Source organism: Aricia agestis, chromosome 12, assembly GCF_905147365.1.
Source record: "Aricia agestis chromosome 12, ilAriAges1.1, whole genome shotgun sequence".
NCBI classification, from domain to species: Eukaryota; Metazoa; Arthropoda; class Insecta; order Lepidoptera; family Lycaenidae; genus Aricia; species Aricia agestis.
In genome coordinates, this window is record NC_056417.1 from 14,474,054 (window position 1) to 14,721,507 (window position 247,454).

Consider the following 247,454-nt stretch of genomic DNA (forward strand, 5'->3'; position numbering starts at 1 on the left):
TTTAGTTATCGGTGTTTTTAATTGCAATAACGTACATCGTGGAAGAACCATGCTGCGGCACAAATGGGCCTTTCCTTTCCTTCCCTTCCCATCCCTACCCTCCCCTATTATCCTATTCCCTCTTAAAAGGCCGGCAACGCACCTGCATCTCTCCTGATGCTGCGAGTGTCCATGGGCGACGGAAGTTGCTTTCCATCATGTGACCCGTTTGCTCGTTTGCCCCCTATTTCATAAAAAAAGAAAAGGTAAACTTTGAATAAAATTATGGATTTTTCCGCATTATTATCGTTTATTTTTTTATTTTTGACTTGGCTTGGTTCCTTTGAATTGACGGGGTCCTGGCGTGAAGGCGAAAAAGCCATATTTTGTAATAATAATAATAAAATCCTTTATTGAAGAATTCCACAAAGAACTTAATCTAATTACCCGCCAAACCACATTGCGGTTTGTCGGCGGGCTTCACGCTCTTTACTTTCTATAACTAATATGTTTAATTCTAATATTGTAACTAAAATTAGATGACCCTAAAGCAGCCAAGTAAGTACCCTGAGAAAACAGCCCAACAAACAATAATTATTATTGACATAGTTATTTGATAAAGTACACTGTACTGAACAAGTTTTACATTATAAATTATCATTTATGAAAGACCCTTATATTATGTACTTATATAATGTGTAACTAATATGATAATGATTTAGATACGGCACGGCAGATATTTAATAGATATTGCTCATGATCGATAGTAAATGCCAACTATTCTCAAAGTGTCTTAAAAATGTGGTCTGTGGAACACTGGGGCTCTGCAAATGCCCTTCGCGAACGATACATAAATAGTTTTTAGAAATATAATCAAGAACCACCATAAAGACGATTCATTCAAAGGCAATAAATTTTTTTTGGAGGTCCTTCCAAAACGTTATTTTTGCCACCAAAAAAGTTTGAGTGCCACTGGGATAGTACCAATCATGGTGGAGAGGCGCCTTTAAAAAAGACGTGACAGAAATAAATTACAGTTTACACATAATTTTGGAAAAAATAATATACGCAGTCGAGACCAACATGCATTATGATCGCGGCCTAACATTTAATATGTTGAATGAGACGCTATCAGTCTCAGTGAGTGGTGACTGTCATATTACTGTGTTAAGTGGGATACTAGTTACTACATAATACATTGTCAAGGTAACAATTGATTTTGTAATAAAATGTCTAGATTTTAAGTTTTCTCGGTAGGCAAGAAATTAAGTAAATAAGCAAATTGGACCCCTTTAGTTACAAACATACTACACTACATTGTACACAATGTTTTGTGTTAAACAATGTAAGTAATTTGCATAAAAACTAAGCCATAGAAATATGGTAAGATAAATATTGTTTTTAATGAATTCATTGAATAAGTGAGGACTCATCAGTTTGGACGCAATGCGTTTTAATCTAGGCTAGAAGCTAGAAAAATAAGTAAACAAATAAAATGTCTAGCGCGTATATTATATACTAGACGACGGCTGCAACTCCAAGAACACAAAAAATATCCTATCCTTTCCCGACACTCAAACTATCTCCATACCAAATTACAGCAAAATCGGTTCAGCGGTTTGGGTGTGAAGAGGTAAACAGACAGACAGAATATACACTTTCGCATTAATTATAATATTAAGTATGGATAGGGTCTAGGGATAACCTAATTAAATAATGAACTTCCATATTTTAATCAAGTTACAATCATTACAAAAGGGTCATTTAGAAAATTATATATTCGTACAACTTCGAAAATGTTTAAAACTTTCGGGCACTTGAAATACTCTGTCAGTATTAGCAGAGGTATTAGTCTACGAATAATAAAAACTAAGGAAACCATAATATTAAGTCATATTGTTATGAAGGAAACATAACTCCCATACTATTACCGTTTTAAATTAGGTTCCTTTCGAACTGTCATGTAACGACAGCTACTGCTCAAGGCCACCTAAATATTGCAAATGTATTGAAATGTGTACCTAATGGCGGCTCTCGACATATGGCGGCTCTCGACATAGGCGAACGCGTTGGCCAACGCGTCTGCAGACGCGTTGGCCCAATGTGTAGAACGGGCGTTCGCGCGTTGGCCGTAGGTATTTAGACGTTGGCCAACGCGCGAACGCCCGTTCTACACATTGGGCCAACGCGTCTGCAGACGCGTTGGCCAACGCGTTCGCCTATGTCGAGAGCCGCCAATAGGCGAACGCGTTGGCCAACGCGTCTGCAGACGCGTTGGCCCAATGTGTAGAACGGGCGTTCGCGCGTTGGCCAACGTCTAAATACCTACGGCCAACGCGCGAACGCCCGTTCTACACATTGGGCCAACGCGTCTGCAGACGCGTTGGCCAACGCGTTCGCCTATGTCGAGAGCCGCCAGGTACACTTTTTTGACAAGTATTGTGGAACATGTTTTTTGACGGAGTTACTTTTCCTTAGTTTTTATTATTCGTAGGTAATAGTAGATTTAAAGTGTAGGTACCTAAAAAAGGAAATAAACTGTTTTGCGACAAAATTCACTGAGTGATTTATTAAAACATAATACTCGCCACAAACAAATCGTTATTGTTTGTTGTTGACAGTTCACAGCTGGTTAAGTCTAATACATTATCTCTGTATTTAAGGGCCTCTGAGGCTGTAGGGGCTGAGGACGGAGGGCGAAGGTCAATTCGTCCCCAAAGACCTCTCAGTGTAATAGGTCTATCCATTAGGGTGCGTGACTCGTCAACACAGCTACATAACGTCTTTACGGAAACTTTACAAAATAAGATAATGATAAGTGATTAATTTACAAATTCAAAAGAATTTAATTTAAATGTATAGCAGTTTGCGAAATTATGTCTGTCTGTCTGTTACCTCTTCACTCCCAAACCACTAATCCGATTTTTCCGGGACTCGGTAAAGGAGTAAGGACATAGGATACTTTTTATCCCGAAAAATGCACGGTTCTCGTGTGATAAACCAATTTTGGCGCAAAGGAGTTGCGGGCGGCATTACCCAGGTCGTCAACTGCCTAGGAATCAATTTCTTCGATGGTTCTATTCAAAATCCTCTCCAACTATTTCAGATGTCGTCCGAACTGTCTCCGGTTGGTGAGGCAGAGCTTGTCAAGCGGGCGCGGCAGAGGTTCGCCGAGGTGTACGGCGGAGCACCCGCGGCGGGGGCGGCGGCGCCGGGCCGCGTCAACCTCATAGGGGAACACGTGGACTACTGCGAGGGATTTGTGTTGCCCGTTGTACGTTTCATATTGGTTTTTTTATAAACATAGGGGGCAAACGGGCAAACGAGCAAACGGGTCGCTTGCTGGAAACTATCGTCGCCCAACACTCGCAACATCGGAAGAGTTGAAGCGTTGTCGGAACAGGGACTTTGATCAATACGCACCTTTGTGTTTTGCCTCCCGGTTTTGACAACAAACACAGAGAGTACAGTTGGAGTGTTACACACTTAGATAAAGTTTTATAGTATAGATGCAGTCTTAGCCCTCCTCCTTTGTGCTTATTTTCATACACGCAGTGTGCGTTTATTTTCTTGAATATTTCTATTTGTCGATTATTTCGAAGCACATTATGATATGGGAAAGAAAGTCAATTAGTTCATGATATCGATTAACTATAGTTCAAGTGATGAGAATCCGTAAACACACGTAAAAAGCTATGCAATTTTTATAGCCAAATTATTAATTGATGTGACATTTTTAGCACTAATGCCTTATATAGCACGAATAAGGGATTAATAAACTTATAAATTATTTTTATTATTATTATTATTATTCTTGATTCTTTGACCATTCTTATGGTTTAATATTTAGCGGAACCACAAAACTCAACAATATCTAGCATTAAATGTTCACTTAAAACCTTTATTAACACTTTTATTACATGAAATATGCCGACCGACTCCTTTGTTATGTCCTAGTAAGTAGGACATAACATTACACGCTTTTGACGCTTATACACCGATATAAGGCTCTCTCCAGTCTATAGTACCTCGTCGTAGTCGTGGAAAACCATATTTCTTTCATTATCTGCTGTGTCCGATGTTTTGGAGAAAAGTTTCTTATAGAAGTTAGTCGCTGCTTCCAGGATGTCTGGTCTTTTAGTTTTTATTTTATGGTTTTTGTCTTTTAGTTTAGGGATCCAGTCCTTTTTTTCGATAAGAAGTTTTATCGCTTTTTTGACTCCGCCTGTCTTGGCGATGTGTTCTTCAAAAAGTTTCATTTTGTGTATTTTGAGGTCCTTCCTCATTGCTGTTTGAATTTGTTTGCTTACCTCTGAAATTTCTTTTCTTATTTCCCTCGATTTTGTGCTATTATTGTTAATAAGATGTTTTCTTTTCTCAATCAGACATAGTGTCCCGGCAGACAGCTGTATATCACTCTTATGTTCCTGTTTCCTGTTCTTTATTTCCCCTATTGCTGTTGTTATTGTGTTTTGTAAAACATTGTATTTTTCATGTATATTCAAAGATTTTGTTTGTTTGTCGAAACTTTCCAGACTTTTCTGTAAGTTGGATGCTATAAAAGGGATGTCTTTTTCAAATAATTTACATGGAGTTTTGTATAATTTTCTTGCTTTTATAGCTTGATGGGCTTTAAATTTAGCTCTGATTATTCTGTGGTTTGTGTAAAAATTAAATCTATTTATTGTATCACAATCCTCAAAGCTGTGTCGTCTATTTGGTTTTTATGGTAACCATCAGGTGAAATGCAAGTCCATTTTCTATTTTTCTTTTTCTGGAATATAGTGTTTATTACTGTTAGATTATGTTCGTAGCAAAAGTTTAGTAGTCTTTCCCCATTTTTATTTGTTTTTCTCGTTGTACAAAGTTTGTTGTTTTTGTTTGAGTTGGTTTCCATCTGCGCGTTAAAGTCTCCGAGTACTATCATATTTTTATTTGCATGTTTCCTGACAGTCTCATTTAGGTCATTGTAGAAATTGTTCTTTTTACACTCTTCTGCCACTTCGGTTGGAGCATAAACATGTATGATGGTCCATTTCCCTGTGCCTCCCGGTATTTGTAGGTTAACTAGGATAATTAGTTCTGAGATACCTATTAATTCTGTTATGTATGTTTTTAAATGCTTTCTTATCATTATTCCCACTCCATATTGTCCTTTTGTTTTTTTTTTAATGAAATAAGGGGGCAAACGAGCAAACGGGTCACCTGATGGAAAGCAACTTCCGTCGCCCATGGACACTCGCAGCATCAGAAGAGCTGCAGGTGCGTTGCCGGCCTTTTAAGAGGGAATAGGGTAATAGGGGAGGGTAGGAAAGGGAATAGGGGAGGGTAGGGAAGGGAATAGGGTAGGGGATTGGGCCTCCGGTAAACTCACTCACTCGGCAAAACACAGCGCAAGCGCTGTTTCACGCCGGTTTTCTGTGAGAACGTGGTATTTCTTCGGTCGAGCCGGCCCATTCATTCGGCTCTCCCACGTGTAAGTATTTTGTATCTCCTTTATAGTATAATATGTAGTTTTTATGTTCCTCTATACACTCTGTTAGTCGTCTCACCTCGCTTAATCCTAGTATGTCCCATTTGATGTTTTTTAGGGCAATTTCCAGTTCTAAAAGTCTCTCTTGTGTTCTTAAGGTTAGGGTATTTAGGGTAGCTATATATATCTTGTTATTCTTGATCAGAGGGATTTGGTCAAACTCCCCGCGGTGAGCAGCCGTGTTGGGGTTATTGCTTTTATGTTCTAATCTTGAGATTGTATAGTTGATAAGTAGTTAACAAAATTTTAACTTAATTTGAGGTTATTAATTGCATGTAAACACAAAATTGAGTAGCAATTAGCAAGTTAAAAAATTTAGTAAGTACTAAACTACATAGATAATAATTAGAATTTAGTTACTACTTATCAATTTAATACGTGTAAACCGGCCATTAGATCCTTCTATGATATAATATGTATTTACGGCCACACTCAGAGACATTTAAAGTTTAATTTAATGGAGAGTTTGACAGATGACAGAATAATGTATCGGGCTTATGTCGAAATCTTCATTAAATAAAGGCTCCCCCACACAGGCGCGTTATTATCGGTCGATAATATCGCATGCGTTATTGCGATATCTGTTTTCAGTACATTTTGTATTAGGATGATCATGTAAGTATAGTTTGTGCGTTTTATGATGATATGCGTGACACATTATAATTGACAATAGTAGGGAAGTTACCTAACAAAAATTAATCGATAATTTAAAAATATCGAATCAATTCGTAAAGGAATTGCAATCGAAATTATCGATTCCGTATTGACATTTCAGTGGTGCCGGCGATTTAAGATGGCCGCCCTTTTTATCGATTTGATTTCGATTCAACAGAGTCAATCTCTATTGACATAAGTTCCGTTTCATGCATCTGATATTTTTCAAATGTTTTCGTAACAATTATTTTATACTCCTATTTCACAAATTTTATATTAATAAATAAGCATTTGGCAACTTTTCATTTTTATTCATTTACAATTATAGGAAACATTTGTTTTTGTAGATGGAATATAATTTATTACATTTTGTTTTTTTTTGTTTTCTTGTAAAAAAACCCGTAGCAAGGAATATGAAAACTGTCACCCATATCATCTTAAAACGCACAAACTATAGTTACACACTGCTGCGATAATAACGCCGCGATGGAAGTAGGACGTTGCGTTTCTCCGTCCTGCGATGATTCCGATATGAGTTCTAGAATATTTTGTGTCCGGACGCGAACGACCGTACACACACCTTTTTTTATTTTTTTTAACGGGCTTTGGCCCACCACACATTCCCACCACTGACCACTGTATCTCCTGTGGTGCCAGGATCGACAGCGGTATCCAACCATGAAAACCCTTTGATATGATCTCAAGGAGTCCGAGGGACATTCTAAACTGTCTTGGGACCCGCAACGAAATTAATGAGAAGAAAATAGGAGGAGTAGGAAGATTACAGTTTCCCTCCCCATAAAAGTGGGAGACAGCACAAAGTTGTAATGACCGAAAGTCAAAGAACTTAAGGGGGATCACCACGAAAATAAGGCTACTAATTGTGACTCCTAAGCTAAAGCTAAGTTAATATTGTATACCGTACACACACCTGCGATAATATCGGCGCTCTCTCGTAAGAAATATCGGATGATAAAAACGCAGCTGTGTGCAAGGAATCGGGACGCATTATCGCAATACCGCATGCGATATTATCGACCTGTGTGGCCTTTAGTAAGTAATTCTATAATATCTGTCTCTGAGTGCGGTACTTACATTTTCCAATTATGTCGTCTATCGTAAAGTGTTCACCACTTAACTTAATAAATTGATTAAGAACTTACTTTTCTGTGGAATAATCGGAGTTGATTGATTACTTTTCTGTGGAATAATCGGATGCTATGAGTAAATAGTATTCAATTTGAATTAACCGCTTATCAAACTGTCAACAGTGATTTCTATTGAGTTAGCCGTCCATTAATCAAGCAGATGACAGCCAGAAGGTACCCTCTGTTTTGGACCATTTTTCATACGACTAATTGAAATCTGTTTTGAAATCTAAAGCGAGGATTACATTATTTTTGTAGCTCGTAGAATAAGAGATAACCTTAACGATGCAAATACGTAAGCATAGAAAAAATCATCTATCTAGCTAGCGCTTTTCTTGAGATACAGAAAGGAGACAGACAGACTGACAGACATTGAAGTCTTAACTTTAACAGGGTCCCGTTTTGGGTACGGATCCCTAAAGTCCCGCCACAAAGTGAATTTTAGCTCCTTTGTGGTGAGAGTCCCGACGCACTATCTACCGACCCTCGAGAAGGAGGAGTTCTGGCCGATTGGAGTCGTCTACAGGAGGTTCCGAGAACGACTTCCGAACACGTCGCGCCCCACGTCGCAGACAATACGTGTTTAGTGCTAGTGATAGTTTTTAGTATAATTGTATGTATGTTAGTCTATAATAGGTATTTATAATATGGGCCAAGATGCCTCATTTAAATAAATAAATAAATAAAATAAGTAAAAAAACTGTGCTATTGGAATGAATTATACACGTATCACTTTTAATGTTGATATGAGACGGACGCTTCGCTGCGACAAACAAAACAAAAGAAGGTGAAGAATATTTAATGAAACTTGAAAACTCAGCGAAAACAAATGAACCAGACAACACCTTTTTATATTATTGTAATATTTTGTCTTAATTTGAAGAATATTTCGTATTGCTGTAATCCTAAATGTTAACTGTCATACAGATCAGGTATAATAATAGCTCCCACACCGGTTTCGGTGACGGTGGCCGGTTTCATTGAAACCAGGCCAGCTACGCAGGAGTAATTTTTATAGTGCCCAAGTGTGTGCGCAGTACACAAGAGCACTCTCTATTCCTTTACTCTCATAACCCAGTGGGACGGACGACTGGCGAGAGATCAGGCGCAGGACCGACTTTTTACATGCCCATCCGACGCATGGATCATCTTACTTGTCAGACAATCAGGTGATCAGCCTGCATTGTCCTAACCAAACTTGAAAATAACATGTTTCCAACGCGGGAATCGAACCCACGACCTCCGAGTCAAGAGCCGCGCTCTATACCACTAGACCACGGAGGCGTTATAATAATATTATGTTTATTGTTTACTGTGCAAGAAGTCCAAGTTTCACATTGGCTTTTTAACTTAACAAACTTGCTACTGATGGTTGGAGGAAGGATTTCTGATCTAAGAGGCCTTGTTCCAGGCACTCCCATTCCTTACTGTGGTGGTTGGAGGCTTCAACGGCAGCACCGAGTGCCGGGTGCTCTCCATCTTGGCTGATGGAGACGAGGTGAAGACCAGCTTCCCCGCAGACGCCAGCTGCCTGATACCTGGGGAGCCGGCCTGGGCCAATTATGTCAAGGGAGTCATCGTCATGTTTCCAGGTAAAGGATTGAGGATATTAAATTTTGCATACTTTTATTCGAACCATCGCATAGAAATTGGGCTGTAAGGCCAGCCACAGACGGATCGCATCTTGCAGTCGAGACTCGAGATCGACTGCAAGATGCGGTTGCCTTACGGCGATCTGCAGTTTCCATACTAAATTCATATCCGCAAATAGCAATACACGGACCGCTCGAGCAATTCTTGAGCGGTCGGAGCATATTTTGTTCAACGCGACCGCTCTAGAGCAGTCTGTCCCAACTATAACTTGCGGTTCGTCTGTGGCCAGTCTAAGGGCGCTTTTCCTGTTATGCGTATTATCGCCTGCGCGCGGATCTGGACCGCGTGCGGGTGACAATATGACAGGTATTAAGACATGTATGAAATGATAGGATGCGGGCATCTTGCATGCGAACCAGATCCGTGCGCGGGTGGTGACACGTATGTATCATGCCTGCACTGACGCTCGAACAGCTCGTGATATAACGCGCCGTGAGAACAAGTAGCGCGGACAGCCTGTTGGCTCGTTCTCGCTCGAGTACTGTACTTAGACTGCGTTTCCACTGAAGTGGAGCGGAGCATAGCGGAGCTTAGCGGTGCCCGAATTGACCAATCGTGCTATTCCGGCGGAATGACAGCGAAGATTTCGAGCATGGTGATTGGTCAATTCGGCACCGCTAAGCTCCGCTCCGCTTCAGTGGAAACGCAGCCTTAAATCGGCTCGGCGCGGCGCGGCTCGTGATTATACGCGCCGTGAGATAGTGTTGGTCAAAATAGCATTAGCAATAATAATTAATTTTTAAATGCCTATTAGCAATAATTAAATTAATCGTACTTGTTAAAAAATACGATTGCTAATTACAGGCTTTGAATTGCCAAGATACAGGCTTTGCCTAGTTTGGGGTCCACAGATAAATCCTGTACAATGTTTTATTTCGCAAATAATTGTAAATAAATAAAAAAAAAATATATATTATCGTGCGCAGCAACAGTCTGCGATCATGATAAAAATCCCGTACGCGCTGTTTCGCACCGCGGTGCTAACTGTTAATGAATTGCTATTTTTCACTCGATGCGAAATAATACACGACGCGAGCGGTGCGATGCGAACCGATAATTCACGAAACCGCGTTTTTAGCAAATAGCAAAGCAATAATACTTAGCATGCTGTGACATCAAAATTAGCATGTTAATGAAATTAATAGGAAATAGCATTAATTCCCATTACTACCGTGAGAACAAGTAGCGCGGTCTCGCCAGTTGGCTTGGCTCGCTCGTACAAACAGCTCGGCGCGGCGTGTCTCGTGATATTACGCGCCATGAGAACAAGCCGCGCCCTCGCCTGTTGGCTCGTGCTCGCTCGTACAAACAGCTCGGCGCGGCGCGTCTCGTGATATTACGCGCCGTGAGAAGCCAGTATTATATTTAAACCATAGACTTAATATATAGCATTATAGGCTTATGATTTAAACCAAATTTTGACATACACTAAAACCATACTACCATCTAAAGTTGCTTGCCATCTTAAGAACTTTTATTGCGGGACCGTACTTATCTGAATCGAGAAGTATGCTACTATCATCATGGTGTTGCTTTGTTTTTGTAAGAAGTGACTCTTCATAATGGTCACATGCTGGCCCACTACAGGCCATCGCCATTGTGTAGACGGGGTAGTGGTGTATGATGGCAGACGATGGTCAGGTATCATGTCTACACAACGGCGATGGCCTTTAGTGGGCCAGCATGGACCATTATGAAGAGTCACTTCTTACAAAAACAAAGCAACACCATGATGATAGTAGCATACTGCTCGATTCAGATAAGTACGGTCCCGCAATAAAAATTCTTAAGATGGCAAATCATCAAAATCGGCCCTATTCGATACAGACTATTCTACTTTATCTTATATATAGAATTCTCGTGTCACAATGTTTATAGTTACCGTACTCCTCCGAAACGGCTTTACTGATTTTCAGCAAAATTTATATGCATATTCAGTAGGTCTGAGAATCGGCTACTGGCTACTTTTTATATTGATAAGTGCATTTGTTGAATAAATAATAGTAAGTTATTACAACTCGAGACTGACGGCGACCATTGCGACGGGATAGCGATGGACGTTGCCATGGTGCCGTATTTATTTTGTCACTTCAATAAAATAATATGGGCGAAATACTTTATATGGCAAAACAACGTTCGCCGGGACAGCTAGTAATTATTTAAAATTTATGTCTGTTTTACAGAGAAGGTGCCAGGTTTCGACGCGGTGATAATATCAGACGTGCCCATGGGCTCCGGAGTGTCAAGCAGCGCGTCGCTGGAGGTCGCCTTCTTCACGTTCCTTGAGGCACTCACTGGGAAACGTTTTGAGTATGTATAAGCAAGTGCCCATACTATTGTCTAACCCAGGGGTCCCAATCTTTTTCAATTTACAGCCTGCGGCGCGGCGCGGCGCAGTTACACGGCACAATATTTTGTCACTGCGCCCTACTCTACGTAGCTATTAAAAAAATATATAAATAAACACATTTGATGATAAACAAATATTTAATCATCTGCCTGCTAACCTGCTTTATATAATTTAATATTATAATTTTATTTTCTATTTGTGGATTTTGTGATTTCGGATAATGATGGAGGATCGACTCACGGTGCCCGTCTTGCCTTTCCACGGCGCACCAGGGTGCGCACACTTTGGGAACCCTTGGTCTAATCGAAGGTTCAAACCGAAGCCGAAAGACAACATAAACATAAACGCTTACTTTAAGGGCAAGAGGGTAGATTTGCCTGGACCTCGCGTAAAATGTTGACCTTTGGTTGAAGTTCAGCTTAATAGCGGACATTTCGTATATTAGTGTTTTGTCCGTAAGTGGCTATAAAGCAACTCCTCATTCGATATTCGCTCACAGTCAAATTGCTATCGCACCTTACGACGTACCAAAGCCTAGCCCGCATCTTCGCTGCGCCTAAATTCGTTTATCGCTTGGGAACCGTACATTTTTTCGGGATATAAACTATCCTATTTCCTTTTTTTTTAACATGGGGAAATGCTTTACGCATCCCCGGCAAATTGGGGATATCGGCCGGGGTATGTGGGACTCCTGTCTACCCACTAAAACCCCATGGTGTTTCACTTAAGGCAGAGTTGCGGGTACGATAGAACCTACCGCACCTACCAGAAACTATCCTATGTCCTATCTCGGGTCTTAAAATGTGTCCATTACAAATTTCAGCAAAATCGGTTCAGCGGTTTGGTGTGAAGAGGTGACAGACAGACAGACAGGCAGACACACTTCCACACTTATAATATTAGTATGGATAATAATTTATTCTCACACTAGTAAAATGATAAGTAACCATACATCAATAGACGGATTTCAACGTTTTATTTAAAATACGCCGCAAAGGAGAAGAAATTCAGAGTAGAATAAAGTCTCCAACCGTGCAAAATTTAAATCAAATTGCGGCCATTTGAGCTAAACAAAAATAAATTAAATTAACTTGAAGCATTTAACTCAATTTTCGGGTAGGTCTGCAGTGCTCAGTACTTAAAAGGTTCCGGCGGAAAGTTAAAGTGAGTTTTGTTCAAATACTATCCCTTCAAAATGAGATAGGTAAGAGGATTTTAATAATTATTTTTTTAATATTATAAAATTACGCGTAAATAATAATAATATGCTCTAGACCGGGGATGATGATGATGAGTATAATTTTATATTTATTTAACATTATTATACAAAAAGGAAAATATATGTAGTACTTAATTATTTTTATAAACGCTGTTACTAAAATTCCGGATTTTCCGACTTTTTCATCGAACGCGACGGAACGTCCAGCAATTATTTCTGAAATACTCAATACCACAAAGGCATACGATTCATATGACTTTCGATGACAGTTTTTGTCGGTAAAACATCGTTTTTCAAAGGTTTCAGTATTTCTACGTACATACTCCATTCACAGAGTGTGAAATACAAATTGCCCATTTCTCTGAATCGATAACAGTGCCTGTTTTTAACCGACTTTCAAAAAAGGAGGAGGTTATATATTCGGCTGTGGATATATTTTTTTTTGTACTTCATGCAGCTTTGTATTTGTTTTGAACTGTTGCCTATCAAACAGCAATGTAGCAATGTATTCTCATACACTTTAAAGTCTATGAAAGTTTTGACCAATCAGAATGAGGGAGAGTTGACTACCACCGTGCACCGGTTCGAGAACCCACCCGGCGAGAAAAACCGGCGTAATAAACTTGCACGGGGCCACTTTTAGCAAAAAAGTGGAGTTAGTCTTTAAAAATTATCGTGTAATGTTACTTAACGTAAAATAATGTTAACATAGTTAAGTACATAATTTGTATGTGTAATATGTAAACTGTAAAGTTCCCACAATGTCAAGAATGGATGGACCTATCAATGCACACCCTTAACTCCACGTGTAAGTCCAATTACAACAAGACATAATACCTTCATTAGCCCAGTCCCCGTCATTGCCAGCATAAAAATAGTCCTTAATCCTCCGGGGCGTTGAAACCGGATTTTTCTAGTGCAAACTAGTTCCCTTATTATTCAGTCTAACTCTAGAGGCTAGACTCAATTTGTTTCCATTGCAAGTTAGGTTGTTGATTTTGTATTGTAGTGTTCTTTGTATACTTAGTAAAATGTTGTATGGGATAATAATGCTAAGGAAATTAGTTGTGAAATGAGAAATCTATACTAATATTTGTATTGTGAATGCGAAAGTGTGTCTGTCTGTCTGTCCGTCTGTCTGTTTGTCTGTTACCTCTTCACGCCTAAACCATTGAACCGATTATACATACAGTGATTTAATTAACAACCTTAAATATTTTTTTTATATACATACATTTTTCCTTTATATATACTTGTATATATACTTTTGCTGAATTCAGCAAAATCGGTTCAGCGGTTTGGACGTGAAGAGACAGTCAGACAGACAGACTTTCGCATCTAAAATATTAATATGGATTCTGAAAACGGCAAATTATTCCTTTTGGGAAAACGGACTATAAATTAACAGCTTGGCAATTTATGGCTACAAGCTAGTGTTGCCATAAATTCACTTACTGGATATCAGCGCAGATATAGGTCTACCAGGATCTGATATGGCAAATTTGGATGGCAGATTTTCAAAAAATATCTAATAACAATAATTGGATAAATATATTTGCATGTTTCACACACAGAATCAGCTATCACTATAAGGAAGGAAGGATCAAAATGTTTTATTCTAATTACACCGGTATTGCTAGAGTCAATTTATTTTCTCACTTTTTGCTATCAGATTCTGGTAGACCTATAACAACATGGCGATTGCTGATGTTGCTGAATTACAGCAGTTCGCGGTTCAATGGACACTCAATTAAGTATTTAATTAAAATCTACCCTTCCGGGCACCAGTTACCGGAAAAATCGAGATTTTCATAACTTTTCAAAAGATAAAGGTTTTTATGCATGGACTACTAAACGGAAAGGGGTCCGATTCTCAAAGGTCTTAATTGCGTAAGTTGTCAAATCCTAGTAGGATTACTGATTGTGAATACTAAATAAGACCCCGGAGTCAAATTGCATATTGTTCTAGTTCCGATAGCGAAGTTGCCAAAAATGTATGGCATAACGCAACATTATTATTATTATTATTACACACGTTTTCCGTATACGAGTTCCGAAATCGTTTTCCATATTCGGAAATTCGTAGAAAGTACATTAACTGGCGCACACGTTCGCTTTTTTCCGAACGGAACGAATTCCGCACGTACGTTTCAAGGTAATGCGCGTTCGCGCGTGAAAATACGAATGTTCAAGCACTAGTCGGAATTCCGAACACGGAAAACTGAAATCGAATACGGAAAATGTGTGTATACAAGTTACGACCAGGCCAGCCTTAAATTCTAGTTTCGCTTTCGAATTATCGAATAAAAGTTGACTTAGCCGGCCCTTAGATGATCAATAATAATTTTGTATTGTGCAATATCACGTTTCAATTTTATTGAACGGTTTATTTGACAATAATAGATTTAAGAATTGCGATGTTCAATATCAACCCTATTATACGGTCAATAATTAATAAAATTAAGGGCCCACTTAGTTCCATTCCTAAAATTTTATTTTTCAATTTTATTGAACGGTTTATTTGACAATAATAGATTTAAGAATTGCGATGTTCAATATCAACCCTATTATACGGTCAATAATTAATAAAATTAAGGGCCCACTTAGTTCCATTCCTAAAATATGAAATATAATGTTTCTTGCTTTCTAACCTGAAGCTTCAATTTCCAGTCCAGTGAAAAAGGCAGAGCTGTGTCAGAAGGCGGAACACGAGTTCCCGGGCATGCCGTGCGGCATCATGGACCAGTACATCGTCACCATGGGCCGGAGAGACCATGGTCTACTCATTGACTGCAGGTAAGACTACCTGCAGGGGTAGCATGGCCACCATAGAAACGGTTACTTTCTACGAAAGAATAGACAAAGTGACAGTTAGACAATGGAAATCCGCCATTTTGTCGATAAAATCTGTCAGTATGTCGATTCTTTCCCAGCTACTGTTATGCTAGCCCTGCTGTTGCTAAAGTACCGGTTTGGAAAGTTATATTTTAACCGTCACGCCGTTTTTGAATCGGCGTTCAGCGTTCTTTGAGGTGGGTAAAATGTTAAACTCGCGTCAGAACATGTGGTCTGATCGAAAATTCGTAAGGAGGAACAAACCGGGGGCTACATTGTTGAGAAACTCATGGCAAAAGCTCTGTGGCTCGACGGTTGAATGTGTGGCGGCTAAACTCTCTGCTTGGCCACCACACGCTCAACTTAAGAGCTCACCTGACTCTAAAAATCAAACATCGTCCTTCTCTCTTCACACTCACGCCCGACTTTCATATGCCAGGTGAAAAAGGACGGCGCGGAATCATCGCCAAGTTAGTTTTACTTGAATAAAAGACGAACTATAATGATTATGAAAAAAGTGTTTTGAGCAAATTTAGGTTTTATCAATACCTTTTTAGATATTAAAAAATATTAAAGAAAAGACAGCAAACTTCGAAGATCCAAGCAAAAATGTGTCTAAAACAAGGTTTTTTGTAAAAAGAAACTATCGAGCATTTTTTGAGTAATCGTGTTTTCGTCTTGAGCATTTAATCTTTATGAACTGAAGTTACTTATGTCAAAAAATCAGTTTTCTAGACCTTACAGATTTTGAGATCTAGGTTAAAGTATGTAGTCAAGTTAGGGTCATATGGGCTCTTAAAGCCAGTCGCAGGTTCAAATCGTGCCGAAGGAACAAAAAGTTTTCAATGTTACTGGGTCATGGATGTGTATTAAATATTATGTATATGACACAATAAAAATCTTCAATAATAAGTAGAGTTTATGAGTATTTAATATATTTTCGTTGTCTGGTACCCGACACCCGTATCACAATTATTCTTCTTAAGGTACTTAATACGAGGCCTGATTGCCGTAATGTGAAGCCAGAATTGACAGAAGTAGTTACGTCTATTGTGGTAAAGCGTCCATACATATTTATTATTATTATAATTATTGAGATATTAATGTCATCCCAGAGCCAAAGTATCATATTTTGATGATTTTTCACGATTTATTATTAATTTGTCTGTACACAAACGATTTTAATTAAGTTACTGTAGTTTTACACACGCGTTGAAATTAGTTTCGATATTAAAGCCATGCAAATGAGCCTCGCGCGGCTGCACACCAATACTATTGTAATTACGTTTGTAACAGCCCTGTAACTAACATGTTGGATACAGGGTGAACTTTCAAGTAGCTGAAAAGATTTGCAGGGCTCATTATTAATAAAAATATGAAAATCTGCAAATTGACCTTGACCACCATATTATGGTAGTTTTTTTAAGGGTTTTACCCCCTGGGGGTGCAAAAAATGGATATCTACGTTTGCTTCCCAGTCCTAATACACGAAGTTAGTCTTGGGCGAAGCCGCAGGATAAAGCCACAATAATAATTGCTTCTTGGAATTGACGATAACACATTCCAATTTCAAAATTCAGGTCGCTCCAAGCCACGCAAATCCCAATCAAGATGGCGGACGCGGTGATCCTCGTAGTGGTGTCGAACGTGAAGCACCAGCTTACTGGTTCGGAGTACCCACAGCGGCGACAGCAGTGTCATACAGCTGCTCAACTGCTGAACTACCCCTCCCTCCGTAGCGCGACCAAGGAGGACTTGACGCGTAAGTACAGATTAATAATAAAAACTTGAGAGGTGTCAAGGGACACCCTAATTGAACGAAGTAGTAAAAAAAAAACAAAAGAGAGAGAGAGAAACACGCGCGCACGGCTTACAACTATAGCATTTTTGCTCTAGTTGTAATATTTTACAACACACGACACTTTTCTGTCATGTCATTACAATTTTTTCCGTCTAGCCCCCTTTCGAAACGCGCGATAAGGAACTTCGTTCCAATAACTCTTTTTTATTTTTTTTATTTTTATTTTTATTTATTTTTTTCCTCACAAAAATTCTTAACATAACATTTTTAATCAGCATAGTACATACATAGGTCTGTGAGGAGCTGGTGTTTGTGTTAGGCCAAAGCCTGTGGTACAAATCACCAGGTCCCCAACCTCGGACAATACAGTGAGACAAATCAATAGTTACGGATACGGAATTATTAGAGACAAAGGAAAAAAAAAACATACATAATGATAAAAGAGGATTGTTCCCAGTAGTCCCCTTTAGCCCTGTCCACCCGGGGTGACAGCTGGGAATTGTCTTCCCGGATGATATCAGCTTCCAAATTATTTAAATTCAAGCATAGTCCTCTGAATGTATTACATTCAGTGTTTCCCTAGTATTTACAAATTACGTTTATTTGAAACACACGCCAATTTCATAAACTACATATTTTCCGTTTGTAATTAGCCGTTAAATAAGTAAGAAAATAGGATTTTCGTGCGATCTCGGCAAATGTATGGTCAAGGTCGTCTGCTCAGGGGATGGCCATAAAAGATAGACAAACAAGTAAAACCAAATTAACAACTAGTTATTAATGTGAATTAAATTTTCGGTACTTTTGTAATTTAACTTTTGCAATCAATCCATGACTGTAAATTTACATTTAATTTTGTTTAAAGGATATATGGTTAAAATCCGATTTAAATTGTTGTAAAGTTTGGGTCCAAGGAAACAGAAAAATTTTTGGGCAAAGGTGGTTTTATATAGAGGCACATGACAAACTCTATCTCTTCGACGGATTTGTAGATTTGGATTAAAAGTTACAAGTGGGTGTTGTTTTATAATAACTTTTAATATAAAGAGTTGACGGACGGTTAATACCTTCCATTTCAAATAGAGGTCGTTAGTTGGATGGTAATATGGAAGGAACAGGGCTACTTTCAGAAGTGACCTCTGGGCTCGCTCGAGTTTCAGAAGGGAAGTTTTGCACATGCCACCCCATGAAGTAATGCAGTATTCCAATTGAGACTGACATAGTGCGCAGTATACTGTTTTAATTACAGATTTTGGAGCAATTTGTCTCAGGCCTTTAAAAACAGCTATTAAACGACGTATCCTTGTCACTAACAGGTTGATATGGTCATTAAATTTCAGATTCCTGTCTATGATCACACCCAGGTATTTTGTGGCATCTATATGTTTTTTTTTTTTTTTATTATAAAATTGGGGCCGTCTATAGACTGTTCGTCCATATCCTTTTTTTGTTATTTTATTATTTAGATTTTTCGCACCAAGGATAATTGAAATAATATTATGAATTTTAATTAATTGTGGTCCATCACGCCATGGACACTTTTTTTTTTTTTTAATATGTGTATATATATATTTAATAGAATAGAGTATAATATGTTATACATATAATAAATAAATATATACATTTATTGTTTTATAAATTGCATAATAATAATATTAATGTTTTGAACGGTGAGGTCCCAGTCGGTGTGGCGGCCAGTAGATCCGACATTTTCCGATTTCCTTAGATTTTATGCTGCTCCACCCTTTGCCTTTAGATGTTGTGACATTGGCTTGGTGGAGAGGGGTCACTCAAGCTGGGTGGAGTTTCTAGGTTGTTAAAAAGATATCGTTCTGTGTCGAATCTACCCGCCATGTGGCTTAGGACTTTAGGCATCTAAATGTTTAAGAAAAGGGCATTGACAACATTTATCGTACGGGTTTGAGCATGAGTGCGAGACTAAACGCAGGCGAGAATCTGACTTATCATTAGGTCTGATGGAAAAGGTTATGTAGTTTGATTTTTCGACATTCAAGGTAAGTATATTATTATTTAGTCATTTGGTCACAGTGTCTATCCCACTTTGAGCATTTGCAAATGCTTCATGCCAAGAAGAACCACTAAAGAGAAGTGCCGTATCATCGGCAAAAGTAACAATTTCTGCATCAGGGAGCTTAATTTGGCATAGATCGTTTATATAGATCAAAAACATGGTTGGACCTAAAATGCTTCCCTGAGGCACCCCAAATGTTACCGGAACTTCTTTACTTATAACGTTACCGATCTTTACGCATTGAGTTCTGTCCGTGAGGTAGTCTTTCATTAGTTTGAGCTGAATGTCCCTGATGCCGATACGTTCAAGTTTGTTCACTAAAATAGGGATAGAGACAGTGTCAAACGCTTTTGCTAAATCCAAGAACACGCCTATAACTTTCATTTTGGAATCTAACTTAGTAGAAATATAATTAGTTAGTTCTAAGACAGCGTCTGATGTTGAACGTTTTGATCTAAAGCCAAACTGTGATGGGGATAATAGATTTTTATTTTCCAAATATGTAACTAGTCTCTTGTTTATAATGCGTTCCAGAATTTTTGAGAGAGTGGGAAGATTCGGCCTATAATTGGTTATATTGCCTCTGTCACCGTTTTTGTAGATCGGTTGTACTCTCGACTTCTTATATATTTTCGGAAACACCCCGGTTGAGAGAGACAGATTACACACATAAGTTATTGGTGTCCTTAGTACGTCGCTATTCATTTTCACTCTTCTGCTAGAAATCATATCTAATCCAACGGAGCAGTCGTTCCTCAGATTAGATATAAACCTCTCAACTTCGTCTTCATCGGTTGGAAGAAGAAAGAAAGAGTCAGAAGTCGGATTCTGAGTAACTGATTCTGCTAGAGGGTTCTTATTAACATTTTTTTCGGCTAAATTCTTCCCGACATTAGCAAAATAACTATTTATGTCATCTACTGCTTTTTGGGGCTGATCAGTATCTATTAGCTCCAGAGCATAGTCTTGAGGTTTCTTAGAGTAGGTAATTTCTTTAACAACGTTCCAAATTTTTTTAGGATTTTTTCCGGCGTTTGTAAATTGTGTTTCCTCGTAGTATTTTTTAAGTTTTTTTAATAGCTTGGAGCAGAAAGATCGATATCTGTTATATGTTGCTTTAGCTACGTCATTGTCCGGATACTTTCTTACTTTTAGGTACAGTCTATCACGATTTCTTATACATCTCAGAATCCCAGGAGTAATCCAAGGTTTGAGTATTGTATTCCTATTTGATACTATTACTTCACTAGAATTATTTTGAATAGCCGTGTAAAGTGTGTTGTTGACAAAATTTGCAGCTTCATTTGCATCATCGATTGAATACAGTGGAGTAAAGTCAAATTTCTTAAGGTCTCTATTTATGCTATCGTAATCTAATTGTTTTACTTTTTTAATAGGTTTAGTTTTTGGAAGGCTAGCTAAAATTAAGGCCACACTAAAATGATCGGTTAGTGTTGTTGGGAGTATAATACAAAGAGCATCTTGTTTGGTCTTTAAAAAAGTATGGTCTAGGCAAGTTTTATTATGTGTAGGCCATGTATAGGCCGGTAATAAACCGTGGAAAGCTAGTAGATCTAAATACGCACAGTGATTAGAGTCTCGGCTGTCATTGGCTATATCAATATTAATATCACCCATGATTATGATATTTCGTTTTTTGGAACATTTCAGTAAGATTTTATTAAGAGATAGTAGGAATTTTTCAATATTTTTATATCCCGGTGGTCTATAAATAGCCAATGCGACTGTATCCTCGTTGATTGTGATCATTAGGCAGTTCGCGTTCTCTATTAAAGGTTCCTCTTTACTTCTGTAGTACACTACCACACCTTCATTCTGGGTCAAGTTATTGGTGGAAGCGATGCTTTTATATCCATGGAGAACAGGTAAGTTACTAGAAGATGAGAGCCAGCATTCCGTTAGAATAATACAATCCCATTCTACCTTAGACATTGACAGAATAGGCAGAAGACCTGTCAGATTACATTTTAAACTCCTAATATTTTGATGGAACATTTTGAGAACCTTTTTAGTGTTTGGTATGTAGGATGCACAGTCCTCCACGTTACAGGATACTACCGTTTGAGCCACTTTTATTGAGTCGATTTCGAATTGCAATTGAATTTGTTCATTGAATTTTGTAGATTTGGAAAACAGAGGGTAAGTTTCAAGTACGCGTATAATTCTATAGTATAGTAGTTATGGATTGGTATATAGTATTGATGACACATACAAATGATGAAATATATAAGTGTATTGTTTGTCTTAATAATTAATCGTTTTTTAAATATAGGCCTGTTACAAAAAAAGTGTTTCTTTAAAAAATACATGCAACTTAAAATTATTATAGGGACAGTATGAAAACAACATTCTACTCTATTTATAACTAAATATGCAAAAGTAAAATCTAATGTTATGCGCAGTCATATAATATTCTTTTCTAACTTCATAATATCCGCTTCGCTTTCAATTCTAATTGGTGCAGAATTTGGATTTTTTTTAATGTAAATTCTACCAAACGAAGACCATGCGCTAGTGTATTGGTTTTTCTTTTTGATTTCACGCGCCAAATAGAATAGGTGTCTCGCCTTAGACGTCAGGAACTCTGCGACATATATAGACTTGGGGGGTCCATCGAGGTTAAAATGTTTTGTAGAAAGTTGCTGATTTTTATTATTTTTGTTGAAGGTTCTAGTTGCTTTTAGTAGTGAGTTCTTGATAAAAGTATTCGTAAAGTCAACTATGATGGGTCCAGAATCTTGCTTATTTGACTTTTGCCTATAAATATCACGTATGCTTAAATCATCAATTGGTTGATCAACTATTTTACCTAAGGTCTTTACTGTGCTTATGAGTTTGTCTATATTTTCTCCTTGAGTTTTTGGTATATCGCGTATTTCAATGGTTGCATTGCGAGCAGACTTTTCCATGTACTCCAGCTTGGTTTCCAGTACTTGTATACGATTTTTAATCGTTTCGTTCTCGGTACGCAGTGTTGCCAGTTCATTTATGAATTTGTCATATTGGGCTGACATAAACTCAATAGAACTTTTTATCTCGGTATTTTGAACTTTTACTGAGTTCATTGCCGACTCTAAAGCATCAAATCTAGACAACTGCTGCTCCTTAAATTCTTTGAACATTTGCTGTATCACCTCCATATCGTCAGTGCATTTTCGTTTGTTCTGTCTGTTTGTCACATTTAAGGATGGGTCAGATCCGTATTTGTTGCTGCCTGGTGGCGAACGTTGTATAGACATTTTTATCCTATACTTACAATAAAGCAACTCAAATCTTGTTGTCTACAAAATTTCGAAGTGAAAAAATTGACCCGGGCTCAGTCTCGAACCCAGACCACTTGATGTGCGTGGCACAGAGCGTTCCCCGTTCAACCAACAAGTCTGTGACGTAGAGTTGTAATTTGTAGTATAGTATGCTGACAGTTCTTTAATTTTTGTTAATTATAATGAGGGTAACCAAATTATTGGTTTGTTTACAACCAGCAGTTACGAATATTACTTGTCTATTCATTGGTTAAAGAAACATGCACAGTTTGTTTTAAAGTTTAGTTTTCAATATTTAAGGTAAAAGTCACTCATAACAGAAATAATCAGTTTTGGTAGCGATAATTAAATTAAATGACAGAGCTCACGTTAACACGACTTGTCGCTGTTACTGTCCGAGGGAGAGGAATGAAACTCGCACACCGTTTCGGCGATGGTGGCCGGTTTCATTGAAACCAGGCCATGTTACGCAGAGATAATTTTATAGTGCCCAAGAGTGTACGCAGTGTACATTAGAGCACTCTCTATTTCTTTTGTCTCAAAACCCAGTAGGACGGACGACCGATACGACTGGCGAGAGATCAGGTGCAGGACCGACTTTTTCAACATGCCCATCCGACGCAGGATCATCTTACTTTTCGGACAATCGCTGATCAGTCTGCATTGTCCTACCCAAACTTGGAAATAACATGACGTTTCCAACGCGGGAATTGAAGCCACGCTCTAAACCACTGGACCACGGAGGCGTTAAGTACAAATTCCAGGCACACTGACCTACGGATAGAACCGTATAGTTTGACCTGTATCCTAGCTCCTTGCAGATACATAAAATATTTAAGCGTTTTCTTTGATTTTATTATTTTACATTGAATCATCTCCATAAGTACTAAGCCGACTGGCGACTATGATAGAATTTTGTAGAGTTATACTTATATAGTGTAGATCTCGGGTTCGGGGGTGGGACAGCAGATAAAGACTATTTTTAATCGCAAGAATAATATGTACTATCCTTCAGGGATTATGTCGCGTGAAACATTTTGAAGCAATGAGTTTCTAAAATACTAGAGTAGCAATGTCTTACAAAAGATTCTCAGAAATGCGTAACCACTTTTTTGTTCAAAAGACAATGTCAAGTCATATATTCGTTATGTCGTTATGTATGTGAGATATGCCTGCAGGCATCTTCGAAGTGGCAACGCGTTGCTACCGTAAACTTCCAATCTAGTTAGTAACATAGAATATCATTGTTTTGAAGTGTCAAATAAGGAAGTAGCTTTGTATATTATTGTCCGCCACTTTGTATAATGGTGGCATTTTCGTCCCTTTGGACACCTTTTGTGAGAGATATTTATTGTGTCTATTTGTCGTCAGGAATACGAGACACGCTTTTTAGACCGGTAATTGAAATGATCTTGTCCTATTAAATATACGGCGCAAAGGTGTAGGCAACATCTGAAACTATGGTAGAGAGCTAAAATGATGGAAAAGTTGCAAGCTAGATTTTGATGATAACTAAAAACTACATTTTTAGTTTTTTTAGGGTTCCGTAGCCAAATGAAAAAAAACGGAACCCTTATAGATTCGTCATATCTGTCTGTCTGTCTGTCTGTCCGTCCGTATGTCACAGCCACTTGATGTAATCTGTGAACCGCTTTAAGATTTTGATACAAAAATGGAAAAAATATAAAAAAAATTAGGGGTCCCCATAGGTACATAAACAACCTCTATCGTTATGTAATGCACCACTGAATATGGTAACAAAGTTTAAATATCTTGGCCACTGGGTCTCCGACAACCTAAGTGATAATCTAGACTTAGAGCGGGAGCGTACGGCGTTGGCTGTCCGCTGTAATATGCTGGCCCGAAGGTTTGCGCGTTGTAGTGAACCAGTAAAAATAACTCTGAACTCTGTTTAAGGCTTATTGCCAATCATTTTACACGTGCAGCCTTTGGACCAGCTATACGCAGAGGGCATACAACGCGCTACGCGTGCAATATAATGACGCGTTTAGGGTAGTGATGCGGCTGCCCAGGTTTTGTAGCGCATCCGGCATGTTTGCGGAGGCGCGCGTTGATGACTTTTATGCAAACGTTAGAAAAAGATGCGCATCGTTGATGAACAGGCTCCAGGCAAGCCCCAACACTATCCTAAGCGCGTTGGCATTGATGCAGGTGGGACTCCCCACTGCTGCGGCATTGGATAGGCCTGCATGCGCCTCAAGCTAGGTGCAACTTATTATGAAATATGAAAACAACTAACCTTACTAACATAATTTTTAAGATAAAATATTGTAACTAACAAAACTAACACTACCACTAACACTACTAACTTAGTCTAAGAAAAATTGTTACTAACTTAATAACTAATACTTATGGATGTGTTGTCCGAAATAAATGATTATTATTATTATTATAGGTACAACTGAAATAGAAAAAAAAATCATCTAACCTATGCGTGTGGGGTATCTATGGATAGGTCTTCAAAAATCATATTGAGATTTCTAAAATCATTTTTTCTAACCTGAATAGTTTCCGAGAGACACTCTTCCAAAGTGGTAAAATGTGTGCCCCCCCCCCCCTTTAACTTCTAAAGTAGGGACACGATAAGTTTAAAAAAATATATGATGTACATTACTACAAAAACTACCAACGAAAATTGGTTCGAACGAGATCTAGCCAGTGGTTTTTTTAATACGTCATAAATTGTAAGCCTTAATTATTTAACTTTCATTGAATCAACTAAAATGTTAAAATAAATCAAAAACCTCTTAATTTCATAAAAATAAACCTTATTGCTGCTGCGGAACCCTTCATGGGCGAGTCCAACTCGCACTTGGCCCGTTTTTTATTTATTGATTTCATACTTTTACTAATTACGTCATCGTATCTATGTTTAAGAAATTTTTAAAGCAGTTTTTACAAATTAAGTGTTTTAATACTAATATTATTGATAAAGTAAAAATTATGAAAGTTAAGTATATGATATTGAGTATAAACATAAACTTAACAACATATTCAAAGTGAGGTTGGAGTTGTGAGCCAAAGTTAAAAAAATAAATATAGAACGTTCCCCTGTTTGAAGTTCAAACCACAGAACATTAATACGCACACAGGTTCAAACGTGAAGGAAAATGTTAAACTGAAATTAACCAATATCCTGGAAGATACACGTGTGAAGGACGTGTCACATATTATGTGGTACAGAGGGTAAGTACCGAAATTAAATCGGGTATACTGGCCAGTGTTCATGACGTCATAAATTGACGCTATACTATACTGTTGATTCGTTCAGAAATATATTATGTACTAGCTGTTGCCCGCGACTTCGTCCGCGTGGACTTCAGTTTATAGTACTTTATAGCGCGCGATGTCAACAAAATTGGTGTCAAAAGCTTTTATAAAAAAACCCTGGTACCCCTTAAATCAATACAGCTGTGCAGTGTGCACACAATAAGTATTTCATTTTTTTATATTAAACTTTATATTTTATGCCAAATTTTAAAGCTTATTTAGCCCTCCGATTACACAACTTTACCCATAAACTATTTATCATTGATAGATTTAAGGTTACGTCACTGCACAGATAAAGTACTGAGTTATTTAATACCGTAGAATAGATATAACAATCGAAAAAAATCGAAACTTAAATGTAAGATGATACCACGTCTTATAGGAAGACTTTTGAGCAAGCGTCAGCGCGATGTAGAAGACGCACGGCGCCATCTATTATGAATTGTTGGAACTAACTTAATTTGAACAAATTTACGCATTTTCACCCCCTTACAACCCTTTTTTCCAGTAAAAAAAGTAGCCTATGTCCTTTCTCAGGCTTTAGACTATCTGTATACAAAATTTCATTACCATCGGTTCGGTAGTTTTGGCGTTTGGCGTGAAAGCGAGACTGACAGACAGACAGACAGACAGAGATACTTTTGGCGTTTGGCGTGAAAGCGAGACTGACAGACAGACAGACAGACAAAGATACTTTCGCATTTATAATATTAGTATAGATTATGTGCACACTGCACAGCTGTTTTTGGGTATTTTGATTAATTAAGGGCCGCGCTACACCGGAATGGCAGCGGCGAGGCAAGCACTTTCAGCGCTGCCATTCCGGTGTAACGCGGCCCTAAGAGGGGTACCACTTACCAGGGTTTTAAAAAGTTTTTAAATTTGACACAAATTTTGTTGACACCGCGCGCTATAAAATAAAGTCCACGCGGACGAAGTCGCGGGCAACAGCTAGTTAGTTAATATTAACGTGTATAACAATCGAAAGAATCGTAAAACCTACCTCAACATGGTACCACCTCTTATAGAAATACGCATGAGCAAGCAATAGCGCGATCTAGGGGACTCTTGGCGCCATCTGTTTTGAGTTTTTTGGAACTAAGTTAATTTAACCAAATTTACGCATTTTCACCCCCTTACAACCCCTTTTTCCAGTTAAAAAGTAGCCTATGTCCTTTCTCAAGCTTTAGACTATCTGTGTACAAAATTTCATTACAATCGGTTCAGTAGTTTTGGCGCTGTTGTTTTTGAATTTGATGTCTAAGTTGGTAGGTGAGTTATTAGTTAATAACGTGTATAACAATCGAAAGAATCGAAAATCTAGCTCAATATGGTACCACCTCTTATAGAAATACGTATGAGCAAGCAATAGCGCGATCTAGGGGACTCTTGGCGCCATCTGTTTTAAGTTTTTGGAACTAAGTTAATTTGACCAAATTTACGCATTTTCACCCCCTTACAACCCCTTTTTCCAGTTAAAAAGTAGCCTATGTCCTTTCTCAGGCTTTAGACTATCTGTGTACAAAATTTCATTACTATCGGTTCAGTAGTTTTGGCGTGAAAGCGAGACAGACAGACAGACAGACAGAGATACTTTCGCATTTATAATATTAGTATGGATTAAACATCATATTCTAACGTATTAAAAAATATAAACAAAAACATACTAACTAATAAGTATGATTAGTTCTATGTTACAATAAAGTAAAAAATAAAACGCCATCTGTTGAATCGTATTAGAACTAAAATGTTCATTCCATCGATATATTTCTGGATTTTTTATAATATTATACATAAAATATGTTTAAGATTTTTGAAATTTTATTTTAATACACATCCAAGACCCAGGAAAATTGAAAACTTTTTGTTCCGCCTGCGGGACTCGAACCCAGGACCCCCGGGATGAGCGCTGGCCACGCGCAATGCGAATTCATTTTCATCGAAATTTTCATGGAAATAAGATATTTTCCCACATCAAAATGTAGCCTATGTCCTTTCTCAGACTCTAGAATAACTGTATACAAAATTTCATTGCAATCGGTTCAGTAGTTTTGGCGTGAAAGCAAGACAGACAGACAGACAGACAGACAGACAGACAGACAGACAGACAGAGATACTTTCGCATTTATAATATTAGTATGGATTACGCCAGTACCTATATTATAACTTTGTTGGGATGTTATTATAATACGTAATTACGTCATAATTTTTATTACGTGCGTATATGGCAGAGCCATGCTTCGGCACGAATGGGCCGGCTGGACCGGAGAAATACCACGGTCTCACAGAAAACCGGCGTGAAACATCACTTGCGAGTGAGTTTACCGGAGGCACAATCCCCTACCCCCTAGAAATGCCGCAGTTGAAAAAAAAACGTCATACTTGTCTCATCAGTGGCACTGCAGCAGTACCTACAATAAAGCGTCGGATTCAAGTCGTCATGAGCAATGGACGATGTACTTGATTAAATTTCTGAATTCACGCAGTGTGACTAATGTCGCGGAACGACTGTGTCCCAGTGTGACGGTTGTGTCACAATGTGATGGGCGTGTGACTGTGTAACGACGTGTCACACAGTGTCACGGAGTTGTCGAACACGCGCGTGTCCTATTAGCCTGACACTACGTGACTCTGGACTTGGATTCGAGAGACGTACTAAGGCTTGTTTTTCCGTTACTATTCGTCCCTGTGCAAAATCCTTCACTTATTATCTTTTTTATAATAATATGCCACACATTGACGTATTTTCACTTTATTGTCTTTATCTGATAGGTTATAAAATTACTTTACACACACAGATAGCGAAATTGTGGAGTAAATATTTTAAAAACTAGCTTACTGTGTTTCGATAATTCGATATGCAGAAACGTTATTTATGATTATATATAAAATATAATACGCAATATAAGGCCCTAGGTAGGGCATAAACTTCACATAGTACACATACAATACGTTTAATTTACGAAAATAACTAAATCGCCATCCAGGGGCAGTCGAGTTAATTCAATTCAATATAATACGCAATATAAGGCCCTAGGTAGGGCATAAACTTCACATAGTACACATACAATACGTTTAATTTACGAAAATAACTAAATCGCCACCCAGGGGCAGTCGAGTTAATTCAATTCAATTCATTTCGTTATTTGCTATAAAAGTGGTGAATACAAGGTGATAATGATAATTTTCTTAAGAACGAACACTTTTAGCTATGTATAAATGTTTTTGTATGTTCAACGATTATTAAAATAATCGTTGAACATTACAAAAAATAGATTATACGGCCGAACATAAAAAATATATCCTTAATATAATAGTAGATAGCCGAACATAGAACCTCCTCGTTTTTGGAAGTCGGGTAAACAGTCGGTGTTCATCTCAAGTAAATTAAGCTTATGTTGAATTTCTTATAAATTGTAAAATATAATTTTATATTAAAATTTTGCTACTGTGGTGGCTGAGCTTGTAAGCTTCAATTTTCGCAGTGAATATAATATACGAGCGAAACAGGGTTCCCAGAGTTCCTTAATTCTTTGCCTAGGAGGTATTAGAATTTAAGACTAGAATATTTACAACTATTTTGTTATTATTGCCTATCCGTCCATCAGCTGTCTGGCCTCAGGCTTGTATTTCATGACAATAGACAGGACAATAATAATCACTAACCCCAGTGCCAAATTTATATTTTTTATTATAGTAGGCCACTTTATTTCTTCCGCCCTATGGTAGTAATCTGTAGGGCGGAGAGCCTCTATGGTCGATGCTGCCCCTAGGCCATGGCCTTTATCGGCCTATTTATAAATCCGGGTCTGACAATCCCTCTAGTCTCCATTTATGACAATATGTGTAGAGAAACACGGAAAAACATTTAATTAATTTTATTTTTAGTAACATAATATAATTAATATTATAACAATTACAAACGTGCTATGTTTGTCTTTCTTTACTGAACCCTGTGTCTGAGTGAGGATCACGCTTGGCTACTTTCTGTAGCCAAGCTGTACACGAGTATGAAAATATTAACTTTTATGCAGGATAATCAAGCTCTTACACAAAGCTTACAAGTTACACGTGTTAAAAAGTTCGTTGCAAAGAGTCTATAGATTTTGTGACACCATCGAGGAAATTGATTCCTAGGCAGTTAACGGACCTACGTCGGCTAATGTCAATTCATTAACGCGACCAAATTACTTAGGTCCGCCATCTCCCTAGGAATCAACTTCTCTGATATATTAGGTCTATCAGAATCTGATGGCAAATTTTGGCGGCAGTTTTTCAAAAAATATCCTTGATCATTGGATAAATTTTTATATTTGCATGTTTCACACACAAACTAAGCCGCTAAAGGGAAAAGAAAGGATGAAAATGTTTTATTCCTATTAGGGATAATAGGAATAAAACATTATCATTCTTATTATTAGGTATTACTAGAGTCAATTTATTTTCTCACTTTTTGCCATCAGATTCTGGACCTATCGTACTTACCATAGAATTAGAACGTATTTTGATATCGTTGGTACTTACATTATATTTTTAACATAATCAGTCTAGGAGTTTCAGTGCCATATTATCTAGTTATAATTAAATTCCTAAACCATCGACAGGTAAATACTGTGCCAATAATTAATTTCAAGCTTTACAATTTTGAATTTAGTAACAAACAGACAGACTACAAGTTGTAGGAAAGCACTAGATCACCTGCATGCAACTCATATGAGATAGGTAACACAAACGCTGAGTGTAATGTAGAAATCTACAATACACTTAGCGTTTGTGTTACCCAGAGTCAACAAGTGTGGCTCGAGATATGGAGACATGAACTGAAACTAAAATAACGCAAATAGGACTACAATTTTGTATGATTCGTAAAGTTCGAGTATAATAATAAAATATATTATTAATATGGCAAGGCGCTGTCACAAAAATAAGGCCGTTGACAATAATTGTCACTTCTATAAATACACAAAATTGTGTATCGAATACATGCATAAAATATGCATGTATTCGGGTCTCATTTTTTAGCCTCTTGGTGCATTTTTTTTGACGGAGTTACTCTTTCTTAGTTTTTATTATTCGTAGCCCGTAGGTGTTGCATGTGCGGTTAAAATTCGCAGTGCGGACAAGCCCTAACAAACGACAGTGACAAGTGACAACTAACTGACGCAACTATTTGGTAATATTGGCCAGCATACATTACTCAAATCCAGCTATCCAATCCAGCGCTTGGATTATTGGATTGGAACAATGTAAACCGGCCATAAATTGCCATGAGTCATGGCAATTTACATGACTGCAAGATTAAAATTGAAGATAATATAGTCAATAAACTAACGATGACAAACTGATTGACAGCATAATATAAATTGAGCCTTAAAGATGATATGATTGAGCCTTAGAGATGATATGATTGTACCTTAAAGATGATATGATTGAGCCTTAAAGATGATAATATGATTGAGCCTTAAATATGATATGATTGAGCCAAGATGATGAAATATTATTGACCGAATTTAATAGCAAAAAAGTTATTAAAACATTTTTCCTGTTCTAATGCTTATTCTATTAATTGGATTCTATAAAACACATTAAACATAATATTATAAAGACAACAATAAATATGCTCCGTCAAAGTTGTCTGAAAACAAAATAAATACCTATGAACAATTTAATAAAGAACCACTTGTTCATTATTTGCAGATGCAAAACAAAAGATTTGCACGCTCAGATGATCATAAATAAATTATTTTAAAATCTCTATTTAACCTGTTTAAGAAAAATATACTTTGCTTCATTAGTGAGTGCACGCGAGTGCAACTATAAAGATTTTAAAATAAGCATTTCTCAACAAAATAAGCTTCTTGAATAAACGTTCAAAAGTATAACTAACAGAAATATAATATCAAATGTTCTTCGCTGCCCATGCGAACTACTCGCACAGAGAGAGGCATTTACTAAAATCATATAAGCTTGTGCCATAGAGTAAAAAATATATTATAGTTACCACTTACCAGCTAAAAGCCGAGCTTTGTGAGGGCTCGCGTCGTTTTTCTGCGTGGTAATAACCTTGGCAGTTTTTTTAAATATTTTAATAGTAACCAAACCTTGACTGACCGATGATAAGACATCTACATATAAATAAAAATTACTATGTTAAAGCTCAATATCAATAGGCGTCATAGTTTTTCCGTAAAGTGTTATCACAAAATGTTCAGGTTGTGGGATATACTTGTTGTGTTTCATCTTGGTAAATAATAAATCTATGTTTCCGCTAAACTTTTTTTTTTTTTTTATTTATTTTTACATGCCTGAATGCATCCATTCATATACTGATGGATGCATGTATGTTTGTATGTTCTATGGTAACTACTATTGCGATTCCAGTAAGTGAAATGTTGTTACATTCGCAATAAATCGCCGCTGGGTTACAGTTTTTTATTTTAATACTATGCAAGTTAGTAGCCCGTTTCAGTGCGCCTTACGCAAGAGAAACTGCACGGTGCATATATTTTTAGTAAAAAGCCGTACGCGATTCTGTTGGATACAAGTTACACTTTTCGAGGACAATCCGGGTTTTTTTTTCTCGTTAGGGGAGAGAAGATTTTAAGTTATGAAGCCTGAAGCTTTAAGATATCAGACGTAAATAGGTTTAGAAACCAAAGACGCCCGGCCGTGATGATACAGCTGTCAAACCTCTATGATCAAAGGGTTCAGTCTCGAAATCAGCGGGCAGCGGGGCGGGAGCTGTGGCCTGTGGCGGCCGCGGCGGCGGGGAAGCCATCTACTGTCTAGTAGTGTTGGTAAAAATAGCTTTAGCAATAATAAAATTAATTGTTAAATGCCCATTACCAATAATGAAATTAGTCGTACTTGCTAAATAGGTTTAGAAACCAAAGTTTTAAAATTAGTCGTACTTGGTAAAAATACGATTGCTAATATTATCGTGCTCAGCAATAGTCTGCGATCATGATAAAAATTCACGTCCGCGCTGTTACGCACCGCGGCGCTAAATGTTATTAATGAATTGCTCATTGCTATTTTTCACTCGCTGCGAAATAATACTCGACGTGAGCGGTGCGATTCGAACCGATAATTCACAATGTCACGTTTTTAGCAAATAGCAAAGCAATAACACGTAGCATGCTGTGTCATCAAAATTAGCATGTTAATAAATTAATAGAAAATTACATTAATTCCCATTGTTACTGTCTAGTACATTCGAGGCCAGTTACATATAGGTAAATCTATACATTTGAAGTTGGGACGTGCCGCCGCGCCGCCGTTCCCGCCCCGCTGCCCGCTGATTTCGAGACTGAGGCCTAAACCTGATTAGTCGATAAGGACTAGTAATTCCATATAAATTATAACATTTTTGTTATTTGCATTATCATTAACAGCGACAACGGTTTTGTACTATGAACCATGAAACCTACTTGCACTAGAATACTTAGCCCATAATATAGGAGATAACGGATCTGTTAGGTCAGAGTTTTTCAACCTGTGGGAGGGATGAGAATAGTATTTTTTCATATTGTGGGGGGCCTTGTAGAGATGTAGGCGTTGGATCGGACTGAAATACTGTCTTGCCCTGTTAAGAATACCTGCTACCAATTTTCTTCGAGAAAGTTGGTATTGATATATTATATGTATGTAGAGTGAGACAGTATTTCAGTTAGCCTGTCAACCGTAGACTGTTTTTATTGTATTTTATTGGTCTGTTTTATTTTATCACTGGAGTAAAATTTTAGTTAAAATTTCATATTTATTCCTTTGTTTACTTATGTCCTTAAAATATAATACCTTGTTAATCTGCACTCTAACTGGTTTACGCAAATTAACGGTAACATAATAATATATACTGCAATACGATTGTCTGTTTTATTTAGTCATTTGTAACCTGTACAAGGTCTTAGATACCTACCACAAGAAATAGTTTTATAGTTTTAAAGCTTACTATGCAACCAATTAAAATATCTCTTATAATAGTACAGAGATGGTGCACCTAGCCAGTTATTATAAGGATTCAAGACGTGATGTGACCTACATTTCATAAATCCACTGCCTGGAAGTTCTAGGAATTGCGTCGTAAGTGGACGCTTATTAAACATACAAAGCTTAGGATTCCTAGAATTCCTTCGTTATTATTATGTTTTAAACGCCTTTTAACCATTTTCATGCTGGACTTCAATCGATTCGAATTCGACTCGCTATTCAAATTGATTTTCACACGAAAAAGTTTATCTAGCCTAGTAAAAAATCCTGACCTCTCGGCTTGGTTATTCTCCCAAATTCTCGGTTTGGTAAGAATAACTAACAAAAATTGATTTGGGTTATGAAATTGAAAAATGTGGATTCTCACACATAAAATGTAAAATGACATGTCTTCCGCTAGTTTTTATGGGCAGAACTTCTTTTGTCGTTAGGAAACCGTGGTTTTTTGTCATGCCAAAAACCCAAAAAAATATTTAAGTATCAAAATTCGACGATATAAGCATGGAAATTAACAGATGCAAGCTCCTTTTCACATTCGTCATAGTATGAATTTCTGCTTCGCCAGATAAGTTTTAATGAAACTGCGCCACCAAATTATAACATAGTAAGTAAATATATAACTATGTGTAGTAATATAACATATAGCATTGTGACCCAGAAAGTGTTCGGAGACCGCACGATAATGGATTTCGGATGGTTGGACCAATGTTATCCTATTACCCAATAGTTTCCATTACCCTCTATAGAATGTCATTAGTGACAAAATGTAACGTTATAGGCTTGACTTGTCTCAATATATTATATTATGGGTCCCGACCCGACAGGAACTATAGGATATGTCAGATAAATGTTAAATCCCACCAAAAACATTTCATGTAAAATGTTGCCAAGACGACCACATAAGGTTTGCCCTGTGAAAAAGATATCAGATCTCATGTAGAGCCAAGCTTCTGAATCTACACGGCCTAACTATACCGGCCCTAATTACAACAAATTCTACATATCAGTAAATATAAATATAGTATCACGGTACTCAAGAGTAAATTCCGTTGGTTTTGAAGCTTGACTTTTTTAAGTACGTTGAGAGTGAAATTTCATGGTCACGTTGTAAAACAGAGGGTTAAAATAATAATAGTATTACGCCACGAGTCATGACTCACGACACCGACACGAGTTCGGACAGAAGTACACTTGTGAGTTCTGACACGTGTAATCTGTACACACGCTCTTTCTTAGGGTTTCGTACCCTATTACTAAGTCTTCGATGTCTGTCTGTCTCCAGGCTGTACCTCAACAGCCGCTATAGATGGACTTATCCTTTAATAATTAGTAATAAAATTGTTAAAAACTAAATAATAAATATCTGAGGACAGGGCATGGCTTCCATATAAAAAAAAAATGTTTGCCTATTTTTGCTCTACATTGGTACGGAACCTTTCGTGCGCGAATCCAACTCGCACTTGGCTGATTTTTTAACTGCCGTATAGCTAACTAGATGTTCCACGCAGCTTCGCCCGCGTAATTTAGTAATTTCATGGAACACGCTTCACGTGGTCTATTATTCATATGTGCCAAATAACATAAAAATTATCTAGTAGTCCTTAACTCTTGAGATAATAAGAATAAGCATATAATTTTCTCCGTTTTTTTTTTCACATTTTCCACTATTTCTTCGCTCATGTTAGTTTCAGCGTGATACAATATAGCCTATATAGCCTCGAGGAATAAATGGTCTATCTTTTCACCAACAACACCTAACATTTAGGTGTCCCTTAGCCAATATAAGGGGCACCTAACATCAGTTATGTTTCAATAATTTAGGGGATGAATTGACAACCCCGTAACTCTTAGGTAACGTATATCACTACATAGTATAAAACAAAGTCGCTTTTTCTGTCCACATGTCCCTTTGTTCCCTTTAATTGCGGTTTTCTTTAATAGATAGAGTGATTAAAGAGGAAGGTTTGTGATAATTATGAAGATATTTATGGGAGTTCGCTATTTTACAAGTAAAATATCAGACGGCCATTCGATAACAGATTCATTGTCAAGGCAACCGTCATCTAACGTCGTCGTCGTTGCCACATACGTCACCTAAGTGTTACGGGGTCGTCAATTCATCCCCTAAATTATAAGGGCCACCTAATGATCTGACGGATAATTCGCATAATAGGTTGTTTTAATCAAAATATACGTCACCTAAGTTTTACGGGCTTGTCGTATCATCCCCTAAATTATAATGGTTTAGGTGTCACTTAAACGTTGATGAAAACAAAACTTGCGTTAGGTGCACCTTATATTGGCTTAAGGGACACCTAAACTTTAGGTGTCGTTGGTGAAAACGGGCAATTTTTCAAATCGGACCAGTAGTTCCTGAGATTAGCGAGTTCAAATAAACAAACTCTTCCGCTTTATAATATTATAAGTATAGTTTAAAACGCTTATTACGTAGCTTTTAAAATCTATGGATTTAGTTACTTATGTTTTTATAATACACGAGTATATTTGGGCGTTATTAAAATATAAAATCGCATCAAACAAATTAGGCAATCTTCCGCCCACTTGCAATCGCTGAAATTGTGTCGCCTACTCATTGACTTTGTAACAAATATACAAGTAAATACTTGGGACATGATTCACTGCCTAATGGCCTAGCAGGAAGAGCTTTGATTCGCACTTGAGTGGGTGCCAATTCGATCGCAAGCAGCGTTTACTAATGAGACATTTGTATATTGTACCATCAAAAAATTGATTTATAGGTAGATAGCGAACCTTCGTCATTTGGTCGAGTTAATACAATGTTAATCGTAATCTATTGGCTGGGTTTGACATAACACGACCAAATAACGTGGGTCCGCCAACTGCCTATGAATCAATTAATTAGATGGTACATTAAACGGAGGATAGAAAGATGAAGGGAAATGTTGCGAGGAAACCCAAAAGACATAGAAGTATTGACCAGTTAATTCTTCTGGACGCCGAAAATTACTTAGACAACCATAAATAATATGGAATACCACTGAGGTAGTAAGTACTACGTACTAGAGCAGCTATTGCGAACAAAAAACATGTCGCACTTGACTCTTGAGGCATGAGCGGGGTGGGAGGCGGGGCGGTGATTGCTATAGATCAGTACCGCAGAAGTGACACAGTTAAGTGCCTACACTAGAATGAATGCAGAATTCATTTGAGTAAGTGGATAAAATAAAAATAAAAATTCACTTTTTTATAAAATTTATAATTAATATGGATCCATAGTCCACTAAAGCTAATTTAAATTACTTTATTTAAATTACTTAAATATTTTCAAATATGTACCATAATAAAATTATTATAATGTACGCATGTATAATGTACGTATTATTTTAAATACATATTACCAAAATACAAACTCGTCTACGTGAGTAAGTACTTCATTCATCGTCGTCTTATCATAGATCTGTATTCTGCCTACATTACACTCTGAATCTACTACTCTATGACAATGCAAAATGGCGCGCGTCTTCGCCTAGTAATTGAATGTTCGTATTTTAATTGAAAATAATTAAATAAGAATGCTAATACCGATGAAATGTTATTCCGTTGCATTTGGAAGTGTTACTGGAATCATTTTTGCAGTATCTTAACCCACAACTAGGCATTTTTGCGACTTTTTTTGGTTTCGTTTTTTATTGTGGTACGTCTGGCGCGCAGAAGAGCTCGCAGACTAAGGGCACTGCTGCTATATAGATTACGTTGAATGTGACCAAGCATTGCGTTGCGTTGTCGAGTCTAGTACGTAATACATACAATGTCAGTGTGGAATACGTAAAGATTAAGATGTATGAATTTCACAAGTCAACTCTATGAAATTAGCAAATTAAACAAGAAAAATGATTTTATTGTATCTTAAAAGTTTCTTTTAATTTTATAGGTTTGAAGTCAATATGTGATGACGTGTTGGTAATAAAGCGGGCTACACACGTGGTGGAAGAAATCGCGCGGACGACGCTTGCCGCAGAGTTACTCGCTAAGCAGGACTTAGATGGGGTAAGTAGTCCTTATAAAAGTGTAAGGGTGTAACAAAACAAAGTGATCATATTTTAGGGTGTATAATATTATGTGTGTATTTAGAGTTCACTGTAAAAGTAGCAGCGTTAAAAAAGTTATTTTTTTTAATTTATCATGCCGCTTGGGCGCTTGCCCATACAAATCACAAAAAAATAAATCACTGTGAAAGTAGAAGACTGAAATAGTTACTTTTGACTTCTATGTTTCTATGAAAAATGCCGTCACGTCATGAATTTGCCCATACAGTATTTTAAAAAGAAGTAACTGTTACAGCGCTGCTCTAAACCGCTTTTCCCGCAAATCGCTAATCTGTAAGGCCTTTATGAAATTTTCTGATATACTTGATCTTCCCAGATGGGCTCCCTACTGTACCAGTCTCACGAGTCCCTGCAGCACCTGATGGAGGTGTCCTGCGCCGAGGTGGACCAGCTCGTGGACATATTCCGTCGGGCTACCGGTGTGTACGGCGCGCGCATGACGGGGGGAGGCTTCGGCGGTTGTGTTATTGGCCTGGTGAGTTATTGAGTTGTGTGGCCTGGCTATACCAGTAGCAGTCCCTGTATAGGTGCAGCACCTAATGGAGGTGTCCTGCGCCGAGGTGGACCAGCTCGTGGGCATATTTCGTCGGGCCGCCGGCATGTACGGCGCGCGCATAACGGGGGGGAGGCTCGGCGGCTGAGTTATTGGCCTGGTGAGTTATTGAGTTGTGTGGCCTGGCTATACCAGTAGCAGGCCCTGCAGCACTTGATGAAGGTGTCCTGTGCCGAGGTGGACCAGCTCGTGGGCATATTCCGTCGGGCTGCCGGCATGTACGGCGCGCGCATGACGGGGGGGAGGCTCGGCGGCTGAGTTATTGGCCTGGTGAGTTATTATGTCAGCTGGCCTGGCTGTACCAGTAGCAGCCCTGCAGCACCTGATGGATGGTGACTTTTTATTCTTCTATCGGCCCGGTGAGTTAGATCTCAAGCCTGGGTTACACGGTGCGAGCTGACATGCAAGCTGGCCTAGTGTGACCGCACCATACTTTCATGTGTGAGTGGGTTAGTTGCTTTCGGATGCGAGTAACTACAACATTTTTTGTTTTCTCTCGCCACTCGCCTACCAGGGAGGTGAGTCGAGCAGTACACAGGCACAGCAGTAGCTGCCTGCTGTCACTTTAAGTGCTCGCACTGTGTAATGTATCCTTTACTCTCAGATAGGGCTTGGCCTGATGAGTCTTACTTTCTAGATGCCACTATCCCAGTCTCACAAGTTCTATTAACATCTGAAAGTTGCATCCTGGCTTGGAGTGGATTTGTGACTGGGGTTGTGTTATTGGGCTGGTACTGGAATCTTGCGTCAGTGTATTACTTGACCGTATTCTGCCTAGAGTAAAGGTGGACTTAATATGACGGGGGAGAGGATAGTTCTTAATACTCGTATAATATATATTTCTGCCACTGTAAATGAGTTTTTAATACTAAGTGCCTATGCAATTATTACGGAATTGCTTGGTTCGGTTGCCGGGCTCAAAGCCCGCTATAATTGCTATGCAATAGCCTAAAATGCCTTCTTTTTCATTTACTTACACAAAAACGAGAGAATGACATGATATTATGAATTCAATCCGTGTGACGTGGGAGAGCCATGCTTTGGCACGAATGGGCCGGCTCGACCGGAGAGATACCACGTCCTCACAGAAAACCGGCGTGAAACAGCGCTTCCGCTGTGTTTCGCCGAGTAAGTGAGTTTACCGGAGGCCCAATCCCCTACCCTTTTCCTTTCCCTACCCTCCCCTCTTTCCTCCCGTACCCTCCCCTATTCCCTTCCCTACCCTCCCCTATTACCCCTTAGAAGGCCGGCAACGCACCTGCAGCTCTTCTGATGCTGCGAGTGTCCATGGGCGACGGAAGTTGCTTTCCATCAGGTGACCCGTTTGCTCGATTGCCCCCTTATTTCATAAAAAAATCAATAATTCTGTTGTAAAATGGGCACTAAATTAAAGGCTAAACCGGACGGAGTGCATGCAATAAATCTCGCCATACGAGTACAACCAAGCTTAGTGCTAAAGGATTCAACGCTGTTAACTGCTCTACTCTATGGCTAGTAGTGCGTAAATCCCGCAATCTGAAAGTCCCTATAGTGCGCCAATGCTTTAGGCTATGTAAGGTAGTTTTGCACCTTATTGCCGAAGTCATAAGGACTATAATAATCGATTATTTATGACCATACCTGTATTGCTATTTCATGTACGGTATAACGTAGAATCTATGTCATAGATGGTACAACATGTGATTAAAATTGTTATAATCGAGTATGACTTAGGTTAATTATGGCCTGTTTACATAGTTGTCCTCCGTGGTCCAGTGGTTTAGAGCTCGGCTTTTGACTCGGAGGTCGTGGGTTCGATGCCCGCGAGGAAAACATAATATATATATATATATACTTTCGTATACGCTACTACTTTCAAAGTGAACTCTATAGAAGGGACACATACACACCCTTAAGTATTATCACTCAGTTTTGTTACACCTTGTATTAGTGGTCTATGACATTTAGGCCCGATTGGACCAAACTTGAAGTTACACGAGTATAACTATCATGAGAATAATTTTACTCCTTTTATTTACTCTAGGATATTATCGTTTGCATTTTACCAAGTTACTCAAATAGTATGAAATAAAATGTCAATTATAGTTCACAAAGACACCGACCGTGACAGTTGAACCCTGTTGTGCAACTATTCTTAGTTTAATATTTACTCCGCCAAAATAGCCCGTGTAAATATTTACTCCCGTGTGATTACCTCATTCTTGGATTAGAAGTTGGAAAAACGCAAAACCAGCTTACCCTTAGATCAGGAAACAGTTATACTCGAGTAAAACAGTTATACTCGAGTAAAATTTTACTCCAGTTTGGTCGAATCCGCCCTTAAACTGGAAGTATTACAGCTTCCCATACTCAACTTTATCTAGGTCAAAATTTGAAACGGAGTATCGGGTTATATTATCTTTACTATATTATATAACCGAATTTAAGCCCACCGTGTTTACGCATAATTTAGAACGTTTATTTTCACTTTGACTGCCTAGTGCGCAATTTATATTATAGCTTTAATTTGCATTAAATTAATAATAGTATCTATGGACGTTCACACCACGTCAGTCTGGCCCCGTGGTAAGTACCTGAAGGACTTGTGTTACTGGTACCAGACAACGGAAATATATTTAATACTTTTATACTATAGGTACATGTATGTAAGATTTTTATTATATTATGATACACATACAGCCCACCAACTGAGCCACAGAGGTCGTCATTAATATGATAATAAACTGAGTGGCATCATTTTATAAATATTCCTCTGGAAATTATACCTATTAATAGAACGCCCAAAGCATAAGGCTGGCTGGTATGCAATAGCCCAATTAAGAGTTGCGGGTGTTAAAATTTGCTTTTTTAGTGCTGCTACTTTCATAGTGAACTCGAAGTTCGTCAAGGGCATGCGTTATAGCGCAGTCCACAGCGAACGTAAGGCATGCCCGCGACGCATGCGCTCTGACCATATCCAAAACTTTCGCTTTGTTATTAAAAATGACTGTTGTCGTTACGTTCGTTGACGCATTCAATTATTGAATGCGCCAAAATGAGAGTTACAGTCTATAGAGAATATCACAAATACTGCTTATATTACTTAAATCTGTACGGTTCCCATTTTATTTAATTTTTCTCATACGAAATCGGACACATCTAGCTAGATATTATGACAGAGTAGCTTGTAGGAATAAAATGGAGCAATATCAATGTAGGTTCTATATTATTATCTATACCACTCTCGCACAAGATAATATTTGGTTACAAGCACAGGCCCTTTAGCCAAGCGTTCGATAGTATGAAGTTGACGTTTGACTCGTTTAGTGTCAATTCCATACATTTTGATCGGCGATTCTACAAAGAAGCGATAAAGAAAAAGTCTTCGTCGTCCCTATGTAAATACGATCCATTCAAGGATGAAGATTATGGATTGAGGAAGATACGACGTAGCTTTTGATGTTAACATTAAAAGTATATTTTTAGCTGACTGGCATGAGAAATCATTTGTAATGTTGAAAACTTTTGGAGAAAAGTTTTGATCATTTCATTTCCCAACTACAGTAAATGGAGATATAATATATAAAACTGATGTTTTATTTGAATTATTGAAGAAAATATATTTTACAAATCTTTCTAGGCTTATTTTTATTATTTATGTACAGATAAACTTACATAATATAATGAGTGCGTTAAATAAAAAATATTAAATTACTAGTGTGAAGACGTCACATCCAAATCGGAAGTACCGCAAAAGCGTTTTCGTCAGTACAAATTAAAATATAAAATCTCATAATTTCAAATCGACTTTATTTATCAATCATAAGCTTTTATTTGATGATAAGTGTGAAATACGATTTCCTAGGCCAAGTTCTACCAGAAATATGCATTTGTTCAACGAAATTGAATATCCTTAGGTCAAGTTGCCTATTATGGCCGATTTACACGGATGACTAAAGCCGCACGATTTACGCCGCACGGCGAAAATCGACCGTCTAAATGGCAATTCGGCTACGCCGCATGCGGCTAAAGTCGCAAGCCCCAAAGTCGTGCGGCCAATGGCCGCATGCGGCTGGTGACTAAAATCGACCGTGACAACGCTCAGTCGCAAGCGATCGCTTGCTGCGAATACTACTGTCGACTGGTGACTTGCCGGGTGACTAAAATCGATCCGTTAGTCACCCTTGTAAATGGGGTAGCGATTTGACTTGGACAGCCTATTCGACTGGTGACTTGCCGGGTGACTAAAATCGACCCGTTAGTCACCCGTGTCAATCGACCATTACGATACACGTGTCCAGCTACAACGTAAGCACTAAGCGTAGAGTGGGTTATACACTGTCATGGTCTCGATGTAGAGTTGTACGGATTGAGTGATTGACACGTTAAACGATTTTATATTTACATCTAGTAAGAGTAAACAAACTTTGTTTACTCTTACTAGATGACGACGGCAATAAAAATCAGTTGAGTGGTTTGGGCGTGAAGAGGTAACAAGCAGACATACTTTCGCATTTTTAATATTATTAAGTACTAGATGACGCTATTTTCTCTGAACTCCGTCGCACCAAAATAATTTTCCGGGATAAAAAGTATCCTGTATCCTTTCCAGGGACTCATTATCATATGTTAGCAAAATTAGCCAAGTGGTTTGGGCGTGAAGAGGCAATAGCCACCGTATAATTTTTTTGAAGTGAAAACTTCTTTAGCGGCGTTGAGCACTTTTGTGGAATGGGTAAAAACTGTGAAACTCGCGTCAGAATCTCGTGCTGATCGAAAAACCGTAAGACGGTTGGAGAGCAGTGTTGTAACATCGAAATCGATTAATCGAACAATCGATTGTTTTTTTCGATTGTCGATATTTTTTAATCGATTGTAAGGGTTTCGATTAAATAAAAAAAACAATTTTTTAAAAAACGATTTTCATAAAAAATGGGTTAAAAATTTAATCGATTGTAAGGGTTTAGATTAATTAAAAAAACGATTTTTTTAAAAACCGATTTTCATAAAAAATGGGTTCAAAAAATTGTAAGGGTTTCGAATAATTAAAGAAATCGATTTTGTAAAAATCGATTTTACTAAAAAAAAAGTTGGGTTAAAATTTAATCGATTGTAAGGGTTTCGATTAATTAAAAAAATCGATTTTCATAAAACATGTGTTAAAAAAATAATGCACAACTAAAAATAAAAAATAAAATGTAGGGCGACATCACGCTGTTTGACATTTACATTTTTTATTGCTTTTATGCTTCGTTACTATAAGCTTCGTTAGTTTGGCTAGGGCTAATAAAAAAAAAGTGGTTATAATTTTTTCAAGTTTGAAAAGTACAGTTTTAAGTCAAATTGGGCGTGAAAGCCGTAAACGATCTTAAAAGCATTATCTTATATCTTTAAACGAGCAATTCTTGTATATATTATATAATTGGAATCTCGGAATCGGCTCCAACGATTTTCATGAAATTTAGTATATAGGGGGTTTCGGGGGCGATAAATCGATCTAGCTAGGAATCATTTTTAGAAAATGTCATTTTATTCGTGTTTTATCGAATAATGAGCAAAGCTCGGTCAAATAGCTAGTAGTGATTCCCCTACGCCCGCCGTAGCATTCTGTAGAGCGTCGTAGCAACCGCTACGCAGCTGCTACGCCGTAGGCGCACGGCTGAGTAGGAACAAAATAATAATATCTATGGACGCTTCACACCACGTCAGTCTGGCCCCATGCTAAGTACCTGAAGGACTTGTGTTACGGGTACCAGACAACGGAAATATATTTAAGACTTTATATTACTATACGACGACCGATTGACGACCTCTGTGGCTCAGTGGTGAGCGCGTTGGTAGCTCAAGCCGGGGGTCGCGGGTTCGAATCCCGCCGACGGAACAAAAAGTTTTCAATGGTCTGGATGTGTATTAAATATGTGTATGTTATAATAAAAATCTTAAATATATGTATAGTATAAAAGTATTAAATATATTTCCGTTGTCTGGTACCTGTAACACAAGTTCTTTAGGTACTTAGCACGGGGCCAGACTGACGTGGTGTGAAGCGTCCATAGATATTATATTATTATATTATATACGTATATATTTAAGATTTTTATTATATGATACACATATTTAATACACATCCATGACCCAGGAACTTCGAAAACTTTTTGTTCCGTCGGCGGGATTCGAACCCGCGACCCCCGACTTGAGCTATCAAGTTACAAACAGCCCACCAACTGAGCCACAGAGGTCGTCAAAGAATATAGATATCTTCTTGTTGAAATCATGACTGTTTCTTTGTATTTTTACCCGACTGAGCTACAAGGTGAGTTAGATATTTATACCTTACTCACCTTCTTTATAAATTTAGAATATTATTTTGCTACGCCCTAGAGTCAAACAAACTGTCGCATTTAAATTCGAGAGATTAAAAATTATTTGGTTTTAGTCATGAGATTGATGACGTCATCACGTCAAAGCTATTTCTTTTAAACGCCTTGTCAGTTTAAGTTTTATATTAGTAGTTTGGTCTCCGTGTTAATACATAGTAGGTATGTTTCTTTTCAATTATCATTTTATTACTAATATACTACAACCACGCCTGCGTGGTCCAGTGGTTCAGAGCTCGGCTCTTGACTCGGAGGTTGTGGGTTCGATACCCGCGTTGGAAACATGTTATTTCCAAGTTTGGTTAGGATAATGCAGGCTGATCACCTGATTGTCTGACAAGTAAGATGATCCATGCGTCGGATGGGCATGTAAAAAGTCGGTCCTGCGCCTGATCTCTCGCCAGTCGTGTCGGTCTTCCGTCCCACTGGGTTATGAGAGTAAAGGAATAGAGAGTGCTCTTGTGTACTGCGCATACACCTGGGCACTATAAAATGACTCCTGCGTAGCTGGCCTGGTTTCAATGAAACCGGCCACCGTCACCGAAACCGGTGTGGGAGCTATTATTATTATTACTACAACCACGCTTTGCTCTCGGCAGGGCCGCAGGTAAAAGTTATTTAATATTTTTTATATGAAATAACGAGCAAACGGGTCACCTGATGTAAAGCAACTTCCGTCGTCCATGGACACTCGCAGCATCAGAAGAGCTGCAGGTGCGGCATTTTAAGAGGGTATAGGGTAATAGGGGAGGGTAGGGAATAGGGGAGAGTAGGGAATAGGGGAGGGTAGGGAAGGAAATGGGGTAGGGGATTGGGCCTTCGGTAAACTCACCCACTCGGCGAAACACAGCGCAAGCGCTGTTTCACGCCGGCTTTCTGTGAGAACGTGGTATTTCTCCGGTCGAGCCGGCCCATTCGTGCCGAAGCATGGCTCTCCCGCGTGTTTTGTATGTATTATTAGTAATAAATTATTTATATTCGGACTTTTACTAGATGACGGCCACTCGCGATAAACTAATTTCGCCAAAATTAGTTTATCGCGTTGGAACCGTAGTCCGTACATTTTTATGGGATTAATTTTCCCCGGTACTCAAAGTAACTCCATACAAATTTCTCAGCAAAATCGATTAAGTGGTTAAGGCGTGAAGACAGACAGACATACTGGTGAGTGGTGAGTGAGTAGGCGTCTTTAAGTAACACGTTTTTACAACAATTGCTTCAGTATTGGTAGTATAAATTCAATGAATAATTTACACTTGTTGTATCAAATTGTAAATTACTTATCAATATTTACGTAATATTTTGTTTGCAATGTTCAATCTGATTTCATAATATTGAGATATTATCTGTATTCGAATAATTAATTGGACACAATATAATAATTTATTCAATTTTGGCGCACATAAAATATAATCATAAATATCTGTGACGGAAATAATTATTTTTACACGTGTATATTTACAATAGAAGCAGCGCGGTATTGCGTGTTTTGGGGAGACATCAATTTTCCTGTCATAAAATTATATAATATAATATCTATGGACGCTTCACACCACGTCAGTCTGGCCCCGTGCTAAGTACCTAAAGGACTTGTGTTACAGGTACCAGACAACGGAAATATATTTAATACTTTTATACTATTTTTTATTATAACATACACATATTTAATACACATCCAGTACGTATTTATTTAAGATTTTTATTATATGATACACATATTTAATACACATCCAGGAACATTGAAAACTTTTTGTTCCATCGGCGGGATTCGAACCCGCGACCCCCGGCTTGAGCTACCAACGCGCTCACCACTGAGCCACAGAGGTCGTCAATATTTTATGTCCTTCGTATAGTTTGACGTATAGTTTGTCAAAAAAGTGAAGAAATTAAAAAGTGGCAACATCGTAGTGTCGTCCCTTTCAAATCAATCTAAGAAAAAAGGGATGACACTACGATGTTGCCACTGTTCACTTTTTTGACAGACTATAAACTCCTTTTTATTTGAGCCAAATTTCATTAAAAATATTTTGCGCAGTAGTTTTGAGCCTATTAGATAACAAACCTTTTTCTTAATCTATATCTATCTATACTTATAATAAAATCGTTGAGGTAAAATTTTTGTGCATTGAAAATAAACTTGAAAAAACGAGTCAGGGGCATATTAGAAGAGTAGTAGAACACATTTTAACTGTTTTTGAAATTTTTGTTTCTCTGTCTGTTTGTCTGTTTGTACAGGGTAATCTCTGAATCCGCTGGTCAACATCTTAGATACTTTTACAGTTCGACAAGGCTTTAAATGAACGTGGCGAGAAAATGAACTAACGCAGCTTTCATACAAAAACGTCATTTTGACAGTTCTCCTTTGCCTTAAAGCCTTGGTGCACTATATATGTTTTAAATTGTAGTTTTCCATCTTTTTAGTAAAAGATGGCCCCGTGCGAGTTTCTTACGCCGGTTCTTCTCGCCGGGTTAGTTCCCGAACCGGTGGTAGGCACCTTAGTACTCGTATCGACGTTCGTAAATATTTTTGTAAAAAAATTAATTATAATAATATAAAGTCAAACTTTACGGATCTAAATTACTAGCATCGGTCGAGCGCATAGGTAGAATATGTGCTCTTGTTTTTTTCACAATTATTATTGGTATATCTTAATAATAGTAGTAAGCTATAGCTTAGCAGTCACAATTATTATTATTATAGTTTACTAGATGAACTCTGTTGCGCCAAAATTTATTTATCGCGCGGGAACCGTACATTTTTTCAGGATAAAAAGTATCCTATGTCCTTTCCCGGGACTCAAAGTATCACCATGCCAATTTTCAGCAAAATGGGTTCAGCGGCTTAGGCGTGAAGAAGTAACAGACAGACAGACAGATAGACGACAGACACACTTTAGCATTTATAATATTAGTATGGATATGGATATTAGCAAGGAAGTATGGATTTTTGTGATGCTTCCCCTAAGTTATTTGAAATTCGGTCACTGCAACTTTTTGCAGTCTCCGCTTTGAATAGAAAGAGGAATTACAAATATTCATACTTCTATTTTCTTCTGATTAATTTCGTTGCGGGTTCCAAACCAGTTTGAGCATGTCCCTCGGGCTCCCTGAGATCATATCAAAGGGTTTTCGTGGTTGGATACCGCTGTCGATCCTGGCGACACAGGAGATACAGTGGTGGGAATGTGTGGTGGCCGGTGGGCCAACGCCCATAAAGAAATTACCCTTCGGGTAAGTAAGTAAACGAATTCAAGCGTTATTTTAATCTAGTTTAATTGTAGGTTAGGAATCTGAGAGTAAGAGTTACGCTAAAGAGGAATAGATGCCTAAATTAAATCCCGTCTTCTGTAGTCTATCCTCTATCTCCGTCACATGTTCCTTTCCCCTGTCCTGTGGCCCCTATCGCCTGTCCATGCCAAGAAGTCTTCGAAGAAAGGATTTTTCAATACGATAAGTACCTGCGGTTCAAGTTTCCTGGGTCTTTGATTTAAATTAAAAGTTTCGTGTGTAATATAGATCCAAAAAAAATAGTCTTCGATGTTCAGTTTCTAAATCTCGATTATAATAATATACATTCACGCACATTTTATACGTGGGAGAGCCATGCTTCAGCACGAATGGGCCGGCTCGACCGGAGAAATACCACGTTCTCACAGAAAACTGGCGTGAAACAGCGCTTGCGCTGTGCTTCGCTGAGTCAGTGAGTTTACCGGAGGCCCAATCCCCTACCCTATTCCCTTCCCTACCCTCCCCTATTTCCTTCCCTTCCCTACCCTCCCCTATTTCCTTCCCTTCCCTACCCTCCCCTATTCCCTTCCCTTCCTTACCCTCCCCTATTACCCTATTCCCTCTTAAAAGGCCGGCAACACACTTGCAGCTCCTCTGATGCTGCGAGTGTCCATGGGCGACGGAAGTTGCTTTCCATCAGGTGACCCGTTTGCTCGTTTGCCCCCTTATTTCATTAAAAAAAAAACGCAGATGAAGTTGCGGGCAACAGCTAGTACCTATAATATAAAATATACCTTAACCTGAGTAATACCTGGGAATATGGAACTTAACATTTGCGTACAATTCAGTGGTCCCCACGGTATTTGTGGCCTGAAGCGTAATGGATTGTACACACGCTACTAAAAGAGCACCGTATAGTTCTTTTATTTAAGAGCAGCTATAAGGATATAAGTGAAAGCCTCCAAAGGAGATCTCCGACCAAGCGAGGACCATGCTTGGTCAGGTCTTATCTCATTTTGGTTAAAAGTTAGTTTTGACTTACGTTTTTGTAGAAATGGCCAAACATCAATAATTTTCTAATACAAAAATAGAAAAAGAAATCTGAATACGGGACATATTATACAAACCCCGTACACCCTGTATTATAGTTGTACGCACAGATAACTTTGATATGCGATTTAGAAATCAAGACAGTCGTTTGTGGGTCCCACATTGGTCCACAGATGCTTAGTACCAGTGTCTAAGTGTAACCAGGGTATAACACTAACCCAGCATAAACAATATGGCGGTTATAGCACTGTGTCGAGCAATTAACAGCACATTGTCGCTTGTAATTACTTATAACTATTGACAAGTTAACGCCTGGAATCGGCCTATATCGAAATATCGAAGTGTTTCTAGCTAGGTCAGGCTAAGCCTTTGGATAAAGCGGGATACAGTTCGATTTGTATTTGCGTGTCCGGCCAAAATAAACGGAAAACCGGCTTTTGTAGAGCTATGCATCCATGATAATAATGGATGGATTTTTAAATCATCTACATAAATAAAAAGGAATTTTAATTTTTTTTAGTCTCTCTAAAACTGATTGCAAACCGATTTTAGTCTTGAAATATTCGCACAAGTCCGGGGAAAGTTTATATTAGGATGGATCAGGGAAGTGTCGAAGTGATACAAAGTTCACCGGGTTTTTAAGACTATTCTTATATATAAAATTCTCGTGTCACAATGTTAGTTATCGTACTCCTCCGAAACGGCTTTACTGATTTTTACCAAATTTTATATGCAGATTCAGTAGGTCCGAGAATCGGCTACTGGTTACTTTTTATATTATAAAGCGCATTTGTTGAATAAATAATAGTAAATTATTACAATTCGAGACTGACGGCGACCATTGTTTGTTTGACGGGATAGCTATGGACGTTGCCATGGTGCCAACTTATTTAATCACTTCAATAAAATAATATGGGCGAAATACTTTATATGGCAAAACAACGTTTGCCGGGACAGCTAGTTTAATATAAAAATCCTATAATTAGCTAAAGTTACGCGACGGAAATTCCGCATGATTACCCCTGCAATGTCAAAAAAAAAAAACTAGGCCTTTACATCCGTTATGGATGATTTATACAGTATTTTTCAGAGCGAAGTAACCACTCCCCAAATACTGTAGTGCCTGGGACAAGATTTTTAAATGTCCGTATGGTTGCCCAAGCGCATACGGCATTCTCGCATCACAGTCGGCCTAGTCCAGAGGAAAGAACTAGTCAATACGTCTGAAACCAACCATGTGCGGGTTTCCTCACGATGTTTTCCTTCACCGTACGAGCGTCCGTATTATGTACTTGAGATCAGAAAATGTCTCATAGGTACACGCCTCCACCCGGGTTCGAACCTGCACCCTCTAAGAGTGCAAACCAAAGGTCTACCCCATTAGGCCACGGACGCAATGTCAAACGCATACAATATTATACGGACGGAACGCGACGAAATAGTGTGTCATCGGTAATTTAAAATACATTGCGGGCGGAATCATGCGGAATTTCCGCCGCGTAACTTCGGTTTAGTGTGTTTCTAGACACTAAAATGCGGCGCGTTCAGCGCGTGAGTGCTGACAAAATATTATGTGCGATTACCTTAACGCGTAAACAAGTAACAAAGACATAATCACTTCACGTTGATAAAAGAGAAAATAGGCTTTATAGGAAAACAGGTGACGAACGCAAAACGTGTAGATTGCTTGTTAAGTAATATTTATCTCTCTACGCAGTTACGTTTTGTCGACGTAGAAGGCGATGAGAATGTAAATGTATGTTTTGGTTTTAAGTAGGCCATCATGTTATTGTGTAAACAAGTGGGTTGATACACGTGATATTATATTATGTAAAAATATTAGTCAACCCACGAATCTTTTTACATATACAGGGTGTAACAAAAATAAGTGATAATATTTTTTTTTTCACTTTTGTATGGGCAAGGGTCCGAGCGTCACGAGTTTTCCCATACAAAAATGAAAAAAAAATTTGGTCTTTTAGCGCAGCTACTTTCACAGTGAACTCTACAAGGAACACGTACACACCCTAAAGTATTATCACTTATTTTTGTTACGCACTGTATACCTATAGCCCACGAATTTCTTTCAGGTGTAGTTTAACCAGCTTTAATCTTATATCTTTAAACGAGCAATTCTTGTATATATATATATATATATATATATATATATATATATATATATATATATATATATATATATATATATAATTGGAATCTCGGAATCGGCTCCAACGATTTTCATGAAATTTAGTATATAGGGGGATTCGGGGGCGATAAATCGATCTAGCTAGGAATCATTTTCAGAAAATGTCTTTTTATTCGTGTTTTATTGATAATCGATAAACTGAAAAATATGACTCTTCCTGACATCTATTGGCGAATAATAATACTATTTTGTTGGCAACTAATTGTTTTAACGACCAGCAGATGGCGTTATTAAGTAACACCAGGTCAATGAGTGTTTGCTTTAATACCGAGCAAAGCTCGGTCATCCAGGTACTTACTTATTATGTCACAAATATTTTCTGCAGAATAGCAGAGCATATCTTATGAATATTTTCCAGATGTAATCCAACAAATTTTAATTTAATAGTTCCATTATTGTTCCATTAAAAAATCTTAAATATATGTATCTTAAATATAGTATAAAAGTATTAAATATATTTCCATTGTCTGGTACCCGTAACACAAGTCCTTCAGGTACTTAGCACGGGACCAGACTGACGTGGTATGAAGCGTCCATAGATATATTATATTATTATAATATTTTAACCCGGTAATATATTTCAAATTGTAGCATTGCAACCCACCAATCCATTTCTAGTTGTAGCACTATAATCAACTAGATGACGCGCGCGAATCCGTTGCGCCAAATTTTGTTTATCATGAGGGAACCGTGCATTTTTCCTGGATAAAAAGTATCCCATCCTTTTCCGGGACTCAAAGTATCTCCATACCGAATTGCAGCAAAATCGGTTCAGCGGTTTAGGCGTGAAGAGGTAATAGACAGACACACTTTCGCATTTATAATATTGAAATAGTATGGATGAATCTTTATGCTGCCGTAGCATAACCAGCAATCTCCAGCTGTAGCATAATATCCCGGTGTAATTCCAGGTGAAGCAGCAGTGTGTGGACGGTGTGAAGCGCCAGATCCAGGCGGAGTATCGCGGCCGGCCCGTGTTCTTCGTGTGCCACCCCAGTGACGGCGCGAGGGTACTGCGAGTGTGATGGCAATACATTTTGTACTTTTCTACGGTTTTGTTTTATTCTTAGGTTCAATTCGCACCGTAACGCGACGCGTTTATCCATTTTAAAGTATTTTTTTTTATGAAATAAGGGGGCAAACGAGCAAACGGGTCACCTGATGGAAAGCAACTTCCGTCGCCCATGGACACTCGCAGCATCAGAAGAGCTACAGGTGCGTTGCCGGCCTTTTAAGAGGGAATAGGGTAAGTAATAGGGGAGGGTAGGGATGGGAATGGAAGGGAATAGGGGAGGGTAGGGAAGGGAATAGGGGAGGGTAGGGAAGGGAATAGGGTATGAGGATTGTGCCTCTGGCAAACTCACTCACTCGGCGAAACACAGCGCAAGCGCTGTTTCACGCCGGTTTTCTGTGAGCCCGTGGTATTTCTCCGGTCGATTCGTGCCGAAGCATGGCTCTCCCAGGTCTGAAGTATGGATTTGACAGACTTCAATTGCGTGAGACGTCATTGAAGACTGTCAATTCAATTATTTAGAAATGCATCAACGCGTCGCGTTGCGGTCTGAATTGACCCTTAGTCACAGATTACTAAATAGTTACACCTTGGTATCAAAGTTCGGTATCACTTTCCGCATATTACAATTCCTGCTTTTCTCTTGAAGTTTTTTTCTGATTTTTTTTCTATAGACCTCACGAAACCCGAGACCTTTCCAACGAATGCAAAACCATGGAAATCGGTTCGTACGTTCTGGAGTTATAGCGTCAGGAAGGAAAACCCGACTTATTTTTATATAATAATAGATGTACACACACGTTAACTAATATTTTGTTAGTCTTGAACATCATGGAACTCTAAAAAGTATTAAAAAGTGTTTGTAAGATGTTAAGATGAAGTGGTAGGGCCAGAAGCGTATAATATCGCGATCTAGGGTATCTTTGAACCTGTTTTTAGATATCAACCGCTAAAATTCATACAATGTTATTCATACCGGCGTAAGGGTGAAGATATGCCTAATAACGTTATATTCTTCGAAATACGATTATAGTAATTTGCCTCGATAGAAAAATATCGTGAAAATCATCATAAATTGCCATTTTATTGCAATTTTTCGATTTTACGGCGAATTTATATACAATTCTAGTAAAAAATTTATGTTTTCATAAACCTTTCATCAAATCCCATAAGGTAGTATTTATGGTTTTCACTAAAATGATAGTTAGTCATTCAAAATAAAATAATACCTATAACGCTCGCACTGTATGAGGGCGGCGGGGATGCGGGGTGGCGATTCAGTCGGCCGGGCCGCGGGGCCTCGTCGCAAGCAGACACGTACTACTCGTCGGCCCGCTCTTTACGAGAATTTGATGTGAAAATGGGAAATAAAAACTGCAGAGGTAAAAAAATATCCCTTTTGCGGAAAAGAAGAATAATTCAAAATAACAGAGTACTTATAGGTATTATCGGTATTATCTTTTTTTAGTTAGTTTTTTTCCACATTAGATACGAATGAGTAGAAATAAGGGTCACCGTACACTTGACTGAGTATCGGTATTATCTTTTTTTTTGACGTTATTTTTTTCCTCAGTAGGCATAAGAATAAGGGTCACCGCATATTTGACCGGGTACCGGTATGGGTATTGGGTATCTTGTTTTGACTATTCTTTTCCTCTGTAGGCATGAATTAGTAGAAATAAGAATAAGCGTCACCGCACACTTGATCTGGTATATTTTTTTCCTCAGTAGGCATAAGAATAAGGGTCACCGCATATTTGACCGGGTACCGGTATGGGTATTGGGTATCTTGTTTTGACTATTCTTTTCCTCTGTAGGCATGAATTAGTAGAAATAAGAATAAGCGTCACCGCACACTTGATCTGGTATATTTTTTTCCTCAGTAGGCATAAGAATAAGGGTCACCGCATATTTGACCGGGTACCGGTATGGGTATTGGGTATCTTGTTTTGACTATTCTTTTCCTCTGTAGGCATGAATTAGTAGAAATAAGAATAAGCGTCACCGCACACTTGATCTGGTATCGGTATCGGTATTATCTTGTTTTAGACTATTTTTTTCCTCAGTAGGTATGAATGAGTAGAAATAAGGGTCACCGTACACGTGACTGGGTATCGGTACTTATAATATTTTTTTGACACAATTGTTTTCTTAGTAGGTATGAATGAGTATTTAGGGACTCCTAACAAATAGGATGGTAATGTGTATTTTGCTTTGTCTTTTGCTTTTGAAGACCGAAGAGATAGAATGAAGAAGAATGTTATTATGTTTCTTACAGATATCGAGCTATGGTTGTGCAACAAAATATAAAAAAAAAAATTGTTCAGATAATTCTGTTCAAGTTTTAGAAGGGTGAGACTTACACATAATTTATTATGCATTAATATAGGTGTCGACGGCGAATAAATATTCGTAGTATTCAAATAAAAATAGTGTATAAATAAATAATAATATTTATATACAAAGAAAGAAAACATTGATTACAACGTTTACAACACCAATGGAACTTACTCCCGAGTATGCTAACCTAATGCCATCCACGTCTTGCGAGCGGAACAGAGAAATTACAAAAATGAGTTCAGAGGACCATGTTCAAGTTCCATCCACGTCTAGCATACATTCAACAGGGTAAGAATAACTCATTTATCAAAACATAGAATGCATGAGTATAGGTGTCGATGGTGAGATAATATTATGTTTTATTACTATATTTTACACGGATATTTATTCGTTTATTTTAACATTTTACAATTTTCTGACGTTTCGGGTTCTTTGCAGAACTACCGCGACCATGGGGTCTGCAAAGAACCCGAAACGTCGGAAAATTGTACACAACAAACTACAATAAATTCATGAATCTAGGCTTCAATGGCTAAAATAAATGATAGTATTATGTATTATATTATGATGCTAACTAAAGTAAATGATGACATTATGTACTTACATTGCAGAAATCAAACATTACCTGACCAAACAACACCAATGGAACTTCATCCTGATCCTGAGTACCTACTATCATCCATTACAAATGCCTTACGTCCAGCAACTCCTCTGGAGTGAGTGTCAAAGCCTGTTTATATTATAAATATCGGTAGTTATTCCTTGAATCCTTTGCCTAACCCGACGGGATAAAGGTGGGAGTTTATTGTATGTGTTGTATGTTCAATTTAGTCTTACTAATAATTATTAAAATAGCTAGATATAAATGCACAAGTCAATAATCTTTTATTGTTGACTTATTTAAAATATATATGGTGAATTTACCTTTCAGGTCCACGGATAATTTTGACGATGATTTTGTCATACTTCCTGAGGAGGGACAAAAATTTGAGGAATGCAGTGGCAGGAGAATCGTGGACATCGGTTATTTTTTCAAGCAATTGAAAGAAATGGATCATGAATCATTATTTAAATGCAACAACAGTCATTTACGTTTACAACAGGAAATGCGTATGTGATATACATAAACAGAGACGAGCAATTTTGGAAGGATAAAATGGAGCAAAAAATTATAGATTTTTATCACAACCACATCCTTCCAGAATTGGTAGACTCGCGACAAATACGTGGAATGTCGCTCAGAGGTGCCGAAAATGTAAAAAATTAATAAATATATTTTTATAAATAAATTGACTATTGTATACTCTGACATAATAACCTAATAAATATGACATAATATCTCATAACGTATGTCAAGTAAGCTTGTACTTTGAATATCATTCATTCATTTATTTATGTTTGTTTGTTTGTAAAAAAAATCTGCCTGAAGTTAGCCAGGGATTAGTTTACTCAAGTTCAATGCGCGGCCTATACATACTAGCATAGACTTTGAGTCGGGAATTAGGGATAGGTATGGGCTACGGCTACGGGTCTGGGCCCAGCACTAAAGAGCATCTGTGAGCGTATGGAAGCATTTAGTAGTTGCTTTCCATCAGGTGACCCGTTTGCTCGTTTGCCCCCTTATTTAATTAAAAAAAAAAAAAAACTATACCCGGTCAAGTGTGCGGCGACCCTTATTCTCATTTATGCCTACTAAGGAAAAAAATTGTCTAAAAACAAGATAATAAGAGGGTAAAATATTGAACTCGCATGCCCGGTCGCCGCTGCCTCTACGCTACGCACCTACTACCAGGCGTGCGCATAGAAAGCGCGGGGCGGAAGATGGTTGCCCCGCGCATGCTCCCGCCACGCTTCATACCTCACCCCCTCAGAAACGCGATGCGCACCCTACCACTTCATCTTAATAATAATAGCTCCCACACCGGTTTCGGTGACGGTGGCCGGTTTCATTGAAACCAGGCCAGCTACGCAGGAGTAATTTTATAGTGCCTAAGTGTGTGCGCAGTACACAAGAGCACTCTCTATTCCTTTACACTCATAACCCAGTGGGACGGAAGACCGACACGACTGGCGAGAGATCAGGCGCAGGACCGACTTTTTACATGCCCATCCGACGCATGGATCATCTTACTTGTCAGACAATCAGGTGATCAGCCTGCATTATCCCAACCAAACTTGGAAATAACATGTTTCTACTTTCTAACGCGGGAATCGAACCCACGACCTCCGAGTCAAGAGCCAAGCTCTGAACCACTGGACCACGGAGGCGGCGTTGTAAGATGTTAAATAACAATTTTCAAGATAAATTTTAGAAGTGGAAATTTCTGGAACTGGACTCGAGAAACATATCCTAAGATCCGACCGTAAAATTCTGCATGAATCGTTTTTTTCGATCAAATATATTTTAAAATAATCTTTAGAACGTATAGAATGGATTAATGTTGGGTTGCCTTGTTAAAAGTAGCCGCAAGTACCTCTAATTAAGTTGAATGTTCATGAGATAAATGCATAATTTGCATGTATATTTTTTTCAGTAAATTTTACATCAGGGAGAGGGCGCCACAGGGCAACTGTCAACATCGTTCTCGTATTTAAAAAGTTGTTTAAAATATTAAAAGTGTACAAACCAGTGATAAAAGTAGAAAAACATATGAACAGTGTAAAACTTCATTCGAACAATAATAAGAATTCATTTTTTAAACAGTGACTTTAAAGTAAAAGTGATAATTCAATTCGATCAACCGTCGTCAGTTTACCCAGCTGTGAGTGAAGAAAAAGCCGAAACCAGTGCAAAACACACAAAATTGAGTGCGTGAGCTTCGGACAGATTTAAACTAAGATTGTGATAAGTACCTATATAAAAGTTCGAAAAAATATAACCTCAAAGAAACCAAAACATCTATGATGACTCGTTAGATCACAATTATGGCGCTTATCGATAGATAAGCGCCATCTATCGATATCCGTATACATCTCGTTCCTACGCAGTATAAAAGAAGTTTCCGCACACGAGTCATAGAGGTCGCTTTTCCAATCAATAAAATATAGAGGGCAGCACCAATAAGCAGAGATCATAGAGTATACATTTTGCTAATGTATACTCTAAGGCAGAGATGGAAGAAATTAAGCTTATGTTAATCAATCTTCAAAAGGATTTAAAACAACAGAAGCAAGATATGCTAGAAATGAAAGAAGACATAAAAATACAATTACTTCAAACATAAATGAAAGGTTCTGCCGCTTGGAGCTAAAAAATGAGATTTTGGAAAAACAATTAGAAGATCAAACCAAAAAAATAATTAATTTAGAAAAATACAATAGACGCAAAAACTTAATAATATTTGGAGTTGAAAAGCAAGAAAATTCCTACCACAAACTGGAACAGGCAATAATTAATATATTAAACACTAATTTTAATGTCACATGTTCTTGTAACGACATTGAAGCAGTAAGAAGATTGGGAAAGAAAGGTGACAAACCCAGACCTGTCATCATCTCTTTTACTACATTGGGCTTAAAAATCCAACTACTGAAAAATAAAAAACATTATTCAAAAAATACACCTTATTACCTAAAAGAGGATTACCCAAAGGAGGTTCTAGATAAGCGCAAAGAGCTGCAAGTTCAACTGAAGAAAGAGAGGGCGGCTGGTAACACAGCTTTCTTGAAATACGATAAGCTCATTGTTTTAAATAAGAACACAAGGCACCCGCATAGACCGTCAAATCAACATAGTCGCTCAGAGACTTCTTACGCCGCAAGCTCTAAATAAGAACACAAGGCACCCGCATAGACCGTCAAATCAACATAGTCGCTCAGAGACTTCTTACGCCGCAAGCTCCGCAACATTTGATAAAAACAAAAGAAATCTATACCTATCTCCAGAGCCATCGCACGCTAGTTCTCATACGACCCAATCGTCAAATCGCCCTATAAAGAAAAACAAAGTAACAAATATGAAGACTTCATATTACAACAGCCAAAACTAAATTTCAACAAGACTGTGACTGTAGAAAACGAACACGAGACAAACCAATCATATTATGATGATGCTGCATAACAATCAAAGATGGACCCTCTACTCACCTTGACTCATCTCCCACCACGGCCGGTCACCGAGGGAGAGCTCGACCTTCACCCTCCAAAGAATTCTAAAAAGAAAAACACACGTATACTAAATATTTGCACGTTCAACGTTAGATCATTATCATCGGACACTAAATTAACAGAGCTAAAAGTAGCGCTGCAAAACTTCAAGCACGACATAATAGGACTAAGTGAAGTCCGTCGTTTAGGCGAAAACATAATCGAAGACGAAGACCATATCCTATATCACTTTGGCGAAACAAAGGGGCGCTATGGAGTCGGTTTCCTGGTCAAAAAGCAATTAAAAAATAATATCAACGCCTTTATAGGCATATCGGAGAGAGTATGTATACTACTTATTGATTTAGAAGACCTATCGTTTGCTATAATACAAGCATACGCTCCTACCGAAAACTGTAATGAAGACGACATAGATAATTTTTATCAGGATCAGCAAAAGCACATGACTCTAGCACGACAAAAGACATCATTACAATGGGAGACTTCAACGCTAAGATTGGAACCCCTAAAAAATACGAACCCGCCACAGGAAGATTTGGATATGGAAAAAGAAACGCGCGAGGAGAGAGACTCATCCAGTTTTCCCATGAGTATAACCTGAAAATTATCAACACAATGTTTAATATAAAACCTAAAAACAGATAGACCTGGATCTCGCCGGAAAAAAACACGAGAAATGAGATAGACTATATAATGTCTACAACGCCGTATCTTTTTGCCAAGTATGAAGTAGTAGCAGCGTTTCTCTTTGGATCTGACCATAGATTATTGAGAGCCACACTACAAATTAAGAAAATGAAAATAAGCAGACGCAATTTTTCTAGAAAAACAATTTTTTTGAAAACACTTAATGAACAAGAAATGTATCTAAAAAACTTAAATAATCATATACCTGAACTTATGTCTACTAAAGAAAACTGCAATGGTGATGAATACTATAAAAAAATTGTGCGCTCTATACTTGAAAGCTTAAAAAGTTCTAAAATAACCAGTAATCACAAGATCTTGTCTGAAAAAGCGCAAAAACTTATGAAAGAAAGAAGTCAATTGCAAAACAAACATAAACTTACAAAAACTGATAAGGAAAAGCTGAAGGAGATCTACAAAGCAACTAACAAGGAAATAAGACTATGTTATAAGGCGCACAGAGAGAATACTATACAGAAATACCTGAATAAATCAAGATCATCAAAAAAGGCATATAAGGAACTGAATAAATCAAAAAAATGGATCCCATCGCTTCAGCTCGACTCCAACAAAACAAATTTCCGTCCCAACATTTATTAACATAGCAACGGATTTCTACGAAAACCTCTACAGCAGTCGAGATGTAATAACGCCATCCAGTCCCAATAATCAAAATAAAAATTACTCGGACATACATGATTTTTCAGAAGCCGAGATACTGAAACATATTAAAAAACTTAAATCAGAAAAGTGCTTGTCACGGTGTGTCGGGGGACCGCCAACAGTGTCTTTTGCATTTTGTATCGCCATGTCACTGATTGTCTCGATTCGGTTCGTTGTGAACTGACCCTTAAACTATAATGTTATGTGAAATCAAACATCTACATTAGCGGTCCCCCGACACACCTTGACAAGAATTATGGACTTAAATATCACTTTACACTTAGGAATTATTTAAACTTAAAATCAGTAAAATATATTATTTCATTACTTTTTAAAGTTGTTTGGCGGGGGTTTTTTTAAATTTCCTAATTTTATTTTATTTCATGCTTTTTAAAGTTGTGTTGGTTATAGTGCAGAATAATTCCTATCAACAGGATCATATTATATCCCAATGAATACCATCTAGAAATGTCCTTTTGGATGAGGCCGTCAACATGAAACCTCCACTTTGGGTTCATATGGAGCTCGGCTCCTATAGAATCCAGGTGATGCTGCAGCAGCAGCATGTAAAAATTTACTGTTTATCTATGTCTTACTAGTTGTCGCAATTAAAATGAGCCCAAACACGATACCATTGCTCTAAGTTGGTGAGGAGTTGGGTATCCTATTGATTACCAGGTGATGCTGCAGCACCAGGTCAACTTTACATTAATGTGTAAATATTCATAAATGTCATGAACTAGAATGCAAAATATAAAGCCCACCAAACGACTGAAAGTTGCTAATCGGCCCTTCACGAACCAGATGAACCGCGATTTTCAAGCACGGAGCAGGCTGATGATGATGAACTATGGCTAAGAACATTCTCGGTTAAGTCAGCTTCCATAAAAAAAAAACTAGTTCAAAATCGGTCCACCCGTTTGGATGCTACGATGCCACAGACAGACAGACAGACAGACAGACAGACAGACAGACAGACAGACCGACAGACAGACACGTCAAACTTATAACACCCCTCTTTTTTGTCGGGGGTTAAAAATCACCGATAACGGGGTGTGCGGCCCACGACACTTCAGACTAGGGTTGCCAACTTTTTTCACAAGAAATAAAGTATATTTAGATCTTTAAAGTATTTCAAACAGTATATTAGAAAAATGAATTATATTTTAATTATTAATTATTCTTTTAAATGCGTACATTATTAAAGCTTCCCGCAATACTTACTAAAAATAAAAAAAATGTCAAAACGTCTTAGTTTAATACTTCATAATAAAGTGTGGTCAACATTTTGATGCTGAAAAGTGAAAACAGTATTTTGTATACTTTATTTTTGTACAACAGTAAAAAATATAATTTAGTGAAAAACAGTATGATATTGTTTAAAACTATATAGTTGGTAACCCTACTTCGGACAGCGTTTAAGAGAATCGAGTCGACAGGAGTGACGTCATTATCCGACTCACTGCGCCGACGGCCGACAGCGCAGTACAGACTGCAGTACATGTATTGTGGTTTACGAGAGAAATGAAGTACCATGATCCAAAATAGCCTACAGTCTATAGTTCTAACTTCTATACTATAATATCTCCTACACCGATTTCGGCGACGGTGGCTGGTTTCATTGAAACCAGGCCAGTTACGCAGGAGTAATTTTGTAGTGTCCATTGTGTGTGCGCAGTACACAAGAGCACTATTTTATTCCTTTTACTCTCATAAATTCATACCCCGCGGGATGGACGACCGACACGACTAGCGAGAGATCAGGCGCGACCGACTTTTTACATGCCCATCCGACGCATGGATCATTTTACTTGTCAGACAATCAGGTAATGTCTGCATTGTCCTAACCAAACTTGGAAATAACATGCTTCCAATGTGGAAATCGAACCCATGACCTCCGAGTCAAGAGCCACGTGCTCTAAACCACTTAGTTTAAAAGTCGCTTCCCGCTCTCTGTCCTGATGTATGCTTCGATCTTTATTTTGAGTGATTTTAATAGCCGATCAAAATCTTAATGTTCACGCGGGCAAAACAACTGCAATAGGTCTTGTAAATTATAAAAAAATCGTTGGAATGATAGTAGGTTTAGTAGTTTTGAGTTTCAAACATACACGCTAACAAATAGACCGAATTACAATTAATTGTCAGGGACTAACACAATCTGAGAGTATCAATGCAGCGTAAGAAAAATTTGTTCAGGGTCTAACTTTACCTTAGAATCTTACCTACCCAAGAGAGACGTTAGTTTCGTGTTTTAGCCTAAGTTAGTTAGGAATTTTCTTATGTACATGTTAGTAGACACATTTTTTACATAAAAATAAAACAAAATAAGAAGCTAGCAGCCCCAAAAGAATCCCTTTACTTATTGAATTAGAAGACTATATCGAAAGGCTTGGAAGGATCAGTTCCCAGCGGGTTCAACCACCGACAAGATAATATTGATTTAGTATAAATTATTATTAATAATTGTTTGTGATAAGCTCTCACGGGGCCTACGCAAAAATTTCAGCAATATGCAATGTTTTTCTCGCTGTTTAGTTAGCCATGTTTTGATAAACAATTTAGCTTGATTGATGGCCACAGAATTTGGTGGAAATAACGGGTAACACATAATATTATGGTATTGCAGAATGCGAATCTATAATATTATATAATAATATGTTGGATAGCTGATGAAACGTAGATATTTTAAAGTAGATCTGCAGAACATTTTCCATAATATTTTTTTGGATATCCTTAAAAGAAAAATAAACTTAATAAATAAATATTTCTTTTTTAACTTTCAATGTCTTAGTACGACCTGTTAAGTTAATTTACTTACAATTTTGGTTATTGAAGTCATGCACAGTCCTAGTTGTAAAAAGCAAAAAGTTATGCGATTTTGACTTCTAAATTTCATAGTATACAATCAAATATCTAAAATTTCGGCAAATTTATGAAAAAAATTTAAAGTCGAATATCTCGAAAACGGTTAGCTTTAGGATGGGGTGTTTCATAGTCAAATCAGTTACAAACGATGCAAACTACACGCCCTTAACGGATCTACGTCGACTTTTCCTGTAACCCTGTATACATATATAGTAATAGTATCTATATTCAGGGTGTATAATATTTAATATTTTAGTCGAAACTTTTATTCAGTAAATACACTCTGTATCACGATTTAGTGCCGATATACTATGGTATGTCTCATAAAAATATAGAATAACAAAGATTGGGCATAGCAATCGTTCAATCTGGGAATAAAAAGATTACGAAATGTTAGTTTCACTCGGCCATAAAGTTGAGGCTTAACGCGGCCATCTTGATTTTGTGACGCCATAAGAAACGGAAGTGGAAACGCTTTTGTTATGATGACAAGGAAATAGGATTAGGCGATTGCTCGGAAAATGGTTTCTTTACAACACGTGATATAAATTGACCAAATGTTTTTATTATACACTCTTACTTTTGTGTATAATTGAAAAATAAGCACAAATACTTTTAATAAAACCAAGGATTATTTAAGAATAGTGTCAATAGACAGACGTTTTTCTCAAAAACAATTTTATTATTTTAAACATATTTTTTTATTTCTTTATTGATAAAAAAGATACACTGCGTAGATTTATAAACGTGTTGCTAAAGACGCCAAATGTTTGGAAATAAATTTGAGTTATAAACTTTGTCATAAGCGCAGATTGAGAAAATATTAATGTAAATAATACGATAACGAGAACTTGAGCAAATCGTCAATAAATTTTAGCTTAGATTTGAGTAAATAATAATAGTTTTTGACGTGGAAGAGCCATGCTTCGGCACGAATGGGCCGGCTTGACCGGATAAATACCACGGGCTCACAGAAAACCGGCGTGAAACAGCGCTTGCGCTGTGTTTCGCCGAGTGAGTGAGTTTACCGGAGGCGTTTACCCTTTTCCCTTCCCTACCCTCCAATATTTCCTTCCTTATCCTCTCCTATTCCGTCTTAAAAGGCCGGCAACGCACCTGTAGCTCTTTTGATGCTGCGAGTGTCCATGGGTGACGAGCAAACGGGTCACGTCCATGGAAAGCAACTTCGCTTTCCATGGACGTGACCCGTTTGCTCGTTTGCCCCCTACTTTCATAAAAAAAGTATTATAATAATACTAAGTATTTTAAAAAGATGAAACCGACTTCCTTAATTGAGAGTTAAAATTGTCTATGTCAAAAACCACTAAACGAATTTTGATGAAACTTCCCTAAGTTGAACAATACCTAAAAATCGTTAGAGTTCAGTGTCCCCTTGCAGTTGCTTCTAGAAATTTGAAAAAATTCACGAGAGTAGGAAATATGCTGAATTTAAAAGGAAAACTATCATGGCTAAGAAGACTTCATAAGTTATTGAGTAATAGTCGATCAACTAAAAAAATATATTCGGCGAAATATAAAGGAACTTTTCGTTCAAATTCCTTTGAACGTAACTGAGATGATGTTGTTAGAAGTGTAAAACGCCTTAAAAATGTCCTTTCATTGACCAATAAAAAATGCGGTACTACCACAGAATACATATTAGTTTAAGTACTACGGAACTCTATATTATTGCGCGTGGCCCGACACGCACTTGGCCGGTTTTTGGAACATTAAGAGGATTCCACACCGCCGTTTTTCCATACAAACGCTGTCCCCTGTTTCCTCCCTGGATAATGCCGGTAGAGTTATGATTTTTTTCCTGAATATCTATGGCCACTATTAGCATGTCCGTATGTTTTCTTTTTTTTTTCATAATTTAATTATTAAAAAAGATAAGAACGTCCAAAAACCCAAAAAAATGGCCAGATTTTCCTCTGTGTTCAAACACCCAGAAAACAAAACTGGCTAGAATATACAAAAAAAAATAAAACATAGGAACACAGCTCAAGCCTTGCTTTAATTTTTAATGAAAAAATTACTTAAATCGGTTAAGTTTTGGAGAAGGAATCAGCGGACAACGAATCGAAGATTTTCTGTTCTTTTATTAGAACTTTTGCCGTGTTGTCTCTATCGCGCTCTGCGGTGGGAGACTTGAGATTGGTGAAACAGCAATACATTTTCAAATACCTATTTTCAATTTCTCTCACCCCTGGTGTATCCTCTTAAGAATGTCCATAGTTGAGAAAGACAACATCAGACTTTCGAATTAATTATAGTTACTTGTGTTTTTGGTGTAGATGTAGATGCGAGTATCTTAGACAATACACGTTTAAGCGTTAAGCCTAGGCCAAAATAATACTTACTAAATAAAGGAATATAAAATTGTACCGACTTGTTAAGAAAAATAGGGATTAAGATGGAAAATTTGCGATCCCACTGTTGGTAACCACTAATAACTTGACTACAATACCTAAGGGAAAACACCGAGGCTGTTACGTTTTTTTTTTTTATATCCAATTGAAGACTTGTTTACTTACATGTATACAAAATATATAAAATATAAAGATTTTGACATTGTCTATCTTGTTTCATTAAGTTGAAGTTTAGTCTGTCTGTCTGTCTCCAGGCTGATTTCAAGAACCACGACAACTATACTTTTAAAATATTAACAGATTGTGTATTTCTGTTGCCGCTATAGCAACAAAATACTATAAACTAAATAAAATTAATATTCAGGGGCTCCCATACAACAACGTAATTTTTTGGCCTTTTTAGCTCGATATCAATAATGGCAACAGGTAGCCGCTTCAAATTTCCACAAAACCCTCACAGCATTCATCATTTTGGAGAACAAAAAACGATCTAGCATCTCTAGAGCATAAAATATTTTTTTGAGTTTTCATGATTTTCTTTGTGTGATAAGATTTCAGTAATTTTACAAGACGTGACTCGCAAAGCAACGGGCTAAGCCACTGGCTTTTTGGGGTAGGTCCTGGTTTCAAATCCCGGCCGAGGAAACTTTTTCTATTACTTTTAAATATTATATTATTTTCCAGGAACAATTCTGAAAAATTAAAGCTCGGTCTCACAGAGCTACCAGGGATAATACGCATATTTCGCCTACGGACAAAACATCTACGCCTTTCCTTTTGCGCCTTTCAAATTGTTTGTTCCGTTTCATTCAGTATTGTATTACCCCTAACATTACCTTTATATCCACTACATAAGGTTCACTGTGAAATGACTGTGGATGGATAAATACAAAGAGTTGTGGTCCTACAGGAGTTAGTTTGTACCCGTCTGCCGTCGCGTTCGCAGCCTCGCTGTGCAGCGATAAAATTGTTGCGAACTACGTATTTTTCGGATTGTGTTAGTGCGATAGGATTCGAAGTAAGTAATTTTTTTTTAATAAAAGTAGAGTCTATGGGTTTTACGCTCATACCCTGTATTTTTTTACATACCAATTTTTCAGTTTTTTTATCTACTTTAAGTCCATTACGCCTTTTTATGTAAGTGGTTAAATTATACAGAATAAGTAGTGTTAATTTTCGTATAACATTATCCTTGTTGTGTCTGCTTAAATTATTTTTACACTCAAAACACAGCCTACCAATAATAAATACTAAATAGTTTATGGGTAAAGCTAAAGTTGTGTAATGCAGCTAACTGCTAAGGCAGAGTAGACAGAATAAGGTGTGTAAAGCTAAATAAGCTTTAAAATTTGGTACTTATAAAAGTTTAATGAAAAAAAAAGTATTATGTGCACACTGCACGGCTGTTTTGGGTATTTTGATTTAAGGGGTACCAGCCACCAGGGTTTTAAAAAGTTTTTGACACCAAATTTGTTGACACCGCGCGCTATAAACTGAAGTCCACGCGGACGAAGTCGCGGGCAACAGCTAGTACTTAATATTATAAACCTGAAGAGTAAAACTTATTTCAGTGTTAATAGCTCATTTTTCGAGTAAGGCTTATAGGCTATATCTATATCTTAGCGTGATAATTCACGCTAAGACTAATACGACCGAAGAAACTCAGGAAAATGTGGGGAAATGGGGGAAATATTAGAAAGGGTTTAACTCACGAACTACTGGAGCGAACTATTTATATATTTGGCACAGAGTAGACCACGTGAAGGGAGTAGGGGCATAAGCTATTTTTTATGGGAAAATGCATGGTTTCCGTAAAATTCTTAATTTACGCGGGCGAAGCCGCGCGGGACACCTAGTATGAGATATAAAGGAGGGTAATTTCACACAAAGATGTGATGCGACGCGACATATCTAGGGTAGCAATTTAAAAATAGTTATTTTTGTCCTAGATAGAATTGCAAGAACGCTGAATCGATGGAGCTTTAAATTCGATCCTTTGGTATAAAAAAAAATGCTTTAATAGTATAAATTCATTAAGATCAATTCCACACATCAAACACCTAAACGAGAACAAAATGGTGACCCATTTTCTGTCAGAAAACCTTTTCTATTACAACAATTCATCCTTAAATTTCTTGATATGAAAGGTTTATTTTGACGACCCTCTTAACCTCTACGCAGTTGACATTTCACTTTGTATCTCTTTAATTGTATCTCTTTAATTATTTATAATATGGACTTTGTTGTCTGAAAATAAGTTATTTTTATTTTATTTTATTTCATAATATTGGCAAACGGAAAGTGAACAGCTAGCAATGATGTTTTTTTTTTAATATAATATCATTGACAGCTAGAATCATAGACATAATATATACTGTCGAATAGACCACCTGACAACCCAAAAATGCGTGACCATTTTCGATCTGTCAATGTGTGCGTGTGCTAGTGATGTATATTTTACTATCGATAGTATAGTATTTTGCTATCGATAGTATAGTCCGTTCGAGTTATTTTACCTGAGTTTCTATAAGAAATAAATAATATGCAACTTTGACAGATTTGTATTTCAAATTAGGTATCATAAATTTTAATTGGCAAAAAAAGGTGACGATTGAAAAGTAGATACACATTTTCTTTTGGAATGATTTTTCAATCGTCGGATATGTTATGACATGAGATTCTTATAGGGGTAAATAATATACACATAACACATTATAAAGTTACTTATTTATTACTCAGGTAAAATCTATATATATTTTGTAAAAAGTGGGCCCCGTGCGAGTTTCTTACGCCGGTTCTTCTCGTCGGCTTAGTTCCCGAACCGGTGGTAGGCACCATGTATTCTGAAAATATATTTTATTTTAGATTTAAAATAAAATATATTTTCCGAAAAAAAGTTCCGAAATAAAGCAATTTTGATTTTGATTTTTTAAAACACCAACTGTAAGTATAGAAAACCTTAAGGACAGCTAAAAAGAGTAAATTTATTATTTTTAAACAAAAAATTAAAACCGACTTCCAAGGTAATGACAATAGTAATATTATACTTAAATGAACTAAAAAGTATTAAATAATTCTTATTCTGTACTCAGTATTAATTCTGTTCTCAATCTTCATTATTTTGCAATCGGTACCAGCTAACCTAATCTCCAGTTCTCTGACAGAATAGGTATAACTGCAACTTATATACTTAGGACTGGTACCGACTTCAAAATTATGAAGATTGAGTACAGAATAAGGATTATTTATTACTTTTTAGTTCATTTAAGTATAATCTTAAATGAACTAAAAAGCAATAATTGCTTATAATTGCTTATTTTTAATAATTGCTTCAGTAACAAGTGCAACAGTATGTCAAACTTACTGGCACAAATAAAGTTGGGATAGCTCCTTTAACCAAAATAGTATTTATTCTACTTTTTCTTTAAAAATTTTCAGTGAAATGTTTGCTACATATTGTTGAATTTTTCTTGGGATTCCAACCAACACGCCCAATTAATTTCAGCCATTTTCCTCTTATTAGAGGATCTTGAGGGAATCTGTAAAACAAATGATTATGATATATAAATATAAACCTTCCTCTAGTTTTAGAGTCACTCTATATTATAGTAGTTATATTATATTAGCTATATTATGCTATACTATATTATATTAGTTAAAATAAGATAATATGTCCTTTTTAGTCCGGCCGCACATTTTCCGAATATCTGATCCCAAAAATTCGGACGCCCCGCCCCGCTCATACATTTTGACACGTCAGAAATTCTTTTAGTATGATGGGTCTACAACAAAATGTATGAACAGAGTGCGTTCCGCCGGGCGTCCGAATTTTTCGATGAAAAATTTTTCTTCAAAATTTGTGTAATATAAGAACAATAGTACCTTTAGTTACGCAAAATATGAAAGTAAAAGGGAGGATTCACAATATTTTATTTGAAATAGAGAACTAAAGACAGAATAGAGCATTGAACAAAATTGAACAATATATTGGAAATACCGAAAGGGCATAAAACGACTGACGACTTTTGACGATCTGTCAAATAAAAGTGGTTACAATTTTCATTAGACTCTCTCTTTTCATCTTGTTATAATTCCATAAAGGATTTTCTTCTCTCTCGCACTCTTTGTTGGTCTTTAGCATTATAGGTTTATGGCTAGAATATCATTTGCATGAAATTGTTTCACTATAAACTAACAGACACAACTTTTTACGGTTTTTCTTAGATATATTTTGCTATTTATAGTTCACTAGATGTAAGGTGGCTCCTTCGCGCGAAGAGGAATGTCAGGGGAAATTGTATATTTTAAAGTGGCCTATGAAATATTCTTCAAGATAGTTTATATAACATCTGTGCGATATTTTGTCAAAATCTATAAGCTGATTTAGCCCGGCCGCACATTGTCCGAATTCTGATCAGAGACAGTTGAATTTCGCCGGACCGCCACCCCGCACACTATCCGAAATATCCTTCTGGCGAGTTCGAGCTCACTCGGCTCAGTACAAAATGTAAGAGACAGCGCGGACGTTCAACTGTTTCTGATCAGAAATTTCGGACAATGTGCGGCCGGTAGTTTTTATTATTCGTAGGCGGCCGGGCTTAAAATTAAACAAATTAACATTTCAAAGGCGGAACGAGGGAGAATAAGGGTTGATCCAGACCGCAACGCGACGCGTAGATGCATTTCTAAATTTATATGGATTTGACAGATTCGCAAGACGTCTCCCGCAATTGAAATCTGTCAAATCCATACAAATTTATGCTGCACCGCGCCTCGCCTCGCATCGTCGCGTTGCGGTCTGAATTGACCCTAAGGGCCTTTACACGGGTGACTATTACAGGTGCTAGAATCGAATGTCTAAATGGCAATACGCCTCATGCCGAATTGCCATTAATGGTCGATTTACACGGGTAACTATCGGGTCAATTTTAGTCACCCGACAAGTCACCAGTCGAATCGCCTGTCCAAGTTGAATCGCGACTCCATTTACACGGGTGACTACTGGGTCGATTTTAGTCACCCGGCAAGTCACCAGTCGACAGTAGAATTCGCAGCAAGCGATCGCTTGCGACTGAGCGTTTGCACGGTCGATTTTAGTCACCAGCCGCATGCGGTCATTAGCCGCACGACTTTGGGGCTTGCGACTTTAGCCGCATGCGGCGTCGTCGAATTGCCATTTACACGGTCGATTTTCGCCGTGCGGCGGAAATCGTGCGGCTTTAGTCACCAGTGTAAATCGGCCATAAGGGAGATCGCAGACGGCACACTTTTTGTGTAATCGAGATCGATTGAGAGCAGACTGTACTGTATGTGCGCCGCAGGCTCGATTCTCGCCGTCGCGACAGTCAATTCCCGCCGTGCGGCGTAAATCGTGCGGCTATACCCAGTCACCCACGTAAATCCAGCATAAGGTTTATTTGCTTTTTTTTCGACCGACGATATGTAAGTTTTTTTTCTGTCCGCGTGGCGTGAAATGCACAATATGCTAAATTGTTACTCGTATGTATAATGTGATTAATTATTGTAAATGAGATATAAATAAATAAATAAAATAAAAATAAGTTACTCTAGTAATAATTTAGTGAAAATTATTATAGATTAGAGTTTTAATATTTGGATTTTTTTTACAATAATTGTATTCAATAATAAATCCATACAAAAAATCTTGCTTACTAGCAGGATTAGACTTTTATTTTAGATTAGACAAGTAACATCGTTCGGACACGAAAAAATATATATATCTTTATTATTTTGAAACACTAGAACACAATTTAATCGAAACCGGTTTAGCAGTTTCTGGCAGTTTTCACATTTGCAGCATTCACATTATGACATTTACAGCATTTTCACTAATATTAGATACTCATTATTGCAAACATAACACGAGTAGACTATAGTTAATACGTTATCAAATATATTTATTTAACGCTCACATCAAATATTTATTGCTATCGAATGAGTTCTTTACCCTCCTGAATATTAGAAGTGCGTCTTGAGAAGACGGCGTCTTATATCAATAAAATAATCAGAAAAAGAATTTAATATGCTTAAGCGGGCCCCTAGACGAGCAATTTTATTGCGCAATACATGATATTGCGCACTAAAATTATTGATCGTCTAGGGTTGATATTGAACATCGTACGCCTTCAATCTAATTGTCAATTAAACTGTTTAATAAAATTGAAGCGTGATATTGACAATACAATTGATCGTCTAGGGGCCAGCTAAGAGGGCGAATAAAGCATAAATCAAACATCGTTCTTCTCTATTCACACTCACGCCCGTCTTTCATATGCCAGCAGGGCTAAAATGGTCACATTTCATCTCAATCAATTCAGCAAATGAATTGTCAAAACTGTCAAACTGACAAATGTCAAATCAGTACAAAAATACAGAAATGAATTGCAAGCAGAGTTGCATTTTGCGATTTTAGAAAAATGAATCATATTATGATTCATATCATGATTCTTCAAAGGGACCATTTTAGCCCCGCAGGTGAAAAAGAACCACGCGGAATCAGCGCCAAGTTAGTTTTTTCTTAATAACTCGATAAATAAACAATGTTTTTGAAATCCAGTCCATCCATCCATCATAGTACAGTCCCTTGACAATATGATTTTATAAATTATAATATTTATAAATTACAATATTGACTCAGTTGAATGCACCGTTTTGAAAAGAAATGAAATATTCGTGAAATTTAGATGGATCTTGTTTTTAGGGTACCGTACCCAAAGGGTAAAAACGGCACCCTATTACTGAGACTTTGATGTCTGTCCGTCTGTCTCCTGGCTGTAACTCTAGAACCGCTATAGCAACAAATACAAAAACAAAATAAAATAAATATTTAAGGCCCCCCCCCCCATAAAACAAACGTGATTTTTTTGGCCTTTTTTACGCGATATCAATAATGGTAACAGGTAGGCACTTGAGATACAATATTCTTAATTATATTTGTGCTTTAATAATTAAATTAAAATAAAATTAATATTCATTATTACCATACAAAAAACACAATTTTTTGCCAACTTTCGCTCAATAACAGTACGCAACCCTTCGTGCGCGAGTCCGACTCGCACTTAGTCGATTTTATTTTTTATAAGTAAAGAAAATTTTAAGATATCGTGTCTAATATAATATAGAATAGGCCCTCGCAAATATAATTTAGTATCTATGTTTAAAAAAATAAACAATTCAAAGCTTATTATCAAGTACAAAAATGATCACCTCATTAGAACATCTATTTTGCTTTAGCCCCTTTAAATAACTAATAGCCAAAGGAAACCTCTTAAATGCTGTAAAACTACAGATTGATAATGACAAAACAGGCACAGTAAGTTCGATTGTATTTGGGAACAGTAAGATCCAAACATAAAAAAGGAAATTTCTATTAAAATTACAAAAGCAACGTAAAATGCGTTTTGATTAGTCAAAACTCCAAATTCAGAGATTCTAGATCTCTAAAAATGTAATAAAAAAATACGTGTGACACTCGGAGACTGCCGCGGTAAAGTTATTGCGTAGCATTTACGTCTAGTCGTACGCTCACAAACACCGTGCCAAAGTCTGCCGAACTGAAACGACGTTAGACGATGCACGGCTTTCAACACAGTAGGTTAGGTTTATTTTTCCATACAGATGTTGATACGGTCACCGCACTCAAAGCACACGACGAAAAACTATGCAATAGCTTAAAATCTACAAAGAGAAGTTTTAAGTGTAGGCGCACACTAGGCGACAGGCGACAGCGACAGCTCGACAATTTTCATATATTTTGTTCGAAGCTCCGCACACTTGGCGTCAGAGTCGCTGAGTCGCGACGACAAGCTAGGGGAGCCTCGCGCGTGTTACATTTAAAGAAAGTAAAAACATACTTAAAGTAAATTTTAATCACTTTGATTAAAATTTACTTATATTATTTATTATAAAAGCAGATTTTACGTAGTGATAGTTTTATTCATTAATTTATTAAATTTATTCAAAAGGCTTGAAAATAAAAGAAAGTTATATAGATCCATTTAAGCATTTATTTAGCAAGGTTCATAACATTGAAACAACCAAAGTACTTCTTATTAACCATTTATAGCTTGGTATACATCCACTAATTTACTTAAACAGTTAAATCACTATATTATATCACATTATGACTTTAATCATGGCAGTAGAAAGTAACACTTATCTTTAACACGTCAAATAGAGATGCTTCTTCGATCACGGCCCGAGCAAAAGTGTCGGAACACGTCAAGAACAGTCTTTTATAACGTGTCCCCACTCTTCGACTTGCCCACCGGTACAGTTTATACAAAATAATACTAGTTTCATTATTAGCATAGTTTCTAAACTATTTATATATTTTTAAAACAATCATAAAATCATAATATTTATGTAATATGTATTAGTTAAAAATGTAATACTATAAGACGCGCTCGCGTCTAGTCGCTGCGTCTGGAATCGCTGTGCACGCGCACACACGACGACAGTCGCGCGACAGTCTCGCTGTGAGCACTAGGAAGGTGCACGTCTTTGTTAGTGTAGGCGTACACTAGGCGACACGCGTCAGCGACAGCTCGGCGACTAGACACGACGACAAGACGCTAGATGCAAACGACAACGCCGCGTTTGACGCGACGATAAGTCGCCCTGTTTGTGATGGCTCTTATGGTCCTAAAATCTGCGTCATTAAAAATATCTGTCAGTATCAGAAAGGGCAGTTTCACTTGTACCACAACAACACCACGGCCACAACCACACCACGCGTTCGGGCGTATACACTGACTCTATAATACACTGGACAGGCGATCGCTATCAATAAAATATTCCTATTTGAAAGTCGCCATATTGGCGCTGATTGCTATGTGAAAGCAGTACTGAGTGTACTTGGAACTACTATTTTGCAAATGGCGGTTGTAGTTTTCTATGTAATTAGTTCACAGTACGCTCACCGCGGCGTTTTTTGTACGGCATAGCCTGTCCAGTGTATTATAGAGGTCAGTGGGCGTATACTTTGTATTGAAAATGAATAGGACTATTCACACGTACCATATTTACAGTCATTATCAACCGCTTGTGTGATGACCACATTTTGTCGTGGCGCGCGGCGGTGTGGTGGGGTTGTGGTAAGTGTGCGTCAACCCTAAAGGTCAATTTATACTAGCGCAGAGTCGAAGCGCATCGAAGCGAATTTCCATAAACTGAACATAGAAAATTCAATCTTAAAGCGTCTCCCAGACAGACGCGGCCTGCGGTGGCGGTGGCGGTGGCGGTCAGTTGGATGACTTGGCCGCGTAGCGTGTGTCTGCGTCGTCCCTAGAATTCTCAAGTCTGTATGGGAGACGCTTAACTCCAGAGTGTAACGCACACATTACTTCCGCGAGACCAATCAGCGTTGGTCGGGCGTATTCCCGAGGACTCGCGCGAATGCGCGCACTTTTTAAAATTCTCAGACGTTATTAATGTGAGCTTTGGAGTTAAGGTTGAATTTGTTGAGTTCAGTTTTGGTAATTCGCTTCGATACTCTTCGACTCTGCGCTAGTATAAATTTAGAGATAATAATAGATCTTTCCCATTTCTATAACTGTACTCACGCTGAGCCTGCTGTTAACAGTTCCGACAATATGTTTATTTATAGAAATTGACAAACAAATAGAATCAAAAGGTCACATTGTTACCTGAAGTAGGTCCACAATAACTAAATGTTACGTAATTTACTAAGCCCAGAGGTACGAATTGTTTTAAACTTCAACATGTTTGGTGTCTATCGAGGGATATTTCGCTAAATTAACTGAATTCGGCCTACAAATTATATTGCAATGTTTAAACGGTAAAGCCTACGTTGTTTTAATTAGTTATTAATTAAATGTTGTTATTAGCCTAAAATTATCTGTGGAATAACGTTACAGTTTATATTAGATATTATTTTTGTTAGTCTCGCTAAAATTCGAGAGTGACTTAATCGATTTGGCTAATTTTAGTTTTGATATATCACGAGGGAAGTGGAACGAAGTTCACCGGGTCATATAGTTATCTTATCAGGACGAGCGAAGCGTCCCCTAGTATATCCCACAACCTGAGCGCTTTTGTGCTACACTTTACGGAAAAAACTGTCACGCCTATTGATTTGTACATCGGAGAGCCATGCTTCGGCACGAATGGGCCGGCTCGACCGGAGAAATATCACGTTCTCACAGAAAACCAGCGTGAAACAGCGCTTGCGCTGTGTTTCGCTGACTGAGTGAGTTTACCGCAGGCCCAATTCCCTTCCCTATCCTCCCTTATTTCCTTCCCTTCCCATCCCTACCCTCCCCTATTACCCTACTCCCTCTTAAAAGGCCGGCAACGCACATGCAGCTCTTCTGATGCTGCGAGTGTCCATGGGCAACGGAAGTTGCTTTCCATCAGGTGACCCGTTTGCTCGTTTGCCCCCTTATTTCTTAAAAAAATGTGCTTTACCATTATAATTTATATTTATATTATGTAGATGTGTTTAAATCATCGGTCATTCAAGGTTTGGTTACTGTTAAAATATAAAAAAAACCGGCCAAGTGCGAGTCGGACTCGCGCACCGAGGGTTCCGACAGCTTAAAGGTATTATAGACCTGAGTATTTGGTATGAATTTCAATTTAATACCTCTACGCGTTTATGAGGAAATGGGTAGTAAGTTTAAAATTATTTAAAAAAAATATATTATGTGATGTAACTAAAAATTTATGGTTTTCGTAATTTTTCCTTTATCTATGCTATAAGACGTTGCTTCGTACCAAATTTCAAGATTCTGAGTTCACGGGAAGCACCCTGTAGGTTTTGATTCCCTTGCAAGTGTCGAAAATTTGCGGCATAAACGGCTGTATCTTTTGATTGCGTTGGCTTAGAAGTTTGATTTTTTCACAGCTTCAAGGGACAGTAGACCTGAGTAATTGATATAAATTTCAGCTTCATACCTCCACGCGTTCCTGAGAAAAAGGGTCTTGACAGACGGACGGACGGACAGACGGACAACAAAGTGATCCTATAAGGGTTCCGTTTTTTCCTTTTGAGGTACGGAACCCTAAAAAACTGACCGCAGAAAAACGACGCGAGCCCTCACAAAGCTTTCGGCTTTTAGCTAGTAAAATGCTAGTTATCTTCATCCACTTACGTCTTAATTTATGATAGCGTACCTTTTAATGATCATAAATCAACTATCAACTTCAACTATCAATCGACTATATATATATATATATATATATATATATATATATATATATATATATATATATATATATATATATATATATATATATATATATATATGTATATATATAAAACTCAAAGGTGACTGACTGACATGGTGATCTATCAACGCACAGCCCAAACCACAGTACCGATAGGGCTGAAATTTTGCATGCAAGTAGATGTTATGACGTAGGCATCCGTTAAGCAAGGATTTTGATAAATTCCAACCGCAAGGGGTTAAAATAGGGGATGAAAATTTGTGTATAATAATACTTCTTAACGCGAGCGAAGCCGCGGGCAAAAGCTCGTAGTTCATAAAACAGAACCACCCAATTATCTAAACTAGTATTATAAATGCAAAAGTGTGTTTGTCTATCTCTCTGTCTGTTACCTCTTCATGCCAAAACCACTTAACCGATTTGTATTTTTTATTTTTTATTACTGTCGAAATTTAACATGGAGATTATTTGAGTCCCGCAAAAGGACACAGGATATTTTTTTCTCGGAAAAATGTGCGGTTCCCGTGCGTTAAACAAATTTTGTCGCAACGGAGTCGCGGGCGTTATCAAGTCTTTAATAATAGCGGAAATGAATATTTGTTGACAAACGTTGATGGAGATTGATTGATCGATGTTGAAATAATAATGATTTATGCATCGTTTATTTGTTCGGTTGTTAAAGTTGTTTACGACGATCATTCACATCAAACTGCGTACTGAGTCAAATTCTATTCGATAATTTCGACGGCGTTTGAAATCAAAAGAGTATGGGATACAAAAAAAAAATGTTTCCAACGCTTTTCTATTGATATTCTATTGTCAAAATATTACTTTATTATTTTTTAGACATAATTCCTGCGACAGTCTCAGACTAATAAAGTCAAATTATGACAGACTTGCTGTGTAATAATTGTCTAACAGGATTTATGTTTCAATAAAAAAAAACTAAACTTTTTTCAATTATTTGACAACAGACTTCAGCCATAAATAAAAGAGTACCTACATGTCAAACCTATATGTCATTGGTGTGTATAGGCTTGTCCCTAGTGTGTGTGTTGTAGTGTGTATAATGTTTTATTTGTAAAAAAAATTTATGATAAAAGTATAATTTCAAAATAATATTAGCTCGATGCACTCCTTCACCATATAAATTTTAATAACAGACCTGCGTTTCCACATTTTTCGTCAAAAGGGATCCAAAGTTTTTGCTGGCATATTAATATATAGCTATAGATAATTTCAATAATTTCATAATTATTTCGTAGCATTTCTATAACCCGCGTAGCACTTCTACAACCGCGTAGCTCTTCTACGACGGCGTAGACGCTCTACGGACGCGTAGAACATTCCTATTTTGTATATATTTAAATAATTTTTGCGAATCTATTTTTGACGGATTTAAGCATAAACATAATAATATAGGACTACAGCGAAGTATACAAGGACTTTAAGGACTTTTTTTGCGCGAAAGTTACGCGTCCCGCGGGGTTTCCGTTTGCGCGAGGTCCCGGACAACAACAACTTTTTTTCGCTATTTATAATTACTTTGATCGTATTTGGTTTAGGTTATTTAATAAATACACAAGATAAATCTCAGTCAGTTATAACGTGACCGGCTTACTACTTTTAACTATTAATAATAATAAGTCAATAATAACATAATAAATCAAAGCAAATAATTCGTCAAATAAAAAAAAAAAAAATTAATACAAAATATTATAGAATCTATCAAATAATAATAATTAGTCAATGAAAATAATATAATAAAAACATTACAATACATTATAACAATTCATCAACATTCAAAAAACAAGTCATAAAAATAAAAATTCATAGATTAAATTATAATATAAAATAAAACATAATAAATAAATAAACCAGTCAAAGAATTCATTTAAATTATACGTACATTTGCTAAGGAGCCACAATTTAAGTTTATATTTAAATTTAATAAAAGGTAACTCTCTGATCTCTTTGGTACGCTATTATAAATTTTTATGGCCATAAAATTACAAGTTTTTTGAAACAAAGAACTATTACAGATTGGCACCTTGAGTCTGGTTGGATCTCTAGACATGTATTTTCTATCCTCGTCATTTGCCGGAAAGAGGTCTATATGTTTTTTTACAAACACACAGCATTCTAATATGTATAGATCTATAACAGTCAGTATTTTATATTGTCCAAAATAAGGTTTGCATATATCTAAAGGTCCGATTCCGCTGATGGCTCTAATGCATTTCTTTTGAGCTATCAAGACTCGATTTATTTCAGTGGTGTTGCCCCATAGAACTATGCCATACCGTAATAGAGATGCTATCCATGGTAGGCAGTTAGAGCAGCTTCCCGGCTGACTGTTTTCCTAATATTTCTAATAGCGCAAACAAATTTATTTATCCTTTTAGTTACAAAATGATTTATTTATGGTAAAAAATATAAGTATAAGCGTATTTGAAAAGATTTTTTCGTGGTCATTAATCGCTAACCGTTAAATTTTACGACCACTTTACTTTTTTATGAATATTTAAGCCACAAGTGAGTGACCGGGATATTTTTATGCTAAATACATTGCTTATCTTATATCTTTAAACGAGCAATTCTTGTATATATATATATATATATATATATATATATATATATATATATATATATATATATATATATATATATTATTGGAATCTCGGAATCGGCTCCAACGATTTTCATGAAATTTAGTATATAGGGGGTTTCGGGGGCGATAACTCGATCTAGCTAGGAATCATTTTCAGAAAATGTCTTTTTATTCGTGTTTTATCGATAATCGATAAACTGAAAAATATGACTCTTCCTGACATCTATTGGCGAATAATAATACTATTATGTGACCAACTAATTGTTTTAACGACCAGCAGATGGCGTTATTAAGTAACACGAAGTCAATGAGTGTTTGCTCTACCGAGCAAAGCTCGGTCATCCAGGTACTATTTAAAGGTTGTTATATTATTATGTACATGTAACGGTGTTTTTAACTTATTCATCCAACTGAACGTATAATATAATACCAGATGACGCCCGAACTCCGTTTCGCCAAAATACATTTATCGCGCGGGAACCGTACATTTTCCCGGGATAAAAACTATTCTATGTCCTTTCCCGGAACTCAAAGTATATCTATACCAAATTTCAACAAAATCGGTTGCACTATTTGGTTTGCGGTTAAGTTAAACAGTACCTAGTACAACAAAAAAGAATAACCTAAATCGGACTTCTAGTTCCAGAGATATGCGAACACAAACATAAAAGCATACATACATACACTTTTGAAATATGGCACATTTGCTCAGATGCTGATATATAATGAAAACTGAGCAATTCTGGGAATATTTGACGAACATTATACGAAAACTAACCTAACCTAACCTAGCCTACTTTTTAAGTCGGTTATAAAGTATAAAATTTATGTCAAACTCATCGTTAACTGTTAAGTTTATGTTAATTAATCTATTGGTAATATGTAAGTATGATACATATTTAATGCTTACTAACAAAATCAATCTCTGTTACTTCGAGGACCGTGCAAAGTGCAAACTATGTTATAAATCAGCGACCCAACAGATAGAATGTCGTAACAAACACCTTAACAATGTTACTGAGTTCTCTCAAGCTCGGTTTTTAGTTTACTCACCAACTTAACCGCTTCAGAATCTTGGAAACAGTTGAGTTTAAATTTTCGATTTCGATAGAAGGGAATTTGTGCTTTAAGAATTACTTATTTATTAAATTTAAATAAAAATAATAATTAAAGGGGGGGCTTTCATACAAAAAACTCAATTGTTTGCCTATTTTTGCTATAAAACGGTATGGAACCCTTCGTGCGCGAGTCCAACTCGCACTTGGCAGATTTGTTTAGGTATACGTTGAATTTTGTTACAATCGTTGAAGTACCACTTTCGTCACCCATTCTATGTAAAAAAAATTACCTACTGAATTTTTTAAGACGAAATTCTTGTTAAAAACCAACTTAATTTGTGACTCTTATAGTAAGTACGTTAAATGAACTAATGCATAAGGAATTTGATTATTGACAAACTAGCTGCCCGGTACGTGCTTCGCTACGAATAAAGTGAAGTACTTAATTAAAAAAATTGAACTTGCTTGCTCCACGCTGAAAAAAAAAGTTTCAATTTGACTGCAAATTCCCCATCACCAAAATGATCCGCCATTAATTGAATTCATTTTTTAGAAAAATGTGATAAATGAATAACCGCTCGACCGATTTTGCGCAAACTTCACATAAACCATCTACTAAATTATAGTCCGAACAAAGCCTAAACATTTGGTTTGGATAAGGGGGCGTCCGCAAATTACGTGCCTAACCGTTAAACCCCCTCCCCCACCCGCCAATCTCACGTGAGATTTTTCAGAATGTGGATTTCTTACGTAAACGCGTTGGATTGTTTGACAGTCAGTAAAATATGTATAACGTCAAAGTAGGAATGACATGATTTTCCTTCGAACGAATTAGTGAATGATCTTAAGATTACGATTACGCCGCGCCATGCCGACTGTATGTGCGCCGTAGACTCGATCACACAAAAAGTGTGCCGTCTGCGATCTCCCATAAGCATACATACAATCTGGACGATTGACCAAAATAGTATATATTTTTTGTAACAATGAGAAAAAAATTACGTGAGATTTGCCGAGACCCCCTCTCTCCAACGTAAGATTAGATGAGATTTGACTCGACCCCTCCATAAACACCTTACATAATTTGTGGACGCCCCCTAAGTGAGCCCGTTGAGTTAAAAAATCACAACGAAATTTATTGGCATTGATTTTTATATATTAGAGATATAATGCTGCCTGGATGAACCCAATCCTTTCCCAAGGATATAAAGTAACAAATTACTTACGGAAACATTCTATATCAGGTTTAACTTTAACAAGAACATCTTCAAAGGTGATCTTGGATCGTAGTAGTGAGCGCACGCTGTACTAATGCCGGCCTTACAAGACATATTATTAATATAAATCATGATAAGGTGCTCCTTATTACTACTTAGCTCGCTAGTTAAGTAGTAGTTAGCGAGCGATAGAGTAATTGGTACTACTAGGTACTTAAGTTGACGTTGCCACGTTGAAGTAAAAAAACCGTGTTGGATATGTTTAGATTGCTTGTTTTGGTCGGCCTCTCTTAGAAAACAAGCAATGGAACAGCAAAAAATGGAAAGGGCGTAAGTGACAAAATGGTTTTTGTCGCGTAATTTAAAAACCATAAGTACATTTCATATAAGCAATGGGCAAATTAAAGTGTGTGCTTGATCCAATCTATGTAAAAATTTTGAAAGCTTAAATCACTCTTATCTGTTGGCAAAATAGGAATCCCTTTTTTACAGAGGTCTTTTTGATTGATTATTCTGTGTTATAAAAGTTGACCAATCGTGTTATACTATGGGTAATTCAAAGACAAAGACATGATGAATACTGACAATGAACTTTAATTTCTTAGCTTTAGTCATTGCTGAGAAAAATCGATATCGCTACAGCCAAATTATCAAGGCGTTGCCTTAATATAATATATTCTGTGGTAAAGTGTAGAGTTAGCGTAGCCAAAGCGTACTTAGAGCTTTGGATGTATTTCCGTACTAGATCTCGCCCGCTACTCCATTGCGCCAAAATTCGTTTATTGTGTGGGAACCGTTCATTTTTCCGCCATAAAAACTTGTCCTTTCGCGGGTCTCAAAGTATCTCCATAACGAATTTCAGCAAAATCGGTTCAGTGATTTGGGCGTGAAGAGGTAACAGACAGACATACTTTCGTATTTATAGAATTAGTAATGGATATACCAAAAAAAATATAATTTCCATCTTTTCATTATTATGAAGGCAATAATTATTGTTAATATTACTTATGTCCGCTCTCTCCCAAACTTTTTACCTGCGTCCTTAAAGAAATCTTTAGAAAACTGGAAGGTCCCTGGGCGGCAATGGGCATCGAAGTTGGCAAGAAAAGGTTAACAAACCTTCGCTTTGCTGACGACATTGTCTTGTTCGCTGCCTCAGCCGCGGAACTACAAAGAATGCTCCAAGACCTGAGCGCTGCAAGCCTCGAGGTGGGACTAGCAATGAATAGGTTCAAAACTAAAATAATGACCAATAGCACGAAGCGTATGGTCGAGGTAGACGAGCAAGAAATGCAATATGTGGACGAGTACATCTACTTGGGCCAGTTAGTCTCCTTTGAAAATAAATATGGGAAGGAAGTCGATCGCAGAATCGAAAACGCCTGGAGGAGCTACTGGTTCATGAAGACGCTGATGAAGGGGGATTTACCCATCTCCCTGAAGCGAAGACTCGTCGACATGTGCATTCTGCCCGTCCTAACCTACGGTGCACAAACTTGGTCATTGACCGATTTGCAAAAGTCCCAACTCGGGGTATGCCAAAGAGCGATGGAGCGCAGTATGCTAGGAGTTAAACTTCTCGATAAAATGAGAAACACCATACTGCGCTCAAAAACGGGAATCAAGGACGTAGGAGTAAAGACAGCAAAGCTGAAATGGGATTGGGTGGGACACGTAAGCCGCATGCATCCCGACCGCTGGGCAAAGATCTCAACAGAGTGGGTACCTAAAGATGGACACCGCCGCCGCGGCCGGCCTAAAAAAAGATGGCTCGATGAGCTGGAAGTATACCAGCCAGGCTGGCCAGAGGTGGCACAGGAGCGAGCACAATGGAAGACCTTGGGGGAGGCCTTTGCCCAGCAGTGGGACAGCATAGGCTAGAAAAAAAAAATTACTTATGTCATTACATAACGTACCTACTATCGACAAAGTTAATGTAACTGGACCGCATAATTACGCACACTATGAAAGTCACTGAGAGTCTTATGCTAAGTACTCGCATACGGTTTTGCTCGATCGAGCAATAACGTGCGAAACCCACTGCTCGGGATTTCGTCTACACCTTCAGCATTTTTTTTTTAATGAAAATAAGGGGGCAAAGGAGCAAACGGGTCACCTGATGGAAAGCAACTTCCGCCGCCCATGGACACTCGCAGCATCAGGAGAGCTCCAGGTGCGTTGCCGGCCTTTGAGGAGGGAATAGGGTAATAGGGGAGGGTAGGGAAGGAAATAGGGGAGTGTAGGGAAGGGAATAGGGTAGGGGATTGGGCCTTCGGTAAACTCACTCACTCGGCGAAACACAGCGCAAGCGCTGTTTCACGCCGGTTTTATGTGAGTACGTGGTATTTCCCCGGTCGAGCCGGCCCATTCGTGCCGAAGCATTGCTCGATAGTTTTAATCTAAATAGATATTATATTTTATTCCATCAAGCCGGCTCGATGCGAGCCTTCGAGCTGTCAGTTTTGCGGTCCACACAGTAATTTTTACTCGATTTGGAGTAAAACTATCGAGCAACACCGCATGTGAGTACTTAGACAATAGACATACACACACATACTCACATTAAAATGTAGTAAATTGCTGCTTGCTTATTTATTTTGTGATTGAACATTTCCGTGACTTTTTAACGCGCTTTTATTAAAACAAGCTTGGGCTGTATGTATGTAACGGAATCTTTGAGTGTATCTTTTTATATTTATTTATTTATTTATGTGGGAATTGGGGTGCAAGAAAAGATGTGATTTACTTAGATTTCACTTTTATTTTACTTCTTCAAAATAAACACGTCTTACTCGTCTTATATTACTCTTCGCCATCTTCTAATTTTTTTTTTTTTTTATTAAATAAGGGGGCAAACGAGCAAACGGGTCACCTGATGGTAAGCAACTACCGTCGCCCATGGACACTCGCAACATCAGAAGAGCTGCAGGTGCGTTGCCGGCCTTTTAAGAGGGTATACGCTCTTTTCTTGAAGGTTTGCAGGTCGTATCGGTCCGGAAATACTGCTGGTGACAGTTCATTCCAGAGTTTTACAGTGCGCGGCAGAAAGTTACGCGAAAAACGCACTGTGGAAGACTGCCACTCATCAAGGTGATGAGGATGGTATGTTTTTCGCGTGGGACGATAGCGAAAAGTTGCAGGTGGTATGATTCCGAACAATTCCTCAGAGCACTCCCCGTGATACAACCGATAGAGGATGCAGAGTGAAGCAACATCTCGGCGTAATTCCAGGGGGTCCAAGCTGTTTGAAACACTATGGCAGTCAACAATTCGAGCAGCCCTTCGTTGGATACGATCCAGAGGGAGCAGTTGGTATTTTGGCGCCCCTGCCCAGAGATGAGAACAATATTCCATATGAGGCCGAACCTGCGCCTTGTAGAGTTGTAGGCGTTGGTCCGGACTGAAGTACTGTCTCGCTCTGTTAAGAACGCCAAGCTTCTTCGAGGCTAATTTGGCGTTACCCTCAAGATGATATCGGAACTGGACTTCGCTCGATATGTTGACGCCAAGTATCTCAATGCTAGGGGAGATGGTTAAAGATGTGCCCTCGAAACAAGGATAAACGACCATTGGTGACTTTTTAGTGGTGAACGCGCAGACTTGTGTCTTGGCGGGGTTGAATTGGACTAAGTTACGTCTACCCCATTCAGAGACCTTCTCCAATGAATTCTCCACCTTAGACACAAGTTCGTTTCGACTCTCAGTGACATTTTGCCGAGAAATATTAGGGGAGCCGGTATATACAGCATCACCTGTACTATCATCCGCATAGCAATGAATGCCTTTGGTTTGTAACATGTCATTGATATGCAGTATGAATAAAGTAGGCGATAGCACACAGCCCTGAGGGACACCAGCATTAACAGACTGAGTTTCCGAGCATTCGCCGTCAACTACGACCTTAATGTCTGTCTGCTAAGAAACTAGTGACCCACTTACATAATTTCTCGGGCAGCCCGTATGATGGAAGCTTTGATAGCAGCGCTTTATGCCAAACCCGATCGAAGGCCTTCGCAATGTCCAAACTAACAGCCAATGCCTCTCCCTTCGACTCAATTGCCTGAGCCCAACGATGAGTCAGGTATGCCAAGAGATCACCAGCCGAGCGAACCTTACGGAACCCGTATTGTTTGTCGCTTAGCAATCCCTGGCCGTCCAAGTATCAAAGAAGCTGGCTATTGATAATGGATTCCATTATCTTCGAGAAGAGAGAGGTTATAGCGATTGGTCTGTAGTTGGAAGGATTTGAGCGATCACCTTTTTTGGGGATCGGGTGCACCAAGGCTGTCTTCCAGGAAGCCGGGACGATGCCAGTGGAATAGGAGAGCCGAAAAAGACGCGTCAAGACCGGAGCCAACTCTGGAGCACACTTTTTCAACACAATAGGCGAAATTCCGTCAGGCCCACTCGACTTTTGGATATCAAGGGAACAGAGGTATTTTCGCACTGAGCGCTGATGAAACCGTATATCCGACATGATGCTCGTACATCGCGGTATGGTCGGCGGTTTGTGCCCCCCGTCACCCAGGGTCGAGTTTGACGCAAAGAGCTTGCCCAGAAGATCGGCTTTGTCTTTTGCGTCCTGGGCCAACGATCCATTTCCTACGTGTAGGGATGGTAGGGTTGGCTTGCAGAAATTTCCTTCAATAGCTTTGGCCAGAGACCAGAATGCACGGGTTCCCGAGGGGAGGCGCTCAAGTCTCTTGCCAATTCTATTGACGTGCTGTTGCTTTGCCCGAGTAATCTCTTTCTTGAGGGACCTAGAGGCAAGGTTGTACTCCTTTTTATATGTGCTGGTATTTAAATCCCGAGCAGACACTGCGTTGGCCCAGGATTGGTAAGCCTCCTGCTTCCGGCGAGAAGCTTTTTTGGGGGATGAACCAAACCAGGGACGAAATCTGCCGCCAGTTGGCACTACAGAGGTTGGAATGAAAAGTTCCATCCCCTGCATCACCACATCGGCAACAGAGTTGGCAGTGTTGTCGAGATCATCCGGCGAGAAGCACACGTGCCCCCAAGGATAGGATGCAAAAAACGACCGCATCCCATCCCAGTCTGCTGACTTGTAGTGCCACACACGACGGTATTTAACAGCTATCCTCTCTTTCACACACATACAACACACATGCTTACTTTCTCTTTCATGCTTTTCACACGTACAAGTATCACTATCACCATTCTACATTTATTTATTTATTTATTTATTTAAATCAGGCATCTTGGCCCATATTATATATACCTTATAGACTAACATACATAACATATAAACTAAAGCTAACACTAAGCACTAAACACTAAACACGTATTGTCTGCGAAGTGGGGCGCGACGTGTTCGGAAGTCGTCCTCGGAACCTCCTGTAGACGACTCCAATCAGCCAGAATTCCTCCTTCTCGAAGGTCGGTAGATGATGCGTCGGGACCCTCACCACAAAGGAGCTAAAATTGACTTTGTGGCGAGACTCCAAACGCTCGACCCTCAAGACGAAGTGGGTCTTGCTCCTGATGTAGTCCACGACCTGCTCGACCGTCGTGGACCAGTGCAGCATATATCTCCAGTAGTCTAATTAATTCAAAACTTTGCATTCATATTAACAGTCAATGACAATGCAGTAATTTGTTGAAATTTTTGAAAAATAATAATAAAAAAACGTGTTTTTTATTTTTTTTAAACTAAGTATTATTTATTCCGGACGCGGTATCGTGTAAACATACATTAAAATAAATCTTCGGGATCGCGTCCCACGCCGCATATCCGCCGTGAATCTATAAAGGTTTAATACTATAATTCCAAGAACGCTAAAAAATAAGACGTCCTATTTATATTTTAAATAAATAAATAAATAAAATAAACTTTATTCTGCCACCTTTAAAACGTTACACATAGACATTACACAACATAATATAATATATCAACAATCGAAAAAAAAAACTATTTGACGCTACAGCTAAAACATACACACTAAAGACTAGAAAGAAGAATAGTTATGAAGATGAACACTGAAAAACCTATTGTATTAGCACATGACCATGGCAGTGTAACACCCAAGTGAACAGAAAAGGAGGCCACTCAGGTTAAGACGACATTCAAGGTCATCCCTGATCTTCCGTGGACCCCTTATTTTCGGGCAGAGGACAAGCAAAGGGAAGCAGTCTTATAATATAACAATATAGTAAGTAGTAGATAGGATATATTGTTTTTAACAGTTTTAAACAGTTATTTAATTTTTAACAGTTATTTATTTCAATTACTTTTTTATTTTACCTTTTATTAATTATTATTGAGATAAATTAATTTTTAATTAATTAATTAATGAGCTTGAATATAAGCATTTGTTTTTTTAATTTCTAGTTTAAAAAAAATTACATACAGTGAATATTATATTATCTTTTTTATCTAAGTATGGAATTAAGAGAATAAAAATAAAATATAAAGAGCAAGGAACCAAGGAATAATTGGTATATAGAGATAAATCTCTTGCCGCCAAAATGACTTTTTTTAATCGCGAATTTGCAGGTATGCCAGGCTTCATACTAAAATGTCACATGCTCTTTTTGTTTGTAGTCAATTTGTAGTTTAATAGTTTATTTTGTATTTAAAAATATTTACATTGGTCATTTAGTGACGAGGCTACAAGCTCTTATTTAACAATTTACTTTAGTTAATATTTATATTTTTTTATTCCATTGACCTAGAAACCTATCATTAACTTGACACAAAATGACTTTACCACGTGTTAAGTAAGTATAAAATTGCTTTTATAATGCCCTTTTGATATCCTTTTAAAGATGAAAGAGCGTGAAACAAGTTAAACATTATAACGCTCTTAACATTTTAATAAGTTAAATAATGAGATCTGAGCGCTTAAAAGGGTCAATGTTCTACAAACACTTGCTACTATTTTCTTCACAGACATTGACAGATGATTGACGTAAGCAACTATAACAGTCATCCCTGGATTTATAAATAGGCCGCATGGGCTGCGGCCTACGGCAGCGTCCTAGGGGGCGGCAGATTTCATAAAGTGGCCTACACTCATTAAATATGTAAATCCGGCACTGAATACAGTGATTCAAAGATTATTTCAAATAAATTTTTGTAGTTCGTGATTATCATGGGATGTGCATCGGACTTAAAGTGAAAACAGCTATAAGTGTAATTTAAAAAATTCTGTCCTATGCGAATTATAATATAATTTATGACTTGACACAGTTGCTCGCTTGAGGCCGTGGAAATATCTTTCAAAAATACACTTTACCAAATAGAGATCCATACTTAATATTATAAACGCGAAAGTGTGTCTGCCTGTCTATGGGCCGCGCTACACCGGAATGGCAGCGGCGAGGCGAGGCGAGATTCCGGTGTAGCGCGGCCCTATTACCTTCACGCTCAGCGTGTTCACAACATAAACGTAAACAGCCTCATACCGCTTAACCGATTTTGTGGTATGGAGATACTTTGAGTCCCGGGAAAGGACATAGGATACTTTTTATCCCGGAAAGATGTACGGTTCCCGCGTGATAAACATTCTTTGGTGCAACGGAGTTCCGGGCATCATCTAGTAATTTAAAAAATTAAGTTCTAATTTTTTCGTAACATGATATTTTATTTTCATTTCATAATTAGAAACAAAAGTCCGTCTGTGGGACTCTTAGCACTAGAGTGTTCTCTCTTAAAGATGTACTTATCGAGTATTTTATAACTCGCTTTCCTCTGTTCTTCGTGTTCTTTAAGATCGCACCTTTCCTTATCTTGACGACGGATTCACTAAAACTTACATTTACTTCACGTCAAACCTCAACAAGTCGTGTTTTATTGCTAACCTTTTCCAGAAATAAAACAAAGTTTGTGCTATAAAATGAAATGTACGATGGATACATAATTTTGTTTGGGTAGCAACTACGCAGAACTCCCTACGCAGTTCGTGTATGTTTTGTCGAAGTTTACACTTTTTGTCATAAATATAAAAATAATAAAGTTTTCAATACAACAAATTGTACGGTTCGGGCTACATCTAGTTACAATTAACCTATCAAGCCCCATAAGGACATCGGTGAAAGCGACAACAATAGAATAATAACAGATTTCCAAGAATCCGCGATCGAAGGATCTAGATGTAGCTCGCACGCGCGGGTTCCGTACATTTTTCCGAGATAAAAAGTATATCCTATGTGCTTTCCTGGAACCGAAACTATCTCAATACTCGTACCAAATTTTAGCAAAATGGCGTCAGTGGTTTGGGCGTGAAGATGTAACAGACAGACAGAAAGAGTAGTAAGACCCATTTTTACATTTATAATATTAGTATCGATAGTATGGACGATAATTCCACCAGATGTACAATTCCGTCTAGGCCTGCAGGTGTAAATATATTGGAATTTCGGTATTCCAAAACCGTACACAGCTCACCCCGTAGTAATCAAGTTAAGGCAAACATCGTTATTATTTCAACATGGCTCTGGTATTTTCTACTGCGTCTTAATGATGAACCTATTTTTACCTGATGTGATTAAAATGAAGCTATTATGAAATTTGACAAATCTTATTATGATAAAAGCCTTTGATAACAAGGGTAAGCGAGAAAAATTTAAGGATATTAAATATAATGTGTCCCGACACCTGCAGTGTCCGATATTTTAACGTCATGAATGTATGGGCACAGAATATATATTAGTAGTACCAACAGATTTCCCACTAGCGCAACCCGTTTAAAGAAATAACGACTCATGCTACGATACTATAAAGTTCGAATTCCGACCGCGCAGTGCTAGGTGCCTCCAATTATATTTACCTACATGTCCGCTCCCTTTCTATCGCATAACTCGTACTTTTTCTGACAAAATCAGGGTTGTCTCTTTTTAAAAATAATATTTTATTCTTTATATTTAATTAACTACATTTTATTTAACTCGAAATAATCTAAGATATTATGTCTTAGTACTATATAGATTTAATTATCATAAATTCGCGTGTAACTAGTTACGCGTACTTACTTAGGTGTCTTAATTATTAAAACCGGTCTGATATTACCTACTTAAAGTGTTTGTATAACTTAGTTATTTTTGTAAGCAGATAGGGTTTTTTGGAGGTTTTGAATAGTAGTCATCACGAAATAATATAGTTAATAGCAATGACGCGAACAAATAGTCCAGGAGCCAACATTTAAAAACACATAAGTACTTATAATCTCTCGAGAAAATTTTAGTAAACCCAACCTATATTTTATTAATCAACATCGAAAAAAGGAGGAGGTTATAGTACGTTCGGTTATATAATATTTTTATTTTTTTGTGTTTCTGTGACAGCGAATGAATTAGTACGCAGGTAGGTATGCAACGATTAACGAACAATTATTAAAAACTCGTGCGCGTGCGTCACCACTCACCGCTCGCCTGTGAGTCCCTACTGAAGTGCCCCTTTAAAGGGGTACTTACAGTTCTATGCCTATACGCGCGAGTGGGACAGACCTGGTATGGGCATATTTGATCGACAAATTGGCTGTCAAATTTTTTCTCTCTCTCACGGTTGTAAAATGACAGCCATTTTAGTTTTTCTCAGACTTTCGTACTAATCTGACCAATACTTCTCATCCTATGAACATAAAAAAGGTCTCATTTTATAGATAAATTTTAAATACAGATTATATTATACAGATAATATTTACAGTTCTAAATTTCGTGGAATAAAATATAATATAAACAAAAGTTTAAGGAAAAAAATTGTGTATTTTTTTATAAAATTTATGGCATAATTTATTAAAAAAAGAGCCAAATTCTTAATAAAATATGCCATACATCATAACCTTAAAGGATCGAACACCGGTGTTGGGACACACGCTTAAAACAAGAAAGATTTTTATTGACCTACCAACGGCGAAAATGTAAAAAAAATGGAACAATATTTGAGCAATATTATAAATTATGATCTACTGAAAACGTTGTCTCCAAACCTTTTACACTTAAACGAGTACAATTTATACTTAAAAAAACATCATACCTCTCGAATCACAGTCAAGTAAATGAACAAACCTTACTTCAATATGTAACGATTCGAAAGTTAATTATAATAATTGAATTTTTCGTTTACAAGTCAGTCTCTTTTATTTGATTTCTTACTACTAGTCCTAATGGATTAGGCCCTTGATGTACTAGAAAACTAAAGCAGTTTCTCAAACCATAATATCAAAGCTTATATTGATAATGGCGTTTCAACTTCTTTACGATCATAGTTTTATAGTGCCCATAAAGTGGGAGCTTTTAAGGAACATCGTGTATGAAAGCTTTATTGTCTATACCATTTAGAACAGTCTCAGATATTTCTATTATAATATATTATGCTATCAGCTATTTAATTTAAAAAACACAGGTTTTCCATATTCATAATAGGGCGATTCCATTATCGCGGGTGCAACATTTTGACGCACTTAAAGCGTCCTACTGACAAAATAAAACACATTTATTAATAAATTATCTTTTGAAGGGATACATTTTAACTATTTCAATCATAAATTGTAAATGAAAACTAACATTAAATCTAAGAAAAGCCACAAAACATGTTTGAAGTACTATCGCGGGTGCAACCAAATTGGTCCTCTATTAAGAACTCGGACGAGTTCATTTGAGAATACTGCTAATTGTGCAACTTTTAGTAATTTATTAACCCATATTTCAAAAGTGTATTAGGCAAAGAAATGATTTAACTAGATACAATTAATTTAAGTAATTAGTACTAGGAATTATTGACAATTTTCACGATCGCGGGTGCAATATCGCGGGCGCAATGAGTCTAAAGAAATTGAATTTATTTATAAGTCTGCGACTAATTTCTACATTTTTGATATGCAACACATAATATTATTAGTAAATTGTAATAATACTATTTAAAATTTTATTATTTGTTAACTATCAGTCATTTATCGATCTGAGAAAAGAAATCATCTAAATCACTAAAAACAATTAAATAATGTAACTTAAGCAAACCTTTTTTGATGTATTGTTATAAAACCGAACTACAGCACACCTTTGATTCAAAATTAATATTTATAATTTAAAAGAATAGGGGAGAATTATAAGTAAAAATATTTTTTTCAAAGATAATTATTAAATATTTATGATTTTTCCTGTCGTTTGTAGCATTTCTTCTAAAATATTTAAAAATAAACGAATATAAATCATCATTTTAAAACATCTGTCAAGTAATACATGAAATATTTCGAAAAATATAAAACACGATGTGACTCTATTCAAATTTTTATAAATCTTGTAATTACATGTAAAGTATTAATAACAAATATAATCTAACGTTATTGTTTACCTTGATAATATTAAATAAGACGAAAATCACTACAATAGTCAAAAAATAATTTGTTGCATTTCCAATTGTACTGCTTCAATCGCGGGCGCAACCACTTTAAAGGTTCTGTTTTTTTATTAAAAATAATAAAATAGTTTGTTCCAATGATTAATTCTAATTTCCACATTTCTCCTTACTTTCACAAAGTTTTAAATTATTAACAACATATTTTAGCGAAAAACTAAACTTTTGTACCTTTTTTATCGCGGGTGCAACCATGGCAATTTTCCTTTAATAACGTTTGAAAACTATTTCAAAATTGTTGTTTTTTTTGCACCGAAATAGAAACTTATGTTATACAGTCAATATTATGTATGGCATAAGCAGTTTTTCTCGCGCCGTTAGATGATATCACTTCAAAATGCTCTAAATTATTCAAATTACAATTTTTACTCATAAAAGTTCTTTTGCTAGTAAATATACATCTTTTTATTTATAATTCAATAAAAAAATGTAACAAATGCTATACTTTAAAAATTAGTGTTGAGGGTCGTCTCTAGTGGAATCGCCCAATAATAAGTATCAGTCTTAAAACCGTCCGAATTCGAGTCTTCCCAATGAAAATGTCGTATAGTAAAGAATAACCTGCGGGGCTAAAATGGTCACATTTAGCAATTCCTCTCAATCAATTCAGCAAATGAATTGTCAAAACTGTCAAACAGACAAATGTCAAATCTGTACAAAAATACAGAAATGAATTGCAAGCAGAGTTGCATTTTGCGATTTAAGAAAAATGAATCATATTATGATTCATATCATGATTCTTCAAAGCGACCATTTTAGCCCCGTTGCATTGTTTCTACAACTATCGGCGAATCAAATCATCAATTAATCTTGTACTGACTTCCGGCACCACCACTTTAGAACGGTCGCGGCACTTGTGTAATTCCTTTTGTTTTGATATACAGATGCTTTACCCATAAACGTCGTACATTTTTCCAGCGCAGGGGCCGAAAGCCATGGGGCCCAACCCTTATAACCTGCACTGTACTACCTGCCCTACTAGACAAGTGGCAAGCGATTATCGTAAACGCCAACAAAATGTATGCGATTTGACATACGTCATCGCTTCGCTAGCGAATACCAATATCAAATCCCTTATATTTTTACGTTTACGATAATCGCTATCCACTTGTCTACTAGGGCTGTACCGCTCAGAATTGACGATTGAGTTATTTTCAGGTCACATAATATAGTAACAGCCTCCTAAGCTATAATGTTTACGTGTATTAATTTGGCCCGTTAATTTTCTTCACGGGCTTACAGTCTATTCAGAGTATCGTAATTTCCAAAGTAAACATAATATAAAGACGTCATTAACGTATCATGTTGCTGAAGTGTGATATCATAACAAACTCTGAATAATTTGCTTCCTGGGAAAACACTTTTATTATTTACTAGACATTCTACGTGGCTTCGCTCACGTTGAGGGAACCGTACATTTTCCCGCAAAAAGTAGCCTATGCCCCCTTTCCAGTGTATGCACTATATTTGTGCCAAATTGTATTCAAATTGGTCCAGTAGGTCAAATAAACAGACCCTTCAGATTATTTTCAGCTATTGATATAGTATAGATCAATTATTCTCAAAGTGCGCTCCGCAGAGACCTGGGGCTCCGCAAAGGGTTGTTTTTAAAAATGTAATCAGACACGTTCAACATGAAGGCAATTCATTCAAAGAAAAAACATTCTTCTTTTAGGGTCCGTTAAAAATATCACTTAAAAGGGTTGACGACCTCTGTGGCTCAGTGGTGAGCGCGTTGGTAGCTCAAGCCGGGGGTCGCGGGTTCGAGTCCCGCCGACGGAACAAAAAGTTTTCAAAGTTCCTGGGTCATGGATGTGTATTAAATATGTGTATCATATAATAAAAATCTTAAATATATGACGTATAGTATAAAAGTATTAAATATATTTCCGTTGTCTGGTACCTGTAACACAAGTCCTTCAGGTAGGTACTTACCACAGGGCCAGACTGACGTGGTGTGAAGCGTCCATAGATATTAGATATTATTATTATAAAAGGGTCCCGCCACCAAAAAAGTTTGAGAACGGCTGGTATGGATAAACATTTTTACTCCTACGTAAAAATTAAACCAAATTAGTTTAGCTATTAGGCTTTAGAAGTGGTTTAGTTTTTATGTAAATAGGTTATAACTTGGTAAAATTTTTAACGATAAAAACTTCGATTAAAGACAAAACTTTCGACAGTAATTACAAGAAAAAGTTAAAATTACTCCTCACAGAGCTTAAAAGATTTGGTTTAAAAATTTTGAATGTTTTAGGATCATGATAATGATTTATAAAACATTAAAAGCTAAGAAAAGTTTTGATTATTATTTCAGAATTACATTTAATTTTTAAAGGTTAACCATATTCTAAAGGTGCTAGAAATTGTTTTTTTTTTTTTTCACTTTTATCATTCCTTTGTCTTCTTGTACAATTACTTTTCATAGTCTGGCTGCAGACAGAATACGGTATTATAAGGTACTAGATGTCCCGCGCGGCTTCGCCCACGTAAATTAGGAATTTTACAGAAACCGTAGATTTTCCCATAAAAAATATTTCCCCCGTTTTTCCCACATTTTCCTGAGTTTCTTCGGTCGTATTAGTCTTAGCGTGATAATATAATATAGCCTATACATAAACTCGATAAATGATCTATCTAACACTGAGATAAGTTTTTAAATAGGACCTGTAGTTCCTGAGATTGACGCGTTCAAGCAAACATATCTTCAGGCTTATAATATTAGGTAGGTATAGATTTTTTTTAATTATCGCTTGACAAACTCGAGTCTCGATCTAAAAGACTATGGAATGGTATAATATGGTAGTGATGATGATGATGATGATGAATGTAATTTGCAAAGTAGAATATGCTTTCTGTTCTTAAAACAACGCCGAAACTCCCAAACTTGTATCTATAAAGAATCAGGAGTTCTCTCAGCACCTTCCGAACCACGGTATACCAGGTATATCTCGGTGCAAAATCTTACTTGTTGGTAGCATATGCTTAGAATACTTCTCACGAAACCGAAGTCACCACGTTTCCCTATAAGTTTTGAGGAGTTCCCTCGATTACTTATGGATCCTTCATCAGATCACCACTTTTGTGAATATAATACCAAATTGGGATGATACCCTATATACCAAAAGAAAAATTTTGAAATTTTTTTGAAAAAAATCAAATCAAAAATTGAATATAAGAAAACGAACATAACACCTCCCCCATTTTGAAAGTCCGTTAAAATTGTAGCCTATGTGTTATTCTGATGTATAAGTTATATTATTGTAAAGTTTCATTAAAATCCGTTCAGTAGTTTTTGCGTGAAAGAGTAACAAACATCCATACATCCAAACAAACTTTCGCCTTTATAATATTAGTAGGATAGTAGGATAGTAGGATAGGATAATAGGATTCAAACTAGATTCAAAGTTATTACAAAATGTCGTCCACAAGACGACCTCTAGAAAATTTGATATAGTAACACAGAAATTGATCATAATATTCAAATTTCACTTCAAGTTTTTATTACTTATCGATATTGGAATCGATTTACGTCTCATATAGTTGTCACGAGAAATATTGTATTTAAGGACAACTGTTATGTAATAACTCCCACACCGGTTTCGGTGAGGGTGACCGGTTTCATTGAAACCAGGCCAGGTACGCAGGAGTAATTTTATAGTACCCAAGTGTGTGCGCAGTACACAAGAGCACTCTCTATTCCTTTTTCTCTCATAACCCAGTGGGACGGAAAACCGACACGACTGGCGAGGGATTAGGCACAAGACCGACTTTTTACATGCCCATCCGACGCATGGATCATCTTACTTTTGACAAACAAGTGATCAGCCTGCATCGTCCTAACTCCTAACCAAACTTAGAAATAACATGTTTCCAACGCGGGCATCGAACCCACGACCTCCGAGTCCAGAGCCACGCTCTTAACCACTGGACCACGGAGGCGTTATGTAATAAAATAATATTGAGTATTTACTACATAAGGCCTCCGTAATATTGAGTTAAAAAAACCTCTATTTCGATATACAAGCAAAGTGCTTGTAAAGCGGTTTCTGAGTATTTCAGATTTATTTAATATTTAACGAATAGTATTTTAGTAACTATAGGTTTATGACAGATTTTTTTACTTTGTGAGTCATACGCGAGTTCGTTAGTCCCCGAGAACAAGAGACACTCAGTGACTCATTTGACTACTTTGCCATCAATGCAGCATATAATATTGAAAACACGAAAGCACAACGAAAGTGTCAGTCTGTCTATTATGTCTTCACGCTTAAGCCGATAAACCGTCTCGTAAATTTTAGTCTTGTTTATTTTATTGTATGACCTTTGGACATAAGATGTCGAAGTAAATAAATAAATAAAATATTATCTTTTTTTTCAAAATAGGTATCATGAATACACTTTTTGAACGTCGTAGAAAGAAGTTTTAATACGTTAAAGTTGCAGGAAATATCTGGGTATATAAATTATATTTGTACATATTTTTAATAATCGTATCTTTTGTTTCAGATGAAAACATCCTGAAGATGTGAAGCCATTCATACAAAACAAAGATGGCGAAACAAATAAAACTGATTTACTTCATTATAATAATACTCAACGATGCCAAAGCGAAGCCGGCGGACAGCGAAACAAAGTATTACAATATCAAAGACAGTAAATATAACGTGAACAAAACACTCAAAGAAGAAATATCAGAAGACAAATCAGAAGAAATGGAGGTGATAGATGTCAATGAGAACGAAACAGAAAGTGTTTTTAAATTTAACATAGGCCACAAGAAGTGTGTGTTAAACAACATAACTGAGGACAGCGTAGAAAATACTGTATTAGATTCTATATATTTGAACAACATATATTCTAGTGTGACCACTAATTTGATAGAAGACGGAGTGGCGATAGACGATATAGAAGTAGAAGGGGTGAATCTGTTCGATATAGTGAAGAATAGTAACTGCGGAAGTGCGAAGCTGTGTACCGATCTGCGAAGTAACTGGAGTGACAGTAATACTATCATGATAGGATTCCTCAGCGCGTATGGATGGAGTCAGGTAAGGGTTCATAGTTAAAGAGTGGATGAAGTTACTAACATTATTCAACATAAGAGCAATTACTCATTTTTTCCATTATAATTAACTAGCTGACCCGGCGAACTTCGTATCGCCTAACAGTCGATTCTTTAACTTTTGTATGGGAGTATAGAAAAGTGTTGTTTTTAGACTTTTTTCTCTCCGTAAGAACCATCCTCGTACTTCAAGGAATATTAAAAAAAAAGAATTAGCGAAATCGGTCCAACCGTTCTCGAGTTTTGCGCTTAGCAACACATTCAGCGACTCATTTTTTATATTACTAGCTGTTTGACCGAGCTTTGCTCGGTATTCGATAAAACACGAATAAAATGACATTTTCTAAAAATGATTCCTAACTAGATCGATTTATCGCCCCCGAAACCCCCAATATATATATATATATATATATATATATATATATATATATATATATATATACAAGAATTGCTCGTTTAAATATATAACATAGATTGTACAAACCTCTAACTTACCTGGTTCATCTAGCTACACAAAACATCCTCATTTTTTATTTCAAATAATTGTCTCGGTCCTTACGTAAATAAAATATTATAACTTCATTGATCATACATTAAGGGGGCGACTAACCCTAAAATGTCGATTTTATAATTCATTTTTATACTTGAAAATAAGCCCTGAATTGTTTCATTTTCTAAAATTAGATACTACAATATATTTCCGAGAATCGATCTGAGCAAAAACACGATATCTTAAAATTTTCTCGATAGAAAAAAATCACAAAGATGCATCTAATTTTCACGAATTTTTCATTTATTGCCAAACCCGTGCATTGAACTAAGTTAATATTTTAACACATTGTATAAAATTCAATCATTGAGAGATCGACCTAGCGGATTTTTAAAATGTTGTATATTTATCGAGTTAATGAGAAAAAACTAATTTGGCGATGAATCCGATTCGTTCTTTTTCACCTGGCATATGAAAGACGGGCGTGAGTGTGAAGAGAGAAGGACGATGTTTGATTTTTGGGGTTAGTCGCCCTCTTAACATAGATAAAAAATCAATTCATTTATTTATTGAAAAGCACAATACACAGTACAATCAAAATAATACAAGGCTGGTGTTTACATTGGTATCAAAGCTGGATTGTAACGTAAAACTACATACATGATATTATGTTATGTAGTAAATGTTATGTAGCAAATTTTTCGTTTAAGGTATACATATTAAAAGTGATTTAACATGACGTCACCAGTCTGCTACTATTATGAAAAGAAACAGTTTTGTTTGAATAAAACTTAATTAATTATTAATAAGTTTAAACTTGAAGCATTTGTAGCAAAATAAATACTTGATACAAATTTCATAATAATATTTAATTTAATGAACAAAACAATTTTGTCATCTTTTGACACTTAACGATTTATTAACAGTTATTTAATATTAACTCTTCTAATTAATGAGCAATATAGAACATTTATAAAATTAATTAGTAACAATATAACTTCTCAAATTCTTCAAGGATCTCAACAGAGTGGGCACCTGAAGACGGACGCCGCCGCCGAGGCCGGCCTAGAAAAAGATGGCGTGATGAGCTGGAGGCATACCAGCCAGGCTGGCCGGCGGTGGCGCATGAGAGAGACAGATGGAAGTCTTTGGGGGAGGCCTTTGCCCAGCAGTGGGACAGTTTAGGTTTAAAATAATAATAATATAACTTCTAAGTTTTCATAATATAAAAGTTTGTACTCTTCGTTCTTAATACTAATCACATTATTAATACATATATTAAAGAGGCAAAAGTTTGTAAGTTTTTCTTTTTCTTTTTTCACGTCTAAGCGACTAGAGCGATTTAAAAAAAAATAAAAAAAAAGTTCCTCTTTCAGCGCTGTCACTTTCACAGTGAACTCTACATAGGAACCCATACTCACCCTAAAGCAGAGGTTCCCAAACTGTGCGCCGCGGCGCCCTGGTGCGCCGTGGAAAGGCAAGAGGGGTGCCGCGAATCGATCCTTCATCATTATCCTAAACCACAGATATTATAAAATTAAATTATAAAATATTATATATGTAAAGCAGGTAGATGATTAAATATTCATTTATTAACCTAGACTTAAACTAAATATTATAATCATTTAAGGTAATTAGTTTTGTGACACCCTGTACAATGTAGGTAAAGGGCTAATAAAATTGTCTTTACTCAGATACTGGGATGGTTTTCGAGGATATAATATCCAACCATCACACTCAACTTGAATAATGGGTTCGATCACATACTGCCGTCCTAATTTATCGCGCCCTAATTAAAAAATAAATACGAAATCAATATACTTATAAAACACTTTTAAGTATCTATGCTCATATTAAAAAACTGAAGAGTTTATTTGTTTAGCGGAAATCTCACCACCTTTTTGGTAAAAGGTGGCCCCATGCGAGTTTCTTACGCCGGTTCTTCTCGGCGGGGTAGTTCCCGAACCGGTGGTAGGCCTCATGTAGACACGACGTTCTAAAAGTGTTAACTTTGTTAACCTACTTAGAAATAAATATTTTTTCATTTCATTTCATCTCAAAACTCTGTTTTTTTTATGAAATAAGGGGGCAAACGAGCAAACGGGTCACCTGATGGAAAGCAATTCCGTCACCCGTGGACACTCGCAGCGTCAGAAGAGCTGCAGGTGTGTTGCCGGCCTTTTAAGAGGGAATAGGGTAATAGGGGAGGGTAGGGAAAGGAATAGGGTAGGGGATTGGGCCTCCGGTAAACTCACTCACTCGGCGAAACACAGCGCAAGCGCTGTTTCACGCTGGTTTTCTGTGAGAACGTGGTATTTCTCCGGTCGAGCCGGCCCATTCGTGCCGATGCATGGCTCTCCCACGTATAAGTAACTAACATTTTTCCACGGTATAAATTCCCACGGTTTGAATTGAAAATAAAAATTGTTTTGGATAGGTAGTCCATTTATCGAGAAAGGCTTTTGGCTATATAACATCATGCCTTAACTAATAGACCACTAGGAGCGAATAATTAGAGGGAATGTGGAAAAACGAGAAAAATTATTTGAGCGAACTACTGAACCGATTTTGGCACATTTACGGAGTAGATCACGACAAACTAAGGAACCAAAATGATAGAACGGAATATTTTAAGTGAGGGTGCATTCATAACTCATTTTATAAATGGTTATATACGCTTTTTTCACCCAAAGTAATTTGGTGCTTACTTTTTACTTAATACTCAATAGTGGTCTATTACGCTTTTCTACCAAATAGATAATATTTTGACGACCTCTGTGGCTCAGTGGTGAGCGCGTTGGTAGCTCTAGCCGGGGGTCGCGGGTTCGAATCCCGCCGACGGAACAAAGAGTTTTCAATGTTCCCGGGTCTGGATGTGTATTAAATATGTGTATGATATAATAAAAATCTTAAATATATGTATAGTATAAAAGTATTAAATATATTTCCGTTGTCTGGTACCTGTAACACAAGTCCTTTAGGTACTTAGCACGGGGCCAGACTGACGTGGTGTGAAGCGTCCATAGAAAAAAAAAAATATTATGGTCGCTGTTAAACATTTGTGTTTAACCCACATTATTTTTGTTGAGTTGTTCTAAATGATCTAAAGAACATGATTGCATAATGCATTCATAACTCATACATAATTTTTTTGTTGGGTGGGAATTATATTTACTTATTAAAGATATTGTTACGGTACATGGTAAACGGACACGTAGTGCCATCTAGCGACAAACCAGCGAAACTTACCGAGGGAACACAGGCAACATAAATCCCCTACTCAATACTAGATGGCGTTAGGTGCGCTAGTACATACTCGAATAGACTGTGCTCGAACTTTCTAGAAGTGTCTTGTTTACTTGTTTACGTAAATCGGGCAAAGAACTTTCTGGAACTCATCTCGCCCATATAAATAGCCGCAGATAGACGGCCCGGCGATTCAGTTCAGTTCGAACGATCGTCAAGACGACTTCGGAGTGAAAACAAGTGATCAATAGTGAGCGGACCAGTGAACCTACGACTTGGCTACGACCTAGGACAGTGCTAGTGCTTAGTGATTGGACCTAGTGATTAGTGTTTGGGCTTAGTGCTAAGTGTTGTGACCTAGTGTGTGCTTGTGTTACCTAGACTTAGTGAATAAAGTCTTCAAGAGAGTCAGCAGGTGTTTCTCTCCAAATCCTCGAACCCTAGCACGTAACAATATAATATTAAAATCATTTTTAACGAATGTTAGCGAAATAAAATTCGAACGAAATGTTTACAACCCGAACAAGATATCGTGTGAAATGAACAGGAGCAATCTCATGTCCATGTGGAACACCGCTGCTATAAACGTCACGTTCCGAAATTCCAATTTTGAGTATTACATCCACGAGCCAATCGAATTTAAACTCTCGGACCTAGGAAATAGGGAAGAATTTTATTCAGAAGTTTTCTTTTAAAATAAATCTTTATAACATTCGAGAATTTTCTAGAAAAATCTAGTGGCTTTTTTATGATGAGTTTTCAGATACTGAGCTGGCAGTTTTCTGTAATTTGTATGTAAATTCTGGCTTTAAAAATGTGCTAAATTAGACTAGTTTCTACGTTTTTTTGTCATTTCAAAGCTATGTCTGTTCTTTTCATTTTAATTTAGTGGTTTGGCTTTTGACATCTAGGCAATGATATTCTACTTATACAGATATGTTACGTCCATACCAATGATGCATCTAGGTATATTAACTTTATGCTTTTGACACAAAATAGTATTAAATAATTATAAAAGCAGACATCCTAATGGCCGGTTCACAAATCAAATCAAATTATTTATTTTGCATATATTGTGTGTAGTTAGGTTATTACATTGTCCTAATCAAACTTGGAAATAATATGTTTCGAACCCAATCTAAGCCTAAACCACTGGACCTGGGGGGTACCTTCACGTTAATAGAAAATATCGTCTAGAGTCTAGACATATTATTGTGTTATTGTAATATAACAAAAATTGAAAATGTACGTTCCAGAGGGTCTAGACAAGTGGCAAGCGATTATCGGAAACGCCAAAAAAATGTATGGGATCTGACAATAAACAAATGGTATGCCAAAGAGATTTTATTACAAGTTCATACATACTGTATGCGAAAAGACTTTTTCTCCATTAGCCCACATTACAATTATTACTAACAAGCTCATTATACTCTGACCAGTTAAAGCGTGACTCTCGTAGCATACTCGTAGCATACATTTAGTATGGGACGAAGGTCGCGCTTAAACTGGTCGCACCATAGCGCACGCATTGAAGTCTGAAATAGGATTTTTTCAGCGCTGCGCAACCCGCCATATTGCCAACGGATATTCGGTGCAGCTCATAGCCTTAATGCTGCGCGATTTACTTAAAATATGACGAACATAATGGTCGAATAAATTTGGATAAAGGTTCCTCTACACGTTGGGCAATGATGGACAACTATGTCTTGTGCAGCAGTCGTCTCAACTCAGCATAATATTATAATGTTATTACTAGATGACGTTGCGCCAAAATTCGTTTATTGCACGGGAATCGTACATTATTCCGGGATAGAAAGTTATCCTATTTCCTTTCCCGGGACTCAAAGTATCTCCATACCCAGAAAGATTAGGGAAGAGGTAACAGATAGACAGACAAACACAATTTCGCATTTATAATATTAATATGTATAATCAAATAAGATCATTAATTAGCAGTTGACGGAGCTACGTTACTTGGTCGAATTATATCAAGGAGTTATTTGTGATCGGTCGGTTAGACTTGACGTAACCCGACGAAACGATGTAGATTCACCATCTGCCTATGAATCAATTTCTCTGATAGTACAATCATGCGGCTTCCATGATGGTCCAACGCAAACGATTATGAACGTAGATAATTTTCGTTCATGATTGCCCAGAAATGATGTCCCAAAGTTGGGGACTTTGCAATTATTATAATAGCAATCATGGTCAATTATTTTGCTCCATAAAGAAGGCGTATTATATAATACTTGGGACTCAAAGTATCACCATACCAAATTTCAGCAAATTCGGTGCAGTGATTAGGGCGTGAAGATATAACAGACAGACAGACAAACTTTCGAATTTATAATATTAAAGTATGGATCTACACAGTTCGTGCCAGGTTGCATTGGTCAATCTTAGGCCGACGCGCGACGTGGAGCGGGGACTATAGACGAATAAAACAAAATATAACAGTCTACACTCTACACCAGTGACCAGCGGTCGGCAACACGCGGCCCGCGGGCCGTATGCGGGTGAATGTTTTGTTAATAAGTTATAAGCATCAAAAAGTAAAAACAATGTTTTCTAATACGAGTACTGCCAATACTAGTAGTTATCGCAACTTAGAAACGTAGCTGCTTGTGTTATTTTGTAATAAAAACTTTGTTTATTTTTCTGAATCCTCATACTCTCCCTTACAAATTTTGACAGCTTACATTTTACTAGTGCCCATTAATCAGAGAGGTTGAAACTTTTTTTAATTGTGGTCTAGAAAAGACCTCATAATATGCGTATGTATTGGACTTTTAGGGTTAATACGAGTAAAGTATTTCTTAGATTATTTTGCCACCTTGTGGCCCTTACCTGTCAAAAGGTTGCCGACGACAGCTCTAAACGATCGTTATAGTATTGGGCCTATAGCTTGCGTTAACCCATCATGGGCAACGTGTAGAGGCTGCATAATACTTTATGAGATTTGCGTAAAATATGACGAAAATAATGGTCGAATAAATCCGAATAACTTTGCCATTAATGTATTCATACTTTGAAATTGGGTTTTTGAATCGCACAAAAATGATTTACGGAATTTATCCGAGACTACATGCTGCCCGCTACTTTGCTCGCATTTGTAACATTGAATTATGGATTAAAATGTTACTATACTGTACTCGGCAAAACGAGGCGGTAGCGTTCATTGACCTGTTTAGTCTAAGCACTAAATGAAAAATGCTCGCACTGTATTTAGAATATTTAAGAATATAATTGACCTTAAAAAGACACAGATTATTACAGATTCATCGGAGACATCTTGGTAACTCTTAGAATGATAATCTTCAACTTTTCGAAATTCGAAGTGACATGCTTCTTATGAATCAGTTCACATCGAGTATGCAAAATATGATATCGCCCTTAGACTAGGAACATCTAGGACACTTCATTGTCATTGTTTATTATGAAACCACTTTCATAAACGCAATATTTAATATACCTGTCGAACAAAGTTGTCTCCCGATGCGTACAAACTACGAAAGACTGACGTCATATTTTCGTAGCACTTTGTATGGAGCGTTTCGGGCAAGTCTTTTTTATGAGATATTTGCATTGTCATATCTTGGTGAATTTTTAAGCTATCAGAGTCATTCTTTCAACGATGTTTCTATTTTTTAAGTGTCTTTCAATTACCGATAAGAAAAAAAAATAGTCATCATGCCTATTATGGCATATTGTTATTTTTATTTTGCAGACTGTCCTGGGAGCTTTGCCCCTGGCTGTGGCTGCTGTAAACCGGGAACCCAGTCTCCTCCCAGGGTACAAGCTTCGATTCATCAGCGCCGATATTGGCAGAGCAAGGAATTCGCTCCACTTGGACAAGGACAGTCTATCTTTAAGGTGAGAATGCTTGTTCTTTTTAAGACTGGAATTTTCAAACCGCTCATTTTTGTAAGTGTTATTAACGTTAATTTATAAGACAAATAAAATCAGTTCATTAAATTTACTCACAGAGAACAGCAACAGAGTTTTTATAAAATTGAAATACTTACTAATTGTAAGGAGTGTATTTTAATAGCTCCTTTTAAAAAAAAGTACTTATTTTCAAAATACTGATATTCAGACCTACTAACTAAAAAAAATGTAACTTAGAAACTAAAAATACATATTTTTTTAATTTAATGGCGTTAAAATGTTAAACTTCATTCACTTTCGGTAATACCCAGGCTTTGTAAAGGGAGATAAGATTTATTAATCATTTAATAAATTTTGTTCATAAAAGAGAGGGTTGTAGGTGAAGGAACCGAGATACAATCGTGTTAGGGTCAGCACACATTGCAACGTGACGAAGTGATGCGATACATTTTTAAATGATCCGTTATCGCATCGATTCATCGTTCGCCGGACATCTTTAAGGGCGGTTTTCCTGTCATACGTGTTGTGTAAACAACAAAACATAATAATAAAAAAAACTTGAGAGGTGTCAAAGGACACCCGGATGGAATGAAGTTATTTAAAAAATAAATAAAAAATCGTCGGTAAACCACACTGTTTGAAGCGAGAGAGAGAGAGAGAGAAACACGCGCTACATTCGCGACACCAAAGGGTCGAAAGTGTCGTTACAATTTTCCGTCTAGCCTTGGTTTAGCTCCCATTCGCAACGCGCGACAAGGAACTTCGTTCCAATAATAATAATTACGACTGATCGCCCAATGGTCGAAATTCGACCTTAGTTTCAACGACATTAGGACTACTACGGCTATATTTTGTACTAGCGACCCGCCCCGCGTTCGCACAGGTATAAAATAAATAATGGCCTAAGTCACTGAAAAAATGATTAAAATCGATTCAGTAGTTTGATTTTAAATAATTTATATTCATTACTACCCGTGGCCCGCATTGGTCGGTACTGCCGCAAAAGCTACTCACGTCCCGCAATTTTTAAATCTGTAATATCTTCGAAAAATATATTCATTTAAAATTAAAATCGTAATAATTATGCTGTAAAGGGCCATAATCAATAATATAATGTATTTAAAGTATTTAATTGAATAAGGATTATTGCCGTATTGGTTAAAATCGCTTCGAAAATGAGCTATTATTTGAAGTTAAAAGTAAATGACAAAAAAATATGTTACTGTGGGATATATGCTTCGTCACGAATGGGCCGGCTCGACCGGAAAAATACCACGACCACACAGAAAACCAGCGTGAAACAGCGCTTACACTGTGTTTCGCCGAGTGAGTTTACCGGAGGCCCAATCCCCTACCCTACCCTTCCCTATACCCTTCCCTTCCCATCCCTTCCCTCTCCTATTACCCTATTCCCTCTTAAAAGGCCGGTAACGCACCTGCAGCTCTTCTGATGCTGCGAGTGTCCATGGGCGACGGAAGTTAATTTCCATCAGGTGACCCGTTTGCCCCCTTATTTAATAAAAAAATAAACAATATACCATCGCGGAGTTTTCTGTAGAGCTTTTCAATGTGTACAATGCGCACCCCTGCATTGGTACTTGGTACTATTATCTATTCTGTGGCATTGGTAGCGCCCACTTCAAAACGGGCGTAAATCGCAATATTTTAATTGCACCATAACTTCTTAACCAAACGTCCAATTTTAATCATTCAAAGAGCAAATAATATAATCTACATAAACTGTACTTAGTGATGAAATTATTTATTTTGATAAGAATTATTAGCATGAGTTAAAATAAATGCGTTTGAATGTAGTCTGTGGGAATATGCGTGGCGGCCAAAGGAAGATCTTCCGACCGAGCGGGGTGTTATGCCCGGTCAGGCCGAATCCCACGTGATACATCTCAGCTGTCGTATATATACCGACGCGCTCAGAAAACTTCGATAGCGCGATGCAGGAATGTTAGGCGAATTGTGGGTACCGCCACAAGTCCAAAAAAAATTAAGATTTTTAAATAAAAAAATGGTTTTTGTGCCTCACTTGACATAGATAGGTATAGTGTGTCGCGGACATTTTTGTAGATATTTATAAGATCTACATTTACTTAGAAAATTGTATAGTTTTATCTTTTATAGTTTAGGCAGCGTACGCAAAATAAGTAAATTTTCTGGTTGTTTCTGAAAAACTGAAATATCTTACGGAACCCTATATTCTCCAAAATAAAAAGTAGCCTATGTTACTCGTAAATAATGTAGCTTTCGAATGGTGAAAGAAGTTTTAAAATCGGTCCAGTAGTTTTTGAGCCTATTCTAACGGCCGGCCGTTCTCAATATTCAATCTATCTCTATCTGGTTTGACATACAGTCGATCGCAGCTAACATTGAATTGACATAAATATATGTATCTAATGTCCAATGTGAGCTATTCCCATCTCTAGTAGGGCAAAACCAGAGATAGATCAAATATTGGGAACGGCCGTAATAGTATCTTAACTATAATCAATTTTCAATTTGTCAACTTGTTGTCAACAGACTTCAACCATAAAATATAAAAGAGTATAATTCATAATATGTATAGGCTTGTCACTCAAAAATCTGTCGTTTCTCATGTGTGTCTGTTGTAGTGTGTGTAATATTTTATTTGTTAAAAAATGTATGATAAAAGCATAATTTCAAAATAATATTAGTTCGATGCACTCCTTCACCATATAAACTATAACTGTGCAAAATTTCATGCACCTACGTTTCCACATTTCACGTAAAAAGGGTAAAAAATTTTTCATTCGCGTATTATTATTGTGATGATTATATTGTAATGATAGGATGCGGGAAACTTTCATGCGGACTAGATCCGCGCGCGGGGCATTGATACGCATAACAGGAAAAGCAGCCTTATGCAACAGCATGAGTGGGTACGTATAAAATGTGTTTGTAGTGGCCACTAAAACAACCACGGAAACCTGTTTATATTACCTGCTGGTTCCACATTGAAAGTTATTATTAATTACTATTGTAGTGCATTAAGGTACTTTGCCTGAACTGTCATTTTGACAGTGACAGCTTATTACATCTATGGCATTCTATGGTTAACATAAGGCTGCGTTTACACGCAAACTATTTATGAATAAGTGTAGGCAGTAGATAATAGAGCCATGGTATTGAAGAAAACTTTCTTACAAAAGTTACCTGAATTTTATTTCTAACATAAACTGAAATGTGAAAAACGCGCAGTGAAAGCCCTGTTTATGTTACTGTGTGTATAGTATTAACGGAGGTGACAGAACTAAGAAGCACCTTGACTTTAAACAAACGGGCGAATATTGGGCGGCGCGACTGTCACTTTCAACATGTTTTACGATAGTACGGCACGCGCCGGCCATACAATGTCAAACGTATTAATTTCAAGATCTCTTCAGTAGGTCTACTACGAAACAATTTTGAGACTCAAACAATCGGACGAGAATGCCGCGTCCTGCTCTAACAACGTCATTTCACGTTTGTTATGTATGGGACGCGGCATTCTCGTACGATTGTTTGAGTCTCAAAATGGTTTCGTGGTACGGCCCCTGAGTCGGCCTACCCCATAAAGTTAATATACCTAGCGGAATAGAGAAACAAAGGCCTGAGCAAGAGAGATGTCATTATCAGTAACACTTTGTGGTAAAAAGAGACGTTTGATACATGACAGCAGCACTCATTTTTTGACGTCCAGTCGGCACGTGCCGCACGTTGACAATTTAATCTCATAGAATTCATGTTCAATCATGCTTGTGTAAGTGTATACGTACACATATTTTTACACACAGATGAAAACCAATTTCGGTTTCGTTTGACAGCTCGAGATTGTTGCTCTATTCCGCTAGGTATATTAACTTTATGGCCTACCCACGACTTCTGTTTACTCTGATATTAAGCGTGAAAAGTATGCTGAAGTCTGTTGGCTGTCAAGATCGGCGGTCACACATACTAGCCGTTGGAGCGCGCCCTAAAGCGCGACACAACCCATAGATTAGGGCATGCGTCTACTAAACACGCTAAAGTTTCAAGACTTAGTCTATTACAAACTACAATACAAAATATTTATTTAATTTTTTTATGAAATAAGGGGGCAAACGAGCAAACGTGTCACCTGATGGAAAGCAACTTCCGTCGCCCATGGACACTCGCAGCATCAGAAGAGCTGCAGGTGCGTTGCCGGCCTTTTAAGAGGGAATAGGGTAATATGGGAGGGTAGGAAAGGGAATAGAGGAGGGTAGGGAAGGAAATAGGAGAGAGCAGGGAAGGGAAAAGGGTAGGGGATTGGGCCTCCGGTTAACTCACTCACTCAGCGAAACACAGCGCAAGCGCTGTTTCACGCCGGTTTTCTGTGAGCCCGTGATATTTCTCCGGTCGAGCCGGCGCATTCGTGCCGAAGCATGGCTCTCCCACGTCAAATGTGCTAATCTTTTTGTTTTACAACACAATTGTACAATTATATTGCTATAGTCTACCTTAACTTGTCCTGACTCAAGTGCGCCCTAGTCCTGAGGAAGTAAGACCTGAACGTTTACTCCTCAGGGTGATGACTCAGATGCGGGACCTGGGTGTGGTGGCGTTCTTCGGCCCCGACGGCACCTGCCACACCGAGGCCAAGCTCGCCTCCGCCTGGAACCTGCCGCTTATATCACACGTGAGTACCTTTCGTGTTATTATTTAAGGAGACAAGTTAGAACAACGAGACAAATTTACATGGAGAAGAAGAGAGAGATTCTAGACAACCATTATTATTATTATTTTTTAATTTATTGTTTTAAGCAGGGGTTTTTTCCCAACGGAAAATATCACCCCCATGATACATAAATTACATTTCAAACAATACAAAATCAACACAAAGAGAAAAAGAAAAAACCATTATGTTGTTCGTAAACGGGCTGGATCGAATAAGAAGAAAAAATACGAGTGGCAGTCGGGTACTGGCCGCGGTAAAGCACAGCATTTGTTATGTAAGTGTGCAATTTTAATTATTTATTTATTTTATTTATGCAGTATTTTTTTCTCATAAATTAATTCAAGTTACTGAACTGAATCTGAAATTCATTCTCTTCAAAATATTACCTTACTAAACCTCTCGTCATCAAAGAATAACAAGTCAATAAGTCTCATACTTAACATTAAGTACGCATTGAGAAACACTTTACTAACGACACCATTAACATTCACAACGCGAGTTTCGCTAACACGTGATTGCCCCAAATTTGCAACTGCTAAGAGAAAATTATTGGAAATTCACTAATCTTTATATCTAAATATATAAAACTCAAAGGTGACTGACTGACTGATTGACATAGTGATCTATCAACGCACAGCCCAAACTACTGGATGGATCGGGCTGAAATTTGGCATGCAGGTAGATGTTATGACGTAGGCATCCGCTAAGAAAGGATTTTGATCAATTCCAACCCCAAGGGGTTCAAATAGGGGATGAAAGTTTGTATATAAAATACTTCTTAACGCGAGCGAAGCCGCGGCCAAAAGCTCGTGTTATTATAAATGGTAGCATTGCTAGCATTTTATGCATGTCTTTCTGTTACCACGTCTCTGTAAATGCACTGAGCCGATTTTGATATTGTATAGGAAAGCTTGAGGAATAGGGCATACATAGGAAGACATTAGTGGATGAAGTTGTGGGAAACAACTAGCATGCATGTCATATTTTATTATGACATGCATGATACTGAGATAGTGTAGAGTATTTTAATTTGTTATGCTAGGTAAACACGCTTGAATGATATTCTACGTGTAAAGAAAACACGTAAAACAATTCAACGATTCTTCACAGAACTAACGTAAAACAAATTTCATGTTATATCTAATTTACATTATCCAATTTCCAATACGTCCGTTTGACAAAAAGGTCACATCCACTTTATCCAGCCTGTTTATTACATTACTGGAACGTGACTGGCTGGCGAAAGTCATTAGATGTGGAACAAATTACGCAGAAAAAGATTAACGAAATGTTGGATGTGAGCCAAGGTCTGAGAATCGAGGATCGAGGTTTCTCATGAATTGGAGCCCAGTAAAGTTGTAGACTATCACAGTGGCGATTTCAAGCGCCGTGAATTATTGTGCTGCCGTAGCGGCGAAGCTCCGATGTTTTACATACAATATTTTTATTTATTTAAAATATTATAGTTTAATGCATAATTATTAATAATTAAGAAGATGTGCACAGGAAGAAAAATGACACAACTGCTTATCTCTAAAGAAATTTCTTACAGCAGTACTAAGGAGAGGTATTTGAAAAGAAAAATATTTTAATAATGTTTATGAGCTACCGACTTTTTACATTGATCATGCAAGATAAACAAAATCAAGTCATCATTTATTGACAAAATATCATAAATTAAATAATTATACACTTTCCTTGCACTTATTCCATTTTAAAATATCATGAATTGACGTAGGTCAGCACATATTATCAAGTAAACTATAATTTAGAACAAGTTTCGGATTAGCGCCGCCGTCGCGCGTCGTTGCGTACGTTTCTATAATGACTGTTGCAAAGTCGCCTCCGTCGTAAATAACCAGTGTGATATTGCCATTTATGGCTTTCATAACTGAACATGCAAAGTCATCGGGTTATACAAAATATAAATTACTTTTACTTCTCTTCCGGCTGGCCTTCAAACTTTTACAATTACGTCATTGTATTTGTAAGCGTTGATTAAGGGGAGCCTCTTTGACCCGTTTACGTTATAACCATAAGGGATTTTGGCCGTCCATCGCGGCACCTATATTAAATTTGAACAAAAGCGTTATAGCCCAAGAGCCAGTGGCAGTTTGACTTTCGTAATTTTATAAAAGCTAAAAGTTTTCCTGTATTTGACCAGGGTAAGGCCGTAACGCTTGCACTAATACTGAAATCTTTTGTCGACTGTCGTAGTATGTTAAAACGAAGGGCAGAAACAAATTTTAGTATGCGACAGATCCCAAGTTTAATATGTATTAATAATTTACTCTACTTACGTATCTCTCAGTCATACCTCGAATGTAACTCGCAGGTTGTTTTAAGTTCTGTTTCTCAAGTTTTTTACAGGACTTTATCTATTAAGGGTAGGTTGCACCAGGGGCATGGTTATATTTACAGCTATGGTAAAAGTTATGGTTATAGTTAAAGCTAACTTAACTTTAATCTTATCTTTGACCACAGAATTTGACAGCTGATGTCTGTTGCTGTTGCGGTTATGGTTATCGTTAAATATGGCGTCCATTATTCACTTTGATCAAAGATTTGACATTTTGCATTGTTAGGGCCTGTTTCACCACTTCCTGATAAGTGCCGGAATTATAGTAAATTGGTGCAACCCACCCTAAGCATCGTTGTTGATTGGCTAACGTTTCGTCGCTAGCCAATCATAAACACAGCTGTTAGTGTATTTATAATCTTTCTGTCAAGAACTCTCAGAAATCAGGCATTTGATAAAGTATTATAGTATAGATGTAGTCATCGCGTGGTCATTTTGTGCTTATTTTCATACAAGTAGTGTGCGTTTATTTTCTTGAATATATTATCTATTTGTCGATTATTTCGAAGCACATTATGATACAGGAAAGAAAGTCAATTAGTTCATGATATCGATTAACTATAGTTCAAGTGATGAGAATCCGTAAACACACGTAAAAAGCTATGCAATTTTTATAGCCAAATTATTAATTGATGTGACATTTTTAGCACTAATGCCTTACATAGCACGAATTAGAGATTAATAAACTTATAAATTATCTTTTTACCTTACAAAAATACCGATAGAAAAGCCCAAAAAACGTGGTTCAAAACTTACGTATTTAATGTTAAATCCACGTGTCTGAGGCATTCTTTGACCATTCTTATGGTTTATTATTTAGCGGAGCCACAAAACTCAACAATATCTAGCATTAAATGTTCACTAAAAACCTTTAACACTTTTATTACATGAAATATGCAGACCGACTCCTTTGTAATGTCCTAGTAAGTAGGACATAATATTACACGCTTTTGACGCTTATACACCGATATAAGTCTCTCTCCAGTCTATAGTACCTTAATGGTATATACGCATACGTATTACGTAGTACCTTTCATTAAACTCTGCAAACAGTGAGGGCGTAGGTATACGTTACAGCCTTTAATAGTAGTTTACCGGAACACTATTACTTAACAAAGCAATCGATTGCTTAAAAGACTTCGCGAGTTTAGAAAAGGTAGTTAGTATTTTTTAATACCTTCTAGAGCTAGACATTGTGTCTTAAAATATTGGAAACCGTATTTTAAAGATTTCACGCCTACGAAATATACATTGCAATATACAAGAAATTCAATGCGACTGACATCGACGGGCGTTTAGAAAATTTCAGAAAAACAACAACGTACTTGAGTATGTTTTGGTCTTCTGAGAAGTAAATCTGGCCTAAGTTTGAACTGGATGGCGATAGGCTGATGATGATTAGTGACTAGATGACGCCCGAAACTCCGTTGCGCCATTGCAAGTATTCGCGTAGGAATCGTACATTTTCCGTGATAAAAAGTATTCCATGTCCTTTCCCGGGAATCAAAATTTTCCATACTAATTTAAGCAAATTCAGTTCAAATGTTTTGGGCGTGAAGAGGTAACAGACAGACAGACACACTTTCGTATTTATAATATTAGTATGGATATCTAATATCTATGGCTATACAAATATGTAATACCCCTCTATTTGTAATGCTTGATGAAAGTCTGTCGATCTCTCTGTTGCATCCGGTGTTAATTATCCCCCCTTCGAACTCAGAATTCTGAGGCGGCAACTAAGTTTGATACACTTAGTAGGCACTTACTATATTATATTTGATCACGAGCAACGGTAGTATAGTCGAATATATAAGACTTGTTGTGTCCCAATGTTGAGTTGGTCATTAACCACTATTTTAGATACGTCGGAAGTTTCTATGGTTGGGTTGCACCAGCTAACTTTAACTATAACTGTAACTTTAACTATAACTTTAACTACAATACAAAATGTCAAATCTTTGGTTAAAGTTAAAAATGGACGCCATCAAGACGCCATATTTAACCATAACCATAGAGCTCGACAAGGTTTTAAATGCAAGTAACAGTTTAAATTTGCTGTTTTTTTACATAATAATATATGGAGAATTTATGACCGGAGAATTATTATGATTGAAAATAAAAAAGGAACAGTGGATTTTATGTGTAGGCAGATATTGTATCAGCTAGATGAGGAAATAGGTACGTTACAACTTACAAGGTTTGAAAAAATTAGTAATTTTAAAATGTTAGGTATTTGGTTCTTCCACTCACGTCTTCAATTATTGCTTACGTCATCGGTATATGTTATGGACTTTTGTACCTTAGCCCTTTTATACATAGCTACATAGTTCCATCACTGTAATTTTCATATACATAATACTGGCGAAGACTTTATCTTTAAACATAATATGTATACAAAACCTCTAAGCACCCTCTGTCAAGGTCGAGAGTTTAGTAATTATCGCACCCGCTAGACACAACATCGACTATGTACGCACAATAAAAACACCCAATGCCTACACATAAACACTAATCTCCCGTAACGTGATAATTCCTACGCACTCTGTTGCTATCTGTAAGCTCGTTAAAATAATTAATGCTTAAATATCAAGCTCAATTTCACCCGATAAGTGCCTGGTTTCTGAGTTTTGACAGCAGTTTAGATAAACTGCTGTCAAAACAACAACTACAACGCCTCTGATGCAACCCATCCTTAATAGATATTAAGGGTGGGTTGCAACAGAGGCGTTGTATAGTTACAGTTATGGTCAAAGTTATAGTTAAGGTTAACTTTAACTTTAGCTTTAACCCATCAATCCCCAAGCGGCACCCGGCTGCCGCATAAGTGTCTAGGTCTACACACCATACCGAAGTTCTGCGGCGGAAATTCTGCATGATTACGTCAGCAATGTCAAACGCATACAATACGCGACGGGATTTCGGTATGTTGTGTCATCGGTAATTTAAATACATTGCAGGCGGAATCAAAACTAACTTCCGTTGCGGAAATTCGGCATAGTTTATTTGGACACTAACAATTGAAAATATCTATTATGTCTGTGATTCTCACGATAGAGGTATTACCAATGACCACAGCATTTGACAGATTTCTGATGATAAAGTTGAGGGTATAAAAAATTAATTATCCTTACAAATTGACAGGAAAAATAATTTATTATGGCAACACTGTGACCTTTATGTCAAATTTAACTTTAACCGAGCGAAATTGAGGTTAAGGCTATCGTCAAATAAATTATGACGTCCCTTATTGACTTTAACCAGAGATTTGACAGTTCATATTTTGACATTTTGTTATAGTCAAAGTAAGTTGGTGCAAGTTGCAATTGATTGGCTCACGTTAAAACGCCAATCAGCAGAACTGTTAAAAAGATAAGCTTTTGTCAAAAAGAAGTCTGAAACAGGACATTGAACAAAAATTTACATATGATTTTATATTATACAGGGTGTAATTTATTAAATTATAATATGCCTACATCATAAAAATGTTATTGTGGGAAGTTACATAGCTGACTATACCATAATATGTATTTAGAGAAGTACGAGGAAGTTGATTCCTATGCAATTGACAGACCAACGTTATTTGGTCGAATATGTCAATTCAATGTTAATTGTGATCTGTCAGCTGGGTTTGACGTAACGCAGCCAAACTACATAGGTCCCCGATTTGCATAGGAATCAACTTCTCTGATAGTACATTATAATATTATTATACTGAATTATTTATTAAGTTTTCATTAGTTACCGGTCGGGACAATAATTAGATAAACTAGATGAAAGTAGAACAGAGAGCCCACTGTCGTTGCATTACAGCTACGTAGAATGGATACTTCATAAAATAATGGACGCTGTTAAGCATTCGTGTACTAACCCTCATAAAAATTGTGTATTGAGTTATGAATGCAGTTATGTTCTTCAGATGATTTAGAACAAGACTGCATTCAAAATTTAACGACCCAAAAAATTGTGGGTTAGGACACTAATGCTTAACGGCGACCTAAATAGTATTTCGAGTAAATTGTTGCGAAAATAGTATTTAGGGCCAGTTTCACCACTTCCTGATAAGGCTATCCACCACTTAACTTGACAGATGGATTATGGAGAATCTGTCAAATAAGCCTATCCGGCACCTTATCAGGAAGTGGTGAAACAGGCCCTTAGAATATTAAAATTCGGTTACCGGCAATCTTTATTATAAGGCATTCTATATTCAATGTCTATAAAAAGATATTATGCCACCTAATTAAGGATTATTGACTGGAAAGGAAGGCTTATTATATTTTCAGCAAGTTTCACTTTAAAATATTTCAATTGAAATCCAGCCAATTATAATTTTTCTATCGCGTATTAGATTACTTTCTCATTTTATTAAAATTAATGTCCGAATATTTAACTTCGTATATACATATAAATAAAATTGGAGTGTCTGTTTGTAATATTGAAAGAACCGTTTTGTACTAGATGCATATGAATGTATATCGGGTACATACACCAAAACAACACTATTTACAATTTTTGTCTGTATGTCTGTCTGTCTGTCTGTCTGTTTGTTCCGGCTAATCTCTGAAATGGCTGGAACGATTTTGACGGGACTTTTTTTGGCACATAGCTGATGTAGTAAGGCATAACTTAGGCTACTTTTTAACCGACTTCCGAAAAGGAGGAGGATATATTCCCCTTTTTTTATATTGGTTCGCGGACAACTCCGTCGTTTGTAGACCGATTTCCAAAATTCTTTTGTTGTTGTATGAGATGTAGCCCGAATTTGGTAACATGATCACAAAAAAATCTGATGATGCAATCCATGAGAAATCGACAGGACTCCTTAAAATTTATATGGAAACATATAGTGATTTTACGTTTTTCTGAAGGATTTTAAGCTTAAACTACCAAAAAATAAGAATTTGCGCTGAAGTACACCCTGGTTCCGAAGATGCTGTACATTGAATCCTTATAGATAAATGTTCGGCAATTTTGGCGTTGTTTCAACAACTAAAAGCATATTATTATGTCAATGTGTGTAATACTAATCATCATCATCACTATAATTATGCCATAAATCATCATATTATCGATGGCCCCAACGAATAAAAATAAGGTAATGGGAAAATTTCTCTCTTTTTCATTTTCTTTTTTTATCACATTTTGCTGACGCGGACGAAGTCGCGGGCAACAGCTAGTGTTTAAATGAAGTAAGTAAACAAAATCCTAACACTTATGTACTAAGTTATGAGTACCTACTATAAGAGAAATATCTAAACTAATAGCTATCTCTAAAGGTGGGTACTGAGTACAGCCTGCCTAGCATACGCCAACGAGATATCTCACTCTACATGTTTTCTCGATGTTTGATGGTTTGTCTCTTCATCTCTGATATTGACCCTAGCATGACAAACATTTTTTCTCGCGTAGATCTATCATCGAAATAACACATTTTTATAGAGTTTTGTCGAGATAATGTCGAGATTTTGACATTATGAGACGAGTAGTTTTTAATTATCTCGAGAGTGAGATATCTCGTTGGCGTATGCTAGGCAGGCTGACTGAGGTGTAATGTATTAATTTATTATACAATGAGCATTCGTGCTAATCGTACCCGTAGTACCAGTAAGGCTGGCCATTAGACGGACCGCATTTTGCAGTCGAAACCAACTGCAAAATGCGGTTGCCGCAGGGCGTTCTGCAGTTTTCATACTAAATTCATATCCGCAAGACACGGACCGCTCGAGCAGTTCTTGAGCGGTTGGTGTAAATTTGTGGCCAGTCTTACACGACGTACTGACTGCACTCGCTGTGTAGTAACTAATAAATTACATTACACCTCGTAAAGTTGGTCAGCAGTTATACCCACCTTAAAAGGTCTCCCTTCACGTTGGGCCATAATGAGTAACTATGATTGCGTTAGATGTCTGTATTATGGTGGAGGGAGTCCTGCGTTTAGACTTTGGATACCTCCGGAACATCCTTCTTTATTCGGCTGAGGGCAAATCGCAGGTGGTTTGTTTGTAAGCTCGGCGTTTCTCGTTGGCCAGTCCCAAATATACGCTCATATTATTATTTTTATTCATTTTACCTACAAAACCTACTAGGTCTTCACGGCGCTCGAGTAACTACAAACATAGCTTACTCGCCACAGATATATTATATCAAAATATTTCTGTACCCTGTAGTACCCTTAGTAATACAAACAAAATGGCTAATTGAAATATGATAATTTTGGACTAATTACCAAATAATAAGGTAAAGTAAATCAAAGATACCGCAGACGAAATTAATATCAAAGTACAAGAAGAAGTTTTACTTCAGCCTATATTTTAGGGGAAAGTCTCCAACTCTCTGAAGGAATTGAATAAACATCTTGTGTTTTTTGTAATTTGCCAATCGGGAGGCGTAAAGTAAACGAAAATAAATTGGGGCTGAGATCAGTGAGGTCACGTTTCACACCATTGACCTTTTTATTGGGCAATCAAGTGGTTAAATGTTATAAATCGGTTACTAAACATTATTAGAAGATAGAGTTGCCAAGCTTTTGGTAACTGTCGAATATACGGAAACTTTGCCAAATGCCAATAAGGGGGCCACGGAAGATCATTTAATTATTCTTTTTATAGTCCTTCTTTACCCAGAACTCAAACGACGCTTGCTAGCTGTCTTGCTCTACATAAACGCGTAGTTTTATCGGTGTGTTTGCATACTTGATCACAGCGCCCCGGAAAGGGTTGCACCATAGCTGATGCGGACTTTTGACGTTCGACCCTTAGAGGGGTTCGTCACTGTTGAGGGGCGATAGCCAGTATATACATACCACAGACTATGCGAATACATACCACAGATGAGGGGATACCCTCATCTGTGGTATGCAAAATGGCCAATCTGTCGTGTCTGTGGTGCCCTGAGCAGGCGCGGTCACAGCCTGAAATTTGGGGGGGGGAGGGGGAGGGGCACTCACTAGTCACTATAATAATATAATTTTTTTGTCTGCGCCCTCGGACGGTTCTGGGTTAACAGCTGTTTAAGGTCGGACGGTCGGACGGTCGGTAAAAAAAGTGCATAAAAACGATAATAATAAATTCATGTAAGTAAACAAAAAAAAGTGGGTACCGTCAGTAATTTAATAAATTCAAAGGTGCAATATTGGACTATAGCAACGAACAATCTGCAACTCTACTCTACATCCGAACATAAATTTCAACTGAAGACGTCACAACACTCGTGGCATATTGCAATGAAGCAAGACTGAACTCTAGAGATACATGGTTCGAATCCTAGCACCAAAAACTTTTTGTACCAACAAGACAAAACGTTGTAGGCTAAAGTCATAACGAGAGCGGCCAATAACACTTGTCCAAAATATAAAGGATGCCGCATAAAATTAGATCCTTACAAATAGAGGGCGCTAGTTGAGTTGACTAGTGACTTAATCTAATATTAATATTAATTAAAGAGCACAAGAGAGGGCGTTGTGTGTCGGTAAAAAGAGTTAAACTGATATTAACATGTCTCTTGAGGATCTTTCCACTAACATTACCTTTAGGAAAAAAACAGTTCCTAAATCAAAATCAATGGAGTCAGAAATCTCTAATTCATCGTTAAACACTACCGACAATGAGTTTGATACAAGAAGCCTAGACTTATCTACAGGTATACATAACTATTACAATATAATGGATGAAATGAAAAATGAAATTAATGAACTAAAGAATCAATTGAGCAGTACACGGGACGAATTGGACAATATCATTCTTGAAAACAATGAATTAAAACGGATAATTTCTCAACAAAGCCAACAAATTAATACGCTCAGAGAAATATGTAATAGTCCCAAGAAATTACACAAAAAGCAACTACAATCGGCTAAAAAGAAGAGACGGTCCTCGATACAAGACAGTAATCGTAACCTTTTAACGGATACTATTCAGAATGAGCACTCAAGACAAGGCGTGAACACCTCAAAACAAATGGATCAAAACTCATCGACTCAAAATACCCAAGTCCAAGCGTCTCACAATATATTTAACACCATATTACCCAACAATCAAAACCAATCTGATGATGATTTCCCTATTCCGCAGTCAACTTTATCGGCAGAACCCTTCCAAAAAGAATCAACGGAGGAATTGGTTAACACAAGACAACTTAAACAAAAAACTTTGTATATTTTTGGAGGAGAACAATGTAGAAACTTAGCATTGAAAATGAAAAAATCAAGAGAAAATTCTAATTATGAGAAATACGAGATAACATCGTTTATAAAGCCGGGAGCAACATCAAGCCAAATTATTAAATCATGTGATCTATATCAATACTCGAAAGAGGACCGCATTATTGTATCACTGGGACAGCATGATAAAAATCCTACTGAGGTTATGGAAGAGTTAAGTACGACTCTTAAAATCTTACCTTGTCCAGTACTTGTATTAGGGATTAGTAACAATATTTCACTTAATGAATTTAAGCTTAACAATATGTTGAAACTAACTTGTAAATATTTCCCAAATGCTTTATTTTTACATTACAATGCTACTGATGATTATTGCTTGAAACTTAATTTTGCCATTGATAAATTAGACTATAATGAAAAATATTTGTGTGATAAATCTTTAATCTATAAGTGGAAAAAATATCATACCTCTAAAACTTCTAGCTTAGGCCATTTGAATGTCTCAACTGTAAATATCTTAGATAAACCAAAAAGGGGTACAATACCATATTACTTTCCTACAAAGATAAAAGAAAAAAAGAGTAATGATCAGTTGTTTTTTCAGTCCTAAAAATAAGGTAAATTCAAATACAGTAGACAATACGATAAACTATAGGTTACTACACCAGAACATTGCTGGACTAAACTCAAAACAAGATATTCTAAATGTTACAATTACAGAGTTATTGTCTCAAAATCTAATTCCTCATATATGTTGTTTCTCAGAAAGTTTTTTAAATAATGAAAATGCAAATGTAAGATTACATGGATATAGATTGGTATCAAAATTTTGTAGAACAAATAATAGTAAAAGAGGTGGTGTCTGCATCTTTATAAAAAATGGTATGACATATAAAGACTTACCTTTTATTAAAAACAAATATGCTGAGGACAAACATTTTGAGTGCTGTGGGATTGAGCTTATTCCATGTGGTATAATTGTCATTTGTTTATACAGAACTCCTAACTCTGATGTGAACTTATTCCTAAGCAAATTAGATTCTATGTTATTTGAACTGCTAAAATGTACAAAAAAAAGAATAATATTAGCTGGAGACTTAAATATCGACACATTAAAACAAAGTAGAGCTACATACGATTTGAAATCTCTTTTACTAAACTACAACCTCTCGCTTCACATTAATAAACCAACGAGGCATCAATCGTGCATTGATCACATAATAAGCAACGTTAATGACGCTTCAAGTTCTTTGTTAGAACTTGCTCTTTCGGATCATAATACAGCTCAAATGTTACATATACCTGTAAAGAATGTGCCTTACATTCCAACAACATACTTTATTTATAAAAATGACTACAGTCAAGAAAACATAGAGAAGTTTCGTTATTATCTCAGTCAGCTGTCGTTTAGCGATGTTTTTGCTAAAACGGACATAAATAATGCAATGGATGTCTTTTACGGTGATTTCCTACTTTTTTACAAATTGTGTTTTCCGTTAAAAAGAATCAAAATGACGAATGAATATAAAAAAATAAAATGGATAACGAAAGGAATAAAAACGAGCTGTAGAACTAAAAGATCACTTCGCTACATGTTTTATAAACACAAAACTAATAAGAATAAAAATAAATACATAAAATATTCGAAAATATTACGCAAATGCCTGTATGTCTCACAAAGAATATTTAGTGACAATTATCTACGTACTGCTAAAAATAAATGTAAAGCCTCTTGGAAATTAATAAATAATGAAAAAAATGACAAAAATAATTATGATATTATAAAGTACATAAAAAATGAATTAAATGGTACTATACTGACTAATCCAACTGACATAGCTAACGAATTTAATAACTATCTGACTAATCTGACTAATAATAATAATAATAACGTGACATTATCAAACACAAATAGTGAACGTATATTCAGCTCAATTTTTTTATTCCCATGTAGTTTAACTGAAATTGATAATGTAATTCGTTCATTAAAAAATACTAATGCTGAAGGTTATGATGGTGTATCCACGAAAATCATTAAGTATTGTAAAAAAGAGTTAGTCCCAATTATTTTACATCTTATCAACTTATCATTTGAAACTGGCAGTTTTCCAGAATTATTAAAAATATCTATTGTAAAACCGTTGCACAAAAAAGGAGATAAATCAAAAGTTGAGAATTATCGTCCAATAACTCTTATACCAATATTTGCAAAAATTTTTGAAAAAGTTATGTATAAGCGACTAATGACTTTCATAAAAAAGATGAATATAATTAAACACAACCAGTTTGGATTTCAGAATGACAAGGGAACGGTATTAGCAGCGTCAACTCTGGTGCATACCGTAGTTTCTGATCTAAATAAAAATAAATCGGTCGTAGGTATCTTCTTTGATATGAGCAGGGCATTCGATTTTGTATCTCACAAAATCCTATTAAATAAATTAGAAGATTTAGGTATACGAGGCCCAGCTCTAAACTGGATAAAATCCTACCTCTCTAATAGAAGACAGTATGTGGAAATAAAATCTATAAATGAGAAAAATGTACTAAAATCATCTAAATCACAATATAAAGTCAACGATACAGGAGTTCCACAAGGCAGTGTACTTGGTCCACTGTTATTTTTATTATATATAAATGATCTACCTGACATTACAAATTATGAAAATACTCTATTTGTAGATGACATATCGATAATAATAAATAGTAAGGAAAATATTGACATTGAAACTAATAATACAATTAATAAAGTAGTAGAATGGCTTGATAAAAATAACTTAAATATAAACTTGACCAAGACAAATTATATACAATTTCATAACTATGGCACTAGACTAAATGATCTGAATATTAATTACAAAGATGAATGCATTCAAAAGGTGCACAGCACTAAGTTCTTAGGTATTTATATTGACGAAAATCTTAACTGGAAGGCTCACATAGAGTATATATGTAAGAAATTAAATAGTTACGTATATGTTCTACATAGACTGAGGCAAATATCAACCTTACCAACTATACTTTCGGCATACCATGGATATGTGGCCTCAGTACTCAGATACGGACTATTACTATGGGGGAACTCAACTGACATTAACAAAGCATTTATAGCGCAGAAAAAATGTGTACGGGCCATATGTGGTAAGCCCTCATATGAGTCTTGTAAGCCTCTTTTTAAAAAATTAAGTATTATGACGCTTCCTAGCCTTTATATATACGAACTAGTAAACTTCGTAAAAATTCACTATAATTATTTTACAGAGGCAAGTGAGATTTACCCGAGAACTAAAAGAAAACCCAAACGTCTAGTATTAGATATCATTCCCAGAACGAATCTATATCAAAAACATTATTATGTCATGTGTATAAAGGCGTATAATGCTACCCCAACAACCATAAAATCCCTACCTTATAATAAATTTAAGAAAGAAATGATTAAATGGCTAAAACTAAAAAATTATTATTCCGTCACAGAGTTCCTAAATGAGAAATAACATTTTCTTATTAAACTGTTGACATTGAATTACTATAAAAACATTCTATTATAATTATTATACTATTGACATTAAATTATTGTTTTGAATCAATTAAAGTGTAATATTAGCTCGTAAGATTAGGACATATTGTAGGAAGGGTTTATTAATATTTTGAATGTTGTTTTGTATTGAATTGTTTATTATATCGAATTATTTATAATAGAAAATGTATTTAAACGAAAATTGATGTATAAGAATAAGTACCTAAGAATTTGCATGCTATATTATTAGTGAAAAGTGTGATCTAAGAAAGACTATTAACTGTAACACCAAAATGTACCACTTTTGAAGCAAATAAAGAAATATGAAATATGAAATATGGACGCAGTGGTGTTGAGGGGATAGCTAGAACTTTCCTTTTATTATTTGGCAAGATTTTGAGATTTTTTAATTTGACCTTAGATTTTGGGGAGGTCATGTCCCCCGTGACCCCCCCTTCAGACCGCGCCTGGCCCTAAGTCGGTTTCGCCACAGACAGAGGTTTCTTCACACCCAGCATAGCGGGGTTCGCCACAGCAGACGGGCTATATAAATAAAAATGAACTTTAAATTTTGTTAGTCTCTCTAAAACTCAAGAACGGCTGAACCGAGTTGGCTAATTTTACTCTTGAAATATTTATAGAAGTCCAAGGAAGGTGTGAAGCCATACAAAGTTCAGCGGGTCATCGTTTAAGATATTAACAAAAAATTTAAACCGACTTCCAAGGTAAAAACAAAATAATAACATCCTTATAATATGAACTAAAACTTTTCCTATCTAATAGTGCCTTTTTCCGAATTCGGCTAAACCTCAACTATTTCTGTACTCAATCTTCATCATTTTGAAGTCAGATAAACTTTTCTCAAAAATCAACTCCTGTCGAATGACAGGCCGAAATGTGACCCTTGTTAGTATGGCGAAAATACTTCAACCCCTTATTATTTTATCTTAATCTTGGTAAATGTTTACAAACCTACCCCAATTTATTTGACAAACTAATACAAAAGAAAGTCGACGGAGCCCCGCTACGCGGGGCTCCTATTTCTGGGTGTTGTGGTTAAGTTCCAACCTAACCTAACCTACTTTTGGACTTTCTGGATGGTGTTTGTTTTTGTTTTGGCGAGGGGCTGCACCCCACGAACCCCCCCCCCCCCTTTAAGGAGGGACAATATGATCTTATCTGAAGATAAGATTACGAAAATCTCAAATGCGAATTTCTTCTAAACGGAGAGTTTACTGGCGGTGGAAACGGTAACGGTAACTTAACCCATGTCACCAACATTTAATTGACGTAGGTTCCTAAACCTTAGCCAATTTTTTTAGTGTAGTAGAAGTATTTTCGCCATACTAACAGAGTCACATTTCGGCCTGTCATTCGACAGGGGTTGATTTTTGAGAAAAGCTTATCTGAGCTTTTTTGCTTCCCTTGGCGCCCCCGTTCGATTGGTTTAATAAAAAGGGGTGGTCATAGGGGGTTGTATTTTTGTCGTCAAAATTTTTCCAAGTATTTTCGCCATACTAACGAGGTTCGTATATTGGCCTGTATCTGGCCGGTGGTTGATTTTTGAGAAAAGTTTATCTGAGCTATTTTGCTCCCCTTGGCGCCCCCTATCGATTGGTATATTCAAAAAATATACCAATCGATTATAAGATTATAAGATTTTAACCTCTTATAACCTTATCAAAAGGTTATAAGAGGTTAAAATTTTGACGAAAATCACTATGGAAAAGTCTTTTTTCCATAGTGCCCCGTTTCCTTCAGTCCAACCCAAGTGTGTGCCTTACGCTCTGGAGTAAAGGTTGAATTTGTTACTTATGTTCAATTTTGTGGTACTTGAACTTGTTTTTTTTGTATTAAAATCGCTTTGAAATGTACCAAATAAATAAGGACATAACGTGATGACTGATGACATTTTATGGTGTTGTGTGTATATTGTATCCATATACAACCATGTGAGTTGTGACATTGGTGACCCTGACTTAATAGTGATGATGATGAGATGATGAGATGATGATGATGATGATGATGATGATGAATGTAATTTGCATAGTAGCATATACTTTCAGTTCTTAAAACAACGCCTAAACCCCCAAACTTGTATCTATAAGGAATCCGGAGTTCTCTTAGTATCTTCGGAACCATAGTATACCTTGGTGCAAAATCTTGCGTTTTGCTTCTCATAAAATCAAAATCCAACCATATGTTTCCATATAAATTTTGAGGAGTTCCCTCGATTACTCATGGATCCCATGATCAGATCACCACTTTTGTGAAAATGGGACCAAATGGGAGTGAAACCTAATATAACAAAATAAAAATTTTGAAAATCGGTTCACAAACGGCGAAGTAGTGGTCTAACATACAAAAAAAAATATATATCCACCAGCCGAATTAATAACCTCCTCGTTTTTTGGAAGTCGGTTAAAAAGAAAAAAAAACCGATTTTGCCTTTTAATCTAACATCAACTCAACAGCCTTAATCTATTCCGGATTTTTTCAAACAGTAAAAAGGTGTAATACCTTTTTACTGTTTGAAAAAATCCGGACACAATAATGACATTATTATTTTTAACAAAAAATTAAAACTGACTTCCAAGGTAAAAACAATAATAACATCCTTGTAATATGAACTAAAAACTATTAAATAATTTTCCCTATCTAATAGTGCCTTATTCCGTATTCCGCTAAAACTCAACTATTTCTGTACTCAATCTTCATCATTTTGAAGTCGGTACCAGATATAGCTGAATCTTTTTGCCAGAGAATTTGAAACTTTTGTAACTGGCACCGACTTCAAAATTATGAAGATTGAGTACAGAAATAGTTGAGGTTTAGCCGAATACGGAAAAAGGCACTATTAGATAGGAAAAATTATTTAATACTTTTTAGTTCATATTATAAGGATGTTATTATTGTTTTTTTACCTTGGAAGTCAGTTTTAATTTTTTATTAAAAATAATAATTTCACTCTTTTTAGTTACCTAGTAAACTATCGCGTACTATACGTAGAATAATTAATACACTATATTATTCTACGTATCTTATTACAAGCTCACCGGTGAGGGAGACACAATAGAATAACAATAGATTTCTAAGAATCCACGATCGAAGGATTAATAGGAGTATAATCGGTAAAACCATTTCGGAGGAGTAAGGACACAAGACTTTAAATAATTTATGAAGATAAGAAGATGTACTTATTTATTGTATTAAATATTAATATTATAAGGCACTTATTTAAAGGGGCAGTTGTAAATTGCAGTTTTGGTAAGTTAAAAATTATAAATGGCACGTGTAATAACTAGTTTAGCAGTTAAAACTAAGTAGTAAAGTAAACAAAAATGAGTTATAAAAAATAATGAAATGGATCATTGAAAACATTATTGAACAGTAAAATAATTAAATGAGCGGTAAAAATTAATAAATGATAGTTTTTTTTAACGAAATAAGGGGGCAAACGAGCAAACGGGTCACCTGACGGAAAGCAACTTCCGTCGCCCATGGACACTCGCAGCATCCAGAAGTGCTGCAGGTGCGTTGCCGGCCTTTTAAAAGGGAATAAGGTAATATGGGAGGGTAGGGATGGGAAGGGAAGGGAATAGGGGAGGGTAGGGAAGAGAATAGGGTAGGGGATTGGGTCTCCGGTAAACTCACTCACTCGGCGAAACATAGCGCAAGCGCTGTTTCACGCCGGTTTTCTGTGAGAACGTGGTATTTCTCCGGTCGAGCCGGCCCATTCGTGCCGAAGCATGGCTCTGCCACGTATATATATATATATATATATATATATATATATATATATATATATATATATATATATATATATATATATATATATATATATATATATATATATATATATATATAGTTACGTGTGGGAAGTAACGAATCGGAATTTGTCTGTAAGAGAGTATTGTTGTTTATTGTTGTAAGGACACCAAACAGTACATACAATAAAAACTTATAGAAATGATCATAAATAGTCAAGAAGAGCTGATGCATGTACCTTAGTAGGTGACACAGCGTTTACAATAGCAAGTTCAGGCAGAATATTATAACATCACAATAATTAATTTAACTAAAACTAACAGTAAAATTAATTTATACTTAATTACAAGAAACAAAAATTATAATAGCAATTCAATAGTAAAAAACACAAAATAAAATAAACAGCAGTCACATAGGATATAATCAAACATATAAATAGTTAAAAGTATACTAATTAATGATTAAAATGAATAAAATCTAAAATGACAATATATAAAATTCGTAAATTATTACATTGATATTTAAATTAATAAAACATGTGAAAAATTAAAAAATATTGTGACAATGTATAAATATATATTACTTTAAAATATAGAATTAATAAAATAAAAATAATATTGCATTTCATTTAACATAAAAGTGACTAAAAATTTTCTTTTTAAATTGGTTGAATGAGTCGTGAAAAATGTCTATGTCAGCTAAATCATTATTAACAATATTATATTCGTTACTCATTCTAAGGATTGGTGCGTTAAGACCTAGATTAGTTTTGCAAGGAGGACCGCGTAGGATCTTACTTATCGGTCGTCGAGGCAGGTGGTACGGTACAAACACTGAAAAATATTCTAAAAGTTCGCAGCAACCTATATGGCCATTTACTATTTTGTGAAGTAATAGAATACCATGCACTATTCTTCTAGTCCTAAGGCAAGCCATATCAAAGAAGGCAAGGCGATAAGAATAAGGGGCCCTATGTGAAATGCCGCTGCAAGTAAAGGCCAGGTGTCTAGTAAAAGACCTTTGTATCCCCTCAATTCTTTGCGAAAGAATAGTGGTTTTAGGGTTCCAAACAGTACTAACATATTCAAGATGGCTTCTTACTAATGTGTTGTATAGACAAATTTTTGTGCTTATAGAAAACCCCTTGCTGTTGCGCTTTACAAATCCTAGAGCTTGCGACGCCTTTTTGACGACATTGTCGACGTGAGTGTTAAAACTGAGGTTAGTGTCCAGTGTGACACCAAGATCACGTATTTCTTTTACTTCTTTGAGTGCAAAACCATCTAGTACATAATTTGAGCAATGAGGCAATTTCCTTTTTGTAAATTTAATATAAAAGCACTTTTTTGGGTTCATAAACATTTTGTTCAGAGAACACCATTTGCTTAAGCTATCTAAATCAGCTTGTAAAAGTGCTGATTCTCTTAGTGAGTTAACGGTCAAATATAATTTTAAATCATCTGCAAACATAGATAAAAGGCAGTATCTTATTACAAGAGCAATATCATTGATAAATATAGAGAAGAGCACAGGTCCTAGGTGCGATCCCTGGGGCACGCCTGATGGAGCATCGTAAAGCAATGACTCAAATCCATTGACACTTACAAATTGTATTCTTCCTTTAAGATATGAAGCAAACCAGGTGAGAAGTGTACCAAATATACCACACGCCTCTAATTTAGACAACAGCAAGACGTGATCTACCTTATCAAACGCTGAGGAAAAGTCGGTATAAATAGCATCGACCTGTGAGCCTGAATCAACTACACTAGCGATGTGTGAAGTATAAGCGAGGAGATTGGTCTCAGTTGATCGGTTTTTCCTAAAACCATGTTGGAAGTCATTAAGAATGGGTTCGATGTGAAGTGAAAACGTTTGATAAATTATGCATTCAAAGAGCTTGGAGAAACACGGTAAGATACAGATAGGTCGATAGTTGCAAATATTGCTTTCATCACCCTTCTTGTGAACTGGGATTACACGAGCCTTTTTCCAAAGTGATGGAAACTTCCCAGTGCACAATGAGCGATTGAAAACAGTTGTAAGTGGGGAACTCAAGTTTTTACCGCACTTTTTGATAAATATCGGTGGTATACCGTCAGGCCCAGAACCTTTGTGTATATCAAGCTTCTTAATTTGTGCAAGCACCTGAGCTTCGGATATGATAATTTTACCTAACGTCTGACCATTACAGGGAATCGGTCGCTGCGCGAGATCAGTACTAGGGACGTACACAGAGGAAAAATGAGATGCGAATAAATTAGCGATTTCGGGACCAGAGTTAGCGCATTTTTGACCGAGAAACATTTGAGCAGGTATATTCGATTTACCCTTCCTTTTGGCCTTAACATAGCTCCAGAAGGCCTTTGGATTGTTTTGTATGTTAAGATCTAATTTGTACTTGTAATCCATGTAACATTTGTTTAAAAGTTTATGATAACGGTTTCTTATAATGTCAAATTCAATCTTATCTCTGGGATTGTTGTATCTTAAGTAGCGGCGCCTAATTTTATTTTTCTCATTTCTGAGTTTTATGAGGGGCTGGGTGAACCACGGCGGATTGTGTGACTGCGCCCTTTTACGCTTAGGAACGTGTGTTTCAAAAACCTGGTATAATGTTTTATTAATAAACTCGACCATATCGTCAACATCATCACAGCATGTTAAATTATCGGCCCATTTGATCGTACTAAGGTGTCCATTAATGGCTGTGTAATCAGCCCTATAGAAGTTATAATCTCTGCGACATTTTGATTGCAATAACTCTGTACCAAAAAGCTGAAGACTCAAAAGTAAACAAGGGTGTTTAGGGTCTAACTTACTAAGAGGGAAGGGGGGCTGTTTAACAGAAGAATCTTTCAGGTTTAGGTTTAAAGATATTTATTCTCATTAAGACTTACAATATGTCACTTACATGAGAGCAAAAAAAATTATAACAATGAAATATGTTGCGTTCGTCAGTTAGCAACTAAATAATATTCACTCGGTGTTTAATTTAATATTTATAATTGATAAAATAAGAGAGCTCTATTCTACCCTTTCTAAACACTGAATTATTTGGTAAAGGCAATTTCTTGCCTTTACCAAACAAGTCAGTGTACTCTGATCTATATGATATTTTCGATTATATGATTTTGGAGCCGGATTTTAAAAACATTGAGTGAATTTACATTTCGTATGTTAGAAGGTATTTTATTATACAACTGTGCTCCTTCAAATGTAATATTTTTTTTCCCATAATTTGTGCGTGTTTTTGGTAGCACTAGAAGACTGGCACGTCGGTTACTACGTTTGCTTACATCTCTACGGTAAGTAAAATTAAGATCCGTCTGTACTTTTTTATTGAGACATTTCCATATAAAAATACAAGTTGTGAATGTATATAATTGTCGAATGTTCATTATTTTTGTGTCACTGTAGATTTTTTTAGTAGCAGTAAGTCGTGGTAGTGAAAATAACATTTTAATGATTTTATTTTGCAGGATCTGAATGTCTGACAGTTTTGTTCTGGACGAGCTTCCCCATATTTCGATTAAATGCAAGATGTGTGGTTTTACAAGGGCATTATAAATAGTATATCTTAATTTGTGTGGTATAACTTGAGCGATGTTACGCAGGGAGCCAAGGAGCGATAAGAGTCTCAATCTAATATGTTCAATATGGTTGTTCCACGATAGAGCATTGTCTATCCGTAGGCCTAAATATTTTTCACATGATTTTTGTTCCAGAGTTACATTATTGATTGAAAGCGGCTGGTGTGATTGTATTATTTTATTCTTTGCTTTAAAAATCATGAAACAACTTTTTGCAGCATTAATGGTAAGTAGATTTACTCGAAACCATGATTGAAGAGCATTTAGATCTGATTGAGCTTTTCTAATGATATCTTGAATAGAGGATCCAAAATAAAAAAGGCAGGTATCATCTGCATATAGAGTAAGTAGACCGTGTAGTCCTATTTTACAGATATTATTTATGTAGATAAGGAAGAACAACGGGCCTAATATTGACCCTTGAGGGACTCCACACGTAATTGGTTCAGGATCACTTTCAACTTCATTTATTTTTACAATTTGTATTCGATTTTGTAAGTATGATTCCAAAATTTTTAGAGCGTGATCCGTAATATTGAGGGACTTTAATTTTGCCAATAGACGTTTATGGCTTACGGTGTCGAATGCCTTTTTGAGGTCAATAAATATACCAAGGACAATTTTTTTATCATTAATATTATGTTTTATTTTAGTAATAAGGTCTGCTGTTGCTGTTAAGGTGTTGCGTTTTGGACGAAACCCGTACTGACGGTCCGTAATAAAATTAATTTGTTCTAAATATGTATAGAGACGTTCATAGATTATTTTTTCTAAGATTTTTGATAAGACTGGGAGCACCGATATGGGCCTGTAATTTCCAGGATCCATCGTTGACCCAGTTTTATGTATAGGGCTTACTTTGGCTATTTTCAAAGAGTCAGGAAAAACACCTTCACTCAGCAACTTATTAAAGCATATACACATACTTTCTGTGATTGAGTTTTTTAGACATTTTATAGCTTTTGTCGTAATACTGTCAATACCGACACTACAATTAGAATCTAGGCTGTCGATTATTCTGGAAATTTCAGAAACCGTACATGGCCTTAATGTTGATAACTCGTCAGCTATAAACTGTTGGTCTGAAAAAGCACTACTGAGGCTTTTATCAGAAACTACGGGTATTTCTTTTGCTAAAAGTGGTCCTATTGTCGCAAAATACTTATTGAATACTTGGCAAATTTCTTTAGGGTTCGTAATCAAATTTGAGTTTATTAATAATTTTGGAGGAGCACAGTTCTGTTTTAACTTATTATTCGCTAATGTGTTAATAAGATTCCATAAGCTTTTTGGTTTGGTGCTACATTTTGTAAATTGTTCATAGTAATAAGATTTCTTAGTGTTTTGTATAATTTTAGTGACGTAGTTTCTCTTCTTGATAAAGTTTGTTTTTATTGATTCATCGTCAGGGTTTTTTTTTGTGTTCAGTCCATAAATAATTCCGTTGAGTTATTTCATCTATGATAGTTTTGTTAATCCAGTCTTTTTGTGGTAAGTTAAGTATTTTAGTTTTTGTAGTTTTGCTGTATTGAATCGATTCTTTTATTTTATTTTCCATTTCAGTAAAGTTTTGATTATCATGGCTTGTATTAAATGAAATTTGTAGTTTTTTGTAATCTATTGCTTCGTATTGATATTTTGTTTTCGGTTGGGGTTTTATCTTTTTTATTTCTAAGTAAATTTGTTTATGATCTGACATAGGGGAATCTATTATAGCCATGTGAAAGTAGTCATTTTTTAGGTTCGAACTGACGTGGTCTATGATAGATTTCCTTGTAGCAGAATCTCTTGTACAATATTTCTTTCCAATTTTATTTATGATTGTGTATCCAGCATACTTAATTATATCCTTATACTGTTTGGTCTTCCTATCTGTAGCCATAAGATCAATATTGAAGTCACCGAAGACCACTGCACGTTTTCGTTGTTGCAGTTGGATATTAAGTTCCTCGAGAAAGTCTTTACAATTGTTATCACCTGGATAATAGACTACTCCTATTTGTAAAGCGTATTTGTCAAGTTCTATCCATAAGTAGTTGTTTCCCATGTGGTACTTTGATTGTGATAGACTGTGCTTAATATCATTATGTATGTAAGCTGAAACACCTCCGCCCTTGATATCCGTTCTAAAGTTGAAGTAATGTGTGTAGCCGTCCAATTGCAATTGCGAAGCTTGTAATTCTGAGTGAATCCACGTTTCTGTTATTAATATTGCGTGTATAGTTTTTTCGAATGATTTTATGATACATTTTAGCTCATCGAGCTTTCCTTTTTTTCGTATGCTACGTGCATTGATGTAGAAAAATCTTAAGCGAGATTTTCCAGTTTGTAGGGTCTGGTAATTGTTATGGATGTGGTAAGTATTCTTATTATTAATATTTATTGGTACTATTGGTAGTTTTTTGTTGGTGCTTTTATAATCGTAGGTGTTCCATTTATGTATTTTATTATCAGATCATTTTCTCCATTTTTCATTCGGCGATCTAATTCTTCTTTAAGTATTTTAAAGTATTTCTGTTGCATTTGGGTTTGGTCAGAGAAGATCTTTATTCCGTTTGGTAGTTTGTCCTTATTGCGTAACAGATATTTAACTGGTTCCGAGGTTTCATAACATGCCTTGATTCTTCGGTTTTTGCCGGGCGTGTATTTCCCAATTCTTATTAGTTTGATCGGTTTTGGCAGATCTTCCTTTATTGCAAAAGTTATTTTTAAGATATCGCTTAGATCTTGCTGTATTCGATCTTCTGCGCTCGATAATATCTGTTCAGGTATGCCCGATATGATTAAATTTTTCTCTCTCAACGAGCGATTACGCACTTCTTGTATAATTTTTTCATTAACAGGTGGCTGGTTTGAGTTTTGAGTTGTCGGGGTCTGTAGTTTGAGGTGAGTAATTTCTGATTCTAAGGAGATAATTTTACCCTTATCCATGGTTATTTGATTTTCTAGTCTCGTCATTTTCAGGTTTGTTAATATTAAGTCAAGAAGCTTATTGTCACAATTACGAATGCAATTAAATTGAGATAAGTCATTAGTGCACATAAAATTGATTAGGGTACTCCCAAGAGTATTGTTGCAATTATTCGGCGTCAAATAGTTGGTACCGTCCACCTCTGACCAGCCAAGAAGACCAATATTAAAATCGCCCAGCATAACAATGTCGTCTACAAGATCTATTACATTACAAGCGTTATTAAAAAAATTAACAAGTTTATCGGATTTGACTGGAGGCGGGAGATATACGACGCACAAGGCAAGTTTCCTACGAGTATTATTTATTGTAATATTCGAAAGGAGCCACAGGTCCTCGCAATCTGTCTCCCAATCTTTCATACGCATAGATTGTATATGGCGTGACACAGCTATCAAGACACCTCCGCCATCTGATTTAGTGCTAGAGGTAGAGCTGCGATCACGACGATACACAATGTAGTCTTCATTAAATAGCTCACCTGTGCTCACTCCCGCATTCAGCCAAGTTTCGGTCAACGCAATAATTTGATAATTTGACTGTAAAATATTTAAATAAACATCGTTGGTCTTGGTCCGAAGACCTCTTACATTTTGGTAATAAATATCCATTAATTGATTAAAATAAACATGCCTTAAAAATAACATTAGCAATAACTAATTTAAGCAATATTTAAAACTACATAAGTCACGACATTTTTTTTAAACTCTCAACGTTACGTATTAGAATGGCTTGACTTTGTTCATCCCTGCGTGCATAGATGCGGCCACCCCGCACCCAAACGAACTTGTAGCCAGCTTCTTTTGCCTTCTTGCGCGCTGCGGCGTGGAGTGATTTGTTGGATGGTGACAAGTGTTCCGCAACAAATATAGGTGTACTGGCACCATCGAGCCCCAAGTGAGATGTACTTAACTTATTCTTGGCATTTTTTTTATTGTATGTAATGACCGCAGCTAGAAGGGCATCTCTATGGCGTGTAGTTCTGAGTTTGACTATCACTGTGCGAGGGCGTGTGTTGTCGCGGTTAATCTTAGCGACACGAGTAATATTTGACACGTCATCCTCAGGGATGTCATGGTTAATTGTTTTTGTAATCTGTGTAAATACCTTGAGGAGGTTTTCAGATTTTCGCTCCGGAATCCCGTTAATTTCGACGTTATTTTCACGTGTGCTTTGTTCCATACTACACAACCTATCGGACAGGTCACTTACAGTAGACATCAAGGCCGCATTTTCCGATTGTAGATTTTTTATTATGGTTGATTTCTGTTCCAAATCCTTTTTAAGATTTTCAAAGGATTCATTGAAAAAGGAGAATGACTCATGGAAGGTTGATAGCTGCTGGTTAATATTAATCAATTCTTTTGTGATAAGTTCACGCATAGCTGATTTGAACGAATTATCAAGTTCCTGTTTTATTATATCCCGTAGGCGCTCTTCGGTAACATACGGCGAGGTAGGCTTAGGAGTCGGGTTTTTTGCACGCATAGTAATGTTATTAGAATGCTCATCATAGTCAGTGGTATGTGTACTCGAGGGGCTGGCCGTCGAATTAGATTGGCGTATCGGTGTGTTCGAGTTATCGCCACCCTGTCGGTTCTTTATGACACATTTTGGGCATTTCCAACTGCGTCTGTTTTCGCTCGTCATTGAGCGGAATGCGTTGGAAGATATGCCAGCGCATTCAAGATCGTATGTTAAGTTGCATTTGGGACATTGCAGATAATCACGGTTTTTTATCGCAGCTAAACAGCCCGAACAATTCTTTGAAGCCATAATTAGCGTGAATATTTATTTTAAGGAACAGAAAATCGAAAAAAGACCAGCTGGCAAGCTAGGCTCGAACCCAGTACTATTCGTTCACTGTCCTTAGAGTCTTCCGCTTCGGTCACCCGTGTTATGACGTTGCTTCGGAAAACGTTGTACTAGTATGTAGATAGTTTGAACGTTGTTGGATGTCAGGATATTGAATTTGAATGCGTATTGTTTTCACATACCACCCACATTTTTTAATTATAATAAATATTATCGAGTTATTAATTGAAACTTTTGTCCATGTAATAATTATTATGGAGTCGAATATTAACAGCGGTTTGATAGAGCTTGATGCACTAAGAGTTATATATTGTATGTTCCGAGCTTAGCTCACGGAATCTATTATTTTCTGGGCCACTATCTTGTTCACAATCACTGAGAGTCACAGTCACTTTCTGTATTACAGTTTAAAGCACCTTATCACTCGTAGATACTTTGGATAACATTGTCACGCAAACTTTGAGTATTAAAGTATAAATTGAAACTTAGGTTCAAACTTAAATCGATGTTTAACTATTTTTAATTCAATAATAAACGCGGAGCTGATCTTGCCTTGGCGACTAGCGACCTCTATATCCTAGTATTATTGAGTATCTACTCAATAATACTCATTCAGTTCAGTCATTGATTCTATTAAGTATAGACTTAAAAAGTGCCTAAAAATGCATCTAAAACCTTTTTGATTACTTTTTGTTCTACAAATAATTTAAATTCTTAAAAAGTATTTGTGATAATAAATCTGTAGAATAATAATTGAACTACATCAGCGCTTTTAACAGAGCAAATATAGTCCATAGCAAATCAAATTACTCTTAACTAGGTGTAATGAACTAATAAAGGTTTTAAAACAAGGAACACTAGATTTTTTTTTTCTATTAGAAACTTAGTTCTTATTCAAAACCATCTATAGAATGCCAATATCTATTATGTCTATAAAAAGCCATGATTAGTACTCCTAAAGCATAAATAGATTTAAGGCGTCTGAAGTGTGCTACTTGAGAGTACAGACTTAGTATTTACGAAACTGTGATTTTCTTTCTCGTACATCTCCATTCGTTAATAATCCAGGATGAATAAGTTTAAAGAGACCCTAATTTTTCCTATCCTAGACTATGCCGATTCCTGCTACTTGGACATCACTGAGGAGCTGTTAACGAAGCTTGAACGTTTACAGAATCTCTGTATTCGTTATGTCTTTGGGCTTAAAAATTCGATCACGTATCAGCCTTCAGATTGAGGCTCAAGTGGCTATCCGTCTCTGTCGCAACTCCCATATCCTCTGTTTACTTTATAATATCTTGTATAATCCCCTCTCCCCATCCTATCTGCTCGATAGATTCAACTTTTCCCGCCCTTCTGACATCCCGTGTAGATCCAGTGTCAGAACAAACCTCTGTCTCCCATCCCATCGTTCCAATTTCTATATGAAATCAATAAATAATAATATGTTTATAATATATAAATACTATATGTACACATAATAACACAGATTACAGTGATTGAGAATGCTGGTAATGTTCTTTCAATCGTCTTTTAAACACAGCGATAGTCGGACTGTCACGAAGAGTGTGGGGAAGTGAGTTCCATAATCTGACTGCGTGCACGGTAAAGGAGTAGGAACTCTCCTTTACCGTGAGTGTGAGTGAGAGCCATGCCACACGATGCGATGCGGCGGTGGTGCGGCGCCTGACCGGTGCCGCTCCGGTTTCCTACATATAAAGGGTCAATTCAGACCGCAACGCGTATGGATTTGACAGATTTCAACTGCGTGAGACGTCTTGCGGATCGGTCAAATCCATATAAAATTAAAAATGCAGATTACGCGTCGCGTTGCGGTCTGAATCAACCCTAAAAATGTATGGTATGGCACACTGCGCCGTCCGGTGCGCTCCGGCGTTGCACGGAATCGAGACGAGGCGGGGAGGGGTGTATGTATTGGTAGAGCTAGAGTCCGTCGCTGCTACGGTACTGCAAAACGTTGCGGCGCCGCACTCATCGTGTGGTCGGTAGTCCGGCGAGATGACCTGCGGTGCGGGGCCGTGTGGCATGCCTCTGACGTCGATAGATACGGCATTATGGACCACCTGCGCCAGTTTTGTTTCAAATTAATCTTGGGTTAATTACTTTACCGAGCTTTTTGAGGGCTCGCGTCGTTTTTCTGCGTGGTAATAATCTTTGAGGCAGTTTATTTTATATTTTAACAGTAACCATACCTTGACGATAACATATATCTACATATAATAAAAAAAATACTATGTTAAAGCATAAATCAATAGGCGTGATAGTTTTTCCGTAAAGTGTACCACAAAAATGTTCAGGTTGTGGGATATACTTTTTACGTACGTAACATAATAAAGTATGTTTTGTATGTGTTTGTTGTCGAATATTTGGTATGTTTGTTCTAGAAATGTGCGGGTACCCACGGCGCCGACGACGGCCGCGGTCTGGCCACCTTCGCACGGACGCTGCCGCCAGCTCACAAGGTCAGTTATAGGCTACTTGACCTATATTCAATTTCATTTTTTAATCAACATTTTTATGGGTTTCTACTGTGTAAAATATTAAAATATTAGTTTTTTTGTGAAAATGAATGATTAAGAAGCGATTAGCATGAAGAAAAAAAATAGGTCAAGTAGCCTATTCACCCACTCTTTTACTTATCTATTTATCCTTATTTACAATTAAAGCATATTACATAAAGCATTTTACAAAGCACACTTTCAAGTAATAATTATTGGCAGCCGTACTTGACTGACACAGCTGCTTAGAGTCGTAGTCGCCTATGAATTAACATCTCTGATAAGTAATAGTACATGCAGTATAGAAAAACATATTCAAACATATTAACAGAACATTATATTTCAGGTGAGCAAATCGGTGGTGGCGCTGCTGAAGGCATACGGCTGGAGCAAGTTCGCCATCGTCGCCGGAGACGAGACCACCGCCGCGGTCCAGCAGATGGACGCTATCAAGGTATGTGTCCTAAACCATAATAATTATTAATTGGTTAGGTTAATGGTATAGGTAGTCGTATTAGTCTGCGGCATTCAATGCATTTTCTACTGATTCTATATAATTCATTCGAATTTCCAAATACGGAATACGAATTCGAAAATCGTATGTGGAAAACGTTTGTATGTGGCCAGCTTTAAACAAAAAGCAAGTTACTAAATACTTCAATAATTAATCATTTTGATTAACTGTAACTCATTGCTAATCGAATGAGAGCTGGAAAATACAATAAAGGGATGAATAGAGTAAAAATTCACTTTGAAACTAGCAGCGTATTTCCCGTCGGCAAAATTCATTTATTTCGACAACGTACTGTTGTTAAAATATCAACAGCTGCTCCAGGTGTAAAATTGTGTCTGTGTACCTTTTGTTTGTTAAAAGGCATGAAATTGGTTTATCACTTAATGTATTTAATTTAACTGTAATGGACATATTTTATATAGAGATTAATGTTTAATTAATTTAAACTTTACAATCATAGAAATTATATCAGTATTATCAAAAGTTCTTAACAATATTTTTTTCGTTAAACTTAAGAAGCTGAACATTTTGAAAACCTTTCGTTCTTTGACAAAATATTTCGCATAATATATTATGTTCGACGTCAAACTCGTGATACGGTTTCGTAGCACGAGTTTGACATCGCTACGGCGTAGAACTTAGGTTACTTTTAAGCTAAGAAGTTGGGTTCTATTAATTAACTTTTACTACTGAAATTTGTCGCTGTTAAGGCTGCAGTCTTGCAAAATTCACTCGCTGCGTATTATTTGCGCATTTTCGTATATTTTTTTCTTGACAAACTAACACTAACTAATAAAATAACACTAAATATTATTATTGCGTATAATATAAGTAATAGCTAGTTATTTTTTTAAGTTCATATATGTGGATAATGTTATGTAAATCAAGCGTTAAAAACAGCTCTTCGTGCCCAATGTCATTTCGAGTTGTGTTTGTGCGCTTAGTTTATGGCAACAAATAATATTATTTAATAATAATAATAATAATAATAAATCTTTATTTCAACCCAACAGGTCATATTTTTAAATTACAATTAAATTTAACTAAGTATTATATTTTCAAATTAAAATACTTAATAATATTACGATTGAATTAAATATAGAATTATCAAAAGTAGACTTTGAGCATAAGAACCACCGCTCAACGATTCACATGCGCAAGGTAGTGACTTTACGCATATGAATCATCGAACAATGATTCATATACTCAAAGTCAAACCTATTTGCTAACACTTTTAGAATGGTGTTGTCGCTGCCCCTCACCCTGCGCGCCAGAGATGTGCACCGCTTCCGCATGGTCGTATAAAAACAATCCACGCGGGCGTCGGCAAACATCCCCGACGCGCTGCAGTACCGCGGCAGCGCCAGCAGCACTCTAAAAGCGTTATTATACTGTATGCGAAGAGCGTTGTACTGTCGTTGCGTATAATCAACCCACAGGCTACACGTGTAGAAGCTGGTGCAGAAAGCCCTGAATAGAGTTAATTTAACTTCTGTTGTGCAGCACGCGAACCTGCGGGCGATCATATTTGCTCTCACAGACAACGCTCTTCGCTCTCGTTCTATGTCTACATTGTCTTTCAGGTCAAAGGTTAGCCAGTGTCCAAGATATTTAAATTGTTCCACTCTTTTAAGACATTTATTGTTCAAATAAATGTTTGGAACTTTATCCGGACGTCTCCCCTTGGCCTGAAATACCATGTATACACTTTTATCTATGTTATATAAGAGTCCATGCTCACTGGCGAATTTTTCGCATATTTTTAATAGTTTGTTCAGTCCGCAGATCGAGGCGCTGAGCAGCACCATATCGTCTGCGTAACTTAAATTATTAACATTAACTCCATCAATATGGCAGCCGACATGGGTGCTACTCAGCTCCTCGATCAGGGAGTCCACATACAGGTTAAACATCCTAGGCGAAGTTAACCCCCCCTGCCTCAAGCCGCATTCCAGTTTATAGGGTTCAGAAAAGGAGTTTGACCATTTCACTACATTTACTTGATGTGCATACCAGTATTTAAACAGGCTAAGAATTTCAGGAGGTACTTTACTGTATTCTAGCTTTTTCCACAGCTTTTCATAGCGAACAAGATCAAAAGCCTTGGAAAGATCCAGAAAACACCCAAAAACCGGGGTTTTGCGGCTTGTGTAGTACTTGATAGTTTGTTTAACTGATAGAACAACAGCTTCCGTGGAAAGACCGGAACGAAAACCAAATTGGTTGTCGTGTACTTTTATATAGTTATCCAAACGTTTATTCAACAAACTATCGAGAACTTTTGCCAATATCGTCGCCAGTGAGATGGGTCTATAATTACACTTATCGCTTATATCTCCTGTTTTATTCTTAACAATTGGTACAACTACCGTTTTCATCATTTCAATCGGCAGGTAGGAGTGTCCCATACAAAGATTAAAAAATACAGCAAGTATCCTAGACAAATGAGGACCGGCATGCTGCAGGTGCTCGACACTGAGGCCGTCATGACCAGGAGACTTACCTCTTGACATTGCTCTTATTGTCTCCCGAATATCCTTGGCGTAGAATTTTGTATACGAGTAAGTCTCCCGGTCAGGAGGGCCCCCATCGACCACCTGCAGCACCGGTGCCTTCGGTGATTTAACGGCAAAGTGTTGTTGAAATAAGTTAGCAATCTTAGAGTGCTCACAGACACCATCAATGCTGACAGGGAGGCCAGGCCTACAATTTAATTTATTAGTCGATTTCCAAAAGTCTTTAAAATTGAGTTTTTTATGATGTGTACTTAAATTATCCATAATAATTTGTTCTTTATGTTTCTGACAATATTTCAAGCGAGATTTAAACATTTTTCTACTTTCTCTCATTTGGTCAAAAATGTGACCTTCCATCGGTTTGCCATGAGACAGCCAGGATTTAAAGTGAAGCCGGGCCTCTCTGTACGCATCCTTTACATGTTGGTTCCATCCAGGAACTGCCTTCCTTCTAACACGACGTTTTTTGTTAACATTACAAGATAAAGACGCAGCCCGTCTAAGTGATTCAATAATACTATTATACAAACGATCAATAACACATCGATGTTCTAAAACACTACACATGTAATCACTACAAAGCTTAAGTTCGTTAGGAAAATCTACTAATTTTAGTCTACGATGGCACTCCTTGTTATACAATTTAATTTGTTCGGGTTTTCTGCTACCCCAAATGATGTTACTGTTCGATTGTTCATTACTATTATTTTCTAAGTTCACTGACGTATTTAAGAAATTTAAGTTACACTCAATTATTAACGGAAAATGATCAGACCACATGACGTCATACATAACATACACATTTAATATTGATCTCATAGCGGCCTTCGTGACCACACAGTGGTCCAGCCAGCGCCGTGACCCATGGGCATCACTTATAAATGTATAAGTGTCTGATCCAATACCTAATTTTTCCACGTCTGCGCAGACCCATTCAACATCATTACAAAACTGGTTTAGTTCATTATAAAATAGAGTATTCACGTGGGCATTATAATCACCTAATATATAAACGGATTCAATATTGTCATTACTGATTATAGCACTCACCAAGCTCAGGCAGTCAGTGAATTCAGATAGGTTGTCGAACCCGTCCGTCGGCATGTACACACTGAACACTAATATTGATTTCTCACCTGTTAATACTTTTATAGCACACACTCTTGGGTTATTACATTGTATTACCGACACTTGTTTGTACGCAGCCTTATCCCACAGCAGCGCGACCCCTCCATAAGGTCGACCTTGCAGCATGCCGGCTGTAGTATCGACCGCCGAGGTGCCGGTGAAACCGAAGTCGCTGTCGATTGTACCCAGGAGCGATATCTCGTTAGGTAGCAACCAAGTTTCTTGAAGTGCGATAATACTTGATTGTTTACATAACATTCTAATATTATCAATCGAACGCTTTACGCTCTTACAGTTAAAACTTGTAAGATATGTTTTGATAACACTAGTTTTGTTGTCCATCATTCAAAGATTTGTTTACATCGTTATCAACTCTGCGCTTTTTTATACGTTACGAAGCGGCGAAATATTATACCCTGAGGCCATATTTTCTCATCTAAGAACAATGACAGTTTCTGGTCCGAAACAAAGAATTTGTAGGCCTTATAATTTTTATTGTCATTTTTGAACACAAATTTCTCCAATACAACCTTTTCGTTGGTTTTTTCGAATATATATTCCGTTATATCCTGCTCCGTTGTATCCAAGTGGACTCGAGTAATAAATATTGGAATTTTCGTTACTGCAGCTTTAAATTTACCACAACTCTCACTAGTACAGGATCCTGTTTTGCCACTAAATCGATAGTTATTTTTAGGTCTCCTCCGTTCGACTACTTGCCAATTTCCATTGTTTTTCAGAGCCTCAACAAAAGATGGTTTAACAATAGGCATAGGGTGTTCATTTTCAAGGACGCTAGATTGGTGTAACTTCTGTCCTCGTTCTTCACTCGTATGCACAGTAGACGGTTCGATTTGTTGCACGGTAGGTAATATATTTTCGTCGACATCGGGGGACAATGTATAATGCTCGTTTTCAGGGATATTTTTCGTTGAAATTACATCGAGATGAGACAATCCCATCGGCCCACTGTCTAGGTTGATATTCCCACCTCGTTTTAAATTGACGTAACTATCCGGTCCGAACCTATTTCTGAATGCGTCCATCGAACTAGGTATTTTCTTTTCCATTTCCTTCTTCGTTATTTCTAACTGATCCAAAGTAACGTACTTTGATTCAATTTCATCAACTTTCGATTTCACAATAAGTAAATCCTTAAGGAGTTTCGTAACATCCAGATGGTCGAATGTTATCGGTGGAAGTTTGTCCAAATCTCGGGCAACAAAAACCGGCAGTATTTCCGATTCTTCCCTCTTTAGCAAGGAAATTATGTCTTCTAAATCACGATTTTCCTTGCCTTGTCTTTTTCTTAATATTTTACGCCTATCTGATGGCAACGAATCAAATAACAACGACTTCGACCGTTTTATTTGTTCACTATTGAATGACGAAGCACAAATTCTAACCAAACTTTCTTCATCTATTACCGAGATTTTATTTTGAATATATGCCAATAATTCGTCAATTACTATATTACAGTTAGTACACTTGACTAATGTAGCCATTATTGAAATACACACACGCTTTAGCACACGGTATTAATTAGCACAATGCATAACAATGCGCGCAGCTGTCTCCTTCCGATGCGCACGCGCGACTAAATATTTAAAAATCTGTTCAGCGCATAATGAGCTCAACATTCTCATCTTCAAAATGCGCAGATTAGTTTTTTCTATTTATCTTTTATTTTCTTAATTAAGAGGTCACAATTTCGTCAAAATTCTCTGTTTCTATCTCTTAATAAACGGGTTATTTCATAAAAACTGTGCATCGTAAGTATATAATAATTAGATTATATTGATTCTAAGAGTTTAATAAAGCAATTAATACAAAAAAATTTCACCTAAATAACCTTACTCCAACAATAATAATAATCTCAAAGAAAGCAAATTTCCCTTGCAATTCTTGTTTAAAAGCCCTTTTTTGGCAGGTCTTTTGATTTACATAACATTATCCACATAATATTATATGAACTTAAAAAAAATAACTAGCTATTACTTATATTATACGCAATAATAATATTTAGTGTTATTTCTTACTTATATTACTTATATTATACGCAATAATAATATTTAGTGTTATTTCATTAGTTAGTGTTAGTTTATCCAAAAAAAATATATACAAAAATGCGCAAATAATTCGCAGCGAGTGAATTTTTACCGACTTCCAAAAAGGAGGAGGTTATACGTTCGGCTGTATGTATCTTTTTTTTTTTTTTTTTTAATTTGTATGTTCAACGATAACTCAGCCATTTGTGATGCGATTTTCAAAATTATTTTTGCGTTGTATAGGGTTTAACTCGAATTTGGTATCATGTTCACAATAATGGTGATCTGATGATGGAATCCTGGAGGAATCGAGGGGACTCCTTGAAATTTGTATGGAAACATATAGTGATTTCAATTTTTTCTGAAGCATTCGAGGTAAATGCTACCAAAAAGTAAGATTTCGCACCAGTTTATAACCTGGATCCGAAGGTACCCAACAGAACTTTTTAATCCTTATAGATACAGGTTCGGGGATTTCGGCGTTGTTTAAATAACTGAAAGCATAAGCCAACACATCAATTTATTTGATCATCATCATCAAAATCATAATTATGCCATGGGTCATCACATTATGACCCAATTATTGATGCTTTTCGTGATATTTTGCATCGAAGCAAATGGTTTTGATGATTATTTCGCTGTTTGTGGACCTATTTTCAAAATTCTTGTGTTGTTGTATAGGATATAATCTTGATTTTGTATAATAATTAAGAAAGTGGTGAGCTGATGATGGGATTTATGAGCAATCGGAAGTTCTTGAAATTTATCAAAAGACTCATAGTGGTTAAAATGTTGTTTCTAGTAACTTAAACATAATTATGTTACGAATAAGAGAAATTTCATACGAAGGTGACTCTTGGTCCAAAGGCACTGAACAGAACTCCAGAACCTTTAAAGATAAAAGTTTTTAATACTACCCTATTCCCTTCCCTACCTTCCCCTATTCCCTTCCCTTCCCATCCCATCCCCTGTTACCCTATTCCCTCTTAAAATTCCGGCAACGCACCTGCATCTCTTCTGATGCTACGAGTGTCCATGGGTGACGGAAGTTGCTTTCCATCAGGTGACCCGTTTGCTCGTTTGCCCTCTTATTTCATTAAAAAAAACAAATTTTAAAAATTTTCCAAGTGATCCATATCCATATTTTCCAAAATAAAATAATCAAACACTATCATAGCGTTAAATAAATTATTTGTGCAGCTGTTAGACAATTAAGGCTTATGTATAGCTTTTATTATTTTGATCATGTATAAACAATTAAGACGTTGTTTACGACTTGACCAGCAACTTGTTATGGCGTTGCCATGACATCTTTTGGACATGCGCAATAAAAGGTTTGTCCAAAAATATGCCAACGAACACGGCCAATGTCATCCGCCAACAACAACAACATTTATTTTAAAAATTTCGACATTATTCTAGTTATTATTGGTAAAAATTCTTTTAGGAAGTGAAATTTGGAGTGCCGAAACATGACCACGTGCAGTGTTATTGGATGCCGTACTCGAATCCGAAGAAAACAACCAGATTTGTGTTTTCTTAAAATGATCTATTACAAAAGGTTCTATTAATTTCACCGCTTGGTTCCCTATATTTTTGATGTTTTCCATATAAAATACATGGTAGTAATATTGTATGAACAATAGTTATTGCCTTTATCGATAATTTTATTTAAAGTTTTTTTTACCTAATTTCATCACTTTAAGAATGTATATGTGTTTATTTCTACTTTTAGATTACCTAATGATGAAGCAAAAAGAAAAGAGTGGATAAATATTATAGGTGCAGAAAATATTAGCATGAACAAAAAAAGGAATATAATATGTCTGCTCAATACATTTTGAAGAGTGGTGTTTTAATAGGACGTTGGGCAGATTAAAACTACAAGATGATGCTGTACCATCAAAAATATTATTCGTGGAGGCTTCATGTAGACGTTCTAAAAGTGTTAAGTTTGTTAACCTATTTAGAAATAAATATTTTGATTTTGATTTTTGCTAAGCGACAAACAGTACCTGGTTTGTGCTCATAATATTATAGGCTCTATCCAGGGTAAGGCCAAGTTAGCCTCTAAAAAGTTTGGTGTTCATAACAGAACTAGGCAGTATTTTAGTCCGGAGTTTCAGTCCAGTCGCTTCACTCTGCATCCTCTATCAGTTGTATTACTGGGAGTACTCTGAAGTCTGAGGAATTGTTTGCAATCATACCTCCTGTAATTTTTCGCCATCGTTCCACGCGAAAAATATACCATCTACATCACCTTCATGTGTGATAGACTTCGACCGTGCGTTTTTCGCGTAACTTTCTGCCGCGCACTGTAAAACTCTAGAACGAATTGTCACCAGTAGTATTACTGGACCAGTACGATATGCAAACCTTTAAGAAAATAGCATATTATATAAAAGGCATAGTTCCTTTTAACATATTTAAATAAATAAAATTTAAAGAAATGTCAGTTTACTGCAGCTAACTACTAAACCTAGATTTTATTTGTTGGACTCAAGTAACACTGTGATAACACCCAGTTGAATAAATAAACCACCTTAGACAAAATTGATCTTGTCTTTACTTTTATAAAAATTGTAAGTGAGCAGAGGTCACCAGTTTTTTTTAATTTATGTTTATTATAGTCACCTTTACTATTATTTAGAAAAGTATCGTTAATGTGGTTTTAGGGTTACGTAACCATTTGGTTAAAATCGGGACCGTCCCCTATTACTAACACTTCGATGTCTGTCCGTCTGTATGTCACCAGGCTGTATCTCAAGAACCGCTATAGCTAGACTTCTGAAATTTTCACAGATTGTGTATATCTGTTGCCGCTATAACAAAAAATACTAAAAATAAAATAAATATTTATATAAAAATAAAATAAAATTTAGAAATTTTTCCAATTCCCATATAAGAAACGCGATATTTTTGGCCTTTTTTGCTCGTAATCAATAATGGTAACAATTAGGCACTTGAAACTTTCACAAAATCCTTAATTATATTTTTACTTTAATAATTAATAATAAAATTAAAATAAAGTAAATATTTAAGAGGGGCTCCCAAACAAAAAACACAATTTTTTGTCTACTTTCGCTCTATACCGGTACGCAACCCTTCGTGTGCGAGTCCGACTCGCACTTGACCAATTATTTCATTCAGTGACGTCTCTTGTAAAATCCGCCGTTTTACTTTTTAGTCCACAAAATTTGAATTATAAGACCAAATTAGGTGTTTGCCTTTACTATTATTTGGAAAAGTATCGATATCGATATTTTTGCATCGTCTCTAGTAAAATCCGCCATTACTAGCCTTCAAATTTTGAAGGCAGGCGCGTTATTTCATGTCCTGTGTTTCTTATGTCATTGCCTAATACATATGAATTATACTCTTTTATTTATGGTTGAAGTCTATTGACAACAAGGTGACAAATTAAAAATGGATTATAGTTTTTTTTATTGAATTTTAGATACTATTAGACAATGCTTACACGGCCACTCTGAGATAACTGATCTGAGAGTACCAGAGACAAGAGTTGAAAAAAATATGATGAAGTCAATATTTATAATATAGGTAGTAGTCCTAATGTCGTTGAAACTAAGGTCGAATTTCGACCATTGGGCGATTTCTAGTCTAGGAATTATAATTGTGTGTTTTGTGAACATTACTGCCTTGCCTATATAATATACTTGCCTACCTGTTGCCATTATTGATATCGAGTAAAAAGGCGCGTTTGTTGCATCAGAGCCCCCTAAATATTGATTTTATTTTGTTTTTAGTATTTTTTTGTCATAGCGGCAACAGAAATACATAATCTGTGAAAATTTCAGAAGCCTATTTGATTCTTAAGATACAGCCTGGAGACAGACAGACGGACAGACATTAAAGTCTTAGCAATAGGGTACCGTTTTCACACTTTGGGTACGGATTCCTAAAAATTAATATATACTTAGCTCTCAAAATATTATGATATTATTATATTGTAGTGTTATAAATTAATTTATAAGCAGGTAGCAGAAATACAAAATTCGAATCCAGTCAACAGAATTTATCTTTAGCCTAAAGAAGTGGCATATAGTCACAATATTAGTGTGGACTGTTATCAAATAGTTTGTTTTGAAGAATAAAAATAGAAAAATCTGAAGTGTATCAAGATTCAAGAGTGATCTATCATCTCGTGTAGATTTTATCGGAGTGCCTAGATAAAAATAGGACAAATAGAAATAAATTTCCCCAGTATCATCTGATTTGTGATGATGACGCACAAAATGGCGTACAAACACCAACATGTAAAGCTTGTCACACACAGAGCAGGTAATGTAAAGATGTATATTATAGCACGATACATCTCGATACATCTCAATACATCTTTCTATAGAAATCGTCAGGAGACCACACACAGCAGCTAAAATGTATATTTTGACATCTTCGTATCTTAAGATACCGAGCTATATGAAAATATACATTTATATTTTGATACATCTAAATACATCTCAATATATTTCTGTATATTACGATACATCTCTTCTCTTCATAGGGTGTTCAAAAATTTCTATGATTATAATTATTATATGTGTATGATAGACAGATACACACAGTGTTGCCACTTGCCACCTTAGCACAGCACTTCACAGCAGGTACTGCAGGCAGTCTGTTCCCCAGAGCCTATATTTTCAATCAAATATCTTCAATCCACATCGTTATGTTTTTGGCACAATATATAACAATGCGCGCATCAAAATTACAATCCGAATCATCTTGAAATTGAAATGTAGGGAAAGATACATTACATTACCTGTTGTGTGTGTGATACATTAATATAATGTAAAGATATACATCCCGGGATGTAATGTACATTAATATACATTACCTGCTCTGTCTGTGACAGCCTTAAGGGCCAGACCACAACACTGCGTTGCGGCGTCGCTTTGTAAAAATCTACGACGCCGCAGAACGCATCGTGGAAATTTCCGATGCACCATTGACTTCCAATGAAATTTTGCGCTCCGACATCTAATCGCATTTCTGTGCGATGTTGTTTTTGCGATGCGACGCCGCAACGCAGTGTTGTGGCCTGGGCCTAAGGGTCAGTTTAATCTTGGTCCTACCGGGCCCTTATGTGTTAATTTATACGGGTTATGATAGTAGTTCAAAATTGAACTAAGTTTAGAAGTTTAGAACACACTAAGGTGGACGTTTATTGTTTGGAACAAAATGATAATAACATAAATATTAATAATTATTATATTAGGCCGCGGGAACTAGCGCGCGCGGTTTGTTCGCCACACCGCGAGATCACTAGCAATAGTTTCATATTGTAATGATTTTAAATAGCGGCCGCGCCGTCATTTACATACAATTGCAATGAGTTTCTAAAATACTAGAGTAGCAATGTCTTACAAAAGATTCTCAGAAATGCGTAACCACTTTTTTGTTCAAAAGACAATGTCAAGTCATATATTCGTTATGTCATTATGTATGTGAGATATGCCTGCAGGCATCTTCGAAGTGGCAACGCGTTGCTACCGTAAACTTCCAATCTAGTTACGTTAGTAACATAGAATATCATTGTACAATTGCTTGTAATGTAGCGTTGTAAGGGTTGAATATTCAGACCGCAACGCGCAGATGCATTTCTAAATTTATATGGATTTGACAGATTCGCAAGACGTCTCCCGCAATTGAAATCTGTCAAATCCATACAAATTTATGCCGCGCCACGCCTGGCCTCGCCTCGTCGCATTGTGGTCTGAATTGACCCTTATAGCCAAATCGCGCGTTTGGGCGGCGCATATAAATCCAGCCTCATACAAAATCTAAAGTCTAATCATCAGCATTCCTGCTTAAGCTTATTTCACATTAAGTTCTTGGAAAACGTATATATATAAAACTCAAAGGTGACTGACTGATCATAGTGATCTATCAACGCACAGTCAAAACCATTGGACGGATCGGGCTGAAATTTGGCATGCAGGTAGATGTTATGGCGTAGGCATCCGCTAAGAAAGGATTTGATGAATTCCAACATCAAGGGGTTCAAATAGGGGAACAAATTTTGCATGTAATAATACTTCTTAACGCGAGCGAAGCCGCGGGCAAAAGCTTGTTTTCAATAAAGTTCGAAATTAATAGTAAATTTACGTTAAGTTTAAATTCTAGACAAAGAGGTGTTTATTTTGTATCAGACCCATTAAATATTTGAATTGTTATTTCTAAAGCTAAAGCGACAAAATGTTCGTAAGCTCTATAAGCTACACTTAAAAATGTAATAAAATATTTTAGCATAAAATATTACGACCAATATTATTGCCAGTGACTTAAACACACAAAGAAGATTATGTATAATAGCTCCCACACCGGTTTCGGTGACGGTGGCCGGTTTCATTGAAACCAGGCCAGCTACGCAGGAGTAATTTATAGTGTCCAAGTGTGTGCGCAGTACACAAGAGCACTCTCTATTCCTTTACTCTCATAACCCAGTGGGACGGACGACCGACACGACTGGCGAGAGATCAGGCGCAGGACCGACTTTTTACATGCCCATCCGACGCATGGATCATCTTACTTGTCAGACAATCAGGTGATCAGCCTGCATTGTCCTAACCAAACTTGGAAATAACATGTTTCCAACGTGGGAATCGAACCCACGACCTCCGAGTCAAGAGCCGCGCTCTATACCACTAGACCACGGAGGCGTTAAATGTATGTTATATTAGTTAGATTATGTATGATTATGTATTGTGTATGTAAACTGTACATTTTACTTAAAGATGAAGATGCCTAAAAATCTAACCTTCTCTATTCAAAATAGTAGCTATAATAATTATTGCATGTAGTAAATAGTATCATTTAAATAATGTACATAAATTGAATGGGAAGAAATCGGTTAAAAGATGCAATAAGTTGACGACGACCCAGTAAACTCATATTACAAGAAAATAAACATAGAATTCAAAGTATCGAACCTCGTTCTATTGAAGACCCAGTTAAATACTTTGAGCGTTTTCCAACAATTCATTTTATTGAACAAAGTATTTAAAAGAAAATGTCAAGTCGTAAACTTTTATTTATTTCATTTCTCTTTGATCTTTTTATTAAAAAATAATAAATGTACTTTATTTGCTTACAAATAGAAATAAATATCCTACAAATACATTCTAATATCACATTTTTACAACGGTGCACTCGTTTGGAGGTTATATGCCGTAATATTAACGGTTTGGGGACTCAAATTCCTGAGCTTCCATCCTCCTAATGGGTACACCCTACTGCTAAAGACCACCTCTCCTTCACCACAGAACAGTTCCAAGCTGCTTGCATCGAGGAATATTCTCCAAGAGTGAGATCCTAGTGGCTCCCATTCCACTTGTCTGATATCGTCTGATCCTCTGTCTACTACTACTTTACCCACTTCTGGGTCCCATCTTAACCAGACTTGCCCTCCGCCTTCGACACCATCAAGTTGCAGCTCAATTTTCTGATTGAGATCAGCGTCAACAATAATTTCTACTGTCTTTCCAAATTGCATATTTTCATTCGGTTGGAGCTCCTTCTGAGTGCCCGGTTCTTCTCTTAGTGATACCATGTCGGCGACCGGAGTCATTAAAATACGATTATTGACTAACTTCATCTCTCTGACTATTGTCATGGCTCCCGCCCAGCCGTCCTCCGCCTCAGGGTGAACAATCTCCCAGGTATTAAACCAAGCTATCACGTACCGTCTCCCATCATTTTCAGTCGTCGAAGCCGCATAGTAATCGTGGCCGAAGTCCAATTCTTGAAATTCTACTTCAGGCTTAAATTCAAAGGTTTCGTAATCAAAATCGCCGATTATGTAGCCGGTTTGGTAAATATTTTTGTACCTGTCACCTTCTGGTTCTACTCCTTGGGGCGACATGAGCAAAACGAACTTACCGTCGAGCTCGAAAAAGTCTGGGCACTCCCACATGTAGCCGAGGTCTCCCTTCGATTCGCCGAGAACGCTCAAAAACTCCCAATTGATCACGTCTTTCGATCTGTACAGGAGAACCCTTCCTCTCTCGTCGTCTGTTTTGCTGCCGAGGATAACGTAATAGTAATCACCGTGTTGCCAAACTTTAGGGTCGCGGAAGTCGGCTGCATTATTCGGCGTCATAGAGAGCACGGGGTTTCCATCGTATTTATAGAAATTAATCCCGTCGTCGCTGAACGCAAGGTACTGAGTTTCATTGAAATATGGGTCCTCCTCCGAGACTCTTCGTCCGGTGTACATGAGCACCATCTTATCATCGTAACTAAAAGCACTCCCAGAGAAACACTGCTCATCTTCTGGTATCAGAGCCGTGGGGAGCTGCTTCCAATGCACGAGATCCGGACTGGCCACGTGTCCCCAGTGCATGGGACCCCAAACACTGTCGTAGGGATAAAATTGGTAGAACAGGTGGTACTCTCCGTTGACATGAGAGAACCCATTGGGATCATTCATCCAGCCGACCGGTGGAGTGACATGGTAGTGCAGTTTGTACTGGAGGTTTATTTCTTTCTTCTTATTTAATATGTACTCCTCCACTTCATGTTTGGCATTTTCATAATTATTTACAGATTTAGTATTTACGATCGCAAAAAGCGCTACAAAAACGACACCTACGCGCAGAATCATTTTGTCGTTTGTTATCTTCATCTCAATTCCGGCCTTATATAGATCAGTACGACACGTCGTTATGTCACGTCATCAACTATTATGTCCCGGTGGTATCTCGCCGCACACTTGAGTTTTTCCTGTAATTTTATTCGCTATATACAACCCGCGAATACTTGTCCGTCGATAACGAAGATTTTTACTTGTATCTACGACTATAAAATAGATACGATATAGATGAGTAAGTAGAATTGGTTGCAACGATAGAAACAATATCTTTTGCACGCAAAAACGTTCATAGCGACCTTTCTGATTGTTCGATTGTTCGAGTGACAAAGGCACTATAAACACTAATATTAAAATAATCGATGTGCAATTTGTTGTTTCCTTTGTATATGAATAGGATTGTTGTGAGTATAATATTTACTGTAATCGCTATAATCACGGTGACGACATAAAAATGCAAAGTCAAGGCTGGAGCGCTCAGGCGAATCACACATTTTGGATGATTGGACTTCTCAGCAGAGCATTGACTTGTGACTTAAACGATTTGTGACTCAGTAATCAGTACCAAGATCATTTCTAACTTAAGTACCTGGATGATCGAGCTTTGCTCGGTATAGCAAACACTCATTGACTTCGTGTTACTTAACAACACCATCTGCTGGAATAGCTTTAGCTATTGTTGTGTCGTTAAAACAATAATTAGTTGCTCACAAAATAGTACTATTATTCGCCAATAGATGTCAGGAAGAGTAATTTTTTCATTTTATCGATTATCGATAAAACAGGAATAAAAAGACATTTTCTAAAAATGATTCCTAGCTAGATCGATTTATCGTCCCCGAAACCCCCCTATATACTAAATTTCATGAAAATCGTTGGAGCCGATTCCGAGATTCCAATTATATATACATATACGAGAATTGCTCGTTTAAAGATATAAGATATGAGGATTCATTATAATATTTACTCCCGCACTCAGAGACGAATATAAATTACTTAACTGTAATAAAATGAAGATTTTAACATTATGGGACTCATGTCAAAATCTTTATTTAATTACACTTAAGTAAATAAAATTCGTCTTTGAGTGCGTATATATTTTCTGTTTCTGTTTAAGGACAACAAAAGACAATAAAATTGATCCGACGCAAGGAGAAAGTGTTTCTCCCCTTCAGTTCTTTGACTTTCGGTCACTGCAACTTTGTGCTGTCTCCCGCTTTATATTGGGGAGGGAATCTGGAATTCTTCCTACTCCTCCTATTTTCTTCTGATTAATTTCGTTGCGAGTCCCAAGACAGCTTTAGCATGTCCCTCGGGCTCCCTGAGATCATATCAAAGGGTTTTCGTGGTTGGATGCCGCTGTCGATCCTGGCGACACAGGAGATACAGTGGTGGGAATGTGTGGTGGGCCAGAGCCCGTTTAAAAAAAAAAAAAAAAGGAGAAAGTGTTCCAGTCCTTCTTAAGCCCAGAAACTGCAAAATCGTAAGGAGCAACTTTGTCTAAAGTGGAAATGAAAGCAACAAAAAATAATATAAAGTTACTTAGTGAACATATTAGCAACTCATCGTCTGACTGTTGAATGGTGCCACAAAATAATATTAGACAATAACTGGAATTCATTTAAAGGACATTACTCTAACGAAGAATGTAGGAAACGAAATATCAAATAAAAGGACCGAAAACCACATTAATTGATCACATTCATTAAGACGAGAAAATTTAATTAGCTTATTACTAAGAGTCGCAAAAAACCTTGTGAAAAATTGTTTAATTTGGAGTCTTTCGTTGTTATATCAATAGACTATGTCTATAATTAAGTTTGGTCGTTTTTAGGGTTCCATACCCAAAGGGTAAAAACGGGACCCTATTCGGAAGGGGACCGTCCGTCCGTCCATCTGTCCGTCAATCCGTCAGTCCGTCCATCTATCTAAATAAGGTACAAATTGATGTTCTAGTACTTGAACTAGGCCTAGCCTATATTTTAAGTACTAGTATGCATAGTTCGCGGGTTTTGAGTGCGGCAACCGAATCAAGGTAATTCCGTAACGAAAAAACCTAACACATCATCTAACGTTGCTTCAGCTGTGCGTGCGACTAGACGGCGTGTAGACAATTTACCGAGGCAGTCCCCGAATGCCACACGTTTAAATTAAGCCCCATTTTTCCAATGGTACATTAATTTGGTTTAGTTTTAATTTTTGTTTACTTTCAAATCAAAATGAATTAAAACGGAGTAAGTATAGTTAGTGGCCCATTAAAAACAAAATTACTAATAAGTTTCCTGAGGACATAATACAAATCGATAATACAAGTAAATTCTGGTGCAAGGCTTATGTTGTTTATTGAAATTACTGCATGTTCACAAGACAAAATAACAACGTGGCGTATGAGATTAAAATGATTAAAATATTTTGGTTCCGTACTAAATATAATAATCGATTTCAATATATTAATGGTTGAATTTCAATATATTAATGGTTTATTGTTTTATATGTATTTGTGTAGATTGTTGTATTGTTCTGTAGATTGTATAGTATTTAAACATCGAGCGAAATGGTTTTTGACACGACCAAAACACGCCTATCTATCTCTATCTTATAATATAAAAAACCGGCCAAGTGCGAGTTGGACTCGTCCATGAAGGGTTCCGTAGCAGCAATAAGGTTTATTTTTATGTTGATTTATTTTCAAATTTCAGTTGATTTAATGAAATTTAAATTAAGGTTTACCATTTATGACTTATAAAAAAAAAACTACTGGCTAGATCTCGTTCGAACCAATTTTCGTTGGTAGTTTTTGTAGTAATGTACTTACATCATATTACTTTTTTTACCCCCCTACTTTAGAAGTTAGAGGGGGGGAGACACACATTTTACCACTTTGGAAGAGTCGCAAACTATTCAGGCTAGAAAAAAAATATTTTGGAAACCTCAATATGATTTTTGAAGACCTATCCATAGATATCCCACACGTATAGGTGAGATGAAAAAAATTTTTTTTGTTTGAGTTGTATCCATGGGGACCCCTAACATTTTTAATAATTTTTCCATTTTTGTATCAAAATCTTAACACTTCATTAGGCGCGCCTCTATTTGGGACGTTAGTAGTCGCGCGCTCTACATATGTACATTTTTAATATAAGGTTTTCAAAGGAATTTTTTATAAATTGAAAAATATTTTTTGGTACTAATAAGAAAAACTTTATTGTAAAACTAAAACAAACAAATATGACTCATTTAAACATGTTAGGAACAAAAAAATCAGACTTTAAATACATAATTAAAAATACACAAAATTTTAACTTATATTATTGAAAGACTCATTTTTTTTTTCGCTTACGTCCTCCACCTCCGATTCTTCATTTTTAGCGTAGTCTGGATATAGAAGATCCTGATGATGAGGGCAAATCCACTTGTTACATGTGTTACAATGCTTCCTGGTTGACTTGTCGAGCGCTCTGCCACAAAAGGAACATTTTCCAACGCGACCGGTGTTGGGGGGTTGTGCTGGACCCGGGTTCAACTCGGATGGATTGTTCAGACCGAAAAGAATTTTTCCTTTTAGTTTTAATGATTTTGGAATGTTTTCCATAGATATTTCTTTAACATACTATTCAAGGTTCTTCGCTTTGTGACTTCCAATATGCCAGACAAAGACAAAACTTTGTACATTTATCAGCTATAAATATTTGGGTAAATATACGAAAAAGAATAACAAACATCGGTATGCTTTTCTTCAAAATTACGGAATTAAAAAATTACGTTACTAAAACTTTACTTCAGAATGGAGCGTATTCATAACAAAATACTTAAATGGGTTTTCTACGAACTGAAAATCTAGATGTCTTAAACAACAGCGTTTACAACATAAATGTAAATGATTTCATCCTTCCTGTCATAATAGTAAATGCGTTAGTTGAATGCAATTTCTGTACAAAATGTTGTTATTATTTACCGAGTTTCAGCTAGACTTCAGTAAAGCTTGGTACTACTAATATATATTCTGTGGTACCGCGAACTCTACAATCTAATTTCGTTAAGAGTCCGGGTGCCAACGCAGTTCTCATACAAACGTAATACCAAGATAATTTCCCATACGAGAATATTTATCATATTTGAGTTATTATCCTGTACAAAGATTTACTGCAAAATATTTACGTACCAAAAATATGAACGATTACAATATTTACATACTAAATTATTGTAATCGTTCATATTTTTTGGTATGTAACTTCGAAATATATTTTGAAACTAGATGACGCCCGCCCGCGGACTGAATTTATTTCCATACCAATAACTAAATTGATGATTAACCCATCAATCCTCAAGCGGCACCTGACTGTCGCATAACAAATGAAAATCAATTGTGTCTGCGATTCCCTCGATCGAGGTATTAGGGCGTTCGCTGCGTTGAGCGTGTGCTCAGCGCGGCTGGCCGTCCCGGGCGCCCTGCGCCGTGCGCACGCCATAGTAATCGTACGACGGCTGACTCGCCTTCTCGTAGCGCTGCTCTTTGGGATGACATGAAACAAGCACGCCTCGCGGGTGGCCGCGCCGGGCGCACGCTTAAGAGGATACACCAGCATAGCTAGCACAAGCACGTAGACAAACGAAAGAAAGTAAATTTTGACAGTTTTACCGGAAAAACATTGGAGAAAAAGTTTCTTTCGTATCTCGATATCTCCCGCTTTTGAAAATCTATAAGTCAAGCATGACAAACCGCTTTTGACATTTAGTTTCTTGATTCTTTTTTTTTAATTATGGCACTTGGCTATAAAACCATGGCTAGTGTCGAGTAAATGGCGGCAAATTCAAAAAATCGATGTATAGCAACCCTGTCTATAGCCGGAATTATAGTTTTGATCTACAAACTACGAATAATAAAGTTCCTTAGTTTTTATTATTCGTATTTCGTAGATCAAAACTATAATTCCGGCTATAGACAAGGTTGCTACACGTCGATTTTTTGAATTCGCCGCCATTTACTCGACACTGGCCATGGTTTTATAGCCGAGATGCCATAATTAAAAAAAAAAACCAAGAAACTAAATGTCAAAAAAAATAATTGCCGTTGCTTTAATGGTTGCTATGGAAAGAGTTTCTTGTCTTTGTCCACTGAAACTCAAGTCGATAGGTGGTGCCATGCTCGGGAATAAGATATGTAGACATGGGAAAGAAACTGCCATTACTTTCTTCCGAAGAATCGACTGGGAAACCCCGTGCTAGCTACGCAGGGGCGAAATGAATGAAATGAAAAATAGAGAAATGAAAAAAAAACGTGTAATATCTTAATATCTATAGCTGTCTCCCTTACCTCAAGTCTATACCGCAGAACGCGATAGAGACAACTGCGGAAAATCAACGATTCGTTGTCCCCTGATTCCTTCTCCAAAACTTAACCGATTTAAGTACTTTTTTCATTAAAGATTATAGAAAGGCTTGAGCTGTGTTATTATTTTTTTTGTATAATCTGTTTTGGTATAATTTTGTATGACGAGTAGAAAAAAAATAACTTTATTCTATAACCTGTATATCCTGATAGATAAAATTTGTACTTTAATTTTAACTACATATAAAAACACCGTGCCGAAGTCTGCCGAACTGAAACGACGTTATGCACAGGCGGCACAGCATTCAACGCTGTACCGCTGTGCCGGTCAGAGTGGGGAGTGTTAGGTTTTTTTCGTTACGCTTCTAGATTTTATGGCCGCGTTCAAAGCCGTGATAAATGTATGCAATAGATTAAAAATATTAAGATTTTCCTATCAGACGATGGATCCCAAATACGTTATCACTATTTACATAAGAGTCGCTGTTGGTATATTTATCGCGAACTCTAAGCCGCTGTCGACCACCGTTAAACATTCGATTACAACCGAACTCCACCTGATAACGATCTGGTATTATTAGTCGCAAGATTTTTCACTAGGGTCGGTTCAGACGGGCGACTTACGACAAGATTTATCTGATTAGCTGACTTTGTTTGAGTTTTTTTGCCATAATATGCAATATGGAGTATAAAAATAGGTAAGTACCGACGATTATTATGAGACCTATTCCATAAGCACACACAATTTCATCAACAATTTCAACAAGACTTGGGTGACAAAAATTTCACCCGGTCAGCACGTAGCATCGTCCCCGCACGGCAGCTATCCGACTCACTGGATCCCGTGCACACAGTTCCGACTCACTGGGACTCACTTCAACAGTTCCGACTCACTGGAACTCTCTGGCACTGGCGACTCAAGCGACAAGACTTCACGATTCGACCTCCAGTCTTGGGGGGAGTGATGTGGCGGTACCCACAATTAGCGCCACATTCCTGCATCGCGCTATCGAAGTTTTCTGAGCGCGTCAGTATATATAATACTTGCCCATATGATACAGCTGAAATGTATCACATGGGCTCCGGCCTGATCGAGCATAACACCTCGCTCGGTCGGAAGATCTTCCTTTGCGGCCACCACGCCATATACTACACCTGATTTTTTAATAGAAATGTTTTCGTCTGAAACATTGATAACGTAGGCACAATTAGGGAATGCAATACCGGGATACCGGGATCCCGAAATACCGGGATCCCGCATATATTTTGCAGAACTAATCCCGTTCGAAAATTTAGCGGGATCCCGCGGGACTGGCGGGATTACAAAGAAGCGTGATTCATACGTGTGACTCTGCGCGAGGGGATGCGAGAACTGGCTACAGGCAGCCCACTAAACAATTTACAGTCAATTCACCTATATTTCACTTTTAATTTTAATAATTGTACCAACCAGCTTGGAAGCTGAGCGAACTTTTTCAGCTGCTGGCTAAGGTAAAAGCACTAATGGCAGACGCTTTAAGGAAACATGGAACATTTGAATGTTGTAAAATATATATTTATCAAAATAAAGGATTGATAACTTCTTCCATGTCTTCAGTAACTCTTACAAAATAAAACTATTATGATTATTCACTGACAAATCAATAAAAAAAAAATTATTGGTCTTTTTGTAAACTTAGTCACTAATAGTAGACACCAATATGAACTAATAGTTGACATAGAACATTACATTATATTTAACATTTTTCCTATTATTAGGTCTTACTTCGTCATAGTACCTACATGCATATGAAATATTATCCACGTTGTCTCCAGATTCTATCCATTCTTCTTCCATGCTAAAACTATCTTTCCTTTTATTTTTATTTTTCATATATTTTTTCCTAGCAAATTTATTTTGAGTCTTTAGTCTCCATGCTTTTCTTGCCTCTTCTTTTTCCTTCTTTCTTTTCTCAGCTCTCCTTTTTCTTCTTTTTACTGCTAAAAAACTAAAGCAATCGATTTTTAGATCAGACAAGGTCTAATATGTCAATTTTTAGGTACAGTAGTTCTAATTTGTTAGCTTGTTAATAGAATTATATTTTCAGAGAATATTGATGATATTTGCAGTAGAATAAACTACAAAATAACTTTAGTATGTATTGCAAAACTAAAAGATTAGATCCATGTCATCTATTAGGTTTTTTACATTTTCAAGAACTAATAGTAGACATCCTTTATATTGTTAGGGAAAATGGAAAAAAAAACATAAATAAACATTAATTAGTGTAAATAACATGACCATTAATCCAATGAAATCAATAGAAATTACAAAAAATCAAATAAATGTATTCAAAACTTACGTGCAAAATTTCGTCTTCCTTAACCTATTTGCTAAGAAACTGCCGAGCGCGTGTTGACGCGGTCACATTTTTTACGAAAACTGATCCCATTTAAAAGTTTATTCCCGAAGGCGTCCTAATATATTTTTTCACGTCAACAGATAGCTTGAGAAGCTTATAAAATTTATAGTGTTGAGAAAAAAATAGACTAATTCTTATTTTTATGGTATTTTTGTTGTAAGTGTCATCTATTAGTTCCGAGTCTACCATTAGTGCTTTTACCTTACTTTGTGTCGAATATCAGGAGCAGTTTGGGAGGCGACAAAATTAATACATATAACTTTTATAAGCTTGGGCTGTATGTATGTAATGGATTTAGATTTTTTTTTACATCTGAAGTCTGAAGTATTTAAAACCCCTTGTAAAAAAAGTGTCCGACAAAATTAGTTTCATTTGAATTCTAAGAATAAAACGGAGTCTATCCAAAGACTTATATTTAAACGTTTAAATAGAAGTCTTTGGGTCTATCAACTAAAGTCATTATAACCATTTATTTTGAAAGTTTAAATAGAAGTCTTTGGGTCTATCAACTAAAGTCATTATAACCATTTATTTTGAAAGTTTAAGTCTACTCTGCGGGATCCCGCAAATACCGGGATCCCGCGGGATTGTGATGGTTCAGTCCCGCAAATACCGGGATTGAAATTATCTGGCGGGATTGCATTCCCTAGGCACAATATATTTTGTTTATTTTGACGACATGTTTTTTAATGAAGTCTTCGTTATTGTTTACGTATACGTTAAAACTTACGAGCACTTTTCAAATTAATTGACAACTTGGCGTGTACAGTTTTATTTTAGCAATAAAAATGAAAATATAAAATTACTAAGTATTCGAAAGTCATAATATTTTATGTCTTATATAAAGTATTTTGTGTTTTAGCATGAAAAGTCTATCACAGAATCATAAAGTATGATAATATATAATATGGTGGACATACGTGATTTGGTAGGTATGTCGCAATCTTAAATATTATGCTATTTGATTGCAAGACATTAATTGAATGAAACCATTTAATTTAATGACTAAGGCCAACTCGTAAAGTCGACGACTGTAAACTATATAAAAAAATCGTCTAAACCAAAGGCCAACTCATCTATTAATTTACAGTCCTTAACTGAAAATTAAATAGTTTCAATCAATGAATTCGCTAGTCATTTAATCAAATAGTAGATTCAAACAGGTGACTATTTTTTATGAAATAAGGGGGCAAACGAGCAAACGGGTCATTTGATGGAAAGCAACTTCCGTGCGAGTGTCCATGGGACACTCGCAGCATCAGAAGAGCTGCAGGTGCGTTGCCAGCCTTTTAAGAGGGAATAGGGTAAAAGGGGAGGGTAGGGAAGGGAAGGAAAGGCAATAGGGGAGGGTAGGTAAGGGAAAGGGTAGGGGATTGGGCCTCCGGTAAACTCACTCACCCGGCGAAACACGGCGCAAGCGCTGTTTCACGCCGGTTTTCTGTGAGAACGTGGTATTGTATACGTGGTATTATAGGCACGAATGGGCCGGCTCGGAGAAATATCTCCGGTCGAGCCGGCCCATTCGTGCTTAAGCATGGCTCTCGCACGTATAAACTGCGACCGATATAATATCTTGCCAAAAGATAACGACTAGGTTCTCTATCTGCTTGTGAATATATTACTCTGATGGCACCTAAATATTATGTAGTAAATAAGACAAAGGAAATGGTTGAATAATTGTTTCTCGAAATATTATAATATTCGTTGATGAACTTGAAAGACTGTATGAATTCAGTAATACGTCAAATAATAACGAACCAAGTAATGTATATTAAAGCTGACTTGTAGATTGTAGCTATGGTTACATCCCAAAGATGTAATTATCCGTAACAATTTCTCATTACATTACAAGTTTATAGCGAGAATAAAACAGAGTATATTTTATTCGACGTTCCCCTATATAAATATGTACTATCAGAGAAGTTGATTCCTAGGCAGGTGGCGGACCTAAGTAATTTGGTCGCGTTAAGTCAAACCCATCAGACCGATCAGAGCCTAAATTGAATTGATATAATATGCCGACCAAATGACTTAGGACCGTCAACTGCCTAGGAATCAATTTCCTCGATGGTATTTATAGTATAATATAATATTAGGGTGAAGCCACACAGGTGCTGTGCGGCGGAAGCTCCGTATGGCTGTTCCCTTACCGTTAATGTGCGTAAATGTGCGATCTAATTTCTTGGTAGTAAATATCAAAAGTGATACTCCGGTTTGTTCGCGACATGAATTTACGACTTGACTTTGAATTTAAACTAAGTATATTATTTAATGTAGCTCCCTACAGCAGAGGTTCCCAAAATTTTTTAGCCTGCGGTGCAGTTACACGTTACAATATTTTGTCACGGCACCTTACTCTACCTGGCTATTAGAAAAAGATACGTATAAATAAACACTTTTAATGATTACTAGCTGTTTGACCGAGCTTTGCTTGGTATTCGATAGAACACGAATAAAATGACATTTTCTAGAAATGATTCCTAGCTAGATCGATTTATCGCCCCCGAAACCCCCTATATACAAAATTTCATGAAAATCGTTGCAGCCGATTCCGAGATTCCAACTATATAATATATATTATACTAGCGGCCCGTCCCGGCTTCGCACGGGTGGACATTGATTTTTAAATAATTTATTTTGATAAGAATTAATGCCATGAGTAAAATAAAGGCATTTAAGTGTAGTCCAAAAACATTTCAAGATTTTTTAATAAAAAAATGGTTGTTGTGCCTCACTCAACATAGATAGGTCGGACTTTTTTGTAGATATTTAAAAGATCTACAATTACTTACAACATTTTACGGTTCTATCTTTTATAGTTTAGGCAGCGTACGCAAAAAAAGAACATTTCTGGTTGATTTTTTACACCTTGCGTCCGAAAATCCCAAATATCTTACGGAACCCTATTTTTTTCCAAAATAAAATTTAGCCTAAGTTCAGCAGATTTAATGTAGAATTCCAATGGTAAAAGAATCTTTCAAATCGGTCCAGTAGTTTCGAAGCCTATTCAAGACAAACAAACAAACAATCAAATCTTTCCTCTTTATAATACAAGAATTGCTCGTTTAAAGATATAAGATATACTTAGCTACGTTATGCAGGTAAATAATAATAAAAAACTATTACTTAATTCATCTAAAGCAGGTCTTTACATAATTATAATTCTATTTTATAATATTTGTGGTTTCGGATAGTGACAGAGGATCGACTCACGGCGCCCCTCTTGCCTTTCCAGGGCACACAGTTTGGGAACCCCCGCCCTGCAGTAAATAATACATTTTTAATTCCAACCGTTACGGACAGGATTCGGCAATACAAGTCACAATGAAATCGATACGTTAATCTGAGTTTATTGTATTTGCCTTCATTGCTACTGTGTTTTCATGGACGCCCCACCCCGCTCATACGTCATTTTGACAGGTCAAAATTCTGATAGTATGCAGGGTCTGCAACAAAATGTATAAACAGAGTGTGTTCCGGAGGGCGTCCGAATTTTTCTGATCAGAAGTTTCGGCTAATGTGCGGCCGGGCTAAAACAGGCATCTTTTACAGGCGCTGTCACAGAGCAGCGGTCTTACTGTGACGGCCGAGCACCGCTTCGCCGATTACATCCCACGACACATCCTGGACATGGAGCACATTGTGGACCAGACATACGATAAGACTAGAGGTATCAATACAATTTAATAAAGCATTTTATTGAATACTCGTAACTCGGAGCTCGCGCAAGTAATGTACCATCCTAACTCTAAGCGCGATCTCCAAATGCGAAAGTATTATTTTAATATTTTTTATCTCCGTCTTTTTTTTTTATTTAAGTTTCTAGAAAGGATATAAGATATTTTTATTACACCGCAATGGACAACATCTAGTATCTTAATATATTTCTGTATGTCTCTTACAAGTTATTCTTTTAGCACAACGGAAAGAAACAAAGCTGGAGACCCTGTCGCCAGCAAATTTGTTCCTTTCTTTCAAAGGATGTCTGGAAGAAATTGCTGTTTTGTAATAAGACCGCCTTTGTGCACTATCGTTATTTTATGTTATGTTATCAATTTATGTGTAAGCAAATACTGTTATTGTGTATAATAAAGTATATTTCATTCGCTCATTCTCTTTATTACCTCCTCACTTTTCAAAACGAGCACTGATTGTTAGGGAATGGGCGAGAATCTCCGGACTTTTGACATTGTTTTTATGGCGAAAAATTACGGTTCCTGCGCAGCAATCGAATTTCAATGTGGGCTACATAAAGTATATTATTTCCAAGTTTGGTTAGGTCAATGCAGGCTGATCACCTGATTGTTTCACAAGTAAAATGATCCATGCGTCGGATGGGCATGTAAAAAGTCGGTCCTGCGCCTGATCTCTCGTAATGAGAGTAAAGGAATATAGAGTGTTTTTTGTGCTGCGCACACACTTAGGCACTATACACACTATGCATAACTGACCTGGTTTCAATGTAACCGGCTACCATCACCGAAACCGGTGTGGGAGTTGTTATACTAAAAGTCAAGGACTTTGACGGTTTTTATCGCGAAAATGAGAGTTCCTGCGCAGTAATCGTATTTCGACGCAAGCTACATCACGTATATTATTTGTTTGACAGTGTACGTCTTCCTGGGCGAGCACATAGCGCTGGTGGACTTCGTCAGCGTCCTCCACCGTCGCGGGCTGCTGGCGAGCGGGGAATACGCCGTCGTTGCTGTGGACGATGAGATCTACGATCCCAATGACGCCGCTATTACTCATGCTGGTAGGTAGCTTAACTAACTTGGCGATGATTCCGCGTCGTCCTTTTTCACCTGGCATACGAAAGATAGAGTGTGAAGAGAGTAGGACGATGTTTGATTTTTTGCTTTATTCGCCTTCTTAAAGTATCTGGCAGAGTTGATGTAGGTTCTATCTTACCTGCAATTCTGCCTTAAGTGAGGAGTGGAGCACCATTGGGTTTTATTGGGTAGACTTGCATTATTATAGGTCCCACATACACCGGCCGATATCCCCAATTCGCCAGGGATGCGTAAAGCATTTCCCCATGTAAAGAGGCACCTTTGCCTCTTCACAATGGTTGGCCTGGCCCACTACAGGCCATCGCCATTGTGTAGTCGAAGTGTATGGTGGCGGATGATGGTCATGTCAGTATCGTGATGACTTTCAGTGGGCCAGCATGGACAATTGTGAAGAGGAACCTCGAGCGTTTTTATAGACGAACGGCACTTGTTGATGACAGTTGACGGCTGCGTGCCGTAAAGCTAAACGTAGCACACGGGCGCTGCGTCATTACAAAGTAGTCTTAACGTCAACACCCCCTCCCGCTTCGTCTCGGGGGCTGCTGTCCGTCATGTGTGCGTTCCGACGACGCAGCGCGCCGTATGAACACTTTGGTTATTTGTATGTAAACAATGCAACGGCAGCGCTGCGTCGACATAACGCTGACGCAACGTGTGGACTGGCTCTAACGACTGCGGATGGACTGCGTTGCGCCTAAACTCGTTTATCGTGCGGGAACCATATATTTTCCGGGATAAAAAGTACCCCATGTCCGTTTCCGGAACTCTATATATCTCCAAGTATCTCCAAACAAAGCAAAAACGATTCTTTGGTTTAGACGCGAAGAGGTTACAGACAGACAGACAAACAGAAACACTTTCCCATTTATAATATTAGTATAGAAAATATTAATATGTTAGATAATAATTCTGTTTGTTTCTAACAAAAATGTTGAATTCATAATATCAAGTTGCAGAACAAAGTCCTGTAATAAAATTTGTGATTTTATATCTTTAAAATAAAAGAAGGAAATAATTTTCACCTGGAGTGTAAATAAAGTATAATTTGAACATAATGAAACGTCTCTCATTGACGTGGAATGTTTTGTTATTAAGACTACAAAATATTTCTCGTTTATTTCAATAATCCTCGCAATAATAATTTGTTTATGGTTGATTTGAAACATTGTGTCTTTAGACTTATAACAAAAAGTTTACGTTTAGCTTTAGATATTAGGTTGGGGAAAAGTTTCTTCGCATTTTATTTTAAATCCAAAAGGTTTTTTTATAAAGTTTATTTACAATTGACTAAAATGTATATAGGTGTAATTTTTTTCGATACCTTTTTGCCATCTTGTTGGTATGGTATCCCATTGCTGTAAAAATGGGGCTTCTGATGTTTCAACTGCGACAAATATGAATTTAAATGAAAATCTCACATTTACCTAATTTGAATTTGGAATTGTCTTCTGTATTCTTCAAGCCCCATAAGAGCACCGGTGATGGCGACAACAATAGAATACAAAAGCAATTCCTGGAATCCGCGATCGAATTATTAAAACATTTTTAATGATACCAAAATCAGCCAGATACAATTAGTATAGCCCAAGACATTTTATGACAAGTTCATACATACTATACTGTAAAAAGACTTTTTCCCCTTAAAATATTTATTTTATTTTAATTTTAGTAATTAATTGATAGACTATGTAGATATAATTAAGGATATTGTAAAAATTTCAACTGCCTGTTGCCATTATTGATGTATGGGAGCCCCCCTTAAATATTATTTTGTTTTTAGTATTTGTTGCTATAGCGGCAACAGAAATACACAATTTGTGAAAATTTCAGAACTCTAGCTATAGCGGTTGAGTTACAGCCTGGAGACAGACAGACAGACGGAGAGACAACGAAGTCTCAGAAATAGGGTCTGTTTTTACCCTTTGGGTACGGAATCCTAAAAACAAATAATGTATGGGATTTCACATGAGGTATCGCAGTCTGCGATGCCCTCTAGTCCCATAAATATTATATTTTATTTATATAGCTTCTACAGTGAATTAAAATAAATTGGGTAAATAGTGAAATGAGTTTTTTCAACTCAGATATTTTTTCAACATTTCGCTATTTGTAACGTCATTATTATTAAATAAGTTTTATATCAAGTTAATAGAGTACTGCTTGCGACAAGGTAACAAAGGTTCTCATTATACTACAAAGCAAGTATCGACGGAATTGTTATAAACTATATAAGAGTATATTGCTGCAGATAATATTGTTATATTTATAGCTTAATATCTCATCTTAACCTGAGAAGTTACAGATGTGTACGCTTTCATTTAAATTTTTCAAAACTACTTTTTAATATTCAAATGAAAACGCTAATGCCGTTATTTTCATATCTTTGTACATTACGCCGATGACATAAGGCATAATTTCATTCAAATCCAGAGGTAAAATACCCCTGAACTGTTTGCGAGTTAAATTGAAAAGTAAAAGCCACAGCGTTCATTTCAAAACAAACGGTCAACTTGGAGTAAGCTTGTTATGAAGTTGCACCAGAGTAGACGGAATTATAGAGTAGTACCTGGATGACCGAGCTTTGCTCGGTATAGCAAACACCACTAATCTCCATTATACAAGAGGTCAGTGGCAAACACTCATTGACTTCGTGTTACTTAATAACGCCATCTGCTGGTCGTTAAAACAATTAGTTGCTCGCAAAATAGTATTATTATCCGCCAATAGATGTCAGGAAGAGTCATATTTTTCAATTTATCGATTATCGATAAAACACGAATAAAAATACATTTTCTGAAAATGATTCCTAGCTAGATCGATTTATCGCCCCCGAAACCCCCCATATACTAAATTTCATGAAAATTGTTGGAGCCGATTCCGAGATTCCAATTATATATATATACAAGAATTGCTCGTATAAAGATATAAGATAGCGACTTAGAACTGATGTTGAAATTTTTAAATTTGACGTACAGCGAACTATGATGAAAATCGTCGCTAGGGTTGTTAAATTGTTACCTACGAATTTAAAACTATGACATATTCGCTGGACGTGTTCCTCTTTGGTCGTATTGTTGTTTGTGTTTTGGCACATACGATTAAAATTGTCAGAATCCAATTTTGAAATCTTTATTTTAAATATTTAAAAATAAATTATATCAGCCAGCGCGAGGCACATTCCGTTCATAATCCTAGTGAAACTGAAACTAAACCTAAAAAAACTGAAAAAAAATGGGATCAGTTTTTGTAAATAATGTGACCACGTCAACACGCGCTCGGCAATTTCTTAGCAAATAGGCACGGACGTAAAAAAATAGGCAATGATATTCTATGGTATTTTAGAAACTCATTGCAAATAGGTCAATAGTAACATAGAATATCATTGAAATAGGTTAAGCAAGGCGAAATTTTGCACGTAAGTTTTGAATACATTTATTTGATTTTTTGTAATTACTATTGATTTCATTGGATTAATGGTCATGTTGTATACACTAATTAACGTTTATTTATGATTTTTTTTCCATTTTCCCTAACAATATAAAGGATGTCTACTATTAGTTCTTGAAAATGTAAAAAACCTAATAGATGACATGGATCTCATCTTTTAGTTTTGCAATACATACTAAAGTTATTTTGTAGTTTATTCTGTAGTTTATTCTACTGCAAATATCATCACTATTCTCTGAAAATATAATTCTATTAACAAACTAACAAATTAGAACTACTGTACTTAAAAATGGACATATTAAACCTTGTACTGATCTAAAAATCGATTGCTTTAGTTTTTAGCAGTAAAAGGAGAGCTGAGAAAAGAAATAAGAAAAAAGAAGAGGCAAGAGAAGTATGGAGACTAAAGACTGAAAATAAATTTTCTAGGAAAAAATATGAAAAATAAAAATAAGGGGAAATATAGTTTCAGCTTCAGCATGGAAGAAGAATGGATAGAATCAGGAGACAACGTAGATAATATTTCATATGCATGTAGTTATGATGAAGTAAATGAAATCTTTAAAAAAAACGGCAAATAAAGACCTAATAATAGGAAAAATGTAAAATGTGATGTAATGTCAACTATTAGTTCATATTGGTGTCTACTATTAGTGATGTTCGTTTATTGTGATGTCATCTATTAGTACTTATGACTAAGTTTACAAAAAGACCAATAATATATATTTTTTATTGATTTGTCAGAGAATAATTATAATAGTTTTATTTTGTAACAGTTACTGAAGACATGGAAGAAATTATCAATCCTCTATTTTCATAAATATATATTTTATAACATTCAAATGTTTTATGTTTCCTTAAAGCGTCTGCCATTAGTGCTTTTACCTTATTTTATCGGAGGAATAACAATAAACGTAATTGTCGTTTTTCTAATTTTACAGGTATGATATTATTATATTATTGTTGTATTTATTTTGTTTATAATTTTACTTTTAGTGATTAAACTCTTATTTTACAGAGAAACAAAATTGTTTACTTGTTTTCCTCCATACATCAAAATAATCTTATAAAACGACAATTCGCTTATCATAACAGTATGGAGAAGCTACAATTTAAATTTACTTTGCTATCTAAAAACGACGGAAAGTCCAATGTACTTTCTATAACGTACTCATCAACTACATCAACTCAAAGTAATAAAGAGTATTATATACCTGAAGAATTGCAAGATATTAGCAATCACACAGAAATAATGCAAACCGCTACATATAGTAAAGTGCGAAATAGCCTAAAGAAAAGATATCAGACCAGAAGGATCTGGATAAACATGACAGAGGAGTTGATGAAAATTTATGTAGACGAAAATGATAATCTACAATTTGGAGACCAATATCAAGATATTGGTCTCCAAATTGTAGATTATCATTCTTAATAATAAAAGTTCTTCAAGAAGAACTTTTTCTTGAAGAACAGGTGATCCAAAGGAGTGAGAATGCAGGTAATATACATGAAATTAAATATCAAAGCCTTAAGGATATCGCAGAAAAATTTATAATTGATACATTTTCAACTAAGAATATGAACGCAAACTTATAGATGGACACATTTGAAAAAGAATGTGCTCGTTTTTGCGTCACAACTAATGAACAAAAACTAGAAATTCTTAGATTATTTTTTGATAAGAATTGCATCGACTGGTATAATTCAATGATTATGAAGCTAACACTTAACTCTGAATGGTCTATTTGGAAGTCAAAATTTTGTGAGACTTTTGCAAACAAAGGGTGCAAAAATCCAGTCAATTTAGCTTTATCATATAGATATAGAGATGGTTCTTTACTGGATTATGCAATAAGAAAGGAAAAGCTTCTACTGGAAATGAGAACATCTATAGATGTAGGCACATTAATAGACCTGATAGCAGCAGGCTTACCAGATCATATATTGCATAAGATTGATAGAGAGATTTTAACAGATACGATAGATTTGTTCAATGTACTAAGAAAACACGAACATATGGTACAAAAGAAAAGTAATATGATGAATGGAAAGAAAATGTATAAGACTGCCTGGCGAGCTAATGAGTATAATGAAGCAACTCGAAATACATGTAAGATTTGTGAAAATTTAAATAAAGGAGCTCGTTATCACTCAGAAGCTACATGTTGGTTCAAACCAAAAGATGATAATAAGGTAAAGAGAAATTTAATAAGACATGTGAATAATTCCGAAATTGAGGCGGAGTTAAATGAATCTGAACAAAAAAACTAATAGTGACACTATTAATAACTATAAAATTAACAATAAATGAGAAGTTACAAAAAGATGGAATTTACGATTCAGGCTCTAATGTTTCTTTGATAAATTCAAAATTACTTAAAATGAAGAATAAAGGAAGAAATGTAAACGAGGCAAGCTTAATAACTATTAATGGTGTCCAAAAAGCAACTGGTTTGACTAGATTAAGAATTAAGATTTTTGAAGTAGGAAAAGACGTGGATGTTTACGTCATTGATGAAAAGAATTTCAAACATGATTTTCTCATTGGTTTGGATATGATAAAACAGTTTGGATTCAAACTGAAAAGTTAACGATTATTCAAAAGAAATATAATTGTGAGAACAAGGATAATATGATAGAAAGTGGAGATGTCAGCATGAAAAGAGAAATATGTAACGATGGAATTACTGGAATGGAAAATATAAAAATAAACTTTAATGAACATGTCAAAGAAGATGATATTGAAATGAAAGTAGATCATTTAGAAGATGGTGAACAATATAAAATAAATAAATTAATTGATGACTACAAGTCAGTTTTTGCTAAAGACAAGTATGACATAGGCACTGTAAATGGATATGAAGCTAGAATTGACTTAACAGTAGAGAAATACTGCAGTAAGAGACCTTACAGATGCACGGTGGAAGATAAGAAGAAGATAGAACAGCAGATAGCAAAATTACTTGATAATAAGCTAATAGAAGAATCCTACAGTCCATTTCCACCGCCAGTTACATTAGCATATAAAAAAGAAGACAATAAGAAAACAAAATTATGTATCGTGGCCTTTGAGACCCAGTTCTTGCAAATTATTCACATAAATTAAAAACAGTAAGGGGCCCAAAATAGAGCCTTGGGGGATTCCAAAGGTAACCGGTAGTGCACTACTTTGAGTATTATGGTCAAACTTTACAATCTGGGATCGTCCGGTGAGATAAGACTTCAGTATTTGTAGTGCTTTACCGGTTATTCCTATCGCTTCCAATTTACTTAGGAGAAGGCTGTGGCTTATAGTATCAAATGCCTTTTTTAAATCTATGAATACTCCCAACGCAATATTCTTTTGGTCAATATTATGTTTAATTTTAGTAACCAGATCATTAGTGGCTGTTAATGTATTACTTTTAGGCCTAAATCCATATTGACGATCCGAGATGTAATTAATTGAGCTTAAGTACTTTACAAGCCTTGTATGTAAAACCTTCTCGAGTATTTTTGACAACGTCGGTAAAACAGAGATAGGTTTATAGTTACCTGGATCGGTTTTTGGACCAGATTTATGAATGGGGGGCCCTTCGCCGTTTTTAGTGAGTCTGGGAAAGTACCATCTTCTAATAATTTGTTTATGCAATCGGTCAACTTGTCCACTATTAGGTCTTGAGTAGATTTGATTATCTTTATCTATCCAATCTCTCTTTGGTGTATTTAAAATTTTGGTTTTCATTACTTTACTTCTATCTTTACAACGTCTAATTTGTTCTTCAAGTATTGTAAAGTTGATAGTGTCACTTGATTCTTCCATAGATTTAAGAAGATGCACATAATTTATAGCTTCATATTGTAGGTAGACCTTCCGCGGTGGCTTTGTTTTCTTAATTTCTAGGTAGATATGTTTGTGATCCGATAATGATGAATTAATGATAATCATATGAAATTTGTCTTCGCTTAGGTTAGTGCTAACGTGGTCTAGTATAGATTGCTTGGTGTTTCCTTCACGTGTACAATATGTTCTTGATATTTTATTTATAAGTGTAGTGTGTACTTAACCGAACTAAGAGCATAATTTATGTTTTATTTATTAGTTATTTGATATTTCTATTACAAGCCTCCATCTCTTCAGCCGTGATAGCGTAATTGTTAAAATTTTCACTGATATCGTTTAATTTCATATCATCACACTAACTTGTATTTATTCATAATCATCTCTCCCCAGACCATCTGATCCAGAACAGCAGCAGCGACGTGCTGGCGTTCCGCGCAGTGCTCAAGCTCACCCCCTCCTACCCCACCAACCCCCACTACCCGTAAGTATAGTCCGGCCGCGGAATTTCATAACTATAGCTTTCACTCGCACACATTTTTTTGGTAAGTCCGGTCACGGAATATATAATAAACTAGCTGTTGCCCGCAACTTCGTCCGCGTGAATGTATGTTATTAAAATAGAGATTTACAAAATTGAATAACCATCTACGACTATTTTATTTGGATCTACATTACACACGAAATTTTTAATGAACCACGAAAATAAAGAAAATTGTATTTCTGTACTAAGCAATAGCTAAATTAATATTGGAATTTGTTAAGTCAGACTGTTGCCAATAATAAGTATGACAAAAACGCTTGAAGGCACGGATTAAGTTCCTGCTGTCCACGATCACCGTAGTATGCGACATCAGATTTACACTGTAGGTTGTCTAGCATTGTAGTTCTTTCGTCTTGGCAGAAAAAATTCTCCCAGAGAACATGATTCAAACATACTGCCTTCGGTCGTACATATTCTACCATTTCTACCTATGTGCTCGACCGATGCTAGTAACTTAGATCCGTAAAGTTTGACTTTAAAATTTCCATGGCTGGTAACGAATTGAGATACGCAGTGGTCAATATCCATCCAGGGTTTGGATAAGCGTTTACGAATATTAGGAAAAGTTTTAAAGATCGACCTTTGCTACAATTGGTAATCACTTTGGTTGTCGTTGTAAATTTCAAAGAGCTTCTTCAATTCCATTACTTATCAAGTCACCGTTTTTAGGGTTCTGTACCCAAAGGGTAAAAACGGGACCCCATTACTATAAGACTTCGTTGTCTGTCCTTCTGTCTATCTCCAGGCTGTATCTCAAGAACCGTTATAGCTAGAGTTCTGAAATTTTTACAGATTGTGTATATCTGTTGCCGCTATAATAACAAATACTGAAAACAAAATAAAATCAATATTTAAGGGGGGCTCCCATACAACAAACATGATTTTTTTGCCTTTTTTGCTCGATACCAATAATTACAACATTGAAATTTTCACACAATTTAAATGTATGTGTAATTTAATAATTAATAATAAAATTGGAATATAATTAAAATTTAAGGGGGGCTCCCATACAAAAACACAACTTTTGGCCTATTTTTCCTCTATAACGGTACGGAACCCTTCGTGCGTGAGTCCGACTCGCACTTGGCCGATTTTATTGTAAATATGGTATCAAATTCGGACAATCTATACAAGAAAAAAAGAATTTTGAAAATCTGACCACAAACAGCAAAGTAAACATTAACTCCTCGTTTTTTGAAATTCGGTTAAAAAAAAGTATCTATGATGTTGACCAGGGATGTAAGGTATCATCATGCCAAATTTCATTGAAATCGGTCCAGCGGATTCAGAGATTAGCCTGTACAAACAGACAAACAGACAAACAGACAAACAGACAGAGAAACAAAAATTTCAAAAACAGTTAAAATGTATTCTACTACTCTTCTAACATGCCCCTGACTCATTTTTTCAAGTTTATTTTCAATGTACAAAAATTTTACCTCTACGATTTTATTATAAGTATAGATAGATATAGATATAGATAATAATAATAATATTTATTTCATCAAGACTTAATACATACATAATATAATTTTAAAAAATGTGCTTTTAAGTGCTAGGAGCACCTGTCTTTAGCACTCTCATAATATTATTACACTGATGAAAAATAAAAAAAACAAAAAAAATATCAGCAGTGGATGCGAGTATCTGTGTGTGTGTGTGTGTGTGTGTGTGTGTGTGTGTGTGTGTGTGTGTGTGTGTGTGTGTGTGTGTGTGTGTGTGTGTGTGTGTGTGTGTACGTGTGTGTGTGTGTGTGTGTGTGTGTGTGTGTGTGTGTGTGTGTGTGTGTGTGTGTGTGTGTGTGTGTAGTATGCGCGTGTGCGCGCGTATACGCGTATGCGAGAGTACGGGCGTGCGTGCATACGTGGGTGTGTGTGTGTAGGAATTCAGACCTATAGGTACCTGCATAAATATCTAGAGACCTATGGTCCGGTCGAGGAACATGCACAATCTTATACCTATGCTACGAGTATTATACCATCAGACTTCAGAGGAATCGATTCCATTGTTTGGTCAGTTAATACCTAGCCCACACGATAAATCACGACTTATGCTAAGTACTCACATACGGTTTTGCTCGATAGTTTTACTCCAAATCGAGTAATAATTACTGTATGGACCGCAAAACTCACAGCTCGAAGGCTCGCATCGAGCGGCTCGATGCAAGAGATTCATAGAATGAAATATATTGATTTAGAATAAAACTATCGAGCAATGCTGAATGTGTGGACGAAAGCCCGAGCCGCGAGTTCGCTCGACGTTATAGAGAAAAACCATATGTGAGTACTTAGCATAACATTGCCGTCTTGACAATATAAGCCAAATAAGTATGTCTGCCATCCGCCTATGAATCAACTTCTCTGATAGTAATCGTAGTTTCACACAGTACGGGAGTATTAGAAAAAAAATTACTATCAAGCTAATTTCTTGTGAGTTGCTTCATTTTGATAAGACGAACAACATTTTTATTTGCGAAAAATCTCGAAAGTGGAAGGTAACAGAGATAGAAAGGATTTCATACTTCAAGTATTATACTTGAATTGATGGTCCTAAAATATGGACTGTTTTATTTGTAGGACAATGTTACTCTTAAATTATATGACTATTAATCTACAAAACTCTGTAATCAACAAAACTTGGTGGACTACGGAACCCTAAAAAGCTGATTTTTTGTATATTGATAGATTAATAGTATAATACATGTAGTTACATAATATATATTTTTTGCCGTTTTTCATGTGTTCCTTATGTTTCTTACGTGCAAATAAATAACCTATTATTATGGTATGGCAGGCAGCTGTGTCAGATGATCCGCAAGTTGTCGGCGGCGCCGCCTTTCTGCGTACCCAACTACCACAAGATATTCGACGACACCTCCGTAAGTAAACAAGCCTATTGTGACGTCATCTTGACGTAATTTTTGCGAAGTAAGGACGCGTCCTTACAAACATCCGTGTCCATACGTTTTAATAGCGAAAGTGTGTCGATCTGTCTGTCTGTTACTACTTCACGCCCAAACCGCTCAATCGATTTTGCTGAGGTATGGAGATACAATATGCAAAAGTATGTTGGTCTGCGTGCCCTACTGCCTACTACCATAAGATATTCGACGTCACCTCCGTGAGGAAACAAGCCCATTGTGACGTCATCACCACCACTTTCTCACAGAAAAAGTGTTTCGCCAAGTGAGTGAGTTTACCGGAGGCCAAATCTACCTTATTCCCTTCCCTTCCCTTCCCTATCCTCCCCTATTACCCTATTCCCTCTCAATTAAAAGGCCGGCAACGCAGTTGCAGCTCTTCTGATGCTGCGAGTGTCCATGGGCGACGGCAGTTGCTTTCCATCAGGTGACCCGTTTGCTTGTTTGCCCCCTTATTTCATTTTAAAAAATTAGTTTGCGAAGTAAGGACGCGTCCATACGAACAGTTTAAATTAAAGTTTGTGGGTAAATGTCATTGATTTAGAGTAATAGATTAGCAAATATACGCTCCTTACTAATTATTATAAATGTGAAAGGCATATTAATTTAAGTCGGTATGTTCCACCACACCTGAAACGCTAAGCTGATATTGATGAATCTTGTGATGTTGATATTATTATCCTGAAAAGGTGCACGGACATAATATGAATTTCAGCAGAATGTAACATTTAATTTTGCATAAGTTTACTACCGTTTGAAGGTAAGAATCGATTTAGCGTACCTAATTGATGCAATTAAAGTAAATATGTCTTTACATTAATTGAACTTTTTGTAGGTTAGAAAACAACATAATTTACTCGTCAATTATAGCCCATGACCACATTAACAGATAATGTAAGTGAAGAACGGTCTTAAGAATGACCTATCCTTACGACGAAAACATTATGTAAGTAAATGAAAAGTAATAAGGGAGCTACGTTCGTAACGACAGACAATGTTCCATTAGAACTAAGTAACTATGTTGATATATCATTACCAAACGCTGATAGTTTAGATGGGAGAATAAAATGTAGCGCATATAAAAGTAAAAAGCGCAAAAAAAAAGTTTTCATGGAACAAGGGTAATGTGACCACACGTCCCTCTTTTGGCGGGACAGTCTCGCTCTCAGGCCGTATGTCCTGATTTTCTGGGACCTTTTCATTTCCTCCGAAATAATAAAAATGTCCCGTTTTCCGCAATGGGTAAAATTTAAGTCAACAATAAATAAGGCCGACGGGAACCGTAGTTCGAAAGTGTTGTGTTTAATTAGAAAAATTATTTATTTATAAAATTAGTATTTGCGATTAATATCTATCTCTTTTGTAGAATGAATTTCAGTATAAACGTGTGCGACGCGTACGTTGCTGACAAATGTGGGAATCACCTATAAGAAAAATGCTCTTCGACAAAATCTATTTGTATTTTGTAATTATAACTGAACAATGTTCGCTTTAACTTGAGAAATTATTATGTTTGTTAATTATAATTTATCAAATCCAAAGTTTGCCAACCTCTAGTTTAGGTACAATTTGGTACAATTTCAATTTGTGGTCTAAAATAATTTAACACTATGTAATAATTTATTTATTGTATTGCAACATAATTTATTGCTTAATAGCACAATGAATTTACAATATGAGTTTGAAATTAGAATTGAAAATTATTCAAGCCTTGTAATGTAAACGTTTGGTCTGAATCGATACTATACTGTACTCGGCGAAACATGGCGGTAGCGGTCATTGACTCCTTGTCAAAAACTTGTCATTTTCTTTACCACATCTGACACTTCATTGTCAATCGCGGTTTACATAGTAAATGACAAGTTTTTGACAGGGAGTCAATGATCGCTACCGCCATGTTTCACCGAGTACAGTATAATATTATAAATTTGAAAGGTTTTTGTCTGTATGCCTGTCTGTCTGTTACCTCTTCAGCCCCAACGGCTGAACCGATTTTGCTGATATTCGGTATGGAGATACTTTGAGTCCCGGGAAAGGACAAAGAATACTTTTTATCACGAAAAATGTACGGTTCCCGGGCGATAAACGAATTTTGGCGTCACGAAGTCGCGGGCGTCTTCTAGTTTTTTATCGCCAATAATACTTTCATTTTACTAACATTTCTTGAAATGTGAAAAACTATACAGGTTCAGGTACAGGGGTGTTAGGTTTAACACGGTTAAAAATGCCGTCTTCATACAAAACAAATTGCCCGGATCGGCAATTTGTATGGGTACGAAGACGGATTATTTTGAGTTCCCAGTATTATTCTCATAGAAAAAGTTGTTGATTTTGACGGGCTCATTTGATGGTTTTAAGGATAACGGTGTTAAACCTAACAACTTGTATATTTTAGACAACAGTATAATTAAAATAGTAGTCGCTATTACGATCTTTCCCACATAATTTGCGTATTGATCAAAAACTTAAGAGATATGGTACAGATATCCAAACTAGAGATGTTATACTAAACTCACAAACAAATTCATCATCGTACTTCAAGTAAATGCAAATCATATGCATAATGCATATTATGTTTGACTATCAAAGGCAAAACCATGAGAGTCAAACTTTGAATACTCAATTTTGAAAAGCAAAGCAAATAAAATGCTGGTTTCAGCCTGAAGTATTTTACTTTTAAACAAAAAATTTTTTTTCATCTAACCTATGCGTGTGGGGTATCTATGGATATGTCTTCAAAAATCATATTGAGGTTCCTAATATTATTTTTTTTCTAACCTGAATAGTTTGCGAGAGAGACTCTTCCGAAGTGGTAAAATGTGTGTCGCCCCCCTCTAACTTCTAAATGACAAATTAAAAAAAATACATGATGTACATTACTATAAAAACTACCAACGAAAATTGGTTTGAACGAGATCTAGCTAGTGGTTTTTTTTTACGTCATAAATGGTAAACATTAAATAAACTTTCATTAAATCAACTGAAAATATATAAAAATAAATCAAAAACTTATTAATTTCATAAAAATAAACGTAATAACGTTTATTCTAGACTATAAAACCTGTAAAAAAGCAAAAAAGGAATTCTCGTAGCTTGCCTCTATGTCGTAGCGCTGTAGCGCTGTAGCGGTCTACCACGTAGCATCGCTACATCTTGGCACATAATACGCTGCATTTTAGAATTCGTTGTATGAAATAATGTGAAACCTCGCGGTTTGTATAGTTAAAAACTGTTAAAATTATGAAATATGACAAGTTTTGTGACAGAGGGTCAATGACCGCTACGAACAGAATTCGGCAATTTGAGAATAGCTATCAAAACCGGTTTCGACTTTGTTCAGACGGATTCTCCTTAAATTATTATAAATGCGAAAGTCACTCTTTGCGCATTAACGGTCGAACCTATTTGTATGGATTTTGAGAGAGTAACAAACAATCGATCAAGAATCTTTTACGGCCGTTCCCGATATTTGATCTATCTCTGGTTTTGCCCTACTAGAGATAGGAATAGCTCACATTACGGCCATTCCCAATATTTGATCTATCTCTGGTTTTGCCCTACTACAGATAGGAATAGCTCATAATTGACATAAAATATATGTCTCTAATGTCTAATCTGAGCTATTCCTATCTCTAGTAGGGCAAAACCAGAGATAGATCAAATATTGGGAATGGCCGTTAGACATTAGAGACATATATTTTATGTCAATTGTGAGCTATTTCTATCTCTAGCAGCGCAAAACCAGAGATAGATCAAATATTGGGAATGGCCGTTAGGCTACACCTAAAAATAAAGACGTTAGAATATCCAAAATGTCACAATATACTGAAAATACTTTTATTTTATTCTATTTGATAATATCCAATATCCGATATAGTATCCTATCGTGTTTGAAACATTCGATTTACTTCGAATCCGTTTTCTATTGATATTCATGACTGTAGGGACATGGGCGCCGGAGTTCTGGCCGATGGATGTAGTCTATCGGAGGTTCCGGGGGAGACTCCGGAACGAAGCGAGTCACGTCGCCGGCAAAATGTGACAGTGTTAGTTTTTTAAGTATATATAAAATATGTATGTTAGTTTTAAGGTATTTATTATATAATTATATGTATGTTAGATTTAAGGTATTTGTTATATGGGCGCCTCTGATGCCTGAATTAAATGATTTGATTTGATTTGATTTGATTACACAATACAGCCCTGGCCCATGTCACAATGACCAAGACTTGGCAGGAGCTCAAGTATTTGTGTCATTGTTGCCAGATGGTCTCGGCGCCGCACCCCTGAACTAATTTGATTTCCCCCTAGAAATCCTCTAGATTTCTTTTTCTTTTAATATTCAATAAAAATATATTACTAAACTTTATTACAGCTCGACAAGGCTTTATATGAACGTGGCGAGAAAAGGAACTAACGCTGCTATCATACAAAAACGTCATTTTTGACAGTTCTCCTTTACCAGCAGCGCCCATTGACATCATTGACATATTCATTTAAAGCCTTGTCGAACTGTAATTCATCTTTTCAAGATCTCAAATCTCGACCTCGATTAGTTGTTGTGGCGTTCAAGTAATTTAAAGATGGTAAAAAAATATTAGGAACGTGATATTTGGCAAAAAACTGTATTTGACGTGTATTTTGAATTTCCCCTAAAAAATCCCCTAAATATTTTTCCCCTGTTTTGCCCCTAACTTGATCGAAAACCCCCTAAATCTAGGGGCAAATCCCCTGATCTGGCAACACTGATTTGTGTAGTTATTATGTAACTAGATGATGCCCGCAACTCTATTGTGCCAAAAATCCGTTGTTTGGTCATGAAGAGGTAAAAGACATTTTAAGTTATGTTTTTTTTTACTAACCCTAATTTTTTTTAATGTTTGTAATACTAACCAATAGCTTTGTCCACACTGTGCCTTATTCTGTTCGTCAAGGGCATGCACGTGAGGCATGCCCGCAACGCATGCCGTCTGACCGTATCCAAAAAAACAAAAATGACAATAGCTATGTCCACACTATGCGCTTTCGTCTTCAATTTTCGTCATCTTCTTTCATTCAATTTTCGTTTTGGCGCATTCAATAATTGAATGCGTCAACAAACGCAACGCCAACATTGTCATTTTTATTTTTTGGATACGGTCATAGGGCATGCCTCACGTTCGCTGTTGACTGCCCTGTAACGCATGCCCTTGACGAACAGAAAAAGGCACAGTGTAGATAAAGCTAATGTTGGCGTTGCGTTCGTTGATGCATTCAATTATTGAATGCGCCAAAATGGAAGTTGAATAAAAGATGACGAAAATTGAAGACGAAAGCGCATAGGATGGACATAGGTAATGGACCATAGTAGTCTGCAATAAAAATATTGGTATTTTGTAATTACAATATTAACGAGATTAAATTGGTACGTAACTGCGTCGTAAGCTGACGTAATTAATGCGGTCCCCAATAATTGTAATTCGACTGAGTTGAACGCTCTCGACACTGATTGAGATCTATTTTAACGGCTGTACGACGAATTGGTTAACGTACAAGGGACTTAGTCGTTAAGTCGCAAAGCCTAGTGATAAAGCCGTCGCGCGTGCATAAATTATACCATCAGAGAAAGATACGTAGGCAGATAATGGAACTGTGAAACTTGGCCGCGTTATGTTCAAACTAGCCAAAAGATCACGGCAAAAAATGAATTGAAATAAATAAATAAACGTTTATTTCACCCAATAGGTCATTACACTACAATAATTCACATCACCAATTAGAATTTATACAAACATTAAAACATAGCAATACAACACGAATAAAACCGCACAAAATAACATACAATAGCTATGTCCATTGGCTTATGTCACGATATAGCTATCACATATCTGTCTGACACGACATTTGAAACGGAAGACCCTACCGTCCCTCTGGTGGCAAATGATATATCGAAAACCCTCATTTTCGCCTGCTCCATTGTCACAAGCGAACAACGTACATCTGCTCATACATAATCACACAGCCGGTACAACAGTTAGTCAATTCTCAAAGAAATTCGTCAAATCCATTTAGCCCTTAAAAAAAATGTAAGATACTGTTGTCTTCCATAGGTGCCAATAGAAGCAGCACACCTTTACGACGCGGTGACGCTCTGGGCGCGCGCCGCCACCGCCGCCATGCGCACAGGTCTGCCGCCTACAGACGGTGCGACCCTCATGAAGCTCCTGCGACCCACCACGTATCGGTCCTTGCAGGGTTTTGATGTGAGTAGCCCAAGCAGGGTTATATCTTTGTACTTAAACTATATTGAAGAGAGAGGGAGAATCATTTCCGGCCTGCCGCATACAGACGGTGCGACCCTCATGAAGCTACTGCCAACGATACTGCGACTCACCATGTACCGGTCCCTGCAGGGGTTTGATGTAAGTAGCTCAAGTAGGGTTATATCCTTGTACTTAAACTATATTGGAGAGAGAGAGAGAATCATCTCCGGCCTGCCGCATATAGACAGTGCGACCCTCATGAAGCTGCTGCGACCCACCACGTACCGGTCCCTGCAGGGGTTTGATGTGAGTAGCACAATTATTACTAACCTTGTATCCTTGTTTTATAGCAACTTTGAGGAGTGTGTGTGTGTGTGAGAGAGAGAGAGAGACTTCCGGCATTACCAAGAGCCGTATGTCGTGCTCATTACTTGCATTACATGCACGCAATATACTTAAGTATGTAAGAATAGATACTTCAAGATTTGTAGCTGTTTCGATTATTAAATAAACATACCTACATAAACTTTCTATTTCCCACACCGGTTTCGGTGACGGTGGCCGGTTTCATTGAAACCAGGCCAGTTACGCAGGAGTAATTTTATGGTGCTCAAGTATGTGCGCAGAACACAAGAGCACTCTCTATTTCTTTTACTCTCATAACCCAGTGGGACGGAAGACCGACACGACCGGCGAGAGATCAGGCGCAGGACTGACTTTTTACATGCCCATCCGATGCATTGATCATCTTACTTGTCAGACAATCAGATGATCAGCCTGCATTGTCCTAACCAAACTTGGAAATAACATGTTTCCAACGCGGGAATCGAACCCACGACCTCCGAGTCAAGAGCCACGCACTTAACTACTGGACCACGGAGGCGCTCAATATGTCTGGTATGGAATTTTAAAGTAGTAGAGATTTTTTGCCAATTTTAGCCGCATTTTGATGAAGAAAAATTTACGGAATGACATAGTAAAATCTTCATAAAATTATTTTTTACTACTTAAAATTTCTAAGTAATGGTTCCGGGATCGCCAAAGTTGAATATTTCAAGTATTTTTTCTTAGAAAGTTCTTCTAAAACTTATAAAGACGCGAAAATATTCTAAATTCTTTGTTTTTAAGCCAGGAGAATTTCCGATTTGACACCGGCACGCAGTGAAGAACAATGAAACATTATCTTTATTACTAAAGTTTATAATATCACAGATACTTGTAAACTTTGACGTCTCGAGCTAAGTTTTAATGACGCATATTACCCGACTAAAATTGGTTGTACTTTTTTTAAGCAGGGGAAATGCATTACGCATCAGACGGCTCGCCTGCTTGTTTGCCCATATCAGTTCTTTAAAAAAAGGATGTTTTCCAAATTTTTGTAAATTATAATAATTATTGGTCTACCAACAGTCAACACCATGTTTTATTTTATCACCCTATATATAAAACAGGCCTTAGATACATAGCATAGTTACTTAGGTATCTAAAAAAAACGGCGCACTCGCACAGGGCGCAAATAAGGCTATTTACGGCACTGCGCACAAACAATGGTCACCGTCAGTCTCGAGTTGTAATAATTTACCATTATCTATTCAACAAATGCAGTTATCGATATAAAAGTAGCTAGCCGATTCTCAGACCTACTAAATAATGCATATAAAATTTGGTAAAAATCAGTCGTTTCGTAGGAGTACGGTAACTAACATTGTGCCACGAGAATTTTATATATTATAAGGCAAACGATAAAAAGTGGGGCAGTTTTGTTTTCAAAAGTGGCAAATGGACCGCAGAAAGACGCAGAGCAATGCGATGTGATTATATGTAAAGAAGGGGGCAAACGAGCAAACGGGTCACCTGATGGAAAGCAACTTCCGTCGCCCATGGACACTCGCAGCATCAGAAGAGCTGCAGGTGCGTTGCCGGCCTTTTAAGAGGGAATAGGCCATAGGGTAATAGGGAAGGGTAGGGATGGGAAGGGAAGGGAATAGGGGAGGATAGGGCAGGGAATTGGGCCTCCGGTAAACTTACTCACTCGGCGACACACAGCGCAAGCGCTGTTTAACGCCGGTTTTCTGTGAGAACGTGGTATTTCTCCGGTCGAGCCGGCCCATTCGTGCCGAAGTATGGCTCTCCCACGTATATAACTCCCACGTATGTGGCTTTTAAGTTAACATGAACTTGAACGTGAGGTTTTCAAGGCGCGTTTAATGATTGATAACCTCACTGGTTCTTCAATGACATTTTTTACCACCATTCTTCAACGTAAAACATCCATTATAATTATACTAATGTACTTATTACAAATGCGAAACGTCTGTTACCTTTTTACGCCTAAACAACTGAACCGATTTCGCTGAGATTTGAAACTTTGTATGCAGATACTTCGAGTCCAGGGAAATGACATAGGGTACTTTTTATCCCGGAAAAGGTACGGTTCCCGCGCAATAAACAAATTTTGGCGCAACGGAGTTGCGGGCGTCATCTAGTTGACTATATTATTTTACAATGCCTTAGGTAAACATGGACATGGCTGGTGATGCTGAAGGCAACTTCTCCGTGATCGGAGTAGTCAAGGATCCCACTGCTCCAGGCGGATGGAGCGCACAACCGGTGGCTGCCTTCCGTTACGTCAACTCAACGGATTTGTTACCGGTAGGTGCCAACTGTTTACTAGTCCTGCCATAGAAGAAGGCACTAATATTTATGTACCACAAATCTTCAATAGGTGTACCATAGAAGTTCGAAGACATTGATTCATAGGCAAATAACGGAGCTACGTAATTTGGTGGAGTTAATGTCAATGTAATGTACAGTGCTTCCAAAGTGATAATGCGCATAGAAATTCTCGTAATTTTTCGGCAACGGTCGTATTTCCCGAGCGTCGGAAGACATCGCTGCAAGCGCTGTTTTAAACTTAACTTTAAGAAAAACAGCGCTTTGCAGCGACGTAGAGGCTTCGGACGGTGCTCAGACGACCATGGTAACGCCGCGATGACTTCCCGGTGAGTTATAGCCATAAAGTTAATATACCTAGCGGAATAGAGCAACAATCTCGAGCTGTCAAACGTAACCAAAATTGGTTTTCATCTGTGTGAAAAATATGTGCACATATACACTTACACAAGCATGATTGAACATGAATTCTATCAGATTAAATTGTCAACGTGCGGCAAGTGCCGACGGAACGTCAAAAAAAGAATGCTGCTGTCATGTATCACACGTCTCTTTTTACCACGCAGTGTTACTGATAGTGACATCTCTCTTGCTCAGGCCTTTGTTTCTCTATTTCGCTAGGTATATTAACTTTAATATGGTTATAGCACTTATTGATGGACCGGCGACAGACGACATCCGCGGACAGCCACCGGCTATATGATATTTACTTCTATTTCCTTTGAACAAGGTGCAAAATACAAGTGCATTGTTTGGGGCTCTTACGTTTCATAGATTCGGGTATTTTCGTGGTTACGACAATAAGCGAAGATTTCCATGCGCATTATTATATATTATGGGAGTACGGTATGTCGTGATCTGTCGGTTGGTTTTGACAAGAGCGCGTTTTGAACGCTTTTCTTTTTTACGATGTGCTTAAACTTTTGACAAGTATTAATACGAGTATAATAAATTAGTGTTGAGAAGTAATGCCATAAGTATCCACAGACCACATCTAATTACAGCTGTCACCGCACCAGACTTTTTTTGCCAAGCTGTAAAGGTCCTACTAAATTGAACTTCGAATCTCGTTTTGAAAAAGGAAGCTAGCCTTATTGCCTTTTCCTAGAACTATTTGTAATTCCAGCTTCAACCGCTAGTGACTCAAAATGTTACACGGTATCCTAAAATGTTTTAAAGCCCAACGCTTGGAAAATTTCATTAAAAGAGATCACGAATTTTACTTTAGGATTTATTTTTGTGTACAAATTTGGCGGAATCTGAAACTCAGAATGGGAATTTTTCGAGTGAAATATTTAAATTGGTGGAACAGTCGCCAAGTAATAAAATTTTATCTTTTTTTTTAACGAATCAGCGTCAATTTTTCTTTATGTTTTTACGAGAACTAGATATTAGTGTCTTCATTTACGAGAAATTCTGTTTAGATCAGCCTGCAATCAGTCTGACCGGCTGGTTGATGAAGTACCTATCTCGCGACAGCAATGCAACAAGTATTTGACAGCAGATATCCCAGAATTTCTGTTATCAAACGCTTATTGCATTGCTGTTGCAAAATACGTAAAAAAAGCCGGTGGATTTGATCAGCTTCACCTACTATATACATATTTTTGTGACTTGTGTTTCACCAGGAATTCGTAGGAGGACACAGCATAGCCTGGATCGGAGGGAAGCCACCCATAGCCGAACCGGACTGCGGCTTCGACGGCCACAAGTGTTCCATACCCCATGACCCATGGGTGATATTCGCCGCGGCAGCCGTCGCCGCAGCAGCTATCCTGGCCGCAGCACTGCTGGCGAGGCATTACAGATACGAGCAGAAACTGGCTTCGGTGCTGTGGAGGATAGAGGCTAAGGATTTGATGTTCATCACTGGAGGTAGTGATAAGGTTGGTAGTTTTTGCCCACAACGTTTCCTATAGTCAATGTAACTTCTGTATTGTCAGGCTCAACTGTGGTATGTGTGCCAACCGGTGAAAAACTTTGATATGATCTATAGAGCATATCTCAGGAGTGACCAAGGGACTAGCCTTAACAGTCTCGGGACCAGCAAAGAAATTGAATTCAACAAATCTTTCCCAGCTTAGCGTTATGAATAAACGAAGTCCCAATATTAGTTTCAAAGTTCCCAAGCCATATTATTTAAAAGCATACTATTATTGCTAGACTTACCACTGACGATTCCGGCTACACAAAAGTGACAATACGTGGTTCGTCGTTCGATTGGGGCATGGGAATATCCGTGATAGTTTTTATAGGTCTACCAGAATCTGATAGCAAATTTTGATGGCAGATTTTCAAAAAATATCCTTGATCATTTGGTTAATTTTGATATTTGCATGTGTCACACACAGAATAAGCCGCTAAAAGAAAAAAAAGGATCAAAATGTTTTATTCCTATTACCCACATATTGCTAGAGTCAATTTATTTTCTCACTCTTTGCCGTCAAATTCTGGTAGACCTATAGTAGATTTTTTATAAAATATTTATCGTTGGTAAAGTCACAGCTTAACACCTCGAATATTCCCAACCACGACTTCTCTTGGAACCGGCGTAAACTAATAACTAAATTACAGTCTACGAATAATCGTCTATCGAACTATCTTCAAAGATCTATGACTCGCTTCAGCTCGATGATTAGTTTACACTTTACAGTGTTTGAATAAAATGAATTAGTAATTACTTTACACTGTGGTAATCCGTTATTAAAAGTTGATAGGTATGTGCTTGTCACTAACGACTGATATGTAGCTAGAACATTAGTACTACATAATGATTTGCATAGATATTAATCCTAAAATAAACTATCACAGCAGCAGCATGCACCACCAATGTGTCACCAATTTTCCGACCTACTAATCCCCGACATTCTTCGTCCAATTTCCACTTTTTTCTAATCTAGCGATTTACAAGGTGTTACAAAGCTTAGGGTGTTTATGTGATCCTATGTATAGAGTTCACTGTGAAAATAGCCGCGCTGAAATAGCAAAATTTTTATTGTGATTTGTATGTGCAATTGTGCAAACTGCAAGCGCCTTAGCCCCCAGCGTCATCAGTTTGCCCATATAAGTTTTAAAAAATTTGCTCTTTTAGCGCTGCTATTTTCACAGTGAACTCTATACAGGGTGCAATTAAACCATCCTGCCAAATTTTGATATGTTGATCCTTGTTAAAAATATAAATACGCGTATTTTTTTCTTTTCTAATCACTCAGTACTAAAATGTTGAGAAATTGCTTCCGAAAGTAAAAAACACTACAATTAATGGACACGACGCGACGCGTCGACCGCGCGTGACGAGCCCCCGCGCGCGCGACTCTTCCCGCGTAACCATCGCTCATTCCCCCGCGCCGCGAGTGATCGTTCTGCAACAATTATTGTAAATGGGATAAAATATAATGTCATTGAAAAAAATAACACTCAATTTTTTTGGTTAAATGGACTCTTCTAATGATACCTAAGCCCTGGAAAAAATTTGGCAGGAAGGTTTAATTGCACCCTGTATAATGAACTCATACACACCCTAAACTCTAAGGTATGATCACTATGTTTTGTTATATCCTGTATATTCTGCTACAGAGTCATAAACAGTATTTCCTCACCCTCTTTTGATAATGGTGTCATAACCTCGATAAATTAAATGTAATATCTAGGAAGGAGTACCTCAAGAGGTGGACCGTAAACGGGCGCACACGACCATCGCGTCCTACCGCGGGAACATTGTTGCTGTGAAGAGGCTGAAGAAGAAGAATATCGACGTCACCAGAGCGGTGAGGAAGGAGCTCAAACAGGTTATTTATTTTTATTTAAGTACACTTTATTGCACACAAAAACAATTAAAAAGTTATATAAGAAGAAAAACTAAATACCTTTTGTATTTGCTTGTCTCTCAACGCCTCCGTGGTCACAGTATAGCAATATTATGACATAATATTGCTATACTGTGCCGTGGTCCAGTGGTTCAGACTTCAGAGCATGGCCCTTGACTCGGAGGTCGTGGGTTCGATAATCGATTCCCGCGTTGAAAACATGTTATTTCCAAGTTCGGTTAGGACAATGCAGGCTGATCTGAATCAGCTGAAATCAGCTGAAATCAACTGATTGTCTAACAAGTTAGATGATCCATGCGTCGGAAAGGCAATGAGCATGTAAAAAGTCGGTCCTGCGCCTGACCTCTCGCCAATCGTGTTGGTCTTCCGTCCCACTGGGCTATGAGAGTAAAAGGAATAGAGAGTGCTCTTGTGTATTGCGCACACTTTTGGGCACTATAAACTGACTCCTGCGTAACTGGCCTGGTTTCAATGAAACCGGCCACCGTCACCGAAACCGGTGTGAGAGTTATTATTATCTCTAAAAGAAATTTCTTCTAAAAGCAGAGAAGAGAGGTCAGTTGGAGATTGACAGAGTAATTGAAGGACTAATCTAATATATAAAATTCTCGTGTCACAGTTTTCGTTGCCATACTCTTCCGAAACGGCTTGACCGATTTTGGTGAAATTTTGTGAGCATATTGAGTAGGTCTGAGAATCGGCCAACATCTATTTTTCATACCAAAAAAATATATATGGCAAAACAACGTTTGCCGGGACAGCTAGTATTATTATAATAATTGAATAAGTGATAGTTTCAATTATTCGTAGACGTGAATAGATAAACTATCTACTCGCGGATTCAATTACCGTAGTCATTGTCCTTATGTTATGTGATATACAATGACTTATAATTTGAACAAACCTTATAACTTATCTACTTCAACATCTGGCTAATTATATCTGGCCATACATAAAATTTACATTTTTCTATTTCAAATAATTTTTCCGGCCCTAAAACCTCCTAGTACTGCAGGTTCCGTGGCACATTTTCATTTCATTTGATTACTATCAAGCAAATTTTTCCTCTAGTGAAATATTATAGATCTTTAGATTTAATTTTTGCACTGAAGGGCTTATAATTTCCAGACGGTGAAGCCACTAGAAATAGCAAAGTTATAAGAAATATCAATATTCAGGAATATAAACTGCAACGTCTAGACTGAATCTAATTATGTCCTGGTTCTAAAATCTCACTCCTACTCTCTTAACTAGTAGAAAATTATCGCATAAACGACGAACGTTGTAATTAGACGACCTCTGTAGCTCAAAGATTTAGCGAATTAAAATTATACAAAACTAGCGACCCGTCCCGGCTTCGCATCGGGTATAAAATACATAACCACTGAAAAAATTATTAAAATCGATTCAGCAGTTTTGACTTGTATTCATTATTACTACCCGTGGCCCGCATTGGTCGGTACCGCCGCAAAAGGTACTTCCCGCAATTTTTAAATCTGTGATATCTTCGAAAATATTCATTTAAATCATAATATTATGTAAAGGGACAAATAGATCTACATTAAATCAACAATGTATTTAAGTTTTTATTAAAATTGCTTCGAAAATTAGCCTTTATTTGTCGTAAAAAGAAATAGATAAAAAAATGTTATTGTGGGATATCTCATATCCATAAGAGATAGACATATACTATTGCGGAGTTTTCTGTAGACATGTTCAATGTGTACAATACTTGGTACATTATTTTGATAAATCTCGTAGGTCAGCCTGCGTTTGCAATGTAAGCGGAAAAAAATGTAATTATTTACGACATCACATTAGAAACACCAACAATAACAGTATTTCTCCACTATTTAATGAATGTTATTATATCTTTAACCTTCCTCTTGAATCACTCTATCTATTAAAGAAAACCGCATCAAAAACCGTTGCACAGTTTTAAAGATTAAAGGGAACAAAGGGACATGAGGGAAAAAAATCGACTTTGTTTTATAATATGTTCCCAATCTCCATGTGAGGTAATCAAACTATACTCTGCAATCCTACCAAAACTGTTCAACCTCACATTACTTTTTTACTAGCTTTAGCTACTAGCTTTTGCCGCTAGATTGCATTTTAAACTAGGGCCGAATAAAAGTTGGATTGTCCATTACGCGTAGTTTTTAAATTAAAATCGCGACTATGTAAAATAAATACGTTTAGAAAAGTTTCGTAATAAAATCCAAGTTAAATTAGTAGCTTAGATACATTGTAAGATAATGGCTGTTTTATTCCTTGGTCGACAGTACAAAGAATATTTTAAGAAAACGAGCTTTCGGTACCGTAGCGTAGTTACTGTATGTAAATCCTTAAGGATATCTTGAATGCGAACGTGTCTGACTGCTTATTTTACCTTTTCAACTTTAAAGCGCGTAATCGATTTTGATTGAATTCGATTTTATCATTGGCAAGGTCCGTTTGGAGACCCACAAAACTGACCTTACCTACATGATTAAAAAGACACTTTGAGTCCCTGAAAAGGACGTGGGTTATGTTTTATTGTGAAAAATATACTGTTCCCGCGCGATAAACGAAACAAGTACTTTGGCCAAATAATTTCAATTAGGTGACCTGGGTGAAGCCAAACGAGCGTAATTTGTGAATTGTGACTTGTGAGTCGCAGAATTTCGGCTGGCAGAAATTCTGCTGCATTCAGTTTCATACTTGAAAGGACGTGTTTGATTCACACGAGCGTAATTTTGTGAGTCATGATTTTCATGAAAAATAATTTACGCGACCGAAATTCTGCGACTCACGACTCACAAAATTATGCTCGTTTGGCTTCACCTTTAGAAGCGCGTGTCCGCAAGTGATCTGAATCTCTGAAACAGAAAATCATTGCATTTAAAAATTGAATAGGTTTAAAAATATATATATTTTAATAATAATTATTATATTATATGAGGTATGCACTATTAAATCAAGTTATGTACATTGTACAACTTAGCAAAACAGGAAAAGTTACCTAAAGTCATTAATATAAATCGCGGGCGAAAGCCCGTTAATCGCTTTGATGGACGACTGGATTACAATCAGTCACTCAATACTTTATTTGGCACACCATTCGCATGTAGGAGTGATCGAAGCATGTAGGCTTTGAATTGTGGGCGTTTTTATGTGTTAATTACAAGGGCAATTAGAATGTCAACGCGTGGAAGAGAAGCCACACTGCTCTGTTCATTTGTGATGATCGTATATTATTTCGTTCGCACTGTACGCGGCGTACGCGCCGCATCCCAGAATTAAGAGGATACACCAGGAGCTAGAGAAATGAAAAAAAGTACGTGTAATAATTATACCCTTACCGCAAGCCTATACCGCGATAGAGACAACTGCAGAAAATCAACGATTTTTTGTCCCCTGATTCCTTCTCCAAAACTTAACCGATTTAAGTACTTTTTTCATTAAAGATTAAAGAAAGGCTTGATCTGTGTTCCTATGTTTTTTTTTTTGTAAAATCTAGCCAAATCTGTTTTCTGGATGTTTGAACACAGCGGAAAATCTGGCCATTTTTTTGGGTTTTTGAACGTTCATATCCTATTTAATAATTAAATTATGAAAAAAAAGAAAACACAGGGACATTGTATTAGTGGCCGTAGATATTCAGGAAAAAAATTATAACTCTACTAGCATTATCCAGGGAGGAAACAGGGGGCAACGTTTGTATGGAAAAAAGGGCGGTGTGGACTTCTCTTAATTATAAGAAATGACGTCCAAAATGCGGATCGTACGTTGCGGACAAATTAATGTCTGATTAGCTTTGAGCTACGTTGCGGAAACACGCGGATACCATACAAGACGGTGACAGGGCACTCAGCTCTTGCCTCTTCCACTTTATGTCCTGAATGTCGTCTCATAAAAACAGTACTGTATCCGACGATGCGACGAATCAAGATTTATGTATGCAACGAAAGATAATAAATATATTATGTGTTATGGTCAATTCAGACCGCAACGCGACGCGTAGTTGCATTTCTAAATTTGTATTGAATTGACAGACTTACATGACGTCTCAGGCAATTGAAGTCTGTCAATTCAGTACAAAGGAGTATGTTTTAAAGTGTATGGAGTCTGGTCGAAATTTTCACCACTAACGAGACCTATATAGTAAAATTGTCTACTGATTACTGAATCATTATATGTTAACAACAACAGCTTAATTCTTCCAAATGGCCTAACCAATTTGTTTTTAGATACGCGAGCTACGTCACGAAAACCTGACTCCATTCGTGGGCGTCTGCGTCGAAACTGGCGTCGCGTGCGTCCTAACCGCCTACTGCTCACGCGGTTCCCTCGCAACTGTACTGGCAGACCGAGACCTCCACCTCGACGACATGTTCGTTGCCAGCCTGGTGGCTGATCTGCTCCGAGGATTGACCTACCTCCATGACTCCGCGCTGATTTCCCACGGGAATCTCACTTCGAGCAACTGCCTTGTGGACCGACGATGGGTATTACAAATTACGGACTACGGGCTACACACGCTGAAGAGTAAGTTTTGATTGCTTTGTACTAGGAGAACATGTTTAGGGAACTTTCCCACGATCCACGACACAATTTAATTACTACACGACACGCGGCACACAGGCTGTAGTTTGGTCGTTTTCCCACGAGTTTCCCACCGCATTCATTTAGTACTTAGGTAATTTTATAAGGTTTTCATATTTTCATTTGTATATCAATCGAAAAAATTAATCATAATCTATCGGCTGGGTTTGACATAATACGACTGAATTATCTAATATATCAGAGAAGAATACATAGACCTGATTTGAATCAACTTTTCTGATAGTACTATCAGAGAAGTTGATTCCTAGGCAGATGGCAGACCTAAGTAATTTGGTCGCGTGAAATCAAACCCATCAGACCGATCGTTAAATTGACATAAGCCGACCAACTGACGTAGGTCCGTCAACTGCCTAGGAATCAATTTCCTCGATGGTACAATGATGTCCTATTCCCAGGTGGGTGTGTAGACACGGAGGACGCACTCCGCATGGAGAACAGAATGCTGTGGCGGGCGCCGGAGCTGCTCAGGGAGTTGAACCCACCATCGCGCGGCTCCCAGAAGGGTGACGTGTACTCCTTCGGGATCATACTCTACGAGATCCTGGGCAGGAACGGTCCATGGGGAGATACTAATTTGACTAATGCAGGTAAGAACGATTTTTGGTGTTTTGGATTCAAAAATTGACTAATCGGCCGCGGCATTGGGGCGCGTTCAGACGTGCGATTTGTGGAAAGGTGTGAAAATTGTAAGCTTTATGTAATTTATCATAGAACACCAAATTGCTATAGAGCTTGGGGAAAACACGCGACGTGCGCTGAATCGCGCAGAAAACGCGCACGTAAGAATGCACCCTTAGGGCCTTCCCACACGACGTATTTTTTGCGCACTGACGACGCGCGTTTCTGATGCGCTTGTCTTCTGCGCGTTTTCATCGCGTTATTGGCAGATATAAAGTTTAAAACGTGTCGGCTGTCTTGCGTTTGCTGAGCGTTCAACTTGCATTTGTATCGATACAAACGAGCGTAAAAAAACCTCGTGTGGAAGGGCCCTTATAGTCTCTGACCTCTGTTATATGATAACGAGCTTTTGCCCGCGGCTTCGCTCGCGTTAAGAACTTTAAGGAGTATTATTTTAAGAAAACATTCATCCCCTATTTTAACCCCTTGGAGGTGGAATTGATCAAAATTCTTTCTTAGCGGATGCCTACGTCATAATATCTACCTGCATGCCAAATTTCAGCCCGATCGGTCCAGTGGTTTGGGCTGTGCGTTGATAGATCGCCATGTCAGTCAGTCAAAATTTTAACCTCCGGCCAAAAAAGGGGTGTTTAAGTTTTACGTGTCTGTGAGTGCGTACGCGTGTCTGACCATGGCATCGATTAGGCTTAAATCATTTAGGCACTGACTATTGATTAGAGACATGGGCGTCTCCAGATGATGGCTGAGATCCCCCTTCTTTATATTATTGGAACGAAGTTCCTTATCGCGCGTTGCAAAAATGGGCTAGGCGAAAAGTTGTAACGACACAAAAGTGTCGTGTGTCGCGTCACACACGAAAGTGTGTGTAGCGTGTTTCTCTTTCTGTCTCTCTCTCGCATAGAACAGTGTGGTGTAGCGTCGATTTTTTTTTGTTGAGTGTAGGTATACAGGTTTTTTTGTACATAAGAAATAACTTCGTTCCATCCCCATCATCGTCGTGCCCCTGACACCATTCAAGTTTTTGCCCAATGGGGCAAAGTTATGTAGAAGGAAGTCAATAGCTTGCACGGCCATTAGAACCTTGGTCGCTTTGCGGCTAGCTACTTTTGATCTCTAGGGGGCCCCGACCCCCTGCCACCCCATGGCGACGCCCTTGATCAGAGAAATGTTCCACCGAATAGGTCCTTTGACCGTCACGTCCGTGACATGACATATTAGCATAATATCTTTCTTTATAGTTTTACTCCGAATCGAAGGTAATGACATATTTGACATATTTAATTCCATCGAGCCGGCTCGGAGCGAGCCTTCGAGCTGTCAGTTTTGCGGTCCACACGGTGGTTATTGCTCGATTTGGAGTAAAACTATCGAGCAAAACCGTATGTGAGTACTTTAAGCATATTATTTTTAAATTCAGTTTAAATATTGCTTTCTTAAAAATATCATCCATTTTTCACAATTTTCAGACGCATTTGATTAAATTAAGGATGAGAATAAAAAATAATTGTAGGTAATTGCTCGTTAACTAAATAATTGCGAAAAGCGATCCATAGAACAGATTATTTTTAATCTTACTTTATCAAATTTAGAAGCTGATTGAAAAATACAGATTTAAAAACAAGTGATCCATAATTAATTGAGCCTCGTCTAATCCTTCCTACTGTATTTATATCACGCTCCTGTCCTGAATACCAGTAACAGAGTGAAAACCACCCATGAATAATAATAATAATAATAATAAGGGGGTGAAGCCGGTTCTTCCCAGTTAGTGTCCCCGGGCAACACTTGGGTGCGCCACCCCACCCTCTACGGGGTGAGGTACTCACGTGGCTGATCATCGGCTCTGTCTTTCTTTATCAATCTTTTCATCGTCTTTTTATTAGTCAATCCTTGGTTTTGAATCGTCTTTATTTTTATTTTTATCTATCTTTCACCAACTATGTTTTCCCTTTTACTATATTTCTCGTTTAGTTAACTCTTCTCTTAGGAAACCAGATTATGTGATGCGACTAAGAAACAGAATTATACCCCAGGCGGGTACCGGAGCGTTGCGCGATGGAGAATCCCGCCCCGGACCCTCGGGTCTGGGCTGCCCTGCGTATTCTGGGGAGGGCACCGTATCACACAATAACAATGTTATCATACGCCAATATCATAGTCGAGACAACTCACCAACTAGTCTCTCATCAATTTCATCCCTCTTTTCATCGCCACCATCATCTCCAGCTTCATATATCATGGCTACTCACTCTAGTTCATCAAATACATTGTCACCTATAACAATCAGATCTACTGTTGATGTTGTGCAGGAGGCTATCCCAGCCAGAGTTACTGCACCCGCCTACAGTATGGTGTGCAAGCGTAAAAAATGGTCTAAACAAATGAACATTTTCATAATGCGCCACTATTTCATACTCACAAATTTAGAATCCGATACTAAATCTTACTTATCACATTTACACACATTATTCTCATCACAATACCCAGAAATGGAAGCATCAAAGCAGAGAGTAGGTGACCAACGACGAGCAATAGTCCAGAGACATCTTTTAAGCCCTCAAGAAATATTAGGTATTAAAAATGACGTAAAAATTCTACTACAAAACCAAAATCAGCATTTGACTCCACAAAATATGACACAATTAGAAACTACCGACACCAACGGTAGAAGTCGAAAAATGAGATGGACAACTGAAATAAATGAAACGATAATGCGGACCTATTACAGGATTACCAAACTAGAGACTGACCTCACCACGTACCGACCATTATTACATAAAGAAATTACCACCATATGCCCCTCAATAGCTCATCTGTCAATACAAAGAATAGCTGACCAACGAAGATCGATTGTCAATAATCACCTTCTATCTAAAGACCATCTTAAAAGGATACGCGATGAAGTGCAGCAGCAGTTGAATACTTCAAATGAAGAACAGACAGACGATTTGACTAGACCACCTGACCTTAATTCAACAGAAAACGTGTTAAATGAATGTATTCACTTACCAACTGAAGACTGTCCTAATATTTTACCTTCACCTTTAAAATTATCATCAGAATTAGAAACACAATTGAAAGAAATGTTTACAGATACGTATAATATATTTAAAGATACCGATCCAACAACACGGCCGTCCTTACCTAAATTAAAACCCTCCAGAAAAATAAAACAGATAGTTCATTACCTTAATACTGAAATACTTCCTAACATACTGACAGACGACACTGATTTTAACACGCTACATACTTACATTTATACTGCAGCATACACCACAATCAAATTTAACGGAGTGAGAATCAACAATTACAATTCAGCTAACTTTAACAAACCACGAACGAAACCATGGTGGCATAGACGTCTGGAACGTAGAATTAATGAACTTAGAGCATGTATAGGCCGACTAACGGCATATGCAAAAGGTACCCGATCAGCCTACCTAGAAAAACAAATAGAAAAAATTAAGCAACGATATAAAATTCATTCCCAACACGAGGCCCAAAACTCTGATATAACACATTTTTTAGATACTTTAAAACAGAAACTAAATATACTATCCAACAGGTTAAAAAGGTATAACGAATGCACAATTAGAAAAACTCAAAATAAGGAATTCACAAATAACGAAAAATTATTTTACAGAAAACTAACTCAAAACAATGATAGCCAACAAAATAATTATAGTCCTGTACCGTCGTCAGAGTCCATGCATACCTACTGGTCCAATATATGGTCATATCCAGTTCAACACGAAAATAGTCAATGGATTGATAAAGATAAAGATAGAGTCAAAGACATTCCTGTCATGAAATTTGAAGAAATTCAGCTCGAAAATATGAAAGCAGTTATAAGTAAAACGCATAATTGGAAAGCAACCGGATCTGATCACATACATAATTACTGGTTTAAAAAATTTACATCCACACATACAATACTACTCAAGCACATAAATTCATTCATTAAATCGCCAGACACAATACCATCATTTATTACACAGGGTATAACTTACATGCTAGCAAAAGATAATTCGGATACTTCAAACCCCGCAAAATATAGGCCTATAACCTGTCTGCAAAATATCTACAAGATTATAACAGCATGCATAAGCAATTTAATATATACACATATAAATGAACATAATATTCTAGCTGAAGAGCAGAAAGGATGCCGTAAGTTTAGCCAAGGGTGCAAGGAACAACTCATAATAGACTCCGTAATTTCACAGCAGGCTCTTAAACAGAAACGTAATATATATACAATGTATATAGATTATAAGAAAGCTTTCGATTCTGTACCACACTCCTGGCTTATTTATATTTTAAAACATTATAAAATTAATCCCGTAATAATAAATTGTCTAGAAATAATTATGCCCAATTGGCACACCAAATTGAAAATTTTTGACTCGACTAAAGCTATTGAAACTGACTTCATTTACATAAAGAGAGGTATATTCCAAGGAGACTCTTTAAGTCCTCTTTGGTTTTGCCTTGCCCTTAACCCTCTTTCTTTTATACTTAACCAAAATGACTACGGATTTAAGATCAAATATAATTCACACCATACATCACTTTCACATCTTCTCTATATGGATGACATCAAAATTTTTGCAAACACACTAAACCACTTACACGCTCTTGCTGACCGTACACAATCTTTTTCTAATGACATAAAAATGGAGTTTGGGATAGATAAATGTAAAATACAATCAATAAATAAAGGTAAAATAGAACATAATATACAGTATAAACTTAACAATGACGAAATAATTGATCCAGTTGACCCATTAGAGGGATACAAATACCTAGGCTTCTACCAATCACAGCAAATACATCATAAAGAAACTAAAAATCTACTCAAACAGAAATTCAAAGCAAGGCTACATAAAATACTACACACACATCTGAACGCAAAAAACACAATTAAAGCGATCAATACATATGCCATACCTATACTCACATACTCCTTTGGTGTAATACGCTGGAACCTAACAGAATTAAAAACTTTACAAAGATTAATAAACACAACTATGACAAAATATAGAAAGCACCACCCAAGAGCCTGCTTTCAACGATTAATTTTACCAAAAATAGAGGGCGGTAGGGGTCTCATCGACATTTTAAATTTACACAATAGACAATTAACACTACTCAGAACATTCTTTTACAACCACGCACACACAAAAACACTCCACCTTGCTATTTGTCATGCTGACACTTACACACCACTGGCACTAGCTGATAAAGCAAAAACTATAAAAACTTACACAAAACAGCAAAAAATCGAAGCATGGGCACAAAAATCACTACATGGCCGGCACCGTCTTGACCTTACCAACAACGCCGTTGACAAAATAGCGTCAAACGCATGGTTAAAGCAAGGGGAGCTGTTCCCTGAGACGGAAGGATTTATGCTCGCAATACAAGATCAGGTAATAGATACAAAGAACTATAGAAAGCATATTATTAGAGACCGTAACGTGAGCAGCGACCACTGTCGCCACTGCCATAAGCAGCCAGAAACAATACAGCATATTACAGGTGCCTGCTCATCCATCACACAGACAGACTACAAACACAGACACGACCAAGTAGCAGCAATCATACATCAGATACTCGCACACAAACACAACCTCATTTCAGAAAAAATACCATACTACAAATACACACCACAAATACTACTAGAATCACCCGACTATAAACTATACTGGGACAGGACAATACTGACAGACAAGACCGTACATCACAATAGACCTGACATCACACTTCACGACAAACATAACAAAACCGTCTACCTCGTAGATGTCGCCATACCTAACTCACACAACCTCACTAGTACACACATAACCAAACTCACAAAATACACAGACTTGTCAATAGAACTAAAAGCGCAATGGAGAGTAAGCACAGTTAAAATCATACCAATCATCATCTCAACCACAGGCATCATACCTAAGACACTACACACATCACTCAAAACACTTAATATACATCCACTTACATACATAATCTTACAGAAAGCAGTCATCTTAAATACATGCCGAATTGTCCGAAAATTCTTATCCATCACTTAATTTCACATTTACTTGCAGTTGTTTGGCCACAAGCCCGCAACTGCAGTAGCTACCCCACAAGGGAGAAAAGAAAATTTAAAAAATACAAATAATAATAATAATAATAATAATAATCTTTATTTCATTTACAAAAGTTACAGTTAAAGTACAATGATGGAAGCTACCTAGTAGGCTTAGCCTGTATCAGGCAACATCCCTCTTCCACATGTACAAGGGAAATAAAGAAATCGCATAAGTAAAGTGAAGCAAACTAATCTTAAATACTACAAAAACTCTTAGTTCTAATACAGACCTATTATATTATAAGAAAAAGCTAAGATAAAAAAAAAATGTTACAAAATTACAATATAAATTTTTAGCAAAACAATCTTATGTACATAATATTATTTTTTATTATCTACTAATTTATAGTTTTGTATGTTGTGTGTGTGTGTGTGTGTGTGTGTGTGTGTGTGTGTGTGTGTGTTTGTTTGTGTGTGTGTGTGTGTGTGCACGTGTATGTGTATACAATATTTAACTATAGTTTTATCGGCTCAATTAGTTTCTCTACTTCATTGTAGCTTAAAGAAGTAAGATATTCTTTGACTATTAACTTCACCTGTCTGTTTGTCTTATTTTTAATATTTATAACATTGTTTAATTTATTATAAATAATAGTGGAGCTAAAATCATACTGTCTTGTTAAAACTATTTATTTTCATTTCAAAAGTGAATCTTTCGTGAAATGTGTCTTTCGACTTGCTATTTACCACAGCTTAAGGCTGCGTTTCCACTGAAGCGGAGCGGAGCTTAGCGGTGCCCGAATTGACCAATCGTGCTATTCCAGCGGAATGACAGCGAAGATTTCGAGCATGGTGATTGGTCAATTCAGTAACGTTAAGCTCTGCTCCGCTCCGCTTCAGTGGAAACGCAGCCTTAATACTGGAAAATCTGGAAGTGTTTAAATCTTGCAACAGCTAGTTTGACAAAAATGGGCAGGTTTTTAGGGTTCCGTACCCAAAGGGTAAAAAACGGGACCCTATAACTAATACTTCGATGTCTGTTCGTTTGTCTGCCTGTCTCCAGGCTGTAACTCAAGAGAGTTGAAAATTTCACAGATTATTTATTTCAGTTGCCGGTATAACAACAAATCAAAATAAATAAATACAAAATGAATAAAATATTTAAGGGGGCCGCCAATACAACATGATTTTTTTGCCATTTTTACTATCAATGATGGCAATTGGCACCAAGCACCTAAAATGTTCACAAAATACTCAATTGCATTTATATATTTACTTACTTTAATAGTATAATAAAATAATAAAAGTACTTTATTACTACAGAAAACATAAATTAATACATAAGGCCATTAAGGCCATCCCCCGAGCAAATGACCTTGTCCATACATTTTACTTATCTTAGTTCGAAATTGGTATAAAAAAAAATTAACGGGGAATATATTGTAGTTAATGAAATTGTCGATGTATTGGCGTGTGTTTCAAATAAATGTAATTTGTAAATACTAGTTACTTTCGACTTTCAAAAAGTGTATCATGATTTTGAATAAAAATATATTTTATTTATTATTTATTTATCTAGCGAGATGCTGAAAGTATGCTTCAATTTTAATAAATTGGTATTACTTAGGAAGCTAATATCATGAGTATAATAAACAAAAATAGGAAATTAATAACGGGGAAACATATACTTACTGAAAATAATTGCTGTATTTTTATTACAACTTTGTAGCTTTCAAATTATGAGGGCTCTAAATACGGTAAATTACGGCATCTCCGTAAGGGGAGCACCTTAACTGCTCATTTCTGTGTGTAGATATGCACGAATTCGGTCAGGTCGGCGTGACTTTTATTGTAATTTGTAATAAAACAAACTTGTAGATCATTTTCCAATATTATCGTAACCTCAAAAGTTATAAAGCCGAATTATGGAAGCCCTTTAAAAAGACAAGTCACGAAAATTCAAGTTCTTTTGTATTAACTTTCATGTTGATTTAAGATGAAAGAAGTAAAATAATTTTCTACATTTTATGTGAGTGAGAAAACTTCAAATTGACTTATTTTATGTTTGCGTCTGTATATCAAGTCAATTAAGGTAAATTCACACTGTTGCGTCACGAGGCGTTGCAAATAGTTGCAATGCATTCATGAGACATTCTGAACATACATGAGACAGCTAAGGGTCAATCTATAATAGCGCAGAGTCGAAGCGAAGCGAATTCCCAAAAACTGAACATAGAAAATTCAAACTTAGCTCCAGAGCATAACGCATACATTACTTCTGCGAGGCCAATCAGCGTTGGTCGGGTGCATTCACGCGAATTCGCGCGAATGTGCGCGCTTTTTTAAATTCTCAGAAGTAATAAAGTGCGTTAACGCTTTATAATTCTTATAATTCGCTTCGATGCGCTTCGACTCTGCGCTAGTATAAATTGACCCTCACACCGCGGATGGCAAGTCTGTCAATTCAATGTGTTTTTTTTTTTCTTGTGTAGTAAGTAAAGTTTAGGTTTGAATGGATCAAAAATGCATCTTATTTGCTTCGACGCGGAAGGTGACCTGATATTTTATTAGTCAAAAATTAATATGCGTTCGATCCAGCTTCGATAGCGACAGTCATGTCAAAAATGTACGGGATTTGACATAAAACGCATAGCGCTTGCGATGCGTTATGTCAAATCCATCTTAAATGAAAATACAATGACATACTGTTTATTTCGGCAGAAATTATTGGAAGAGTGAGACAACCTATAGGCGGTGTGCTCTTCCGTCCGCCGCTTGGGGGGCTAGCCGCGCGACCATCTGTCATCTCTGTCATCAAGTCGTGCTGGAGCGAGAGGCCAGACAGACGACCCGACGTCCGACTCGTCAGGATACGACTGAAGGACATGCACGCTGGCATGTAAGTAGAAAGAATGATCTAAATATTAAGAATGTAAAAAATATATTTCTGTCCGTCAACTCTTCACACAAACGGCGGCTCAACCCACATTGGCGCAGAGCCGAAGCGAAGCGACGCGCCCTTTCACATTATTTTCATAGCAGAAAATTTTACTTAAATAATATAATATATTAGAAAAATTCATGTGAATTTACTGTAGGCTAAAATTGAAAAATTGTGTGACGCGTCGCCTCGACTCTGCGCCAGTGTGAGTAGAGCCTTAGATACCTATTACCTATGTAACTTGGTAGTGGCATAGAGCTATTTTAACGACATAGGATAGCTGTTATTGGTGGGAAAAAATGAAGGGTTTTCCATGCAATAAACGAATATCGTCGCAATGCAAACGTCATTTAGTTCAAAATATTTTTATGATGCAAGCTGCTCTATTATAGACTATAAACTATCTATACTAATATTATAAATGCGAAAGTATCTCTGTCTGTCTGCCTGTCTGTCTCGCTTTCACGCCAAAACTACCGAATCGATTGTAATGAAATTTTGTATACAGATAGATAGTCTAAAGCCTGAGAAAGGACATAGGCTACTTTTTTTACTGGAAAAAAGGGTTACAAATGGGTGAAAATGTGTAAAGAAGAGGGGGCATTTCGTACCCACCAATGTACCACCACCTCTTATAGAAATACTTTCGAGCAAGCGTCAGCGCGATGTAGGAGACGCACGGCGCCATCTAATATGAATTTTTGGAAGTATCTTAATTTAAACAAAGAAGAAGGGGCATTTTTGTATGGGAACCGTACCCAAGCTGTAGCACGTTGAGACATATATCAAAGGAAAGGGCTTAAAAAGTTGAACATTTTATTGTATGACGAAAAATCTCTAAACCATGGGAGAAAAAAGTTAATGAGGATAGAAGGTAAGAAAAAATCACAAAAAACACCCTGTATTATTGCATCAATTTATAGTGTTGCTGGTAAGGAATAATTTCTAGAAAGTAATCGTATATGACAAACTTAAGGAAACTGATAGATTTTAGTAAGAATATTCTTTCATAATTTGAAGAAATGTATGAGAAAGCAATAAAACCTTGAAAATCTAACCTTTCCTGGATTTTACCGTACATTGTTACTTTGGATAAACTATTTATAATAAGCAATACTAACGAATGGTTTAGAGATTTTTCGTCTTTCGCCTGCTCTACCTTCCTCTCATCCGACTCCAACATCTCCCGGCTGCCTGCATATTCCACTCATCTGACACCATCATCTCCCGGCTGCCAGCATATTTCACTCCAAAATTTTGATTTTTCAGCAACTATTCTTTTTTTTTTGTAATAGATAATAATTATTATTCTTGCAACTCTTTTTTAATTTAGTTAAAGTTCTGATTTAAAACTTTTAATTTTTTTTTCACTGAGTTATATTTTTATATTGCACTTTTAATAGATTTGTATTTATTTTAGTCTCTACACTATATTTTATTAATATTTTTTAATCCTACATTATTTTAATTTAAAACTAATGGCCATTCAGTTTCTATCACTAAAATAATTTGTCCACATTTATCAGTCACTGTTTAATATATACGTGGGAGAGCCATGCTTCGGCACGAATGGGCCGGCTCGACCGGAGAAATACCACGTTCTCACAGAAAACCGGCGTGAAACAGCGTTAGCGCTGTGTTTCGCCGAGTGAGTGAGTTTACCGGAGGCCCAATCCCCTACCCTAATCTCTTCCCTACCCTCCCCTATTACCCTATTCCCTCTTAAAAGGCCGGCAACGCACCTGCAGCTCTTCTGATGCTGCGAGTGTCCATGGGCGACGGAAGTTGCTTTCCATCAGGTGACCCGCTTGCTCGTTTGCCCCCCTTATTTCATTTAAAAAAAAATACACTTTTTGCATTTTTAATATATTTTGATTTTTTAATATATTTTTGATTTTAAGTCCAATTCTAAAAAGTTCACTTATACATCCCCTGTATCTGCTGCGCAGCGCTGCCACGAGGCAGCACTGGCAAGGTCGCCATGCAATGTGCAGGCTTCGGGGAGACTATTAAAAGATGTTATCTTCACGGTTAACCTTTATTGAGTGCACTTACTAGCTACTTAGCCTAACTTATATAGGGGGGAGGTGACACATACACTATAATATAATATTGTCCTCATTATTGTGAGTTATATTTTTTTAACTTTTCAGTACATAAAAGTTACATTAAGCCGCAAAAGGTAAAGCCATAATCGATAAAAGGGAATTCGTGTTTACGTTATTCAAACAAAAAACACAATAGAAGTATTATATTAGGGACTATTTTTTATAAGTAAAACTGCTCAAATCCGGACGCAGCGTAATTTCAGACTACGTGTGAGGGAAGTCTTAACTTATTATTTTTAATATAAAAACTCAACTAAGGTAACTGAGGGTGGGTTGCACCAGAGGCGTTGTTATAGTTAAAGTTAAGGTATACGTCAAATATTGATGATATTGATGATTTAACAGATCATTTGACATTTTGTTATAGTTAAAGTTAAAGTTAGTTGGTGCAACCCACCCTTAGCGTCACAAGTGGACTTATTTTTAACATCAAATTTCAACTAAAACAGTTCTGCCACTTAAGCGTGAAGAGTTAAGAGACAGACGGAAACACTTTTACATTCATAATATTAGTACGGATTTTTATACTAAACCGCCTAAACCAGATGCGAACGCAAACAAAGACGTCATGATTTTAGATAACTAAAGGTAGCGAAATATTGCGGTATCATAATATTATGTATCTACACACACAGAATATAATTATTGTAAGTTATAACAGTACTCCGTTATCCGTAGTACACGCGAAAAGCTCGCAAATTTAATTTTAAGGATACACCTAAGGTACTCTACTGTATATTTATAACATTGTGACAGACTTATCAATCCAACTGATTTACCAAATTTCCCAACAGGAAAACGAACATATTCGACAACATGCTGGCCATGATGGAGAAGTACGCCTCAAACCTGGAAGCCCTGGTCGCTGCCAGAACAGAACAGCTGCTGCAGGAGAAGAGGAGGACAGATGACCTGCTGAACCGCATGCTGCCACGGTATGATATTATTAAGTATACAGTAACAATACTAAGTGATGATACCTACCTTAGGGTGTGAGGTGTTGAGGTAGACCGGCCGGTCGTGGAGGGAGTCCTGTGTTAGACAGATCCAGGATGCTGAAGGCAAACCGCAGATGGTTTTAGTGGGTAAGCCCGGCGCTTCTCGTCGGCAGTTCCACATACTCCCGGGGTGCTTCAGCTTAACTGAGGCACATCCCCAACCCGGGGCATCCATAAAGGGTTTCCCCTGCACATAATAAAAAAAGACGGGTTGCACTCCGGGAGTGCCGGCAGAAGTGAAAACTCGATTACTAACGTTGTGCATAATTTTTTAACCCATTTTTTATGAAAATCGATTTTTTTAATTAATCGAAACCCTTACAATCGATTAAATTTTTGACCCAGTTTTTATGAAAATCGATTTATCGATCAGCACGAGAATCTGACGCGAGTTTCACAGTTTTTACCCATCCCACAAAAGTGCTCAACGCCGCTAAAGAAGTTTTCACTTCAAAAATAAGGCGTTCCTTCCACTTGACACCACCAAGACGACACCCCCACCGGCTCCATGGCAATAAACGAGTTTTGGCGCAACGGAATTGCGGGCGTCATCCACTCATCTATAAATCAATTTCTTTGTATCTAGAGAGAACCATACACAGATGCTTTAGATTCCTAGCCTATGCAATACTATTCACAATCAAGATGAACACAACAGAAGGCCACAAATTGGCAATCAATGTCTTGTTAACAGAGAAGTTGGAGAGATAACTTGAGAGAGATGTTAGTACTCAATGGATATTGAAGCTGCATTAAACTCTGTAGTTTATTACGATCGCATAAAACTAGTGTCCAAGATATTAACCAGGTCATAGGGAACTTAATCCCCCTAATGGGCGTTTTGTAATTCACAGGGTGGAACAAAACAAAGTAATAATATTTTAGGGTGAGTATGAGTCCCCTGTATAGATTCCACTGTGAAAGAGCAAAAGATACTCTTTTAGAGCTGCTACTTTCACGTTGAATATGGGACCCATACACATCCTAAAGTATTATCACTTAGTTTTGTGACATTCTGTATTTAAAGGGACATAATATACTAAGGGTGGGTTGCACCAGAGGTGTGGTTATAGTTACAGTTATGGTCAAAGTTATGGTTATAGTTAAAACTAACTTAACTTTGAACACAGAATTTGACAGATGTCTCTTGCTGGTTCGACAAGGCTTTAAATGCACGTGGGCGGGGGCGCTGCTGGTAAAGGAGAACTCTCAAAAATGGCGTTTTTGTATGATGACAGCGTTAGTTCCTTTTTTCGCCACGTTCATTTAAAGCCTTGTCGAGCTCTATGTTAAATATGGCATCCATTTTTTACTTTAACCAAAGACTTGACATTTTGCATTGTAGTTAAAGTTACAGTTAAAGTTAAAGAGTTAAAGTAAGTTGGTGCAACCCATTATTAAACACTCTTAAGTATATTATTTACTTTTATTACACCATTTATATTTATTAGGATAATAGATTATTTAGAACCCGCATAGCACCGGATTGGCATAATTTCATCTTGAACTTGAGTCTTGAATAAATCTCAATTTCAATTCGATTAGGATTCTATAAGATTGATTTGCGATTTAGATCGCAACACAATAAGGCTTCAATTTGGAATCGCAAGTAAATTGAATGTCAATATTACCGATTGAAATTGTTTAGAGAGAACGCTGGGTTTTCCACAATATGGAGACAATAATGATCAAACTGTCACAAACAACTGCAGTATTGCAGTTTATTAGAGAACAGGGTTATTTGTAGAGCTCATGTTATTTTTCCATCAAAACATTGGATGAAAACAAATATAAGTGACTATAGGTACGTATTATTCTAATTTCTTTTTTAAGTTTTTAGGGTTCCGTACCCAAAGAGTAAAAACGGTATATTGAATGTACTGTCACTTCTTGGTGGAGACTCATCTTCAATTAAATTATTATACACTTTCCTTGCACTTATTCCACTTTATTTTAATATATTTATTGCAAAATTGTTAAATACACGACCGGTTTCGAATAAATCATCATCAGGTGTTCTTACCTTCGTTATCTGTCCGTCTGCCCGTCTGTCTGTCTCCAGGATGTAACTCAAGAAGATATTTGACCTCGACACTTTTTATTAGTACCTACTCACTACCTGCATGGTAGGGTCAGAGGGCGTTGATAGTATTCCTGTGCGTCAACTAGATGGCGTTTTTTTGAGAATAAACAGCGATGCGTTGTTATTATTCCTGCCTCTTGGGCGTCAATAATTATAGATGGCGTTATTTTTTTTTTGAGTGTATATGTATACAGGTTTTTTGAACATAAGAAATAACTTCGATCCATTCGGGTGTCCCTTGACACCTCTCAAGTTTTAGTTTTTAAGTACTTGGGTATGTCATAAATAGCTTTTTTTATACGTGTTTTTCTCTATGTTTGTATTTTTATATCATTTTTATTCTTATTTCGTTTTCTTTTGAAATAACACAAAGGGAGAAGCGGATACGGTACGGTATTAAGTTTCTAAATTTATCTCATCGAAAGCACACAGCTCAGTTATGCTCGGGCCACACTAACGAGAAATGCCGTTAATTATCGCGATAATGCTAAAACTTGTTAAAGCATTATCGCCTTTAATTAGTGGCACGTAAAGGCGATAATGGTATAACATGTTTTAGAATTAACGCGATAATTAACGGCGTTTCTCGTTAGTGTGGCCCGAGCATTATAATGCCCGTAAGAGGCTTAGAAAGTTAAGACCATAGATTATAGGCTTTAACTTTACATAGCGTTTCCAAGAAAATATCGTAAGTAACATAAGTACCTACAATATTATAGTTATAGTAAATATTTTCCGTACTTACATCTTAATATTTTATGACCTATCACGCACACAGTCAAATAGCTATACAAGGTGTAACAAAATTAAGCGATAATAATACTTTAGGGCAGGGGTCGCCAATTAGTTTCGTTCGGGGTCCATTTTAAGAAATAAAATCACGGCCCGCACTGTTTAAAAAGAAACAAAGTTATTACGAAAATTACAAAGGTAAGTATTTATTTACATAATCAATGACAAAATTGTCAAGTTTTCGTTGCTTGTTTGGACTTTGGAGTGAAATTGGTGCAAGCTATTGACATTAAATCCTGGAGATGTTCATCAGTAAGTCGAGACTCGAGACCTTAATTATTCATTTTAAGGAATTCATCTTCGAACATGCTTGGTACGCACACAATGGGTCGGCGGTCCGGATGCGGACTGTGGTCCGCCATTTGGTCACCCCTGCTTTAGGGTGTATGTGTTCCTTCGCTGTGAACAGTGAAAGTAGCAGCGCTGAAAGAGTATAATTTTTTTTGTGATTTGTATGGGCAGTGGGCACGCGCCCGCGCGTTTTAATTTTTTCCATACAAAGGTAAAGAAAAGTTAAATAGTAACTTTTTTTTACCAGCGCTGCTACTTTTACAGCGAATTCTATATAGGGGACCCATACACACCCTTAAGTATTATCACTTAGTTTTGTTACACACCGTATAATATGGAGCGGCCTGCCCCGCTGGCTTCGTCATAATATTGTGTGCGTACCTGTGATCTCGCGACCTAATTTTCTGTAGTATAATTTTCTGTCAGTAAGTAAATAAATTCAGAAAACGCAGTTTTGATCAAAGGTCACTCTGTTCTATTTGCCTTACCCAGATGTATTCCTAAATAAATTTCGCTAATTTCAACGACTTCTTAACTTTTCGCGACTTATTGTAAGTACTTAAATAAATACTTTAATGGAAACTGACCCTAAATAAAAGGCTTATCTATTCGTGAGTGTTTTCACTTTTCATATTATTTCGATGGAATAAGGATTGTAATCTCTGAGCTCAGACCAAATAAAAAGTCAAGACCTAGATCGCTGCGAACAACAAAGTGAGTGGAAGCCGATCAAACTGCGCCAGTTGTGTATGTGTTAAGTATAGTTTTCACAGAGCCAGTATTGGCTGCCAATAAGACTGGCAGCCAGTATTGGCTTGGTATATGCCGCGTGTGAACAGTTTGGCCTGGCTTGAAAAACTGTTCACAAGCGGCATATACCAAGCCAATACTCGCTGCCAGTCTTATTGGCTGGCTTGAAAAACTGTTCACACGCGGCATATACCAAGCCAATACTCGCTGCCAGTCTTATTGGCAGCCAGTACCAGCTCTGTGAAAACTATACTTTACGCTACTAATATATTGTATTCTGTGGTTACGCTCAAAGACCGAAAACGCTCTAGGTGTAATAATCCCTATTCCTACCTATTGTTTATTAAGTATATTTTTTAGGTTTTAAGATTCCGTACCCAAGGGGTAAAAACGGGACCCTATTTACTAAGACTTCGATGTCTGTCTGACTGTCAGTCTGTCTGTCTGTCTGTGTGTCTCCAGGCTGTAACTCAAGAATCGCTATAGCTTCTGAAATTTTCATAAATTGTGTATATCTGTTGCTGCTATAACAATAAATACTTAAAACAAAATAAGTAAATTAAATATTTAAGGGGGGCTCCCATATAACATACATGATTTTTTTGCTATTTTTTGCTCGATATCAATAACGGCAATACATATCTAGGCACTTTAAATATTCACGAAATACTCAATTTTATTTGTACTTAATAAAATTTAAATAAATGAACGAATAATAAATACTTAAGTTAAATAATAATACGGGAGCCAGTACAAAAAACACAATTTTCAGCCTTTTTTACTCTATTGTGGTACGGAACCCTTCGAGCGCGAGTCCAACTCGCACTTGGCCGATTTTTAATTATAATCTTCTATAGTATCTTATAAAGCTTTTTTAAACTTGGTATTTTGCTCTATGTTTGTATTTTTTAATTTAAAATAGGTACGTGTGACATTCGATGAATGCCGCAGTAAAGCTTAATTTACGTCAGCTATTAAAAATAATTTTGACTACTTGAAAATGCCGAGCTGTGTCGTGAAAGGGTGTAAAAATAATTCATCCAAAGATGAAAAGCGAGATGACCACCACCATACTGCGTCTGTAACATCTGGCCCTTAAGCCCGGCCGCACATTGTCCGAAATTTCTGATCAGAAACAGTTGAACGTCCGAGCTGTCTCTTACATTTTGTACTGAGCCGAGTGAGCTCGCCGGAAGGATATTTCGGATAGTGTGCGGGGCGGCGGTCCGGCGAAATTCAATTGTTTCTGATCAGAATTCGGACAATGTGCGGCCGGGCTAAGAGGAGTCCACACCGCCCTTTTTTCCATACAAAAAGGGTTGTCCCCTGTTTCCTCCCTGGATAATGCTAGTAGAGTTATAATTTTTTCCTGAATATCTACGGCCACTAATACAATGTCCCTATGTTTTATTTAATGTGGGACCACCATGGGCGTCGGCGGCGGGGTGCCAGGTGGTGCACTTGCACCCCTTGGGAATCTCGGGATCAACAGGAATTATTGAAATAAAAAGCATTTTGTAACCCTATTACTATGCCGTACAAAGATAGTTCATAATGTGTCGGCACTAACGGCCGTTCCCAATATTCAATCTATCTCTGGTTTGACATACAACCGATCGCAGCTAACATTGAATTGACATAAAATATATGTCTCTAATGTCTAATGTGAGCTATTCCTATCTCTAGTAGGGCAAAATCAGAGATAGATCAAATATTGGGAACGGCCGTTAATGTATTCTGTTGACGTAAATAGACAGTTACTGTTGTTCGTAAAGAGTAAAAAGAAAGAAAAGAAAGAAAACTAAAATATGCACCCCTTGGAAGTTATTTCTGCCGGCGCCCATGGGGACCACATTTCACACGGAAGCAATTTGAAATCTTATATTTTTAATATACTTATTCAAATGAATTTAGGAGGTTATTGTACAGAATACATATGCAAGTAGCAGAGTAAACAGAATTATAGAGTATGCCGACTTAGAACTGATGTTGAAATTTTTAAATTTGACGTATTATGACGAAAATCGTCGCTAGGGTTGTTAAATTGTTACCTACGAATTTAAAAATATGACATATTTGCTGGACGTGTTCCTCTTTGGTCGTAATTGTTGTTTGTGTTTTGGCACATGCGATTAAAATTGTCAGAATCCAATTTTGAAATCTTTATTTTAAACATTTAAAAATAAATTATATCAGCCAGCGCGAGGCACATTCCGTTCATAATCCTAGTGAAACCCGACGAATTTGACAGATATTGAAACCTGTCCGTCTCTTTGCAGTCGAACTACTGGTCGTTATGTCTATTGTGCAAGTAGCTATAATTGCCTGAACTATGCAAGAAAACACAAGTGTTGCCAGAATGAAGTATTTTTAAATACCCTGACTTTTTATTTGGTCTGAGCCTCTGAGTTAGATTTAATTGAAACCAGTGTAATGTGAAAACTTGCCAGACTTGGAATTAACTTACAAACATTTAGGTAATATTTTTACAACAAGTTTTATAAGTATTTGTGTGGAGTTGTTAAATAAAACTAGACGTATACTGAAACACAAAAAAGGAAGTTTGTTAAGTCCTTGACTAAGTAAATATTATTCTATTTCTTGGAATCGAAATTCTTAAACTTATTATTACATACCCTCAATTAAAACAAAGTGATTTACTTTAGGGTGTGTATATTGTGTCTCTTAAAATAAAACAGACTTAATCTGTGAAAGTAGCAGCGCTGGAGGAGTTACCTTTTTAAAGTTCCGTACCCAAAGGGTGAAAATGGCACCCTATTACTGAGACTTTGATATCTTGTCGTCTGTCTCCTGGCTGTAACTCTAGAACCGCTATAGCAACAAATACGAAAAACAAAATAAAATAAATATTTAAGGGGGGCTCCCATACAACAAACGTGATTTTTTGCCCTTTTTTGCGATATCAATAACAGCAACAAGTAGGCAGTTGATATTTTCACAAAGGGCTTAATTATATGTATATTTAAATGTTTAATAATAATATTAAATAAAATAAAAAAAACTAAGGGGGGCACCCATACTGACTACTTTTCCTCTATAACGGTACGGAACCCTTCGTGCGCGAGTCCGACTCGCATTTGGCCGATTATTTATAAATAGTGTGCCGTCAAACTCATCATGTTAGGTCATTTCTTATACCAACATAGAAGTCAAATGTTTCTCTTTCAGTGCTGCTACCTAATTAGTAATTATTACAGATAGACTGTTTTATATTATTACACACCCCACTCTTTAGTATTTACACGTCTGAAGTACCTAGTCACTTTGACTACTAACCACAACCAGCTATACCAGCCTTTCCCAAAGTGGGCAAATACCCTTATGGGCATTATAGATCTGAAGGTGGGCGGTGTGGGACCTAGAAAAAAATGGGGGCTATGTGTAGAGGCTTGGACCGGTGATTTATTTCATCTGGATGCAATTTAAATTGAAACAATGGGGGGGCTAAAACGTCATTTATTCTCAAAGTGGGCAGTAGACAAAATAAGTTTGGGAACCTCTGAGCTATAGCATACCATTTTACATACTACCTCTTTCCAGCACGGTAGCCGAAGCGCTGAAACGCGGGGAGCCTGTCAAGGCCGAGAGTTTCGACTGCGTCACCATATACTTCAGCGACATCGTCGGCTTCACCAAGTTGGCTGCTAGCAACTCTCCTATGCAAGTAAGATCCTCCGAAGAAGACTCCACGAAAGCAGTGCCGTGGGCTTCTTATAGCTTGATAATTGATTAACCGCCGTACTCAGAGACATTTAATTATGATTAACCTTCAATTTAATGAAGAGTTTGACAGATAATATATGGGGCTTATGTCAAAATTTCGAATTAATTACAATTAAATAATTAATGTTCCACTCTCACAGTGGCGTAACTATTACATCCGTGGCAAATTGATGGGGCCCTATCAGTATAAATCGTCACGTTAATAATAAAACAATGTATAAAGGGTCGGGGGCCCGTGGCATTTTGCCAGCCCTGCCACCCTATAGTTACGCCACTGAATTGATTGCTGCTGCCTTTTCGGCTTCCTTACACTTTGAAGACCGAACGTTTTGAAATATTCTAACAAAAACTTCTATCAAAAAGAGGCAGGAAAGTTTACACAAGCTAGTGCCTTTTGAAGAACGAGCCATCGCCACCACTAGTGTTGCTAGGAGGGATTTTGATAGTGCAACCTAACGCAGACCTAAAGCCTTGATGTACTTACTTTATATTGTACGTAGCGCCTATTGCAAACCTCAAACCTATTCACCATTTGCAAACTGTAATGTGATTCGCCATTAACGATTGGCAAATCGTCATTCATTGGTCCTTTTTGTCTTTCAGGTGGTGGAAATACTGAACGATTTGTACACTTGCATCGACTCTATCATATCATTTTACAACGTTTATAAGGTACGAACAATTTAGTTTTTACCATAATATTTACCAAAATCACAGCTATACGTGGGAGAGCCATGCTTCGGCACGAATGGGCCGGCTCGACCGGAGAAATACCACGATCTCATAGAAAACCGGCGTGAAACAGCGCTTGCGCTGTGTTTCGCCGAGAGAGTGAGTTTACCGGAGGCCCAATCCCCTACCCTATTCCCTTCCCTACCCTCCCCTATTCCATTCCCTTCCCTTCCCTCCCCTATTACCCTATTCCCTCTTAAAAGGCCGGCAACGCACTTGCAGCTCTTCTGATGCTGCGAGTGTCCATGGGCGACGGAAGTTGCTTTCCATCAGGTGACCCGTTTGCTCGTTTGCCCCCTTATTTCATAAAGAAAAAAAAAGCTATCCCTTGCCTTCATTGGTGCTGTATTTCAGGTGGAAACCATAGGAGACGCGTACATGGTGGTAGGCGGTCTGCCGGAGCGGTGCGCGCGCCATGCGGCCGAAGTGGCGTCCCTCGCGCTCCACGTGTTGGAATCCGTACCCAAGATCCACATGCGGCATATGCCGGCTGCTAGACTGCATATACGGATAGGTAGGATCATCTAATCCATAGTAATTTTCAAAGTGTGTATGTCCGATGAACTGATTTTGATGGGTGAAGAGATAATATTGCTTACATATTGAGTTCCAAAAGTGCATTGCATAGGATAGTTTCATACGGGAGTAATAATTTACGGCGTACTTAAGAATTCTGAATATGTTTTGGTAGACATGTAATCAGTGCCGTAAATAGCCTTTTTTGCGCCCTGTGCGAGCTTCTATATAACTGCACCTTTGTTTTTTAACCGACATCCAAAAAGGAGGAGGTTACATTATGTTCGGCTGTGGATATTTTTTACTACATTGGGAAATATCTCTGAGGCGCACCGGGAACTTATCGGGAGCAATTCGAAAAATAAGGATCTGTCTGGTCTGGCCATTCTCGCGCCCCTCAGAGTCTACGCCCTGTGCCTGGGCACCGGTGGCACCGCCCTATTTACGGCACTGCATGTAATAAAAGTATTGCCACAAGATTTTAAAAGTGTAGAGTCTAGACTCATTCCCACACCTAATCGCCAAGGGATTTCGTACACACGTAAACTTTATTCCTCGTGTTAGTTTCAATTGGTAGAGGTTTTCAGATACCAGTTACCAGTAGCTCTACCATGAGTTTAAAGCTATAGTATTTATCGATACTCGATACCGACTACGTAAATTTTTAGTATGGCAAATTTTACAGCGCCTCTAGCGGTTACTTGCGAAACTCAAATCGCCATACTAAATATTTACGTAGTCGGTATCGAGTATCGATAAATACTATAGATTTAAACTCATGGTAGAGCTATTCTACCTCCTAACAAGACTTTTGATGTTGATACTCTTTCACTCAATAAAATACCCATTCAAAACCCTTAATTCTTCCCGCAGGAATCCACAGCGGGCAATGCGCTGCCGGCGTGGTCGGCATGAAGATGCCTCGCTACTGTCTCTTCGGTGACACCGTCAATACCGCCGCGCGCATGGAGTCCACCGGGGAGCCACAGAGGATACACGTCAGCAACGACACGTACCAGCTGTTGAAGCAACATGGCGGATACCACTTCAAGGACCGAGGCATTATCAATATTAAGGTTTGTGGAAATAAAAAGACAACAAACATCTTTCTTATGTAATTACTAATTAGTTAATGGAACGAACCAAATATACTTCTAAGACCTAAGTAAAGTTGTTATTCAATTTGACTAAATTTAAAAGTTCTAATTAGAATCCTAAAAAGAAGACTAATTGGTAGCTTCTTAAGCAGCCTCTACACGTTGGCCGTGTTTGCCGAACAGAAGGGGATGGCGCTATACCAGAATGAAAGACGCAAATAATTCGATCTCTTTTTTTAGTATAACGCCGTCCTCTTCTGTTCGGCAAACACGGCCAACGTGTAGAGGCTGCTTTATTCCACTTGTCCTAATTTAGTAACTAAATCAGTTGTGACGATGCGGCTATTTTGGCCAGACGTCTTCTTAATGGCTCCAGTTCTGTCAAAGCAACAGAAAATTGGTATTCTCATAGGCTTAGCTGTTGGTTCAATGAAAATAAAAATAAATAAAAGGCGAAAAAGACGGTTGAAATCATTTTTGCTCCACGAAAAATTATTATGCATTATGAACTTTCTGAACTACTTAGAACCAGCAGACTTTAGAAATTGCCTACGAATGGATTTCAGATCGTATAACATTATATACATATATTGACTTTAATACAGATTTAGCAGTTCCCACTACAGATAAAAGGTTGAAACCATCTGGCAACACTGATGTCTGATTTAGTCAGTCAGAAGCCACATTTTTTCCGATTTAGTACACTAATTAGGATCCTAGCTTTCTAAATGTTATTTCACTTGACTAAATTTAGTTACTAAATCATTTAGACGTCTAAATTTAGTCAAATGGAATAACAACTTAAAGGATACATGCGATTATGCCAAATAAGATCCCGTCATTACTGCCTTCTTTTCTTTAATTCAAAATTGGTCTGTTTTAAGTTAGATACATAATATTTTACTCGTTTTTTGTTTGTAATTGTTTTACAGGGTAAAGGGGAAATGAAAACTTGGTGGCTTACAGGAGAAGACCACGAGAGGAGGAAAAATTCCATGTTTAGATATAGTAAGTTCAGAATTTAATAATCGTATTAGATCATTTTGCATAGTACCAATAATATCGATGGGTTCTAAGTAACCCATCAATCCCCAAGCGGCAGCCGGCTGCCGCATAACAATTGAAAATCAATTGTCTGCGATACCCACGATGGAGGTGTTAAAGGGATAATTTATATCCCATACACTATCATGAAAATATCTTACTAATCCTTCTATTTCTAGAACTGGGCCTGGACCAAGATCCAGAGACAGACACCAACAACTCGCAATGGAATATGAGCCGTTCCATTCTCAACATCCGCGATCGGGCGCGTCTGTCCTGCGGAGGCTCCTTGGGCCCAGGGTCCGCACTGTCTTCTCCTGGCCCACCAGCCTGCGCCTGCTTCGTGCCCCCCAGGGACCACCACTCAGCCCCCACCGTCACCTTCTGCGAGGACTGACGCTAACCTATCGAGGTGTTTCATGCCACGAAGTACAGGATCCGACCTGAGCTTTAGGGAGACCGCGTGGAATGTGAAGTGTCTGCTCAAAGGATACACTAGGGTAGATGACTGTGAGTTTGATGATGTGACGAAGCGAGCTAGGATATTGGACGCTATGAAACGACTGTACTGTTTAGATTACGATTATAATAATCTCAATTAGGTATGAAATATTGTGAAACGTATGCTGTATTTTGCTCAGATTACTAGTCATTAGGTATACTTGTCAGATAAGGTCTAACTAACTAGTCATTTCTTGTTGGTGTGGTATTAAAGCCCCACGGCCCACATGGCATACACGTGGAGGCTCATTGATCCGGTCGGACTGATCGCGGGCCAACTCAAATGGACTTGTTTGGCGTATATGTGTGTACAACTGTCAACTGTACAAGTCCAGTGGTCGGCCTATTATTATCAGTTAGAGTAAATCGATCGGCATCCTTTTTTATGGAGGTCTATATTATAGTAAAGAATAAGGACCTTATTATAGTTAAGAATAAGGTCCCTTAGCATACTGGAACAGTTGGCTTTAGCATAAAACGGTGTGTTCCAGCTTCTAGGAGATTTCTCGAGTACCTAAAATGACTGAAATTCAGTTTAGTAAGCTTATACATAATATTTAATAGCCAAGTCCAATTATTTATTGCTGTTAATAAACTAAAATATGACGTTACTGTTGTACCTGTGCATATTTAGCGTGAAATATACAAAAACCAAACTTTGAAACAAACTATGAAATGTCCAATTTATGAAATTGTTAAGATTTTAGTAGCTAAGGTCTGTGTTATTCCAATGAGATTTTAAGTTACTTAATTATCAATGATATCATTGTAGTTAGTCTAATTTATTGTATGTACACCTAAGGATAATTGATGGTCTGATAGATATAATTAATAATATATATAAATTTCTTACATATTATAATATATTGCTGTCAATTTCAAATATTAAAAGTATTAATGACTATGATAATGAATTGAAATTAGTGTTTGTGTGCTAATAAAAATATTATTATAAAATAATGTCCGTCTATATGTAGGTACTAGGTGTCTAATGTAGTCTATAATATTTTAATCATAAAATATCTTAAGGACTTTCAACAAAATTATTTCAAAGTCTTTATAAGTGCAAATTGTAGCACTAATCCAAGCTATCTGGCTTTTAAATTAGCTTATGAAAAAAGAAATGATTATAACGCTACAGATGTTTAACTACCATAATATGTGACAAGACTCGAGAGGCAAACCGCAAAATTAGAATTTAAAAGAATATAAGAAAAAGATGTGTCACTTTAAAAGTGTATTGATTTAAAAATAATAACCCCAATTACATTCAGCCTCGTAGATTTTATTTTAAAATATATTATTTTTCAAAATTTTAGATACTTACCTATTTAGCATATTAATATTTTAGTTACTTACTTAATAATAATTTTTTAGTCTCCATAGAACCTTTATATATATTATTATGTTGTTTGCTAATAAGTGTCAAGTTTTTAAGGCTACATACATTTTCTTGATCTTATTTAACAAATGTTTTGCTCACATTAAAACTAAGGGGTCCATTTTGTTTAAGCAGGGCTTTAGCAAATAAAATAATATCATAACTGTAGTTATATTTGATCTGTATTATTCATAATGGTATCTACATTATTGTACTTATAAGAAAATCAGTATTATAGTGAACTAAAATTTACATTTAACTATATACAAATAATTCAAATGAATGTTATGATTGTTGTTTGTTAAAATATATCATTTTTTAAATAAATTATGATAATCTTTCATTTAACAAACCCAATTTCTTCTAATTAGTTGCAATAAAACTATTTAGTATTTTACAAACTATGATTACAGACTACAACAATAATTTCAATTTTTACATTTAACTTTACAAAACCTACAATTTTAAATATATTATGGAGGGGCTACATAACTTACCCAGTGTTCCACTTAGCATTAAAAACGAACAAAACACTCAAAGAGGCATTTTTAAGCGTTTTGATCATTTTTAACACTAAGTGGAACACAGGGGTAATTGAGTTATGTCAAGCCCAGTTGAAAGATATTCAGTAATGTAAATGACTTGATATGACCTAACCCAATAACGTAGGCCTACTATCTATCTATAAATCAACTTTTGTAAATAAACTTTATTAAGTTTTCTTTTTTAACCCTCTTACCCTCAGCTCCAGCTCAAGGTAAGCTCTCATGGATGGGTCATCGACCATTTTCATTATCTTCTCTGCAATGTCCGGCCCGGCATCTTGCATTTTTGATGCCAATGCTTCTGCCCAAACTATGAACACACAGTTTGCACAGCCAGACCTGCAGCAGGCAGTAGGTGGCTCATCCAGAGAGGCCTTAAAATAAACAATCAATTAACACGTTAACTGCGTAGACCCAAATCCTTAACCTAAATTTAAGTGCGTTACCGGGATGAGCACGCCCCTTTATGAAATTAATTATTATGCGTTACGGGTGCAAAAGTGCCCCGTACACCCGACTTCATTTAAACCCCTCTAAAATTGTCAAAAATAGTATTATCATTGTTTTTCTTATACCATTTCAAAGAGTATTAACTGAACTACACTCTCCTTACTCCGCACGTAGGTACAATAAAAACAAAAATATATATAATGAAAAATAAAGTGCGGGGTGCTTCTATCCCCGTAACGCAATTAAAAACAAAAAATACGGGATTCCAAAAACCCCTTAACGCACAGAATACATTTTTATCGATAAAATGTTAGTGATGGGAGTAAAAAAATTAAAACTATCGATATTTTAAATAGATGATACTCGTATTTATTTATTCATAATAATTATAAGAATGACTTTAGGGAACAAACCAAACCAAACCAAACAAACATATTTTTATATAAAAAATAAATTATCTTAGAATTACTTAACACTTCGTTAATGCGAATAACCGATAGTATAGAAAAAAACTTTACTGAATTCTAATGTTTAATATTATTACACTGCAAACAATATGCTTTATTACACTGACGACAAAGTGTTTTAACTTTCTTTACTTTGTTATCTGCTTCCCGACTGCTCATAGATTTTCTTAGCTCCTCATAACAACCTGAACATTTTTTTTCTTTTCACCAATTTCAAATTTATGTTTAGATTCAGAAGGCTCCAAATCATCAGATTTAACGTTGATCAAATTTGTGAAAGAATCAATGATGTGTTCAACAAAACCTTTTTTGGAAATTTTTGTGTTTTTCACAATATTGTAAACAATCCAAGCATTGGTTATAGCAGTTCCAAATATCAACTCCATAACTACTTTACGAAACCACTTCAATCCTCGTTTTAAAGTAGAATAATAAGCGGACATCTAGTCACTAAAATCTATTCCTTTCTTGTTTTTGTTATAAGTGAGAACACATTCTGGTTTTTTTATTTCTTGCATGACACCTCTTCTTTTTCTGTGAATTACCTTTAAATCCTCGTTGTGGTTATTGCATGTACTTATCATTAACACTGGGCGTTTATCCATACATTTGATCACTCTCACTCCCATCCTATTCATTTTTACAATAATTTGACCTTTCTTTAGCTTTTTATTTACAGCCTCTTTTGGAGTTCCCTTCCTATTCGATCTTAAAGTGCCACAAATAAACGTTTTTTTCTTTATCAACTCTTCAGCAAGTTCAACCGAATTGTAGAAATTATCTGTAATTAAGATTCTTCCCTTATTTTCTAAATCAACAATTAGTCTTTCTACTGTTTTTTGTCCATGCTTGAGTTCACGTCCATTGTCGCTTTTTCCTGTATAAATAACCACATTATGTGTGTATCCCTCTGGCGTGCACAGTTTATACAACTTAACGCCGTATTTGTGGCCCTTGTTTTTTATATATTGACGAAATTTAAGTCGTCCTCGCCAAGGAATCATCGACTCATCTATAACCATTACTTTTCCCGGTATAAGGACTTTTTTAAACTGCTTTACAATCATTTCATATATATCTCGAATTTTGTGTAGCTTATCTGTCTGATCATTATTGTTTTGGCTAAAATGCCAACATCTTAAAAGTAAAAGAAATCGGTCTCGTGGCATTATTGAAACGATTTGTTCGTTTCTGTAAATTTTCTTTTTTGACCAATAGTCATTAACATGTGGTACTTTTACCATACCCATAATTAACAAAACGGCAAAAAATCTACATAATTCTTCTCTGTTAGTTGGAGTCCAAGCCTTCAAACGAGATTTTACTTTCAATTCCGAGCTATCCAAAATTCTTCTTGCATAGTTGTTAGTTTCCAAGACCATTTTGTCAATAATTTCGTCAGTCAAGAACAGTTTTTTTTTTTTTTTTTTTTTTTTTTTATGAAATAAGGGGGCAAACGGGTCACCTGATGGAAAGCAACTTCCGTCGCCCATGGACACTCGCAGCATCAGAAGAGCTGCAAGTGCGTTGCCGACCTTTTAAGAGGAAATAGGGTAATAGGGGAGGGTAGGGAAGGGAAGGGAAGGGAATAGTTGAGGGTAGGGAAGGGAATAGGGTAGGGGTTAGGGGATTGGGCCTCCGGTAAACTCACTCACTCGGCGAAACACAGCGCAAGCGCTGTTTCACGCCGGTTTTCTGTGAGAACGTGGTATTTATCCGGTCGAGCCGGCCCATTCGTGCCGAAGCATGGCTCTCCCACGTAAAAAAAGTCCATCGGATTAGTAGCATTTTCAGGCACAGTCAGTTGGCAACTTATATCAGGGTCCTCAATATTTGGTTTGCTATCATGAATATCTATCCATTCGCTATCACTCGAAAAATCTTCAGAATTACTCCCATCTACTTTTATTTCATCATCATTAGCTGCTATATCATCAGAGTCACACTCACTTGAAGAATCTGAGGTATTATCTGTCGAAGAGCAAGAAGGGCTATAATCTTTATCAGAGAAATCTTCGACATCAGACATATGTACACTTTGATCCTCATTGATACCATTATCGTTACAATTAGGTTGAGTTGGTGGCTCATTTACATACTTTGATGTTGGCAGTAATTCTATAGACTTTGATCCACTAGCGTTTGAGCGTCTTTTTCGACTTGGTGTAATTAAGAGATCATTGATTTGTTGTTCGCTTAAAGGTTCATCAAGTAAGACCATATTACTCACAGATATATCACTCAAAGATCCACAGTTACTCATACTCATGTCTAATGGCTTCAAAAATGTGTCGTTTGATTTAGATAAATAACCAATATCTGAAGTTTTCGATTGCCTTTCTTGGCTTGGAGTCAGTGAAATGTTTTTCGTCTGGTTCTTAGAAATATCATTTAAAGATTGGATATTACTTGTACTTACGGAGGAAAAGTCGATAGGTTCGGGTGTATTCTGTTGAACATCAGCTGGCTTCACGACGATATCCTGCAATATTTTTATTTTGGAAGTTTTCGTACTGCTTGATGAATCGTCTTGTTTAGGGTTTCCTGAATTTAATACAACATTTTGCAATTGGTGATAGGTTTGACCAGTGCTAGGGCTGGTGATCACATCGTATCTTGGACTTAGGTTTCGCTGAAGGACCTTGCGGAATAATGGTGATGATGGTGGTCGTCGGGATAATCGTGAAGATGTTGATACATCATGCTCATCGGCTTCTTCATTATTTTTACCATGAGATAATTCCAACATACGCCGCAAACGCTTCATTTTGAAAAATAGTCGATAAACACTTTGCTTCTTAGGACGCGCCTACGCAAATGAGCTCATCACCCCGTACGGGGTAAGCAATAATCTGTACGGGGTGATATAGACCCCGTAGACGCACTTAATTACAATTTTTACTCGCTGGTCGCAACGGGGCTCAAGAAACCCCGTAGATTATTATACCGATTCTTGATTCAATTTCAAGCCAGGAACATAAATACCTATTCATCTCATTCATACAACAAAAATCCTCAAAAATACAATCCCCGCAAGAACGAGTAGACACTACTTTTTCAGCACCGCACTGACTGATGTCAACGTACGGGGCGCGAAAGTACCCGTAACGCAGTGAACGTGTTAACCTAACCATCTTTTTACCGGAAATAGTCTTATTCCAATTAAAATTGTATAATATTGATAAAATTTCGAGACTTACATTTTTTGTTATCCTCTCGATTTCCTTCTCCTTTTCAAGATTTAGTTCATCAGTATTATTGCAATATTGTCTCGTAATGCTCCACAGACGCTTGTTACTTAAAGTTAACCTCGATTTCTAAAAATAAGAATTTTGGCTAGTAATTTTGCGTTATACAATCAAATTCAATTTTTTCAGATTGTTTTTATGGTTTACTTATATAAATAAGTCTATGGGTTTACTTCATCAGTTACCTGTCCTGGTTCTTAAAATTTAATCAAAGGACATTATAGCAAACGAAAATAAATATTACATTTTATCAAAACTATGATGCTTACCGATATCGTTGACAGGTATGTTTGAAATATATTATACATTAAATATTTTAAAGTAAAATTTTCCTATTTTACACTTTCTAAATCGTAATAAAATGTGATTTACAAAAATCTCTAGTCCAAAAATAAAAATTAAAAACTTTGACATTGACTTTGACTTTTTTTTTTTAACTTTTCATTTGTCACAATGACAAATGACATAAATCTCAATTCGTTTTTTTTTTGTTGGCTATAGGCACTGACACTATTACCGCGTTCCATTTAGCGATCAAACGATCAAAACGCTCAAAATAGTAGGCATTTTGAGGGTTTTGATCGTATTTAACGCTAAATGGAACACAGGTTATATAGTCCGTCAAAAAAGAGACGAAGTGTGGCCACAGGCCATAAAGAGGCCAAACCGGAAAAATAGAGTCGCAACTTGTTTCCGGTGTGGCCTCTTTATGTATCCGGTCACTATAAAAGATTTTGATACTTTGATGTGGAGGTCAGTGGTTGACGGCGGAAACTCGTGACCGCTTTTCTCATATTATGATTCTCATACAAGTCACTGCACTTTTTTTGGTAATTGTTTATATTTTTAGCATAATAAAAAGTAATGAGCCAAATTAATATTAAGTTTGGATTTCGGAATATTTCCACAGACTTTTTCCGCGGAAAATCTGTATCGAAAGCTATATTTACTTAAATATACACGATCATGAAATATTCTTTCAAATTAATTGAATATGATTTTTACTGTGTATTTATTTATTTGTAAGATCATCTTATTAGTTACCTATTACGTATTATTAATAAGAGGTTGTTTACCTAATTAAAAATTATAGGGCGCAAACTATTCCAAAGCAATCATGTTCATGAGGTCTTCGAAATCCATGATGATGGAGAACGAATCATCCGTTTAAAAGTAATACCACAGACGAGTAGGTATTAGGTAATCGACTGTACGACGTAAAAGTGGAGCTATGTATTAATTGGAAAATTAATTAATAGTTGAATCATGTAAAACAATATATTTTCAGCAACTATTCAACCAACAAAAGTATCCTATGTCCAGTGGCGTAAATACAGGGCTGGCAAAATGCCACGGGCCTCCGGCCCAAAAGGGCAACATTTTTTAAGTACATAATATTGTTTTATTATTAACGTGACGATTTTTACTGATAGAGCCCCATCAATTTACCACGGGCCCCGGATCTTACAGTTACGCCACTGCCTATGTCCTTTTTCGGGACTCTTAAGGATATAATATGGAGTTATCTATGCCAAATTTCAGCAAAATCTGTTCAGCAGTTTAGGCGTTAAGAGGTAACAGACAGACACACTTTCGCACTTATAATATTATTATTAGTAAATTAGTAATATCAGTAATTAATATATTAGTATGATAATAGTATAAATGAAAAAGTGAATATTGAAGGAATAAGTATTGTTCTGAAATATTGAACCGACAATAATTTTATTTGTTATTTTTAATTATATCGTTTTTTAAATTACAATATATTATTAAACATAATGAAAAATAACTTGCACGTGATATTTTAGAAATATTCATGCGAGATTTAGATTTAATGCATGATTAATAATCGGCATGTTGATTTCGATACATTTCCCAATTCCGTCTCAGAAACGAATAAAACGTTAATTCACGATTCGAAGATTGGGAATTTTTGCACCCTACAACACAACAGTACCTCGTACCGCCCATATTTTCCTATTTCAGAGCATTTTTTAACGTTTTCAACGTGTTTTCATTAAAACTAGTAAACCGTATTTTACAGCTGATCGCACTCTGACATACACGTGTTGCCTGAATCTGCCACTCGCCGCGCCACTTATTAAAATTAGAATTCTAGTAATAAATACTAAGGGCGGATTCGACCAAACTGGAGTAAAATTTTACTCGAGTATAACTGTTTCCTAATCTAAGAGTAAGCTGGGTTTGCGTTTTTCCAACTTCTAATCCAAGAATGAGGTAATTACACGGGAGTTAATATTTACACGGGCTATTTTGGTGGAGTAAATATTAAACTGAGAATAGTTGCACAACAGGGTTCAACTGTCACGGTCGGTGTCATTGTGAACTATAATTGACATTTTATTTCATACTCTTTGAGTAACTTGGTAAAATGCAAACGATAATACCCTAGAGTAAATTAAAGGAGAAAAATTATTCTCATGATAGTTATACTCGTGTAACTTCAAGTTTGGTCGAATCGGGCTTTAGACATACAAATAATTATCCATATTTTGCCAATCCCCCGCATTAAAACAAGTAAATAAATACGGACATACGTACCTTGCATAATTTTCTGCATTCATTGACTAAACAAATTGCAGCACCATCTTGACTTGTTAAGTCAAAGTTTTTTTTAATGAAAATAAGGGGGCGAACGAGTAAACGGGTCACCTGATGGAAAGCAACTTCCGTCACCCATGGACACTCGCAGCATCAGAAGAGCTGTAGGTGCGTTGCCGGCCTTTTAAGAGGGAATAGGGTAATAGGGGAAGGTAGGAAAGAGAAGGGAAGGGAAAAGGGGAGGAGAATATGCCTCCGGTAAACTCACTCACTCGGCGAAACACAGCGCAAGCGCTGTTTCACGCCGGTTTTCTATAAGAACGTGGTATTTCTCCGGTCGAGCCGGACCATTCGTGCCAAAGCATGGCTCTCCCACGTATATAAAAACTGGTGCTGGGAAGTCGGAAGTTGGGCTGCGAGTGAGATTTGGTGCACGACGCATACCGCATACCTGATACCAGAAAATATCGTTATTTTTATCGGTATTTTCATAACGACCTTTTTTGGTTATGTTACTAGCTGATATCGATAAAAAATACCGTTATCTGGCTACCATTATGAAAATACCGGTACGTAACGATATTTTTTCGGGTATTCGATAACGTTATGAAGCCCTGTATGAAAGTTGACGTCGAAATTGATGACGAAAATTCAAGATGAAAGTGCACAATGTGGGCATAGCTATACATAGTCATCCCTTTTTTCATTGATTTGAAAGGGATGACACTATAGTGCGTCAAGAATGTCTAGGAGGCGAAACTTTTTTTTTGAGCAATAGCAACACTCTTTTGACATTTAATTTTGTCCCTTTGTTGTATCAATACTCTAAATTTACAAAACAAAGATTTTCAATTTGCTTAAATTTAGTTTTGCAATGTGAAAACTACATGTTACTGTGATTAATATGAATAATTAAAGTGAAAGACGTGTCATAAGTGCTGATAATTTGAAGATTTTCATTGAAGAAAAATAGTAAAATGCGAAAATATTACTGAAATTCTCGCGTCCATATTTCCGATTCTGATCGCTCAATCACCATAGTAGCAGGTAATTAAGCGTTTGTTTTATAAATTTTGTTAGTTAATTTTATTGTTTATTGCAATTTTAAGTAGCCTGAGTAAGTATTATGTAGTTTATTAAAGCAATAATTTTACATAAACCCTGTTTACGTAAACAATGAACTGTCAAAGAAATCTATCATATAACGCGCCTAACAATGATTGATACTTTGACTTAGGTGCTTTGCGTAATTATATATTATCTTAGATGCATATAAAATTCTCGCGTCACAGTATAATATGTGCTTAACTCCTTTAATACTTTGATGCAGCGTAATATAATATTACAATTTTTACGTTTTATGTTTACAGGTAGCAGAAAAAGCGTTTAACGAAATAACCGAAATAACTGGGAGAACCAATATATGCTATCATTTTGAAAAAAAAAACACTGAAAATAAATACAAGAAGTGGGAATTAACCCTTTATTAGGATATTGAAGAGCTGCTTATTGAAGATGAAAGTGCCTCTTCACTGTGACACCATTGCTGTAACTACATGGACCTAGAAAGTGGCGATGATTCTGTTTCCGGCTGTATTGTAGAATATTTGGATGATCATATTTTATTAAAATAATAAAACCGTGTTTTTAATTTATTTATTTTTTGTATTTTCTTAAATAAGTAGCTCCTTAATAAAAAAGGAGTGAGCTTCTCTCAGCTTTCACTGGCAGTCATCAAAGTAGCTCTCAGGGAGAGGGTACTTAAATAACAGGTGCTATAAATTCATAATATGTCTCACTACTGACTGGATGTCCCGGTGAACTTCGTGTCACTTATAAACCTTCCCTGGACTTCCAGGAATATTTTAAGACTAAAATTAGCCACATTGGTTCAACCGTTTAATCGAGTTATTGCATTTTTATATAGTCCATCAAGAAAGTGAAGAAATTAAAAGTGGAAACATCGTAATGTCATCCCTTTTTTCTTAGATTGATTTGAAAGGGATGACACTACGATGTTGCCACTTTTTAATTACTTCACTTTCTTGACAGAGACAGACTATGATACAAAGATTATAATACTTTACATAGATTAGATTGTTTCTTGTAATGTCGTAAATTAAACACCACTATAACTACATCATAATTATTTCAAATTTTCTTAAGTACATAATATATAATTATAAATCATAATATTATTTACGTGTTTTTTACACTGTACTTAATATAAAGTATCAAAATCTTTTATAGTGATTGGATACAGTGTGGCCATAAGAGGCCACACCGGAAACAAGTGGCGACTCTATTAATGTCGTGACTTTTTTGACGGGCTGTACGATGTTGCCACTTTTTAACTTCTTCACTTTTTTGACAGACTTGACGAAAACAACCATAAAACCATAAACTAGTTTCAACTTTTTTTTTCTAATTTTCGAACACTGCCATACCGGAAGCTTTTTAGCCGTCATTTTTGATGTATGGATTTTTACAAAATTGACTTTCTGTAATCTTTTCAGTAAAAGTGTTAAAATTTATAAAGTTTATCATATTTATTCATTAAAAGTTTATCGGTATTGTAAATATTCGGTAAGTAGTAAGATTTATTACTTAAATGTGATAATAATAGCAGAATGACGAAGCCGATAATGATGTCCTCTTCGGCACAGCAGACTTTTTTAGAGGCGTGTGTCATTCGACTCGAGATAAAGTACGTTAATCACAGCTCTAAACATGACTCTATGTGCACATTTATTTAATTAATTTCTTATGTGGTATCTAATTCTGGCTTACTATACATACTCTACCACCAAACTCTTCAACTTCTGTTGATGCCTTTTTGAAGATATGAATCATCTATAAAATTGATTTTATGTAAGAACAAAGATACCGGGATTAGTAGGTAAATGTGAAGTATACATTTATGAAAGGGTTTTGCATGTAAGCAGCTCTAGTTGTAGCTGCAACCAGCAGAACAACATTCTTAACTGTCAGTAATATGAATTATTGATTAAGTATTGCTAATACTACATTGTTTTCTTGTATGGTCATAGTAATATGCATTTAAAGCTTCTGTTATTGGTCAGTAATGAGGTTACTGTGGATCCAATAGAGAAAATTCCACATAAACACATAATATCTAACCATAACTTAACTTCATCATATAACTTACTTTACCAGCCTAGGATGGTGCTGCTTTTGCTACTAACCCATCGATCGTGGAATAACGAGACACAATAGCTTATCTATTGTTATCGTGGCCGGATGCGGCCGCTTAGGGCTTCATGAATTAAAATGTTATTCAAACAATCTCTTTAATCAATCCCTAATATCAGCACAATTTGAGGTAGGAGCCAACAGAAGTAATGGCAAAAAGTTTAATTACCATAGTAATCCTTATATTCACCCCTAGCAATGTCTGGAGATCCCGAGGTTGCTCATACTCCCGAGGAAGAGACTGAGGAGGAAGAAATCAAATCCCTGTACAAACCTCCCCCGGAGAAGACGATTGAGGAGATTCTAGCGGCCGACCAGGAGGACGAGTCACTGAGGAAGTACAAGGAGACGTTGCTGGGCCAGGCCCAAGCTGGAACTATTATTGTTGGTAAGAGCTTTCGGCGTAAAGGAGGCTAGACAGAATGATATTTGACCTCTACACTTTTTTATTAGTAGGTATGGGCAGAGGGCGTTGATAGTATTCCTGTGCATCGACTAGATGGCTTTTTTGAGAATTAATAGCGACATGTTGTTAGTATTCCTGGGCGTCAATAGAAGGTGTTTTTTTTAATATTTTTTTTATGTATCTATACTAATATTATAATTGGGAAGAGTTTGTTTGTTTGAACGCGCTAATCTCAGGAACTACTGGTCCGATTTGAAAAATTCTTTTACTGTTGGATAGCCCATTTATCGAGGAAGGCTATAGGCTATATTTTATTACGCTAAGACTAATAGGAGCGAAGAAATAGAGGAAAATGTGGAAGAAACGGGGGAAAATTATTTGAAAGGGCTTATTTAAACGCGCTAATCTCAGGAATTACTGGTCCGATTTGAAAAATTCTCTACACATAAATTCAAATCACTTTTCCGGCCCTAAAGCCTTGCGTTAATGCAATAAAATGCAATTTTTTATTGTTACTGCTACTGTTTCTTCTTCAATTTTAATATGCCTGTTTTTGCATCTATCATTATATAAGGTATAAGAAGATATTAGAAGAGTTTGTGTACATGAGAATAGATTTAGAAATGTAGTCAGATAAGTAGACAAATACATATTTTAAATTAAAGACATTGCTTGTGTTAATTTGGTAGAACAAACAATAAATACACTGTCAAAAAAACTTTTGGCTTTGTCATATTCAGGGAATAATAGAGAGCATTAGTTATTTAAATATTAAATGAATATCTTTAAAAATGATTCTGTAGAAATAAAAAAAAGATGCAACATTAAATGGTTACTATTTGAATGAAACTACAACTAGATTATTGAATCTCCAGCTAGTCAAAACAATTTGTAAACAGTTATGAACATTATCACACTTATCAATTGGTACTGATAACATATTATCATATCTCAATAGTTTTGATATTGCTTAGTGAAGGAAGTCACCGTGTAAACACTCTTTATGGAGAGTAGCATTTTTTTTAACATGACACCAACCATCCACATACTATTTTATTTTTTAATCCTTTAGTATTTAATTATTGTCTAAGAAGACATATGATTTGATAACAATTGTATTCTTTGGATCTACCATAATATTACTAATAGAGGAGTAATCTAATAATTTGCAAAAGAACTTAGCTTTTTAATATCAAAATATTTTAAATAAATACCATTTTTTTCCCTATTTCATTTGGTCACAGTGATAGGAATGGATTGGAATAACACCGGAAAATGTGATACTAACTTAGGGAATTATATAATTAAGCATATTATATTATTATAATTCTTCATTCCAGACTCAGTTCATGCACAAAATCAAATTATGATCTGAGAATGTATTCAATAAACAAATGTGTCAATTTGCACTTTATCAAGCTTCTTAGGGTTTTAACAGGTGAAATAAGAAATATTCTACAGATTTGAACTATAATAGACATTGTGTAGATATTTATATAATATACAATATATTCATTGTATTTACTATTCTTATTGTCAATGAAGCGTCTCATAGTTTAATTTTGAAACTAATTCTGAATATTGCTATAAGGCTGGCATAGACGCCAAGTGCATTATAAACCTCGTCAAAAATTTGAATAAAAAAAAGTATGCAATATTCCATACTTCTTGCAGATGCCAACGACCCCAGGAAAGTGATAGTGAAGAAGTTGGCGCTGTGCGTCACGGACAGGGACGATGTCGAGCTCGACCTCTCCGGAGACCTCACAAACCTTAAGAAGCAGGTAGGCTTTACGCAGTCTTATTAGCATAGTATATTCAGCTGAATATGCTATGCTAACTTATTATAGAAGGAAATGAGCAAACACTTGAGGGTTGTTTAAATTCTATTTGCCTATAACTGAAAAATTCAACAAAAGTTCAGTTTGGTGCAGGCCTAATGCTGGCAGGAAATAGAGGAGACAATTAGTAGTAAGTGACTTAATAAGAGCATAAAATAGGCACTAAATCAGAACAATCTATCAAAATTTTAACTGATTAGTAAGTATAAATATTTTAAGTGTAATGTTGGGTAAAACTACGAATTCACCAATTAATATGATTAATGGCTTAGGTTAATGTCAGTGATTAATATATTTAGGTTAATGGCAGTATTGATACAATAAATCTGATACCCTATATCAAACAACGATATGGCCTGGGAAGGTCGTAATTTATACTAGATCTAACGGCACTGAAGAGCACCCGTGGCCTAATGAGTAGCCTTTGGTTCGCACTCGTAGAGGGTGCAGGTTCGACCCCGGTAATACGGACGCTCATACGGTGAAGTAAAACATCGTGAGGAAACCCGCACATAGTTGTTCCTAGACGTATTGACTAGTTCTTTCCTCTGGACTAGGCCGACTATGTTGCGAGAATGCCGTATGTGCTTGGGCAACAATACGGACATTTAAATCTTGTCCCAAGCGCTAAATAATTTGAGGAGTGGTTGCTTATCGCTCTGAAAATACTGTATAAATCAGCCACAACAGATGCAAAGGCCTAGTTTTTTACGGCACTGTCAGATATTAAATTTTAATTAACTTACTTTACCGGCCGGGCCGGGTCGGCCTCTCATAGAAAACAAGCAATGTAAAACATATCCAACACGGTTTTTTACTTTAACGCGGCGTCACCCCAAGAAAGAGATTACTCCTCAAGAAAGAGATTACTCGGGCAAAGCAACAGCACGTCAATAGAATTGGCAAGAGACTTGAGCGCCTCCCCTCGGGAACCCGTGCATTCTGGTCTCTGGCCAAAGCTATTGAAGGAAATTTCTGCAAGCCAACCCTACCATCCCTACACGTAGGAAATGGATCGTTGGCCCAGGACGCAAAAGACAAAGCCGATCTCCTGGGCAAGCTCTTTGCGTCAAACTCGACCCTGGGTGACGGGGGGCAGAAACCGCCGACCATACCGCGATGCACGAGCATCATGTCGGATATACGGTTTCATCAGCGCTCAGTGCGAAAAGCCCTCTGTTCCCTTGATATCCAAAAGTCGAGTGGGCCTGACGGAATCCCGCCTATTGTGTTGAAAAAGTGTGCTCCAGAGTTGGCTCCGGTCTTGACGCGTCTTTTTCGGCTCTCCTATTCCACTGGCATCGTCCCGGCTTCCTGGAAGACAGCCTTGGTGCACCCGATCCCCAAAAAAGGTGATCGCTCAAATCCTTCCAACTACAGACCAATCGCTATAACCTCTCTCCTCTCGAAGATAATGGAATCCATTATCAATAGCCAGCTTCTTCGATACTTGGACGGCCAGGGATTGCTAAGCGACAAACAATACGGGTTCCGTAAGGGTCGCTCGGCTGGTGATCTCTTGGCATACCTGACTCATCGTTGGGCTCAGGCAATTGAGTCGAAGGGAGAGGCATTGGCTGTTAGTTTGGACATTGCGAAGGCCTTCGATCGGGTTTGGCATAAAGCGCTGCTATCAAAGCTTCCATCATACGGGCTGCCCGAGAAATTATGTAAGTGGGTCACTAGTTTCTTAGCAGACAGAAGCATAAAGGTCGTAGTTGACGGCGAATGCTCGGAAACTCAGTCTGTTAATGCTGGTGTCCCTCAGGGCTGTGTGCTATCGCCTACTCTATTCATACTGCATATCAATGACATGTTACAAACCAAAGGCATTCATTGCTATGCGGATGATAGTACAGGTGATGCTGCATATACCGGCTCCCCTAATATTTCTCGGCAAAATGTCACTGAGAGTCGAAACGAACTTGTGTCTAAGGTGGAGAATTCATTGGAGAAGGTCTCTGAATGGGGTAGACGTAACTTAGTCCAATTCAACCCCGCCAAGACACAAGTCTGCGCGTTCACCACTAAAAAGTCACCAATGGTCGTTTATCCTCGTTTCGAGGGCACATCTTTAACCATCTCCCCTAGCATTGAGATACTTGGCGTCAACATATCGAGCGAAGTCCAGTTCCGATATCATCTTGAGGGTAAGGCCAAATTAGCCTCGAAGAAGCTTGGCGTTCTTAACAGAGCGAGACAGTACTTCAGTCCGGACCAACGCCTACAACTCTACAAGGCGCAGGTTCGGCCTCATATGGAATATTGTTCTCATCTCTGGGCAGGAGCGCCAAAATACCAACTGCTTCCTCTGGATCGTATCCAACGAAGGGCTGCTCGAATTGTTGACTGCCATAGTGTTTCAAACAGCTTGGACCCCCTGGAATTACGCCGAGATGTTGCTTCACTCTGCATCCTCTATCGGTTGTATCACGGGGAGTGCTCTGAGGAATTGTTCGGAATCATACCACCTGCAACTTTTCGCTATCGTCCCACGCGAAAAACATACCATCCTCATCACCTTGATGAGTGGCAGTCTTCCACAGTGCGTTTTTCGCGTAACTTTCTGCCGCGCACTGTAAAACTCTGGAATGGGCTGTCACCAGCAGTATTTCCGGACCGATACGACCTGCAAACCTTCAAGAAAAGAGCGTATACCCTCTTAAAAGGCCGGCAACGCACCTGCAGCTCTTCTGATGTTGCGAGTGTCCATGGGCGACGGTAGTTGCTTACCATCAGGTGACCCGTTTGCTCGTTTGCCCCCTTATTTAATAATAAAAAAAAAAAAAAAACCTTAATCGCGCGGGAATCGTACAGTTTTCAGGGATATAAAGTATCCTACATCCTTTCCCGGAACTCATCGCCATACCCAATTTCAGCAAAATCGGTTTAGAGGTTTGGGCGTGATAAGGAAACAACCAAACTTTTACGTATTAGTAGGATAAGCTAGGGGGCAACAAAAAGTAACAGAAACCGTTTAGAAAGCCAGCGAACGATGTCGCACAGATTGAAATGGCAATCGTGTGAACGGGTTTTTCTGCGTTTTCACAAGTTTCCCGTAAGCGCTCCATATAGACGACCCATATAATACTTACAGGTTTGTTGATGGTACAATTGTTAGATATTTATAGTTCGAGGTCGTTCATAGGTTACGTAATTTTTCCTACTTAGATCACTTTCTCTACTACATTAGAGACGTGTCTGCTTATGGTGGCAAAAACTACACGGTTCTGCGGCTTTTTGCGCTTTCACGAAAATGTTGAATGTTTCTTCCGCTGTTAGAGGTGCTGGTTTATTGGAGCAAAATGAAGGGTTCTATAACTTAGCACGTACAAAGTCACGGGAAAACTAGATAATAATATTATTTTTAATTCAGGATCGTCTACTTATTAGGTCAGGGGGTGAGCCAAAATCTTTTCGTTTCCTCTTCGTTATAGAATCGCCGATGATAATGTATGGAATTGACATAAGCGTTCGTTAATATGACGTTGACGTTCGACTCGTCTTATGTCAATTCCATACATTTTGATCGGCGATTTATAACACAGCGAAAACATAAAAGTTTCGGCTAAATGGCCTGGAAATTTTTCTTTGAAGATTTCCCGACACTGTTAATGCGCCAAAATGTACGGTGTCTGCTTCTCTATCTCTAGCTTTTTGCCTTGTCGGAAGCTAGATAAAAATGTACACAATTAGATGGATTAGGTCTAAATGTGTGCGTTAGTCACAGACCAGTCGCGTTGAGATTTATCTGACAAGTGATAGTATCAATATGTCTTCCCACCGCCCACTTGTACCACTCAATACTATCTACTAGATAGTAGTAGTAGTCGTTCGTGTCTGTATACTAGATCTATCCATACCATAAAGTTAATATACCTAGCGGAATAGAGCAACAATCTTGAGCTGTCAAACGAAACCAAAATTGGTTTACATCTGTGTGTAAAAATATTGTGTACGTATACACTTACACAAGCATGATTGAACATGAATTCTTTTAGATTAAATAGTCAACGTGCCGATAAGTGCCGACTGGACGTCAAAAAAAGAGTTCTGCTGGCATGTATCACAGTCCCTTTTTGCCACGCAGTGTTACTGATAGTGACATCTCTCTTGCTCATGCCTTTGTTTCTCTATTCCGCTAGGTATATTAACATTATGATCCATACTAATATTATAAATGCGAGTGTCGCTGTCTGTCCGTTACCTCTTCACGCCTAAACCGCTGAACCGATGCTGAAAGTTATGGGGATACTTTGAGTCCCGAGAATGGACATAGGGATAAGAATTTTGGCGCAATGGAGTATATCCTATGTCCTTTCTTGGGACTCAAAGTATTTCCATACCTTTCAGCAAAATCGGTTCAGCGATTTGGGCGTGAAGAGGTAACACACAGACAGACAGACAGACACACTTTCGCATTCATACAAATATTATAAATGCGCCTGAGCTGCGCCTGCGGAGCGAGGTGCCCGCGACGCCGCTCTACGTGTCGCGCCTGCACTGGTCCATGACGGTCGAAGACGTCGTAAACTACATCCGCGAGAAGACCACCTACGCCCTGAGGGTGGAGCGTTTGCACTCTCGGCACAAAGTGAATTTCAGTTCCTTAGTGGTGAGAGTGCCGACTGAAGTTTTATCCATCTTCGAGGTGGAGGAGTTCTGGCCCGCTGCGCCGGTGTAGTTTACCGGAGGTTCCGGGGGAGGCTCCCGAACGAAGCGCGCATCACGTCGCCGAAAGAGACTTTACGTGATAAAGTGTAGTGTGATTGTGTGTGTGAATGTGTAAATAATATATATATATACAGGGTGTAACAAAAATAAGTGATAATACTTTAGGGTGTGTACGTGTTCCTTGTAGAGAGTTCACTGTGAAAGTAGCAGCGCTGCAAGACCAAAAAATTTTTTCACTTTTGTATGGGGAAACTCGTGACGCTCGGACCCTTGCCCATACAAAAGTGAAAAATTTTTTTGGTCTTTCAGCGCTGCTACTTTCACAGTGAACTCTCTACAAGGAACACGTACACACCCTAAAGTATTATCACTTATTTTTGTTACACCCTGTATATATATATATATATATATATATATATATATATATATATATATATATATATATATATATATATATATATATATATATATATATATATATATATATATATATATATATATATATATATATATATATATATATATTAGGATAAAATTGTGCGTCCGTTGTCTGATTGCCATAACACAAGTTTTTACTTAGCATGGGATTAGACGACGTGATGTACGCTACCTAGCTTTTATACTATTGTATATTATTGTATGCATAATAAAGAATTTGAATTGTATAGTATTATAGATTCTCGTCCAAAAAAGATTTTTTTTTTATGAAATAAAGGGACAAACGAGCAAACGGGTCACCTGATGGAAAGCAACTTCCGTCGCCCATGGATACTCGCAGCATCAGAAGAGCTGCAGGTGCGTTGCCGGCCTTTTAAGAGGGAATAGGGTAATATGGGAGGGTAGGGAAGGAAATAGGGGAGGATTGGTAAGGGAAAAGGGTAGGGCCTCCGGTAAACTCACTCACTCGGCGAAACACAGCGCAAGCGCTGTTTCACGCCGGTTTTCTGTGAGCCCGTGGTATTTCTCCGGTCAAGCCGGCTCATTCGTGCCGAAGCATGGCTCTGCCACGTCAATTTCTGTGGTGGTCATTATAATCCTGCTGGATCAAATGTTACTATTTAGCTATGTCCACACTGCACTTTCATCTTCAATGGACGTGTCAATGCGTCAAGGAACGCAACGCCAATATTGTCATTTTTGAAGTTTTGGATACGGTCAGAGGGCATGCGTCGCGGGCATGCCTCACGTTCGCTGTTGACTGCGCTATAACGCATGCCCTTGACGAACAGAAAAAGGCACAGTGTGGACAAAGCTTTTACACTGGAAATATATTAGGTTCAAGCGGGATGAGTAGGTACTTTATTATACAAAATTAAAATGATGTCGTTATAAGTTAAGCAGCATTTAATGCCTACTCGAGCGTCTCAAGACGAGTCTTTACAGTTCACTAAACAAATCACCATATTGTAAAGAAACCAAAGCTTTAAAGACAACGTACCTACAGCTATTAAGGTAGTCGTAAATTTTATAACGCTCTCTAGTTCCCGTTTCTAGACTTTGTAAGACGAATTGTAGACGTCCTAGTTTTTAGACTAACTTTCGCATGTTTAGGCTAACGTCGTTCGTCGATTAAATGTTTTGTCCTCTCTTTCGTTCATCATATAGTTGAATGGCATGATATTTTGTCACGAGATCAGCTATAAAAAGATTGGCGGTCTGAACTGCTTTGTATTTTTGTTAGAAATCTAAGTAACACTTCTCATCTAGATACGAAGAGAGTTCTTGTAAGATATTTTACTGCTAGATTCATCTTTTTCGCAAGAAAATGCGTTCTTGTTATCTAGATAAGAGGGTCTTCTTTCAGAAGCAGAATTTAGGGCAACAAATCGTCCATTTTTTGTCTCAATCTAATTCACAATGAAAGAAAGTGACGTGTGTTATGGCACGTCCTATTTATCCCAACTGTTTGTTCGGCCGGTCAGTCACCAGAAAGAGGTCATCAAAACAGAAGACCTTTCATCGGTTCCAGCATTGTTTAAATGTAACGGCGGATTTTTGGCAGCGATCCACGCTATATCAGTCAGATATCAATTGGAATTCACATCTCGGTGTACTGTCTAGCATGCGTCAAACGAGAAATCTCACACCTGGAGCCTGGAGACAGAAGGACATACGGACAGACATCGAAGTCTCAGTAATAGGGTACGGAGCCAAAAACGGATCTCAAAGGAACGAATTTTGAAATTTAAAAACTTAATAAGCCCGGGAAAGGGCATAACATGATAGTTTAAAAAAATGTACTGTTCCCGCGTAATAAATGTGCAAATTTTTATGAGCAAATTCCTACAGTTCGGTCACCGACATAGCTACAAATTACAATACTACATTGATTTTCAACGTTATGTCTTTGACAATAAGGCTCAAAGGTAGCAGCTGTCTGTCGCCCATGAATCATCTTATAATATTTCGCATACTAAACAGTGGGATTAATATTAGATATGATTAAACGTATTGCCAAGTCGGATTTACAATTTGTCAGTGTAAAAGTTATTGAGTTAGTTTTATTAGCTGAATTGGGACACTTATTTTTGTGATAGATATAAATAAGCCGTTTTTTCCCCTTTAGACAACACTGTTTTCTTAGGTATTACACTTGATAGTAAACAGTGGGGTCCTCACATTGCTAATCTTGCAGGTAGGCTCAGTTCTGCAGCATATGCAGTCAGAAAAATTAGGGAAATTTCTGACGAAGACACGGCACGATTAGTATATTTTAGTTATTTTCATAGTAGGATGTCATATGGAATCCTTTTATGGGGAAACGCTGCCGACAATAATACAATATTTGTGCTGCAGAAGCAAGCCATATGTTCTATTTATAAAATGTCTGCTTTAGAATCTCTGAGAGATAAATTTAAAGAAATTGGTATACTAGCTGTTGATTCTCAATACATTTTGGATAATGTGATATATGTTAGAAAATTATAAGTAAACTTAAAGTTAAGTAAGTTTTTCTTCTCATTTTCAGGTGTTCACGATCAAGGAGGGTGTGCAGTACAGGATAAGGATCGACTTCATCGTGCAGCGTGAGATCGTCCACGGCCTCAAGTATGTGCAGAAGACATATCGGTTGGGCGTGCCAGGTACATTATTTACTACTATATCCTAGTGACATAGAGTTCTACAATATCTCTTTAAAGCTGCGCAGCTTTAAAGAGATATTGTCCACTGGATCGGAATCGGAGCGTACGGAGCGTCGTCATTTACGAAATGCCGATGGGGTGTGTCCACTGCATTCGGATTCCGCATCGGCAATTTAGTTATTCTTAGTCCGTCATAGCCTGCGTGCATTTGCATTATGGAGGATAGGATAGGACGAGGATATTCTTATAATTAGCTGTATTTTATCCATGAAGCTAATATAGAGAGGAGCTGGCCTAAGCAACTGTGCACTGTGATTTTCAACTAGGTCCTGACGTCATCATTGTGGGCGGGGCTTAAGTCAGTACACTTTCAGCGTTTGTCAGGTGCACACGTAACGAGACTCCCAATAAATTGGTGTTTTTTGCGTTTTTAACAACGAAAGTATGAAGTATTGTGTTTTACAATGTCGAAAACACTCAGACAGACGTTCTGATAATATAAATACCATCACATTTCATTTGTAAATAATTATAAATGTAATTTAAATATAAAAGTTCTAGAACATTTTAGCTTTCAGCGTTAATTATACTACTTGACACTAGATGGCCAGATCTTTGAAAGATAATACAGACGTAAATGCTTATAATTTTGAATAAGTTTATTGCAATAATCATACTTGAATACTTAAAACTGTTATACACTTTGTCTTAAACACATTTAATAGCTAAAACCGTACTTATATAGCTTTTATTGTCATATTACTTATAAAGCGCCATCTGTCATCATCTTGGATAACTATTTTGAACGTAACAAATATCCAGGGCCGTATTTAGAATTACATTATTAACCGACTTCCAAAAAACGAGGAGGTGGTATTTTTATTAAGTATCGCAATGACAGTTTGTTTGCTAATGTTGATTGTTGACGCGCGGCTGATATTTGGCCAGCCGTAGGGTCGACAAACAAAAATGTTTTTATTTGCGGACATTTCTTTTAAGTTTTTGTTTTAATTTTTTTTGTGATATTAATAGGTAATATGTGATATTATTATAGTAATCGATTAATAAAATACTAGCTGAATCACATTCATTGATAAAATATTACCACAAATCTTTTTCATGAAAATTTTGGATTCGCTCAAAAATAAAAAAATAAAGTACTTAACTGAAAGAGTTGAAGCTGCCACGGGGTTGACCAAAAAAAGTTTAATGTACAGAATTGGTCGATTACCTATAAATTAATGTTATCAGAATATTTTTGCTAACACTACTTATTTAGCAAACAAAACTGTCATTGCGATCCCATTTTGATCGCGCGTGGATTATCATCTTTCATGTACTTACCATCGAAGAAATTGATTCATAGCCCATAGGCCCGAGGCCGCCCCCCTTCCCTATTACCTCTTAAAAGGCCGGCAATGCACCTGCAGCTCTTCAGATGTTGCGAGTGTCCATGGGCGACGGAAGTTGCTTTCCATCAGGTGACCCGTTTCCTCGTTTGTCCTCTTATTTTACATAAAAAAATCGGTGAAAATACTAATCCTAATTTTATTCACTGAACTTATTATAATTAATAATATACATTTTTTAAAGTTCTCAGTACGTCCCATAATATTCAAGAATATTCAAGAATTTTGACATCTAGTGTAAGATAGCTGAACTACGTAGTAACATCAACATCGACCTAAGCTAATCGAAAAAAGTAGTTTTGCTTTTAGCCGATAGATGAAATATTGAAAAGTGGGCGGAGCTTGACACCCCTTCACCCCGCAAATTGTCACGCGTCGTTTCTTAAGGAAATTCGATTACGACACCTCCTCTCTATATTAGCTTCATGATTTTATCAGAAGAGGAAAAGAGAAATAAGAGGAAACGAAAGATATGGGTTCATAATATAAACTCAAAAAGATTAATTTTCGGAGAATTTCATACGTTATAGCCTGATTTATTAGAAGATGAAAAAATATTTTTTGGGTACATTCATATGAGTCGAAGTTTAAGTTTTTTGAACTTCACTATATTCTAAAACCTCTACAATCTCAGTTGGTTATGATAATGTTGATGTTTTATGATTGTAAAGTTCTTCATATTTTTCTATTTAAAATGATTGAGTTATTTTTCAGCTTAAAATAGTAACTACTTAGGTTGTGCAGGAACCTAGGTAATTAGTAATTACTGTTTTAAACTGAAAAATAACTCAAACATGTTAAATATTTTCGTATGAGAAAATGATTTTGGTATTACGTATGTATGAGAATTTCGATGGTACCCGGCTTCTTAAGGTGAGACCCCACTAAGCTTGACTACAATGCAGTGGAGCTACGCTACGCGACACAAAATGGTTCATCCATAAAATATGTTATACCTGAAGGGAGAGTCGACGAAGTGAAACATGGAGTGTTGCGTCACTCCCATAAAGTAAATATACCTAGCGGAATAGAGCAACAATCTCGAGCTGTCAAATGAAACCGAAATTGGTTTCATCGGTGTGTAAAAATATGTGTACGTATAAACTAACACAAGCATGATTGAACATTTCTATGAGATTAAATTATCAACGTGCGGCACGTGCCGACTGGACGTCAAAAAAGGAGTGCTGCTGTCATGTATCACACGTCTCTTTTTACCACGCAGTGTTACTGATAGTGGCATCTCTCTTGCTCAGGCCTTTGTTTCTCTATTCCGCTAGGTATATTAACTTTATGGTCACTCCGCTGCAGCGAACTGTCGCTTAGTGCGGTCTCGCCTTTTCGTATGGTATTTCCATACATATTCACTTTTTCGTTCATAGATACAGACTAGTAGCGAAAGGTCGATATAATTATTCCTACTTCCTGACAAGACTATTATTTACTTTTAAATTAATTTCGAGTTAAATAATCTAATGATACTTTCAATATTTTAATATAAAATACAAACAACAATATTTATTTTCTAAACTGCTGCTGTGTTTAATTGTATCTTGCATTAAATGAAACATTATTAATATGCGTTTTACTGTGTTATAAATGACATGAATATTTCATTCCACGCTGCGACACAGTGCCCGGTACGTATTATTTTGTATTCGTAACGCGCTATTATTGTGCGCTTCATAAATATCACAATGCGTAGGGCTATTACGTGTAGGTCGATTGCAATGAAACATGGAAATGGAATATTAATTCACTTCAAAAAAGAAAAAGGTCCCGAACCGGTGGTAGGCCCCAGTAACATCAACGTTCAGAAAGTGTTTGAAAAAAACTTATTCTGAATAAAAATTTTTGACTTTGACTTTGACTCCGAAAGAGTTGTTTTTTGACTAATTTGGTAACAAAAGGATTTTCATTTTTCAGTTTTAATGGTTTATTTGATTCGTACAAAGATTTTATTGTAAATTACAACTAACTGACGAACATACAAAAGAACTTGAAATTGCTTGCCGGTTTGTTGGAAAAATTGTAAAAGTTTCTGAGGTTTCTTTGTTTACCATTTCAACAGCATACTATCTTGGCGCAAGCCAATCAAAAGCGTTAGAGAATAGATAAACTTCCGTCAAAAATTCTCAAACCAGGCATAAGGCTGCGTTTCCACCAGAGATGCGTTGCGAGGAATGTGTTTTTAACCCTCCGTGCACCACGTGAATAAAAGTTACACCGTGCACCACGTGGGGTTTGTCAAACCCCAAGACTTATCTGGGCAAGAAATGAGTAATTTGTATTTATTTGTTCATTTTATTTCAAATAACTGTTTTTTGTCTATTTAATTGTAATATAAAACGATACTTACTGATATAACTCCCATTTTTAATCCTATACACCCAAAAATGAAAATTTTGTAATCTTTTATCAAGTAAAACCATAGACTTTTTTGGTGGGCCCACAATTGAAAAGTTACCTTTTATTTCCCGTACTGCTATAAAATTTAAAAACTAACTATATAAGGAATACAAATGTAATAATATTAACTTAATATGATCAGTCTGCAGGATATTCAGGCAAGTTGAAATCAGTACATTTTTTACAATGAAAGTGTGCACGATATGTGTAAGCAAATAGGTTTATTATTGCGCTCACAACCGTATTTGAGTTTTTAATTTATCTTCCTGATATAATCTGAATACTTCTTCATTGATCTTGATAATTTTTCTGGTGGTCCAGGGGCTGCTTTGCCAACAAATTGGTGAAACCGCAACGATAACCTCTCAGTATCCATGGTTTATATCTTTGCGTTTTTTAAAATCTTCTTTTATGAAAGTCATACTTAATTTGTTCATTAACCTGTCCACAAATGCTTATTAAATAGAAATGAATTCAAATATGCGAGAAAAATAGATTTTTTTCACATTTCACAATACTCTGTCTATACAACTTTTTAACGACGTCCTGAACTACGTGGGGTTTGTGGGACCCCAACACACTTTGTGTACGTCTGTTCATCGCATCGGTGAAGAAAATCCTAAACTACTGCCGGTAACGGTAAGGCAATGTCTTAACCCCAGCTACATAGAGCTTCAAAAAAATCACACGATTATTAAAAAAGTTATGAACATTTTTGTACGTCTGGGGTTTGTCAGACCCCACGTGGTGCACGGAGGGTTAAGATCCAATAGAATCACTGCGCTGAGCGAGGTCACATCAATAAAACGATTCTATTGCTTCTCAAAAACACATTCCTCGCAACACATCTCTGGTGGAAACGCAGTCTAAGTACCACTTGCGCAGATCTGGATATTTATTTATTAATTTATTTTTATTTATTTATTTATTTTGAAAAACCAACAGCTTTAACTTACAATACAATAGAAACAACATTATAGAAAAATAAAGCCAATGACAGGTTTTCATTTCACAATAAAATGATTATAATATATCGAGTAATAATAGACATTTCAAATTATATGTATGTAATAGCCCTACAATTATAATCCTATTAGTCACATGTGTAGTATTTTCGTCACAATCATTTGTCAAGTTGCATTTAATTTTAGTTTTGAATCTAGATTGTAAATTGTGAAATAAGCGAGGCACAAAATGACTTCATCAGCTCATTCTACTAGTTGCGAGTACTACCTAAATGATTTTCAGCCGGAGATCGGCCATCTTGGCGTTCATTGAGAGAGGCCTATGTCCAGCAGTGGACGAATATAGGCTGATTTGATTGATTGATTGGTTGATCGATGGTAGCACACACTGCGACCACTCAAATAAAAAAGTATTACACTAGTTTAGAATGTTAAAACATCTATCTTAGATCCACTTGCGCTATAGACAGTAAATAACAGAAGACAAGATTTCAGAATGGCGCAAGCGGGCCTTACTTTTGCATATAAATAAAAAATAACCCTACTCCAAATTAACCCTACCATTCACTCAATTCCAGTCGACAAGATGACCCACATGGTCGGTTCTTACCCTCCGAAGACGGAGATCCAATCCTACACCACGCCGCCCGAAGACGCGCCGGCGGGGATCATGGCTCGAGGCGCATACACCGTCAACAGCCTATTCACTGACGACGACAAGAACATACACCTGCAGTGGGAGTGGAGCTTCGAGATCAAGAAGGATTGGAAGGATTAAGCCGCTAATCTGGTACCTACGTTAAGTACATATTGTATAGAGTTTAAAGGTCTAAGTAATCCACGTTATCCTAAATGCGACTTCATCAGATTTTTCACAAATCAAGACGTGAATGGAAGAACAAGTAAAAAAAAAATGCAGTTTTTTTGCTTACTTTTGGGCCGGAGAAATGTTTTTAAATAAAAATACTATGGATTTTATGTATAGCCAGATGATGAAGTAGGTAAGTAATAAGGTTTGTTCAAATTATAAGGGAAGAAATGAGTTATTGTCCGTTTCATATAAAATGTTAGTTATTTGGTTCTTCCACTCACATCTTCAAGCTGATTGCTGATGGTTAAAAATGTAAGTAATGATGGATTAATCATCAAAATTTAAAGCATAACCCGATTTACATGTCTTTTCTAACATTTGTTTGATAAAAAATATCGCTTTACCACAAATAAACTGTAAACATACAGTGCCATCTGCAAATCAGATTGTCGCTATATCGACCATATGCCTTATATCACAAGCCTTGGAAAGTACAAACATTTATTACAACTTCAAATAAGTCTTTATATTAAGGACTCAATAGTGTCATAAATGTAAATGAGAAAACCTTACACTTGCAGATGAAGTGTAACACTTTAAATGTTTAGTAAACCAAGTGTACACTTATAAAATGGCACTCTTAAAGTTATATCCGTTAACCTTTATGTCTTTAACATAAGGTTCATTTTTATTGGAATTACGAGGTGAAATTATTTAAAAAATATTAACACAGTCACATTCGGTATGTCGATACTGACTGATAACTTCTTCGCTATTTTTTTTTTCAAATATTCATCATTAAATAGTAGAATTATCACTTTAGATTCAGTATTACAAATGTTGATGCCAAAATAGTGATTCTGAGATTATAAGTCAGTATTTGAATTTTTCATTAACTTTTTAACTAAGGGCCTAGTGTGGCGCGGCCCTAATTGATACTCAAATATTTGTAAACTTGAAATAAAATACATCAGTTAAAGTTTTACTTGATGGAATTGTGCAATTTCAGTCAAATGTGATGGAACCATAGACCTATGACATATTTTTGTACGTCAAACTTTTTTTGGGTAATTTTTTAACTCCATATTTTTACAATTTATATCAAATCCTTTACATAATACTTTCTTAGAACGTTTAAAAACTTCTCGCATCTTCTACGCAGTATGTGACAATTTTGTATGGAACCTCAGACCAAAGATCGTCTAAGACGCTTGTCTTAGACAGAGTTCTACAAAGTGAGGCCGGTTACTAATGTGTGAGTCAAACTAAGCTACTGCACGACCAATCACGTGCGAAAGATAACAGAAAGTAGCGCATGTGTGCGTAAGCACGTGTAAAGTGGCTTCAGTAGTAGGCTGTGGTTTTTTTGGTCTGAGTGTAA

General features: G+C 36.9%; 6 protein-coding genes and 1 long non-coding RNA gene across 10 annotated transcripts; 4 read left to right on the forward strand and 3 right to left on the reverse strand.

Moving 5' to 3' along the window:
- Window positions 1–1,126: 1,126 nt before the first annotated feature.
- On the forward strand, window positions 1,127–52,299 carry LOC121732496 (galactokinase-like). The gene is made up of 9 exons (XM_042122396.1): window positions 1,127–1,185; window positions 3,086–3,253; window positions 8,726–8,906; window positions 11,151–11,277; window positions 15,207–15,332; window positions 16,952–17,133; window positions 37,682–37,797; window positions 38,173–38,331; window positions 52,161–52,299. The coding sequence occupies exons 2-9, from the start codon at window positions 3,086–3,088 to the stop codon at window positions 52,272–52,274; spliced, it is 1,173 nt and encodes a 390-aa protein (XP_041978330.1). The 5' UTR covers window positions 1,127–1,185; the 3' UTR covers window positions 52,275–52,299.
- Window positions 52,300–66,269: 13,970 nt separating this feature from the next.
- Window positions 66,270–219,317, forward strand: LOC121732244 (guanylate cyclase 32E-like). Its single transcript, XM_042122061.1, has 24 exons — window positions 66,270–66,316; window positions 97,279–97,820; window positions 105,301–105,446; window positions 110,019–110,130; window positions 138,759–138,836; window positions 139,219–139,326; window positions 164,973–165,090; window positions 166,030–166,176; window positions 173,874–173,964; window positions 176,818–176,902; window positions 183,034–183,186; window positions 185,701–185,838; window positions 187,488–187,745; window positions 189,510–189,647; window positions 193,919–194,216; window positions 194,690–194,881; window positions 203,731–203,908; window positions 206,853–206,993; window positions 214,534–214,657; window positions 215,320–215,388; window positions 215,803–215,962; window positions 216,838–217,040; window positions 217,994–218,069; window positions 218,285–219,317. The coding sequence occupies exons 2-24, from the start codon at window positions 97,323–97,325 to the stop codon at window positions 218,500–218,502; spliced, it is 3,729 nt and encodes a 1,242-aa protein (XP_041977995.1). The 5' UTR covers window positions 66,270–66,316; window positions 97,279–97,322; the 3' UTR covers window positions 218,503–219,317.
- Window positions 128,610–130,362, forward strand: LOC121732248. Its single transcript, XR_006036340.1, has 3 exons — window positions 128,610–129,195; window positions 129,601–129,887; window positions 130,169–130,362. It is a non-coding gene; the product is annotated as an uncharacterized LOC121732248 (long non-coding RNA).
- LOC121732247 lies at window positions 135,226–135,917 on the reverse strand. Its single transcript, XM_042122065.1, has one exon. The coding sequence runs from the start codon at window positions 135,757–135,759 to the stop codon at window positions 135,226–135,228; it is 534 nt and encodes a 177-aa protein (XP_041977999.1). The 5' UTR covers window positions 135,760–135,917.
- On the reverse strand, window positions 140,507–141,561 carry LOC121732246. The gene has a single exon (XM_042122064.1). It carries the CDS (start codon window positions 141,297–141,299, stop codon window positions 140,535–140,537), a length of 765 nt encoding a protein of 254 aa, XP_041977998.1. The 5' UTR covers window positions 141,300–141,561; the 3' UTR covers window positions 140,507–140,534.
- LOC121732245 (sucrose-6-phosphate hydrolase-like) lies at window positions 152,218–153,796 on the reverse strand. The gene has a single exon (XM_042122062.1). The coding sequence runs from the start codon at window positions 153,723–153,725 to the stop codon at window positions 152,238–152,240; it is 1,488 nt and encodes a 495-aa protein (XP_041977996.1). The 5' UTR covers window positions 153,726–153,796; the 3' UTR covers window positions 152,218–152,237.
- A 10,407-nt stretch (window positions 219,318–229,724) lies between the features above and the next one.
- LOC121732298 (rho GDP-dissociation inhibitor 1) lies at window positions 229,725–246,212 on the forward strand. Of its 4 annotated transcripts, none has more exons than XM_042122134.1 (6): window positions 229,725–229,848; window positions 230,672–230,863; window positions 232,556–232,665; window positions 240,365–240,479; window positions 243,523–243,528; window positions 245,841–246,212. In XM_042122134.1, the coding sequence occupies exons 2-6, from the start codon at window positions 230,674–230,676 to the stop codon at window positions 246,038–246,040; spliced, it is 621 nt and encodes a 206-aa protein (XP_041978068.1). In that variant the 5' UTR covers window positions 229,725–229,848; window positions 230,672–230,673; the 3' UTR covers window positions 246,041–246,212. The 4 variants fall into 4 exon arrangements, with proteins under 4 accessions (XP_041978068.1, XP_041978071.1, XP_041978070.1 ...); XM_042122136.1 differs by having other exon boundaries at window positions 229,759–229,777; XM_042122135.1 differs by lacking the exon at window positions 229,725–229,848 and adding an exon at window positions 230,076–230,161.
- The last annotated feature ends 1,242 nt before the right edge of the window (window positions 246,213–247,454 follow it).

Coding starts and splice junctions, on each gene's coding strand:
- LOC121732496 (XM_042122396.1), top strand. CDS start 3,086: ATGTCGTCCGAACTGTCTCCGGTTGGTGAGGCAGAGCTTGTCAAGCGG. Junction 11,278..15,206: donor CTCACTGGGAAACGTTTTGA/GTATGTATAAGC, acceptor TTCAATTTCCAG/TCCAGTGAAAAAGGCAGAGC. Junction 37,798..38,172: donor CTAAGCAGGACTTAGATGGG/GTAAGTAGTCCT, acceptor TGATCTTCCCAG/ATGGGCTCCCTACTGTACCA.
- LOC121732244 (XM_042122061.1), top strand. CDS start 97,323: ATGGCGAAACAAATAAAACTGATTTACTTCATTATAATAATACTCAAC. Junction 173,965..176,817: donor CCCACCAACCCCCACTACCC/GTAAGTATAGTC, acceptor ATGGTATGGCAG/GCAGCTGTGTCAGATGATCC. Junction 183,187..185,700: donor GGTCCTTGCAGGGTTTTGAT/GTGAGTAGCCCA, acceptor ACAATGCCTTAG/GTAAACATGGACATGGCTGG.
- LOC121732247 (XM_042122065.1), bottom strand. CDS start 135,759: ATGTCTACTGTAAGTGACCTGTCCGATAGGTTGTGTAGTATGGAACAA.
- LOC121732246 (XM_042122064.1), bottom strand. CDS start 141,299: ATGTTTAACCTGTATGTGGACTCCCTGATCGAGGAGCTGAGTAGCACC.
- LOC121732245 (XM_042122062.1), bottom strand. CDS start 153,725: ATGAAGATAACAAACGACAAAATGATTCTGCGCGTAGGTGTCGTTTTT.
- LOC121732298 (XM_042122134.1), top strand. CDS start 230,674: ATGTCTGGAGATCCCGAGGTTGCTCATACTCCCGAGGAAGAGACTGAG. Junction 230,864..232,555: donor AGCTGGAACTATTATTGTTG/GTAAGAGCTTTC, acceptor TACTTCTTGCAG/ATGCCAACGACCCCAGGAAA. Junction 232,666..240,364: donor TCACAAACCTTAAGAAGCAG/GTAGGCTTTACG, acceptor TCTCATTTTCAG/GTGTTCACGATCAAGGAGGG.